Raw genomic sequence first — 288,358 nt, 5'->3', positions numbered from 1 at the left:
CTGTCCAGCTGAGTTCACGGGCACCATCTTCGGCCTCTTCGGTAATCAAAACAAAACCAAATTCTAGAGCATATTCACAGAAAAAAATGGCCAATCACGAAAATACAAATTTTGCCTCAAACCAGACAAAAAAAATGCTCATCCCTACTTCATAGATCTTAATGCCTATTATAAGGTAAAACAGACAGGACAGCCCAGACGCAAAGCCTGGCTACCCCATTGGCTATTTTTATGTAACCTGCATAATACCTCATTTTTTGGCAGTTATGGAAGTTTTGAAGGGGTAGAAAACTGAACACTTGTTGCTACACAGAAGACATCAGATTAATAAACTTGAAAGCATTACTGTGAAACTGTGTCTTTGGTAAGAGAACCCTGTAATGTTTGATCACATTTTTCAAGACTCTCTGAACTGATAGTACCCTAATGGAAAATAATACTATCATAATGAAGTTCCCTTCCTGAACAATATTTAGTAATTATGATTTACTTCTGGGCCTGTGATAAGCAATTTTAAAGAGCCACTGCACAAAGACAAGTCATTTACAGAGTTGTTATTGGATACTTTGGCATTTTATCGATACTAAAAATAATTCATTTCAGGTTCCTGTCCTGAAATGTTAATCTGTGGTGTGCAGGGAAGAAGCAGCCATTATTTAGCAGGTCTCTGGGGCTGGAAATAATGTGTTGTAATCAGTGCAATGCATGTCCTTGAGGCAGGGGAAGTATAAATCACTTCCAAAAAAATTAATTGGCCTTCCTATCCTACTTTCTCCATATCTTTCTATCTGCCCTTCAGCCCTCTTTCCTACCAATACCATAAATCCAGTTTTCTCCCCTTATATGTTCTTCTGGAAGACCCCTTTTCGAATATATTGAAAATATGTCTCTTCCGTTAACATTGATATTTCGGTATAATGCCTTTCTCATGAAGTCCCTCATTACATTGTGGGTCGGTAGTTTGGTTGCTCTGACGGTAGCACGGAGCCTTTTCTATTTGCGGTGGAATTAGACCATAAATAATTGCAGATATCAGCAGCCCTATCAATATCCAAAGGGTTTTTAACCTTCCGAGAGTACATGTCTCTATTAGCATTCATGAGTTGTTCTCGTTGCATGCTAACAAGAATTCTAAAAATATGTGGAGAGGCAATTGTAAGTGCAATTAAATTAAAATACTGTGCATTATGTGTGTACCCTGTGTGAGATTGATTGCTGTGAATGGAAATGCAATACTGTGTCTATGGCAAACAAACTGCTTAGGCTGCTCTATGGAGGCGGATCCTGAGTTTTTTTACTCAATACCAGGGTTTTTCTCATAATTCTCCAGATTTATTGTATGTGTATTGGGAAACAAGTAAACATGGATTGCAGGACAGTACATGTAGCAGTTCAGTGGCTTCTGGCAAAATCTTGGTGGTTTTACCGCTCATGGCTAGGGATGTAGCGAACTGTTCTGCGGCGAACTTGTTCGCGCGAACATCGGCTGTTCGCGTCCGCCGCAAGTTCGCGAACGTCGCGCGACGTTCGCCAATAGGCGTTCGCGTCAAAATCGTTCGACCATTCGACCATTCGGTCGCTAAAATCGAACGATTTTCGTTCGATTCGAACGAAAATCGTTTGATCGAACGATTAAAAATCCTTCGATCGTTCGAATCAAACGATTTTCGGATGTTCGAAGTTCGCGAACTGTTCGCGAACTGTTCGCATTTTTTGCCGGTGTTCGCGAACGGCGTTCGCGAACACATACTCGGCGGTTCGCTACATCCCTACTCATGGCAGTGCCATTTGTGAAAAGGCTTTGTTGCTGTGCCTGTCACATGGGAGCAAATTACCTCTGTCCAGCCAGGTAGTTGCTACCTGGGGATAATAATGCTCTTTGGGGAAAAGGAACTGAGACTAAAGAGTCTCAGTTCCTTTTCCCCAAAGAGCATTAGAGGAGAGCGGGAGGAGGTGCCAGGATGGGACTGCAACAGGTTCCCCAGGGTAATGGGTAATTTTATGAGAATGCATATATTTAACTGCAATGTTTTACTTTGCCTTTAAACCTTATGTAATGTATTTTTTATACAACACTGTGTGTGGTTGAATGTTTCCTAATGGGGCCACCCACAGGTGTTTTCCTGGATCCCATTAGTTGGAGGCACTTCTATGAGAGGCAATTCCCAGTACACTTTCACCTTGCAAAGGGGACTCAGGACCCGGTTTATTGTAAGAATGTACTACAACTTGGCACCAGGGTGGTCGCCAAGAGGATGTTACATATATTTAACATTTTCTACCTTTAAATGTAAATTATTATCAACCCTGAACCAGGGACATCCAGTTGGTATAGAGCAGGGATCCCCAAACAGTGGTTAATGAGCATTATATTGCTCACCAACCCCTTGCATGTTGCACCCATTGCCTCAAAGCCGGTGCTTATTTTTTCTAGCTTGAAGGAAAGCTTTAGTTGCATAAAAACCAGGTGTGCTGCCAAACAGAGCCTATTATAGGCTTCTAGTCCATATAGGTGCTACCAATAACCAATCACAGCCCATATCTGCCACTCCACTTCTGACACTTTTTGCATGCTTGTTTTTTTCCTCAACTTTTTCATACATATGAATGTGGCTCATGGGGGAAAAAAAGGTTGGGGACCCTGGTAAAGAGGGACAGTGGGGTAGAAGGGGATGTTGGGAGGGACATGATGGGGTATGATGTGAACGTTTTGGGAGGTTTTAGGACACACCTAAAACCAGGATGGGATGGGCAGGTCCAAATAATAACAAGACATGTCCTGTCCAAAATCAACTGCACCGGTATAGTTTACTGATCAAATTTATATAATGTACATCCTATTACTTAATAAGTAACCATGTTAAATCATTAAGATGCATATATTCAGTGGCTGAGTTATTTAACTCTGGGGCTATGGCTAATGGCTATGGCACCGTGCGCTGTTGCTTTAGCTGACAAAACAGATCAAGCACTTTTTGCTTCTATTACTTATTGCAACTAATCGCTATGGTTTTATTCCCTGCATTACACATTCTGTAAAAGCCAGAGTTAATGAGATGCTCAGACCAGCAATTTAATCACGGACACTTGTCTTTGGTCAACCTATTTGCATCCACATTTAAACAATCTCTCTACTGTAGCTGCCCTGGCATAGATTCAAGTCATCTATATGAGAAATGAACACAGTTGGATAGTTTTCATTATAATGCAGAAATTCATTTACTTGCTTAACCGCATTACTGTAAGAAACATTAACATACTGAAGACACCACCAGGCACCTGAGCAGAAATGTAATAATAGCCACCCCCCCCGGTTCAGATGTCCATCAAGTTCAAACATTTAAGTCAATAGAAACCTACCTAACTGCCAGGGCCGGAACTAGGGGTAGGCAGAGTAGGCACGTGCCTAGGGCGCAAAGCTGGGAGGGCGCCAAGTACCTACTCTGTCGCCTACCCCAAGTCCGGTTCCCTTCTCTGCCCGATTCTGCATTTTTTGCTCGCCTCTTTGCTCTTCTGCGCATGTGCAAATTTGCGCATGCACACGCGATTTCACGCAGGCGCCGCGACTGCCGGGCCTGCCTAGGGCACCTGCCCAGCGTGGCCCGGCACTGCTAACTGCTAGTTGCTCCAGAGGAAGGCAAAGACCCTTATTTGAAGCCTCTCCAATTTTCCTCAGAGGTGGAAAAATTCCTTCCTGATTCCAAGATGGCAATTGCACTAGTCCCTGGATCAACTTGTACTATCTCCCATAACCCTGTATTCCCTCACTTGCTAAACACCATCCAACCCCTTCTTAAAGCTATCTAATGTATCAGCCAGTGGGTGATCGTTTGACAGTTGGAAAGACCTACTGGTAAATAAAGCATTAGAGAGATTATTATATGATCCTTATATATTTATAAATAGTTATCATATCGCCCGTCAAGCAGTGCTTCTCCAGCGTGAACAACACTAACTTGGCCAATCTTTCATCATTTTACTACCTTTTCCATACATTTTACCAGTTTTGTTGCCCTTCTCTAGATTCTTTCTTGTTCAAACTCCTGTTTGAGCACTGGAGACCAAAACAGTATGGCATATTCTAGATGGGGTCTTACCAGTGCTCTGAACAGTGGAAGAACCACTACCTCGTCCAGTGAATCTATGCCCCTTTTAATACAGTGCAAGAACTTGGTTGCCCTTAAAGCTGCTGACTGGCATTGCTTGCTACAGCCAAGTTTATTATCTACAAGGACTCCAAGGTCCTTTTCCATTATGGATTTGACTAGTGCAATCCCATTAAGGGCATAAGTGACTTACATATTTTTACATTCCAGGTGCATGCTGAGCTATACTACTTTGTTTTTTGGGTTGGCCTGGAATTTAATTTTCTGCAATAACTGGTTTGCCTTTCCTGTGTATAGTTCACCATCTATCAGTGCAAAAAAAGTCACATCCAGAATCCATTGGTCCCTGGTAAAATAGCATGGTGAATCCTGCAGTTGTTAAATACCAGACGATACTAAACAATGATCAGCATGAAGAGTGACTGACGTTTGGGTGAATTCCATTCTGAAGCCAAGGAACATACCGTATATACTCGAGTACAAGCCGAGTTTTTCGGCCTCCAAAATATGCTGAAAAACTCTACCTCGGCTTATACTCGGTTCATGCGCAAAAACGGTCGCCGGTGTCTAAGAATAGTCGCCGGAGTCTAAGAATAGTTGCCGGCATCCAACAATAGTCGCCGGCGTCCAAGAATAGTCTCCAAGAAAAGTCGCTGGCATCCAAGAATGTTCTTCGGCATCCAAAAACGAGACGTCGGCACCTCCAATGGGAGCAGAAACCCTAAATTTTTTGATTGAAACTTACCAGAAGCTGCTGCATTTCTCACCCTAGGCTTATACTCGGCTTATACTCGAGTCAATAAGCTTTCCCAGTTTTTGGAGGTAAAATTAGGTACCTCGTCTTATACTCGGGACGGCATATACTCGGGACGGTTTATACTCGAGTATATACGGTACCTGCTAATAGCTGAGATCTGATTGCATCTGGCATCAGTCTTGGATGTGTTATTCATCTAAAGCTTTTCCACTTCACAATCAATTAAATTATAAAGCTGCTTCAAGCCTAGCGGCCCGACCTTCAGTTCAGCCAATCCGATATTACCGACCTTCATTGTTAATTTTCTTTTCCTTTAAATGATACGAGGGGCATACATAGAAAGCAAAATCATATTGTTTCTCTGTGTCTAAGTAAGTTATTTCTACGCTTTATATGGATTGTCATTTCATTTCCAACAGCTCTTTCATTCCTTAGAGATAAATATTTTCTGCTTCGTGATTCCTTTGGATGAGGCGGCACAGGCTATTTTGATATTTTATTTAAGATGTGTCAGGGAAGCATTTATTGTGAAGCTGATGAGCATGGCTCCAGTGTATGGTCAGCAATGAATGTTTATGGAAATGATGCATGTAAAATGTATTTTCAGTTGGAAGAAGAAAGGGAATGCACGGAGTTTAATATAATGGCACGGGTGATGAAGTGTACAGATAGGTATATGGTTGGGTGGGCTTCAGTGCCAGAAGCGAAATGTAAAAGACTATATCATTTTCTTGTAGCTGGTTGTAGGGTCCCGCTTATGTTGTTCATATGTATTGGAATACAGTAGTGTAGCAACTTTAAAGTGGTAGTCTGAATTGTTCAGAATATCTCCCTTTATCTGCTAGCAAAATGGCGACACTTGAGCAGGGTTGGATTGGAGCACGTGCACCATTAAACACCGCACATCTCGCCACATATTTTTCCTTTGGGCTCGGCAGATTAGGGGAGTGAGTCTGGGCCCTGAACTTGAGTCCTTATACTTTCAATCGGATCCAGGTCCTAAGCATTCTGGATAACAGGTCTCATACCTGTAATACCAAGCTCATCGCTAGCATATAAGTGGGTGAGCTTCCTCGATAATGGGTTTTGGCATAAGGGATCTCATACCTTTATTTATATGATTGAGAGGGACTTTTTGCTATGTGTAAATGTATATTAGTATATATTGGACATACAAGTGTGAATTTGTATTCTTTTTTATAACATATAATATTGGTATTTTATTTAGCAGTTGAAATGGACCATTATACTTTACACTCTGGCTAGATACCTAAAACTTTATGTTTTCTTGAATTTCTAAAAATTTATATGTGTATTTATTATTTAATTTATGTAGGTTGGGGGTGAAATGTGATTATAGGAAATAATATCAGCATGTGACTAATAGTATCTCTGCCTTTTCCCAGCTTGTTTCATAATGCATAGTTTCAATACAGGTTAAACATCACTTTAATATCTATCTCTCTCAGTGTTTCATTAGTATGCTTTTGCTACACTGACAGAACCCTAGTGGATTCTGATACAAACTGAACCAGATATGCTGATAAAGTCTCCGGTGCCTTCATCTGACGTGCACTGCAGAATTTATTTTCGGTTATGTAATATTCATTTTATGATGTGCATAACGTTGTAATTGTCATGAAACAAAGATTATGTGGCAAAATGTAGATGTTTCATTGGAAAAAAATATTATTAAACTATTGTGTTCATATGAGATTTACAAGCTTTATTTATTGCTTCTCCGTGGGTTTGTAGGGTTTCCTGTATAAAAGCATGTGTTTTTATCTGACCTGCAACTGTTTTTACAGTTGCCACCCTGTTTTAAAGTGGGACAGTCCTGTTGGACCTATAGTACATACGTTAGTGGTGCAAAAAGCAAATAAAGTGTTAAATTCAAATTTTTTTGCACCCTGTACCTTGAAAAACACAGAAAAGAGACTTGCTTCCCTCCATGAATACAGCACTGCCTGGGTGTGGCCTCAAATCTGCCCCCTGTTTTCATTTGTCCAGGGGCTCTGTCCCCTACAGTATTTAATAATTGCAGTGGTTGTAGTTGATTCTTTCATTTCAAGTCCCCCTTGGATTTTCACCCAGGGCTACACAGAATATCATGTCACAGATAGTTGTCCACAGTTCCAAATCGTTCTTAAATGATAAGTAAACCTTAAAAATAAGTGAATGTAAAATGGATGAGAGTGTGATTCTAAGCACTTTTGCAATGTACAGTTATTATTTTATTTATTTTTTCCTTTCAAGATATTAAAGGATACATGTATTATTAACATCAATGAATTTTGTTACAACAGTGCCACCTACTGGTCATGTTCTGACCAGTCTGACCACCAAGTAGTCAAGGAAGTTTTCAGGAGAAAGAGGCTGCTCTGATGTCAAAAAAGGCCCAAGAATACAATGGTGTTATGACATTTATCCTGTTCCAGTACACCGACACTCTCTGTTTTCTCATCGTGAGTCCATAGTAAAGATTATTTGCAGGCCATCTAACTGATGCTTGAGCTTGTCTATATCATCAATTGCAAAATAGACAATAGAAACAACATAAATCAGCAAAGTTGAAGAATCTTGATTAATCAATGTCAATGATCTGAAAACAAATTGTTCTTCAAGGGGCATTAACCAGCAGATGGCCAGTCTAAAAAAAAAAATCCTATAAATATTAAAGCTAGCAAAGCAGAGACAAATTCTGAAAGTGCAAACATACAGTACACTGCATTCATTTTTCTGATGTTACTGAACCTTAAATAATATTTTAACAGTTCACTGGGTTTATATTGTGACTTAGCAGCACATTACTCATAATCAGGAGGAGGCTGTCAGCTTTTGCTCCGGGGAAGACTGCCCACCTGCCAAAGACATGGTGACATTTACTACTGGGCAAACAGACTACTGCCCACACTGCACACACATTAATAAATACAACATGTCTTTGTACAGACTAAAGGGTGAAGTGAAGACGACCTACATTATATGTTTTATTCTTTGTCCAGGCATATGATAAAAACAATAATATAATTATGAAGGCACATCACTATAATACTCTTTTTATGAAATCATGGCACATTTTGTTAACAAATTTGCTAAACCTGGTTCTGTCTGTATAAAAGAACAAAAAAAATAAAATGAAAAGATAAAAGAACCTTTGCTTAAATGTAAAAAAAAATTACAGATATCCATTGCTTTGTCCTGTGGAAATATATTTGTGGAAGCGCATAGTGATATTTTAAAGGTAAACAACGCCATATCTGGATGGGACATTAGCAGGGTCGGACTGGGCTGGCGGGACACCAGATAGCAGTTGGGCAAAACCCTGGAAACCTTGAAAGGTGCAACAATAAATGCTGTGGTTGTTGTCCATTTCATCACATGATATTTTTTAAGTAAGTAACTGGCTGATTTGCTACAGGTCTAGTAGCCCATAGCAACCAATCAGTTTGCTTTCAAATACAGGAGGCGTGCATGAAACGCTGCCCACTGATAATTACATTGCTCCTTAAAAGGTATCTAATCCCAATACATCAATGGATGTAAACTTACTCAAGGTGCTATGAGTGCTTTAAATTCATTTTCTGTTTTTTAGTGGACTCTGAGATATTTGCATTTTTAGACTGCTAATAACATGCTTCAGCCGAGAGGTTAATGGAATCAAGACAGGACACACACACCTAGGGTTGCTGACAGTCTCTGACCTTTAAAAAGAGCAGTTGAGTTTTGGCAATCTAAAACTGCTAATATCTCAAAAACATCTTAAAGTAGAAAACTAATGTAATTTGCAGAGGACCACTCATATCAGTACATTATTGGCGTTTAGATTCCCTTTAAGTGATGTTGATTCGCTCCTAAAATAAAGACACAGCATTGATTGTAATACAGGTCCATGGTTCTACCCATAAAACTGCCAAAGTCCATATATTTGTCTGGATGCATGTAGGTGACTTGATAATGAACTGCATTGCTTATCAAAGACTGCACAATGAGCACACACAAGGAACTGCAATTTAATACTCTTTCAGTTCAGGTTTAGTGAATTTAAACTGCTGAATTTCTGTATTGTTGATTTTTGTCGTTTTTTTTTATGTAAGGTTTTTCCATTGGTTGATTATTGTGCTGCACAGATTGGTGGGTTTGAGGTATATATATATATATGCTGCAGTAGACCACCACCCCTTGTTTACACCTATAATTAAGTGCACGCATGCATAAAAGATCTACCGTTCCTTGACTTTGCCTGATGTGGGATCTGGGAGTGTCGGCTTTTTCCATGTATGATAAATGCTTGTCTAGAATAACTGTAGCCTATACATAGTCAGTTAGGTTGAAAAAAAGACACACGTCCATCAAGTTCAACCATTTAAGTCAATATATAAGCTGCCTAACTGCCAGTTGATCCAGAGGAAGGCAAACAACCCCACCTGAAGCCTCTCCAATTTGCCTCAGAGGGGGGAAAATTCCCTTCTGACTCCAAAATGGCTATGGGACTAATCCCTGGATCAACTTGTTCTATGAGCTATCTTCCATAACCCTGTATTCCCTCACTTGCTAAACACCATCCAACCCCTTCTTAAAGCTATTTCATGTATCAGCCTGTACCACTGATTCAGGGAAATAAAACAACATGTTTTTGTTAATACAGGACCAGTTCAATATGCAGGCCAGGGTTTGAATCAGGACAGATCCCACTGTCATATTCACAGTGGGGTTTCCCACTAAGGAAGGCTTATTTAAATTTTACAGAGTACACGCAATTGATCAATTAAAATGATTTTTTTTAACAAAACAGACTGGTTCACTCATAGCCTATATAAATATACTGTATATAGGATATCTGGTCCTGGATAGTGTATCAGTCACTTTTAAAGCAAATTACTGATATTTAAAGGGCACGTAAAGGCAAAAGAATAAAATCCCATTTTTACTTTCTTTAATGAAAAAGAAATCTATCTCCAATATATTTTAATTAAAAAATGTGTACTGTTTTTATAAGAAACCTGACTGTATGCAGTGAAATTCTCCCTTCATTTACTGCTGTGGATAGGAATTGTCAGATGGTCCCTAACTGCTGAGCAGGGAAACAATCATACTTATGAACAGCAGGGGGAGCCCACGCCTTACTTCCCAGCCATGCAGAACTCAAGCAGCTTTGTTTATGACTATCCCTAAGCAGCCCAGACCACACTGAGCATGTGCATGGTCTTGGTCTAGCAAAAAGATGTTTAACAAAGTTACAAGAAGGTGACCACCTGTAGCCAACTTTGAAAGCACAAATTATTTGTTTGATTAGGCTTGTGGTGCAGTAAGTTCATGTTTATATTTAGTATACAAAATACAGCATTTCTAGCCTTATTCTATTTTAGACTTTACATGCCCTTTAACTCACATTCATTTATTTTTTGTTTTCGGTTCTCTGCTGCATAACCTGGCTTGCTGGCAGGTCTGAACTGAGAATTAAAATTTCTAATTTTCTAATTTCTTTTTGGTCAAAAACTCAAATTCGAAATTAAAACCACCAACTCAAATTTTAATGTGAGATTTATCAAACCTGGCCCTAGAAAAAGTTCTAATTTAACTATTCTCCACCTAAAAAACCTACCGAGTTCATGTAGAAGTTGATGGCAGAGGTCCCTTGAATTATTTGAAGCTGTTAATAGTAGCGATGAGCCAAATTTTTGCCAAGTTTAGAAAATTATGTCCCATAGACTCCAATGGGAGAAAAAAACATGTTGCACGTCAAAAAAATTTGTCACAGGTCAAAAAAAATTTGACGCACAGAAGTCCAGGTTTTTTTTGGTTGAAAACGCAAATTCGAGTTTTCAGGTCAGGACTATTTGATGGAATTTTAGACATTCTAAACTTTTCATAAATAACATACCATTCAAATGTGAATAACATCTAATTTATAAGAGTTTTAAAAAAATCACATTACTCGACCATTGATAAATCACAGTCTTTGCTGTTATATAGGAAAACACTAGAGTAAATGATGGATGCATACCAACAATTGTGGGTCTTTAAACAATTAACATCACATAATACACATAATACAGGTAATGTGTACAAGAGAATTATAAATAGAAAAAACTCTATAATTTTCTTGTATAATGGGATTTCCCATGATGTGCATCAATAATAATAAAAATGATTGTGTTCTCTGTTATTCAAGCAATGTAGAATGGAGCCAGTTTAGGCAAGGAGTCATGCAGTGCAACTATCTTTGCTAGTGATGGGCGAATTTGTCCGGTTTCGCCATGAATTTCAGAAATTTCCCGCAAAATTTGTGAAACTGGCGAAAATTTGCGAAACTGCGACAATTCACTCCAAATTCATTAATTTAATCGCCGGCGGCAAAACAGGCAAATTTGCAGCGAATTCGCGCCTGCCAAATAAATTCGCCCATTACTAATCTTCGCAGTTCTTTAGGGTAAATGTGTGGGTTGATCTTCTATAGGAAAGTGGCCATCACCCCTTACCAATAGTCAAAGTTATTTTGTACTCCCTGCACTTATTACATGTAACTGAATTCTAATTTATATTCTGATTTCTTCATGCAAAACCAGAACTTCTATTTTGCAACCTGAGTATGTATACATTATTCACACATCTAATGCACAATTACATCTGTGTGCCTTTGGGGAATTCTAGAAATTAGACCCCATTTCCATTACATTATAATATAAAGTGGCAACTCACTTTCCTGCAGAATCTCTTAAGTATCTGTGGCGCTCGGGCATCTTCATCCTCAGGTGATGTAAAGTTACAATGGGGGCTGCATCTTTGTGTCGCAATGCAAAGGGATAAATAATCACATTCAAATGTTTGACAGGGATCCTATGAGCTTCTTGCAAAAAAAATCATAAACACAATAAAATCCAAAACATTCATGGTTCATTAACAGGGAAAACCAGAATGTAAGCTAGTATCTTGGCAAGGCCATACATTTCAGCCTCTTGTAATTGCCACCATGACAAAGACCACATACCCTAGGGCTAGGCATCTGTTGGTAGTTATAAAATATCCAGTAGTTTGCACTCTGCGTTAAACATATGGTATAAGCATGTCTGGAATTGCTGTAGTCTGTAAAACAGCAGATAGCTGAAGATATTTATATTACAAGCTCACATAAAACTCTGTTTACATTCTCATCTAGTTGCGCATGTGTATCAGCAAACTGGATTATTGATTAATAGCTTCAAATGCCTTGTTCGTTTTTGTCTCCAAAGTCAGTGGTGGAACTAAAGAGGAAGAAGAACCTGCGGTCACAGGAGGGCCCGGACCATGGGGTCTGCTTCTAATCTAAAGCAAAAAAGAATAGGATTACTAAACTTGATGGAGTTATATCATTTGTTCAACCATTTTCATTAAACATTTAGTGGGTCTCCCATCTCCATTAACTAGAGAAGAAGCTTTCACAAAGAAATAATGAAACCGTAAGGTAGTTAAGCAGGCAGTGGCACTCAAGGTCCATTCCTCCACACAGATGTTAAAATTCAAGTGTATTTCTTTGGTTCTAAAAGGAGAAACAAACTCTTTACCAAAAAAAAACCCTACCCCCTTCTAGCCTAGCTCCACCCCCCCTCCGGGAAATGCCCCTAACTTTTTACTTACCCCTCGGTGCAGAGTCCCAGCATTGGAGTTCCACGCAGCCATCTTCTAGGTCCTTGGTATTCAGAGATGGAGAACGGCGAATCGGCAATTGGAGCAATTTACTGGTCTGCGACAACTGAGCATGCGCCGAAATGGATGGAAATTGCTGAAGTGCAGGAAGAAGACAGGAAGAACCCCAGAAGATGGCTGCTGTGAACTCTGATGCTGTGACTCTGCAGTCTGCACCGAGGGGTAAGTATAAAGTTAGGGGCAGCTAGGCTGGGTGGAGGAGGCTCTACATGGGGTGGGGGGTAAGGTTTATTTTTTGGTAAAGGGTTTGTTTCTCCTTTAAGACATGGCCTTATGCATTTCGTATCACAGCAAATACTTATGGTATCTACCTGTGGTAGTCTATGATTAAATATCTGCTGTGATACGAAACGTGTAAGGCCAAGTCTTAGAACCAAATAAATACACTTGAATTTTAACACATCTGTGTGGAGGAATAGTCCATGATTGCGGAACTACATTGCAGTTTGGATCCACTCCCTTAGGCAGGGTTGGATTGGGGGGCCCTGGGCCCACTGGGGCTACTGCCCCAGGGCCCCCTCCGGCCCCATCCCTGCCGCGCTGGTGTTTGTTGCGTCTGTGCACACGCACAGAGTCTGCGCAAACTTTTTTTTTGCAGCAACCTCGGACAAAGGGGATGGCGGCATTAAGGGGCAGATGTGGGTACGGACCTGGGCCGTACCCAGTCCGACACTGCCCTTAGGTGAAGGTATAGGGCAGTGCACCTGAACCTCCTCCTATACTTGGTGAGTTTATTTTGTGACCTTTCTTCATTTGATTTGTTTAAAGAAGTAATGAATATACCAATATACAATGGTAAAAAAAAACATTTAACAGAAAAGTAGCTATAGCAAAATGCTGATAATGTAAAGCACGAACACCTTTAAAACTTCTTACTTCTTACATTCTTGTAGGGCATTGAGCTTTAAGTTTGTGAGTGAAGGGCAGACCGTGAAATGATGAGCAACGTGCATCCCAAGTACATCTGCTTTCAGGGGAATTAAGAGTTTAAGCTTCTTAAAAACTGTTTCAGTCACCGAGGCAATTAGTGAGAATATCACTTCCCAAGATAATGAATCCCAAAGGAAATGTATTTTTCTGTAAAAGTTTAGAAAACAGCTGGACCTCAGTTATGATATCACACATCACACAATGATATATGTCTAATGAGAAATTTACATTGACATGAGTTGCTTGTTCTTTCTTTCTAATGCGGCTGGCAAGAGAAACAAAGTACATTTTGTATAAAGACAAGTATAAGATAAGTCTTAAATTTAAAAGTTCAGGATGATGATGCTATATAACAAGTCCTAAACTCTGTCATTAAGGTACACTTTAAGTCTAATATAAATAAAATGGATGCTGGAAATGTATTCTGTCCAAAAAAAATCGAATTTATTTAATTTATAGATGGACAAATGTCATGATAGTCTCAATAGAGATAATACAATACAAATAAACTCACCCACCCTTTGTTTTGGCGTATTTGTTATGCAGTGGTATATCTGGGGTTTATATCTTTACTGGTAATTGGATTCGTTTTTTGGAAGTTGAAAACTAAGGGCAGAGACACACGCTGCTATTTCAGGAGATTAGTTACCCAGTGACAAATCGCCTCTCAGTTTCGGCCTTCCCGCCAACTAGAATCTAAATCGACGGTGGGATGGCACTCGGATTGCTTTTACTTTCCAAAGTCACCTGAAGTTTCCTAGTGAGGCAACTTCGGGCGACTTCGGAAAATGAAGCGATCCGAGTGCCATCCCGTCTGCGATTTCGGTTCTAGTCGTCAGGAAGGTTTTTCAGGGAGATTAGTTGCCTGAAGAAGAGGCAATTAGTTACCGGGAGAACCCATGACCAAGTGCCCTGAAGGGGGTTGAAACGCATAGGGTGGATGGAGATGCGGATATACATTTTTAACTTTCTATAAATAAAATTGTTTTTTAATTCAACTTCTCTGGTCCTGTGGATCCGTTTGAGTGCCGGTCAGTTCTGTCTTTTCTACATATCCTTATCCGTTATCTGGAAACACGTTTTCCAGAAAGCTCTGAATTACAGCAAAGTTGTCTCCCGTAGACTCCACTTTATCCAAATAATCCATATTTTTAAAAACTATTCATTCCTTTTTCTCTGTAATAATAAAACAGTAGCTTGTACTTGATCCCAACTAAGATATGATTAATCCTTATTGGAGGCAAACCCAGTCTATTTAAATTATTTTCTAATAGACTTAAAGTATGAAGACCCAAATTACAGAAAGATCTGTTATCGTGAAAACCCCAAGTCCCAAGCATTCTGGATAACAGGTCCGATACCTGAACATGTTTAAGTGTAAATTTAAATGCTTAGCGTCAAAGGATCTTCATTTAAGACCTGAAGGGATAACAATGAATTAGAAGCGTCATCCTCATAAGTTAAAAGGGTTTATTTTTTTACCATGAGAACATTACATTTGTGAAATGATGTGATAATACACACGTAGGGGCCGATTCACTAAGGGTCGAATATCGAGGGTTAATTAACCCTCGATATTCGACTAGGAACTAAAATCCTTCGACTTCAAATATCGAAGTCGAAGGATTTAGCGCAGATAGTTAGATCGAACCATCGAAGGATAATTCCTTAGATCGAACGATTAAATCCAACGATTAAATCCAACAAGGATTTAAATCCAACGATCGAAGGAATATCCTTCGATCAAAAAAATTTAGCCAAGCCTATGCGGACCTTCCCCATAGGCTAACATTGACTTCGGTAGCTTTTAGATGGCGAACTATGGGGTCGAAGTTTTTTTTAAAGAGACAGTACTTCGACTATCGAATGGTCGAATAGTCGAACGATTTTTAGTTCGAATCCTTCGATTCGAAGTCGTAGTCGTAGTCGAAGGTCGAAGTAGCCCATTCGATGGTCGAAGTAGCCCAAAAAAAAACTTCGAAATTCGAAGTTTTTTACCTTCGAATCCTTCACTCGAAGTTAGTGAATCGGCCCCATAGTGATACAGATCTAAAGACTGGCCTGACTACTAACAGTAGAAATATGCGGGTTCTCCCCCCTCCCTCCTTCTGAATCAAATCGAAGAACTGTTTTGTTTTCCCCTGTTTTTAAGTAAATGCTTAAAAGGGTTGCACTTGATGTAGTTATGGTTACTTTCATCCTCAATTGCTATCTTGCTATGGTTTATGTCTGTCCATTTTTCTTTTTTTTTTGCTTTGTTATTTTATAGGCTGTAATTAAAGAACCAAATCCTACAATGCATTTTCTAAAGCAAAATGGTACAGTAGTTTTGGTTCTGAAGCAGAATGGTACTTCTAGCTGAGTTTTCCTGCAGGCTGCCAAGTTTTATATTCTGAAAGAATTTTACAGAATTTTCAATAAACATACAGATTACAATATGATAAACAGATGTTGGTTTGAAATTATGGGGGAAATTTACTAAAGACTGAAGCGACTAACGCTGGCGAAAATTCACCAGCGTGATGTCATTTCGGAACTTCACCGATTTACTAATGGGCGCTGGCGTAACTTCGCTAGCGAAGGAGATAGACTCTAGCGGTACTTTGCACCCTAACGCCAGGCGAAGTTGCGCTCTAGCGAACTAATGTAACTGTGCTAATTCACTAAGATTGAGATTGAGATTTGACTGAGCGTTACCTTTTGCGCCAGACTTGCCTTTGCCACCTCCGACCAGGCAAAGTGCAATAGGGTAGATAGGACTTGGCTACAAAATAGTTTACATTTTTTCTAAGTCCCAAAAACGGCAGGCGTCTTTTTTCAGGGTGATAGGCTGCAAAAGAGTGTCATTTTCTAGGGGGTAACGGCTTCCCCCCTACATTTCCTTACATATGGCACATAAACTATACACTGGGCTCATGTGTAGGGCAATATAACAACTGTAGTTTATCTTATTAAGGTTTCCTGGGCTTGTGTAGTGTAATGTATTGGCTGCAACTAAGGATGCCACCGAATCCAGGATTCGGTTTGAGATTCGGCCGAATCCTTGTGCCCGGCTGAACCTAATCTGAATCCTAATTTGCATATGAAAATTAGGGGTGGGAGGGAAATTGCGTGGCTTTTTGTCACAAAACAAGGAAGTAAAAATTGCAAATTAGGATTCGGTTCGGTATTCGGCCAAATCTGTCGCAAAGGATTCAGGGCTCTGGCCGAATCCAAAATAGTGGATTTGGTGCATCCCTAGCTGCAACATATAAGTCCCTTCAACTTTAACTTCCCGCCGTATGCAAATTAGTCAACGCTAGCGCAACTTCGCTTTACTTGCCACAGTAACACTAGCCCAACTTCACCAGCGTTTGGCACCCTGGACGCAACTTCGGATTTTAATGAATTAGCGTTGTCCTGTCGAATCTACGCCTAGCGAAGTGTTGTGATGTTAGCGAAGCCGCCGCTGGCGCAATTTTGGAGGTAATTAAATTTTCCCCTATGACCCAAAAGCAGTATTTCTGTACTCAATAAATCAAGGACAGCAAAAGGAAACCAAAGAAATAAAACATGCAAAGAGAACGAATTAAAAAAAGAATAGAAATTGGTTCCAAACCCATGCTGAAAAAAAACCAAATTACAGACACCACAGCCTTTGATGATCTATGCTTAGTTAGAGCCACCAAGACATACTATCTCGCAGATCTACAACATGAATCGAAATCTTAAACAGTCAGACCTCCCAGACTTCATGGAAAAGTGGGCAAGAGACCTCAAGCGTACAATATCAGATTCAGAGTGGTCCACAAGCTTTACGCTGACACATACTGTACTATGACAACTGCTTGCAAGGTCCAAGAAACCAAGCTATTTTAAATATCTCTGTTTAGTTCAAGAAATACAGATATGGGATCCGTTATCTGGAAACACGTTATCCAGAAAGCTCCAAATTACAGCAAAGTTGTCTCCCATAGACTCCACTTCATCCACTAGCGTTTGCTTTAGCAGCAGCCAGGACAGTAATACCCAGATATTGGAAAAAGAGTCATACACCACCCATTGAAGAATGGGCCACAGAACTCTATTGTGTGTATGGAAGAACTGATATCCTACTCTAATAATACACAAGACACTTATGTTTGCAAATGGATCCTTTCCAAAGAGTCCTCTGAATACAAAAATATAATAGTTGCCTAAGTTTGGCATCTGATAGCTTGTAAACAAAAACAACAACAGTCTAGTTGCTAGGGTTCAAATTACTAGCAACTGTGCATTGATTAAAATAAGAGACTAGAATATGAATAGAAGAGGCCTGAATAGATAGATAAGTAATACAAAATAGCAATAACAATACATAAGGGGCCCATTTACTTAGCTCGAGTGAAGGAATAGAATAAAAAAAACTTCGAATTTCGAATGTTTTTTTTGGCTACTTCTACCATCGACTTGGCTACTTCGACCTTCGACTACGACTTCGAATCTAACGATTCGAACTAAAAATCATTCGACTATTCGTCCATTCGATAGTCGAAGTACTGCCTCTTTAAAACAACTTCGACCCCCTACTTCGCCACCTAAAACCTACCGAGGTGCAATGTTAGCCTATGGGGAAGGTCCCCATAGGCTTCCTGGCAATTTTTTGATCAAAGAAAAATCGTTCGACTGATGGATTAAAATCCTTCGAACCGAACGATTCAAATGATTTAATTGTTTTTTCGTTCTATCGAACTATTTGCGGTAAATCCTTCGGCAGTCGAATATCGAGGGTTAATTAACCCTCGATATTCGACCCTATGTAAATCTACCCCTAAATGTATAAAAAAAAAGGTTGATATTAAGTATAGTCAGGGGAGTATTTATCATTTACATGTTTACCAGGGCCTGTGCTTAGGTCTCCTGCTCTAAGGGGCGGCCCTTGGATGCCTATATGGTAAAAAAAAAAAATCCAGATGTCTGCCAGATGCTTTCCTATGAAATCCAGTAGCAGTGGTGGAGGGTAAGGGGGGTCCCTGGAGCAGTACACAACAGAAGTGATGTCCTATGCACATAGATTGCGTTATAGCGTCACATGTGATTACAACATTTGCTTGCGCAGAAGGGACACTTACAGGTCCGGTGTCTAGGGCAGTACCGGATCTAAATGTGCGTCTGGGTATAATAGGGCAAGATGGATACAGTATAGAATATAGCAACAGTAACAAGTTTAGCAAATCACTGCTGTCCAACCAGTTAATTAAAAATTCTAGCAGAAAAGGCTGGCAGTGGATGCTGGGAGTTGTATCTGAAGCTACAGCTGCTTTCAGTATTCAAATAGTCACTAATGGTCTTCCCTGAAAATGAAAACGGGGTTGCTTGCTATCTCCAGGTAAGGTAAAGGAGTGGGAAAAACATGAACTGAAGGAATTAGGTGCAAATGAACTGGGTGCAGAATAAGTGAATTTGGTCTAATAATTGGAGAAAACTTATAGACTATGTCTTGGAGCATTCACATAATCCCTATATTGGGAACTGGCACTAATATTGTAGTGTCACCCCCTGCAACCTACAGCACTTAAAGGAGAATTCAACCCTTTAACAAAAAAACCGTACCCCCACCACACGTAGACCCCCCTCCCTCCTCCCCCCAGCCTAACTGCCCCCCCAGGGTAATGCCCCATACTTTATACTTAAGGTGGCCATAGACGCAAAGATCCGCTCGTTTGGCGACATCGCCAAACGAGCAGATCTTTCCCCGATATGCCATTAACAAGCATGGCTATATTGGGGGTAATCTGAATGTTCAGCCGTATGGCCGAACGATCCAATTACGATGTGGTATGGGTTTTTTGTTAAAGGGTTGAATTCTCCTTTAATACCCCCCTGATTTGTATCTGTAAGTTACCCTTCCATTTAGATTGTAAGCTCTATGGGACAGAGACCTCCATCCTCTTGTCTTCGTGTCAGTTTATTGTAATTGTACTTTTATTGTTATACTTTGTACTTAGTAATTATTGTAATGACCCCCTTTTTCATTCAATTAATTTATTGATTACTGTAGAGTTCTAATTCTCAAGTAGTGTTATATAAATAAACATATACATACATACATGCAGGAAAGTGTGAGGGTTGAACACTTTATGGGTAACAAGCTCAGTTAAAAAGTTGGATGAACCAATGGGACGTGACAACAAACAGCTGAAGGTTTTAGAGGAGAAAAATGACTGATAAATAAGAAAAAAAAAAATACAATAGATAAAAAGAAATGGTAGTGGGTCAGAATAAGTATTTTAGAGGAGATTAACTAAGACTAGGCCAGCAATGGAGTGTTGTTGGGGGTAATGCAAGTTTGATTGAACTGGAAAATAAATGATATAACAAATACCGGTAGGCGGTGAATTGTGAACAAAAGACGTGATGGGTCAGTTAGGGTGGATACCAAAATTGACCAGTCCACCACCTTTTCCAGCTGTTTTCTGTAAGGTTCCAGCAGATACAATGGGTGGAGAAGTAACAGGGAGTTATAAACTAGGAAGGCACTACACAATTGTGTTTTAGCCTTGAGTTGATTTATTATTAATAATATTATTATCATTTGAATTTATCATTCCAATGATTTGGCACCAACATATTTCAAAGCACTTTGAAGAGATTGTTAATTATTGACATTACACCCTGCCTCAGCGGAACTTACAGTCCTCGATCCCTATCACACCCAACCCAAAAATCCAAGGTCAATTTTCATCAGGAATCAATTACCCTGAATGTTTTGGGAGTATAGCAGGAAATTCTACTAATAGGAAACCTACACAGGAACAGGGATAGATCCCAGGGCAGAATCAAACTGTTTTAAGTATGAAACAATAGAAATTGTACATTTTCTAACCAAAGAAGTGTGTCCACCCTATTCCGTTAATTTTATTCAAATAAATCACCATCTAAAAAAGAAAGAATTTGGTGTAAAGAAAGCTGTGCTGATCCCCCAGCTGAGATTTCTCTCCATTAAGTTATAGTTCAAGGAGACATCAGTTTTAGCCTTTCTCCTCTGTTTCAGTTCATTCCCATCAATGTATACAGATCTTTCTCCTACTCAAATTGATTCTCTTGTCTTATCTCATTTGGCAAAATTCCTCAACTCTTCTGTACGAGATGTTTGTTTCTGCAAAAGAACATGGCTCCATTTATTAAATCTTCTTTGCTTGTTGAACAAGGACATTTATATCCAGTGGCAAATGGCTTTGGCACGTTAGACCAATTAATTGGAAAGTTTTCATGCAAGAATACTCTATATGTATTCAGTGTGTTTTGTACAGGGAATCCAGCAAAGAACAGATGCAGGAGGTCATTTATGAGCACAAGTGCAGTTTTGGATGCAGCATTTTCTTCCATTTGTAATATATAGACAAAATTGAAAGTTTGGAATTTGGAAACTCAAGATAAATTTGGTTAAATCAATTTATGGACCCTGAACCTAGGTCAGTTTCCTTCTCCTTGCCTCTTATTAGCAACCACACGGGCTCTATAGAAAAGTGTAACTAGAATAATTCAAATGCAACATTTGAGCCATATTCTGTCACGTGTGGTATACCAAAACTCAGAACAAACCCGAAGGTCCCAGTCTCGGCTCACGCTTCTGCCTCTAACATCCACCTTTCATTTTGGGAGGAGCCCTACGCTACTCGGATGCCACCAGGTCTTAAAGGAAAGTTCTTTGCAGGCAAGGGAACAGTAATGTATACAGAGAGTGCAGATGAAGAACAAGCAGGGACAGTACTAATCAGATCAAAATCAGGAACGTAGTCAGGATAACAGGCCGGGTCAGTACCAGTCAGACAGAATCAGGAGCCAGGAGCATAGTCAGGATAAAAAGGCTGGGGGCAAAACCAGTCGGTAACACGGTACAGAGTCAGGATCCAGAAGAGTGGTCAAACAGGCATGGGTTGGTTCAGGCAGTGATACAGCATGGTCAAAACAGGCAAAGGTCAGGAACAGAAAATCAGACAAGAATCACAGCCAGCAACTATGGAATAAATACCTGCGTTGGGCAATGAGTCAGTGCAGAGTAGGGGATTTTATAGCCAGACTAATGGCTTACACAGATCACTTGTGGCCAGATTGGCAACAGGTGAAACAAAACACTGTATCCAGAAAAGAACAATTATATAAAAAGTAGAAGAATTTATTAGGACATAGTCTTATGTCCTAATAAGTTTTTCTACTTTTTATATAATTATTTCTTTATTATTGGAGATCTTCACATTCTTTTCTGGATACAGTGTTTTGGACTTTGCACCTTGGGACTGTGATCTGTGAGTGAACCCTCCTTTATCATCTTAACCACAATTTTGTATTTTTGATTTAATAATTACTTGTTGAGTGGTACCATTTATTTTTGCCGTAATGTGGCAGTAGCACAAACTCTGCTTCTATAACAGGTGAAACAAGCCATGCGTACTTGCAATCACAAACAAAGCCATGGGAGTGAACCAGGACCTTAGCTGTTTGCTTAGCAGCAGTACCTTCAACTCCAGACAGGATATTACATACAGTATGCCCTTTTATTTCAGTAGAAGAGAAATATGCCAGAAGCCTCAGAAAGTTATGGGGTTATGTAATAACAGGTGCTGTTTGCTCCAGTTCTTGTGACCTAAATCAGATATTTGCTTTCAAATAACAAGGGGTTGCTTTGGTTTACAAGAGGTGCCGAAAACGTTCCATTTTTTATTAAACTTACTCAAAAACCATGTAAAGTGATACTAATGTGTTCCTTTATTTGATAGGACCTTGTCAATATAGGAAAAGGATGCAACATTAACCAACCCAAGCTCAGAAGTACTTACAGGTCCAATATTCTTAAATAGCTTCTCTTGCATGGAGAAGTGGTTCTGTAAGGTATGCATCTAGAACAGGGGTACTCAACCTATTTTTTTTCCCAGTGAGCAACATTTATATGTAAACGGAGTTGGGGAGCAACGTAAGCTTGGAAAAGTTCCGGGGGTTCCAAATTAAGGGCTATGATTTGGTATTTGGTAGCCCCTTTGTGGACTGGCAGCATTTATGAGGCTCTATTTGACAGTGCACATGTTTTTTATGCCTCAAAAAAGCACCTGATTTGAGGCCACTGGGAGCAACATACAAGCGATTGGGGAGCAACACATTTCTCATGAACCACTGGTTTGGGATTAGTGTTTTAGAGGCTGGAGAAATGTTTACTTTTGGACTTTTGGATTCTGGTCTATAGAAGATTAGCATCCATATGTGCAGGATGCTGGAAAAAAGAACATATATATATATATATATATATATATATATATATATATATATATATATATATATAAAGAGAGAGAGAGAGAGAGAGAGAGAGAGAGAGAGAGAGAGGGAGGGGGGGGGTATGGGGTCCCTTATCCAGAAACCCATTATCCAGAAAGCTCAAAATTACAGGATGGCCCTTTGCCATATAGTTCATTATAAGCAAATAATTAACATTTTTCAAAATGATTTTTTTTCTCTGTAATAAGAAAACAGTACCTTGTACTTGATAGTGATTAATATGTATGAATCCAAATTGGTGGCACAACAATCCTATTAGTTTTATTTAATGCTTAAATGATTTCAAGCAGGATTAAAGTATGGATATACAGAAAGATCCCTTAGAATCCCAAGAATTTCGCATAATAAATTCTATACCTGTACAGGTATGGGATCCTTTATCCAGAAACCTGTTATCCAGAAAGCTCCAAATTACGGTATGGCCATCTCCCATATGCTCCATTTTATACAAATAATCCAAATTTTTAAAAATTATTTCCTTTTTCTCTGTAATAATAAAACAGTATCTTGTACTTGATCCAAACTAATATATAATTAATCCTTATTGGAGGTAAAAACAGCCTATTGGGTTTATTTATTGTTTACATGATTTTCTAGTAGACTTAAGGTATGGAGATCCAAATTACTGAAAGATCCCTTCTCCGGAAAACCCCAGGTCCCGAGCATTCTGTATACCAGGTCCCATACCTGTAGAATAATTGTGTCACTTCTTTACTAGTGATCCTGACACAATCCTATTAATTGTAGGAAGACTCTGTATCACTTTAAAAAAAGTAATCTTCTGTTTCCAGTGCCTCAGGCTGTTATATTGTCATTCTTCCACCAATACTTCAAGTTATTCATTTAAGTTCTGTTTCTCCAATTTCAAGCAGCTATCTTTCTCATTAGACTTGGAAGCTGACTGTCGTAATTTATTGTTACAATGGGACCAAAAACTTGTTTGTTTGTCTTGCAATGAGAGCCCTGAATGGTGTCAGATGCCCTTGTACCACACATACATTCTCTTAACTGAATTTGTTGTTCCTCTCTTTATCATTTCCTTCATTTCAGTTGTACAGTATGTGTATAGTGTTTACTGAACTCAGTGCTATGCTTTAGTCGATTTGTTTTTGGTCTTTATTCGTTGAGGATAATATGCCCATGTAATGTGACCTAAGGTTTAATTATTAATGCAAGTACTAGTGCAAAGCGTGAAATGAAAAGCTAAATTGCATGTGCAAAAACACCAGTTCATCAAGGCACTTGCACCTAGTGCCATCAGCCTGTTTGTCTGGTTTAATTGTGTGCACCAGTGTATATTGGGCACCAATGAATAGAAGAGCTCTAATTAATTAACTGACTTGTTGCTTCTAGTGGTCCCATTGTGAGTGGTGCCTAAAGGCATTTCTGCCAACACAAGTATCAGTGCACCAAACTCATGTAATTTGCTTAAAAAACATGCATTTCCTAGAAAAAAACTACCCTTCCCAAAAATGACAGTTTGCAGCAAATTCACCAATTTACTAAAACGCGAAGAAGAAAAAGCTCAGCGCTAGAGGACTTAAATGCTGTTGCGCCAAGTGAATTCTCCACCTTTCCAATACGTTACCCTTTTTGCCAATGTCTACTTTGCCTGGTTCTACCTGGTAAATTGTTAAGATGAAGCTCCATCCTCAACATTACTATGTGTCAGTAATATCATTTCTTGTATTCAAAAAAGTCCTAAAAAAGTAGTCATATTTCAATGTGGGATTATGTTTAAAATTTGTAACGATTCAAACTAAAAATTGTTCGCATATTCGACCATTCGATAGTCGAAGTACTGTCTCTTTAAAAAAAACTTCGACACCCTACTTCGTCACCTAAAACCTACCCTATGGGTAAGGTCCCCCCATACTGTTTGACTGTTAAAGTGCAGGGTAGATTTATCATACATCAAACGAGGGAATTCCAGTTTACTAATTTGCTCAATATATAGACATACAGCAGGTTGGCACTACAGAACACACTGCACATAGATTTCATTCAAGAGGAGAATTAGTTAGCATGGCTTGGGCTACTGAGCTATTTTATGTACCGTAGATCTGCATCAAGTTTGATATTCTTTTGTTGAAGAGCAAATGGATAAATGAGGTTAAGCAATTACTTTAGTGCATCCATTTACTTAGAGTTTTCTGCCAAGGGTCTGGCTATGCTCTGCATCTTGTGTCAGATAAATAACCTATGGTGCTCTTTAATTTGTGTCTAAATGATGGGAACCTCTATATGCCATCCCAACTCCACCTCCATGCATACATCCAGGGGCATTCGGGGCTCCTTATCACCCTAATGTGGCCTTTTTGATGCCGCCCCTCCTTGTACCTGGCACATACCATTTCCAGAGCCGGAGCAGGTGTAGGGGGTCTGCATAGTTAGTGCGAAGAGCTCAACTGTGCTCTCTTTACTGGAGCCCAAATTTCAATTTAAAAATCAGAATTTCGACTCCTAAAGTCACCAGGAACTGCTTTTTTTGTCACCCCTGCTAACCTGCGGGCTGCTGCCATCTGAGGTGAGATTCTCAACTTGCCTCATGGCAGCAGCACCCCTTCATACAGCACTGAATACAGGCATGATTGTTGTATACATTGGGATGGCCTTGGGTGTATGTGCTCTGTGCATAAAAATGGTGGATTGCATTTATTGCACTTTACACACTGCCTTCCGAGTCATAAACAAGTCTCTGCTGGGTATCTGCCCTTATCCAGTGGCCAGTCCAGTGCTTTATCAGTTCTGAATTTATAAAAAATGGGACCCTCTGTCAGATGTTAAAACACAAAGAACCGGTAACCAGCTATAATTATGCAAATTAACTTCAATGCAGTTAGCTGCAGGATTCCCAATAAAACTGTGCAGTATTTACTATAAGGTATTAGAGACAACTGCACATGATGGGTCTTACATGTAACATATGCCTCCATTCTTACCAACATTCAAGAGAACTTTATATCTGTGTCAAAAAATATATATTAAAGCACCTCTAAGTGCACAATTTACTAGCAATGAAAATATTTGCAAATTTTATAGAAGAAAAAAAAAAAAAAAAAAAAAAAAAATATATATATATATATATATATATATATATATATATATATATTACACAAGAGCCACAAATATCCTGTAAATTATATCCTTATAAACGGTGAGTTCTGAGGTCATCAGTTATAAACAGTGAGTAGTGATATCATTTCTGTCACATGGCTCACTGAAACCATGTGTATTATAATAAATAAAGTACCCCTGTTGCAAAATATGAGGATATTAGAAGTAACCTCGGAGTTTCATGACCTGTATAAGAACACGAGGCCGAACTCCTCGGTAACTTATAATATCCTTATAATTTACAAGAGGGGGTACTTTATTCACTATATATATATATATTTTTTTTTATTTTTTTTCTGGGCCTTTAGTTCATAGATTAGGATTATAGAATATTATTTTAATATGAAATAACTGATGCAACATTAAAAATCTGGTCCAGTCATGATAGAAACTTCTACATTAACCTTGTACATTATAAAAAAAAAAACATGCTGAATGAATGTCTTTTGATGTGTTGCCAGCACTTTTTTTACATTACCTTGGGGTACCCTTGTCTTACTAAGCATGCTCCGGAAATTGATTGACTGAAGGACACTAGTCCATTCACATCAAATCTTTCTGTAAAATAACAAGGCAACATTTCAAGACAAATATAACAAGGCTAAAGACTTAAAAATGTCATGGAGCTTTGTTTAGATGCCAGACTGGGACCTTTGTTATAAGCAACACAGAGAAGGGTCTTCCATTGTCAGTTACCAAAATCACATGAGAATTCTAATGGTGGTGATGGTGGTGGGGGGGGGTTATGATCATGGATGGTATCACCTAGACAAATGCTTCCTTAATTTTGTTCTGATAAAATATTCACCAAAGAGCATGTTTTCTATTTACTAATTGTTAAAACTTTTCAGGGACTGTTTAAAGGAGAACTAAAGCGTAACTAAAGAAGTAGGGCAGAATTGTTGTACATTATGTTTTGGGCTTCTGTACCAGCCCAAGGAAACAACAGCCCTTTAGCAGGGAAGATCTGTCTCTCCAATGATGCCCCAGTAGCTCCCCATCTTCTTTTCTGCTGATTCACTGCACATGCTCTATGCTGCTGTCACTTACTGAGCTTAGGGACCCACTCACAATATACAGTACACATAGAATAGAAATGTCACAATATAAGGCTGATTAGTAATTAATACAGATAATTGCTTCATGGCAGCACAACAACCAGTGCAACTAGCATCAGAATTTAATAATCAGCCCTGTAGCATCAGCTTATATTACAGGTCAACCTCATTTTCTGCTTGATAATTTGTGAGGACCCCTAAGCTTAGCTCAACAGCTGCTCAGAGCCCACTGAGCATGTGAAACTTTCCAAGATGGTGACCCCCTGTGACAAGTTTGAAGTCCTGGATCATTGCTGCTATTGACAAGCTGAAACTTTAGGCTGGTGCAATAAGTTCAGTTTACTGTCCATATTCATTCTTAGTGTTTAGTTCTCCTTTAAGGATCAGAACACAATTATAAAACCAGATCCAGAAGCACTGAACAACAACACCCTTTATAATCTAAAAAAACTGGATCTGGCCTCTTATTTACTTTCAAACTCAAATGTTGCACCTGAGAATATCCAACTTTCAGGATACTTCCCAGTAAGGGTAAGGGTACACTGGCAGATTTGGGGAGTTTCCTAGTGAGGCAACTTTGAGCGACTTTGGAAAACGAAGCGCCATTTCGATGGCGATTTTTCATTCTAGCTGATGGGAAGGTAGGGGAAGGTAGTTCAGGGAGATTGTCGCCCCAATGAAGAGGAGATTTGTCGCTGGGGTGACTAATCTCCACGAATCTGCCCGTGTGCCCTTACCCTAACACAAAAAGAACAAATACTCTGGGTGCATTCAGAACACATCTTTGAGTAGCCTCATGTGTGGGGTGATTTAACACAACAGGAAGATTAAAGAAAAGATCAGAGACATGAACTGATAACTTTGTACACCATATACTTTTTTTCCCAGCAAAAGTTTGAAGTTCCATTTCAAGGAGTCATCTAGCTTTTAAAAATTATAATTAGTTTGAAATTGTACATTGAGTGTGCCTACTTTCAACATATTTGACAGGGCTAAATAAGCATTTTTGTCATTCTGTAGATTTGCAGGCTATAATTTTGGTTGCCAGCTGATTTAAGGAACAACAGGATGTCAGCTCAGGCTCTGCTTGTTTGTATTATAACATTCTATTTCAGTTTCAGAGAACATTTTCGAGCTAAATGGTCTTTAGAAATTTCCAGTGGGTAAAGTAAGAATTAAAGTGGACCTGTCACCCACACATAAAAAGTTGTATTATGAAAGTCTTTCGCAAATTAAACATGTGTAGGGGACTGGTAACTTAGTCTCCCAGTATTATATAGCAGGCAGCCAGTACACTCCCTTTCATCCGTTCCCCAATTCAGTCCTGCCTATCTACGTAGGGAGCATGTGGGAGCTAGTCGCCCACCGTCCATCTATGCCACCTGCCCGATGCGTTTCGCCAATTGCTCGGCTTCCTCAGCAATCGGCGAAACGCGCAGGCAGGACTGAATTGGGGAACGGATGGAAGGGAGGGTACTGGGTTGACTAATACTTACCATACTGTAGCATCTCTACTATGAATTTGGGACAGTTGATGCTATGTAATTCCACCACTCCACTATATGCCTGGTTTTTAAGGTGTTTTTAGGGACATGGTCCCATACTACCTTACTTGCAAGGAGTAATGTGTTTAATGTTTGTGGTAGCCTGTTTTTAGGAATTTTGATTAAAAGTTATGTTTTATTAGCTGATACAAATTACATCTGAAAAGGTTAGCTGGAAGTCTATTAGGACTGCAAGTCTGTTTGTAAAAGTTCAGATTCTCTTTGATTTAATTGTTTATATTGCTGTTCAGTTAAGAACACTAACCTGAGGAAGAAGTATACCTTTAATATAAACATCACTCATAAATATTGGATTAAATTCCATAACTGGTCTATCCTTGGTTGAATACAATTTATGTACAAGGAATTGCACACACATTTTACTACGTCTGCCATATAATTTACAGTGTTGTGATTTTGCCATTATTGTCCTGGAGAATAGCTCCAAAACAATCTTAATCCAGCCCAGCTTGCTTCACCCTATAAAAATAAATAGAACCTAATAAATGGAACCTATGGCACTATGACAAATAGCACACAAGGTCTGTAACTTTAAAGCTTTGGAGGTTTTGGAAATTAAGTAACTTGTACTAAACTGCAGGTTTGGAGAAAATGAAATCACCAAATGAATTGCATTATCACAAAAGTGAATCTCTGATTTGGAATTTGCGTGGGGGCTTCTTGCCGATAGCTTGGCTTCACGTAGGTGTCTTCTAATTGTAACAGTATCACAGTTAACTTTAGACTTTCTTTGATCTTTCTGGAGCTGATGAGTCTGCCATATTGGCTATTCTTCTATCCATTTGAATGGTAGTTTTCTGTTTTCTTCAACATCTTTCAGGTTTTGGTTGCAATTTTAAAACATTTGAGATCATTTGAGCTGAGCAGCCTCTCATTTTCTGCCCTTCTTTATATGTTTTTCCCTCTCCAATCAACTTTTTAATCAGAGAAGTCTGTTCTTCAGAACAATGTCTGGAACGAGTCATTTTATTCAGATTTTCAGAGAGAACTGCACTATAACCAGCATGCACAACATTTGCTGCCTTCCTCCCTTACATAAGGGCCGTAATTGACACTTTTTCACAGAATGAATGACCTCACTGATTAAACTCCACACTGCTATTATTAAGAACAAGCTATTATTATTATAAACACTGCTATAATTTGGAACGAGCTTTAATTAATGATTCAATGACACAGAATTGGCAGCATGCATGTCATGACTGTTGGCTCTGTTGGTTTTCTATTAGTCTACTATATCTACTAGTAAATTATTTCCCATGTACAAATATAATTTCTACCAAAAACAGTCAATGATCAGATTAGTGATGTTGGACTGCTATTATTCTGAACACAACTGTATTTATACCAAACAAGGTTGAAATTTATTTCAACATCCATTAAAGGACAAGGAAAGGCAAAAAAATAAAATCCCATTTTTACTTTCTTTAATGAAAAAGAAACCTATCTCCAATATACTTTAATTAAAAAATGTGTACCGTTTTTTTTATAAGAAATCGGATTGTATGCAGTGAAATTCTCCCTTCATTTACTGCTGTGGATAGGAATTGTCAGATGGTCCCTAACTGCTGAGCAGGGAAACAATCATACTTATGAACAGCAGGGGGAGCCCACGCCTTACTTCCCAGCCATGCAGAACTCAAGCAGCTTTGTTTATGACGATCCCTAAGCAGCCCAGACCACACTGAGCATGTGCACAGTCTTAGTCTTGCAAAGATGTTTAACAAAGTTACAAGATGGTGACCCCCTGTAGCCAACTTTGAAAGCATAAATTATTTGTTTGATTAGGCTTGTGGTGCAGTAAGTTCATGCTTATGTTTAGTATACAAAATACAGCATTTCTAGCCTTATTCTAGTTTAGACTTTCCTTGTCCTTTAACCATAATTCAGTATTTAAGAATCCAATACTAACCTCAAAGTGATTTTGTAAAACCTAATTATAGTGTATACAGAACATTCTGCCATCGGGCATACAAATTATCTTTATATAACCTATGTATTATTTTCAGTTTTATTGACATGTAGATTTTAAGCTGGCCATAGACGCAAAGATCCGATCGTTCGAATCCTTGAACGATCAGACTTCCTCATCTCCAGACTAACCTTTCAGATCAAATAAAGTAGAAAAATAACAGATTAGCCGATGTTCTGCCCCTGACAGCAATTGTACGAAAGTTATGTCTAACAAAAGCTAGTGACAGTCTCCCATTGAAAATCATACAATCAGCAATACATGCAGAAATATTATCAGCAACCGACAGAAATCTTTTAACCTGGCAGATCGACCAAATGACCGATCTCCATGGGACGAAAAATTTCAGGAATCTCACGGTCCAAAAATCATACAAATCGGAGCTTAAGAGGCACAAAGAGATGACCTTCACCGTGCACACTTTGTATCGTTTACCTACAGTCATAAAGCTAAACTCCTAACTCTAAAACATTCCATATTTTCTACTGTTCTTTTAGGTCAACACATTCGGACAGTTTTATAAATTCTAGAAATGATTTAGGTGTTAATCTTATCATGACTGTTGAGCAGAAGAATGTCTTACTCAAACATTCCCAAAAAGGAACATATTTGGAAGTGACATCACATAAACAGTTGATGATTTAACACTTCCATGCGAGGCAGTGTCTGTTTTTCTTGTTAAATACTAGCTTTGGCACACAGAACAAAAAAGGTGTTTTCATTCAACTATTTGTGCGAAATAGTTTGATGTCGTTGACGTTTTCGTACGGAAAACAATTATGTAGGTAAAAGTAGGTATTGGGCAAGCCCCACATTTTGTTTGGGATTGATTCTATATTGTTTAATACTCTCATAATATATTTATTTGTTTATTTATTTATTTTTCTAATTCTGTCTTGAGAGCCACTGCTGTTAATGTCAGTTTGTGCCTCGAGCAGCAACGGCTTCTGCATTGGCATGGGACAGCATAAATGGATTTCGTTGAAACGATTCATGAACCCCTAGTATTTTACAAAAGTAGTACGTTTAAATGTGAAACGGTAAAGAAGAAAAATCCATCCAGGAAATTAGGAGCTCATAAATGTGTAATTATACGACACAGAGATAAGGTGTGCATACAAATTTGCCCACATATCAAATATTGGGCTGTACTATTGAATTCCTTGTGATATAAAGGTCAGCAATCCAACCTAATCAATTTTTAGGGTGCTCATATCTATCAAGGCACAGTGTGCAATGAATTTATATCCTTGCAAGAAGATAGAACATGTAGGGGGATGATTTATCAACATTTGAATTTGAGTTTATTTGCGCTAAAACTCACATAGCTCGAATGTAAAACTTTGGCATCTAAAAGCTTGCAAGGCCAAGTTGCTAAGAACTGGCTATTCTATAACTTATATTCTAAGAGGCACATTTATCAAGGGTCGAATTTCGAATTCATGTGAGTTTTTCAACTGGGGGGTTATTTAATAAACAAATCAAATATGTGAAACTCAGACGTATTTGAACCAACCTGAAAACTCAAATCAAATTCGATTCGAATTCGACCAAACTCGATTCGAGTTTTTTCTTTGATAAAACCTAAAATGTCATGAAGGCTGCAAACATCTCAAAATTGGTCACTGGACCTCTCCAATTGACGTGAATTTGGCAGGTTTTAGGTGGCAAATAGTCGAATTTGAATTCTTAAAGGGCCAGAGTATGATTAATCTCGAATATGATTTTTTTTAAAATAACTTAAACCGAGTTTGGATACTTCCCTGGTCAAATTTGACCTTTTTGATCATAAAAAAATTGAAAAATTCAAATTTTCAATACGACGTAAGAAATCTGCCGCTAAATGTTAACTTAAATATGAATTTCCCCTTTGAAAGAAACCCAGCAACCCCACATGAGGAGTTCCTGCTTATCAGTGACTTTGCATCAAGATCCCCATATTTGCAAAAATGTTGTTCTAATGAAATGCTTGCAAGTTTTTCATGAACCACTATCCAAATTAGTTTATTGTTGAAGTGAGAAATAGGCATCACGTCATTCCTATATTCTTTTAATGCACAACTATTTCGCAGAGTTCTTCAACATGTCACCTGACAGTGGTGGATCCTTTATGCCTTTTTATTTGTCATTTAGTCCTTTCCTTTGATACACCAAGGGGGAAATTGGTGAAATTTCGCCGGTCAGTGAATTTGCCCCTATGGGAGACACCCGATCTTGGGGCAAATTCAGTAACCGGCGAAAATTCGCCAGCGCAGGCTTCGCGCACATCTCAACACTTCGCCAGGTGTAAATTCACCTGGACAACGCTGATTCACAAAGATCCGAAGTTGCGCACATGGTACCCAACGCTGGCGAAATTACACCATCTAAATTACGCTCAGCAATTCGAAGTTACGCTAGCGTTGGCTAATTAGCATACGGCGTGCAGTTAAAGTACAATGGCCGTATACGTTGCAGCAAATACATTACACTACGCAAGGCCAGGGAACCTTAAAAAAAATTATATAAAATTGTTATAATGCCCTACAGATGTGTCCACAGTATAGTTTAGGTGCCATATGTTAGCAAATGTAGGGGGAAAGGAGGGTACTCCAAAAAAAAAAATTACAATCTTTTTCTATCACCCTTTAAATAGGAAAAAACGCCAGTGTTTTTTGGGACTTAGAAAATTTTTCAACTTTTTTTTTAGGAACTCCTATCTACTCTATTGCACTTCGCCTGATCTGAGGTGGCGAAGGCAAGTCTGGCGATAGAGGTAATAGTCAGTAAAATAAAAAACGTAGTGAATTTGCGTAGTAACGCTCTTTCGCCAGACCGAAAATTCGCCTGGTGTTAGAGTGCGAAGTTGCGGTCTATCTCCTTGACGAAATTACGCCAGCGAATTTACGCCAGCTACCGTTAGTAAATCGGCGGAGTGCAGAAATGACGTCACACTGGCAAATTTTCGCCAGCGTTAGCCACTTCGCCCTTTAGTCAATTTCACCCCTTGCCTGTAGCACATGGGCTCTCTCTCTCTCTCTCTATATATATATATATATATATATATATATATATATAGACCAAAAATACTGTACAAAAACCGCACTCACAGGACTTTATACAGGTGCAAAAAAGATCTATTTATTTTTTACGACGTTTCGGCTTCTATTACTGAAGCCTTTCTCAAGTCGTGTCACCACCACTTGAGAAAGGCTTCAGTAATAGAAGCCGAAACGTCGTAAAAAATAAATAGATCTTTTTTGCACCTGTATAAAGTCCTGTGAGTGCGGTTTTTGTACAGTATTTTTGGTCTACATAATCTTTGATTACTGCACCCAGGCAGCTGTTTTTTCATGCATGAGTGCTCCAGTTTTGTGAGAATATATATATATATATATATACTTTTGGCTGTGTTACCCATCAATACTGGGAAGTCCTTTAGCAAAGAAAACTTTGCAGGTGCATAAAAACGTACATTGAAGATTTAAGACATTAAGAAGTGCTCACTACGTTCCTTATTCAGAAATCCCCATTAAAACATAAGCTGTGCTCCGCAATTTGTTTTACTAATGTCTGGTTGGAAAGCCTCATTTTGTTTACACTCTCAGCTGTTTCCTATTAACTGCTGCTCCCTTTCTTTAAGAGCAGAAACAATGTTTTTTTCCTTGACTATAACATTACCCTAATACGGCAGCCATTTATTGGCTCTCACATTTTGCGCTAATAATTCTGCCAAAATGAACAGTCGCTATTTGTTCATGAGATCACAGTTGGAAAACGAAAGCACATAAAACCCAGTCAGAAACTGCCCTTTTAATTTAAATGTTCCATTTTCTAATGAACTTTTGGGGGGGGGGGGTTTAGGTAAAAAAATGGCATATTTAAATCATTAATTCGTGAACCTTTTATTATAGCTTGGCAGTATGAATAGGCACTTTGATATGTCATGGAAAGCACCATTAAAGGAACTTGTATTGAATAAAAAAAAGCCACTGGTAATAAGATGGGGCAAACTTTACTGATGTAACCAGAGTATGTATTTTATTTAATGTCTACACTTGATCTATAAAACTTGGGGGGGGCTATTTATCAAAACACAAATTTGTGTAATGTTAGAGATTTTTTTTCTACTTCAAATAAAAACAAAAAATCGTAAAAATCTGAATATAAAAATTTCAATTGAATAAAATCATGAAGAATAACTAGAATACCTAAATATTGTACTCTATTATCTATTTATGTTTTTAATTGTCATAGACAACTCCCATTGACTATTACGTGTATTCGGCAGCTTTTTTTTTAATGCATAATTCTCCCCATTTAGGGCCAAAAATTTCAAATTGGGCAAAAAACAGATGGAATTAGAATGCTGATAATTCGTCCCCTTAGTCGTACAGTTGCTACTAAGCATTTAAACCTACCAGCCACAGCATAGCAAACTATACTGTATTCCTAAACCTGCTTTATGTAGATATAAATGGTGAAATTAAACTTTCTGTAAGTGCAAAGGTAGCCTAAGTAACCATTAATAATAGATTACCAAGATGCCCCCAGGACAAGCGAATTAATTCACGAAACTGCAGTGACAATTCGCTGGCAAAAAAATGTGATGCGTCAAAATTGCCGTGTGCATAAAAATTGTTGCGCGTCGGACGCCTATTGACTTTAATGGATTTAGACCAAATAGTCGCATTTATAAACAAAAATATTTAGACCCCATTGACTTCAATGTGTTTTGCAAATTTTTCGCTGTTCCACGAATTTTGCCGTAAATTGTTTGGCGAACATAGAATATGCCGTACAGTTTTGGTCTCCATCACTCAAACAGGACATTATTGTATTAGAGAGGGTACAGAGAAGGGCAACTAAGCTGGTAAAAGGTATTGAAAATCTTAGCTATGAGGAAAGACTGGCCAAATTGGAGATGTTCACACTGGAGAAGAGACGCTTAAGGGGTGATATGATGACTATGTATAAATATATAAGGGGATCATATAATAATCTCTCTAATGCTTTATTTACCAGTAGGTCTTTCCAGCTGACACGAGGTCACCCATTCCGATTACAAGAAAAGAGGTTCCGTCGGAAGGGGTTTTTTACAGTGAGAGCTGTGAAGATGTGGAATTCTCTCCCTGAATCAGTGGTACAGGCTGATACATTAGATAGCTTTAAGAAGGGGTTGGATGGTGTTTAGCAAGTGAGGGAATACAGGGTTATGGGAAATAGCTCATAGTCCAAGTTGATCCAGGGACTGGTCCGATTGCCATTTTGGAGTCAGGAAGGAATTTTTCCCCCTCTGAGGCAAATTGGAGAGGCTTCAGATGGGGTTTTTTGCCTTCCTCTGGATCAACTGGCAGATAGGTAGTTAATAAAAAAAAAAAAAAAAAAGGTTGAACTCGATGGACATGTGTCTTTTTTCAACCTTACTTACTATGTTACTATGTATGTTACTATGAAACTGCACAGATTCGCCCATTACTACTCATATTCGCACAGATACAGTGATGTCGCACAGTGATAGCGTATTCCAGAGACTGTACTACTTGCACGGAGATAGTGTTTTCATACAAAGACTGCAATTTCAAGCAATTTGTTCTTTTACTTTTAATATCATTACAATACGGACTTTAAGAGTGTGCCTGGGCAATCTGCTTACATGTTCAAAATGTTTTTCATTATGGCTTTACAAGGGGAAAAATCTGATTAAAAATAATTCAAAAAGGGAAGAGGCATAATTTAGTCCTGGTAGCTTAAACCCATTCTGTATTCCGATTTATGGGTTTTCCATGTGCACATTTACAGTTGCCGACAGCCAGTGATTTGCAGATAGTCAGCAGGCAGCGCTGGCGTTAACAATTTAAACTCTTTAACCATGGTATATATAACTATGCTTTTAAATATTTGGGTAACATAGGGGGAAATATGGCACGTGTTTCAGTATGACAGCAATATACTGTCACCAGTTAGTATTTTATGGCCCTATTATTTATGATGTTAGCTTTCTAACCTGTGCCATATTATGTGAAAATCCCTAGTTTAACATGCCCAGTGCCTTCATAAAATGATTGAACCCAACTGTTTTATTGTACTTTAGGAGGGTGGAGTGAATCCACTGTGCCACAATGTGTTTTGTTAAAGTACTGAGTATTTTCACAAATAAAATGAAATCCCTGTATTACAACCGAGGTGCTGTGAAAGAGGAGTGCAGAGAATGTTACCACTACCACAATTGATGAGAATGGTATGTGAATTTTATTGTACACATCATGCACATCACATCACATCTTTTCTTTCTTCAAATTTTCCTCATCCCTGACTCAAATACTTATGCAGTTTCATCAGTACTTCAAACCAAAATGTTAAATATTGTTTTGGGATTAGGACATTTTATAGTTATGACCACCTCCCTTTGCTCTGTATTTACAGTATTGTGCCCTCTTAGGATAAAATGCCTCCATTGCTCTCTCCTGCATTCCCATCTGCATTTCTGTCACAACATTATTTGCAAGATCACTTTTTTTTCAGCATACAGTCTACTATTTACCAAACTGTTCAAGTGGTTGTAGAGACCCACATTATTCTGCTAACGGCTCAGCAAGGTTAGAATTCATTTGTACCCCAAGAACTAAACTTATGGGCTTGATCATATTAGGTAGCATGAAAATGCTCAGTATCAAAAATAACTCTGTCCCCCAACCAGATGCATGTGCCGAGACAAAGTTTGCATGACCGAACTGTGCTCCTTCTGTGGGAGTCAGAAATTGGTGCCGTACTGAGGATCCAGCAACCCAGGGTCATGGGGTCTGCTGTAAGGCAGTTACTCCAATACTGTAACATCTATTAACCTAGAAGAGGAAAATGAATATAGACTATTCCAAGCATGGCAATTTAATGCCAAACTGCACAAAAATGCAGAAAACTGGAGGAAAGCTTTGTTTTTTCTTTCTTGCTCTAGTGGTACTTTACTCCACTTAATGAATTCTGCCCAGGTTTTAGATAATGTCCTAGTGTAAATACCATTTTACTCTAATTATGTTTTAAATCCACTAAAGGGATTCACCTAAAGGGATTCCTTACAAGAACCTAATACACATTAATTCCGTGAAGCGCTGAAGATTAGTCAGTTGTTAGTAGCAAACTATATAGCGGTATAGAAGGCAGCATCGAGGGTATCAGGCAATTAACCCTGCAGCCTGGGTAATTTACGGGTCCATGTTCAAGTTAAAGGATCTGGACACTTTACCTATGCTGCAGATGAATCAATCTTCCATCTGTTGTTGTTTCATCAATTAGTATTGCAGTTGCTTTATGGTTTCTAATGGAAGGGGCTGAAAAACATCAACATCAACTGTTGGCAGATTATGAGAATTGAGTTTAGGCACCTAGGGGCAAGAGAAAGAGACCTCAGATGAAAGCTGCTCAATTTGCAATGTTTATCTTGCATTGAAAAGATGGAAAGATGTCATCAGTCAGGGGCAACTGAGTATACATGTTTAAGCGCTGAATCTGTTGACTGCAAAAACCAGTCTAGTGCACGAGCAGCCATATTGTGTATAACTTAAAGTATATCACAAAGAAGGAGACCAAGGCTGACTTGCTTTCCATTTTCATTTTGTCAGTGCTTACTCTCTTAATTATTGATAGAGGACACGCTAACTTGGGCACACACGTCACTCTCATGATGACCACCAGGAATTTTCAGTGCAATCGCATCACAATTGCATCCAAAATGCACATCTGCATCAGTTTGCATGAATTAGCATCAGACACCTCTCCTCCTCATTGCCACAATTATACTGAAGTCATGGAAAACATGCTGCATTGTGGGTAAAAATCATGGCAATTGCATCCGAAATTGCACTTTGCCCACTGAGATGTGGTAGGTAGATGATCCCTTGTATTTTTCACCTTGTGCACAATTCATCAATAAAGCCAGAACCAATATATTGACACCATGTGCAAGTTGCAATGAACATGTGCAATTACATGTAAATGGCATGTAAATGCACATCGTTTTGCAATTTGTGCTTGCAGTCTCAAATGAGCCCTCAATTCGCATTGTCTCTGAAACTTCTCTTAAATGTGTTTATTTAATAGACATAAGTATTGCCCCATATGAAAAAAGGATGTTGTTTCCATCATACCTTTTATAGGTAACATTGAATACTGTCAAAGTGCCATTTGCTTTAGAGTGACTGTAATGGCAATGTTTACTATGGCTGCATGCATGTTTAGATTAATTCCTAAAAGAGCTCTGTCTGAATAATTATTTTTGTCTTTTTTTGATATTTCGATTTCCTCCAAAGAACACACACTGGTAATTTCAGCAACCCTTTATAGCAGCTGCAGCCTTATCGGAAAGGAAAAGGAACAGTACAAGAGCAGGGTAATGGGAACAATCATTTAAGATTGTACTTGTGATTTGTGATTGATTTTATCTTTTACAGTATTGTTCTTGTTTGTTTGGCTCAGAGCTGCTCTCCGGGCTTTGGCCAAGCTTCCAACCGCCATTAAGCACCTCACTTATTCTCAGAACATTCCCTGCGCATTTTGATGAACTGGGCTGACTGTATAATTCAAAAACAAATAGATCTTAGAGCAGAATATTTGTCTTAGAGCATAGTCATTAGTCTGAACAAAAACACACTGTCCATTAAGTTCAACTATTTCCTGCTTATTCATTTTATGCTGATCCAGTATAAACGGGGTGAAAAAATCCTGATTAAAGGCATTTGAATATGACAGCTCTGATGGGAAAATATTCTTCCAGACTCAACTCTGGGAAAGAAATCCTTCATAACATCTAATTAGGCAAATGGCTTTTACCTTTATCCATTCAAAAGAACAATATGAATTCATTTGGATAATATGATTATATTTATTCCAATAATAAGGGATTTATTACTTGACTTGTAAACCCATTATTACACCCATTATAATACACAAGAGCCATGTATATCCAGGGCATTATATCTTTATAATACATAAAGGCGACTTTTAAATTATATCCTTATAAGTGGTGACTAGTGATGTCATCAGTTATAAACATTGAGTAGTGATGTCATTGTTGTCACATGACTCACTAAAACTTGTGTATTACAATAAATAGGTACCCCTTGTTGGAAAATATAAGGATATTAGAAGTAACCCCGGAGTTCCATGACCTGTATAAAAGGTCGTGGAACTCCTCTGTGACATAATATCCTTATAATACACAAGCCATGAATATCTTGTAAAGTATATCCTTATAAACGGTGAGTTCTGATGTCATCAGTTATAAACGGTGAGTTCTGATGTCATTTCAGTCACACGACTCATTGAAATTTGTGTATTATATAGTGAATAAAGTACCCCCTCTTGTAAAATATAAGGATATTAAAAGTTACTGAGGAGTTTCATGACCATATAAAACACGAGGCCGAAGGCCGAGTGCTTTTATACAGGTCATGGAACTCCGAGGTAACTTCTAATATCCTCATATTTTGCAACTGGGGGTACTTTATTTATTATAATACACAAATTTCAGTGAGTCATGTGACAGAAATTACATCAGAACTCACCGTTTATAACTGATGACATCAGAACTCACCGTTTATTAGGATATAATTTACAAGATATTCATGGCTTTTGTGTATTATAATAAAGTACCTCCATTTGCAAAATATGAGGATATTAGAAGTTACCTCGGAGTTCCATGACCTGTATAAAAACAAAATGGTCATGAAACTCCTCTGTAACTTATTATATCCTTATATTTTGCTAGAGGGGGTACTTTATTCACTATATATTTTTTCCTTATATTTTACAATAGGGGGTACTTTATTCACTATATAATCTACAGCTCGGTCATTTTTCTGAGGGACGAAACCCTACATTACATCCTTATAAAAAGCCAGCTCCTATGCCATTATAAACATAGCATTTATAAATTATGGTGATCTCTTCTAGAACCTTCTCCCCTTGCTCACTGTTTGTCATTGTCTAAAAGCCTAACATAAAAAATTATTATTTTGTTAAAAAGAGCTGGAAAATGATACCCTGTGCCATATTTGCACAGGACATTTTTCTGCAGTAAAGAGAGAAAGATCTTAACTAACGTAAACATTTAACTGTAGATTACAATTATTAATGCACCCACAGCTAGAATATATAAAGGTCAAAAGTCACCGCAGAGTTATCCAAAAGACTAGTCAGTAAACGCGCATTGGTCGGTGCAGGCAGCGAAACAGCAAAGGTCAAGGACAGGCAAGTGAGATGATGTCACACACTAAATAAAATGACGTGGCACCTGGAGGCGTGCATTCCAACTAACTGTGCAGATGCATGCATTTCTAACGCCCCACTGGACCACCAGGTATTATAACAATTGGCTTGAACAGAACAAAAGAAACTTATACAGCATGGATAGCAAACAGTATTAAAAAGGGTATGGCCACCTTAAAGGGATACTGTCATGGGGGAAAACATTTTTTTCAAAATGAATCAGTTAATAGTGCTGCTCCAGCAGAATTCTGCACTGAAATCCATTTCTCAAAAGAGCAAACAGATTTTTTATATTCAATTTTGAAATCTGACATGGGGCTAGACATATTGTCAATTTCCCAGCTGCCCCAAGTCATGTGACTTGGGCTCTGATAAACTTCAATCACTGCTGTACTGCAAGTTGGAGTGATATCACCCCCCTCCCTTTTCCCCCCCAGTAGCCAAACAAAAGAACAATGGGAAGGTAACCAGATAGCAGCTCCCTAACACAAGATAACAGCTGCCTGGTAGATCTGAGAAGAACACTCAATAGTAAAAACCCATGTCCCACTGAGACACATTCAGTTACATTGAGAAGCAAAAACAGCAGCCTGCCAGAAAGCATTTCTCTCCTAAAGTGCAGGCACAAGTCACATGACTGGAGGCAGCTGGGAAATTGACAACATTTCTAGCCCCATGTCAGATTTCAAAATTGAATATAAAGAAATCTGTTTGCTCTTTTGAGAAATGGATTTCAGTGCAGAATTCTGCTGGAGCAGCGCTATTAACTGATTCATTTTGAAAAAAAAAAATTTCTATGACAGTATCCCTTTAAGGCTGAGTTCTGGAAGAGAGAAAGAAAACGATTGTCCGGAGAGGTCAAACATCAGCTCTTTCTATGCAAAAAAAATCTCCAGCTGAGCAAGAAAGGACTGTTTAAAAGCAACAGAAAACTATGCAAAAGGAATATCAATAAAAAGTATATCTATTGTTTAATATTTCACTTTTCCCACAAAATGCTTAGTGGCCCTTAAAAGCAGGCAGGTCATTACGATCACGGTCCTTTCTAGAGTACACAATCATTTTTTCTGTTGATACAATTCCCTTAAGCAGGCAAAGAACTTAATGCATTTCCTATTAGGAGTGCCTTTATTCCTCTAGATATATTGTGCTGTATTAAAGCAATTGGTAAGGACAGTTTGGCGTGCTACCTTCACTTACCATATTACTTTTACTTGGAGAAGATCCAGTGCTGGAATTTAGGGAAGAGCTTTCTTAAATGTAATTACGGAAACAAAAAAGCTGTGATTTGAGGATGATGATACAAAAGGTAGAGGTTTAAGTGTATCAGGTTCACAAAGCAAGTGATATTTATGTATTGTCTCTCTGCACCTTCTTTAGTCTTCCCTTGGTGCCAAACAAATTGTCTTGCCCATGAATGCTCAATATGAATATTGGATCTTCATACCTTAAAGGAGAATTCAACCAGTAATCAAAAAAAACCCTTCCCCCTATCCTGGGTAGACCCCCTCACTCCTCCCCCCCAGCCTACCTGCCCCCCCGGGCAAAATGCCCCTTATTTTTTACTCACCCCTCAATGCAGATTCTGGCCTCTGAGTTCACGGCAGCCATCTTCTTCTTCTCCGGTCTTGATGCCATTTTCGGCGCATGCACAGTTGGAGTAAATTTCCGGTCCCGAAAAACTGAGCATGCGACGAAAGTCATGAACATTTTCGAAAAATGTAAGGAAATTTTCATGAATTTCGGGGCGCAGTGCACAGTGGTTGGGTAGGGGCATTTGCCCAGGGGAAGGAGGGAGGGGGGTCTACCCAGGGTAGGGGGAGGGTTTTTTTTATTACGGGTTGAATTCTCCTTTAAGTCTACTAGAAAATCATGTAAACATTAAATGAACCCAATAGGCTGGTTTTGCTTCCAATAAGGTTTAATTATATCTTAGTTGGGATCAAGCACAAGCTAATGTTTTATTATTACAGAGAAAAGAAAAATCATTTCTAAAAATTTGGATTATTTATATAAAATATGGGAGATGACCTTTCTGTAATTTCGGGGCTTTCTGGATTATTGGGTTTCCGGATATCAGATCCCATATATTCTTATAAACCGTGCTTATTTATGTTATTAGATATAATTGGTATAATTGGTACGTTGTGATGCAGTTTGTGTCACATGACTCACCGAACGTTTTATGTTATAAAAAATAATGTAGCCCCCTAGACAATTAAAATAACCCAAACTCCACTACTAAAAATAGAAAATAGATGGAAATGGAAAAAAAATGCTCATTAAAGCACCATGAGTAAGTTAACATCAGTTGCTTTTTAAAGTTTAGATCCCGTTTAAGCTAAAAGCCTGCCTTAGGGCTCTTACAGACGAGCGTTTTTACCTGCGCTCCCGTGTTCCGTTTTTCTGCGTCCAGCCGCAGGGGAGCGCAGGAATAGATGCATTACATTTTTTCCAATGGGGCTGTACTCACACAGGCGCATGTAGGCGCCGAACGCAGGAAAAATGCAGCATGTTGCGTCTCAACCTGCGTTTGGCGCCTACAGGCACCTGTGTGAGTTCAGCCCCATTGGAAAAAATGTAATGTGTCTATTCCTGCGCTCCCCTGCTGCTGAAAGCAGAAAAACGGAACGCAGGGAAGCGTAGCTAAAAACGCTCGTCTTTAAGAGCCCTTAGTATAAAACTGTAAGATTTGTCAAAAACCACTAAAAATGGCAAATTATTGCAAAAGTGCTCAGAGAACCACTCTCAATAAGTTTACACCAATTCAGTTGTTTTATGTATATGTATATAACCCTTTCATACGAGAATGATACATTTCTAGGAAAGGCTAAATTTCTAATGTGTACAGAAATGTTATATGTGCAGCTTTTGTAAAATGTACATAGTTAATGAGCGAGAGTGACCCTTGCACTATAAGCAGAGTAGGAGAAGGTCATTGGTTACAAGCAGCTCTGATAAACTCAGATAAACTCATTCAGCAGCCCAGCTGCATTTTATGTGAATGTATGTGAATGCTCCTATGGATCCACATTCCTACCAATGACAGTGGAAATATATGAAATGCCTTTTTGCTTTGAAATGTATTGAGATTAAATTATCAACAACTCACGGAAGACAAATCTATGCAATGAAATGCTGTGCAATAAACATACTGCTTGCTGATGAAATGGCAGCATTAGAGAGCGCGCATCGGTTTCCTACAACTATTACCAAAATATCTCCGGTTTATAGTTTGAATGAAGCATCACCCTATCCGTGATCCATTTGAGCATTGATTTATACACTTACAACCCTAATGCTTGCATGAAAGGCTGAGCAGCTGCCAATCAGATCTGCTTATCTTTGCCTCCAAATGCAGACTATAAATCAAACACAGATGCAGGAAATTGTATTTGCTTCAGGAATCCTGTATGAATTATCCTTCAGCCCTACTTGGGATTTTAAATGAGAAGTGTGTCCATTTTGTGTGTATGCGAGTGTGATCTGTAGTTAGTACAGTCATTCTTTTCTGTATTTCCTTCTCCCATCATCGGCAAATGTGCAGTCATCGTTTACTGCTAATTATATGTGTCATTAAACATTTCTATTTTGATTCCTGGATTCGGAGAGTTCTTTTTAAGCACCAATAATGGTAAGACATTATTCTCTCACTTATCGCGCTTGTCATTCTCTATTGATGCCATATGAGGCTTCTCTCCTTACATGTTGTTTTTCAATCAATACAAAGGCGTAGAGATCTCATAAAACAAAAGCATTGTGTGTCAGAAAAAAAAGAGTCCCCCCATAGCAACCAAATAATTCAGAGTAGGATTTCTTCCGCAGTTTGCTTATTTAAAGGGGACCTGTCACCCCAAAAAAATATTCAAAATCCTATTTCATCACAATAGTCAAGCAAAATGAACTTTAATTACACTTTATAAATTATTGGAATCTGGTTTCCTTCAGTCTGGGAATTCATAATTATAGCAAGCAGGTAGGAGCCATTTTGTGGACACTGTTATTAAGACAAGCCTTGTATCATCTCAGAATCTTGTTTATGCACCAGAATGGGGGACTCAATGTCCATCCCCATGCCCTAGTTACACAATTAAATGGTTAAGAGAACAGAGGGAATGTGGGGAGAGCAGTGACATAAATGGATGACAATGAATGGAAAGTGAAAGTAACTGTCTGCCCCGCAACCCCGAAAGCTTGTGCTTCTAATAATTCTGCAAATAAATGTGTGAAATGCATTGCCTGGCTGAGCTGGTGTGCTTCTTCCCTACTTGGAACCTGTTATTTGTTTTTAGCACAAGTATAAGTGGCATAAGGATTATGGCCATCAGCGCTACAGTAAATCTCTGTTGCAAATATAAGCTTTACAAGACCTTTGAGTATCAGAGGAAGACTTTCATGGAGAACCGGACTTTAAATACCGTTTCTGCTGAGTCAGTTAATAGGGGAAACATCCATCACCCTGAATCTCAGAAGGAAAGCACTGCTGGAAGCAAAGCTTTATCTTGGAATTTCCTTCAGAGCTAGTGTTCTTCATGTTCCATCATATCACATAAATCCCAAACCATCTCTGCTTAAAGGAGAAGGAAAGGTCTTTTTACTTGGGGATGCCAAAAGTTAGGCACCCCCAAGAGATCGCATGTACTTACCTAAAACCCTGCCAGTGCTCCTATCAGGAGAAAACTGCATCGGCCCGGGAATTCATCCAGCGAGCACCACGGATCGTCTTCAGGCTTCTTCTTTCTTCAAATTTATCAGGGCAGAGGCATGCGCAGTAGAACGAACTAGACGGTTTTTTGATTAAAGTTTGGCTTTTCATGCTACTGTGCATGAGCAGCTAAGAGAAAAAAAGAAGAAGCCAGAAAATGATCACTCTGTGGTGCTCACTGGAAGAATCCCGGGCCGGTTTTTTCCTAATAGGAGCACCGGCCCAGGGTTTCAGGTAAGTACATGCGATCACTTGGGGTTGTTTAACTTTTGGCACCCCCACGTACAAAGACCTTTCCTTCTCCATTAAGCCCTGTAGAGTCCTTCGCCTTCCCTTAACATTCATAATCATTAGCTTATTTTGTGATTACTTTATTTCTTCTATAATAATATCATCTCCAAATTCAAAATTTTGTCTGTCAAGTGGTCAGATTTGCAGTTTTAGCATTTGTACCAAGCAGGACCAGGCCAAGCTGGCCGGGTGTCTTCTGCCCACCCCTAGTTCTGGCCCTGGTACCAAGTATAACTGAATCATTCACAAAAGTGGAGTACTTGGATAATATGGAAAGCAAGAGACAAGGTCCTGGCATTGTCATGTATTGGAAAGTTGCATTCTGGCACCAATTTTAATCATTTTAATAATAATTGTATTTTAAAAACAGGTGCACAATACCATGTTTTATACCCAAAATACTCCTTGCCAGTTCCAAATTGTAGCCTAATATTCACAGGTTTAGCTCTATGTGTTCCCTGAATTGAGAACATAATTATGTAGCAACTCATAGGCAGGACATGAACATCCCCTGGTGCACCCTTTCCTTCTGCGTCATCCATAATGTACAAGAAAGGAGCACCAAGGGGATGCAAGGTTCTCCAAAGTCTGAGCCTGAGCTCTGCACATTGCACCAGATAAGTCAATAAAGGTGTTAGTGGACAAGGATGCAGACTGCATTAACTGTACAGTGATGGGTGCTGAAAACCTGAAGGAAATCTGCTGTAAAAAAACTGTTAAAAAGTAGTTAAAATATTAAATAGAAGATTGATTGCACAGAAAAATACTGGTACAGGTATATGCTTCAGGTCTATCCAAGTATTTTATAACCATATGGTGATACTGCATTGAAATAAAGTAAATTTGAGTGAAAACATATGTAATAGGTGAAATATAAGTACATTCATATAAATAAATATCAAAATATTAAAAGAATATAATGAAAAAGGCTTCCTCTGATGAAGCACTCATTGGGATATGCAACCCCTTGACACACTGCTACCTATACAGTTTTTACACCTTAGCGGAAGAGCTAATAGATTTTCTTATCCTATCCTGATACCTGAAGAGAGGGCAGTTACTATGATGACAATGAATTGTTAACAGGTCTCACTAACAAGGGGAAAGGCCACTGTATTACTGAAGCAGTGTTAACTATTAGACTGAAGAAATTAATTAAAGAAAAACTATACCCCCAAAATGAATACTTAAGCAACAGATTTATATCAAATTACATATTAAAATCATATTAGATCAAATTAAATGGAATATGAAAGAATCTTACCAAACTGGAATATATATTTAAGTAAATATTGCCCTTTTTACATCTCTTGTCTTGAACCACCATTTTGTGATGGTCTGTGTGCTGCCTCAGAGATCACCTGACCAGAAATACTGCAGCTCTAACTGTAACAGGAAGAAGTGTGGGAGCAAACGACAGAACTTTGTCTGTTAATTGGCTCATTTGACCTAAAACGTATAGTTTATTTGGTTTGTTTGTGTGCACAGTGAATCATACGATCCCAGGGGGCGGCCCTTGTTTTTTAAAATGGCAATCTTCTATTTAGGATTACCCAATGGCACATAGCATATTATTATGAAAATGGTTTATTTACATGAAGCAGGGTTTTACATATGAGCTGTTTTATGCAATATCATTTTATAGAGAGCTACATTGTTTGGGGGGTATAGTTTTCCTTTAAGCAACTAAGTATTGAAAACAGAATTGTGATCTGACCATACACACTGAGAAGCATATTGACTTGGTGCAGAGAATGACCCTTGGATCTGGAGGGTTTACGTCCAATGTCACCTTATCAGTATGTTCCTGAAGGTCTGCAAATCACTATCTGTTCTTCATTCATGGTCTATCACAGTGATCCCCAGCCATTGGCTCACCAACCCCTTGGGCGTGGCTCTCACTGGCCTCAAAGTAACTTGAAGGCAAATTTTTATTGCATAAAACCATGTGTACTGCTAAACAGAGCCTCCTGTAGGCTGCTAGTCCAAATAGTGGCTACCAAATAGCCAATCACAGTCCTTATTTGGCATACCCATGGACTTTTTTCATGCTTGTGTTGCTCTCTCTTTACATGTGACTCACGGGTTAAAAAAGGTTGGGGACCCCAGGTCTACCATATCAGTCATTTATTCACAGTTTTGAGCAGTCTCTAGGCAGTATCATTGGATCTACATTTATGACCCTGTCTCCCCTTGTTGAATGCGGTCATAATTTGGCACACTTCCTTTCAACACACATTTTCTTCCAGTTATGTCACCGGCTTTTATACCATCATCCCTCATTATGATGTTGTGCAGACTAGTATGAGGGCCCAATGCATTACCCACCAAATGCTGCACACTGCTTAAATGTCTCTAAACACACAGTTACTTTAAATTCATACATATCACTGAATGATTCTTCTTTAGGGCCCATAATGGGCCACTCTGATGCTAATTAGAATACTATGGGATCCGCTATATAGAAACCTGTTATCTGCCAATTTACCGAATGGCCATCTCCCATAGTTCCATTTTATCCAAATAATCAAAATTTTTAAAAATGATTTCTCTGTAATAATAAAACAGTACCTTGTACATGATTCAAACTAAAACATAATGAATTCTTATTGGATGTAAAACCATTCTATTGGGTTTATTTAATGTTTACATGATTTTCTAGTAGATGTGCTATGAAGATCTAAATTACGGTAAGATCCGTTACCTGGAAAGCCCCCAGGTCCCAAGCATTCTGGATAACAGGTCCTATACCCGTATATAAATTTGCTTTCAGGTAAACACAAATATTATAAGTTTAATTAAATGTAGACTAACAGATACTGTAAACCAAAATGCCCTTAAAAAAATGACAATAACGGAAAAACTATGCACAATATGACAATTCATATACAGTACATTATGAGTAATTCATGACTCCAAGCGAAAGAAAACAGCAAGTTTTGTTATTTGCGCCTGCGCTTAGTGTATGCACTAAAACCTCTTACTAGGGATACACCAAATCCAAGCTATTATAAGCAGGCTGGTGATATAAGCAAGCAGTAGTATAAAGAAAATACTACTGCAAAAAGAAGCAATATTAGATAAAAAAGTTATGTGCTCTGGATCCTTAATGACCAATGGAGTATAGTACGTTTTTTTTTAAGAATGGATACTAAAACTGTTTCTTTCTCTAACATATAGTGATGCCTTGAATTTGAAACTTTTTTTAAGGATTACTTCAGTAGCTTTATAATTACAATTTATGGTGGCAGCATAAATGATACATGTAACAAAAAAAGTTAATGGTTGTTTTGTTTAATATCCAGCTCGAGCAGGCCTAGGGAGTGCAGTGCTGGGGTTTAAGTCATTCGGTTGTTTTATTGCATTTTAATAGCACAATCACAGGAAACACTTGGAAAAAGTTATTGTTGTTGAACTATAACACTGCACTTCATCCTCGTTGTTGTTTGTGAAGAATAACTGGACTATGTGGTTTTCACTGAGGACATTAATGACTTGGTCCCACTCGCCGATTAGGCTGTAAATCCTCTCAGCAGTGATTGGTTGACCAATTGAAATACAGGTGGGAGGGAGTTAATGATTTTAAATGTTTGTATCACTGGGGTGTTGTTCAAACTTGATAAAGAGCTGATCAGCTCGAAACATGTCGTGTTGAAGAATAAAGGCACTTTGCAGCAGTACTCCCTGCACCTCATGGAATCATTACCCACTTTCGGATTGATTACTAAAGAAGTAGTTATTTTGTGCCTTTAAATTAACTTTTAGTATGACTTACTTAAAGTTAACTCAAAGATGAACCACCCCTTTAAACCTTGCAATGTAATATTGAATTATTTTGTAATGCAAATTTATTTGTATTTATGTCTTACTAAACTTATGCAGCTACAGGAGGAAATCTTTCTTTTACATAATTCCATTTCTGCCATGTATTCGGTGAGCCTTTAACTAATTAGGGCTCTTACTGACAAGCGGTTGAAGCTGCGCTCCCCTGCATTCCGTTTTTCTGCGTTCAGCCGCAGGGGAGCGCAGGAATAGACGCATTTAGCTTTTTTCAATGGGGCTGTACTCACACAGGCGCGTGTAGGCGCCGAACGCAGGTTGAGACGCAACATGCTGCACAGGGGAGCGCAGGTAAAAACGCTCGTCAGTAAGAGCCCTTAGAGAGCTACATGATTAGCATTAGGACTTGCAGGTGACAAGAACCAAGGCAATGCAATAAATGAAGGGACATTTGCTAATAGATAAGCAGCGTATGGCTGCTGTTTTTTTGTTTTTTTACTGCTGCAATGAATTACGAGCAGTTTCTTTTACAGGTTTTACATTCATTTAGAGAGATAAAAGCGTAAAGCTGATTGCTGAATATTTGAGTAGATTGGAAACTTTTTAGTCGCCATAGTAACAAAACATCAACATGACAGTGTGACCCCCATTGCAAAAGGAAAAATGAAAGTGGAAACAGACTTTTAGGATGAGGTTACATACAGAATAATATCCTATCCCTTGTAAGCGGAGCCATTTCAAAATATGAATCACAGATGTGGGAAAATATCAGCAGTTGAATGAAATACGTATGAATTTCCAACACATGTATAATTGAAAAGAAGAAGAAGACAAGCTATTTAGAAATAATTACTTGCGATCACCGGTAACAATGTGATATAAAATAGCAGCAATGAAAAGGGGTTGGATAATTCATTATGAGGAGCGAGTTAATGCACTTTCCATTAATGCCGCTGTACAATCCTGTGCCAGTTTCTTTATCATGTTAGAGATCAGATCGCTCTGTTAGAATCTACTTTTATATAGGGAATAAAGTACCCCCTTTTGTAAAATATAAGGATATTATAAGTTACCGAGGAGTTTCATGATCATATAAAAACACGAGGCCGAAGGCCGAGTGTTTTTATACAGGGCATGAAACTCCGAGGTTACTTCTAATATCCTCATATTTTGCAACAGGGGGTACTTTATTTATTATAATACACAAGTTTTAGTGAGTCATGTGACAGAAATGACATCACTACTCACCGTTTATAACTGATGACATCAGAACTCACCGTTTATAAGGATATAATTTACAAGATATTCATGGCTTTTGTGTATTATAAACTCTTATTGGGCAGCCTAATGGCACAATGCTTAGCATCAATATCTCACTGAAGTCTTGAGTTTGATTCTCACCAGGGCACATGTAGCTTGTATGTTATCTTATTGTCTGTACAGGTATGGGACCTGTTATCCAGAATGCGAGCAAGATTACCCTCAGCAGTGCCCTGAGGCTGCTTGGTCCTACAGCCTGCCTGTCCGCCTTTGTGTGCACGCCCCCCGAGAGTAAATATGGATGCCCCGGAGCACTGGGAACCTGTTCATCCTCAGTGCACCTTAGTATGCGGCTGGGCGGCCTACCACCCCTAAAATTTTGCCACCCTAGGCCCGGGTCTTTGCATACCTCCCAACATTCTGGAAATGGAAAGAGGGACAAAATTTTTTTTAACCATGCCTCTTTTGCAGCTACACCCTCTAATTACCATACCCATTTTACAAAATATGCCAGGTTATGAAAGTTTGAACACATTTCCTGTAGTTTTTATGTTTTATTACAGTTTTACGAATGAAGGTAAATTGCCCTTTAAGCTGTGAGTCTAACTCAAACTGTCTCCCAAGGGACAAAACTGTTACAAATGTATCTTAAGTACCTATTCTGGGCTCTCTACCAAGAGCCAATTAAATTAGAAACATTGTATCTTTTGGGCTGTTCAGTGCAGAGAAAGCAGGACTGCGGGTTGAGCTATCAAAAGAGGGACAGCCCCTTTCAATAGGGGACAGTTGGAAGGTATGTCCTTTGTGGCATCGCCACTAATCCAGCCCTGAATGGGTGAGACATGGGTTTTTTCGGATAAGAGACCTTTCTGTAACTTGCATCTTCATAACATAAACCCAATAGGATTGTTTTGCCTCCAATAAGGATTAATTTTATCTTGGTTAGAAAAGTACAAGGAACTTTTTTATTATTACAGAGAAAAATCATGCTTTAAAATTTGAATAATTTGTTTAAAATAGAGACTATGGGTCAGAGAGACAGGGTCGGACTGGGGGCCTGCCACAACGCTAGTTCCTCCACCCACCACACATGGGTATGCGTTGTTTTTGCCATGACCTGCTGAAAAAGGCCAAATCCTGGCCAGATCCCGAACCAAATCCTGGATTCGGTGCATCCCTAATTTATTGTACAGCGATGCAGAATATGATGGTGCTTTTTAAATATGTTTTATTAATAATAATAATAATAATAATGATGGTGTCGATATGCACTACATTTGCATCCATTTTATTGCAACTGGAGTCAAAATTGACCATATGGTGTGCTTGATGCTTTTGACACTTGCATGTTTTAAAAATCAATCCCCATAATTTTAATGAACTTTACTAAGTGCAGAGTAAAATAATGCTGTAAAAAAACTTGCTATTCTGGTATAAGTATGGGACCTGTTATTCAGAATGTTCGGAACCTGGGATTTTCCGGAAAAAGGGATCTTTCCATAATTTGTATTTCCAAACATTAGGGGGCAAATTCATCAAGGGTCGCATATCGAGGGTTAATTAACCCTCGATATTCGACTGGGGAATGAAAATCCTTCGACTTTGAATATCGAAGACGAAGGATTTTGCGCAAATACTTTGATTGAACGATCGAAGGAATTTAATCCAATGATCGAAGGATTATCCTTCGACCAAAAAAAGTTAGGCAAGCCTATGGGGACCTTCCCCATAGGCTAACATTGGGTTCGGTAGCTTTTAGATGCCGAACTAGGGGGTCGAAGTTTATCAAATAGAAGTACTATCAAATGGTCGAATAGTCGAACGATTTTTAGTTAGAATCGTTCGATTCGAAGTCGAAGTCGTAGTCGAAGGTCGAAGTAGCCCATTCGATGGTCGAAGTAGCCAAAAAAACACTTTGAAATTCGAAGTTTTTTTTCTTCTATTCCTTCACTCGAACTTAATGAATGGGCCCCTAAATCTACTAAAAAATCATTTAAACATCAATTAAACCCAATAGGATTGGGGTTTTGCCTCCCCTAAGGATTAATTATATCTTAGTTTGGATCAAGTATAAGGTACTTGATCCAAAGGTATTATTACAGGAAAAAAAGAAAATAATTAAAAAAAAAAATTATTACAATTTTAATTTTAAAATTTTATTGATTAAAATGGAGTTTAGGGGAGATGGACTTCCCATCATTTGGAATTTTTTGGCCTCTAGATAACATACACAATAAAGGGGCTTTTAGACACAACCCTGCGTTCTTTCCACACTTCTTTTCCACACTTCTGTTTCAGCAATATTGCAGCTAATTCACACCTATTTGTTATGCGTTATTTTCTACACTTTTATATGTAGGCGCCATAGTGTACATGGGAAAAGTTCAGAGAATAGTAATCAGATTGGTGAGAGTCAGAGCAGTCATGTTATGGAATTTCAAATAAACAGGATGCCTCATTAGCAAGGGTATTTACGCACATACACTCGTTTTCACTCATTTAGCACTCAATCCACAGACTAATTTTTCTAATTTTGGGATGAGAATGGAAACTATTTTGCCCGCGATGAAGCTGAACTCACAGCTGGATTTCGGTGGAGTTTTGTTTGCCTTACTTTAAACTGATTTGTAGAAGGTTTTAGAAAGGTCGAACTTGATGGACATGTGTTTTTTCAATGTCTTTGGTAACTTTTTCGTGGCCTCCTCAGTCTTAGTGATGACAGTTTTAAAAATATTTATTCCGCATGTATATTTCAAGGTGGGAAATCCCTAAAACATTGTGCTTCCCTCCAAATGTACTGCCAATAGGCAAAAGTGAGTGCCTCCCTGTATTTTTAAATGAAGGAATTTATTATCCAGAAGCTCAAAATCCACAAATCCATGTTGGTGACAAAAAAATCATACTGGATTTTTTAATATTTAAATGTTTAAGCGAAGTGCTCAGCATTAAAGTAATACCTTTATTGAAGACCCTAAGCATTCCAGATAATACACCCAATACCTGCACAAGATGTTATTGTTATTATAGTTGTAATGGGCCCGAAGGCGCAGCAGTAATAGTGCGGACCAAAGAGGAGACAAAACCAGGTTCAAAGTACAAAAGGGTTTATCCAGAAGAATCGTCAGGGTACAGGCAAAAGGTCAGTTCAGGCGGCAAACAACGGAGACAAGGAAACAGGCAAAGATCGGTACACAGAAAATCAGAATAAGAAGTCACACCCAGGAACACAAGTCAATGGAACCTATAATTGGGCAAGGAAGAAAAGGGCAATGGGGTTTAAATAGTCCATGGCTTGGCGCCGAAATGTTGACGCGCTGGCGTCAGACGCAGACGCCAGCGTCCCCACGCTGACGCCCTGACGCCGGCGCCCGATTCTGACGCCGGCGTCCGTTCTGTCGCCGGCGACCAATCCCAGATCGAGAAGATGCCGATGTCACAGGACAGCACCCAGCAGGAGCCATGCGGTGGAGCAGAAGGTCGCCATCTTGGACGCCATCTTGGGTGAGTGTCATAGTTTCCATTACAGTACCCCCTTCCCTAGGGGGGGCCTCAGGACCACCGGGACCAGGACGAGAAGGAAACTGTTTGTGGAACCTGCGGACAAGGATGGGAGCATGAACGTCAGACTTTCTCACCCAGAAGCATTCCTCAGGACCGAAACCCTTCCACTCAATGAGATATTGGAGAGCACCCCTGGAAAAGCGAGAGTCCAAGATTCTGCTAACTTCAAACTCCGAAAGATCATTGACGACAACAGGAGCTGTGGAAGAAGAAGAGGGAGAAGAGACTGCGGGTTTAAGGAGAGACACATGAAACACATTAGGGATCCTCATCTCAGGTGGAAGAAGAAGACGGACAGCCACAGGATTGATGACCTCGATGATGGGAAAGGGACAGATGAACTTGGGACCAAGTTTAGGAGAGGGAATCTTGAGACGAATATTTCGAGTGGACAACCAAACCTTATCACCAAGAGAGTAAGTTGGTGAAGCAATCCTCTTTTTGTCGGCAAATTTCTTCTGGGAAGAAGCACTTTTTTCCAAATTAGCGGCCGTAGCATGCCAGATGGCCATCATATGGGCTGCTTGATCATTGGCGGCAGGCACGTTGGTAAGTAGGAGGTCCTGAGGAAATGCCAAAGGGTTTAAACCATAAACACAGAAAAATGGAGACTTCTGGGAAGAAGAATGAAGGGAATTGTTGTGGGCAAATTCCGCCCATGGAAGAAGGTCCGACCAGTCATCCTGACACAAGGACACATGACAACGCAGGAACTGCTCTAATGCTTGATTGACACGTTCGGCGGCCCCGTTGGACTGAGGATGGTAAGCGGAAGAAAATTGAAGAGAAATATTCAAGGCTTTGCACAGTGACCTCCAAAACTTAGACACAAACTGAGGACTACGATCAGACACGATCTCAGCAGGAAAGCCATGGAGACGAAAAATATGTTTGATGAAGAGTTCAGAAAGTTCCGGAGCAGATGGCAGTTTGCGGAGAGGAGTGAAATGAGCCATCTTACTAAATCTGTCGATCACCACCCAGATGACAGTGTGGCCGGAAGAATTTGGAAGATCGACAATAAAATCCATGGCAAGATGAGTCCAAGGTCTAGAAGGGATGGGTAAAGGCAACAAAAAACCCTTTGGGGGAGAATGTCCAGACTTAGAAACGGCACAGGTGGAACAAGAGGAAACAAAGTCTTTAACATCCTTCCTTAAAGATGGCCACCAAACCAGACGAGACAAAAGTTCAGTAGTTTTTTTAATCCCAGGATGACCGGCCTGTTTAGAATTGTGAGAATGAGACAAAATGGCAAGACGAAATTCAGGAGGAACCATCCCTGTGGCTCAGTGGCTAAAACGCTTGCTGTTTCCCTGAGGAGGCCATGGTTCAATTCCCGGTTTGAATACTTTCCCAAAACTTTGAGGGTTTTCATTTACTGTAATGGAAACTATGACACTCACCCAAGATGGCGTCCAAGATGGCGACCTTCTGCTCCACCGCATGGCTCCTGCTGGGCGCTGTCCTGTGACATCGGCATCTTCTCGATCTGGGATTGGTCGCCGGCGACGGAACGGACGCCGGCGTCAGAATCGGGCGCCGGCGTCAGGGCGTCAGCGTGGGGATGCTGGCGTCTGCGTCTGACGCCAATGCGTCAACATTTCGGCGCCAAGCCATGGACTATTTAAACCCCATTGCCCTTTTCTTCCTTGCCCAATTATAGGTTCCATTGACTTGTGTTCCTGGGTGTGACTTCTTATTCTGATTTTCTGTGTACCGATCTTTGCCTGTTTCCTTGTCTCCGTTGTTTGCCGCCTGAACTGACCTTTTGCCTGTACTCTGACGATTCTTCTGGATAAACCCTTTTGTACTTCGAACCTGGTTTTGTCTCCTCTTTGGTCCGCACTATTACTGCTGCGCCTTCGGGCCCAATTATACTGTAATTATAAATATACAACTTATGCTTTTATCTCTGGTGCTTCTTCAAACCAGAGTGCTGCTTCCTTGATCCTATTTTCATCTTCATAGTTCAGTGTACTGTAAAAACAATCATTGTTTATCTTTAAAAAAGGGGAACCCTGCTCCACTGGACCTTTGTGGCATTTCCACTAGTTTGATATGGTTTGTGAACCCAAAAAATCTACAAGATCTGTCACTATCTTTACCCTAATGTGGGAGGTCTAAGAAACTCAGGTATAGGCAGGAGACATGTTCATGGAAATATCTGGCTTATGCACATATATAGGGATTATCCCTCTATTGACCACTTTTTCCATTGACTCTGGTTCATTGGTCCCCACCTTTACATCATACATTATATATCCCAACTTGCACGATATATAGGCACATTACATCTCATTTAAAGAGGGAGAAACACACATATCATATCAAATTAAAAATTTGGTACATTTTTTGAAATAATCAAGTTTATCTTCACTATCCCTCCCTTGTCATCTGTTTCTCTTCATTCTGTCTTCATGCAGGAGTTGGAGTCAGATAATCATTGACAGTTAGATCCAACTTATAGGGGGACTCCTTTTGCCTAGAAGATTTATTAGAGCTCACTCTATTAAAATCACCAGACATCATCTCTCTACATGCATGATTTGCACAAAAGGCAGTTTTTGTTAGATTTTGTTTGTACTGGAATAAGTTATTTGAGTGAGCTCTAATACATCTGCTAGGAAAGGGTGGCCCCCCTATAAGATATATTGGATCTAATTGTCAATGAATATCTGACACCAACTCCTGCATGAAGACAGAATGAAGAGAAACAGATGCTGAGAGAAGAATAGTGATGATAAACCTGACTATTTAAAAAACTATGCAAAATATTTAATTGATTGTATTTAGAAAGTTTCTTATTTCAGTATGATGAAGCTTACATGAAATTTTCATTTTTGTTATGTTTGGCCAGGTTAAATGAAATTTAGAAGCTTCAGAGCAGTACTTTGCATTTATAATTTAAATGTATGGGATCACAAATCCTTCCCCGTTTTTCTGTGACATCATCAGGCTGGATAGCAATCTGCATCTCAGGGAAAGGAGGAGGACCCAGGTGAGTGCCTTGCTTTGGAGCCAAACACAGGGTTACAGAGGGAGCCCCTGCTGCAGCAGCTGTTGGATGCCTGTTGAAATCCTGGTGTGTCCCCGGTGTGAGGACAGGTCTTGCTCGTGTACCTGCCACATCGGAGCGGCTACCAGTGAAAGGTACCTTGGGGAAGGTAGCACTACCTGGGGACATAAGAGGTCTTGGGGAAGGGAATTGAACTGTGGTTAATCTGAATTTTTCCACCCAGAGAGGAGTGTGGAACTGTGGCACTGAGAGACTGTGCCAGGGTTTGATAGTTCACACAGGTTCCCCAGGGCAGAATTAAGTGTATGGTTTGAATTTACAGTTATTGCATTCAATTTTATATAAAGTTAAATTGGTTTACTGTAAACTGTTTTATTTTCCAAGTGGAAGCCCCTGAAGTGTGATCCTCAGTGCTCACTAGGTGTAGACACTGTGCTGTAAATTCCAGTTCCCAGTATCTTTCATACGCTAACTCAGGGCCCAGGGTTGCAAAGGGTTAATTGATGTTTAAGAGCATGTGATTCAATTCTATAAGAAGTGTGGTAAGAAAAGGGTTACGTATAATATTAATAGCACACTAATAGCAATTCATGGTCCCTGCTAAAGCGATTAAAGGGGACATATATTGTCCAGAAAAAAACAGTTACCATTTTATTATAAACATAAAAATCAAAACAGATACCTTTTCTGCTTGGAAAAAACCCAAAACCTTTCTAGCAACACTCAACCATTCCACTTTCACTGACAGCACTTTAAACTGTATAATAACTGCCAATGCCCATCTTGTGGGAGGGCAGCCGGCAGACCTGACAGGGAACAGCAGTATATTGTTCCTGTTATTGGTTATTTACATGCTACTGTTTTTCTGGGGGAAGCATCATTAGAAAATGTCCACTGCTCATTTCTAACTCAGATGGGGCCAGGGAGGATCTAAAGTTTAAAAAGTTGCAAAAGAAAAGGTTATAACAATAATAACAAGGAAAGTTATAACATTAGAGTAGATGAGAAAAAGTGCCCAACATTTAAAGGGGTTGTTCGCCTTTGAGCTAACTTTTGGTATGATGTGTAGAGAGTAATATTTTGAGACAACCTGCAACTGATTTTTCACTTTTTATTATTTGTGGTTTTTATTTAGCTTTTTATTCAGCAGCTCTACAGTTTGCAATTTAATTAGTCTGGTTGCTATGGTCCAAAATACCTTAGCAACAATGCATTGATTTGAAAAAGAGACTGGAATATGAATAGGAGAGCAACAATAAATGTGTAGCCTTACAAAGTACCGGTATTTGTTTTTTATATAGGGTCAGTGACCCCACCTACATTTGAAAGCTGGGAAAAGGCCATTCTATAACATACTAAAACTTGGAGTTGAACCACCTCTTTACCATGCGTGATTTCTAAACGGACAAAAACATCTGCCACATACTGTATATACTGGAGACAGTGGGTATATAACAGAATGATCAAAGGACTTTTCTGCAGACAGTATATGGTCACTAGCAGCACATGAGCTCAGGCAGAGAGCAGTGTGTTACACTATTCCTGACACACACATCTGTGAAAGCAAAGCAAGGAGACGTGAAACCTGAGCGAGCAGCTAAATAACAGACACAAGGCACGTCAGGACAGCACACAATGGAATCCTACAGAGCTATTTGTCTCTAGCCATATATTATCAAGGTTCTGGCAAGCAAATTATATTTTAGTGCTGTGTAGGAGTGATGTATATCCCCTCTATAGTCTAGACTCTGCCTGAATCAGTTCATGTGGGAAAGAGCTAATGTGGCTCATTCTATTCTCATGATCTTTTACTTACACAAGGCAAGCAAGGTTCTCTGTGTGTGTGCAGCGTGCTGATGTGTGATATGGGTGCATGCATGTTATGAGTGCACTCAGGGACATATTTATATTAAGGTCTATACATTTATTTTTTAAATTTTTTTAAAAAAAAAAAAAACATGTGCCCAGCCTCTGCCACGGATTTCCATAGGAAATCCAGTGACGGAATTGTGGGGTGAGGGGTAGGGGGCTGGGTTGGTAGGCAAAAGTGACTTCCCACGCGCACAGCTAGTGGAGCCAAAAGATATTGTAGGGGATCAGACAAATTATTCTCCTGTTTTTCTGTCTGTGACATCATCCAGCCCAGTTACAGACTGCAGAGACATCCGATTGGCTGGGCACCCCAGTGCATCCTTGGGAGATAGAGAGTGAGCCTAACTTTGGAGCCTTTTGTACATGGTATCAAACAGAATGTAACAGGGGTTGTATGCTGCAACATACAACCAAAACCAGTTCTTGTGAGACTGTCCAAGCTGTTGCATCTGTATAAGTACAGAGAGAGCCCATCCTGTTCCCTGCCAAGCTGCTAGAGACTCAGGAGGTGAAAGGTCCACTGGTGAGATTGATCCTGCTGCAGAGCTGCCTGTAATCTCCAGTGTGACTGCCTCTGAGAGCACCCTGGTGAGTCAGCCACCCAAGGGAGAATACTGGCAATGATACAAACATGGGGCCCCAATTTGAGGACAGGTCTTGTGCAGTTACTTACTACGTGGGAGCGGCTGCAAAGTTCCAAAGGGAGAGGTACTTTTGGGAAAGTTAGCGCTACCTGGGGTATAAGAGCTCTGGGCAAGGGGCATTCTATTTAAACTGAAGTGTGTGGTTATTAACCCCTTCCAGAGGATTGGGACTATGGAGACTTTGGTGTTGGACTTTGGTGTTGGAGAAACAGTTGGGTATCTAATAGTGAGAGAGGTAGGTCCCACGAGTCCCCAGTGCAGGAGTGCATTTTGTATTAGATTGCCCAAGTTCGTTCGCTATTGTTTTATATAACGTTTATATTTTTTTCATTTTTTCATTTGCAAACTGTGTGTTTTATTTTTCCTAGTGGAACCCCCTGAGGTGTGCTCCTCAGTGTTCCATAAGTGGAGGCACTGTGCTGTAAATCCCAGTTCCCAGTACTTTCATATGCAAAATGATCTCAGGGCCCCTGGATTGCCAAGGGTTTATTTCTATTTAAAGAGACAGTAACCAAAATAGGGTTACACCCTGTCCGGTTTTGACCTGGACAGCTGGGTATTCAGAAGGGCTGCCTGGGTCAATACAGTCTGCCTGGTTTTCCAAATAAGGAAAACCAGTTAGGATCCCCCTTGATTGACATGGTGATCAGTCAATCGCTGTTCGACACCTCATAACCCTGCCACATGACAGCTCTTGGACCGCCCACAACATCACCACCCACCCCTGTTGCATCACTGACCCGCCCTTGTGATGTCACTGTCCCGTCCCCTCCATGGATTTTAAGCCACAAAAAGGTGGCAACCCTGCTCATGGGTTAGGTGAGTTCTTGACGACTACACACATAATTTGAGTGTTGCAGATGGGTTCCGGTTGAGCTCTTCTTTCACTCCCTGCCTGCAACCTTACTCTTCTGGTAGCTTCCATTTATAGATGCATGCCTGCCTCGCCCTCTATTGTGATGGGTGGGTCTAGTGCTGGGCTACAAATGGATGTGCCAGTCCGGTACATTTGGGTGCAGATGGGTTATGGTCAGGTGCAGGTTGAATTTTTGTTGACCATCACTATCACCCTGGGCCAATTTTAGGGTAGGATAGAAGGGCCCAGAGGAGGTTAAAACAGACTTTTTAACTCTACTGAATTTGAAAATCACAGTTTTGGCCTCCCTCTCTCTCGGTCTTCCAAAGTAACTGCCCAGCCTCCTTGCTGCACTCAAATTAAAGGGCACCTGTAATCTACAAAACTGTTTCATGCACTGAGCTGGTTCTATTAGCCTGCACCTCCAGTAGAGGAAAAAATACTCCTCGCAAGTGGTATGGCTGCATCCAGTGCAGGCAGCCATATTAACAACCGAATCTCAAAGCATAGTTATTATGTGCATCCATGTAAAGTCGGAACGATGGACGCACCTTCCGAATCTTACATCACATGCATAATGAGCTGGGAAACTTATGAGTGTCAGCAAACATGGCCATCTGAGCCAGGTGTTTTCTCTTGTAAAGAAGCTATTTTTCACTGTAACAGAGTGTGCGTTTTGTTTTATGAGTATTTCAGTGATAGGTGCACATTAATTTTAACCTCTCAATAGAAAAGCCCTATAAACCCTCTCATAGTTACAGTCATATGAAAAAGTTTGGGAACCCCTCTCAGCCTGCATAATAATTCACTCCACTTTCAACTAAAAAAGATAACAGTGGTAGGTCTTTAATTTCCCAGGAACATCTGAGTACTAGGGTGTTTTCTAAACACAAAGAGTTTTAATGAAGCAGTAATCGGAAATGAAATCAAATGTGTAAAAATGTGGATACCCTTGTAATTCTGCTAATTTGAATGCATGTAACTGCTCAATACTGATTACTGGAAACACCAAACTGGTTGGATTATCTTGTTAAGCCTTGAACTTCATAGGCAGGTGTGTCCAATCATGAGAAAATGTATTTAAGGTGGCCAATTGCAAGATGTGCTTCTGTTTGACTCTCCACTGAAGACCTGCAAGAACAGCTTGCTGCAGATGGTGTTTCTGTACATTGTTCTACAATTCAGCACAATTTGCACAAAGAACATCTGTATGGCAGGGTGATGAGAAAGGGCTTCTTTCTGCACAAGCCACAATTATTTTGGAACAAAGAGCTTTGGACTGATGAGACAAAAATTTAGTCATAACAAAAATCGCTTTGCATGGTGGAAAAAGAACACCGCATTCCAAGAAAAACACCTGCTACCTACTGTCAAATTTGGTGGAGGTTCCATCATGCTGTGGGGCTGTGTGGCTAGTTCAGGGACTGTGGCCCTTGTTAAAGTCAAGGGCTGAATGAGTTCAACCCAATATCAGCAAATTCTCCAGGATAATCTTTGTTGGGGTGCCCACATTTATGCACCTGTCTAATTATGATGCATATTGCATATTTTCTGTTAATTCAATAAACATGCAGTTCTGCATGGCTGGGAAGTAAGGTGAGGGCTCCCCCTGCTGTTCATAAGTATGATTGTTTCCCTGCTCAGCAGTTAGGGACCATCTGACAATTCCTATCCACAGCAGTAAATGAAGGGAGAATTTCACTGCATACAGTCAGGTTTCTTATAAAAACGGTACACATTTTTTTAATTAAAGTATATTGGAGATAGGTTTCTTTTTCATTAAAGAAAGTAAAAATGGGATTTTATTTTTGTGCCTTTACATGCCCTTTAAAACACTTTAAACCTAATTTCTCCAGCAGAAATTAGCTACACAGTAATATATCCAGTTTCTAAGTAGGAATTATCGACAGTTTATTTTCCCTTCACAAGTATGAGAGCACAGCCCATTCATTTTCAGCATATTTGTATTTATAGAAGAATGGACTTAAAGAAAGTAAAAATGGTATTTTATTTTTTTGCCTTTACATGCCCTTTAAATGAACTTTTAGTATGACATAGGGAGAGATACTCTGAGACAATTTGCAATTGGTTTTCATTTTTTATTATTTGTGTTTTTTTTAATTATTTGGCTTTTTAGTCAGAAACTCTCCAGTTTGCTATTTCAGCAATTTGGTTGCTAGAGTCCAAATTACCTTAGCAACTATACATTGAATGCATGGAATATGAATGGAATATGAATAGGAGAGGCCTTAATAGAAAGATGAGTAATAAAAAGTAGCAATGACAATATCCTTGTTGACATATATTGTATTAATTTTTAGATGAGGTCTGTGATCAGGGGCGTAACTACAGAAGAAACAGACCCTGTGGCTGCAGGGGGGGCCCAAGAGAAAAAGGGGCCCTATGAGGCCCGAATTCAATTAAAATTTCAATAAATATCGGTAGAACACGTCAACCTCTAGACATTTTGGAGGCATAAAAAACAATTTGCTGTGGGCCCAGTAATAGTTAGTTACATCACTGTCTGTGATCAGCGTCAGACTGGGCTAACTGAAAAAAAAAAAAAGTAAACCACCCTTGTAAGGACTGGTGATCTGAGCTGCAGAAACCCCCAAGGATTTCGGATCACAGATCCCATACCTGCAGCTCAGATCGGGGCATGTTTACTAACATTGGAGATAAATATCTGGAGAGATTTCTGGAGATGTTGCCCATGGCAACCAATCAGCAATTAGATTTAAACAGCCACCTAAGCAAAGATCTGATTGGTTGCTATGGGTAATATCTCCAGAAATCTCTCCAGATATTTACTGTATCCCCAATGTTAGTAAAAATGCCCCTTTTCCCTTCCATACATGGGGGTCTGCAGAAAATTTTCCAGGGGGGGGGCAAAGAGGTAAATTACCAATATTTTGTTTCAGAATCCACAAAGTTTTATCTAATATATTAAGTAGTACAAATTGCATACGTATAGCATCTTCATTCTGTCAAATTTGGCGATTTTTATTAAATATAAAGGATGGCAAAGTGGTAAATTCATGTATAAATACCCCAAGAGCTCACAAAAAGATGACAAAGCGGTAAATCGCTGGGGCGACTAATCTCCCCGAATCTGCTCATGTGGACTGACCCTAGGGGGCAGATTTATCAAGGGTCGAATTTCGAAGTGCAAAAAACTTTGAAATTAGACCATCGAATAGGTTAGTTCGACATTGGAAGTCGAAGGATTTTTAAAATCGTACGATTCGAACAATTTAATCGTACGATTTTACCAAAAATCCTTCGATTTCTCAAAACTTGAGCAGACACTCAAGATAGGTTATAGGAGGTCCCCCATAGGCTAAACAGCAATTTGGCAGGTTTAATATGGCGAAGTGTAGAAGTCGACTTTTTTAAAGAGACAATACTTCGAGTTTCGAAGTCAACGTTTTTCACTTCGAATCGAAGTCGAATTTGGAATATTTGATGGTTAAAGTATCCAAAAATTACTTCGAAATTCAAAGTTTTTGAAATTAGTAAATTCACTTCGACCCTTATTAAATCTGCCACTTAAGGGGTATATTTATCAAAGGTCGAAGTTAAAAAAACTTCGAATTCAAAAAGACCAACCGAATGGAGGTTTAAGTTTTTTGGGGTCGAAGTGGGCCGAATTCGGCCTGCTTCGAACCGTATGATCGTACTTCAATTCAAAGTTTTTTTAACTTGGACCTTCGATCTCCCAAACTCCCCAATTGCCTCCATACAGGTTCTAGGAGGTCTCCCATAGGCTAAAACAGCACTTCGGCAGCTTTTAGGTGGCGAATGGTCGAAGTTTTAAAGAGACATTACTTCAAAAAAAATTTGACCTTCGAATTTCTAAGTTTTTTTAAATTTGAATCGAAGTATGACTATTCCCTAGTCGAAGTACACAAAAAATAGCTCAAAATTCAAAGTTTTTCACTTTAAAACTTCACCTTGACCTTTGATAAACCTGCCCCGTATAAGGGGCAGATTTATCAAGGATCGAATTTCAAAGGTAAAAATACTTCGAAATTCGACCATAGAATTGGAATATTTCGACTTCGAATATCGAAGTCAACCTTTTTTTTACCGAATTTGACAGTTTTGTGGTCGAAGTAAAATCGTTCGAACGATTCGAAGGATTTCAGCGATCGATCAAACTGATTTTTCTTCGACTTCCAAAAATATGGAAAACTACTCTAGAAGGTCCCCATAGGCTAAAATAGCACTTCGGCAGGTTTAATTTGGCGAAGTTTTAAAGTCGTATTTTTTTTAAAGAGACAGTACTTCGATTATCAAATGGTCGAATGATTTTATTTCAAATCAATTCAAAGTCGAAGTCGTAGTATACTATTCGATGGTTGAAGTATATTAAAAAAAACCTTCACATTTTTTAACTTCGAAAATTCCCTCGAATTCACTTCGACCTTTGATAAATCTGCCCATATAAGTGTTATTAGCAGCTCCTTCCTTGCGCTCAAATCAGGGAAGTGAAGGGGGCGGGCAGTATCAGTGCTGACCAATCAGCACCCCAGCTGCTGCTAATACTCTCTCACAGCACAAGTAATATGATCCGGCTACAGGGAATGTGACAAGGGAGAGCGAGCACCGAGGGAGCTGTAAAAAGAATCATCCGGCTGCAGAGAAGAAAAGGTCTGAGGGAGTGGGGGAAAACAAATTGATAATCAGTGCAGTCAGGCTGGGTGACCGTGTCCCAGGCTGCTTCTACAGGCAAGTCCTGTTTGTGGCCGCCCATGATGGAGTTTGTTGTGTGAATAACAGAGGGGAATGGTTGGCTGGATCAGAGTAAGGGGGAGTGTCCCACTGTCAGGGGAGGGCGGGGCTATCCTCCAGGCTGAAGAAGGATGGACATTCCCTTAGAGAAGGCAGGCGGACTGGGCGCACAGTCCTGTGTAAGGGCAGGGGACGAGACACACAGACCCGGGAAATTGGTTAAACTTGGCCGCTGGTTATGAATGAGAACTTGCCCGTGTGGGTGTCACCGGAGCCCTCCATCGCTCGCTCCCTCCCCTCCTATGCTCGGATAATCCCGCCGCACGGCTGCTCTCCTCCAGCACCGGGGACTTTGTGAAGGAAGCAGCAGCAGCAGCGACATCCGCCTCCCGGAGCACCATGGTCTGGCTCCCCCCAGGCCCGTTCCAGTTGTGCCGTTCCGCGGGGCTCATTGTGCTCGCCTTGCTCTGGATCATTGGATGTTGCGTGTGCGCAGGGGAGCAGCGTTTCAGCGCAGAGGTAAGAAGAGCGCATCTCCCTACTGACACATCGCACCGGGGGCTGCTGGAGGGCAGGGTACAAAAAGTGACCCCCAATATCTCTGGGGCCCATTGTGTCTTACTTGTAACATATGTAGAAATATTAAGGCATATTATCCACCCACTGCTGCAGCCTTCCAACTCCTGCTGCTGCTGCACTGCAACTTCCACAAGCAGCTGTCAGAGGATGCTGGGAGTTGTAGTGTAGCAACTGCAGCTTGGACAAGCCTTGCCCATTCCAGAGGGGGCTCCAGTCTCTCTGCATTGCCAGGGGCCTCTTAAGCTCTGGGGTTCATTTATTAAAGACTGCAGATTCACTGCCCCTACATTTATATCTACTGTGCCCATTCATTTACCTAGTGGGACTATTCCGCCTGCTGTACACGTGAGGGGGGTGGGAGTCCAGTCCATGTGTATCGCCACTTACCCAGAAAAATGAAATGCTCTGTCCTTGCTATGTCTCTATATGCACATGAGGGCACAGGTGGACCAGCTTTGCGAAATAAACATTTACGAGGGTCAAAACATAGGATTTAGGCTAGAAATATGTTGCCTCTTTGCCAACGTCATGCCAGTATCATATGGATGCACAGAAATCAACTTGATTAATGCAGACTGATGCAACGAAATAATCATTCTCAATATGCAAGTGTATTATTTTATTCCTACTCCAGCCTACAGAAATGGTCTATTGAATGTATAAAATTAAATACAGAAATGGCCTATTGAATATATAAATAAATACAAGAATGGCCTATTGAATATATAAATAATTACAGAAATGGCCTATTTAATATATAAATAAATACAGAAATGGCCTATTGAATATATAAATAAATACAGAAATGGCCTATTAAATATATAAATAAATACAGAAATGGCCTATTGAATATATAAATACATACAGAAATGGCCAATTTAATATATAAATAAATACAGAAATGGCCTATTTAATATATAAATAAATGCAGAAATGGCCTATTTCATATAAAAAATAAATGCAGAGATGGCCTATTTAATATATAAATAAATGCAGAAATGGCCCATTGAATATATAAATAAATACAAGAATGGCATATTGAATTTAAAAAATACAGAAATGGTCCATTTAATATATAAATAAATACAGAAATGGCCTATTGAGTATAGCAAGTTGAATTAACAGCACTGTTTGTTGGTTCCACATGGTATTGCAACATACAGTGTAGTTTCTATGCATGCACAAGCTTTGTCTCTGTAATATATGGACAGGAGAGATTCCATGAACTTGTGGGCTCTGTGAGGCAGCTGGTGTTATTGGGGTGCTAGATCAGCATGGCAGTGAACCCAGTCACTTGGCTGTATCACTTGACTTATTCTGGGAGGATGGTTTGGACTGGAGCACAGACAATGTTACTCAAGGTATTTTAAGGGGTTTTGGTACTCAGGTAGTTCTTGCGTGGGTCCATTTTTTGAAACCCGACCCGTACCCACAACCTGAAAATTTGACCCACATGTTCACCCAACCTGCAATAGGCCAACTAACCTTCCGACCAGGGGACACATAAAACCGGAAGTGACATCACTCCGGTGCTGAATCTTCCCGAAAAAATGTAAAAACTGTAAGAACCACAGGAGGATGGAAGGGATCAAGCCTGCACCTTTGTTGGGTACCCAGCCGGGTAACCCGCAGACTGCCCGCACGACCAAGGAATCGGGGACTTTTTGGCCGAAACCGGACCACTTTGCGGGTATTCCACCGCTACCCGACCCGATGCAGGACTCTACCAAGGGGTAGTGCACAGACAGTGCCATGCCTTACCTGTGTGTCTCCCTTGAACATCTGATTAGATTAGCAGGAAGTGCCGGCTGTGCCGAACAAGGAATCAGATCTAATTCAATGAAATCTGGTCATGTCCTGTTATGTGTAACCTTTTGTTACCTTAGGCAGCTTTGTTAGCCTTCTGTGACCCAGGACATTAGATATGGTAGATTCCCAGTGTGGCTACTGAGATCTCTGATACTGACTTAAAAAAAAAGTTATTTGTATTCATATTAAATATAATATAAACACTATACTCCAGCCGCTGCATTTCCCAGTGCAACATAGTAGCCAAAGGTGGTGGGAGCTGTAGGGGAGCTATCGTTGAAATGAAAATGTAATATAAGCTTCAGCATACTGAAATATGCAACTTTCTAAATACAATCAATTAAATATCTTGTACCGTTTCTGAAATAATCAAGTTTATCTTCACTATCCCTCAGCATCTGTTTCTCTTCATTCTGTCTTTATTCAGCAGTTGGGTGTTAGATGAATCATCCAAAATATCTTATAGGGGGGCTCCTTTTACCTAGAAGATGTATTAGAGCTCACTCTATTAAAATCACCAGAAATCCTGTCTCTCTACATGTAGAATTTGTGCAAAAGGCAGTTAATTTGTTAGAGTTGTTTGAGTGAGTTCTAATTCATCTGCTAGGAAAGGGAGTCCCGTATAAGATATATTGGATCATTCATCTGACACCCAACGTCTGAAGAGATGAATACAGAATGAAGAGAAACAGATGCTGAGAGAGGGATACTTACTATAAACTTGATTATTTCAGAAACAATGCAGAATATTATTTATTTCATTTTCTCGATAGTTCCCCTTTACTTAAACAGTAGCAGGAGCCACAGGTTAGGCATTACCGCTTTATATGTCAGCCTGTGCTACTTGAATGTTTGGAATGATTAATATGAGTTTTGTAATCCAAATGCTACATGTGTGTAATGAGTCCGCTGCCACGAGCCAAATGAAATCATTTGATTGTTTCAAGTGTTTATTTATAGAATATGCTTATTTATTTTGTTATTGATGTAACAAGCTGGCGGTTTATCTACTCAGACAATCACATTAATACTGTTTCATTCATGCCCTTTGTAGTCGTCAAAACAGCTGTTCCACTGAGTCTGCTGCTTCCATTCCAAAAGAGGCGTGTGGATTCATACACAGTCCTTCAATTTTGACAGGGCAAATATGCAATGATAAAGGCAATGTATATACTGACAGGAGGCATACGTATTGATTCAGGTTATTTATATTCCACCAGGAGAAGTATGTACTCATGCCGGGTTTGTATATTCCAACAGGAGACATATGTATTCATATAGAGTCTGTATATACCTGCAGTAGGCATGCATATTGGATGTAGGGTCTGTATATTCCAACAGGCTACATATGCATTCAAAAAGGGTCTGTATAGTCACACCGGGGGTATATGTATTAATACAAGGTCTGTATTTGCACTAGGACAAGTATATATTGATACTAGGTCTGTATATTTCTACAGGACACTGGGTCTGTATATTTTCACAGGGGGAATATGTATTGATACTGGGTCTGTATATTTTCACAGGGGGTATATGTATTGATACTGGATCTGTATATTTTCACAGGGGGTATATATGTATTAATACTAGGTCTGTATATTCCTACAGGAGACATGTATTGATACTGGGTCTGTATATTTTCACAGGGGGTATATGTATTGATACTATGTCTGTATATTCCTATAGGAGACATATGTATTGATACTGGGTCTCAATACACAGGGGGTATATGTATTGATACTAGGTCTGTATATTCCTACAGGAGACATATATCTCGATACTGGGTCTGTATATTTCCACAGGGGGTATATGTATTGATACTAGGTCTGTATATTCCTACAGAAGACATATATCTCAATACTGGGTCTGTATATTTTCACAGGGGGTATATGTATTGATACTAGATCTGTATATTCCTACAGAAGACATATATCTCAATACTGGGTCTGTATATTTTCACAGGGGGTATATGTATTGATACTAGGTCTGTATATTCCTACATGAGACATATGTATTGATACTGGGTCTGTATATTATGATAGGATACCTATGTATTGATACTGGTTTTGTACTAGGTCCTGAACATTCTGTATAACATGTCCCATACCAGTAAATTGATACAGTATTCCAAAAGGAGAGGTGTACAGGTATGGGGGCTGTTATCCAGAATGCTCGGGACCTGAGATAACGGATCTTTTTGTAATTTTGATCTTCATACGTTAAGTCTACTAGAAAATCATGTAAACATTAAATAAACCCAATAGGCTGGTTTTGCTTCCAATAAGGATTAATTATAATTTAGTTTGGATCAAGTACAAGGTACTGTTTCATTATTACAGAGAAAAAGGAAATAAGGAAAGCTTGGGTTATTTGGATAAAATGGAGTCTATGGCAGACGGCCTTTCTGTAATTCTAAAATTTCTGGATAAAGGGATTATGGATAACGGATCCCATACTTGTATATTTATATAGGAACTGTAACAGGGGGCACCTGTGTTATTACAGGGTCTGCATATAGCTCCATGAGGCTTATGTGGGTCTGTATATGGCACGATGAGGTGTATGTAATTATAGTGGGTCTGTATATACATTGTCTACATTGGTACAAAGTCTGTGTATTCATAGTAGAGGCATATCTATTAACTGATATTGTGTTTAACCTTGTGGCATATGGGTAAACTGCACATACTGTACATGTTGTGGGCACCAATGCCAATGTCTTCCTTTCATATACAATTTTTATGCCACCTTGCCAGGGATCAGGAATAAGACGTTCCTGTGCAAATCATGTTAAAGACAACAAGAAAGTTTCATTTTTATAAATTGGAAGAATGTGATTTTTGATTGGAGGGCACCTTGAAAGAAACAGGTTATTGTCGCTTGCATTTTCCGAGCGTTGGTTATACCCAAACAAGAAGCTTATGTTTTTCCATCAGGGCCATCTGCTGATGTGTTTATATCGGAGGAGAGTGCGATGTCGTATTCATACTTTCACAGTGCTTCTATTCTCCGGCCCTACACTTAGGGGCAGATTCACTAAGGGTCGAATTTCGAAGTTAAAAATACTTCGAAATTCGACCCTCGAATTGAAATCCTTCGACTTCGAATATCGAAGTCGAAGGATTTAGCGCTAATCCTGCGATCGATCGATCGAAGGATTTTTCGTTCGATCGAACGATTAAATCCTTCGAATCGAACGATTTTAATCCAACGATCGAAGGAAAATCCTTTGATCAAAAAAAGGTTAGCAAGCCTATGGGGACCTTCCCCATAGGCTAACATTGACTTCGGTAGGTTTTATCTGCCGAAGTAGGGGGTCGAAGTTTTTTTTAAAGGGAAAGTACTTCGACTATCGAATGGTCGAATAGTCTAACGATTTTTACTTCGAATCGTTCGATTTAGTTCGAATTCGAACGAATTTAACCAATTCGATGGTCGAAGTACCCAAAAAATACTTCGAAATTCGAATTTTTTTCATTCGAATCCTTCACTTGAAGTTAGTGAATCTGCCCCCTAGGGTATTGCTATATATGGCCGTGCACCAATTTCACACCACAAATGGATGCATAAGAGGAAGAATGAAGGTTCCCCTTTTATTATGATGGTTTTGGCACATTTGATTCTGTTGTGAGTACAATTGTGAAGTTACCAAACATAGTGATTAGTGTCTTTAATACACACTAAGCACTAAGCTATTGTGTTTTTCTCATCTGGCAAAGGACAAAAGGAGTAATGGAACATACACTGTGAACGATGGAGAGAAATCCTAAATAATTGCAAGGAATTGCACAGTCAGTGTTGCATCTCTGAGCAGATTCCAATACTTTTGCTCTGTCTAATTCAGTCAAGAACCGAGTGGGCGTTGATGTATTCTTGCTCTGTCATGTTCTCCGACGCCCAGGTTTATGGTACCTCTGATCTGTTATCTATAATGCTCGGGACCTGAGTGTTTCCAGATAAGTGGGTATTCCATAACTTGGATCTTCATGTCTTAAATCTACTAAAAAATCATATAAATATTAAAAAAGCCCAATAGGCTGGTTTTGCTTCCAATTAGTATTAATTATATCTTAGTTTGAATCAAACACAAGTTACTGTTTTATTATTACAGAGAAAAAGGAAATCATTTAAAAAATGTTGGATTATTTGATTATAATGGAGTCTATGGGAGACGGCCTTTCCGTAATTCTGGATAATGGGTTTCCGGATAATGGATTCCATACCTGTTCTAATGTATTTTCCATGTTGTTTGAAAGAACACAAAATACAAGGCATTTCATCACAGCCAAAGCTCAGCAATTTTAAAGCTACATGAAGATGGCGTTTGCTTTTGGGAACAAACCAAATAACTACTGGGTGGGAAGTTGACACATTACCCTATTGGCCATCCAAGCTTGTCACTGACAACATGAATGAGGATACTGTTCAAGTTTTGGTCTAAATCTATAACTAAGAGAAGTACTTTATTATAATTTATATCTGTGAAATAGGACATTGTAACATACTGTATTTTTTTTCTTTATTAGTTGGTACATTTTTGCTGAATCCGACTAAAATTGTTTCTGACTTCACAGCTCTGGGCAGAATTCAGTCCTTTAGTGAGGTAACAGAATAGTGATGTGTGGGTCGGGCAAAACCAAACCCGGATCTGCCCTTCCTCCACCTGTGCCCGCCCACATCTGACTTCTGGGTTCCTTTCATAGACCCGTGCTGACCCGCCCCGCCAATGACATCACAAAAGGGGCAGGGCAAGCAGGCGCGCAGCTATAAAAACAGCCCTGGAGAGCTCGACCCGGACCCGCCCACCACCCGCAAATGAGGGTGCGAGGTGAGCCGGAATCCGACCAACCCGCGGGTTCCGTGGGTATCAGGTTGGCCTGTACATCACTATACCAGAAGGATCAGGCAAGGATGGTTCTTAATGGTGAGGCAGAGTCAGGGCACACAGCAGATCTGCACCTTACTCACCTTGTAACTAGAGTGTTTTGTGCTATAAGTAGCCCTTGGATATGTCCTTAGGCTTAGATTTCCCTATCCACATCAGATTCATTTAGGGGGTTGAGGCACCCAAAATATACTCGCTATACTAATAACCACTCATTAGGCCAGTTTACTGAATAAGCAGATATTCGCGTGAAAACAGGTTCCTATGCAGGCTTGTTTGAACAGTATCAACGTGCCAATGGGGTTTCGAAAGGAGTTTCAAACCTGCCCAGTAGACATCTGGCTGATTTTTGGGCTAGTAATAGACCCATAATCGAGTAGATAAGCTGACAATATTTATTGTAATTGTATATTAATTATGGTCTCATGGGGCCCCTTTACCTACTGGGCCCCCCAGCAGCCGCAGGGTTTGCTTCCTCTGAAGTTACACAACTGAGTGCTAATCGGGGGAGCAGGACTGGGCTGATGGGGGCCCATGAGGGCCGGGGCCTACCGTGTTTTTTCCCGGGATCCCGCTAGCACAGTCCGACCCTGAAAGTGATTATGACGCTTTGATGCACAGCTCTACAGAACTTCCTTGGACTGAAACTGCTCTGTCTTGGTAATACTAAAAATAGCTTTTTCTGTGTAATCTCAGCAGAAGACAGGAAAATCATGGGAAAAGGAATGTGCTTAAGCATGAATATAAATAAGATATTGTGTCTGTTTCCTTTTTCCCCTCTAAGGCAAATAACACAATATTCCGCGTTTACATTGATCATTTGGCTAACTATAAGCTTACCAACAAAAATACTTTCAAGAGTAAAATGAACTTTCAGTATGGTGTACAGCAGAATTCTAAGACAATTTGTTCTTTTTTTGGTGCTTTTTCTATTATTTTTTTTTTAGCACCACGGCATCTAGACGTTGAATGAAACAGTTTGATGGCTGCTAGGCAGTAATTATCATCGAACAAGGGAGCAGTTTTGAAATTAAAATGCAAGATCAATAGGTCCTGAAAAGAAAAATAAGTGTAGTAGCAAAATATGAACAACTCTAAAATTTTCAAATTTACAGTTTCTGTCTTTAGGCTGGAAAGAACCTAGAATAAGTAAGAAAAAAGAAAAAAAAACACAATATAAGTAAGGAAGTCTTACTGAAATGTTGCTTAGAATAAGTCTATCTTTAAATATTAATAATTAATATACAGTTGAACTTCCCTTTCATGTTTCCAAACTTCCACTCTAAAAGCTGATAAGAAGTAGTAGCAGGACTCCCACACACTGCCCTAGAGCTGCTTCTGTGCCCAGAATGTTGATGACATGAAACAGAAGACTATTATTTAGCTTCCTAAAACAGATTTGCTTCTGTGTTTTGTCATGGGTCCCAGTGTTCCGGAGGGGTTAGACTGTATTTTCACATGCAGGAAGTACTGACGTTGCAATTGTCTATGAATATGTTTACATTGCCCTTTTTAGCATAAATTCTAACCGGAAAAAAATGTGTATTGCTGTGTTTTGGCTCTTATTTACAGTAGATGCAGTGCCAGCTATTGCCATGTTTATGGAGTTGGGAGGAATTGAGCTTTGCACCCCAGGATCAGCATTAAGGCTGGAATTACAAGTTTAGAAACATTGGCTTAGAGGGCACCTGGTTTTATCCCGTGTTTTTTTTCCAATTTACTAAGGATGTGTGAATTTGTAAAAAATAAGCAAATGACTCCCCAACACATTGGAGAGGCAGAGGCATTGATGGGCACAAAACGATGCCAGATATGGATCTTTAAGATAAGGGGACGATTGAAAACTACATTGGGCATGATCCACATTGGCCCTTTACTAATGGGACCTATAAGTGGTCTGATCATTGGCTTGAAAGACAAGTGGTTGGATCAGTTTGGGCTATCAGCAGGGTGGCCAGATTGAGCACACTCACATAGTATAAATAACAGACCAAGAGAGTGTTAAAAACAGGACAGGAGCCTCTCTACTTCAACAGGAAGTTAAAAAAAAAACCAAACAAAATAAATCATTATATATGTTTGGATCCCGTTCTTGTTCTGTATGTTATGATCAGGTCTAATAACCAGTAACAAACCAGTCACACACAATGAAAGCAACAGTTTGCTTTGATTACTGTATTTGTGATTATACTTGTAACAATCACACCAAATTACCCATAGGTTTCTATGAGATGTGTAAATATGAACCAGGTCACTACAAGACTACAAATGAGCAAGATCACAGAATACTATGGCATCAGCTATTGGCCTTGGGGTTGTACTACAGCATACCATGTTCTAGATCAGTGGTCCCCAACCAGTGGCTCGTGAATGTTGCTCACCAAACCCTTGGGTGTTGCTCCCAGTGGCCTCAAGCCAGGTGCTTATTTTTCAATTTCTTGCTTGGAGACAAGTTTTGGTTGCATAAAAACTGCCAAACAGAGCCTCCTATAGGCTGCCAGTTCACATGGGGCAATCAAATAACCAATCACAGCACTTATTTTGCGCCATCCACTTTTTTCATGCCTGTATTGCTCCCCAAATCTTTTTACATTTGGATGTGGCTCACAGGTAAAAAAGGTTTGGGACCCCTGCTCTACATGATAGATTGAACAACAATATAAGAATTTACTTATTAAAAAGGTTTTTCCAAGGAAATATCCAGCTTCATACAGAGGTCGCCAAAGGAGAAGATCTTTGCTTGATTTTGCCCACATTGGGTAAAATAGTTTTGGTGCCAGATGATCAGATCATATTGCAGACTTTTGGAGATTCAATGGCTTACTCATTCAGTGGGTTTATTGAACATGCCCAACAGATAGTCTAGTGTTTAGCCAGATCAGAAAGCTAGTAAACTGCCAACTCAGTCTGAACGGGCTTAGGGGTAAATTTATTAAGCAGCAAAAATTCACCAGCGAAGGCTTCGCAGCCATCGCAAAAATTTGCTCAGACAATGCTAATTTACTAAAATGTAAAGTTGCGTCCAGGGCACTGAACCTGGGAAATTTTCGCTAGCGTTACTTCGGTAATCAAAGTGAAGATGCGCTAGCGTTCAATAATGCCTAGCGCAACTTCGTTAGAGGTCTTCGCTCAGGCTAATTTGCATACGGCGGAAATTATAAAGTTGAATGGAAGTATATGTTGCAGCAAATACATTACACTACACAAGTCCAGGGAACCTCAATAAATAAAATAGAGTTGATATAATGCCCTACACATGAGCCCAGTGTATAGTTTATGTTCCATATGTTAGAAAATGTATGGGGGAACACGGTTACCCAGAAAAAATTTTAAGGAATTTTGGAGTCTATCACTCTGAAAAAAGGAAAAGACGCCAGCATTTTTTGGGACTTTTTCCCAAACTTTTTCCATTAAAAATATAATGTAAGTAACAGAATATTGAGGAAGATCTATGCACTCCAATGCACTTCATCTGAAGGCAAGTCTGGCAAAATAGGTAGCTTTCAGTAAAATCCGCATTTTAGTGAATTTGCGGAGTAACGTCCATTCACCAGTGCAAAAATTCTCCTGGCAATAGAGTGCGAATGACCACTAGCGTCTGTCTCTTTTGCTAGCGAAGTTACGCCTGCGCCCGTTAGTAAATTGTCACAGTGCCTTGAAGCGGTAATGCTGGCGAATCGTCGCCAGCGTTTGTCTCTTCGCCCTTTAGTAAATCTGCCCCTTAGTAGGCAGCCTTTATTGGCCGGTATTTGGCAAAGATAATACATTATTGTTATTTCATTCTTGTTTTTTCCTCAGATGAGTCCTTATTCTAGGAAAGCTTTTCTGTGTCTGTTTCAGTGCTTAGTCCAGTTCATTCCCCTCTGGCAGCTAAATATTAACCCTCTCTTTTATGAACGACCTTATTAGGATAACACATTTTTTCCACAATTCAAAACCAATAATGTACGAAATGTGATACATTAAATTGAAGAGAAGTGCATGTGGGTAAATGCTCTTACACAGCTTCTGGAGCTGAAAGACTCGCTGGCTCTTCAGCCTTCTGTCTGTTGATCACACCTTAGTCTCCTGGGTAGCAACAAATTATTTTGGATGTGCTGCTTCTGTTTATGAAGCTTGGCCTGCTGGGTGGATCTGCATTTAATTGCTAGCATTAGTTCTGCTGGGTTTTCTGCAGCACATTAAACCAGAAAATGTCCATCAGAGTACCAAGTAACTGTTTGTGAACTAAATCTCCCTTTACCCTTGGCTAAGCTAGAAATTGATGGCAGTTACAGTATTAGTATATCATATCCGACTCTTATTGCAAACTATTTAGACAAAACCCTCTTAAATACAAATGTGTTCTTTTTTAATAGACAAGGAAAAGAAGTTTACATGTATGGGATCTATTATCCTGGATGCTCAGGACCTGGGATTTTTCAGATAATGGATCTTTCTGTAATTTGAATCTTCATACCTTAAATCTACTAGAAAATCATGTAAACATTAAATACACCCAATAGGCTGGTTTTGCTTCCAATAAGGATTAATTATATCTAATTATATTTGGATCAAAGTACAAGCTACTGTTTTATTATTACAGAAAAAAAGGAAATCAGTTTTAAAAATCTGGATTACATGGATAAAATGGAGTCTATGGGAGAAGATCTTCATGTAATTCAGAGTTTTCTGGATAATGGGTTTTTGGATAACTGCTCCCATACTGGTACTTGGGCTGATTTCCCTGCCTGCACTAACTTAGATCTCTATGCAATGTCTTGAGTTCTGTGCAGTGCACAACTGGCCTATGTAGGGGTCAAATGTTTTTTCCGAGAGACTCAATACCAGCTATTAAAGGAATTGTTCAGTGTAAAAATAAAAACTGGGTAAATAGATAGGCTGTGCAAAATAAAAAATGTTTCCTATATAGTTAGTTAGCCAAAAATGTAATGAATAAAGGCTGGAGTGATTTGATGTGTAACATGTCAGTCTGAATACTACTTCCTGCTTTTCAGCTCTCTTGGTTTACACTGACTGGTTACCCTGGTTACCAGGCAGTGACCAATCAAAGACTTGAGGGGGGGGCCACATGGGTCATTTCTGTTGCTTTTGAATCTGAGCTGAATGCTGAGGATCAATTACAAACTCACTGAACAGAAATGTACCATGTGGCCCCCCTTCAAGTCGCTGACTAGCTCAGAGTTATAGAGCTGAAAAGCAGGAGGTTGGATTCTGGCTGTTTTATTTAACATCTGTTCACCCCAGCCTTTATACATTACATTTTTGCCTAACTAACTATATTAGAAACATTTTTTATTTTGCACAGCCTATCTATTTACACAGTTTTTATTTTCACACTGAACTATTCCTTTAAATGGTTACCTTCTATGCACATTTCGTATTTGGTTGCTTCTTATTTGTTTATCAGAACCTGCCCTGCAGGGCCCAGGACTAAGGGATAGGCATAAGAGGCTTGTACCTAGGGCACAACAGTGGAGGGGTACTGGGTACATACCTCTTTTTTTCGCCTGCTGCTAGTCCAGGCCCATGTCCCCACACTGTTTGCATGTCCTTTACCTCCCACCTCATCTTCAGCATGTTAGGGTTTCAAGGAATGAACCCAGTTGCCGGAGTGGGTGGCAGTCAGTCAGTCGGCGAGATCAGGTTAAGGCGCAAGGTGCAGTGATCTGACAGTCCACCTGAAGTGGAGCCGCGTTTCGAATGAGATGCACTGTGGTCCCAAACCAAACGACTTAGTTGCTGCATTTGTAGCCAGATTTAGCAGTAGATAGTGTTTAGCACTATTTTGGGTAACAATTACCTTCTCAGCTGATATCTGCTCAACAATTTTCCAGATATCAAGACTCAAGAAAATCCCTTGAACTGAGGGTCGCATTGGGTCATGGATAGGCAACAGTGATTATTTCTATGTATAGCCTTATCAAAGATTAGCAGGAATGCAGTTCTTGTTGTAAAAGAGATAAGGGGTTAACAATTCTCATTAACTGTTGTGGCCAAAGTGAGGAATTAGCCATTGCTAGTGACGGAAAGACATCAGCTGATACTTCAGCTGAGCAAAGATAGAAATCATTATGCACACTCAGCTCATCCTCATTTATGATGCACGTCTTCCCCTAAAAAGCCACAAGGATTTGCACTGCTAAACTTGGGTTTATACCAGGGATGAACCGAACTGAAAAAAACTCACTTTAAAATGCACTGCATTATTAGTATTGGCAGCATTCAGTGCTTTGGCTGGAGCATAGCGATAGAACGAGGCACAAACTGGAACAGTACCGGGCAGTCGGCAGCTCTTGGCCACGAATGCTGAGCATTTTATGTCACCACAAAGCTTAGGTACAGAAATCGAAATAAGGAATATGGTATGTGGGCTCATTAACCTAGCAAGGCATAACAACATATGTTCCAGCAAAGTAGAGGCTGCGCAGGTCCATTTTTTTTTATTTAATCATTTAAATGATTATAATATGTAATCCACATGGAACCATTTACATTATTCAGCATTCAGAATATGTAAAAGGCGTCCTCGACCCTAAAACTGTTTTTCATATACTGAAAGTATTGTCTTGCAACTCTCCAATATAGATTGATTATCAATGGTTTTATTGGGTTTTCAAGTTATTTGTAAATATATTTTTAGTTGAAATCAGTTTTTTTTTTCTTTCTATCGTTATCTTCTTACCTAGGTCTGACTCTTAAATTATTGTAATGGGAGTCTCTTCTCCTTCAGGTCTTTTAATCAGTTGGCTTGCAACAATGTTTTAGGATCCAGACCCAGGCTGCAGAGAATATAAATTGACTGACACAGCTTTCAGTAGCAATGATATTTACTTATAACCTCTGAAAGTTTAAATGAATGCACTTAGAACTACAGTTTCTTTCATTATGTTACAAACAGTTTGCTGGCAATGTAGACCTTTAACCTTAGTTTTTGTCTATGCTTTATCAAAAGAGCCATTTTGCCCCCTCTTCCTCTAAAGAAAAATAGTCTGGAGCTGCAAAACATAACACAGCTTATAAACTTTTAAAAGTTTTAACCTTTTTATAATTTTAACTGTTACAACAACAGAATACAACAAACAGAAGTGCAGTGTGTATGTGTAGGCCTACTTTGAAATGAATTAAACACTGAATAGCCCTATTAAATACTAGTGTTCTCATCTGTTTAAAGGCGAGGGCTATAGACCTCATTAAAATATGCGTCACATCCACGTCTATAGCCCTCGCACCTGCTGCAGCTGAACTCTGGAGGCTTCTCTCTTGTCTTGAGTGTGCGACCACTGTAAGGACCATAATGAATCATCTTGCTGCGGCTTGGTCTTGCCTCTCACTCCTGGGACGTATATACAGCCCTCGCACCTGCTGGCGGCTTCCTGAGTGTGCGACCGTGGTAAGCTAACCATTCGCTAACTGCGGTTGCACACTCAGGAAGCCGCCAGCAGGTGCGAGGGCTGTATAGACGACATGACAGGCAAAGCCGCAAGACCGAGCCACAGCAAGCAGGATGAAGAGCCGCATGACGGATCGGAGCTGCGGGTTGCCTACCCCTGCGTTTAGATTTTATTCACTGTTTTTCAGGCAACAGACTTAGGTGCAATTGTGATCTGGTTTTATACATACAATTATATGTTAGATAAACATATAATGTCTGTGCAACTAGTAGCATGACATTTAGGGGTAGATTTACTAAAGAGCAAAGTGGCAAATGCTAGTGACTCTTTGCCAGCATTGCCACCTGCAGGGACAGGTGCAGGCCCAATTCGCTAGCGAAACAGGACAGTCGCTAGCGGTCATTCGCACTCTGTTGTCAGACGACTTTTCGCTCTGGCGAATGGACGTTACTCCGCAAATTCACTAAAATGCGGATTTTACTGAACATTAGTTCTTTCGACAGAGTTGCCTTTGCCACCTCAGACCAGGCGAAGTGCTATAAAGCAGCTAGATCTTCCTCAATCTTCTATCACTTACAACATACCCTGTGAGCCGAAAATGCATCAAAGTTAAAACGATGGCGTCTTCTCCTTTTTTTAGCGTGTTCAACTTTTTTTGGGGAACCGTTTTTTCCCAGACATTTCCTAACATATGGAACATTCATTTTACAGTGGGCTAATGTGTAGGGCATTATATTAACTCTCTTGCCTTTATTAAGGTTCCCTGGACACGTGTAATAAAAACCGGTAACTTAAACCATTTGCAGCAACATATATTATAACATTTCCCGCCCGGGACGAAACTCCCCATTTTAGTGAATTAGCGTTGTTTGTTGCGATGGGTGCGAATCGGTTGCTGTCAAATTTTCACTGGTTAGTGAATCTGCCCCTTAGAATGCAAAGAAGCACATTCCAAAAATTAGGGGCATATCAGGCCATTTGACTGCCCAAGCCTGCATATCCTATTCTCCCCATTCACACACAGACTGCCGAGTCACTTACCTGCCCCCATGAGGAAGGGGCTATGCCAAGAGATTCTCATTGTAGGGAGTGCAGATCTTTACCAATAGGATCACATATTCAACAGGTGACATTTTAAACACCTTTAAGTGTCACCTATGGTAAAGACGTAACCTCATGACAGAAACACCCTCATGTGTCCATTTTGTTTTTCATCCACAGAGGGGAGAAATGCCTCTGGCTCATAGAACCCCTCCACTAGTTGTCATCTTTGAATCAGTAGTATTGTCAGGCATACCCAGCCTACACTCTTCTAGCTGTTAGATAGAACTTTACTGTTCCCTGAAGTTGGATGGTCATCCAGCATACCACATGCTCTGTGGCCAAATAATGACGGTGATACGAGGAAGTCTTTAGAAATCCCATCAAAAGCCACAATTTGCTCCAACTGGACAGCCATAAGCTGTAGAATATGGATTTGGATTAAACATACTGGTGTCATTTATTCAAAGGGTGGACCAATCTGCTTTTATTGCCTGAACAGTATTAATCTTAGTCTAGGTTACTGGAAAGGTGGAGTAACTAGCACCTGGCCTTAGATAGGAGGTAATTACTGGATTTCATGGGTACTAAACAGTGGCCTGTTGGGGCTTAATAATTTACACAATGGTACTCTCCCAGTTTCACCTTTACTACTACACAACATATGCCATGTTGCCCCAGAAGACAGATCATTTAGTACAACAATTCTGCATGGCCTTATAGTTACTTTGAAACCCTACAGTAGTTTTTGTACTGAGTTGTAAGGACGAGCTTCTGGGTCAAGATTTTATACTCACTCACAAGAGTCTCCAAGGTTTCTGGGACATTTTGACAAGGGATAGAAACATTTGCTCTATAAAACGTTGTCTATTACAACATGCCCTTTCAGAAAACGCCAAATGCTCTTAAGCATTGCTGCTTCTTTATATATTATTGCCTGTATGAAGTAAATCCATGACAGGCTTTATGATACTTTGCAGCTTAAGGTTGCATATTTAACTCACTCTGGAGTGTTCTTGCAGGCAGACAATCTGGCTATTTAATGGAGATATAGATGCTCTTTTGTGAGCGATTTCTGGCTCTTGGTGCCTTCACTTGACTTCCGAATGAGCTTGACTCTCTCTCAGTCCTGTGTCTGTTCCCAGGGGTCTCCTGGAGTACATTGAACTGGAGATGCTGAACTTTGAGATTTGTATGACTAGATTTATACTTTAATTGGATGTTTATTTAATGCAGAACGTGTGCACTTTGGAAAGTATGCTGGATGGACGTGAGCCAGTAGTTTGTGGCAAAATGACTGGTTGTAAGGTATGGCTAAAAGAACATGCAATTAAGTCTTTAAAGGGGATGTAAACCCAAAAAGTAATTGTCTGATGATAGAAAATATAAATTCAATATGAAAACCCTACAGGTGGGGCAAATAATAATGTTATTAAAAATGAAAATATTTGTCAAAAGGTCAAAGTCTGTATAAAAGAGGAGAAATAGGTTCTCCCACCACAAAGTAAAATGCAGCCTATACAAATAATCCTGATATCAAGAGCCCTTTGATGTGCTCACCGTAGGCTGCAACCTCGTCAAAAAGCAGTGATCTAAATCTAAAAAATAAATTAAAAAGAAGAGGGGTGCAGGCCCATAGAGGAAGTTGGATCAGGTCTCCAATGAAATGTGTTGGTAATTAGCTGGCAGATTATTGTATCAGACCACCAGCACTGTGCTCTGCACCTCACACCAGATCGGGAATCTTATCATGGTGCAGAGTATAGCATTGTCCCAGATGCAAGTGTGATGGAAATTATTTTGAAACTTGAACTTGTAGTGTCACACAAAACAAAACTTGAATAATTAAAATTGAATTATATGGTGGTGGATAATTACATGAGGATAGTATTCATTTGACCTGTTATTGTCATTTATGCTTTTAAGAATGACTGGGGCATTTTGACCCCAGCTGCCACCAGGTATATGGTACCTATATGCTTCCAGCATGTGCATTTGTTTCAGTAATTGGGACCCGCAATTTGACTGCCCACTTTCCAAACTATCATTCCTCCTCTCCTCGCTCAACCTCTTTATTCTCCTAGTCTTTTATATCTGCTTATTCTATTCTTCCATTATTATGCATTTTTTCTCATAAATAGGCAATGACCATGAAACAGGTTAAATGGTTAGAAGCAAGAGGGCCCACTGACAAATTTTAGGTTGTTCATTCAAAGAAATTAATTCAGAATGAACATGCTTCATGTAATAAATTTCAGCAGCAAATGATCTTTTTTAATCTGTACTTATTAATTACTCAAATGTGGTGACTGCAAGGCTTATAGAGATAATTTATCCCCAGGAAACCCAATCCATAAACTGAGCACAATGGTAGGCTCTCTGAGGCAGGGATGACTTACAGCTGCATATGGCATTCCTGGGGGGGGGGGGGTGACACAGGTAGAAGGGGAATCCTGCATGCTCAGCTGCAACTTGGGAAGGCCTCTACCTAAAATACACACTGGGGCTTCAAGACGGAATTCCGTTGTAATCAACCGGCATACTGTATGTACTGTTATCAACACAATATCAGTTAACATGAAAGCTATTATATAGTAACAAAAAAAAATATATATATAAAATACAAAATATATATACAGTATATATATATATATATATATATGTATATATATATATATATATATATATATATATATATATATATATATATATATATATATATATACAGTGTGTATATATATATATATATATATATATATATATATATATATATATATATATATATATATATATATATATATATATATATATATATAGGAATACACCATTTCTCCATGCATCAGGTGACATAGAGGACAAAAATATTGGCAAGCAATAGAAGAACCAAACAAGCCAAAAATCATGAGGGTTTTTTTTTGTTCTGAATTATTAATCTATCATTTGGGTAGAGATGCAACAAAAGCCATAAGAAGGACCTGACATACAGGTACCCCATTATCTCTCAGGCACCATCAGGGGTGATGCTGTACAGCTAGAAAAGCAATGTTTCAGTCATGGAAACACAACCATAATCTAACCAAAACAAATGTTATGGTGTTATCACCAGTATTAGCCGTAAGTAAAGGGATTCTGTGACTGATCGCATGGTGCATAGTTAAGTTGGGTTAAAAAAAATAGACCAATGTCCATAAAGTTCAACCTCTCCAATGAACCCTATAGATAAATCTGTATAAGTACAGTATTTGTACACACACATACACACACATATATATATATAAATCATCCAAGCCACTCTTAAAGGCATTAACAAAATCAGCCATCACATCCTCATCCAGCAAGGTATTCCCCAACCTCACTCTGAAGAACTACCTACAAGAGACCTGCACGGTTCCATTTTCTTTAATCCGTCCCGACCCACACCCGTGACCCTAACCCAGACCCGCAACCCATCATTTTTCCCACTGATCCACTACACAACCTGCAATAGAACATCTTAATTTCCCACCTGGGGGACATGACAAACCCGGAAGTGACGCCACTCCTGTGCTGAATCTGTACAAAAATGTAAACAAACTGCTGGAACCATAGTGGGAGGGCTCAAGCCTATACCTTTGCCGGGTACCCAGCTGGTTAACTGACAGAATGCCCACGCAGTCAATGAATCATGGACTTTTTGCCCGAAACCCAACCACTTTGTGGGTATTCCGTAGGTACCCATGGCTACCTGTCCTGGAGCAGAACTCTACCACCTACTTTGCTTCAAATGAAGTTCTTTTCCTCCAGTCTAAAGGGGTCTTTATATAATGTCCTCTACTGTATGGTATGTAAGGAGTAATCATGCCCCCTACAGTGTGTACATTTAATGGTCCCATACATCCTTAATGATGCAGTGTTCACCTCCTATGACCCTTTAATCATTGAGTAATGTAACCTGCAACTCTTATGGGCCAATATCTTCTTAAAGTTGGTGTATAAGCAATAAAAATAAAATCAGATTTTTAATGAAAATGAAACCTATCTCCAATATACTTTAATTAAAAAATGTACCGTTTTTTATAATAAACTTGACTGTATGCAGTGAAATCCAGCCTTGTTTTACTTGTTTTGACAACTGCAGATCGGAAACTTTAAACGGTCACAAATTGCTCTGCAGGAAACGATCATACTTTCAAACAGCAGGGGCCTTCAGGTGGCCATACACCGGCCGATAAAAGCTGCCAACAGACTGAGTCGGCAGCTTATTGGCCCGTGTATGGGGCCCCCCGAAGGGCTTCCCCGATCGAGATCTGGCCGAAGTCGGCTAGATCTCGATCGGATGGGACTAAAGATCCCGTCGGATCGCGGCTGCATCTGTTCGTTGATGCGGTCCTGCGATCCGACCGCCCGTTCCCATTCGTTAGGATCCGTTCGTTGGTGGGCATATCAGGGAGAGATCCGCTCGTTTGGCGACATCGAGCGGATCTCTCTGTGTATGGCCAGCTTTACTTCCCTGACCTCTAGCTGCTTTGTTTGTTTCCCTTTAGAGCAACTGGGGAATGTGTAGAGATTTGTATCCGCAGACCAAGTGCAGTCTGCATATTCTGATTATTACTCAGTCTTGCTGTATAGGTTCTTATGGCAGATATTATTTGACTTGTGGTGTTTGGATAATTTATGACCACCCCTAAGCATAAAGGGATACTGTCATGGGAAATCTTTTTTTTAGCAGGTTAGCAGCTCCCTAACACAAGATAACTGCCCCCTAGTAGATCTAAGAACAGCACTCAATACAAAAATCCAGGTCCCACTGCAACACATTCAGTTACTTTGAGTAGGAGAAACAGCAGCCTGCCAGATAGCAGTTCCATCCTAAAGTGTTGGCTCTTTCTGAAAGCCCATGCCCAGGCAAAATGACCTGAGATGACTGCCTACACACCAATATTCCAACAAAAAAAATACACTTGCTGGTTCAGGAATTGCATTTTATATTGTAGAGTGAATTATTTGCAATGTTAACAGTGTAATTTAAAAGTAAAAACTATAGCATAAAAATCACGACAGAATCCCTTAAACCTCCCAACTGAAGCCCAGACCACACTGAGCATGTGCATATTCTTGGTCTTGCAAACATGTTTACCCAAGATGGTGACCCCCTGTGGCCAACTTTGAAAATATAAATCATTTGTTTAATTAGGCTTCTGGTGCAGTAAGTCCATGTTTATGTTTAGTATACAAAATACAGCATTTCTAGCATTATTCTATTTTAGACTTTAGTTTCCCTTTGATAATATAGTATTCATCTACTTTGGCCCCTTAACTGCTTATTTAATGATATGTTGAGCACATTTTATGACCCCATACATGTTAATTAATGCAGTGTGCACCTGTTATGGCTCTTTACATGTTTAATAATGTTTCGTGGACCTTGTATGACCCCTTGCCTACTTAATGATGAAGTGTGCACCTGTTATGGCATCACACCTGACTGGTAACTGATTCCCAGGAAATCTAAAAATGGTGATTTATGCCCAAAGAAAAGCTATCATATTGCAGACCATAGCTGAAACCATAGCTAGCATAATATAGAAACACAGAAGACTAACGTTAGTTTAGGCTGCAAATATTTCCCTGCTGTTCAGTGACATGGTGCAACTCACTAATCATGTACTGTATTCCCAAAGTAACAAACAAGTTTGAATTTGCATTACTGTTGTGTGCTGGAACAGCTAACATAATAATCCATACAATGTTTTAGTTCAGAAAGTATTGCAGAAAGAAAATACCTTGTCAAATTGTTGCAATTAATGGTGTGTTAACGGCAGTGGTGGACTGGCCCACTGGGATACCAGGAAAACACCTGGTGGGCCCAGTTGGACCCTCATGCTGCTAAACATTTGGCCTATTTTATGGCCATTCCTTATTTCTATGATCACAAAGAGGCTAAATAGATGGAATAATAGATTATGTATGTAAAGAGAAGAGACTAGAAGAATAGAGGTTGAGTGAGAGGAGGAAGAATAATTGTACTGAGAGTGGGCCCCTGGTGTCCCAGTCCGACACTGGTTAACAGTAATTTACAAAGATGGTGCAAAGTGCCTGGTGGTCTGCACCTGTTTTTTGTCCCTTGCACTAGTGATGTGCGGGCCGGCCTTAAACCTTGAGTGTGGGTTGACTTCCCGCCCCCCTTTTATTACAATCAAGGTTTCAGGTAACAAGGTTTTCAGGTAACAAGGTTCAGGTCGGCAGGTCAGGAACAAACAGAATACATTCAATGACTCAGCCCTGAGAAAGGCTCAGGGCTGGGATTATAAAGGGAAGTTGATTGGGAATAGGAAACACATGAGGGTAATGAGAAGGGAGGAGACAAAACTGGGAACAGGCAAATTCAGAAACATCAATAACAAGGTCAGGACCAACCCCAAGAGATTGGTCGTTTGGTCGATCGGACAGGTTAAAAGATTTCTGTCGGCTGCCGATAATATATCTGCATGTATTGCCGATCGTACGGTTTTCAGAGGGAGACTGTCACTAGCTATGGTCGGACATAACTTTCGTACGATTGTTGTCAGGGGCAGAACATCGGCTCATCTGTTCTTTTCTACTTTATTTGATCTGAATGGTTAGTGGCAGGTCGGGAGATGGGAAAGTCTGATTGATTCGTATGATCGGATCTTTGCGTCTATGGCCAGCTTTAGATTGTACAGTCTGTTTAAAGTAAGGGGTTGATTGTAAATATATTAAACAGCTCTTAATGTTTAAAGCCAATTAAACAAGCAATTCTCTTAGGGAAGACTGGCAGACGTAAATGATGCTTGCACAAGCTTATACCTGCCGATAATCTTCCTCGTGGCTCACAGAATAATAAAGCATATGAGGATAATGGGAGTAATTTAACTGTGTGGGAGAGAAAAAAAAAAGATCAATATACTGCATCTACTGTATACTGTACATACTATCCCCAGCCAATTTCTTCAGTGCAGTACACTACAGTACAGTTATGTGGAATGTTTGCGCATTTTAATTTTTTGTTTTTTGGAAAAGGGTTCATTTCATAATTTGTATCACCATAGGTAAGTCTACTAAAATCATTAAGGGGGTTATTTACTAAAGCCCAAATTTTTCTGGTCGGAGTTTTAAAAGAGAAAACACCATTTTTTTGTGGGAAAAAAAACTGTGATGTTTTCTAATTTAGTATACCCTGAGGCTACTAAAAGTCCGAAAAAGTATTACCCTAAATACTCACATTAACTTTTACATTATAGAACAATGTAATAATATAAACCTTAATACTGCTCCAAATTACATAAATCATGCGTGTTTTTCTGTCTAATAAAGTTTCTGGGACTTTTTTTTTTTTTAATTCTTTAGAAATACTATTAACGGATCTTTTGTTTTCTTGCGGATTTATTTTGGTAGTAATAGGGCAAAGACAGACATGGCGATTCAGTGCCGCAAGGCACTGTGACTTATAAAATACCACAATCTGATCGTGGCGACTTATAAGGCTGTAGGTTAATGCATAAGTTGTAGCCTGCCTCAAGGATGAATTGCTGGATATGTGAAATATGGTGATTAGTTGCTAGGATTCGTTTTAAACGTTGCGGCAACAAATCACCAAGCATGTCTTCACCCTTACAGTACAAAAAAGTGGTAAAAATACTCTGCACACATGAGTACTGTATATAAATAAAATAATATTAATTAGAATACTGATTACGCACACTGCCAATCCTGAGAATCATTAGAGAAATACAACTTCTATATTTGCCAAGGAAAATATATATAATAATTCCCTGTCACACACACAAGCATTCTAAAAGGAACCATGATTACAGTTGTACACAAGGCTTCCTAGGCTCCTCCTGGGGCCTTATTAGTGCTTGGAGGCCTCACAGATGCTAGGAGACTCCGTTATAGCAGCAGAAGAAAAGATCATATTTATTTGTCATACAGGCAGAGACGGCAGACAAAAGCATCAGTTTCTCTGAGGGAGACACTACATCGGGAATGAAAGGATTGGGGTCCCATCATATTAGGCAATCAAAGCCTAATATGGCAAAGCCCTAAAATAGCAGTAGTGATGCCTTAGTAAACTGTTTTCTTTATATTAGGGATGCACCGAATCCAGGATTCGGTTCGGTATTCGGACAGGATTCAGACATTATTCGGCCGAATCCTTATGCCCGGCCGAACCGAATCCTAATTTGCATATGTAAATTAGGGGCGGGAGGGAAATCATGTGACTTTTTGTCACAAAACAATATATAAGCAAATGCAATGCCTTGCCTGCATTTTGTGTTTTGCTTATATAGCAATGACGTTGCACATAGGGGTGAATTCACTAAAGGACGAATTTTCGCCTTGGAAGGCCTCGCCACACTTCGAGCCACTCGTCAATTCGCTACCACTATCCTAATTCACTAAAATGTGAAGTTACATCTTGGCAGCTGAACACTGGCGAAGCTTTGCTAGCGTTAATTTGTCAGCGCGACTATTTCATAGCAAACGTTCGCTAATGTTAATTTCTGACTAGCGAAAACTTCGTTAGTACACTTACATTTAGGTCTGTTTGAATAGGGCAGGCACATAAGTATAGGTCATATGTATGTCTTTATTAGAGATGTTGGTACAAATTAGTGATGTGTGGGTCGGGATTTTCCCGACCCTAACCCGCCCTCCCTCAGCCCACATCTGCACTTCCGGGTTCCATTTATAGCCCCGCGACCCGCCCTGCTGATGACGTCACCAAAGGGGCAGGGTGAGAGGCGCAAATCTATAAATACTCAACCCGTAAGTTGGAAGCCGGCATTTCAAAGGCCGTGACTCGCAAAGGAGCGTGTGAAGTCGGCCCAAACCTGTCCGACCTGCGGGTCCCACAGGTATTGGGTCGGCCCGCACATCACTAGTGCAAATGCTTGAATGGCCACTAATAATTACAAATGTCCAAGGAAGCAAAATAAAGACAAAAGAGATCCTCTAATGCCCTAGATATGAGCCCACCCTAAAACAAACTCGGCATGCCCCTCAAATGGTTAAACAAAATTTACAGTCACAACTTTTAAATACAATCCCACTTTAAAATATGAAAAAACTCCAGCGTTTTTTTCATTTTTATAACTTTTCGGGATACAGGATATGATGTCACTAACTTAAGATTGAGGAGGATGTAGCTTGATCTTATCAGTTCGTCAGGTTTAAGGTGGTAAAGGAACTTCTGGCGAAAGGGGTAATGTTATGAAAAAATTTGCATTTGCGGAGTAATGATCGTTCGCCTGATTGGCGAAAGGGAGCAAAACTTCTTTAGAGGTGTACTCTTTTGCTATCGAATTGTCCTCTATGCCTGTTAGTAAATTGGTGATGTAACTATGGATCCATGTTCATAGACCAGCTTATATTAAAACCATGATGTTAGACATTGTATAACGCTGGGGTCAGAAAAGTGCCTTGGAAATTGGAAGCAGTGTGGATCTGGTGGGGAAAATGTGATACCAAGTCTTCCATTGAACATGATTTCCGCTCAGCTTCCAATATCGTTGTCTTTTTGGGCCATAGCAACTTACATTTCCACTAGCTTACCAGTAATTAGCTAAATTTATAATTATAATAATCTGTAACTTTTAAAATAGTCATTGCAGTCGGAATATCTTCCATTAATTCTGTTAAAGAATTAAATCCCCAACGAGACTATGTAAAAGTATAACATTATATTGCATTCAAACTTGTTTATTAATATGTTTTTGTTGGTGCAAATAAAGACATTATAAAAAAAAATCCCCAACGAGGACCACGTCCAACCATTTGCTTTCTCTTTTGCTTTGAGCCAATAATTTTCATCATCTTGTTATTCTGTATCCAGTTTAACTAGGGCAAAATATTACAGCATGACATATGCAGGTCGAGATCATGCCATAATATGTTTACGGACTATTTTTGATCCTGCCAGTGTTGTCTTTTTTAACTTCCTTTCATAGCCTATTAACGAGAAAAGAAAGAAACAGCATTCAGGTTGATATTCCTTTTAAGCGTAAGAGGCAAAGAAAGGGTTCAACTAATTGGTTTGTGCAGGCACCGCAGGAACAAATATGCTAAGTGCTATTTTCTCTGTAATCAATTTAACCAAACAAGTCGCTCTGTAAACTCAGCAGTGTTCATTAATATGTGTAAAAGGCCCCATACCTTGATAGAATACTACTTCATATTGCAATTACATTTGCTCATTTAAGAAGATTGGGGGAAACAGAATGATCCTGCACTGCTCAATTCCTGATCCGGAGCCTGCCGACTACAATGGGAAGAAATTGCAGGTGCCGAGCGATTCAGGGAAAATTCTTTCTAAATATGATGGAGATAGAGCTGTATATTTTCATTTCTAGAAATCTATGGAAATGTCACAGTGCATTGAAAAATGCCAGTTCCATGCCAACATTTTAGGTGAACAATTATATATCCAGCAGCGTGGTGCTGAAAAGGGGGGTGCCATTTATTTATGTAACACCAGAAATAATCTCAGCATTTCTAAGGATAAACAGCATTTGGTGGCATCATAGAAGCGCTTGTTACATTGATTGAGTGCAGTAATATTACAATAATCAGTTACTGAAAAAAACAAATCGTATGCATTATAATATTCTGTATTTTAATTAGGGATGCACCTAATCCAGGATTCGGTTCGGGATTCAGCCAGGATTCAGCCTTTTTCAGCAGGATTTAGCCGAATCCTTCTGCCCGGCTGAACCGAATCCGAACCCTAATTCACATATGCAGATTAGGGGCGGTGAGGGAAATCGCATGACTTTTTGTCACAAAACAAGGAAGTAAAAAATGTTTTCCCCTTCCCACCCCTAATTTACATATGCAAATTAGGGTTTGGTTCGGTATTCGGCTGAATCCTTCGCCAAGGATTCGGAGGTTCGGTCAAATCCAGAATAGTGGATTCGTTGCATCCCTAATTTTTATGCATAACACCTCATTTTTTTGTAGTTTAAATTGCCTTTTAATTTTCTGTTCAGGAAAATTCTGCATTTTACAGTAACCCCTTTAATTTTTAAAGTATCCCTTTGTGGTTAGGAGCTAGCTTATCACAGAAGTGCTGTCCGCTGAAACAAGTTAACTTAAAATGATTAAGAGAAGGAAACAGATCCAAAGTCAGTTAAAGATGATACATTTGTAAACCAGCTGAAAAATAGATGACGGAAGCCTTCAGGTTTGTATAGGCCCTGTCTTTAGGCAGGTGTTTAATAATTCATTTGGGATAGCATGTCATGTGTCCACAAAGTATCAGATATTGTCTAGGATGCAAAGTGGACAAGGAAGATCAACACAGACGTAGTTGACAAGGAATATTTAATTGTTTCAATAATTTTATTTAATTGAGAAAAACACACTGCCATCTTAGATTTTTGTGCAGTGTATGGCATAGGCAGGCAGACAGAGAGAGCACAAGGAAAGAAGAAAACCTTTGCTACTAATATTGCTTCTTGTGCAAGTGTAAGGTGGTGCTTACTGGCATGTATGGACTTAATGGAGTGATCAGTGGCTATTTTCAGCAATCTTACTGGCAGTGTGAGATTGCTTATTGGTCAAAAGGGGTCAATATGCTGATTATCCATTTTCTATAGTAACTGTATTAGAAAGTATGAGATAATTATGGTTATTTTTTTTTCTAGGCTTTCATATCTAGGGTTAATATGCCTGTTATCCATTTTACTTAGGGATTATATCAACATGTAATTATATGCAAATTATCCATGTTGTACAGTAATTATACTGTGACATCTGGATTGTGTTGCATTAAAATGGGTGTTACATTTAGGGGGTGTGACCAAAAGTGGGTGCGGCTTAAAAAATTTTCCCGCACTGCGTATGCCCGAATACTGGGTGCCCACCATTTGCCTCATCCTTCATTTGTGAACGATTTGTCTGAATCCCGAAAACAAATGCGAACCCTAATTTGCATGTGTGAATTAGAACTAGAAAGGGGCAAAGAGAATCACAGGCTGCATGCACACACAGTTAATGTTATTTTTACTTCTTTGTTGGTCACATGATTTAAGGATTTGGATTCAGTTTGGCCAGACACTTGGATTCAGCTGAATCCTGAACCGAATCCTGGATTTGGTGCATTCCAACCAGGCATCTGCAGGGGGGTTTGCATGTTCCATTTCCATGGGTTTCCTCTGATTATACCTGTTAACTCCAACACTCTGAAACATAGGCTAATTGGCGTCTGATAAAATAGAATGTTGCAGGGACCTTAGATTGTAAGCTCCAATGGACAAGTACTGCTAATTTAAAGCTCTGCAGAAAAACTTTGGCTATGACCAGTGTGAAACCGCTTAAGATGTAATTATACAAAGTTATTAGTAGGAAAAAATCATCAGGTCTTAGCTGTATTGGTATTCCTTTGTACTAAGCATATTTTAGCAAGAAAAAATGTATTGCAATGTTCATCTGGATCAAAATTTCCGATCGAATTCAGAACCACTATCGCTATTCTTCAAAAAAAAAAAAAAAAAAATCTGTTTTTATTTAGAAATAACATTAGAACATTCTAGAACTTTTTTCTGTGAATTTATAAAATGCAAATAAACAAAACCTGTGGATTTTATGTTCAAAAGCTGAGCTTGATATTTGTAAGATTCTACTTTACCCATTCAGTATTCCCTTCAAGTATCTCTGGACAATAAAGTGTATTGTGAAATAGACCAGGTTGTCACTAAGGCATAATAAAATTGACATATCTACCTTGTCTCGACTCCAGTGAATCAACACAATGATATAAATATCGGCTTCACTGAATGAAAATTAAATATACCCTTCAAAGTGGAAGAGGTCATTGGAGAACGTTTTAGTTGCCACAGTGGAAAAGGTTTTATTGGCTTTAATATATCGTTAAGCATTTTGTTTAATAAACTGAGCATTTCCTGACCTATTTGTGAGCCACACGCTTCTACTTTGGGTATACACTTGTCCCGAAAACTTTTTACAGTCTGTTGTAATTTAAGGTTTTATGTTGGCAATATAAGGTATGCTTTAGTGCAGGAGAGAATGACTGCATTATGTTGATGGGTATATATTCATGTACAATATTCATAAACATATCTTTTTCCTTTTTATTAAATTGTATTTTTCCTTCAATGTCCTCATAAAAATATTGTAAATAATGAGCATTAAAAGAAAACTAAAGTTGGAATAACAAAATGCTCCTTATGGATTATTGCAAAGTTGTACAATAATATTTATATAGCCTTTATGCCACATTTCAACTTGGTTGATGAATATTGTCTAAAGCTTATTAACTACAGATGTGCGATAACCTCAACCTCCTCTCTCATAGTTTTTCTTTTTTCCTGGGAAAATGTTGTAGATTGTTAGCTTAAGATGGCCATAGACATGCAGATTTTATCATGTGTACAACGAAAGACCTACAAATAACCATTCAGATAAATATACCATATATACTCGAGTATAAGCCGAGTTTTTCAGCCCCCAAAATATGCTGAAAAACTCTACCTCGGCTTATACTCGGGTCATGCGTCCAAGAATAGTCGCCGGCGTCCAAGAATAGTCTCCAAGAATATTCGCCGGCTCCAATGGGAACAGAAACCCTCAATTTTTTGATTGAAACTTACCAGAAGCTGCTGCATTTCTCACCCTTGGCTTATACTCGAGTCAATAAGCTTTCCCAGTTTTTGGAGGTAAAATTAGGTACCTCGGCTTATACTCGGGGCGGCTTATACTCGAGTATACGGGTAAGTAGGAAAACAAATTGAAAAATGTTTGAGCCTTTAATTGACAAACAGCAATCGTAAGACAGTTATGTCCCGGAAGTAGTAGTGACACTCAACCATGGATATTTTCAGATACGCTGTACATGCAAAGATATTATCGTTTCACAACAGAAATTTTTGAACCTGTCTGATTGACTAAACGACCGATCGCCATGGTACGTGGAAAAATGTTGGGACTAGTATTCTGACAGAATACATTTTGTACAACTATATCTTTGCGTCAGTGGCCATCTTTGGCCTTACCATTTCTCAGGAAATAATATTTATTTTAATAAATTATTTGATTGGGATTTATTGAAGGGGTTTGGGTTCCATTTTACATAAATCAGTAAAGTCCAAGCTGCAGCACCCTAACATGGGATGGTAGGTGTCAAAATGTAACAGCTACAGGGCTGCAGTTGGGACATCCTTGAAGAATTTACTTAAAGGGATTGTTCACCTTCCAAACACTTTTTTTTCAGTTGAATTGTTTTCAGATTGTTTACCATAAACAACGACTTTTTTCAATTTCTTTCCATCTTTTATTTTTGTTACTGTTTTCCCAAAACTGAAGATTAAATTTTAATGTTTTTAGAATCTCCTCTTCTTCGGGACGACTTATCTCCTCAAACTGCCTTCCGCTGCTTTCCCACCTGCTAGAGTGAAAATCGTCGGCGGGATGGCACTCGGAGAGCTTTGTTTGCCAAAAGTCGCGACTTCAGAAAACGAAGCACTTCGAGTGCCATCCCGCCGGCGGGAAGACAGTTAGGGGAGATTAGTGGTCCGAAGAAGAGGAGATTTGTCGTCGGGCGACTAATCTCCCCAAATCTGCCCTTGGTTTATACATTTCTTGGCAGTATCTTTGGAATAATAGCAACTATTAAATCAATTCCAACTGCTGCCTTTAATGAAACTCAGGGATTTTGCTCAGCATGGACAAAGATTACAAATGTATTAACTAAATGTATCAATTTAGAACAGATAGAGTCAGCTCCCCCCCCATGCTTCTTTAAAAGTTGAAAATTAATTTTTACACTTCAATATTAGAAAAACGCTCAAAAATAGAAAGTATTTGGAAAAAGTATTTATTTCTGGTGAACTATCTGAAACCAACTGAACTGAAAAAAGGGTCTGAAGATGAACAACCCCTTTAAAATAACAGTGTAACTTTTGTATTTTATGTATGTTTTACCCACAAGTGGACCCTGCAATTCTGGGAGTCCAGAGTAAATGCTTTTTGTGGATCTGCCCTACTGACCAACAGTGCATAATTACTAAAAGAATTACTTGCTATTTTTTAAACCTTCTATGGGTTTTCATAATTATTTGTGTGGAACAACATAGTCTGCATACATACCAAATTGCAGACATAAAATAAATAGAGGAAGAGAGAATTTAAACAAAGTTCTGGATATTGAAACAGGAAAACCAAGTATGAAGTCATAATGGGAAGCATTGCCTTGAAGATTTATTGGTTAAAGGAGAAGGAAAGTGATTGGGGTTATATCAGTGAGCACCACGGAAAGCTTGTCTTCGGCTTTCTTCGTGCGGCTGCGCATGTGCAGTACAACGAAAAGCAGAACTTAAAGTTTGCCCCGGGAAATTTAAAGAAAAGAGAAGGCTGCTCCGCAGTGCTTACTGGTATAACCCCCGGCTGGTGCAATTTTCTGCTAATAGGAGCACCAGCCTGGGGTTTCAGGTACGTCAATATAATCACTTGGGGTGCCTAACATTTAGCTTTCCTTGTCCTTTAAGTTGTATGGACAAGTGCATGAGTGTGAGTGCACATAAGCGGAATGTTCATGTCTTGAAGAGCTTATAATATTACTGCAAATAAGAAAAGTGCATGAGCTCTCAGTACTGGGCAAGCAACAGGAATAGAACAATGTGACCTGCTAGTAGATCTTGGAGTGCTGTCCAGTAGACCACAGCAAAAACACTGCCTAATCACAGGTAAATTAAAGTACCTGGGTTCTTCCAATGTTTTAGATTTTTTATAATAAGTCTTAAGAAATGAATGTTGTTCAAGGCTTTGATAAAGGTCCCATAACTAAGAAGGAGCTGTTGATCAGGGATGATGATATAATGACCACCAGTTAAGTGAAGTTCTGTTCATTGCCTTCTCTCTCTGTCCAATAACCAAAACATATGCAATATTTTTGTCCCCTTTTTCCACCCTACGTTCTCACAAAGCTCACTCACCTTCCAACTGCCTCCACAGTTAAATTAGAACGAACAAAGGACAAGACCCTTGCCAGCTGCAGAAGTCCATATGCCATGGACTGTCCATATACAGACATATATGAGATTGTGCATGATTTTCAGGGATGTGTCTGTCCAGGAAATGATTAAAGCAGACCTTCACATGCCATAGAAATAGGTCATTATATTGATTGGACAGACTTAGAAATTGTGTCTGGTTTGTCTCAAGCAGACTATAACATCTGCTCTTGGGCAGTTAGTATGGCGATGAAAATAGAGCAGTCGTGGCAAAGGGTTATATTCCTGACTGGCATCTTGACATGCATCAGTGGTCAGCAGACCATCATTCTTATGAGTAACTTAATCTCCAAGCTGTCGTTTTTTATGTCAATGCTTTATCATTCTCCCTATGGGTAACTAATGATCAGTCTTATGACGTTCATCATTAAATGAGCTCTACATGTTTCACACCTTTCTACTGCAGGTTTGCTTGCAGAGGCCTTGAAATATAGTTTGTCACACAGAAAGCACCTCAGAGTTCCATGACCTAAATAAAATTACTCATCCTGTGGCTTTATTGTCTATGTATAAGATAACCAATGAATTCAACATATTGCAAAAGCTGTACTGAGAATAATACATATACAATAAAAAAATAAATGATGACATGGGGTAAGGCTCCAAAATACCCCAGGGATCTTATATTTGAAACCTGATAACCTGAGCTATCGAAACACCAGACTGTATATCTTACAGTAGCATTATAGTATAGTTACGAAGATAATTGGCTTCCATTAGACTGCAAAGGAAATTGAAAATATAGTATTTTGTTGTCTGTGTTTTGGTTGAACTTCTAATAAGGACCTGATGTTTTGAAACAATCATTTTATATTGCAGATAATTTATTATGACACAGTTCATTTTTTAAACTAAACATTATGTGGTATTGACCATCTGGGAGCTTAAATGTGACCTTTGCTAGGGGGTTAGTCTATTCCTACTGGTGATATAGTACAGCCATCATAGAAATTCAAAATGACACATTCACATGCGGGGTAAAAGTTAAAGGGTAATGGAGTTTGTGTCATTGTTCTTGTATGAATAGCTCTATACTCATCAGCAGTTCCAGACGCCCATATTTTAATTCTATTTATTTGTTAGGTACTGGTCAAAGGGCAAGATATAGCATTCCTCTAAATCAGTCCCCGTAAGATTATTTCCAGCAAAGGCTCTTACTACCATTTTGTGGGCCAAAATGATGGCTTACAAAGATAAGAGATTGCTTTGATGTCTCTTGTATATACAGGTATGGGATCCATTATCAGTAAACCCGTTATCCAGAAAGCTCCGAATTACAGAAAGGCTGTCTCCCATAAACTCCATTATAATAAAATATTTTTTTTTAAAAAGAATTTCCTTTTTCTCTGTAATAATAAAACAGTACCTTGTACTTGATCCCAACTATGATACAGTATAATTAATACTTATTGGAGGCAAAACCAGCCTATTGGGTTTATTTAAAGGGATGGTCCAAGTTTAGTATGTTACAGAATGGCTAATTCGAAGAAACTTTTCAAATGGTCTTCACTGTTAATTTTTTTATAGTTTTTGAATCATTTGCCTTCTTCTGACTCTTTCCAGCTTTCAAATGGGGGTCACTGACCCCATCTAAAAAAACAAATGCATTGTAAGGCTACACATGTGTTGTTATTGCTACTTTTTATTACTCCTCTTTTTATTTAGACCCTCCCCTATTCATATTCCAGTCTCTTATTTAAATCAATGCAGTGTTGCTAGGGTAATTTTGACCCTAGCAACCAGATTGCTGAAATTGTAAACTAGAGAGCTGCTAAATAACTAAATAACCACAAATAATTAAAAAATAAAAACTAATTGCAAATTGTCTCAGAATATCACTCTCTACATCATACTAAAAGTTAATTTAAAGGTGAACAACCCCTTTAAGGCGTAAAAATCTAAATTACGGAATTACCCATTATCTAGAAAACCCCAGGTCCTGAGCATTCTGGATAACAGGTTGCATACCTGTACGACAATATAGATATAATTTATAGCAACTAATATTTGCACATTTAATTTAAAGGTGAACAACCCCTTTAAGGCGTAAAAATCTAAATTACGGAATTATCCATTATCTAGGAAACCCCAGGTCCTGAGCATTCTGGATAACAGGTTGCATACCTGTACAACAATAAAGATATAATTTATAGCAACCAATGGTTGCACATTACATACTATTCTAACAGTTTTCAGGTGAGTGTCATGCATCCATGCCAAAGTGCCTAATGTCACAACCACTTCTAGTCAGCTGGCAGTGTCCCATTTAATTAAATCACAGATTTATGTATAATTAAGCCCATTATGTAATATAACAAGGTATAAGTCACACTTTATCCAGATGCATCTCGCTTGTCTCATCTTTGCAGGTTAGGCTTGGCACTGACCGTATTCTCAATGTTTGAGAGTTTGATTCTGATTGGCTTTGGTTGTTCTTTTATTCCTTTCTTCCCATTTACCTTTACTTAAAGTCACTTCCAGTCAACGCCCTTTTACCGAGCCTGTGCCTTAATCTTCTTGTGAAGGTCTACAGATATTGTAGATGACCTTGCTTACATGGTTCTTTATTTCTTACCATTTATGTCAACTATACGAAGAATCCATTTCATTTCATTGTAGAATCAAATGTTTTCCCTTCCAGCAGCCTCTTGTAAATAAGTTATTTATAAGCTTTTTCCCATTTTATCTAGTCACCTTTAATAACTAGAGTGGATAGACTTAAGTGGTTCTTTACTGACTTTTTTTTTAAAAAAAAAAAAAACATCTTGAAACTGGAATACCATTTTAGCATTGCTATTTTTATGCCAGAAGGAACACAGCTTCTTTGTTTTGTTGATCCGAGCCAAGAGGGTGAAATCTCAAGGTTCAAGTAAGTCTCTATAGCGACCTTGGTTTTGGCCTAATGCCTGCTCCTTGGACTGCTCACAGAACACCTTATCCTCATGAATTATTTAGTTGCCGTTAAAAGAAATATAGCAACAAGCCTCAAGACAGAAACTGAGCAGGGCCGTGCAGTGACATTGTTGACCTGTAGCAGACGTCTTGCAAAATTCTGTCAATAGATCGGTTTCTTTCCATTTTTCTGATGGACGTTCAGATTTTATTACTAAATGTTTTTGACATTTATGCAGTATGCCCTAAGACTGTGCTTTAAAAGTTAAAATGCAGTATTGTGTTTAGTTAACAGAGTGTTACTTTATGACTCCATGTTTGAAATAAGAGGTCTTATAAAATAATAATTAAAATGTAAAGTCTAAAATTGAATAGAAATGCTGTATTTTGTATACTAAATATAAACATGAACTTACTGCACCACAAGCCTAATAAAACAAATAATTTATGCTTTCAAAGTTGGCTACAGGGGGTCAACATCTTGTAACTTTGTTATACATCTTTGCAAGACTAAGACTGTGCACATGCTCAGTGTGGTCTGGGCTGCTTAGGGATCGACATAAACAAAGCTGCTTGAGTTCTGCATGGCTGGGAAGTAAGGCGGGGGCTCCCCCTGCTGTTCATAAGTATGATTGTTTCCCTGCAGAGCAGTTAGGGACCATCTGACAATTCCTATCCACAGCAGTAAATGAAGGGAGAATTTCACTCCATACAGTCAGGTTTCTTGTAAAAATAGTACACATTTTTTAATTAAAGTATATTGGAGATAGGTTTATTTTTCATTAAGGAAAGGAAAAATGTGATTTTATTTTTGTGCCTATACATGCCCTTTAAACCTAATTCTCCAGCAGAAATTAGCTACACAGTAATATATCCAGTTTCTAAGTAGGAATTATCAACAGTTTATTTTCCCTTCACAAGTATGGGAACACAGCCCGTTAGTTTTCAGCATATTTGTATTTATAGAGGAATAGACTTTTTTCAGAAGCACTTCTTGCAGAAGCACAAGAAGTTCCATTTATTTCTGTTGGCTAAGGCCAACAAAAAAAAATAAAAAAAGAGATTTGCAGCACATTAAGTAGTTTCAAATAAATACTTAAATATTTTTAAGCCTAATAAGAATACCCTAGCAATCAATATGACATCTCTGATGAATACAGGTATGGGATATATTATTCAGAGTACCTGGGTTTTTTTTGGATAAGGTTTTTTTCTGTAATTTCGCTTGCCATACCCAATGGCGGATTTTCAGATTCAGACTTTTTGCAGCCTCTGGGTTTGATAAATCTGGATTTTATAGTAGAAAAAAAAACTTGAATCTTTTGAGTTTTGCAATTCGGACTTTAATAAATAACCCCCATATTATCTTGTTTACTGTAACAAATATAATCACGATTTTCTGTAGCAGTGTGGAAAAAGTAATAAAAAGGATATTAGTGGCTGTAAGGAACCCATCAAATTCTCATATGTTATTACTTTATTCTCGTATGTTATTACTTTATAAAGCCCTGTCAAACATTTCTCCGTTTCTCCCCTGCTAGGGCTGCTACAGAATGCATAACGTATCTAAACAGTACATTATCAAATTACTTCTCCACAGATAAACTATTGCAGCGTGCATAATTAAGCTGAAGCAAATGAAAAAAATATGAAGAGAAAATAACCTGTTACACGCTGCTGTTTCCCAGAAATACAGACTCCCTAGTATAAACAGATAACAGACCTTGTTAGAGATGTATTTTTCCTCAATTTTCCTATTACGCTGTGCAGTAATTTTCTTCTCACAGATACCGTCTATAGCATTATCAGGTTAAATCCAGAGCCTCTTGGCCAATTTGAAATTGACATCTAATGCGGGGTCACCGTTTTCTGTATGCCAAATGAGAGAACAGATGGGGACATAATTCTGATTATATAGCACATATGTTGAGTTATAATTATGCATTATGGGTTAGTGGTCTGTGGCACTTAGGTTAATATATACCAAGTGTTTTGCTTTGTATTGTACATCACATTCATTCTCTTATAATCCTGCTGAAAAAGGATTCTGCCTTTTTCAGCAGGATTCGGATTCGGCCGAATCCTTCTCCCCGGCCGAACCGAATCCTAATTTGCATATGCAAATTAGAGGCGTGGAGGCAAATTGCGTGACTTTTTGTCACAAAACAAGTAAAAAATGTTTCCCCCTTTCCACCCATAATTTGCATATGCTAATTAGGATTCGGTTCGGTATTCGGACGAATCATTCGCAAAGGATTCGGGGGTTCAGCCGAATCCAAAATAGTAAAATTGGGTGCATCCCTGTTGTTTAGACACCCGTTCTATTCCAGGTGTCTGCAAGAGCTGCTGTTTTTGGTCAAAGCCATTATTATTTTATCAAAATCAGGAAACACTCCAGGCTTATTTAGTAACAATGGTTACATTGGTACAGATGGATGTCTGTTGTACTAAACAGAAGTTTTCACAAACTAAAGGTGGCAATACACAGGCATATTTAAGCTGCTGATTCCAGTCTTTTAGGGTAGAACTACACGAGCGCTTTTACCTGTGATAGCATCCGTTCCGACGCGCTGAGATGAATTGCAGGCGTCATGTCAGATGTGTCGAATCTAAGGTAAGTAATAGGAATGTTGGCGCTGCGTGCATCCGACATGACGCGGCTATCGGATGAAGACGCAACATGCAGCGTTGGCAGTCGTGCTGGATGCATGCAGCGACAACGTCTGACGTTCCTATTACCTTAGATTTGGTGCATCCGACGTGACGCCTGCGATTCATCTCAGCGTGCAGGAACGGATGCTATTGCAGGCAAAGGCGATCGCGTAGTTCTACCCTTAGACTGATTTGGCACTTATCTGCAAGTGTATAAAGCCCTCCTATGGGGTTATCCGACCAATATCTGGTTGAAAATCACCCAGATGTCAATCGGGCTGGTTTGATTTTTACGTCAGATCAAAGACCACATTGATTTGTTAATGTGGGCCTCACCCCTAGACAGCCCCTAGTCCGGTCATTGTAATCCCATGGTTTGACCTTAGAGCCTAACAACTGGATTAGCCCGAGATCGCCCATTTTTGGAAGGCATATCAGGGAAAAGATCTGCTCCTTTGGCGATGTTGCCAAACAAGCGGATCTTATAACGTATGGCCACCATCAGCCTCTCTCAGAGAAGGTAATAACTTTGTACAAGGTCTATGGCACATTAATGTATTTTCCTCCTGTGCACAAATTCTCCACTGCCATTCAGGTGAATGTGAATGACTAGACAGTCTTGGAATTTTTCATTTCAACCCTAAAATACTCAGGTGACCCACTTACCTACACCAATACCCACATTTGGAAATTGAAGTCACCTTATACTCATATTTTTGCGGGTTATGCGAAACAGTGGTCAAATAAAAAACAATAAAATTGACATTTGACTAACAAACCTATAACCCCAGATTCGTATCGTTCCTGATAAATTTCACCTCATTCACTGCCGAACACATCTCTGCTGCTGTCACCAGATAAGTCCCTTAAAGGGGTTGTTCCTCTTTGAGTTAACTTTTAGTATGATGTAGAGCAGCGGTCCCCAACCTTATTTTTTACTTGTAAGGCACTTTCACTTGTAAAAAGAGTTGGGGAGCAACACAAGCATGAAAAAGTTCCTGGGGGTGCCAAATATGGGCTGTGATTGGCTATTTGGAAGTCCCTATATGGACTGACAGCCTTCAGGAGGCTCTGTTTGGCAGAAAACCTGTTTTTTCACAACTAAAACTTGCCTCCAAAAAAAATAAGCATCTGCTTTGAGGCCACAGGGAGCAACAACCAAGGGGTTTGTGGACAAAATGTTGCTCAAGAGACACTGGTTGGTGATCACTAACTTAGAGAGGGATATTCTAAGACAATTTGCAATTGGTTTTCATGTTTTATTGTTTGTGGTTTTTGCGTTAATTGGCTTTTAATTAAGTTTCTTTCAAGTTCGCAGTTTCAGCAATCTAGTTGCTAGGGTCCGAATTACCCTAGTAACCATGCATTGGTTTAAATAAGAGTCTAGAATATGAATAGGTGAGTAAGTCTAGAATATGAATAGGAGCGTAAGATGAGTAATAAAAAAATAACAATAACAATAAATTTGTTGTCTTACAGATCATTTGTTTTTAGATGGGGTAAGTGACCCCCATTTGAAAGCTGGTAAGGGTTAGAAGAATAAGGGCAAATAATTTAAAAAAAATCTATAAAAAATAAATAAAGCAGACCAACTGTAAAGTTGCTTAGAATTGGTCATTTTATACAATACTAAGGGGGTTATGTAATAAAAGGCACTAAGTTTGCCCAGGAGCAGTAACCCATAGCAGCCAATCAGCTGATAGAATTTACTGGTCACCTGTTTAAAAGCAAACATCTTATTGGTTGCTATGGTTTACTGCTCCTGGGCAAACTTAGTGCCTTTTATTACATATGGTGGTAAAAGTCAACTTAAAGGTGAACCACCCCTTTAATGCTTCCCTTCTTTTCCTTCTCTTTGGTCTTCTCGCTCACTCTACAAAATTCTCAAAATGACTTGAAAGTTTTAATACTTTCTACCTTTCAAAGAACCCTTCCTGACCCCGTTCAACTATTCCTTAGACAATGCAAGCAATAAAAAAAAACTCCCATCCTTAAAAATCCTTCTTTTCACCTGTTCTCAAGCTTTGATATATTGCAAGCACTCATGGGCAGCACCCTTGACACCTCTTATTTCGGTTTGTGCTCATTGTATATCAGTTAGTTTTCAGTTCCGCCATATAGTGCTACATAACCTCTTGGCACTTGAGAAATAAACAGCAGTAACATGAAGGATGATGGCAGGGTGCCAGAATGCAAGTGTGCCTTCCAGAAACGAAATGAAGTAATAGTGGGACATGAAATAAACATTTTCCATGTCACTCATATTTTGTTTACAATTAACATTGTTATAGATAATTATTGTAGTGAAAGCCAAATCACTGCTATACATGAAAGTCCTTTTATACACAGGAAATACAAATCTACAATCAAGGCATGTATTAAAATAGTTATAGTAATGTTTGGACCAGGTTCTGAAGTGTAGGGGGTTATTTTTTAAAAATCTGAATTGATCTCATTATTTTCTGAAATATACTCTGACCAAATCCGCAAGGGTTATTTCCCCTTGTTTATCAATACATTTTCCTGAAAAATTCCAGTTTAGGGAAAACTCGAAAATCTTATGCAAATCATCAGAAAATTCGAATCAAACAAATTTTTCGGATTTCCCCCCTAAAACCAACAAAATCTTTGGATTATTGCATGAAACCCAGCGCAGATCAGGATATCTTCGGGACTTCTCCCATTGGAGCAAATTCACTAAGATCCGAAGTTGCGACAGCTTCGCCGCACTTCACAAGGCGTAGTTTCGCCAGCACTATGCAAATTCACTAAAATGCAAATTTGCGCTCAGGGAGGAGAACGGTAGCGAAGTTGCACTAACATTAATTTGTCAAGCAAAGAGAAGTTGCGCTAGCGATGCCTAATTTGCATACGGCGCCAAGTTAAAGTACAATGGACGTATATGTAAATCCACAAGTTAGTGAATTAGCGTAGTTACGTCCTTTCGCCATAGCGCAACTTCGCCTGGCGTAAGGGTGCGAAGTAGCGCTAGAGTAGGTCCACTTCGCTAGCGAATTTACGCCAGCAGCCGGTAGTAAATCGGCGAAGTAACGAAATGACGTCACGCTGGCGAATTTGCGCTAGCGTTAGGCGCTTCACGCTTTAGTGAATTTGCCCCATTAACTTGTATAGAACCTCGACAGGTCTGAGATGCCGGATGTTTGGATTCCGACTTTTTTCAGTTTCAGGGTATAATAATCCTTATTGGAAGCCAAACCAGCCTACTGGGCTTATTTAATGTTTACATGATTTTCTAGTAGACTTAAGGTATGAAGATCCAAATTACCGAAAGATCTGTTTTCCAGAAAACCCCAGGTCCCGAGCATTCTGGCTAACAGGTCCCATACCTGTATCCAATAAAGTATCCACAGGAACAAATAATAAATATGAAAGGGAGAAGCTGCCTAAAAGTGACAATAAATTCTAAAGTGGAACCACTGATTGATATCCAAAGTGCTGGTTACTTGGATTAAAGGAAAACTATACCCCCCAAACAATGTAGGTCTCTATTAAAAGATACTGAGTAAAACAGCTCATGTGTAAAACCCTGCTTCATGTAAATGAACCATTATCATAATAATATACTTTTTTAGCAGTATGTGCCATTGGGTAATCATAAATAGAAAATTGCCATTTTAAAAAATAAGGGCCGCCCCCTGAGATCGTACGATTCACTGTACTCACATACAAACCACATGTAAGGTCACATGAGCCAATTAACAGACAGAGTTCTGCCTTTTGCTTCCTCACTTCTTCCTGTTTCAGTTAGTGTTGTAGTATTTCTGGTCAGGTGATCTCTGAGGCAGCACAGATAAGAGTCACGAAATGGTGGTTCAAGGCAAGAGATGTAAAAGGGCAATATTTATGTAAATATATATTCCAGTTATGTAAGATTCTTTAATATGTCATTCAATTTTATATAAACTATCTGTTGCTTAAGTATTCATTTTGGGGGTATAGTTTTCCTTTAAGAATCACAGAAGATAGGGAGCATGCTGGAGCCCTAGCTATATGCCACCAAATGGCGTGTTCAGCACTTTTATAACTACAGGTATGGGATCCTTTATTGGGAAACTCATATCCAGAAAGCTACAAATTACAGGAACTCCATAGAGTCCGCTTTAAGCAAAAAATTTAAATTTGTAATAATTATTTTCTTTTTCCCTGTAATAAATGGACAGTACAGGTATGGGATCTGTTATCCAGAAAGCTCGTAATTACGGAAGGCCATCTCCCATAGACTCCGTTTTATCAAAATAACCCAAATTTTTAAAAATGATTTCCTTTTTCTCTGTAATAATAAAACAGTAGCTTGTACTTGATCCAAACTAAAATATAATTAATCATTATTGAAAGCCAAACCAGCCTATTGGGTTTATTAAATGTTTACATGCTTTTCTAGTAGCCTTAAGGTATGAAGATCCAAATTACGGAAAGATCCCATATATGAAAAACGCCAAACATTCTGGATGAGCCCATACCTGTATTTTGTACTTGATCCCAATTAAGGTATAATTAATCCTTATTGAAGGCAAAACAATCCTTTTGGGCTGGGGAAAAGAGGAATATCGTTTCTCCAAATACCAGGTCCTGAACATTCTGGATAACAGATCCCATACCTGTACTAGGTTTTACAGCATCTAGAAGGGCGACAGTAGACTGGGCTCACCTTATTGAGCACTGTAAATGGAGAAATATACCCTTCTTTTTGACATGAACTCATTTAGTTGGACTTGAAATTCATAAAAACGAAACTTTCAAAAATATTAAAAGAGACAGTATCTGTCTTTTTTAAAGCCACTTTATAAGGGGCTTTAGGTGATACTCTCTAGCAAGAATGCCTAGAATCCTGAAAAAGACCCAAATGGGTTATTTAATGCAGTTGTTTGTAGGCAGTGGTGGAATCATCTGATCTACTGGCTTTCATCTCAAGATCTACGGGTAGACCATTATCTACATTTTGCATCTTCTTGCTTGCAGTTCTCCGTAAGAACAAGCTCTGTGCGTGGCAATAGTTTATTTAATTTTTCAATCATAAGTGACCTCAAGAAATGGTTGGATTCCCCTATCTAACACACTTTCATAAATTGTAAGAGCAATAATATAAAGAGCTTCATCTCTTTAAGATTCCTGTAATGAGTTCTCTTTATTACTGTGCTCTTATTGTACAGAACTGCTCCTTCTCTGAAGTGCCTGAAGCAGCCAATTCATTTAGTGGAGTAAGAGATCCTACTGCACATATTGTACTGTTTTAAAAAGTGCCTTTTAGCTAAAACCAAATGCCAATTTAAATATCGAAAAAATACCTTGTTTCACAAGCATTCCCTTTTTCTCGCTGCGAGGCATAATGTTGTATATCCTACATACAAAATGAAATGGGCGGAATATTTCAGTCTTTGACAAGTTTGTGTGTCAAATACAGGGATTTGGCTTCTGTAGACTTATCTGCTATTTGCAGCCCTTGAATCTATTAGCTGAAAAATAAACATTCATTCAAATACCTTTCATTGTGAATTATGTGTGGGCTGATATTTTGGGTTTCCCATGACTTGACGTGGAGAAGTTGTTTCCCTGGTGATTGTAATATATATTGAGAAATCATATTAATGGGCTTCTACCGGCACCAAGAATACTGGAGCATTTACATTTGTCTACATTCTCCTTCTCAGGGGAATCTGTTTTCTTTTAACTCTTCTTTCCACAAAGCCCATTGGTTGTGAGTGAGACTTTTAGGGTCAGGTGTATTTCTTTCTTCTGCTGTGCCCTTTGGATTACATGGCCATTAGCTATGTCCTTTGCTTATTTGCATATTATGTTTAAAGGGCAATATATACCAGAATAAAACATGTCGATCAATAAATTAAGAGTTGTTTTTTTTATTAGCCCTTTATAATAAAGCTAAAAAATAAAATCATGCACATTAAAAAAAATAGGGAGAACAAGCTGTACTTTGGATCTTTGTACAGGCTATGTTATATTAATCTATGAATAATATTTTTTTCTCTAAAATCATAATTTTTTGGTGATTTTTATTAACAGTACAGTATTTGCTATTGAAACAGTGGATATAATTCCTTCTAAATTTGTGTAGTCCTCTCAACGTACGCCAGGCAGGAGAAGAATGTTGATTATGCTGTTACCCTACAGCAGCCCAGTATGTCTACAAACTTTATCACCTTTTAAGAGTATTTGTCATTACCAAAACTGGAACTAGGGGTAGACAGCAAAGGTAACTGCCTAAGTTGCTACCATTTGGAGAATTATTGTTAGAGTGTTATTGTAGTTTTGTCTGGTGAACTATCAATCACAACTAGCACCAGGCCAAGTCGGTCGGACGCCCAAGGCAACCTTGCCACATAGCCCCCTGGTGCCTCCATTGTATGTGCAAACAAATGAACACGTACACCCTCTTGTTTTACCGACTGGGGTAGTGAGGGGAGAAGAGTTTGGACTTGGGGTAGACTACATATGAGGTACGTGCCTGGCACCTCCCCACTCTAGTTGTGGCCCTGATTGCAACTCAGATTCCCACCTTTGCCTTGTGTGCCAAATGTCCTTGGCCCAGCTCTGGCCAAAACTCTGATTTTTAAAATAATGGCTTGACAAGTAGGTGTTGATTTCATAACAGCACTTTCAGATTTGTCACATTTTAGTTCGAGTTTTTCTTGACAGCTTAAAGCCTATTGGAGATCCTTACTTAAAGGGGACCCGTCACCCCCCAAAAAACATTCATAATCCTATTTTATCACCTAAGTCAAGCAAAATTAACTTTAATTACACTATATAAATTATTTGAATCTTGTTTCCTCCAGTCTGGGAATTCATAATTACAGCAAGCAGGCAGGAGCCATTTTGTGGACCCTGTTATTAAGGCAAGCCTTGCGTCATCTCACAGTCTTGTTTGTGCACCAGAATGGGGGACCTGATGTCCATCCCGATGCCCTGGCTACACAATTAAATGATGAAGAGAATGGGGGAATGTGTGGAGAGCAGCGATTTCTAGGAAGTGCTGAATGGAAAGTGAAAGTAATTGTCTGCCCCGCCTCTATGCCCAGGGCATAGAGGAGGGGCAGACAATATTTGATTGTCAGCTGAGATGTTTAAATGAGCTTAAAACAGCTATGAATGCTTTAATAAAAAATAGAAATTGGAAAGGACTTTTATTATACAGCTTTTTGTGTCTGGGAATCACCTGGGATGTCTTCCTTACTTACTTTCTACCGGGCCGGCTCTATGAAGCTGTGTGTAGCTCACAGGAAAAGGGCCCCTTGCAGTATTTTAAGAGGAGAACAATCCCAGAATAGGTGTACGTGACTGGATTAATGGGGGTGCCTAACAGTCGGTGTATCTTTTCTCTCTATCATACATAATGGGCCATATACATACCAGAACACAGTCTTCAAAGTGAAAAAAAAGGCCGCTGCCCTCTGGTCTTCTGGCATTGCTGGAGGTCTCTGCTCTCTGAAACAGTGTCAGTCGGCAATGTTCTGGTGAGGGTTTGGAGGCATCCCCTTATCTGCCCCCTGAATTGCTTGCTTGTCATTCAGATGTGCAAGCTAAGAAACGTCAGTGGTCACAGGCCAGATGAGGCCCTATACTCACCAATCTATTATGTCCCCTTGACACTATTCTCTGCTATGGGAGATGGATTTTTCAAGCCTTAATATTAGCATTGGCTCTTGTAATGTATTGACCAATCCATTGATCCCATTTCATGGTCATATGTTTCAGTAAATGTACAGTGCTCTCTGGTAACAAATGTCCTCCTTCTCCTGCTCAGCTCCATATTGTTTCTGGGAATGTGGCCTTATTTATTCCCACTAGTCAAGTACTAACAATTCTAGTCAAGTATCACAGATTGCTGGAAGGATGACATAGACATATGTAATGGCAAAGCACACCCTAAATGGGACACATATTGATTTTACATTTTAAAGGTGATTCCTTTCAAACATACTTGACAGCATCGATAATGCAGCGCTATACAAGCAACATGCTCCAAAACAAAACTTGGGTTTAAAAGAAAATTGCAGTAAAACTGTTCTTCAGAGGCATTTTTGTGGCTTTATGGAAAATTTCTTGTGAAAAATGAAAAGAAAGATACAGAAGACCGAATAGTTCAAGCAATCAATTGCAATCAGCACACATGACTAAGGGATACCATTAATGGGACACCATTAACTGCTCCTACTGTCATGAAGGGAAAACAAAATGATTCCTTCTCTGGGCACATTAAATCAATGCCTTTGGTGCTAATGAACATTTAAGACCAAAATGTGGAACTGATTACAGGATATAAATAGAATACCTGACTGATGCTGGAGAAACATCAAACTGGAGATAAGCGTGGATTATAGGAGTTGATCAATGGATAAGAATCTGCAATCTTGTAGAATCAGCTTCCTCACCTTGTGCTAAGCACCAGGAGGAACTTTCTAAGCTTTCATTGCTCTGCTGCAGACATTTATATAACTCATGTTTTAATAAGCTGTTGTAGTGGCTAATGGACTCATGTCAATAATGTTGAGGCCAGGCGATGGTTGGACAGTTGGTTTAAAAATCATCCCAGTGGAAGCAAAATGAATATGGCCTGCTTCAGAAATAAACTGGCCATACATGCGCCCATGAAGTCTGCCAACCCGGAACCTCCTGACCAAGTCAGCAGCTTATTGGCTTGTTTATGAAGCCTTAAGGTGGCCACCGACTGGTAAGATTCTTCTATCCATAATGAAAAATTATTGTGTGATCCGAAGAATCTGTAAGATTATTGTGAGGTTAGTGGGCACTGAACGATTGTGCATCTTTCGATTTTTCGGCCGACATTATTCAGAAGATTGATTGGTCCAGTTAGAACATTTACCATTCATGGTGAAATGTATCCATTGTCCAATTGTTTGCAGGGCCAATCAGGCAGCTACCCATAGTTTTCCTGGCTTCAACTAGATAATATCGCTTGAAATGGTCTTTTTAGTTGATGGACAAATCGTACATTTAAGCAATTGTTTCAAGATAAGCTTGGTCCTACGATAATGAAATGATCTTTTAAAAATCTTAACATCTATGGCCACCTTTACTGATGGCTTGTCTGACCAATATCTGGCAAAAAAAATAGCCAGATGTCTATCAGGCAGGTTAGAAAATTCCTTCAAGCAAGGACTGCACTGATGTATTTATGGCTTCTCTCCTGACAGGTCTCCCTAGGCCCCCTTTATGATACAGTATTTGCCCTGGGGTCAAATAGATCAACGTGAAAGGTAAGAAAACACTGGCACAGCATGGGTTGCTTCTAGCAGGGAAATCCCTTGCTCATTTATTGCGAATGCAATAAATGAGCAAGGGATTTCCCTGCTAGAAGCAACCCATGCTGTGCCAGTGTTTTCTTACCTTTCACGTGGATCTTGAGGTAGCCAAACGCCTCCTTCACTGAGCACCTGGGACTCGATTTGATTGGGAAGGCCAGGGTGTGCTAGGGTAATTTCTTTTCTGACTCCTTGGTCAAATAGATCAAATCATACTGATTTTGCCCAGCACATTCATGGCCAAAATACATTGTCGGACTGGCCCACCGGGAAACCAGGAAAAGTCCCGGTGGGCCCAAGTGTCAGTGGGCCCTCATGCTGCTAGACATTTGGCCTATTTCATGGTCATTCCATATTTCTATAAGAACAAAGAGGCTAAATAGATGGAATAATAGATTATAGTATGTAAAGAAGAGACTAGAGGTTGAGTGAAGAGAGGAAGAATAACAGTACTAAGAGCGGGCCCCTTGTATAAAATTAATTGGTGGGTCCCTGGTCAAAGGTTTTTGGGTGGGCCCCTGGTGTCCCAGTCCGACACTGCCAAAATATGAAAAGCTTACCTAGATTGGATAATTTACTATAATGTAAACTATAGGGTTCTTCTATGACTGCGTTGGGCCATGTGCAAAGTACAATTTCCACAATGCAGTGTTTACTACAATTGAAAGTGATGCAAATCAGATGCAATTGCGCTCAAAATTGTTGGGGTGATGGATTAGCTTCAAAATGATATTTAGGTGCAAGTGTGCTTTATGTACCTATGCAGTCTACAGAGGGAACCTGGAGTTTCCTTCACCCTTAAGGTGGGGGAAGCTCTAGGGTTCCCTTGTGTCAGTAGGTGTACTTATATAAATATACTGTAGTCTATGCAAGGCAGCATGTTTAGGTGCAAGTACCTTTAATAAACGCCATCAGGATTGGACAGGCTGGTGGGGAAAAAAACTGATGGGCTCCGTAGCCCAGCCATTCTGGTGGTGGTGGAGGGGTGTTCTGCCTGGTGCAGTTTGGATAAACTACAGATGGCAACTGGGGTGGGGACACTCAGTTGTCAGACCTGGTTGGCCCAGACATCCCAGTCCGACACTGAACGCCAACAATCCACGCAATGACTGCATCCATTTTTTTAAGCCCCTTATTCCTTATCTAATGCAAGGCAGGGTCCGTAGGTAGTGCTGGGAACACTTTAATAGAAGCAAAAGAACTCCCTGAAACATAATTAGAATTCATGTGTAAACCCTTCCATAAGGCAGTTACAGAAGATTATAAAATTGGTTAACACAACTTTAAATAAGGCTTTTATACCTTATGTTGGATAAAGAAAAGGGTGAATAAGCAAAAAGGCAAGCGTCCTGATAGGCCGCACTGTTGCCGAGTGCTTGTGGGCATATCTTATAAAACAGTACCATTCGCAAAGGCAACCTTGAGATAAAGAATATAAAGGAATTATTTATATAAAAGCCATCCTGGGTTGCAGTTCCCAGTTGAGCCAAAAGCAGACTTGTTTTTCTGCTCTGTAGTCAAACTGTTCATTGCGATGTATTTTCTTTCTGCAGCCGAAGGTGCAGTCCTCAGACAGCTGTTTCCCATCAAATGCAATTAAGACTTTTCTATAGACTCCAGTCATTTGAAAAATTATGTGCGTTTTACGAAGTGTCAAATCTCTGTGATAACCTGATTCAAATGTATCAGTCAAATGTCTTTTAGTCACATGGTAACCTTACGAGGTTCCTAGACTAGTAGACTGCTCAAATTGCAGTATAAATGGGATTTTACTGGTCATATAACATGTTCTAAAGGAATGGGAGTGATTCAAGACATTTTATAATGTATCATTATTTAATGAAAGGCTGCTACTTCTACATTGGAAGGGAAAGTACAGCCCGAAAAGGTTAATTTAACTAAGACTAATGGAAAGTCAACCAACCCAATTTCTTTTTATTTTATATTAATGACGTTCAACCCATTCTTTAATCATTTCAGTGAGTCAGTCACAGTCTCGACTCATGATAGGCACAACTTATGAACTAATAATTCAGTATAGAAACACTTTTTAATGATTACATTGATGATTACTAATTCCTCTCCCCTCTTCTCAGTCAGAACAAAGGATAAAAACAAAGTTACTTTCACTTTCCAACTTCATATAAAGACCCCCTGTTCTGCTTAGTCATTCTTTGAGGCAGAGGAGAATGTATTAAAATAAATTACCAGTCCACAGATAAATCCACTATATAATGAGCTATTCCTTATCTCAATGCCTGACAAAGGAGGCTTTTTACGGAAGGGAGGGGTTTGTTTATACAGAGCTCATTATTGTCATTAAAACCATGCTGTTTACAGGAGAACAGAAAGTGAGGAGTTTGGAATAGACTGAATACATTTTAAATGAAACTATGGTGCAGGAAGATTATGTTCTTGGAGCTAAGTATGAGGACTTATATAAGGCACATTTTAGGAAACTATTTCCAGTTTGGTCTTCTCTGTTTTAGAGAATGGTTCAATACATATATTTCTCAGCAGTTACTTTTCTGAAGGTTACATTTGACTCTGTTTCCAGTAAGCAATGCTGTGAATTCCCAATGGTCATCTTCAGGAGAATGTAAATCTCTTGTGGACTCGTATTACAATACCCAATTGCAGCATTAGTATCATACTACTTATACCTTTATTATCCTTCTTTTTAACTTTAAAGGAGAAGGAAAGTCATCCTGCACTTGGGGGTGCCAAACGTTAGACACCCCAAGTGATTGTATTGACTTGCCTGAAACCCCGGGCCAGTGCACCTATCAGCAGAAAACTGCACCGGCCCAGGATAATACCAGTGAGCACCACGGAGCGATCCTCTTCAGTCTTCCTCTTTCTTCTCGCGGCTGCACATGTGCAGTAGAGCGAAAAGTCGGCTATTTCGTTCAACTGCGCATGCGTTTTCCCCGGGAAATTTGAAGCAAGAAGAATCCGGAAGAGGAATGCTCCATGGTGCTCACTGGTATAAGCCCGGGTTTCAGGTAAGTCAATACAATCACTTGGGGGTACCTAACATTTGGCACCCCTAAGTGCAGGATGACTTTCCTTCTCCTTTAAGTTCGGCAGTGTAGCTAGACTACAAATCCCACCATTTTTCAGCATATTAGAACGGGATATTGCATTCTGGGAATTGTAGTCCATCAATATCAGGGCTCGCAAGCTTTAGAAGCCTCCCTTCCTCTCTGTAGAAAGTCCATGCATACTGGCATTTGGGTAGGGGTGGCTTTTCTTACTCTTGTAGAAATACCAACAAGTGCCAAACCTACTAATTAATAATTGACTTTTAAAGCTAAATGTGTTCAGTGGAAGTGCATGTAACTTCTCCTGTGGACATTCATTTGACTGCTGCTCCGTGTATTAGTGCAGTTTGTGGCTTTATGGGGTTGTCAGTAATCACAAGTGAATTTGGAGTAATCCACCATTGGGCATAACCTGTATTCCAGATTCAGCGGGAGCAGTAGACAAAGCTGCCCATGTAAACTCTATTTCTTTGAGATGCTAAAGCAGCTGCCCAGCCAAGTCCTACAGTCCCCTATGATCAGATAATGAGAGCGATGTTTGTTTTGGGAATGCTATACATGCCAAATATTCTCTCTAAGGGTAAAACTCCACAAGCGTTTTTCATCAGATTTTATGGGTCCGATTTTATCTGATCCGCGATGCAACACCACACATCGCTGCTCAACAGCACAAGATTTTGTAGGATGCTTCAAAATCTGATCCCCCAGGCTAGAATGTAAAGTCAGATGAAGTCGGATGGAATCTTTTCTTTATGTGTTTATATCCGACAGACAATATATTTCAATGAGAAAAAAAGTATTTACGACGCCATCGGTTTTTTTATCTTGTCAGATGCAGCATGCAGTCATGCTGTGTCAGATAGAAAATTATACCTGTAGTTTATGCATCTGATTTTTCAGTCTCATTATCAGTTTATCATTCCCATTATATTTTGACCCATCCGACTTGCCGGATGCATTTTGTCGATCCGACACCATCCGAACAGAAGCACTCGTGGAGTTTAGCCCTTTTGTCTTTTATCAGACCTTAACTTATTTAAGAGCCTCCTAAAATAGCTGATGCTTATAATTTATGTTCCCTTTATTGGAAAACAACTACTGAAGTAAAAGTTCTTTCTGTATTAAACTGCTCTCAAATATGTTTTTTACCTTTCGGAGTGATTACCCTCTATGAAGCACCACGTTCTGGTCATCAGCAGAAGCAAAGTAAGAAGAAATTAGGAAATATTTAGAAACAGCATAAAAAGATGCACAGTTTTAAAAAGAGAGACACCTTGTGCAGTATATCCAGTATTTGTAGATGTTACTGAGTGATCTAAGCATTTGAGCTGTAATGTTATATTATGCATGTGGTGATCTCAGTATAAATACTGTAGTCAGAACCAATTAACACTGCCCTCCACAGATGAGGATGGGTAACACGCAGACTGTCATTCACTGGTGGGTGGATACAGGTGGGCACTTCTGCATACCTCCCAATTGTCCTGTTTTTTGCGGTACAGTCCCAATTTTGACAGCTAAAGCCGCAGATTGTTATTTATTATTGCATTTGCAATATGATACTAAAGAGGGTTGCAGTGGCATGAATAAAGTACTATAAGGGACATTTACTACTTTGTTAGGGCCAACTTTATGCAACACTTAAATCATACCTCCCAACTGTCCCGTTTTCTGCAGGACAGTCCTGACAACTCAGTCTGCAGTCCCTGGTTTCTTACTCAAATGTCCCGACTTTGTATTTGATCTCCTGCACTGAACAGACAGAAAAAGATTCAAAGTTTCTAAAACTCAACTTTTGGCAGAGAGCCCAGAATACATGGCAGGTGCACTTAGATGCTATTGTAAGAATTTAAGATAAGCAAAAAACAATTGTAACTATATAAGCAGGTCTCTTGGGGAAACTGTGACTTGCAGCTTAAAGGGCAATTCACTTTCATTAGCAAAACTGTAATAACACATAAACCAGGACTCTAAAACCCCCATAAATGTGTTCAACCTTTCCATAACCTGCTAAATTTTGTAAAATGGACATGGTAATATGGCCATAAATTGGGCACGGTCAAAAAATTTTGCAGCCATGTGCACGGCAAAACCTTTTGTCCCTCTTTCTTTCTATAATAAATAAACATGAAGTTGGACCTGGCAATAGTTCCCACGGTGGGTTTTGCATCAATTGGTGAACGAGGACTGCACCCAGGGAATTGGATGAAGCCGCACTTTATAAGTGACTCGCTCAATTAAGTCTGGCAAGTGCAGCTGCAATTACATTTTGGGGGAAAACACTGAATTATGGGAGATTTACATAGAAAATTGCACTTTGTACACCACACTTGCATTCATTAATGGCCCCTCGTATCTTAATATACTTTTGAGAAAAGTATTGTAGTACATATGTGCCAAATGTACGGGGCCTGGAAATATTTGGAATCGCTGGCTGGTATTTCAGTAATAAAAACAATCCTAAAGTTTACAAGTTGCTATGCTTTGTGCTGATTCTGGCATCTGTAGAAGCAGGTATAGCAGTGCAGCAGGCCTGGAGCAGAGTGGAGCCAGTGAGCAATGCAGATTTGCTGTTTGTGTCTCCCCAGTAATTGTGGAAGCCGCAGCAGGGTAGAATGGTTAATTCATGGAGAGCCATACCGTAGCTCAAAGACCCCTGTGTTACTGAAAAGCTTTACTTGTGCTTTATGAATGGAAGCCAAAGCCCGTCAGCTGAAGTCAATAATAGGTGCATGAATGATACAGCTGATGTTAAAACAGGCACGTAATAGTTTTTATGGGCATGATTTTTCAGCTTTCATGAACACATTTTTAATTTGTAGTTATGCAGCAAAACCAGCCGCTCTTGCTGAGACATATATTGCCATTACTTGGCAAAACATGAAGATACACATCCAGGTAGGGCATCTAATGTGTGCAAACCCTGTATCCTGAAATCCAAGTCTACAATTTAAACATGTAGTTCATTTACTTTTTTGGACTGATTTGCTTTTTCTGAGATGGGCACCCTTGTTATTTAGCAAATTGCCTTACATTGAAGAAATTAGAGTTTATTTATGACCGAGTGCAATTATGGGCACCATGTTTTTTACCCACATTTCTCCTTCCACCCCAGCCCAATTTCTGGCATAGTTTGCGACCATGTGCTTGGGCGCAGTTGTGTCAGATAAATACACAGTTGTACATATACTTCAATGCGAATCTAACACTACAGCAGTTTTTGGGGCACACCACCTGCATCTAAATTTGCACAACCGCAACTACTGTAAGAGACCTCTATAATCTGTTGTGGATATTGCATGCTTGCAATACATACCAATACATTTGTGTTGGCAGGGAGCGCCTGTGGTTTCCAACCTAAACAGTGTGAAGGTGGTAGCGGTGATATCAGGAAAGGCTGCAGTTTGCAATAAAAACAGGTGCAAGGTGCTATGTGTTTTGTAGTTTGCAGTCTTTCATCTGCCATGAGCATCTGCGGGTGAATGTCCTTGCACCCCAGATTTGATCTCAGACACTTTTACTTTCTTGATGAATACAGCACTACCTGCATTTGACAGCAGTGTATTCATGAAGGGCAGGCTGTGGTAGGCATGTCGGCTTCTACTTCCCCCTAATTTGCACAGCTGCAGAGCACAACTGTAGTTAGATGCAGAGCACAGCTGTAGTTAAATTCAGAGCATGGCTGTAGTTAGATGCAGAGCACGGCTGTAGTTAAATTCAGAGCATGGTTATAGTTAGATGCAGAGCACAGCTGTAGTTAGATGCAGAGCACAGCTGTAGTTAAATTCAGAGCATGGTTGTAATTAGATGCAGAGCACAGCTGTAGTTAGATTCAGAACACAACTGTAGTTAGATGCAGAACACAACTATAGTTAGATGCAGAGCACAGCTGTAGTTAGATTCAGAACACAACTGTAGTTAGATGCAGAGCACAGCTATAGTTAGATTCAGAGTACGGCTATAGTTAGATGCAGAGCACAGCTTTAGTTAGATTCAGAACACAACTGTAGTTAGATGCAGAGCACGGCTATAGTTAGATTCAGAGCACGGCTGTAGATAGATGTAGAGCACGGCTGTAGTTAGATGCAAAGCACGGCTGTAGTTAGATGCAGAGCGCAACTGTAGTTAGATGCAGAGCACGGCTATAGTTAGATTCAGAGGACGGCTGTAGTTAGATGCAGAGCACGGCTATAGTTAGATTCAGAGGACAGCTGTAGTTAGATGCAGGGCACAGCTGTAGTTAGATTCAGAACACAACTGTAGTTAGATGCAGAACACGGCTGTAGTTAGATGCAGAGCACAGTTGTAGTTAGATGCAGAGCACAGCTTTGCCCAGGTCACAAGTTCTCAGTGAATAATGTGCATGATTTGTGGCCCCCATAGTGCTCTTGCACTCATGTGTGGGCCAATGGAAGATGATACTCAAGTGACTGGAGGCCAGGAGTTTATGTTTTCTATTTTTTGCTTTGTTAACTATGCTGGGATGGGTACCCCATTATTTAGAAAAGTGCCTTTAAATGAAAGAAATTGTCTGTTGTGGATCTTGTAACCTTTCTCATTGCAGTAAAAACATATTACTGTCTAATTACAGAAGTAAAGTTAAAACCAAAATAGGGTATATTCTCGGTATATGTGCAGCTGCACAATTCTTCACAATTCTGACTAATAAAGAGTGAGAGCTTGAGTGAGTTTTATTTCACTATCCTATATGTTTTGGGTGCTGAGGCAAATGTGCCATACCTATATCAGTGGGTTTGGTTAATTTTTAAAGGGAAATGGGTTGGACATTCCTATTTTAACAGAGCATGTGATTATGCTTACATAAACCCTAGAGATTTAATATCTTCTAATGGATGCCCCCCAGCTCAGAGATTATGCTAAATAACATGTCTTGAAGTTGAACCTCTTCCTGATTTACATCCTGGGAACATATTCTCATAGTTTGGGGCACTGTTTACATTTGTCCATCAGTCTATCAGAACAATATCCTTCCCCTAAGCATGCCATCAATCTCTTCAAGCCACGTTGAAGAGCAACACGTCACTGCCTGCAGGGGGCATTTCCAGTTGAAAAGAATAGGGTTTATTTAGGAACAGTGACACATTCCTGTTAAAACCTAGAACATGTCACTATCCTTTTAAAGCGATTTTATTAGATTTAAAGTATGTTATGCTTTGCTGGCAATATGAAAAGTATTTTTCAAGAAATGCCATTAGAATTACTAGAATACACTCCTAAGAGGCTATTGATTTCCTCCATTGACTCTAGTCTCTCCACATTAATGCTCTAGCTTAAATTTCTCTCCAGTCAAGTAAAACAACATCACATTCAGACTGTGTCATCAAGACATTTTATAATTCTTTAGATGAATTCTCTAGTAATTAGAAAAATAGCCCACACCACTATTTCTTAACATTTTTAAAAAGGAATCAGCTTTGCTATTTAAAAAACAGGTATGTGCTCCGATTTGTGGATTATTGTTAGAGATGGGCGAATCGGACACATTTTGATTTGCTAAAGACGGGGTCGAAATCAATAGGTTAAGGATAATAATTTCTGGCTGCTACAGTTTCAGTGTAGGGCAGAATAAGGGTACATTACCTCAACTGGGAGCATCAGAGAGGCCCATTGGGTAGAGAATAACATGTAAAATATACAATGGACAAATTATCTTGCATATTGATTTAGCTAGTTTCTGTATATAAATCAGTGTCAAACCTGTGACCCACTTGTCAGAATTATTTTTAAACAGCAACTCCCCTTCAGAGATGGAACAGGCTTAATGGTGCATGTGGGGCACAGAACCATGTCTTTTTGTCAACATGAAAAGGATGTGCACAAAATGCATTAACTAAATCTGCTCTGCCTATGTACAGAAATCCAGATTTAAATGGAAGTTATGAAACTTGTTGCTACATCTTCTAAGCATTAATGAAGGTACTTTAACGTAGTCCTTTTACAATACATGCATTTTTTTTATGCCATTTGTGATTATGGCTTCCTGAGAAGGCAATAAAGTTGGGAAAAGAGGGAAGGGAAATCTCCGGTCTCTGGTAAAAACCCACACCTATAGATACATAGTAACATAGTAGTAACATAGTAAGTAAGGTTGAAAAAAGACACATGTCCATCGAGTTCAACCTTCTTTTATTAACTACCTATCTGCCAGTTAGAGATAGTCCAAGCACTGAGGCAAGGAATGCATTGAATTTCATCATAAATTTCAACTTCCCAGACCGTCATGTTTTTTGCTCGTGCATTGCCGGCACTGGGCACCTAGCACCAAAATACAATTTTTTTTAATACAGTTCCATACGTGGTGCACTCCACTATACAGTCAGCACATGCCTAGGTGCTGTCTCATACATCATAAATAAAGTTTCTCTGCAACAGATGCACTCCAGGGTGCCCTGAAGTGCATCTGTTGCTGAGAAGCTATCATTCTCAAGGAGACTGATGAAGGGTAACTGCTATTGTTGACTGCAGTTGTGCAGTTTAGTGCCTAGGTTAGTAAATCATCTCTAGTTTATTTTTCTATTTCCAGATAGTAAAATGAAACAACTATTTCATGCAGTAATATGTCTTGTCCTGAGTTATTTGCTCCTTGGGACAGTCAGTCAGTGTGGGATTAGCCTTACTGAAGTGGCTTTCCTGAGCAAGGGGCTGACATGCATCACATTTTTAAAGGTTTTTAAAGAGGTATAAATATATTAAAAAAAAAAAGCTTAAAAAATTTTTTTCTTTGAATGACAAAATCAATGTACAAAATAGTCATCCTCTCATCAGGGGCCGACATTTGTCTTTTGACACCTGAAAATGTGCTCTAGTGTTTCCTAAACTGTAGGCAGCGACGCTGCAATCAATTCTGTATGCCCTCATTATGAATGTCAATCAAAATGTTCCCAATTAAATTCAATAAAATGAGTCTCATTAGAACAAGGTGCTGCAGTTGTTTCCCTCCGTTTAAATTGATAATTATTAGCAATTATAAAACATATTACCTGCTTTGCATTCATTATGTGCCGTTATGAGTGATTCCAATGAACCGATATAGTAGCAGGAAGCAAATTAAAATGATTCTATTTCTGCTAATGAAATAATTGGAAATGAGCCCTAATCCATCCCGATGAATACAATTTTACTAGGATGTAGCCAAATTATGGTTATATTAATAGAATGTCTTTCTTTGAATTGCATTTTTTTACATATTTAAATTCGTATTCTTATTCTAAAACCTGGTTTGACTGTGAAATTGGTATGGCAGTCATTTTATCTAATCCCCCCCCCCCACTACTACAAGGAACCTGCTATTTTCCTCATATTGGGGTTATTTACTATGACCGCAGTAAATGCATTAAATATAAATGCAGGGCCCCAAATTCTACCTCTACTCACCCTCACTCCCTAATTTGTGCACCTAAATGATAAGTAGGGATGCACCGAATCCAGGATTCGGTTTGGTAATCGGCCAGGATTCAGCTTTTTTCAGCAGAATTTGGATTCGACCGAATCCTTCTGCCAGGCCAAACCGAATCCTAATATGCATATGCAAATTATGGTCGGGAAGGGAAATTGTGTGACTTTTTGTCACAAAACAAGGAAGTACATTTTTTTCCCACTCCTAATTTGCATATAGTGGGAAGGGGAAAAAAAATACTTGGGTATTCGTTTCGTATTCGTTTGGTATTCGGCCCAATCTTTCACGGAGAATTCGGGGGTTCGCCCAAATACAAAATAGTAGATTCGGTGCATCCCTAATGACAAGCACATGGTGGGGAGAGGCATGCTGGTATCCATCCCTCCAACCCAATATAGTTCTGAATGGGGAGATCATAGGTGTCTGCACTCTGTGTTTCTATCAAACTTTTTTTTGCTTAAATATAATAATATGGGTCTATTTTACAATCTAATTAAAAAAAACTCCCTTTCTTCCCACTTTGTGTCTATCTCTGCCTTACAGATAGAAGTCCATTATGCAGGGAGTTTATCTGTGCACTGGTAATGGAATATGTAACCTAATGTTCTTCCTACAGTGGCTTACAAGAACCATAAAGTTGAAAAATTAAAGCAGTTTCAAATTGTTTGCCCTCATTAGCTCAATAATGAGCAAAAAAACATTCTGCTTAATTAAATTATGATCAAATAATGATCAGAACAAGACAATGCTCTGGACAAGGTACTAGAATTGTAATTTCATTAGTCATTGTTCAAAGGTGCAGGCAGTGACTTGATTTGAAAATATTAGAACCATTGCTATAAAGAAAGGCAGAAATATAGTTTTAAAATCTAAAATCTCCTGTGAATATTTGGTGGAAGGAAGTTCCCAAATTAGAAGAGACATGACACAAGGATAGTCCCATACTGTATAACAGAGTGCTCTTAAAGTTGATGTTCACCGTTTGAGTTAATGTTTGGTATGATGTAGAGAGCGATATTCTGAGACCATTTGCAATGGGCTTTTATTTTTTATTATTTGTAGTTTTTGAGCTATTTAGCTTTTGATTCAGCAGTTCTCTGGTTTGCAGTTTCAGCAATCTGGTTGCTAGGGTACAAATTACCCTAACAACCATGAACTGATTTGAATAAGAGACTGCAATATGAATAAGAGAGGGTCTGAATATTAAGATAATTAACACAAACCAGCAATAACAATACATTTGTAGCCTTAAGGAGCATTTGGTTCTTAAATGGGGTCAGGGACCCCCATGTGAAAGCTGAAATAGTCAGAAGAAAAATGCAAATAAGTCAAAAACTATAAAAAAATAAATTATGAAGACCAATTGAAAAGTTGTTTAGAATTGGCCATTCTATAACATACTAAAAGTTAATGAAAAGGTGAACCACCCCTTTAAGGACTAGTTTGAGATGTTAGACAGTGTCCACCTTTGTGCTGCAGTCATACCTCCCAACTGTGCTTAGAGGCATGAGCCCCAGTGATTGGGGGGGAGGTTTAAGAGGGAGGGCTACGTGAAGATCCTAACTGATGCACAATGTTAATGTAGACTGATCTTCAGCAAATAGTTTTTTAAGAATTTTTTTATTTTTAAGGATGGTAGGACATTGTGCTGCAGGGCCCAGTAATTTAAGCTTTGCCAGTGTTTACTAGATTATTGGGTTATTATTGGAAACATTTCTGGTTGAGGGTGACCTACATCTGTACATTTTCAATGTATATTGGAGGAAAAGGTCCTCATCATCAAAGTTTGGAAAGCCTTAAAGAAATGTTGCTGCACGGGGGCATACTCATAAAAGACACAAAGTTGCAGGAATGCACAGCAACCAGTAAGATGTTTGCTTTTCAACAGGTGGCCTATAATTGCTACCTGCTGATTGGTTGCTGAAGGTGAATAGAGTGAATTTGTAGCACCTTTTAATACATAAGACCCCACATTTTTTCACCCCACTCATTATACAATATGAAAACGATGTAGGCCTTTTAGAAGTTAATATATATCCAGAAAAGGAAACAGGCATCGAACCCCAGATTTGTCTCCAATTGGACCCCTTTGTCCACTGTTTTAAAGATGTGGAGCTGGTACTTATTTGACACAGAGTTGCAGCAAATAAATGTTTATTAAGTTTAGTAAAATCTGTTCTTAAAAAGTTGTACTTTTTGAATTGAAATAGAGAGGTAACTATGATAGAAAAAAGGTGTTATATTCCTGCTAGGCAATTATTCTGACAGCTAATTAACACTTGTTCTACTTATTGTCATTATATTAGGTTTAATAAGCAGCAGACTAATTATTTCTTACCAATATTACACACATGAGTACTCACAAGTGTTTATAAGCTCTCCAGCCTAACAGGTACACTTCCTTCTTTGTACTCAAACACAATCAGGTTCTTATTCTGCTGACTACATTTGCAATTTTCATGTTCCCATGTGTTTTGTCTATCGCCTCCACTCGCAGGCTGGACAATTCTGATCTATACAGTAAAAATATATAATAACTCTTACCAACTTTTTGTCCTGGTATTGGTATTGAGAACACCATTATAATTAAGAGCTCTTGACTTGACATGATTGGTTATAGTGAGTCTATTAGAATACATCCTTGTTATTTCCTATAGATGCATCTTTGCAGTTTGGCATAAAGGCTGGACATTTCTTTAACATGCAAACATTAGTAAGGCTACACCTGATCTAACCCACCACTGGGGTTGTATAATCAGGCAAAGATCTTATGACTTTGGCGATCTCACCAGTCACGCTGACCTTCCCATGTACTGTATGTATACTGAACCTTTCTTCTTTGAATTGTAGGTAGTTGGTGAAAGAGCTGTGTACTGTGCAGTAGACAGGCCTTTTACGGACTTCCTATTCAAGGGAGAAGGAAGGCTCAGTATACTTAAGGGAGTAGAGCTTCATGCTAGATAAGAAAGTTCCAAATTCCAGATTAATGTTGAAAACTTGAATTGAAAAATAGCATGGAATCTGAAAATTCAACTCTCATTGACTTCTATTTGAATTCACCAACTTTAAAGGAGAAGGAAACCTAGTCGGCGCAAAAAACCCCCCCTCCTCCCCCCTGGCCTACCTGTCCCGCTGGGCAAATGCCCCTAACTTGTTACTTACCCTTCTGCGCAGATCCAGTCTACGGAGTTCACCGACGCCATCTTCTTCCAAGCGATCTTCTTCCTGCTTTGACCAGCGCATGTGCAGTAGGAGCATTTCGCCGGTACGATCTACTGCGCATGCGCCAAAAGTCACAAAGTGAAATCGGAAAACTTCTTGACTTTTGGTGCATGCGCAGTAGATCCGTACCGGCAAAATGCTCCTACTGCGCATGCGCCAAAACGCAGGTCAAAGCAGGAAGAAGATCGCGTGGAAGAAGATGGTGCCTGTGAACTCCGTGGACTGGACCTGCGCAGAAGGGTAAGTAACAAGTTAGAGGCATTTGCCCAGCGGGACAGGTAGGCCAGGGGGGAGGAGGGAGGGTGGGCAACACACGGGAGAGGGGGAGGGTTTTTGCGCCGACTAGGTTTCCTTCTCCTTTAAGAGGCTTACATGTTTTCTGCAAAAATCCCAAATCACATTATAAACATGAATTTGAATGTTATTAAATCTGGCTTTAAGCGTACCTCGTAGTTTAGTTTAGTTTTAGTTGTTGCAACATTGACATTTGAAAGAGACTATTTACAGGAAAAAATTGGTAGGGAAAAAAGATTGCCATGTAGATTAGATTTTTGAGATTTATTTAACCAAGGCATTTGACTTTGCTTCTGTTTTAGTTCTGTACCTGTTCCACAACCCTTCCTCCTCTTTATAACTGCCCTTTTCCATCTAATAGATTATTGGCCGCATTTGGTTTATTCTTTCTGAATTCCCAGCTTTCCCTTTTATAGTACTGGCAATGGTGGTGGATGTTCCACATTGATTTAGAATTCCTAATTTAAATTACAAAAAGTACACGTAAGGTAAAGTAGCATAACACATATCCACACATTTATCATTGATGCTTAATAGTTAGGATTTTTCTGGCATCTTAGTATAGTGCATAGTAGACAAAATACTCAGAAATATGATCCTAACTAAGTAATAATATCTTATGAATTATTCTGATTAAATGGCTGATAAAGTGATGATCATTTGAATTTTATTTCTCATCTGTAAGGTTACCACATCTTTGACATGGTATGTTGTCTTGGAGGCGGATTTACTCAACCACAATAAAGATCAAGGAATTACATTTTTTTTTCCTCATAGTCTTTTTAAAACTTGCTAGTCTATAATTTACTGACCTGTTCTTAATTGGATTTGTAAGAACTTTGTGATTGGGACAGGGAAGTAGTTAATTTCCATAGTCTGAAAATAATTTCAAGAGAGCAGTTTCTTGAACCCTTTATTATCTGTAATGAAGTTGACTTAAAGCATAACAGTTGGAAAGATTGAGAGTATGCTACAGCTCCACTAAATAGCGTATAGGTACCACGGGTATAGGACTTTTTTTTTTTTTTTTTTATAGTTTTTACTCATGAGTTATGTATTTTTGCCAAATGCCAATTGGACTATTGGGTTGTACTGAAATAAAATATTAATTTGGAATTAGTGGTATGATTGATACCTTTATCTGGCATGTTAAACAATATATAAATTGGATATATATATATTATATGAAACTCTGAATTATTTTCTGTTGGACCTTTGACACCGACTAGAATATGCTAGAAAGTCCCTTTTGACCCATACCAACTATTTCATTGAAATTTAATATTCTGAAATCAGCCAAAGGGGAAGGGAGAGAGTTTTAATATTTTCAAGATTTCTGAGCTCCATAGCAGTTTTAAGGGTTGTGGGATGCATACGTTTCCTGAGGAAATGTATGGACCAGAATAAGAGAAGATGACGTTTACTTTGTGCATTTCATTTTGTATCAGTTTCTTAGCTTATTATTAATTATTTAAAAAGAGGTTTGGTAACTTCTATTAGTTATATTTGTAGAGATCTAGAACCTCAAGGCCTCCCGTTTGCTTCCCATTTGTTCTTATTTCACTGTTACATTAACTTGACAAGAATAGTGACAAGACAAGAATTTGCTGCGAATTTCCACTTTTCGGTGCAAGCAAAACTGCGGGGACAATTTGCAGTGAAAAATCCGCTGCGTCAAACTTGGCGCGCATAAAAATGGTTGCACGTCAAAATTATTTGGACACCCATTGACTTTAATGCATTTGGACCAAATAGTTGCGCGTAAAAAAATTGACACTCATGTCAAAATGATTTTGACGCCCATTGACTTCATTGCATTTCGTGAATTTGTCCGCCGTTTCAAGAATTTTGCAGTAAACGCCACAGATTCATCCAACACTAGAGAAGAATAAATAGGGCATCTTTGAAAAGTTTGTGGATATTTAGGGAAAGGGTTATATAATTACCGTATATTTAAGTAAAATGATAATTTTTATAGTGGCCTGTTTTGTTATTCATGAATGATAAAATGATTTCCATTTTTAGTCTCGCTTAAGAAGTTACCAAGTTGGGGATAGTTTAGTAAAGTTTAATGCCTATAAATGGTATATGGTCTTGGTTCCAATCAAATTTTAAATGTTTCTGAAAATATGAAACTTTAGCAAGCAGTGCATTAAGCCTTAGATTTGTTTATTTTATAGTAAATTTAGCTTTGGTTTTGGATTAATTCATTTTACGGCAGAAAATGTTGCCAAATCTGTATAGAATATTTATGGGTCCTAAAAAGAATTTCCTACTGTTTGAAAGAGCTATAAATATTGTCACCTGTTAAAAGGCATATGCAATGTTCTGTTGAGCCAATTAGTTTATTTAATACTTGTGTAATTAATTAGGCTAGTGCTTCTATAACTAAATTTAAGATTAGTGGGGGAAAAAGGGCATTCTTGTCGCATTCCATTAATGAGTGGGAAAGGTGTTTAATAAAGCCCTTTATCAGTTACTTTAGCCATCACTGGGTGAATGAAAGGCTCACTAAAGATTCATTTATGGAATACTTTGTGCTTGTGGTTATATCTTTAATCAAATGCTGTATCTTCAGCTAGAGACACTACTAAAGCTGAAGACTTCTTTATAAACAGTGAAGGTCAAATTGGACCCATTTTGCTTCGCGGAAAATTCATAAAACAGTGAAATATGGCCACTATTTGAAGTGGATATTTTTTTCTCCTGTACAGGTATTGGATCCGTTATCCGGAAACCCGTTATCCAGAAAGCTCTGAATTACGGAATAGCTGTCTCCCATAGACCCCATTTTATCCAAATAATCCAATAGATTCCCCTTTTCTCTGTAATAATAAAACAGTAGCTTGTACTTGATCGCAACTAAGATATATTTAATCCTTATTGGAGGCAAAACCAACCTATTGGGTTTATTTAATGTTTACATGATTTTCTAGTATACTTAAGGTATGAAGATCCAAATTATGGAAAGATCTGTTATCCGGAAAACCCCAGGTCCCGAGCATTCTGGATAAAGGATCCGACACCTGTACTGGGATGGGTGATGAGTAAGAATGTACTTGAATTGCTACCAATCCTGTCTTTACAAATGTCTCGCGTTAGAACATCTGTAATGTATATACTTAAAATATCTAACAATTATTCTGCAAAACAATATGTCCTGCTTTTTTGTGATGCTCCCTAAGAGTGAAAAGGAAATTATATCAATAAATTAATATTATTATTATTATTATATTGATACCACTCCTTTTCACTCTTAAACTCTTTCTGCTTCCATTAAAATACAATTCTCATATGAAAGTGATTATTAAGAGAAGGAAGTGCATAGGAAAGTACCATTTTATCGATTGAGCTAAAATAAACTGAAAACCCAAGCAGCTATACTTGGGTAGTGTTCGTTTGTGTTGGTAGTTGGTTAGTGTTTGAAAAGCGTTATTCGCATCCACCAAGGTACACACAATGGGTAAATCTCTCTATGGATGTATATTTGCATACAATAAGTATTAACTGCTCATATCAAATGTATACTGTATGTCTTGTATTTCCTTCTTTATTTCATTTGCAAGATCAAAATAAGATAATAGCGTAATTTCTTTTTAAAAAAATAGTTTAAAGTACAGGTATGGGATCTGTTATTTGGAAACCCATTATCCAGAAAGCTGCAAATTCCGGAAAAGCCGCCTCCCATAGGCTCCATATTATGCAAATAATCCACATTTTTTAAAAATGTTCATTTTTCTCTAGTAATAAAACAGTACCTTGTACTATATCCAAAATAAAATATAATTAATCCTTCTTGGAAGCAGAACCAGCCTATTGGGTTTGCTTAATGTTTATATGATTTTATAGTAGACTTAAGTTATGAAGATCCCAATTACAAAAAGATTCATTATCTGGAAATCCCAAGCATTCTGGATAACAGGTCCTATACCGGTACAAGTAGCCAATTGCCTACTCACCTTTGATTATACATCAAAAGGCATATAACATTCAAGAGGCTAAAGCCCGGACTTCTCAGAAAGTTCAGTACCGCTGACATGAATATAACAGCTCACGAGTTTCAATGAAATGGTATTACCTTGTGGTTACGTTAGCACACATATGCGAAGAAAGGGTAGAATATACATTTGGGTTACTATGTACAATAAATACTGATGGCACAGAGAATTCCTGTACTCCAGCTGTATAATATCCCCATTGCCTCTAGGACAAGAGACCCTGCTTCTTTAGTAAATGTGACTTCTGGACTTTGTTGTTTGTTATCAACAATAACAACTCAATGCCAAAACTTCACAATTAAAGGGAAACTGTCATGGGAAAAAACGTTTTTTTCAAAATGAATCAGTTAATAGTGCTGCTCCAGCAGAATTCTGCACTGAAATCCATTTCTCAAAAGAGCTAACAGATTTTTTTATATTCAATTTCCCAGCTGCCCCAAATCATGTGACTTGTGCTCTGATAAACTTCAGTCACTCTTTACTGCTGTACTGCAAGTCGGAGTGATATAACCCCCCTCCCTTTTCCCCCCCAGCAGCCTAACAACAGAACAATGGGAAGGTAACCAGATAGCAGCTCCCTAACACAAGATAACAGCTGCCTGGTAGATCTAAGAACAACACTTAATAGTAAAAACCCATGTCTCACTGAGACACATTCAGTTACATTGAGAAGAAAAAACAGCAGCCTGCCAGAAAGCATTTCTCTCCTAAAGTGCAGGCACAAGTCACATGACATGGGGCAGCTGGGAAATTGACAAAATGTCTAGCCCCATGTCAGATTTCAAAATTGAATATAAATATATTGTTTGCTCTTTTGAGAAATGGATTTCAGTGCAGAATTCTGCTGGAGCAGCACAATTAACTGATTCATTTTGACAAAAAATGTTTTCCCCCATGACAGTATCCCTTTAAGCCAAGTTTGTTGTTCAAAGGAGTCATCTCTACTCAACTTTCAATGGAAGATATTAGCCTGTTAGCTTTTTATATCGCTAACAAGCCAGTGAATTATTTTTCATCATACTGTATAATATAAGAATTTTGGATATGCAGGAATTAATCGGTTTCAGCTGGTAAATTGTATTTCATCAAACAAGTTCTTCCTGTAAAGGATCAAATCCTCTAAAATATATTTTAATCTGCATATAATTTGTATTTCCATAAATGCTATTACCTTGATTTTTCATGTGATGTTATGCATTTGATTTGTACAGAAGTAACACGTATTCTGTTGTTTTACCTTCCTCTGCAGATGTGGTTACAAAAATATGGCTACCTTACACCAACTGACCCCAGAATGTCGGTACTGCGATCTGCAGAAACCATGCAATCCGCTATAGCTGCCATGCAGCAATTTTATGGGATCAATGCTACTGGGAAGATCGACAAAAATACAATTGAGTAAGTTAATGAAATTGCTCTATTACTTTAAAAATTAAGCAGTTACATAGTGCTGTGGCATTGCTGCTTTAACATGACTTAGGCCAAACCCACAGATATATTGTGATTTGACGCTAAAGGGCACAAAATAGGGTTGGCACCTTTCAGTTGCCCGCGATCCGGGCAGGGGGTAGAGCCATGACATCAGAGGGGCGAGTCAGTGACATGAGCAACATCACGGGGTTATCATGTGGCGATCAGCAATTGGCTGATCACCATGTCAATCAAGAGAGATCCTGCCTGGTTTTCCTTATTTGGAAAACAGGGTGAACTGTTTTGACCCAGGCAGCTCTTCTGAAAACCGGGCTGAATGGGTCAAATCCAGACGGGTGGCAAACCTAGCGCAAAACCTAATTCAAAGACCAGGGCAGTATTTATATATAAGCACACAAGGGCCTGTGCCAGGGCTGCAGCTTTTAGGGTGTGGCCTATATAAATGAAAATATTTTTCAAAATAAAAAATCCCACCCAAGTGGTGATGGGTACAGGGCTCATTTTAGCAACATCAAGAACTGACATTTTTACGAAAAGTGACGTCACACGCATCGTGCAAATGACATCATTCCGTATGTTGGCGGGACCTAAATGCAGCCCTGTCAACGACCACTGCAGAAAACAGACAGCACTTTTTTCAACACACTGTTCAGAGAAAGACCTGTGGCAATATTTGCAAAAAATATTTATTGCAAAAAAACATGGAGGATTACTCCTGTTTTTGCACTTTTCATCCTGCCCTGCACATAGTATGTAAGTCCTTTAGTGAAGGCACCAAAAAGTACTTCTTTCAGGCCTTAGTTTATCATCTGCTTGTAATACTGAAATACCCAAGGACTCCCTGCCAGCATCCACCTGTTGATGAGAGTTGTAGTTTAACAAGATATGGAGTGTAAAGGGTAAGGAAAGGTTAAAACTAAGTAAGCCTTATCACAAAGGTCCACCTTAATATACCAGTAAAACCTCAAAGTAGTGCTACTCTTGAGTCCTCTGTCAAAAGAAACACAGCATTTCTTTCCTTCTGTTGTGTACACATGGGCTTCTGTATCAGACTTTCTGCCTTTAGCTTAAACTTCCTTGCCCCGGGCATGAACATGCTCAGTTTGCTCCTCTTCTCCCCCTCCATTCTCTTCTGTAATTCGAGCCCAGAGCTATAAGTGAGCAGGGAGAGACTCAGGCAGGAAGTGATGTCACACCAAGCTAATACTGCAGCTGCTATCCTAAACAAACAGAGAGCTTCTAGAGCTTTTTACTCAGGTATTGTAAAACATTTTTAAAGAATAAATATAGTGTTATAACTTTCACTATTGCAGCTCATCTATTGCCAATAAAATGCCTCCGTATCTTTCCTTCTCTTTTAAGATAAATATCTCTGGAACTTCTTTACTTAACCGTTTATGGCCAGAGCTTCATCACTCCAAATCTGTATTTTAACATTTAAGATCCTGAAAAAAGTTTGGCACTTTTTACTTTTCACAGAAATAAAATCTACTCTTTTACCCTGATAAGTCAACTACTGTTTTCTCTCTTTCTTCTCAGAGACTTTGACAAATGGTCCCCCTTCTTGCTTACCAAAAGCAATGTTGTGTTCCTAATATAGACAAATAAATCAGGATCTTTCCGCCTCATTTATCAAAGCCAGCAAACTATTCAAAGTCGAGGGAAATAAATGTTGAAAAATATACTTATTGAAAAATAGCTGATATTAGAAAATCCTAATTCTGTCCAATCCAAAATGGTTCAGTACTGCATTAAGAGGTGGCTGATCATTTATTAAACAGAGGAGGAAAAGATTGCTGGGATAAAGAGATTACACCAGCAGGAGGAATCTAGAGAGGCTTTTAATATAATCCTCTGTGAAGAAGTCCAACCTGGCAAACAATAAAGCAATAAAAAAAACATCACTAAAGGATTAACACTGGGTGGCATGTAAAGCAAAATAGACCCAATTGTTACTTTTCCGAAATTGCAGAATTAACCTTTATCATTAAACCTATGCACATTAATAAGCATTAGCTGTGACTCTAAAGACAAGCTGGCGTTGTCAGGGGGAAGAAGAACCAGACTACAATCACTATAACATTTTGTTATTTTATTAAATATTAATAGCTGAATGTATACTGACTTTCCTCCTGTTTAGTTCCTCCCTAGCTTCTATGTTACTTTCATGTGATTTTAACCTTGCCCTAGCTGCCATTGTCTCAGGCTGTCTCTCCAAAGTTTCCTTATTATTCTTCATAGCCCTTCTGTTGTTTCAATCATCGCATAACACTGTGCCAGCATGAGTACATCTCCATACCAGCATGATTCTTCAGGTAAATGTATATAAAATAAAAGAGATCTGACAGAACTGGAACTAGAGAACTGATATAGGGAGAAGTCATGGACTTAAAGGGATGCTGTCATGGGGAAAAAAAAATTTCAAAATGAATCAGTTAATAGTGCTGCTCCAGCAGAATTCTGCACTGAAATCCATTTCTCAAAAGAGCAAACAGATTTTTTTATATTCAATTTTGAAATCTGACATGGGGCTAGACATATTATCATTTTCCCAGCTGCCCCAAGTCATGTGACTTGTGCTCTGATAAACTTCAATCACTCTTTACTGCTGTCCTGCAAGTCGGAGTGATATCACCCCCCTCCCTTTTCCCCCCAGCAGCCAAACAACAGAACAATGGGAAGGTAACCAGATAACAGCTCCCTAACACAAGATAACAGCTGCCTGGTAGATCTAAGAACAGCACTCAATAGTAAAAACCCATGTCCCACTGAGACACATTCAGTTACATTGAGAAGGAAAAACAGCAGCCTGCCAGAAAGCATCTCTCTCCTAAAGTGCAGGCACAAGTCACATGACATGGGGCAGCTGGGAAATTGATAAAATGTCTAGCCCCATGTCAGATTTCAAAATTGAATATAAAAAAATCTCTTTGCTCTTTTGAGAAATAGATTCCAGTGCAGAATTGTGCTGGAGCAGCACTATTAACTGGGTCATTTTGAAAAAAAAAAATTTTCCCCATGACAGTATCCTTTTAAGGCCTCCATACACGGGCCGATAAAAGCTGCCGACAGACAGAGTCGGCAGCTTATTGGCCCGTTTGTGGGGCCATCCGACAGGTTCTCCCAATCGATATCTTGCCGAAAGTCGGCCAGATCTCGATCGGACAGGGATCTGATGTTTATAACAAAGTTGGAATAAAAATGACCTTTTAACCTATACGAATGAAAACGGAATGCTCGTCTATTCTTGAAAATTGATCGTGACTCACCTACAGCTACGGGCTTGGGGCAATGCACCCGAGCCACCCGTTGGATCTGGTGATTTCCTTTGGACGATTTACCCTTAATACTGTTTAAGACACTGTGAACTTAGGAGCAGGACCTGCCAATATATGTGTTAATGGGCACTTAGTAGCAATAGTCTTTTTGCACACTGAATCACTGAATCTTAGTGCCCATTTAAGTGGTATTTGCCAAAAAATACTCATAGTGTTTGGTACCAAAATTAGTAGATATTTTGTGTATATCAACTTTCATAACCAAATTTTGTAAAATGGACATGGTAATTAGGGGGTGTGGTCGTAAAATGAGGTTGGCTAGAAAAAAATTTGTCGCGCTGCGCATGGTACAAGTTTTTGTCCCTTCATTTTTTCAAATGTTGGGAGGTATGATTTAAATGAGCACTAATGATGAAACAAAACTTGTCAATGCTTGAAAGAGCAGGGTGTAACATTCTCCGATATAAATGCAAATCTTTCTATCCCCCCGATGGAACTTAAGATAGATTACATTTCCAAGTACTATTTTTCAGTTTCCAGGGGAAGCAATTTTCTTTTGCATGCTTCACTTGCCACTTAAGCTCCCTGCCACCTGTCTGGTTTTGAAAAGTCAATTTTTTGAGAAGTCTTGTCAGATTTTCAGTTGCTCAGGAAAGCAGAAGTCCATGGCACAGCAGTGAGCGGTTCTGTCCTTAATTGCCCCCCCCCCGGTGCTGCCCGTTGTCTCAATGCAGTCTTATACGTGTTCTTTACTGCATCAACATTATATACTGTGACTGATCCTAATATATGTGTTTTTACTTAAAGGGATAAATACTATAATCCTCTAGATGTCTGTTCATAAATATCCAACTTCTTTATTTCAATTCAGTATTGGGTATTAAAGTAACAAACACTTTACCAAAAAAAAAAACCCTATCCCCACCCCAAGTAGACCCCCCCTCCCTCCTCCCCCAAGCATAACTGCCACCCCCCCCGGGAAGTGCCCCTAACTTTTTACTTACCCTCGTCACAGCATCGGAGTTCACCGCAGCCATCTTCGGGGTCTTCGTGTTTTTTTCCTGTGCTTCGGCAATTTCCATCCATTTTCGCGCAGTTGTCGCAAACCGGTAAATTGCCGGTAAATTGCTCCGACTGTGCATGCGCTGCTTCGCCAATCTCAGTCTCAGCTTACCGAAGATCCGGAAGATGGCTGCGGTGAACTCCAATGCTGTGAGGCTGCACCGAGGGGTAAGTAAAAAGTTAGGGGCATTACCCCGGGGGCAGCTAGGCTGGGGGGAGGGGCATCTACGTGGGGTGGGGGTAGGGGTTTTTTTTGGTAAAGGGTTTGTTTCTCCTTTAAGTAGGTAATAAAGATAGGATGGACATATAGATCCCATTCTAAATAGTGCCCCTATTTTGGCCTCTGGGTGGAAGTTGTAATGATAAAAATATGCCTCCCAGACATGTTAACTAACACTTATTTTTCACCCTGATATTCGCCCCCCACCTTTGGTTGGAATTGTCACCTAAATTTTACTTACCTACTGCCAGTGAAAAGCTTTGAAATGCACCAGAAATCCTCAGGAACAGGCTGAGCTGGAAGCATGGTTGGGCCCTGCCGACCCAGGTCTGTGCCAGCTGTGAATTGTGGGTACTGCACTATCACCCACCACCACCGATTATGGCCAAAAAGAGAAAGGAAAAAGGTATATTGTGTGGGCATGCACATTTAGGTGGAGGGTGGCGCTGGGATTGCCGTACGGAAAATGTAGCATCTAGGGTGGAAGGCCCTGAGATGGCATCCTTGGTGGGCCCTGCACACGAAGTTGGACACTGATGGTTGAGGTGTATCCTTATTAGAATGGGGGGTGCTTATTGGTGTAACAGGTCTGGTTTTGGTGGATCGGAGGTATAGCAAAAATGTGTGAGCTATAATGCATTGGCATCTCTGTTATCTATCTACGTTGATTATTTAGATGATGCAGGTATGGGATCCATTAACCGGAAACCCGTTATCCAGAAAGCTCTGAAGCAAAACCAGCCTATTGGGTTTATTTAATACTTACTACTACCCTAGTAGACGTAAGGTATGAAGATCCAAATTACGGAAAGATTCGTTATCTGGAAAACGCCAGGTCACAAGCATTCCGGATAACAGGCCCCATACCTGTACTTTTGTTATATGTTTAAAGGAAAACTATACCCCCCAAACAATGTAGGTCTCTATTAAAAGATACTGAGTAAAACAACTCATGTGTAAAACCCTGCTTCATGTAAATGAACCATTATCATAATAATATACTTTTTTAGTAGTATGTGCCATTGGGTAATCATAAATAGAAAATTGCCATTTTAAAAAATAAGGGCCGCCCCCTGAGATCGTACGATTCACTGTGCACACATACAAACCACATGTAAGGTCACATGAGCCAATTAACAGACCGAGTTCTGCCTTTTGCTTCCTCACTTCTTCCTGTTCCAGTTAGTGTTGTAGTATTTCTGGTCAGGTGATCTCTGAGGCAGCACAGATAGAGTCACGAAATGGTGGTTCAAGGCAAGAGATGTAAAAGGGCAATATTTATGTAAATATATATTCCAGTTTGGTAAGATTCTTTAATATGTCATTCAATTTGATATAAACTATCTGTTGCTTAAGTATTCATTTTGGGGGTATAGTTTTCCTTTAATGTAAAAAAATACTAACTACTTACCAACAAGGTTAGGGGCTCCTAAAAAATGTTGGTACAGGTATGGGATCTGTTATCCGGAAACCTGTTATCCAGAAAGCTCCGAATTACGGAAAGGCCTTCTCCTATAGACTCCATTATTATCAAATAATCCAAATTCTGGAAAATGATTTCCTTTTTCTCTGTAATAATAAAACAGTAACTTTTACTCAATCCCAACTAAGATATCATTAATCCTTATTGGAAGCAATACCAGCCTGTTGGGTTTATTTAATGTTTATGCAATTTTCTAGTAGAATTAAGGTATAAAAATCCAAATTATGAAAAGATCCATTATCCGGAATACCCCAGGTCCCAAGCATTCTGGATAACAGATACATGTATCACTTTCAGTGTCTGATCGCTGGGTTGAGAACAGCCTTGAGTTGAGCTCTTCCTTCCGCTCTCCCCACCATCGACCTTCCCGTTCCTGCCACACACCTGCCCCATCACCTTTTGTGATGTCAGAAATGGGCGGGTCAGACAGGGGCCTATAAATAGAGCTGCCGCACAGGGTCAGGTAGGGTTCAGGTTGGGAAAGGGGTCGGGTTGGGTTCTATTTCACTTGACTTGTACATCATTAGTCTATAGCCAAAAGATCAAGTCAAGATGTTCCATTTCACGAATGTGCCATTTCATGGCAATGTTTGGCTACCACTGTTCAGTTTATTTATTTCGTTTTTTAAAAAAAACATTGATATTTCCAGGTGAATTCATTCTAAAAATTATCGGTTAAAAATAAGGGCAGTCGGTATTTATGCATTGGTATGTATTGGGACATTATCTTGCTCTAGAAAGTATATATTTTTGTAAACATGACCCAAAAGTAATATATGTTGTTTCTATTTACTGAGCCGTTCTAATGAAAAGTAATAGTTCTGTGTTTTTGTTTAATTCCTTTGCCTCTTCCCTCTGATGTAGTGAAATTACATTGAGGTGAGACATTTCTTACTACACTTTATGCTGAAATAAAATGACACCTGCATTACTGTACAACCATGACGCATAGTATGTCTGGATTCATGTATCACACGGCTCATGTGGCAAACCATGATACAACATGTCACAGCTTTCCTGTACAGTACGATTACAATGCAGTGACATGGTGGGACTTGGTGAGCCATCTGCCTTTTGTCTGAATAAAGTTTACTCCATCTGTATTTGCGTGATTGCTGATATGCACAGTACAGTTATGGGATCTGTTATCCAGAATGCTCCGAATTATAGAAATGCCATTTCCCATAGACTCCATTTTATCCAAACAATTCAAATTTTTACAAATTATTTCCTTTTTCTCTATTATAAAGCAGTACTTTGTATTTTATCCAAACTAAGATAAAATTAATCCATACTGGAAGCAAAACCATCCTATTGGGTTTATTTAATGTTTAAATTATTTTCTAGTACACTTATGGTATGAATTACAGAAAGATCCATTATCCAGAAAAACCCCAGGTCCCAAGCATTCTGCATAACAGGTCCAATACATATACAGTATATTAGTAATGTATAAACTAGTGATTCTTAACCTGTGGGCCATGCTCTGTACTTTGGGTCTCCACAATTCTCACAAATAATGTGAATTTGTTTCCCTCTAATTTAACATAATGATTAAAACAGGGTAAATAAGTGGTTCTAAACCAATTTTGGGTCATGCGGCTGATTCTAGAACGTAAAATGGGGGTTATTTATCAAAGTCCGAATTTATCTCAATATTTTCTGACAAAAACTCAGACCAAATCCGCATGGGTTTTTGGGCTTATACACTTTCCCGAAAATTTTGTTTGCAGGAAAAATTCTGAACAAATAGATTTTCACGTTTTTTTTTAGATTTTTCACCCGAAAACTCAGAATTTTGCCCAAAAACCCAGCTCACATCAAAAAATCATTGGGACTTCTACCATTGACTTATATGCAACCTCGACAGGTCTGAGATTTTCAAATTCGGACTTTTCCATCCTTGGGGTTTAATAAATTCCGAAAAATTCGTTATTCTTTTAAAAGTCTGATTTTATAAAAAAAAAAAAAAAAATCACAAATTTTTTGTGATTTTTGCATTTCTAGTAAATAACCCCCAATATGTGTACCCTGGCTAAACAAAATTGTTAAGAACCACTGGTATAATGGCTTCAAATAGCCTTCTATTTGGTGTACATATTATGAGAGACCATCCAGAATTATTTCTGTTACCATATTCATCAGCATTAAACCAAACAGGCATCTGAAATTGATGGACTTCATGTTTGTGGAGGTTACAATGCAATCAGTGCCTAAATAATAGTTGTCCATCATAAACGCCTTCAGTAGTTGTTGATTTACTTACTAGGAGTTTTAGGTCAACAACTACGGGAGGGGCAGCAGCATACATTCCAGTACCAAGCATTGCATTTTATCATAGCTATTCCTTAATTAATCATATCATGGTAAATTAATACCAAATATTTAAACAGCAGGGATTTCTCCTGTTGAAGGGATGTTTATCATATGGGTCGGCCCAAATATTCTCCATGATGATTTAGCTTGGTCTCCATGATCTTCCTAAATCTTGTTAATTTTCTCCCTATTTAACATAATAATTAAAATAGGTTGAATAAGTAGTTCAAACCCAATTTTTGGTTCCTAAAGCTGATTCTACAACAGTTATCTCCCCTAAGAAAAACGATTGGGAACCACTGACCTTTAGGGAACTATGGTGAATCTGTAATAAAAGTTGCAAAGTTTGATACTGGCTAGTCACCTATAGCAACCATTCATCAAATACCATTCACCTATCACCTGTTCAAGATCAAACATTTTATTGGATGTTATGAGCTGCTACACATGGGCAAACGTTTGCCTTTATTAAATTCACTGTTCCTTTTAGAGAATGGTTTGCTAAAATATAGAGGTGCAAAATTAGCCTTTATATTAAAATGTATTTCCTTTTCCTTGACACTGTGATTCTGTTTTTGTTAGGCTTGTTAGATGCCTGGAATTCCTGTTAGACAAAGAGCAGATTTAGTGATATGATCCTTATCAGTTTATTGAATCTTAGAGTGTCTGGCCAGGTTTATTCTCTGTTCAAAATTTACTTTACAATTTGGCTGCTAGAGATCCAGCCTTCAAAGTATTTATCACCCATAACTAGTGACCATGAGTTTAAAAGCCATAGCCTAGAGCTCTGTTATATATGTTAATCTTATGATGCGCCATTGCTTATGTTTATCTTACATGATTACATAATTAAACTATATCACAGTTATTACTTGTAGTGATTGTGCATATACAACTTATTGTGATAGTCTCTTTAATTATATAAATCAAACATTTGTGATTCTGGAAGGAATAAGGCCAGGTAACATGTCTGATAGAATGTTGCTTGATTTATTTACTGGGTATTTCTTTTTTAGAAACTGCAATTTAGTATCTTACTAGGCAAATTTTGGATTTCAGAGACCAACTAAACACAAAAAAGTGTTCAATAAACTAATAGATCAAGCTCATTTATAGTTGTCGAGAGGGACAATTTTATACAATAGATTAATAAAACATTCTAACTGTGTGATTTTATGCTTTAGTTGGATGAAAAGACCTCGGTGTGGAGTTCGTGATCAAGCAGGACCTATTTCCAGATTTAATGTCCGGAGAAAACGATATGCCTTAACGGGACAGAAGTGGCATCACAAACATATCACCTACAGGTAAACAAAATATACTGCTGCGCTTCTTAGGCATGGGGATTATGAAGCAGTCTTTTATATGAGCAGTTAACCAAAGTTATATTGATGATTTTTTTCTTGCGTCAATACACTATACATGCTAAAGCTATCATTTCCATCATCAAAAAGCTTAGTTTTGCAACATTTTTTTTTTTGTCCTATTTAGTTACATGCTATATGGAAGGATTAAGCAGTGAACAAATATTAATGAGCAAGGCAATAAAGATGAAGGAAACGCTTAGAACTGCATTTGTTGAAAACTTTGACCAATATCTGTAGAGGTCAGGAGAGAAAGTTGTCAAACTAAATCCAGTTTTGGGGGATATTTGTGGTTTCTGGGTCAGCAATAAGCCACCATACCAGAGGTTATGAAGTTGTTGATGATTCAAGATATTTATAGCTCAGATTGCCTGTGAACAATTTCAGTTTTCACTTGCAGAGAAACAAACCTGGTTAGGATGAGATGGGCTAAAAAGGCTTTATGGGATGAGACATGCAAATCACTCCTTTATATCCCTATGGCCAGCTATGCATCCAGAACTGCTGCATTTATAGCACAAATACAGCCTAATAGTTCAGAGCCATAAATCCAAACTTGCAAAAGAGTGATTTGCATGTCTCCATGTCTGGGGCATTTTGTTAAAAAATGTGGTGTCTCCTGTAGGGATGCGCCGAATCCACTATTTTGGATTCGGCCGAGTCCTTCGCGAAAGGTTCGGCCTGGAAACCGAACCGAATCAGAACCCTAATTTGCATATGCAAATTAGGGGTGGGAAGGGGAAATATTTTTTACTTCCTTGTTTTGTCACGCGATTTCCCTCCCCACCCCTAATTTACATATGCAAATTAGGATTCGTTTCGGCCAGGCAGAAGGATTTGCCCGAATCTGAATCCTGCTGAAAAAGGCAGAATCCTGGCCGAATCCAGAACTGAATCCTGGATTCAGTGCATCCCTAGTCTACTGACACCTCCCATCACGCTCAACTGGAATCACCTGAAAGTGCCAGTGCTGATACAATAATATTAAACATAACTGGAGGTGCCCTTGGGGCAATTTTTACTGCATATTTTTACAATATTACTCATGGTTCTGTATACTTTCTGTATAGAGAATATTTCTATTTCAGTAAGGGTTGTATCCGGGCACATTTAGAGGAAAAGGGAAAGAAAAACAGGCCCATAATCAAATGCCGACCGTGGCTGTCAATAAAATTACATTTATATCAATTATTTGGATATAATTAGTAAAAAAAACCTCAATCCATCATAAGCTGTCACTGATTTTAAAATGTCCACTTGTCCGTTATGAGGAAAGAAGCAGACAATAAAAAATGTTATGTTCTTTAGGAATAGTAATTCTTATGAAACCCGGGATGTGCTGGGATTGTTTCCTTCTGCTTTTTGACACTTTTATCATTTTGCCAGTGCGTGAAGACTAAATGTGGCAATAAATTATATTTTCCTTGTTAATTTGTGTTTCAGATTTTATTATGGATGCCTCATATACAATGTGCATCAGAAGTGCATTCTACTGGAGTTTTGCTATCCTACATTTAAAATTGTTGCCTGTTTGACAGATAGATATAGCCAGAGATATCTAGTATAAGTAATTCTAGAGCTGAGTAATCATTGAAGACGTTTCACTAATCATCCGAGCAGCTTCTTCAGTAGTGAAATGTCTTCAATCATTACTCAGCATGTCCAGTTGCTCTAGAATTACTTATACTAGATATACCATGGCCTGGATAAATGAGAATCTTCATAGTCATAGAAAGAAATAGATAGATAGATAGATAGATAGATAAAATGATATATTAGTATAAACACGTTTTAATGGAGATTTAATCTATACAAAAATAAAATAGAGCTTCTAGATCTGTTATCCAGATATAGCTGAAATAGGGTGACGACTTCTTTTCTGACTGCTTTTGCTATGTAATAATAAAGAGCTTGTACTTAATGACTGTAATTAACGTTTTGTATTTGAAACTTCACCTTAAAGTTAATGCAAGGTAGACAGGGATATTATAAGACAATGTGACTCTTTTTATTCTAGTGCACCTTTGTCCTCCAGCCATGTAGTTTGGAATTTACGTTGCTATCTGTGTTTTAGGGTCCCTTTGACTTTCCTTTTAAAGCAAACATAGTACAGTAATACCTCTAGCGTTGGTGTGTAAGAGCCAATTTTAAATGAACCAAACACAACCATGTATATGTTTAGCTTGACCAGAGTGTATCATTTGGCATTAAATTAAAGAATGAGGAGAGCACTTCTCAATACCAAAAAACGCTGTGGTTGTGTTTATTTAGGGCTACTAAACGACATGTTTCGGGTCATTACATACCCTTTCTCAAGTGTCATTTGGCATTTGGCCGAAAGGGAACTTTAGTACTGACCACAGTCGATATTTTGGGGACCTAAAGAGACAGTTTCATTATGGGCTGGGAGTGACACAATCCTTCTACAGAGTGCAATGAGACCATTGAAGGGTCAAACCCAAAAGCCATGTAGGAGTATCCTATGTGGTCAGTGTTATTGGGTTGGGGACAGATTATGGGTACTTTTCATCAAAACAAACTCAATTGCCCTACTCTCCTAGTAATACTGCCATATTCCTATCAAGGAATGTGTCAGTATCTCTTTAACTGAAATATGCATGAATTTCAATACTTTAGGCATTTTGAGGGGAAAAAATCCCTGTATGTTAGAGGTAGATGGCAATTTTGATTTAAGCAGATTAAAGTCCTGAGATCGATGCTAACTCCTGTACAACATGAGCGTGCAATGTTATTACTAATTTATATATTGCATTTATGTTGCAATACACTGTCACACAAAGGGGGTGATTTATAGTTAACCTTTTATAATGCAAGCAAGATTATTATCTGGTACTTAATTTAGTAACAGTGATGCATTACATCCCTACTTGATTCAACAGCGTTTAGAGGCAATCGATTCTTAGTTATGGCATGCTAGGTAATCTTCCATTTTATATGTTAACAGTAATGAAATACTACTGATTCTATTAGGGCAAGTTAGTACAACTCCCTGTGTATAAGGGCCCAAACGCACATAGCTAAATGCATGAAATCCCATGTATTCCACACATACATTTTCATATTTCAACATTCATTTTTATCATACAACTTTTTGTGGGTTCAATCATATTTTTCTATTATGTTGTATAAATATATCATGTTGCTAAACTCCGTATGTGCAACCTGATGAATTACGGTGCACTCAAACTGGTATCTCAAGCTTGCGTTAAACACGTGAAATATGAACATAGATGCCCATGAGTATTAGCACTTACTTTTTACAGATTACTAATTAAAATCCAGTCAAGTTTATATAATATATAAATATTTACCTGCCCGAATAAATAAAACACCAGAGTTAAGGTCCTGGTTCAATTTAATGATAAAATCTTTTTGTATCAAGAGAAAACTCCGTCGCTGTGCTTTGGGGAAATCTGGAAATGAATGGTATCCATAGTCTTTATCATTTAATACAGTCTGAACATGAATATTGGTAATTAGTTTATTTGCTCATTACATCATTTACTGGTCATTTGTGTCCCGCAGAAGGGTGCACTGCCATACTGGAACTTTTCATTCCCATCTGGAAAGTGGAGGAAGGGGATCAATGAGAATAATTGTTATTTAGTGATTTTTACTCAGATCTCACAGGACAACCATACCAGGTAACTGAATATTCTACCTGTATTGTGTCAATAGATCCCTTCACAGTGAGAAACAATCACTTTGCACTCAGCTATTTGTGTGGATAGGATGGATGGCTCGTCTGATCCATCTAATTGTTTTACTAGTATGGTTTTGCTCTCGAAGGGCAGTTCTGCTTGCTCACAGCCTTGCTAGATATTCCAAAATAGAATATTAAGAATTACATATCTGCCTCAACTGTAGCTGATGATGATGTCTTTCCATCAGGAATGTGTGACAGCAGTGTCTTAGCCACTGTTCCTCAAGAGACACCAGCGACTAAAAATTATTCATCGCTGTAGCTCCTGGCTAATGTATCATTCAAGTCATCCATCTCTCAGTCACTCAATGCTCTTCAGGTAGCCAGTGGGTCATTTTATAAATATATAATCCTAAGGAGGATATAATAATGTTTACTTATACCGATGGCACAAGGTCTAGTTGTAAAAGACACATTAATAGAGAAGGAGTGGCCATATCGCAATAGGCAATTAAATAGCTCAGGACCCATCCTTCCTTTAAAGCAGTTGTACATTTAATATGCATACTTTATTGCGTTCCTATTACCAATGCCAAATTAATATGTAAACGCTGTATACATGGCTATCTGCTCCCTGTGTAGCTGCTCTTGTGCCTGCCAATGTCTGAGCAACCTCCTACACATAGTTGAGAATGCTACAGGCTGTATCAGATGTGGAACAGCTGCCATGTGCCGATGAGCTTTCAAACAACCGTGGCATTAAAAGATATATGGTTTGATTTATTCAACAAGTGGACAATCACAATGAACCTTCTAAAACAAAAGTAGTTACATCCCATTGTGCCTGCCCAATATGATCCTGAAATTTAAATAGTAAGTGTAAGAAGGGGTTGGATGGATTTTTAGCAAGTGAAGGACTACAGGGTTATGGAAGATAGCTCATAGTACAAGTTGATCCAGGGACTAGTCCGATAGCCATCCTGGTGTCCAGAAGGATGTTTTTTACCCCTCTGATGCAAATTGGAGAGGCTTCAAATGTTTTTTTTTCCTTCCTCTGGATCAGCCAACAGTTAGGCAGGTTATATAGAGACTTACAGTTGACCCTGATGGACATGTGTCTTTCAACCTAACTTACTATGTTATGGACACCTCAACTGTTGATCCAGTAGGTGACATTAACAACCAAGGGCTTTGTTGACACATTGGCACAGTTGCCCATAAATGCCGTCTTTACATATTTGGCTCCTTATACCAGGGCATTCTCACTCCAGAAGCAAAGCAGCACAACCCTATGCTAACAGTATAAACCATTAGCATCTCCGCAATTTATTATGACACACTGAGACCACAACAAGACCACCACTATTGATCTGAACACATATTGTAAAAGTATCTATTCCCAAGACAGCCAAATACATAGACCACATATCAACAAACTTTTTATGGCCTTATAGCATTGACAATAAAAGCTGTTTTATACTGTTTATAAAGTGTTATGCCTTTAAGGGTAAGGCCACACTAGGCGATAGCGCAGCGATTTGACTCGCGGCGACTTTTCGCCGCGACTTTTAATCTGCAATCGCTGGGGAAACTTTTGCGCTGGCGTCTATGGGGAATCGCGAGCGTAAAAACACACGCGGCGATCTTTTTTCTATTGTCGCTCGAAATCGCCTCGCTAGGCGATTTCGAGCGACAATAGAAAAAAGATCGCCGCGTGTGTTTTTACGCTGGCGATTTGTCGCGATTCCCCATAGACGCCAGCGCCAAAGTTTCCCCAGCGATTGCGGATTAAAAGTCGCGGCGAAAAGTCGCCGCGAGTCAAATCGCGGCGCTATCGCCTAGTGTGCCCTTAGCCTAAAAACTTGAACTCTGCATAGAAATATACACGGATAAATAGGTTTGCTATGTTTTATGTGTCATTGTAATAAATGCAGTTTGTACACATCAAGATAAAAAAAAACAAACTACTAGGTCCAAGTCAGTATTCAGTTCAATGGGTTGTAAACTACTTAATTTAAAAATCCAATAGCTCTCATGCTGTTGCAACCTTCAAAAGTAATCACCTCCCCTACAATTCACTGATATTTGTTCTAGACCAAGAAACAATGTCCTTATATGATACTCTTGGTAATTCTCTGCACAATGTTTAGGTAAAGAAGGCTTTTTAACGTTATTTTTGCATAATTGGTATCAAACTACAGGTATGGGATCCGTTATCCAGAAATCCATTTTATCCAAATAATCCAAATGTTTAAAATGCTTTCCTTTTTCTCTGTAATAATAAAACCGCACCTTGTACTTGATACGAACATATAATTAATCCTTATGGAAGCAAAAACAGCCTATTGGGTTTATTTAATGTTTATATAATTTTCTAGTAGATTTAAGGTATGAAGATCTAAATTATGGAAAGATCTGTTATCCGGAAAACCCCAGGTCCCAAGCATTCTTGATAACAGGTCCTATACCTGTATTAGAAAAAAAAACAATAGTATTTATGATCATGATGTTTTTTTTTTTTCTATCCAAAATCATGTGGGAGAAAAGATTCTTTAAATATCATGTTGGGAGTGGATTTTCAAAAATGTCGTAGTTTGGTTATTCCGACTAGGATGAGCTATTTACCTGTACTTCCCAAAATAAATGGTTTTGTGGGGTTATCCTACTTTTAGGGGCTTTTTTATGTTGCAATGTTTTGAATCCAACTAAAGGTTTACATTTACGAAAATAAAGGTATTAAGGACATATTATGGAATTAATGATGTATTTAAGCCTTGCAAACTGAAGAATGCTTATTTTTGGCTAGGTGCTTTAAAAAAAAAAAAAAAAGTGTAGTGCCTCTATAAAAAAGTGTAATCCGGATGAAGCCCAAGTGGAAAGCTAATAGTAAGGGGTGGGACCAGTGGTGTAACTATAGAGGGGTCAAACATGTGGTAGACCTATGATTTTTGGTGTGTGTTTCACAGGTCACTTTAAGGGTAGGACTACACAGACGTTTCCGGCACTCTTCGTCTGCATCATGTCGCGTCGGATCAATGCTGCGACTTCATCCGACATTTCTATCTCTTACCTTATTTCCGTCGCATGCAATTTGTTGCCGGCGTTTTGTCGCAGCACATCGGATTGCGCCAAAAACGTCTGTGTAGTCCTACCCTTATACTTGAATCTATACTGAATAGAGATGTCGCGAACTGTTCGCCGGCGAACTTGTTCGCGCGAACATCGGGTGTTCGCGCTCGCCGGAAGTTCGCGAACGTCGCGCGACGTTCGCCATTTTGGGTTCGCCATTGTTGGCGCTTTTTTTTGCCCTCTCACCCCAGACCAGCAGGTACATGGCAGCCAATCAGGAAGCTCTCCCCTGGACCACTCCCCTTCCCTATAAAAACCGAAGCCCTGCAGCGTTTTTTCACTCTGCCTGTGTGTGCTGAAGAGATAGTGTAGGGAGAGAGCTGCTGCCTGTTAGTGATTTCAGGGACAGTTGAAAGTTTGCTGGCTAGTAATCGTTTTGATACTGCTCTGTTATTGGAGGGACAGAAGTCTGCAGGGGTTTGAGGGACATTTAAGCTTAGGTAGCTTTGCTGGCTAGTAATCTACCTTCTACTGCAGTGCTCTGTATGTAGCTGCAGTGGGCAGCTGTCCTGCTTCTGATCTCATCTGCTGACTGCTGCAATAACAGTAGTCCTTGTAAGGACTGCTTTTATTTATTTTTTTGTTGTTTTACTACTACTACTACTACTACTACTATAAGAGCCCAGTGCTATTAGTCTAGCAGTGTTGGGGAGTGGGACTGGTGTGCTAATCTGCTGCTCCTAGTAGTTCAGCAGCACCAACTTTAATTTTTTTTTTTTAATATTCATTTTTTTTTATTTTACTTTTTTTTATTTTACTACCGCTGTAGTAGTGTATAAGTTGACCTTTTAGGCATTATTTGCCCTGTAGGCATTATTTGCACAGTGTTTTCTTCAACCCGCCATCTAGCTGTGTGACCTTGTTCACATTCTGTCTAAATATCCATAATATTACCGTCTCCAGAAAAAACACCGGAGTGACTTTTTTCAAGCAGCCATAATATATTTTACGTAATCCGTATCCACCGCTGTAGTAGTGTATACGTTGACCTTGTAGGCATTATTTGCACAGTGTTTTCTTCAACCCGCCACCTAGCTGTGTGACCTTGTTCACATTCTGTCTAAATATCCATAATATTACCGTCTCCAGAAAAAACACCGGAGTGACTTTTTTCAAGCAGCCATAATATATTTTACGTAATCCGTATCCACCGCTGTAGTAGTGTATACGTTGACCTTGTAGGCATTATTTGCACAGTGTTTTCTTCAACCCGCCATCTAGCTGTGTGACCTTGTTCACATTCTGTCTAAATATCCATAATATTACCGTCTCCAGAAAAAACACCGGAGTGACTTTTTTCAAGCAGCCATAATATATTTTACGTAATCCGTATCCACCGCTGTAGTAGTGTATACGTTGACCTTGTAGGCATTATTTGCACAGTGTTTTCTTCAACCCGCCATCTAGCTGTGTGACCTTGTTCACATTCTGTCTAAATATCCATAATATTACCGTCTCCAGAAAAAACACCGGAGTCACTTTTTTCAAGCAGCATTCATATATTTTACGTAATCCGTATCCACCGCTGTAGTAGTGTATACGTTGGCCTTGTAGGCATTATTTGCACACTGTTTTCTTCAACCCGCCATCGAGCTGTGTGACCTTGTTCCCATTCTGTCTAAATATCCATAATATTACCGTCTCCAGAAAAAACACCGGAGTCACTTTTTTCAAGCAGCATTCATATATTTTACGTAATCCGTATCCACCGCTGTAGTAGTGTATACGTTGGCCTTGTAGGCATTATTTGCACACTGTTTTCTTCAACCCGCCATCGAGCTGTGTGACCTTGTTCCCATTCTGTCTAAATATCCATAATATTACCGTCTCCAGAAAAAACACCGGAGTCACTTTTTTCAAGCAGCATTCATATATTTTACGTAATCCGTATCCACCGCTGTAGTAGTGTATACGTTGGCCTTGTAGGCATTATTTGCACAGTGTTTTCTTCAACCCGCCATCGAGCTGTGTGAGCTTGTTCACATTTTGTCTAAATATTGATAATATTATCGTCTCTAGAAAAACCACTTGAGTTACTTTTTTTCAAGCAGCATTCATATATTTTACGTAATCCGTATCCACCGCTGTAGTAGTGTATACATTGACCTTGTAGGCATTATTTGCACACTGTTTTCTTCAACCCGCCATCGAGCTGTGTGACCTTGTTCCCATTCTGTCTAAATATCCATAATATTACCGTCTCCAGAAAAAACACCGGAGTCACTTTTTTCAAGCAGCATTCATATATTTTACGTAATCCGTATCCACCGCTGTAGTAGTGTATACGTTGGCCTTGTAGGCATTATTTGCAGAGTGTTTTCTTCAACCCGCCATCGAGCTGTGTGAGCTTGTTCACATTTTGTCTAAATATTGATAATATTATCGTCTCTAGAAAAACCACTTGAGTTACTTTTTTTCAAGCAGCATTCATATATTTTACGTAATCCGTATCCACCGCTGTAGTAGTGTATACGTTGACCTTGTAGGCATTATTTGCACACTGTTTTCTTCAACCCGCCATCGAGCTGTGTGACCTTGTTCCCATTCTGTCTAAATATCCATAATATTACCGTCTCCAGAAAAAACACCGGAGTCACTTTTTTCAAGCAGCATTCATATATTTTACGTAATCCGTATCCACCGCTGTAGTAGTGTATACGTTGGCCTTGTAGGCATTATTTGCACACTGTTTTCTTCAACCCGCCATCGAGCTGTGTGACCTTGTTCCCATTCTGTCTAAATATCCATAATATTACCGTCTCCAGAAAAACACCGGAGTCACTTTTTTTCAAGCAGCATTCATATATTTTACGTAATCCGTATCCACCGCTGTAGTAGTGTATACGTTGACCTTGTAGGCATTATTTGCACACTGTTTTCTTCAACCCGCCATCGAGCTGTGTGAGCTTGTTCACATTTTGTCTAAATATTGATAATATTATCGTCTCTAGAAAAACCACTTGAGTTACTTTTTTTCAAGCAGCATTCATATATTTTACGTAATCCGTATCCACCGCTGTAGTAGTGTATACGTTGACCTTGTAGGCATTATTTGCACACTGTTTTCTTCAACCCGCCATCGAGCTGTGTGAGCTTGTTCACATTTTGTCTAAATATTGATAATATTATCGTCTCTAGAAAAACCACTTGAGTTACTTTTTTTCAAGCAGCATTCATATATTTTACGTAATCCGTATCCACCGCTGTAGTAGTGTATACGTTGACCTTGTAGGCATTATTTGCACACTGTTTTCTTCAACCCGCCATCGAGCTGTGTGAGCTTGTTCACATTTTGTCTAAATATTGATAATATTATCGTCTCTAGAAAAACCACTTGAGTTACTTTTTTTCAAGCAGCATTCATATATTTTACGTAATCCGTATCCACCGCTGTAGTAGTGTATACGTTGACCTTGTAGGCATTATTTGCACACTGTTTTCTTCAACCCGCCATCGAGCTGTGTGAGCTTGTTCACATTTTGTCTAAATATTGATAATATTATCGTCTCTAGAAAAACCACTTGAGTTACTTTTTTCAAGCAGCATTCATATATTTTACGTAATCCGTATCCACCGCTGTAGTAGTGTATACGTTGACTTTGTAGGCATTATTTGCACAGTGTTTTCTTCAACCCGCCATCTAGCTGTGTGTATTATCGTTTCCAGAAAAACCAACTGAGTTTTTGTTGTTGTTGTTGTTTTTTTAAAAATAATGCCAGGCAAAGGCAGGCCGCCACGCAGAGGCCGTGCTAGGGGCCGTGCTGCTATGCAATCCTGTGGCCCTAGCAAATTGCCCAGTTTTAAAAAGCCAATGACCCTGAACTCCCAAAATGCTGAAGAGGTAGTTGACTGGCTTACACAGCACACCCCATCCTCTACCGTTTCTAACTTTACCACAACATCCTCCTCATCCTCCACTGCTATGGCCACCCCACGTAACACTTCCTCCACCACCGGTGCCCCTTCTTCACTGGGGTCAGAGGAGTTATTTTCCAATGAGTTTCTTGAACTGAGTAATGCGCAACCATTATTGCCAGAAGAAGATGAAGGAGATGAGGACCTTACACCAGATTTAATTCTGGCAGAGAACACGATAGAGATGGACATAATGAGTGATGAGGAGGAGGTCCCCGCTGCTGCTTCCTTCTGTGATGTGTCAGAAGAAATTGATGCATCTGAGGAGAATGATGATGAGGAGATTGATGTTTTGTGGGTGCCTAGTAGAAGAGAGCAAGAGGAGGGTAGTTCAGATGGAGAGACGGAGAGTCAGAGAGGCAGTAGGAGAATAAGACTTAGAAGAAGCAGGGAGGACAGCCCGCAGGGATCAGCAGGGCAACAACATGTATCGTCACCTGTGTTCAGCCGGCCAACACACCCGCCATTGCCGCCAATACCGCCAACTCCGCCAACTTCTACTGTTACCGCCAGATCGCACACTTCCAAAAAGTCAGCAGTGTGGGATTTTTTTAATGTGTGTGCCTCTGACAAAAGCATTGTAATTTGCAATGAGTGCAGTCAGAAACTGAGCCTTGGTAAGCCCAACAGCCACATAGGTACAACTTCTATGCGAAGGCACATGAGCGGCAAGCACAAAGCACTTTGGGAGCAACACCTCAAAGGCAACAGGCAAACTAAAAGCCACACTCCTTCTGGTCCAGCATCTTACTGCTCTACCTCTGCTCTCCTTGACCCGTCTGAACCACCCTCCACTCCGCCTTCCACCTTGACCACCTGTTCCCATTCCCAGTCATCTGCCACCAGCCAAGTTTCTGTGAAGGCCATGTTTGAGCGTAAGAAGCCAATGTCTGACTGTCACCCCCTTGCCCGGCGTCTGACAGCTGGCTTGTCTGCACTCTTAGCCCGCCAGCTTTTACCATACCAGCTGGTGGACTCTGAGGCCTTCCGCAAATTTGTAGCAATTGGGACACCGCAGTGGAAGGTACCCAGCCGCAATTTTTTTTCTAAAAAGGGAATACCACACCTGTACCAACATGTGCAGAGCCAAGTTACCGCATCTCTGTCACTTAGTGTTGGGCCAAAGGTCCATATGACTACTGACGCATGGTCCTCCAAGCATGGTCAGGGCAGGTATGTCACCTACACTGCCCACTGGGTGAACTTGGTAATGGCTGGGAAGCAGGGAATGGGTAGCTCAACAACAACAGTGGAGTTTGGTGTCACCGCCACGGATTGCACGCGGTTCTGCCACCACCTCTACTCCTCCATCGCTCTCTACCTCGTCTTCTTCTTCTTCTTACTCTGCTGCTGGGTCCTCCTTCTCCTCCTCCACACCTGTGCACCCCCAGCTCCCCCTAGGCTATTCGACGTGCCAGGTACGCCGTTGTCACGCTGTCTTGGGGATGACGTGCCTGGAAAGCAAAAACCATACCGGATCTGTACTCCTGTCATCTCTGCAGTCACAGGCCGATCGGTGGCTGACCCCACACCAACTGCAGATCGGAAAAGTGGTGTGTGACAATGGAAGCAATCTGTTGACAGCGTTGAGACTAGGCAATTTAACACATGTGCCCTGCATGGCACATGTGTTAAATTTAATAGTCCAACGTTTTGTCTCCAAGTACCCAGGATTCCAGGACGTTCTCACCCAGTCCAGAAAGGTGTCGGCCCATTTCAGACGTTCCTACACAGCCATGGCACGCCTTGCTGACATTCAGCAGCGCTACAACATGCCAGTCAGGCGTTTGATTTCTGACAGCCAGACTCGCTGGAATTCAACGCTCCTTATGTTGGAACGTCTGCTGCAACAACAAAGGGCCGTCAACGAGTACCTTTTTGAACTGGGTGGTAGGACTGGATCTGCACAGCTGGGGATTTTTTTCCCCCGTTACTGGGTGCTTATGCGCGATGCCTGCAGGCTCATGCGACCTTTTGAAGAGGTGACAAATATGGTCAGTCGCACCGAAGGCACCATCAGCGACCTAATACCCTTCGCTTTCTTCCTGGAGCGTGCCGTGCGACGAGTGACAGATGAGGCTGTAGACCAGCGTGACGAGGAGCTGGAAGCGCACGATTTCTGGTCGGAATCACCAGAACGAACCCAGGCACCTGCTGCAACGCAGGGAGAGGTGCCAGAAGTGGAGTCAGAGGAGGAAGGTGGCTTTGTGGAGGAGGAGGAGGAGGACCAACAGGAGCAGGCTTCCCAGGGGGCTAGTGGTGACCTTTTGGGGACCCCTGGTCTTGTACGTGGCTGGGGGGAGGAGACCGTGGATGATGCAGTCCTTGATAATGAGGAAGCGGAGATGGATAGCTCTGCATCCAACCTTGTGAGAATGGGGTCTTTCATGCTGTCATGCCTGTTGAAGGACCCCCGTATCAAGAGGCTTAAGGAGAAGGACCTGTACTGGGTCGCAACGCTACTAGACCCTCGGTACAAGCATAAAGTGTCAGAAATGTTACCAACATACCACAAGTCCGAAAAGATGCGGCATTTACAAACCAGCCTGCAAAACATGTTGTACAATGCTTTTAAGGGTGATGTCACTTCAGGAACTCATCAACATTCCAGGGGCAGAGGTGCCAGTAATCCTGCCACGAGCACACCTGCAAGGACAAAGCCCTTTGGCCAGTCTGTAACGTCAGACATGCAAATGTTTTTCTGTCCAAGGCAGCGCCACAACCCTTCTGGATCCACCCTCAAAGAACGCCTCGACCGGCAGGTAGCGGACTACCTGGCATTAACTGCAGATATCGACACTCTGAGGAGCGATGAACCCCTGGACTACTGGGTGCGCAGGCTTGATCTGTGGCCAGAGCTGTCACAATTTGCCATGAACCTCTTGTCTTGCCCAGCCTCAAGTGTGCTCTCAGAAAGGACCTTCAGTGCAGCAGGAGGGATTGTAACTGAGAAGAGAACTCGCCTAGGTCACAAAAGTGTCGATTACCTGACCTTTATTAAAATGAATGAGGGGTGGATCTCGGAGGGTTACTGCACGCCGGAAGACTTGTTCTGACTTCTATGCAGCTGTCCTTCTCTTCAAGCCTCATGACTCCACACACAGCTGTCCTTTAGCGTCCTCCTCCTCCCTCCGCCACCGTTACAAACTAGGGTGCAAACCCTACTGGTTTAATTTTTTCTGGCCTCTGTGCTTCAGTGGCTGCAACCAAAAAAACTGGGCAAACAATGTCTACAAGGTCAACGTATGGCAAAAAATGACTATTTTCAGCATTTATATGGCATATTTTTTCTGGCAACTGTGCTTCAGTGGCTGCATCCAAAAAAATGCATATTTTCTGCATTTATATGGCATAATTTTTCTGGCCTCTGTGCTTCAGTGGCTGCAACCAAAAAAATTTATATTTTCAGCATTTATATGGCATAATTTTTCTGGCAACTGTGCTTCAGTGGCTGCGACCAAAAAAATGACTATTTTCAGCATTTATATGGCATATTTTTTCTGGCCTCTGTGCTTCAGTGGCTGCGGCCAAAAAAACTGGGCAAACAATGCCTACAAGGTCAACGACGTTGACCTTGTAGGCATTGTTTGCCCAGTTTTTTTGGCCGCAGCCACTGAAGCACAGAGGCCAGAAAAAATATGCCATATAAATGCTGAAAATAGTCATTTTTTGCCATACGTTGACTCAACGTATATGGCAAAAAATGACTATTTTCAGCATTTATATGGCATATTTTTTCTGGCAACTGTGCTTCAGTGGCTGCGACCAAAAAAATGCATATTTTCTGCATTTATATGGCATAATTTTTCTGGCCTCTGTGCTTCAGTGGCTGCAACCAAAAAAATTTATATTTTCAGCATTTATATGGCATAATTTTTCTGTCAACTGTGCTTCAGTGGCTGCGACCAAAAAAATGCATGTTTTCTGCATTTATATGGCATAATTTTTCTGGCCTCTGTGCTTCAGTGGCTGCAACCAAAAAAGTTTATATTTTCAGCATTTATATGGCATAATTTTTCTGTCAACTGTGCTTCAGTGGCTGCGACCAAAAAAATGCATATTTTCTGCATTTATATGGCATAATTTTTCTGGCCTCTGTGCTTCAGTGGCTGCAACCAAAAAAATTTATATTTTCAGCATTTATATGGCATAATTTTTCTGGCAACTGTGCTTCAGTGGCTGCGTCCAAAAAAACTGGGCAAACAATGTCTACAAGGTCAACGTATGGCGAAAAATGACTATTTTCAGCATTTATATGGCATATTTTTTCTGGCAACTGTGCTTCAGTGGCTGCGTCCAAAAAAACTGGGCAAACAATGCCTACAAGGTCAACGTATGGCAGTTGTTTAAAGAGAACAGCAGATTACTAGCCAGCAAAGCTACCTAAGCTAAAATGTCCCTCAAATCCCTGCAGACTTCTGTCCCTCCAATACAGAGCAGTATCAAGCAGATTACTAGCCAGCAAACTTACTATCATCTGTCCCTGAAATCACTAACAGCTCTCCCCCTACACTATCTCTTCCAAGCACACACAGGCAGATTTTTCAGATACATTTTTGCCCTTGATCCCCCTCTGGCATGCCACTGTCCAGGTCGTTGCACCCTTTAAACAACTTTAAAATCATTTTTCTGGCCAGAAATGTCTTTTCTAGATGTTAAAGTTCGCCTTCCCATTGAAGTCTATGGGGTTCGCGAACCGTTCGCGAACCGCTCGCGTTTTTGCGCAAGTTCGCGAATATGTTCGCGAACTTTTTTTCCGACGTTCGCTACATCCCTAATACTGAAATGGGAAAAAGCAGCAGTATGCCCAGGTGCAACGGACAATACCACTTAATGTTGTACATTTGCTGTTTTTATTGCTATTAGCGCTGTATTCATAGTTCAAAAGAGAATTTTTAGTTCATACCTATGGGACTTTCCAGTACTGTTGAAAAGTAATTTAAAAAGTATGGAAATGGGATTTTACTCCTTGCAATAAGCTTGGAATTTAGTGCTTTAATCCTTTACCATAGACTGTAAGTATGGTGCTAGTATATGCACCCAGCAATATAATACAGTTCTCTCACTGTGGGCTATAAGCTTGAGAAACTTTGATATAATCCTTTACATGATCAAATGGAATAAGCCGGTAAGAAGACAGATAAAGCATTCTACTAAAGTTTCAAATTCTAAACAATTGGGATCAAGGAAAAAAATCCCAAGATGGTATTGAATCTCTGTCAAAGCAGTGTCGCTGTAAAGCAGTCTCCGAATATTCCCAATTAATATGAGCTTGACTTTATTGATTTACCTAAGCACATGAAATGGGCCTTTGTAGTAGAGTCATGTTCAACTTGGAACCTCAAATGTAATAAGTCCATTGTTTATTTTATAATATATACATATATATTGTAATAAAAAAATGGTTAAAATAAAAGTGGGTATGTAAAAGGGAGCAAATACTAAAAAGTTGACGGAATTATTCACAGTTACAAAAAGTGATTGGGATTTACTTATAAGTATGTAAAGTGGCGTAGCTTGATCAGGGTGTGGTTAAAGGGGTGGTTTATCTTTAACAGGGAATGTAATAAAAGTTGGTAATGGAAAAACTATTCGCAATGCGAAAAGTTATGCCTTTACGTGAATAAATTTTGCTTTGTGCGAATTTAATATAGCTTTTGCGAACCTGGAAACTGTTTAGCGATCACTTCTGACAGTGGAGGACTGTTTGCAAATTTTATAGTTTGGGCCAATGCGCAGTAAATGTAATAAAACTTCTTGCTGAAAAAGTCGTTATGTTTGCTCCAAAAGATTACGACACCTTCAAGCACTTCTTAAGAGTGCGGAATTAAAATTCACAATGCAATAACAGCTTAAGAAACAATATTACATTGTGAGATGTGGATTTTTATTCTTATTGGTGCGAATTGTTTTTCTCTTTGCGACTTTAATTACATTCCCCCCATAGTATGTTAAAAATGGCCAATTCTAAGCAACATTTCAGCTGGCTTTCATTTTTTCTTTTTTTAGTTTTAGAATTATTTGCCTTCTTCTGACTCTTTCCATCTTTCAAATCACTGACCCCATCTAAAAACAAAAACTCTGTAAGGCTAAACATTTATAGGAATTGCTACTTTGTATTACTAGTCTTTCTATTCAGGCCCCTCTCCTATTCATATTGCAGTCTCTTATTCAATGCATGATTGCTAGGGTAATTTGAACAGTAGCAACCAGTTGAGATGCCAAAATTGCAAATTTCTGAATAAAAAGCTATTAAAAAAAACCAAAAATAATAATAAATTAAAACCAATTGCAAATTGTCTTACAATATCACTTTCTACATCATACGGGGAGGCCCATTTACTAAGGGTCTAATATTGAGGGTTAATTAACCCTCGATATTCGACCATCAAAGTAAAATCCTTGGACTTCGAATATCGAAGTCGAAGGATTTACTGCAAATACTTAGATCGATCAATCGAAAGAAAAAATCGTTTGATCGAACGATTTTCCTTCAATCAGAAATTGCTTAGAAACCTTATGGGGAAGGTCCCCATAGGCTAACATTGGTGCTCGGTAGGTTTAAAGTGGCGAACAAAGTTTTTTTTAAAGAGACAGTACTTCGACTATCTAATGGTTGAATAGTAGAACGATTTTTACTTCAAATCGTTCGAGTTGTAGTCGCAGGTCGAAGTAGCCTATTCGATGGTCGAAGTACCCAAAAAAAAACTTTGAAATTTGAAGTTCTTTTACTTCGAATCCTTCACTCGAGTTTAGTAAATGTGCCCCTAAATGTTTACAACAACCCCTTTAATGCTGGCCACCGTAGTGGACAAAATGCCTCTTCATTTGGAATACTGGCAGTTGTGCCCACATCCAGGACCAGATCTGTGGAAAGGGCTGAGAGGACATTTAACCTATTTTCCAAGCCTTAGAAAGGTTTTATCAATATTATTAAGAAGTAATAAGTTGTAGCAACACCACAGTACATTGCATATTGCTAATTTATTAGAGGCACCATCTTTACTGCATTTGCCAGAAATCTACTCTTTGTGTTAAGAGTGTTAGTTGCAGTTGTATACTGAGCATCTCCAACTTTAGGTTAGCTAGTTCTGTTGGTGAAGAGCTTTAGAGTTCTGCAACCGCCTGAGAACCAGGGATTGTCTGTCCCTAATGTACTACTTCTGTGATCACAATAATTATCTGTTGCTTAGAACTCCAATTACCTATAATAAAAATGTATGGCGTGAATGAGTCTGAAGGAAGGCAATGGTTTCCTTGTTAAGATAACGTTATTACATTTTTCCACAGCATTACCTTTGTCATTTTCACCTGTGACATAAAGGTCCGTTGATCTTAAGAATCTGTTAAGAAAAAAAAATAGTTTTATTCTGCATCATAACACACAATTGCGTTGCTTAGATTGGGAAAAGAAGAAGTTATTAAATTCTCCCTGCCTTTGTTTATCATTTTACAGCCCAGTGAATAAAAAGCCAGTGGCTGTATATCCATTCTCTGTTCTGCTGCCCTAAACCTAAAGTTTGTCAGTCCTAGAATCTCAAATGTCAGGTGTAAGAGGCAAAGGCCCCCTGTAGTTGTTTGTATGATATGTTCATTGGTAAGGGCCTGTATAACAAATTTCTATTTTTGGAGCCTATTCTTACTCTGGTTGGGGTCCCTGTACAGTAGTCCCTAAAGGAAACATCTAAGGGTAGGACTACACAGGCGTTTTCAGTGCAATCCGACGCAATACGCAAAAAACGCAGGCGTCAAGTCGGATGCGACAGAAATAAGGTAAGTAATAGCATTGTCGGATGAAGTTACAGCGTTGATCCGACGCGACACGACTGTCTGATGCGACACCATCCGACAATGCATTCACTTTGAGCCTGCGTTTTTGCGCATCGAGTCGGATCGCTCCAAAATCGTCCGTATAGTCCTACCCTTAAGGGGCCTAATTATTAAAGTGTCATCCAGAAACAACACCTACAGTCCTTTGCAGGCCCATAAGTATTAAAGGTGAAGAGGAGTAAAGCACTGTATAATAATGTGTATGTGTCTATATGTATAAATATTCACACAAACACAAACATATACTAAATATAAATCGTGTTAAACTGCCATACATATATGAAATTAAGTTGTTAAAATTCAAAAATATATTTTTAATACAATTCTAATGTTTCACAATACGTTATTTTTTTGAGTGCTGCAGCACCCTTGCTTGGTGTTATGTTTCTTACACTGCATAGGGCCCCACTGCATTGCTGAATATTATGCCAACCCTATGGAATGGTAAAGTCTCATTGATCACATGGGCAGGCCTGTAATTTTAGGATTCATGGATGGCTGATGGGTGGGTGAAAAAAGGTAGAGGAATGTTATGCACCAAGCAAAAATAATAAAAGTTGGACTGATGATATAGCCCAGTACTTGATGATATACTTTGGCCCCTAATCCTTTTATTGACACCCCCCCCCCCCATCATTTTATGACATCTGAGACCCCCAGCATTTCACAGCATTTCATGATACAGTTTGGACTCCCAGCATCTCGTGACACAGTGTGATCCCCAGTAAAACAGTGTACCCCTTAGTATATCTTGATCCCATCTGTTCCCCTAATATTGAGACATTATATAAGAAAATCTGACCCCCAGCTTTTTATAACACATTCTGGACCTCACAATTTCTTGACACAGTGCCCATCATTTTACAGTCACTCCAGACAGCATCACTATGTATGAAAGAAACTTCCAGCAGATGTCTAAAATAATGACAGATGGTAACAACAGGGTACCTGGTCTAGAGATGCCACCTGGTTTTGACCCAGACAGAACTCCTCTAAATTCACTAATCGCATGGTATAGTTCCACCCCTGCAACATCATCACCCCCACCTTGGACGGAGAAAGCTGGTAACCCCTACTCTAATCCCATTTTATATTCTATTGGGGGGAATGTAATATGTTTAGTTGGCACTAAAATCTTCCGCAAACACCTTTGCCATGTTTGAATCATTTCTGACCGATTACAGACCTCAATGACTTCCCCGCAATGTTTGCATACAAATGCCTTTTGTGAATGCGCAGTATATGTAATAGAATTTTGCAATTGAAAAGCGTCTTTTGGCAACAAAATATTGAACGAAACTCCAGAGTAGTTGTTAACGCTAACTTTGCTTAGCCATAATGAGCGATGTAGTATTGACTTTACATTGTAAGCGGTGCGAAACATTTGCAAAATACCATTTTAAATAACGCTTGCTTTTTTTAATTACAAGCCCCTTTATAACCCTGGCTTATTAAAAGATTGTAACTGTGATGATGATGTGATAACTCTGTAGATAGGGCATCAGTATATGTTTTCCGAGCAAGAATGAGTAGTTGACCTCCCGGTAGATGAGACAATGGGCCCTAAGACGTTTCATTGCATTTGGCCATGTCTGTACACATACAAAACAAACAATTCCACAAAAGGCCAAACGTTCATCTTCTTATAAAAAGATAACAGTATTAGGAACCCCTATAGTCTTAAGCGCTCATATACAATTAAAAATGCACATGGCCAAGGCAGCCTCATACAAGGCCTTTTAGTATTCTTTAAAGTAATGAATGAAAGCAAGGCCACGGCGCAGCCAAACAGCAAAGAGATTAATAGAGTAGCCTAATGTGAAGTGTCTGGAGAAAAAGGGTAGCAGAAAATGAAATCTTTGTTTGACTAGAAGCAATTCATTTATTTCAATAAGCCATACTGGGAGTCAACAAAAAAAATGAAAAAGCGTTTTTCAGCTTACTGTTGATTGATGCCAGCTGGAATGAAAAGATTCAGGTGTAACAAATCATACAGAAATGGAAGCTTTTTATTTTCAAGACCCTGACAAATTATGCACTGTTTCCTAATTAACTGACGGGGAGGGCTTGTTTTTAGCCTGCGTCGGGAGCTGAGTTTATTTCAGCATTTATGAGAGCGGCGTTTCCACTTCTTAATAACGTGCATAAATCACAGACGCTTTTCATATTTCAGCTGCTGTAAATGAGTGACATGCAGATGTCACGGCGACTGTCTAACAGCGGAGGCCGGGATATTTTTTTATTGGATTTAGAATGAAAGAGACACAAAAATCGTCTGGGAGGAGAAGAAGCCGAAAATGTCAGCGTTCATAAAATGTACAGAGAGTGGATTAAGCAATTGAAAGGCTCAAATAAAGAAAGTGCAAAGTGGATTAACATCCCTACAGTTTTAAAAATGGTTGCATTTGGTATTCCTAAACAATGTTAAAAGGCTTAATAAAAAAACATGGAAAGGCTGCAATTTGGAGATTCTAACCAGAGACGCTTTCCTGTTCATTTTATTACCAACATTCTGGGTGCAAATAAATTACCATTCTTAGGTATTCTAGGGAATTCTATATAAACATACCAAAGCCTTGAAGGAGGATGGAAGCACAGGTGCATCATGGAAGGTAACAGGGGTGTAAAGTGCTCTTTAAAGGGGGTAGGTGGAAAGATTTAGAGCAGGATCCACAGCAGGGGCCTCCCAGATAGCTGATCCTGGAGGTAACAGGCTATAACTGTATCTAAAAAGTAACTGGTTATTTAAAGGAGACATATTTGGGCCAGATTCAATTCAATTGAGAAAAAGGTTTATCACATGAAAAGTCATGGACTAGACTCAATATGAGATACAGTTCAATTCAGAAAAACGCATCTCGTTGTTTATCACTTGAAAACTCTGTTGAAGTCTATGGGGAAAAAAACTAGAACTGGATTTGGAGAAAAGTTTTTTCTCCTTGAATTGAATCTCCATGACTTATCACTTCATTACATCTGGCCCATTGTGTGAAAAACAAGAATGCGTCCTTAAAGTCTTTGCAGTATAGAAGGTATGTGCTTAAAAAGCTGTGTTTCCGGCTGATTTCTGCAAAAACCCTACTAATCCCACCTATCTGTTCCACTTCCTGCTGCCTCCTTTCCCAGGCTGTGCAGGGGAACACTGTAGAATAGCAGCTAGGCCGGCCTGATGAAGACTAATAAAGCCAGTTTTTGCATGTGTGACTGCAGGGCTGTGATTGGCTATCCCCCTATTACTGTGCTTCTGGCAGGGGCTGTCCCTTATTTGAAACTCAGGCATGAACTGTAGCAGATTTATAGGGACCATTTTTAAAGATAACAGTAATTTTTGGCTGAAAGTAAAACCAGCCCCATATGTTGTTCTTTTTTGCCTACAAGATTAGGATGTTTTTACTTATCATATATAAGCCTTTACCTGTAAAGCATCTTACTGATTTCTCGTTTTGAACTTGGTCCATTGTGTATAGAGTCAAAGGGCTATGACATTCACTGATTTCTGGGTGATTTGCATTGTATTGCTCCATGCTGACATGATCTGCCAGTGCACCTGAGGACTAAGCGATTAAAATCAGTTATGGACATACAACCGCAATGACCCTGAATTGCCAAATTTTGATAGGGGCCCACGACTTCTAAACATTTATTCATTTTCCTGAAGTTATCTGTATAAAACGTTTGTGCAGTCAGACATGGCCTTGTTCTACCCTTAATAAAAATGTGCTGTTGTCTAGGACCTACAGGCTATAAGGGAACAGTATCTTTAGCCTTGACTGTCAGGAGTTGCTGGAAATATTTCAGCTGTTAAATATTTCAGCAGAAAGTGCTGAATAAATTCTGAAGTCAGTCTTCGTTCTCTATGCTACAAATATAATTTAAAGAGGTGGTTCGGAAAGAAAATGCTCTCTGATTTTTTGGACGGCACTGTCTTTTAGAGGTGGCATTAGTAAGTCATTATTTCTGACATCTCTTTTGTTTTGTTTTTTTTTTGTCTTTTAGTATAAAGAACGTTACTCCAAAAGTAGGAGAATCAGAAACCCGTAAAGCCATTCGACGTGCCTTTGATGTCTGGCAGAATGTAACTCCGCTGACATTTGAAGAAATTCCATACTGTGAATTAGAAAATGGCAAACGGGACGTAGACATCACTATTATTTTTGCATCAGGTTTTCACGGAGACAGTTCTCCTTTTGATGGAGAGGGGGGATTTCTGGCACATGCTTACTTTCCCGGACCTGGAATTGGGGGAGACACGCATTTTGACTCAGATGAACCGTGGACTTTAGGAAATCCTAATCACGATGGTAAGAGATCAACACTTTGTGCCCCCTGTTTTCTATTTAGTTTGTGTAACAATTGTATTTATAAAATTGAGAATTAATATGTTTTGTTGGGCTTAAATGAGATGTAAATCCCTATAATGATGTATCTGAAAGTTGACAAGTATGCAATGCCAAAGCATGTATTTAGTAGTAGACTTCAATTTGCTTTCTTCCAACACCTTCCTTCAGCTGAGGTCCAGCTACTGGATAAAAGGTGAAATCCAAAAAGGAAGAGCCATGTTTTCCCTCACATTATTTTAACTATGGACAAGAGCTTGTAATAATACCCCTGGGTCAGGGAAACTTCCCTCCGAAAGTGTGTAGATAATAGTAACCAGGAGAATTAGCACTTTCAGTACCTTACACTTGGTTACTTTCAAGTAGGGACGCACCAAATCCAGTATTTGATTTCGGATTCTTCCAAATCCGAGCTTTTTCAATCACAGATTCAGACAAATCCAAAAGCCTGGATGTGAACTGAACACAAACCCTAAAAATGTCTCCCTGCCACTGTCGATTTTAGGGAGTGCAGAGAATTGGGTTTTGGTTCAGCATTTGCCTAAATTCAGAGATGAGGATTTGGAATTCGTCCGAACCTCGATTAGCAAAGTTCAGTAGATTCCTACTTTTGAGGGGCAATTTTGGATGTTATTAATTCTTGGCCCGGAGGACAGAGGGAGAGTGGAGAGAAGGATATGTGTTAGGATCGGTACATTGCAAGTACGTTGCTAGTAAATTAGTAATATTGGCCCTGGCCTTGGCTGGTATTTTACTGGCTAGTCCATTGAAATACCGGCCAAGTTTGCTTTATGTTGAAAAATGCTGTAGTTAGTGTCATGCCAATGCTTATCTTAGTTTATCTATTTCTGGGTCTGTACCAAGTATAAAATGGGGTTTGAGGCTTTAAATTAGGGATTTGCCTTCCATCTACTGTAGACCTTCAACTCCCAGCACCTTCTTGCTAGCTATGATTGGTAACGTATCCCTGTTTGCATAAGTAAGGGAAAGCTGTATGAACTTGATCGGTATCAGGGTTTCATATCACTGATATCCTCATCAGATAGAGTTATTCAGCTGTTTCAATAGATCAATATAGTCATGCATAATTTCAGCATAACCAGCAGAATGCATTTTTATTAGCAAATCAAGCTCGTCGCGGCAGTACATTTCATGTGATTGACAAACAGCTTCGCTTGGCAGATTGTGACATCGTTTATAGGTAACAAACATCCCGCTCAACCCAGTCACAAAAACCTGCCACTTAATTGCATTCATTCTGGTAGGGAAAAAGGTAGCACCAAACTATATTGTTTGCAATGTTTCTTGGGCATCTGTCAGGCAGTATGTTGATATGAAATGACATATGTTTGATTCAAACCTTCCTTTTCAATAAATCATTCCGACAGAATTCAATTAAAAAGGGCAAAAATAGACTTGTTCTCCACTTTTTCTAATTCTTACTCTGTTGGCCTTATTTTCCTGCAGTAATATTTATCTGATGTGTCCTTCTGGTGCCTCGTTATAGAAATAAGTAACTCATTTTTTTTTTCCCCAAAAAGTCAAGCAAACCTCTGTATGTTACTGTGATAGACTCAGTGTGAGTTGGATGTAAGTTGGATGTTTGTAACTGGAGGACTCCATGTATATATACTACTTATTGATTCATGTCTACAGTGGTGAGACATTAGGGATATTTTCAGCCCTTGTTTTTATTGATGTGTCCCCAATTTTTTGTTTAAGATTTTATATATAACCAGTGGAGGCTCCCCCTTCCCACTTGGATAATTATGGATTTTAGGAATGTAGGGGTGATTTATGGACCAGTGCAGTTAACATAGCAACCAAGCCATTTTTGGTTTCATTTGCTATTTTTCAAATTCAATTGCAATTGAAGCGTGAACATATGCGACTAACAGTCCAGGCACACATTGCTTTTCTTAATCAGACATGTGACTTTCGTGCTGTACACATTCTGTATGCCCCACAATATGCCTACCCCAAAGATCTGCAGAATCTATCCCAGACTTCACTGGACCTTAATAACTTTGGCATTTCTCATTCCTCAATGTGTAATATTGCCATCTGAAACATGATGAAATACACTGCCATGTCATCCACCTGTTTTGTTAAAAGGAGAACTAAAGCCTAACTAAATAAGTAGGCAGAAATGTTGTACGTAATTTTTTTGTGCTGCTGTACCAGCCCAAGGCAACCGCAGCCCTTTAGCAGTAAAGATCTGTGTCTCCAAAGATGCCCCAGTAGCTCCCCATCTTCTTTTCTGCTGATTCACTGCACATGTTCTGTGCTGCTGTCACTTACTGAGCTTAGGGACCCACTCACAATATACAGTACACATAAAATATGTCACAATATAAGGCTGATTAGTAATTAATACAGATAATTATTACATGGCAGCACAGAAACCAGTGAAATTGGCATCAGAATTTAATAATCAGCCCTGTAGCATCAGCTTATATTAAAGGCTAACAGCTGCTCAGAGCCCACTGAGCATGTGAGTGTCGCAGACACTTTCCAAGATGGTGACCCTCTGTGACAAGGACCTAGATCATTGCTGCTATTGACAAGCTGAAACTTTAGGCTGGTGCAATAACGTCATTATATAAAACATGGCATTTTTAGCCATATTCATTTTTAGGGTTTAGTTCTCCTTTAAGCTCTAAAAGTGGCCAAGAACAGGCTATCCAAGCACTAATCTATCAGCAGGCCAAAAAGACAGAGACCAAATGAGAGGCTATACACATGGACACCTTCCTAAAGTTCATCTTGTTTGGCCTGAATTATCAGAAGAGCAGAAAGTGAGGAGGAACTGCAGTTCCCTTTGCTCCTTTATCTGCTGATGCACTGGCAGATACGATGCATCAATGGGTAAGTTTTCACACATACCCAATTGACTAATTTTCTGTCCTTCATAGTACTGGTGTGGTTATCCAGCATGCTCTGGACCTGGGGTTTTCCAGGTAACGGATCTTTCCATAATTTAGTCTACAAGTAAATCATGTAAACATTAAATAAACCCAATAGGCTGGTTTTGCTTCCAATAAGAATTAATTATATCTTAGTTGGGGTCCTACAAAGCTCTGGACCTGGGGTTTTCCAGGTAACGGATCTTTCCATAATTTAGTCTACTAGAAAATCATGTAAACATTAAATAAACCCAATAGGCTGGTTTTGCTTCCAATAAGAATTAATTATATCTTAGTTGGGGTCCTACAAAGTACTGTTTTATTATTACAGAGAAACCATTTTTAAAAATTTTGATTATACTGAAGTCTATGGGAGACAGCCTTTCTGTAAGTCAGAGCTTTCTGGATAACGGGTTTCCGGATAACGGATCCCATGCCTACATGGATATCAGGATCGTCAGGCAACCAAACGCACACAATGAAAATCATATATAGCCAGCTTTAAAGCCTGGACATCAATAACTTGATTTCTTATAAAAGGCAGAGTGGTTCCAGAAAAAACCTGACCCAGGGTCTTCTAGTCAATCCAATAGAGAAAGTGGAAGGAAGAATCTGGCACAAAAGTGTTAGAGGAATACACAGAATATAATTGACCAAGGAAGGTTCCAGCATTAGAAGGAAGCAGTAAGAAACAGAGATCTCCCGAGGCGAGTGAAGGATATTATTTGCACTGTGATGACTATAACAGTTTACATTTCATATGAGTTAATTATGGCAAAGTCTGTGTTAGTATAGAATGTGTATTGGAATATTATGTCTGTGGCTGAAAGATGATAATCCTGGCACTTGCTGCAGTTGTATCAGTTACATTAAACAAGGGATAATCGCTGACGTTTCAGCTGCAGACTAAAACATAAGCACGGCTTTTACAGCTTTCTATTGATCCTGGCAGCTGAGGCCAGTTAACATGTTATGTAGACTATAAATTCTATGCAGTATATTGAAGTCTATTGTACAAGCATTTGATCAGATCAGATTTGATTGATTGCTATAGATAACAATGGTGCAATTTTATCTTCTATGTGGTAAACCAGTCCCACTGTGTGTCACTGAGGCTACTGGAAGTTTTATATGTAGCATTAAAGGTCTCCTCATATTGCTCTTAAAGGAGAATACAACCCTTTAACAAAAAACCCGTACCCCCCTCTGCGCAGATTCTGGCATCGGAGTTCCACGCAGCCATCTTCCGGTTCTTCATGTCTTCCTCCGGGGATTCGGCAATTTTAGTGAATTTGGACGCATGCGCAGTTGTCGCTAGCCGGCAAACTGCTCCAATGCCGATCTCCCACTCAGTTTGCCAAAGACCCGGCAGATGACTGTGTGGAACTCCAATGCCAGAATCTGCGCCGAGGGGTAATTATAAAGTATGGGCCATTTCCCTGGGGGGGCAGTTAGGCTGGGGGGAGGACAGAGGGGGGTCTCCGTGGAGTGGGGGGTACGGGTTCTTTTGTTAAAAGGTTGAATTCTCCGTTAAACATTTTTTAAAGGAAAACTATACCCCCAAAATAAATACTTAAAGGAAAACTATACCCCCCAAACAATGTAGGTCTCTATTAAAAGATACTGAGTAAAACAGCTCATGTGTAAAACCCTGCTTCATGTAAATGAACCATTATCATAATAATATACTTTTTTAGTAGTATGTGCCATTGGGTAATCATAAATAGAAAATTGCCATTTTAAAAAATAAGGGCCGCCCCCTGAGATCGTAAGATTCACTGTGCACACATACAAACCACATGTAAGGTCACATGAGCCAATTAACAGACAGAGTTCAGCCTTTTGCTTCCTCACTTCTTCCTGTTACAGTTAAAGTTGTAATATTTCTGGTCAGGTGATCTCTGAGGCAGCACAGATAGAGTCACGAAATGGTGGTTCAAAGGCAAGAGATGTAAAAGGGCAATATTTATGTAAATTTATATTCCAGTTTGGTAAGATTCTTTAATATGTCATTCAATTTGATATAAACTATCTGTTGCTTAAGTATTCATTTTGGGGGTATAGTTTTCCTTTAAGCAACAGATAATTTGTATCATATTAAGTGGCAAATTAAAGAATCTTACCAAACTGGTATATATATATGACCAGACATATTGCAGCTCTAACTGTAACAGGAAGAAGTGTGGAAGCAAAAGACAGAACTCTGTCTGTTAATTGGCTCATGTGACCTAACATGTATGGTTTGTTTGTGTGCACCGTGAATCATAGGATCCCAGGGGGCAGCCCTTCGTTTTTGAAATGACAATTTTCTATTTCAGAGTACCCACTGGCACGTACTGCTAAAAAAGTACAGGTATGGGACCTGTTATCCAGAATGCTCGGGACCTAGGGCTTTCCTGATAACGGATCTGTCCATAATTTGGATTTTCATGCCTTAAGGCCCCCATACACAGGCCAATAAAAGCTGCCGACAGACCGAGTCGGCAGCTTATTGGCCGTGTGTGCGGGGCCATCACACGGGCGTCCCAGATCGGAAGTCGGCCAGATCTCGATCGGGCAGGTTAAAAGATCCTGTCGGATCGCCGGCGCATATATGTGTGTATGCGGTCCTGTCCCGTCTGACCTCCCATATCGGATCCATTATGATCCTATCGTTGGGCCCTAGGGCCCATGATCGGATCATCCCGATATCGCCCACTTCAATTTGGAGATGTCGGGGAGAGATCCGCTCGTTTGGAGATCTCTATCTCTGTGGCCACCTTTGAGTCTACTAAAAAATCATGTAAACATTAAATACTGTTTCTGCTTTCAACAAGGTTACAATGTACCGTTTTATTATTACAGAGAAAAAATTTATTACAAATTTGGATAAAATGGAGTCTATGGGAGACCGCCCGACCGCCTTTCCATAATTTGGAGCTTTCTGGATAACTGATCCCGTATCTGTATATTATTATGAAAGTGGTTAATTTACATGAAGCAGGATTTTAGACATAAGCTGTTTTATGCAATATATTGTTATAGAGACCTACATTGTTCGGGGGGTATCGTTTTCTTTTCTTATATATGTATATAATACACAAAAGCCATGAATATCCTGTAAATTATATCCTTATAAACGGTGAGTTCTGATGTCATCAGTTATAAACGGTGAGTTCTGATGTCATTTCGGTCACATGACTCAATGAAATTTGTGTATTATAATAAATAAAGTACCCCCAGTTGTAAAATATGAGGATATTAGAAGTTACCTCGGAGTTCCATGACCTGTATAAAAACACTCGGCCTTCGGCCTCGTGTTTTTATATGGTCATGAAACTCCTCGGTAACTTATAATATCCCTATATTTTACAAAAGGGGGTACTTTATTCACTATATATACACACATATATTTGTGTATATATATATATATATATATATATATATATATATATATATATATATATATATATATTCATAAAGACAACTGGCTAATAAGAGAGGTCTAGGAGTTAATTATTATAAATCAGCTTTGAGTTAGTTAAGAACCCCTGCCCTAGTGTAGCAGAAGATAAAGATAAATTAGTGGCACACACATATTATTCTGGTGCAGAAAAAGAAATGCCGTCCCTGTGCCATGGATGAGTAAAACTGAACAGGATCAAATATGTGCTTTCAATTTGTTTTTAATGAGTATTTTAGCGAGAGACCTATTCGCTCTTTTATAAATGGCATTTCTATTGTTCGCAGATGGGATTCTTTTCTGTAAAATATTGAATCTTACAACGACCCTTTTCATTAAGTGCTATCGTGTATAATGTATGATATAACATTTTTATGTTTTTAATATAGTCTACTGCATATCTGGAATGCAGGTCGGAGGTACAAACGTGGGCTTGTTACTCTGGTGACGGCACTGTAAAATCAAATCCATGTGGTTACTTTATTATGTGAATTTTATTATTATAGCTTTTATTACACATTGCCCAAATTTCTCAGTATCTTTTCCCAGTGCATCTTAATCTCAGTCCCACTGCAATAAAGTGGAGAGATATTGGAGAGTGAGTTCAGGGCTAACATTTAAACGACGGTGAGATGCTGGAAATTGAGTGGAGAGTTCATACACATGGACAGTGCAGTTATGGTCACACCATTAAAGTGACAGTTGTGTTTTTTAGAATTAGTACTAAAGAAAGACACATTTTTCTTGAGCAGGCATCTTTAAAAACAAATCATTAGTAGCATGTTAATGTGCTACACACAGTGTCGACTGGAACAATAGGGGCCCACCCAAAAACCTTAGACCAGGGGCCCACTCTTAGGGCTATTAGTCTTCCTCTACTCACTCAACCTCTATTCTCCTAGTCTCTTTTCTTTACATAATATAATCTATTATCCCATCTTTTTAGCCTCTTTGTTTACATAGAAATAGGGAATGGCCATGAAATAGGCCAAATATTTAGCAACATGAAGGCCCACTGAAATCTGGGCCCACCGGGAGTTTTCCTGGTATCTCGGTGGGCTAGTCCGACACTGGCTCCACACCAGAAAAATATGTGGCTCGGGTGCATTGGGTTGTGGCATGCATGGTATGAAGGATGGCTGTGTAGATTAAGGCATTGCTAAATGTACCCATTGTGGTCTGCAGGGACCCATGGCAGTTTTGGGTTTAAATTTGGTTGACAAATGCAGGTTAGAGTTGGGTGCCCCCCTAACATTCCCTTTTTGGGACCAGAGGTACACACATAAGTAGCGTACAGACTGTGAAGATGTGGGTATGGGTTGGGCGGGGGTTCTACAATGGCAACATTTTGTGCATAAGGGTGAATTGGGGGTTAAGGTTTTGAGTTAGAGTTGTGCCCCTCACATCACTTTGGGATGTATGTATAGGCTGTTGATTTACTGTATATGTCACAAATACCATAGTGCACCATAATTGAAATTTCTAGCAAAAAAAACATTAAGGGGCCCATATACTGACAATCTAAAAAACTTGAATTTCTATTTTTCCACGGAGCTCAAAAAAATGTGTTTTTTCTATATTTCTTAAAAGCTCAGGAGCAGATTTACAGTATCACGGTGTGAAATTAGAGCTCAACACAGAGTCCCCCATATGATAAATACACTTCTGAATAGATGCATGTGGGAAAGTTGGTGAGCCTTTCACCCACCCATGTGGTTACTTTATTATGTGAATTTTATTATTATAGCTTTTATTACACATTGCCCAAATTTCTCAGTATCTGTTCCCAGTGCATCTTAATCTCAGTCCCACTGCAATAAAGTGGAGAGATATTGGAGAGTGAGTTCAGGGCTAACATTTAAACGACGGTGAGATGCTGGAAATTGAGTGGAGAGTTCATACACATGGACAGTGCAGTTATGGTCACACATTAAAGTGACAGTTGTGTTTTTTAGAATTAGTACTAAAGAAAGACACATTTTTCTTGAGCAGGCATCTTTAAAAACAAATCATTAGTAGCATGTTTCTGTGCTACACACAGTGTCGACTGGAACAATAGGGGCCCACCCAAAAACCTTAGACCAGGGGCCCACTCTCAGGACTATTAGTCTTCCTCTACTCACTCAACCTCTATTCTCCTAGTCTCTTTTCTTTACATAATATAATCTATTATCCCATCTTTTTAGCCTCTTTGTTTACATAGAAATAGGGAATGGCCATGAAATAGGCCAAATGTTTAGCAATATGAAGGCCCACTGATATCTGGGCCCACCGGGAGTTTTGCTGGTATCTCGGTGGGCTAGACCGACACTGGCTCCACACCAGAAAAATATGTGGCTCGGGTGCATTGGGTTGTGGCATGCATGGTATGAAGGATGGCTGTGTAGATTAAGGCATTGCTAAATGTACCCAGTGTGGTCTGCAGGGACCCACGGCAGTTTTGGGTTTAAATTTGGTTGACAAATGCAGGTTAGAGTTGGGTGCCCCCCTAACATTCCCTTTTTGGGACCAGAGGTACACACATAAGTAGCGTACAGACTGTGAAGATGTGGGTATGGGTTGGGCGGGGGTTCTACAATGGCAACATTTTGTGCATAAGGGTGAATTGGGGGTTAAGGTTTTGAGTTAGAGTTGTGCCCCTCACATCACTTTGGGATGTATGTATAGGCTGTTGATTTACTGTATATGTCACAAATACCATAGTGCACCATAATTGAAATTTCTAGCAAAAAAACATTAAGGGGCCCATATACTGACAATCTAAAAAACTTGAATTTCTATTTTTCCACGGAGCTCAAAAAAATGTGTTTTTTCTATATTTCTTAAAAGCTCAGGAGCAGATTTACAGTATCACGGTGTGAAATTAGAGCTCAACACAGAGTCCCCCATATGATAAATACACTTCTGAATAGATGCATGTGGGAAAGTTGGTGAGCCTTTCACCCGCCCATTCTTGTTTTGAAATCTGGTGGCAGAGCTGAGAGGGGAGGTAGGTGGCCATCTCTCATCCAATCAGCGCACAAGCAGTAGTCTATGCACACATACCAATCGAATATTAAAGGGCGGGAGAGGGGAGAAGTGGTCAGTGTAGCACCCAATATAAATCTGCCACTGCCTATAGCCACATCAGTAGGCAACTGACTCAGTCAACTCACTAGGCAGTCAGTATGAACCTTCTCAATAGCAGCAATGATCCAGGACTTCAAAATGTGTCACAGGGGGTCACCATCTTGGAAAGTGTCTGTGACACTCTCACATGCTCAGTGGGCTCTGAGCAGCTGTTGAGAAGCTAAGCTTAGGGGTCGTAGCAAATTTACAAGCAGAAAATTAGTTTTGTCTGTAATTTAAGTTGATGCTACAGGACTGATTTTTAAATTCTGGTGCTATGTGCTGCCATGTAGTAATTGTCTGAATTAATTACTAATCAGCCTTATATTGTGATATTTCTATTCTATGTTTACTGTATATTGTGAGTAGGTCCCTAAGCTCAGTAAATGACAGCAGCACAGAGCATGTGCAGTGAATCAGCAGAAAAGAAGATGGGGAGCTACTGGGGCATCTTTGGAGACACAGATCTTCCCTACAAAAAGGGCTGTGGTTGCCTTGGGCTGGTACAGAAACCCAAAACATAATATACAACATTTCTATCCTACTTCTTAAGTTAAGCTTTACTTCTCCTTTAAGGCAATCAGTATTTTGTAGGGCTATTCTGTTTCCTCACACACTAGCCACTAGGGTTGAGGAGACTGCCTCATACAGATTTAAATAAACAAAAGGAATCCTGGGAATGAATTCCAAACAAGCTCCAAGAAAATCCCATTTACATGAGTTTATCCTATAAGCTAAAGCTCACCCACTGGGTTTTTAAAGCAGAAGCCAGGATAATAGCTGATCAGATTCCAAACTACAGACCGGTTTCTTGAGGCTCTAAGCTTGGAGCTTGTTTGGAATTCATTCCCAGGATTCCTTTTGCTCACACACTAGTAAACCATATAGACTATAACTATTGTAATAAATAACCATTATTTATTTAGACTGTGATGACGCTAACCTTATTGTGTGACTGTGATAGGAACTTGTATTGTGTGAATGTGAAGATGTACGGTAAGCTCCTTTGTGACAAAGGTTTGTTTGAATTGTTCTAATAAAGAGCAAACATGTTGGCACTATAAAAGAAATAATAATAATATCACAGATTTACAATCGGGTAACATTCATCTAAAATTACTTGAAAGCAGCAGTTAGATCTGTGCATGTGTTATTGTGTAGTTGCAGTTTAGCTCTATGGTATTGTTATCCTCCAGCTGTCATACAGACCTGTCAGGCTCTTTACTAGCTGTCAGCTTTGGAAACTCACTATATCAGGTCTGACTGCTGCTACGAAGAATAGTCTCAATCCCTCCAGTTGGGCCTTCCATTGCTAGCCCATATGCCTGCTACACGTTGGTAGGGAAGCAAGCATGAATAAAGCCCATGTATTCACACCGGCTGCACTCGCTGATTAGATTCATGTTGTAAAAAGCTCAGAGCGAGTCACATGGTCTCTGGATATTGATCTTATTATGTCTTGTTTGTTTCAACCCAAAATGAACCTGCATTGTTTGTGTGCGTGTCACTGTGTGTTTAGGATGGGGAAGGGGCTTGCACATTAGAATTCCTTTGAATAGCGGTTTGATTGAAAGTCGGAAATGATCTGCCCCAGTTCCCAACATTTTCATACCCTTGATGTTTCAAGAAACTCTCAGCATGCAAAACTCCCAAACTTCCAGTGAACAGTGGAGTAACTATAGAGGAAGCAGACCCCAACTGCGGGGTCTGCTTCCTCTAAAACCTCCTCCTCCTCCATAGCCGTGAGAAAGGCAAAATAGTCGGGCGGGAGTGGGTGGGGTCGGGCCAGGTGGAGGCGGGGACAGGAAATAGGCGGGAGGATGAGGATCGGAGTGTGCTGGGCCCCGCTGAAGATTTTTTGCATGGGAACTCTAGGAAGAGTTTAGCAGTTTACATTTGATGTTGTATCCATTCTCTCTTACTCTCTTTCACTTGTTTTTTATTCATACCTCCCAAATGTCCAGTTTTTCACGGGACATGATGATAAAATTAATGATAACACCCATCTATGACGGGTAAAAGCCTGTATACAGGGACAAATTATATAAAAGTAATATCAATTTTAAAACCCCCAGTTCCCTGATACACAAAGGCTGACCGAAGGCAGACGGGGGAGGAAAGTAGATAGTGGTTCGAAATAAGAACAAGAGCCTGCAGACAGAAGACAAATATTTAACATCTCATAAACGAGATTGAAGTGTTGTCTTATACTGCGAATGCTTATCCCCAGTCTGTGTTTAGCAGACAAAGTTCATCAGGTTTGTGACCTTTGGTATCAAGAAAACATTATCTGATGCTATAGGTATTGTAAAATATATTTTAAGATTCTCTTGTGCCTTCCAATGTAGAAGGAGGGTTTTGACCATATATGGCATGTCTGTGTACCTTTTTGCCCTGTAAAATGTATAAAAGCTTGTGTCAAAGAGGTGTTACTTTGACAAGCCCTCATGTTACTCCTAGGTGCCCCACTGTGGTGTGACTACGACAGCTTTCCCAGACAAAACTTCTGTATTGACTTGTTGGATTAATAAAAAGACCTCAATTATTGTTAAAGAATTTTCTCTCTGAGTTTTGTCTTAAAACGAGGTCTTGGTATACAAAATACCAACAGACAATCCCGATTTTGACAGCTGAACCCGCAGTTTTGTTACTGAAATGTCCCGACTTTCTCTTTGAACTCCTGCACTGAACAGCCAGAAAAAGATACAAAGTTTTAACTTGGTTTTTGGCAGAGAGCCCAGAATATGTGCCAGATGCACTTGGATACTTATAACAATTTAAGATAAGCAAAGAAACAATTGTAACTGTGAAATTCACCTTCATTAGCAAAACTGTAATAACACAAAAAAACCACAGAAATGTGTTCAAACTTTCATAAGCTGGCAAATTTTGTAAAATGAATGTGGTAATTAGAGGGTGTGGCCACAAAAATGGGCATAGGCCAAAAATGTTGCAGCGCTCCACGCAGTAAATCTTTTTGTCCCTCTTTCTATTTCTGAAATGTTGGGAGGTATGTTTTTATTGTTGATTTCGGAACCAACAATGCCTTATGACAGTCAGGGAGAATGGTAGTGTCATCATGGCATTTTCGGGACTCACTAAGATGCTGGAATGGTTAGATATGGGTGGCTTCCCCCACTTTTACATGTTCATGCAATGTCTACTCAACAGCACTAGGTTCTGCATAATCGAAGTAGCTGCAGTTAGGGAAGAATGTTTTACCATTGTGATTCTCCCTGAAAGAATTCACCATAAGTCCATAGTTTATCTAACTGGAGTTACTCAGGATAGGAGACCTTGTTTCCCTATATTCTTACTTTATATAGAAAAATGTTTAACTTTTTGTGTTAAAAAGGCCTTCTAACACATTTTGCATGAATACACAATTCAAATGTTTAACCTTTAATGGTTATTACTACAGGTATGGCATCGTTATCCAGAAAGCTCCAAATTATGGAAGGGCTGTCTCCCATAGAAGTTTTATCCAAATAATCCAAATTTTTAAAAAGTATTTCCTTTTTCTCTATAATAATAATAATAATACTAATAATAAATTTGAATAATACTAATAATAGTTTGATCCAAACTAAGATATAATTAATCTTTATTGGAAGCAAAACCAGCCTATTGGGTTTATTTAATGTTTACATGATTTTCTATTTACCATAAGGCATGGAGATCCAAATTATGGAAATATCCCTTATCTTGAAAACCCCAGGTCTTAAGCATTCTGGTCCCATACCTGTAACCGCAATAGCAAATAATTTTCAGGCATAATGTTGCCATAACAAAACACAACACAAAGAGACATGAGACAAGACATCCATCTGTCATTGCTCTATAGGGGTAGTACACCCCCTTGCCTAACATCAGTGCAATGAATGGGGCTAGTGCCCAACATACCAAACGTGTTTTCTATTATTTATTGCTTAAAAAAATAAACATTATTAGATTCCCACTATACAAATTCCCTCTCTTTACCCTGTAGTGTGAGAAAGGCGACATAGTCGGGCGGGAGTGGGTGGGGTCGGGCCAGGTGGAGGCGGGGACAGGAAATAGGCGGGAGGATGAGGATCGGAGTGTGCTGGGCCCCGCTGAAGATTTTTTGCATGGGGGCCGGCGCACTCTAGGAAGAGTTTAGCAGTTTACATTTGATGCTGTAGCCATTCTCTCTTACTCTCTTCCACTTGGTTTTTATTCATACCTCCCAAATGTCCCGTTTTTCGCGGGACATGATGATAAAGTTAATGATAACACACATCTAGGACAGGTAAAAGCCTGTATACAGGGACAAATTATATAAAAGTAATATGAATTTTAAGACCCCCAGTTCCCTGATACACAAAGGCTGACCTAAGGCAGATTGGGGAGGAAAGTAGATAGTGGTTCGAAATAAGATATAATAAAGATATAATTAATCTTTATTGGAAGCAAAAACCAGCCTATTGGGTTTATTTAATGTTTACATGATTTTCTATTTATTTTCTATCCTTTATTATTTTGTATCCATCTCTGTTAGTAACGGTTTAAGTGGCGTCACGGAAATAAGGGTCATGGCTCATAAATGACTGTACCATGACATTGGCATTGGATTGAGAAAATTAGAGGGAGGGCTCCCAGGAACATCCTGTTCTCCCACCCTGTTGCCTATTTAATTTATTATGGTAGTGGCTTTTGCCCTGTGATTAACTTGACTCGCTTCCTTCTTTCAACATTGCTTCCTTTTTAAATGTTTGTGAATCCTTTGATATAATTCCATAATTCACGGTTTCCATATTGTCACAACTTCTTTTCCTACAAGTTAGTTATGCTGATATGTATTTGTATGAATTTATGTAGCGCCACAGTTGTACGCAGTGCTTTACAAGGTGTAAGCACAAACAGGGCTGTAGTAATCAGGGCAGCCATCAGGGGGGGACAAGAGGGAGAGTTGTAGGGGCCCCCAAGGGTAAGGGGGCCCCGGCCACACCACACTTACTTGATTAGCCGGGCCGACCATCTTTCTGAGAGCTGCTGTCTTCGGGAAGGCATGGATGTTTAAGGGGCCCTGGCCACCAATTTTCTCATAATGTGTGGGGGGGCCCTGGCCACCAATTTTTTTTCTCATGCGGGGTCCTAGCCACCAATATTTTTTAATGGGGGGGCCCTGGCCGCAAATTGTTTTTTATGGGGGGCCCTGACCACCAATATCTTTTTATTTTTTATTAACATGTGGGAACCCTAGCCACCAATATTTTTTTTGTTTTTTTTTACTGTGTGGTGGAGGGCGGACCTGTGGGGTGGGGAGGGCAGACTTGTAGGTGGGGCTTGTGGTGGGTGCAGCCCAGGGGGCCCAGGAAATTTTGTCGTATGGGGCCCTGCGATTTTTGATGGAGATCCTGGTAGTAATAATTAAGTTAAACAGTAACAATGGGCACATCAATGCTTAAGAGCTTTCAATACACCGTTTGGATGAGGCCCCTGCTCCAAGCAGCTTACAATCTATTAGGAAGAGGAGAACAAAAGAGAAACAAAAAGGGGGTGGGTTATAAGGTTGTAGGATATTCGTTGCTGCAGAGGAAGTCTAGTGAAGTGCTTTATCTAGATCAAGTGATCCCCAACCAGTAGCTTGTGAGCAACATGTTGCTCTCCAACCCCTTGGATGTTGCTCCCAGTTGCCAACATGAATTCCAGGCTTGAAGGCAAGTTTTGGTTGTGTAAAAACCAGGTGCACTGCCAAACAGAGCCTCAATGTAGGTTGACAATCTGCATAGGGGCTACCAAATGGCCAATCACAGCACTTATTTGGCACCCCAAGTACATTTTTCATGCTTGTTTTGCTCCCCAACTCCTTTTACTTCTGAATGTTGCTCACGGGTTCAAAAGGTTGGGGATCCCTGATCTAGTAGGTGGCTTTTAAGGAGCTTAGAGAAAATTCTTAGTGTGGGGGATTTCCTGATGCAGAACGATAAAGCATTCCAGAGACGGGGAGCAATCAGAGAAAAGCGATTCTGCTGTTTTAGTGAATTGTACAGTCAGTAGCTTATCCTGAGCTAAAAAGCAGGGCCTGGGAGGGAGTTTATGGGGGTGATGAGATGTGATATATAAAGAGTAGCAGAAGAAAGAAGGGTTTTGAAAGGCTAGATAAGAATTTAGTATTTTATGCACCACTTGAACGGAAGTGCCAGGAGACAGATTTTAGTAGTGAGGACGGGAGTGATTTAGATGCTAGAGAGATGATGTAGGCAGCAGCAGTGAGGACTGAATGACTGAATGTAATGGGTGGAAACATGATTCAGGGAGACCAGATAGTAATATGTTGTGGTAGTCTAACCTGGAGAATATGAGAACCTGGACCAGTGTTTTGGTATTGGAGGGGCAGAGGAAGGGGCATATCTTTGCAATGAAGCACCATGTTCTGGTGAGGGATGTGATGTGGGCTGAGAATGTGAGCGATGGGTCTAAAGTGACACCCAGACACCTGCCTTAGAGGACCGGATGTAGGGTGACATTTTCAGTTGTAATGTTAAACAGAGGTAGGGGCCAGGTTTTGACATGTTACGGTGGTGAGCAGCCATCCAAGATGCAACAGCAGTAATGCGTTGCTGATTTTTGCCTGAATAGCAGATCTGTGTGTCATCTGCATAAAGGTTATAGGAGAACCTAAAGGATGAGATGTGTCCACCAAGAGAGAGAAAATATATAGAGAAGAGACCCTAAGAAGACCCTTGGGGTACCCCAACAGAGAGACAGGTGGAGGGGAATTGTTAGAAACTGTTACACTGAAGGTGCGCAGAGAGATAGCATGCCAGCTGCGATAAAGCAGAACCACTGATACCAAGTGATGGAGATGATTTAAAAAAGACTATGGTCAACTGCATCGAATACATTCTGGATAACAGGTCCCATACCTTTATCCAGAGGAACAGAGAGACTGATGATCAGAACTTTCTTCTGGCTGCACTGGAAGAGTGTAAAGGATGGTTCAACTGACCATTTGTCACATTTTCCATTCAAATACAGTCCATGTGGGCATTACACCAGCTTTTTCACTTCTTGGCTTTATTATCTAGAAATTATAAATTGTGAGTATTAAAGGTTGAGTAAAGTCGTTGTGCAGAACAGCATAATGTGTATAAATAAATGTTAGTAGTAATAATTTAGCAATAGGGGCCCGTACACTTAGATCTGCATTACATTCACCACCCCAGAGCCATGATGTTATTATATTTGCTACTACACTGCCAAATCCATTAACTTAACTCAACAACCTGGTAAATACTGTCCTCGTAATTCTGAAACAGGTCTTTTTAATTGAAACATAAAGAGCAAAGTCTTCCTCTTACTATGTCTTCTTTACCATATCACCTTAGAATTCAACAAAGCAGATTGCTGCATTCAAGTTTTGTTACTTTCAACCTAATTATTATTCTCAGTATTTTCACTGGCTTTCTTGATGTTTCTATATATACAGTGTTGGACTGGGACAACAGAGGCCCACCCAAAAACCTTTGACTAGGGGCCCACCAATTATTCTTAGACCAGGGGCCCACTCTTAGTACTATTATTCTTCCTCTCCTCACTCAACCTCTATTCTCCTAGTCTCTTTTCTTTACATACTATAATACTATAACCTGTTATTCCATCTATTTAGCCACTTTGTTCTCATAAAAATAGGGAATGACCATGAAATAGGCCAAATATTTAGCAGCATGAGGGCCCACTGACACCTTGGCCCACCGGGACTTTTCCTGGTATCCCGGTGGGTCAGTCCGACACTGTATATATATAAATTTGTGAGCATTTGCCCATACTTAAAGGAACAGTAACACCATAAAATGAAAGTTTTAAAGGAATTACAATATATCAAATGTTATTCGAAGTCAAATGATTTTACTTTGAGGGTCGAATATCGAGGGTTAATTAACCCTCGATATTCGACCAATAGTAAATGTGCCCCCTAGTGTTAGCAAATTTTCAATTGGTCTTCATTTTGTATCTTTCATATAATGATTTGCCTTCGTCTTCTGCCACTTTTCAGCTTCAATCTCTCATTGGACCCTAGCAATCAAACTGAATCTGAAACCTAATTTTCAAATTCAAAATTGAAAAAATTATTAAAAATTTGCATTGCAAATGTTTTTAAAGAAAATCTCCCCTGCAATATACCATGAAAAAGTTCCCGTGTTAGAAACTGTTATAGCCCAGAAATTTTGCCGACACTGAACCTGCAAATAAAACCAAACTGTTATCAACACTGGGAAGTCTAAGGGCAAGTGAAGCCTCATCAAGTCACAGCTTGGTGCCTGGTTACAGTCTGATGCATTTTAATTGCTCCGATTTCAGGATGTGCTGACAAGTCTTCAACTTTTTTTCTCCCGGGAATGAATCCTCACAATCATTCTTTCCTTTAACAGCTCACACATTTTATGTTGATGAAACATACCAAGTACAGTTTAATTACTTGATTGCCAATCATCTTAAGACTAGTAATTACCAAGAGGTTTTCGAGACAGTATATTGTATTACAAGTATGGCGGGTCATCCTTCTGGACATGAGTGCATATCTGGCTCCTGCAGCTGCTAATTTCATCTTTATTTATTTTCTCCCCGTGCACAACTGATTATTTCTTAATGGCAATAATACCAAGATCCAGTATTTTTTAATTACATCAACATGTTATTATATGTAATTTGTTACAATATGTCATCTCTTGCTCATAGATTGAAATATTAGTTAACACTGGTAATATTCTTAAAGGTGACCTATCACTGTTATAAACACATGCCCAGAATTAAGTGGATGGTTTAACGTACTATCACACCAGCAAGTCTCTTTAGAAGAGGAAAACGCCCAATATACCCTGGGCCACCTGTGATTGAGTGGGAACTTCCTATCATTGCTGGTACAGCTGGCTTACAACAAAAAATACTCAACTGTGCATTTTGTATGTAGCACACCCCTGAGTGGGCCTGAGAAGTACAGTATGCGAGTATTGCTGACAGTGTACCCTGTATACCCTTAGACTGTGGCCTCTTTAAAGGAGAATTCAACCCTTTACAAAAAGACCCTACCCCACCCCACATAGACCCTCCTCCCCCCCAGCCATTATTTCCCCCCCCCCGGGAAATGCCCCTATCTTTTTACTTACCCCTCAGTGAAGATTTAGGCATCGGAGTTCACCGCAGCCATCTTCCAGGTCTTCGGTAAGCTGAGACTGAAACCGGCAAAGTGTCGCATGCGCCGTTGGAGCAATTTACTGGTTTGCGACAACTGCATATGCGCCGAAATCGACGAAAATTGCTTAAGCAGCGGAAGAAGACACGAGGACCTGGAAGATGGCTGCGGTGAACTCCGATGCCTCAATCTGCACCAAGGGGTCCGGGGGCGTAGTGGGGTGGGGGGGTAGGGTTTTTTTTGGTAAAGGGTTGAATTCTCTTTTAAGCACCTTACCCTCAGGTGGATCCGGTGTGTCTCCTGGTGCACAGATCAATCAGGCTGAAAGTAACAGTAGTCCAGGTTAATTTCTTGGTGATATTACCCAGAACTAGGGATCCCATGAGGAATCTTGCTCCTTGGCACTTTCCCTGCTCACCCACTCATACCCATATCTGGCAGCTTGAAGACTGCAAGGGTGCAAAGTAATCCCAACTAAACTCCTTGTTGGAGCCAGAAAAGCTGCTCACTAAAATCTGCCACTATCTTTTGCTCCTACAGCGACTATTACATAAACTCCTTCCACTAAATATACTGTCACTACCTTGGGGCCTGATATTGTTCAGACCCACTCCTGTATCCACCTATCCAGAAGGAGAGCCCTGAGCACAAGTGTGCGCTCCCTTTTAAACCTTTAAACACTCAGCACTTAATGAGCAAATCTTAAACTACAATGGACCCAGGAAAATGAATATAACTGCCTGGGTGAATAAACCACTTAGGTGTCCAAATACAGGGAAAACTGCTGAGTAAAACCACATCTAAACTTCAGGGTCTCTTCATTTAGACCAAAAACTGCTGGCACCAGCATTAACAAGCCATTGCCATTAAACAGAATGACAGGTGGTGCCAATGGTTTTGAGCCTTTTGTTGCAAGCCAGGTGTATCATTTGGCTTATACATCCTATTCATAAATAGGTTGTACTGTTTTCTTTTTATAGTTTTTAGTTTACTTTGCATCCTCCACCAAACTTTTTTCTACAAACAACCCAGCCATGCTGTGGGGTAGTAGCACATTGCCAATTACTGGCTCATACTGGAATCAGCCAGTGAGATCAGAGGAAATCTGTCAGTGACTCACAGCAAGAGCGCAGCCAGTCAAAAATATTTGGTTGAGATACTCATCAGTCCTTATTGAGAACAAAAAGAAAACTATTTGTGAAAAGGATCTAAAGCTCTTCTACAGTTTAGTGTGTGAAGCATAGTGACATTTGTCTTTGAATTAAACAAATCACAGATCTGGCATAATGAATATATTTTACCTGCATCATTGAGTTTGCACTTAATGTGAGCATATAGAGGCAGATTTAAGATGCTGATCTGGGCACTTCAGACTATATAAGCCCATGTACGGAGCCCTTCCACAGGCCTACCCGGCGGATATCTGTCTGAAAACCAGATTTCTATCAGGCAGGGTTCATATTCCTGTTGAATCGAGGTCAACATCTGCATGTTGATGCGGCCCTTGATTCGAAGACTCAAGGGCCAAATAATCTGATCAGCCCAATATTTCCCATGACAAGGTGGGCATATCGGAGTAAAATCTGCTTAAAATGTATATCTTATAATGTACAGCCAGCTTTAGTTTGCCATGTAAGCAGTAATACATACATTTGTGTTTACGGCCAAACAAGATGGCAGCTCCTATTATTGTATATAAATAAAGAGAGGGATTTTTTATGCATGTCCTCATACCTTACTCTTAATAGGGCACTAAGTAAATATCTGCAAATAACTGAAGTTGCTTGGCTTAAATTTTATTTCATTGTGCAAAACAATTTTTAATTTCTACAGTTACCCCACGTCTAGTTATTCAGTTATTTTGTAACACAAAGGCAAAGTGTATAATGCAGTGAGAATACTTGGAGAACTTTTTGCGCTGCCTCCTGTTCCACCATTGTGCACATAATGAAAGGAAGTACAAGTTATTTGATGCAATTATAATATGGATTTTTTTTTTTTAAACAGCACCAGGTCTCCACTAAAACCAATTAAGTCATATTGCATTATTGATCAAACCCAATCATTCAATCTCTCTTTCTCTTTTTCCCTAGGAAATGACCTATTTCTAGTTGCAGTCCATGAACTGGGTCACGCATTAGGTCTAGAACATTCCAATGACCCCACAGCGATTATGGCTCCCTTTTATCAGTACATGGAAACGGACAGCTTCAAACTACCTACTGATGACTTACAAGGAATTCAGAAAATTTATGGTACACTTCAAGTTTGTTTTTTTTTTAAAACAAAGTTTCACTGAGGGTTTTGATTACTCATGTGTTATATAAATCATAATTAGAAGCCCCTCTGCAGAATTTGGGGTCAGGGGACATTCCTTGTGTCTTGAACATGTAAGGCTTTATTCAGTACCAATTGTTTATTAAAATGACTCTATTGACCCATATGCCCTATCCTCAACTCTCTGGCACTGCATCTGATAATCCATAAAACTACATGCAACTGGAAAACATAAATGGGTCATTTAGTTACTGCAAGTACAATGTCCAAATTCCAATTTTGGACTCAGTTGCCATGTTTTGGCCCATAATGCATCATTTCCCCTCATAATTCCAGCATAATTGCTTCCAAGAGTGGAAGATACGTGGTCAATGCATCAAAGTTTATGCAACAAACTTTGCTGATTCCAGATGGCACGATCTTAAAACGTTAGGCAAAACAATCGACTGTAAGGAGGAGATGCTTCTGCATTCCTCTGTGTTCATAGGTGCTCTGTGCTCCGTTCTTTATAGAAGATGAAATGGACTGAGGTGCACCAACTGCAACTATAGGGAAGAGGGACTTTTGACACAAGTACCTTTTATGAATGGGATTCGTGCATAAGGGATGAGAGTAAATTTGCTCTACCTTAAATGTGGTTTTACTTGTAAATGACCCCTACATATATCTTTAAAAATTTCTTTAGATCAAGGCTCACAGGACAGCTTTGGGCATTGTTTACCTGGACATATTGTAGTTCCGTAGCAGAGAAAACAAAACAGAAATGCCCAGGAATGTCTGAAATCAAATCGGCTGCCATTGCCCTAAAGCAGTAATTGTTTACATAGGGACCACTGATCAGGCCCAGTTTTCTGCTGACTGTAAATTATCATCCAGTGCTTGGAAGAAAGAAGTATATTTTTTATGCTACTAAAAAATAATACATTTTTAAAAAAAGAATGCACTACTGTGTTTTTGCTTCAGCTGATGTAGTTCCCCCAAGACTGGTACAACCCCTTACAGACACAAAGAAATCTGTCAGATACTTGAATTTTTACATTTTTGTTCTTCATTCAACAACATTAAATCGTGTGCTTGACTGAAATCATTCTCGTTTTATTGTTATTAGGTATAAATGCAATTTCCCAACACAGAAAACTGGTGATTCCAATATATTTTTATATATATTATTTTCATCACTCCAAGGTGTCAGAGTCTTTCATATTTATAGGTATCTTTGTATAATCTGCTCAGCCTTGTTCTTCTTCGTGGTATTTGTCATTCCACAGGGAACACATTGCTATTGATATTCATCAGTCCTTTATGAACTTTCAGCATAAGGCAGAACAAACAGCGGCGCTTCCATTGATATGATAATCTAAGCAGAATCACATGAACCTGAATGAACCTTTCCTGCCAAGCAGTTGGTTTTTTGAAGTATAGTTAGTGATAAGTTGTATTCAGAGCTCTCAGTATGTGCATAGCTGTTCCACCTCTTCCCTTCTTTGTAGCCTACAATGAACGTTAGCCAAAGAGGAAACCAAACATAAGGCAACATGTTGACATAAAATATGCTGCGAACACGTCATCTGCTGGGCCAGCTTGATAAGTAAATGGATCTTTGGCCATTGTCACCAGACTCCTGGAGAGCCAACCATGTCAGAATCATTAATGTTTTTAATATACACATAAAGGTAGATTTGGGACCTTTTTTTTTTGTTCATCATCGTCTTTATTCAGGAATGAAAAAGTTCTAGTTCTTCAGCCACTCTTTACTACAGTACTTTCCGGAACATTTTGTGGATTATTTTTAACTGCTTAAAGCAGAATGTGGGGTTTCAGTCCAGGGTTTCTGATTTCAGTTAAAGGGCATGTAAAGGCAAAAAAATAAAATCCCATTTTTACTTTCTTTAATGAAAAAGAAACCTATCTCCAATATACTTTAACTAAAAAATGTGTACCGTTTTTATAAGAAACCTGACTGTATGCAGTGAAATTCTCCCTTCATTTACTGCTGTGGATCGGAATTGTCAGATGGTTCCTAACTGCTGAGCAGGGAAACAATCATACTTATGAACAGCAGGGGGAGCCCCCGCCTTACTTCCCAGCCATGCAGAACTCAAGCAGCTTTGTTTATGACGATCCCTAAGCAGCCCAGACCACACTGAGCATGTGCACAGTCTTGGTCTTGCAAAGATGTTTAACAAAGTTACAAGATGGTGACCCCCTGTAGCCAACTTTGAAAGCATAAATTATTTGTTTGATTAGGCTTGTGGTACAGTAAGTTCATGTTTATATTTAGTATACAAAATACAGCATTTCTAGCCTTATTCTATTTTAGACTTTACATGCCCTTTAACACTCTAGTGGGTTTTATAGAGAGAGGATAAAAAAATACAAAAGTAAAAGTTGATCACAAGTAAAACAGACAAACTGAACCTGTTAAGGTGGCCATAGGCGCACCGATAATATTGTACAAACCAAGTTTCGTACGATATTCGATGCGTGTATGGTAGGAGACAAACCAACTGATATTGCCAGAAGAATTGGATATCGGTTGGCTCGTCGATTGGGCCGGCAGAAAAATTTGGATTGGGCGCCTTTGAAGGCATCCAAACATCGCCCATTGTCAGTGCTGAATCATCAGATAAAGGTAGAATTCTATTGTTTCTACCAGTATATCTGATGATTCAGCTCTACATGTGTTTATTGAAACAAACTATCTTTCTTGGAAAGAAGGGTTATCCTCTTTTATTTTATTTTACCAACAGAAACTGTGATAGAAATGGGCACCTAATAAATATTATTTGTATTGTAAGTTTATGTAATACTAGAAAAGTCTTATTTTTGGATCCGGGACTGCGGGTTGAGCTGTCAAAATTGGGACTGTCCTTCAAAAAACGGGACAGTTGGGAGGTATGCTTCTGTATTGTTATAGGCCTTCGTGAACCATGGGTGCTGCCAGGTTTTAGTTCATCTTCATAAAGAATAGGAGGTAACAGTGCAATGACAAACTCTAAATAGTATTTCCAGTAGGATTTTTCTAATTTGTATTTCACTGTTTCTTTATTTAGGTCCACCAGAAAAGGCCCCAGCACCAACCAAACCTCTTCCTACTGTGCCACCACATCGTTCTTTACCTCCAGTAGACCCTCGTAAGAATGACAGACAACCTAAACCACCCCGGCCTCCTACTGGAGACAAGCCATCTTACCCTGGAGCCAAACCCAACATCTGCGATGGGAATTTTAATACCCTTGCAATCCTACGCCGAGAGATGTTTGTTTTTAAGGTGAGATTTGATTATACTGTAAGTACTGTCTGTTTTAATGCTGTGCTGCACAAATCTTACCAGTTGGCTCCCAACAGAATAATTCCGGCTCTACACAATGGATGTTTAAAAAAGCTCAGACAGAGGTGGAATTTTTCACTAAGCGTTTTTGAGACCATATTCATAACACCAGCATCTGGAATTCTTAGAACTGTTAGGATTACATGTCTATAATGTATGTTGCTTTGAGATAAAAATTAATATCATTCAGCCTGTGAATAAGAACTATTAAGGATTAATTCTGAAACTGATGTCACACTGAGGCTTTTATACCGCAAATGCTCATGTGTAAGATCCCCAGTGGCGGTTTGAATTACATCTTTCAGGTTTTAATTTTTAGGCTGTTTTATTTTTTTTAACTGATATTGTGTTCCGAAGGAATTCGAACGAACCTAGAGCACGGAATAAAGAGGATTTGTTAAATGTTTTAAACTGTAGTGCAATGGCTGTGGGACTTTAAGTCCAAGCTCTCCTTTAAAGTCGAACCTTTGATCTGGGCCCCCTTAGTTTATTACAAGGTTACAGATGTGGGGAAACATTGATGTATCAACCATTCAGCCATAGATATCAGGAGCCACAAATAAAAATTTACCCCAGATTTCAACCTAACTGACCTTCAAGTTGGTCTTTTAGATGTATTTATGGGAGCCAATCAGGGCCGGAACTAGTGGTAGCCAAAAGAGTCACATGCCTAGGGCATGGGGAGGGAGGTGCTGGCATGTACATCTTCTGTCACCTATCCCTAAACCGGCCCTTGTTTATTGCAATTTTGCCTACCCTCCCCACTAGTGATGTGGCCATGCCATAGATTTGTGGCAGAATTCCGAATTTCACCATGTGTGAATTTCTTCACAAAACTGCAGCAAAATTAGCCACGAAAAAATTTGCAGTGAAAAAAACCGCCCATAAGAAAAAACACCCATTGACTTTAATGCATTTGGAGAAAAAAAGTCACCATAAGAAAAAACGCCCAATGACTTTAAAGGGGACTCGTCACCCAAAAAAGATTATTCAAAATCCTATTTTATCACATTAGTCAAGCAAAATGAACTTTAATTACACTATATCAATTTTTGAATCTGGTTTACTTCAGTCTGGGAATTCATAATTATAGCAAGCAGGCAGGCGCCATTTTGTGGACACTGTTATTAAGGCAAGCCTTGCATCATCTCAGAATCTTGTTTGTGCACCAGAATGGGGGACCTGATGTCCATCCCCATGCCCCGGCTACACAATTAAATGGTGAAGAGAACTGGGGAATGTGGGGAGAGCAGTGACATCTAGGAAGTGCTGAATGGAAAGTGAAAGTAATTGTCTGCCCCGCCCTTATGCCTAAGGCATAGAGGAGGGGCAGACAATATTTGATTGACAGCTAAGATTTTTAAATGAGCTTACAACAGCTATGAATGCTTTAATAATAGAAATTGGATTTCATATTTAATTTGAAAAGGACTTTTATTATACAGATTTTTGTGTCTGGGTGACAGGTCCACTTTAATGCATTAGAACAAAAAGTCACCATAAGAAAAAAACGGCTACTGACTTTAATGCATTAGGTCAAAAAATCACAATAACAAAAAACGCCCATTTGGAACGCCCATTGACTTTAATGCGTTTCACGTAATTTTGTCGTTTCGCAAATTTTTTGCACCTAAAATCTGGCTTGAGGTGGAGAGTGCAGCCAGCGCCTGGACAGAATGTCTTTTACTTATAGAATAATTGGTCGCTATGTAACTGAACTCAAAGTCCTAAAAAGTATACTCAAGAACAGTATTGTCTAGTTCTCATCTCTGGAAGTTTCAGTATAATTTAGAAGATGCCTAATTTTCGATGAATTGAAAATTATTTAATTTATCAATGAAATTATTTAAATGAAACATACATTTAAAAGGTTTATCTTTTCCTTGCAATGGTCTTTTTTTTTCCTTCTAAAAACACCCGAGCCAATTGTTTTGAATGCATCAGAAAGATTTATCAGCTTTATAGCTTTTACAAACAGTTCAGCCTCCTTTGACCTGCATGATCTTATTAATAATGCATTACTTTTTAGGGATTCACCGAATCCACTATTTGGGATTTAGCCAAATCCCTCAATCCTTGGTAAAAGATTCGGCCGAATGCCGAACCAAATTTGATCCTAATTTGCTTATGCAGTCGCACTCTATCGCCAGGCGACTTTTCGCTCTGGCGAATGGACGTTACTCCGCAAATTCACTAAAATGCAGATTTTACTGAACGTTGCCTCTTTCGCCAGACTTGCCTTCGCCAGCTCAGACCAGACGAAGTGCAATGGAGTACATAGATCTTCCTCAATCTTCTGTTACTTACATCATATTTTGTGAGTGGAAATACTTCTAAGTTCCAAAACGCTGGCGTCTTCTCCATTTTTCAGGGTGATAGACTGCAAAAATCCTAAAAAATATTTTTGTGTAACCGGTTTCCTCCATACATTTTCTGACATATGGAATATTATTTTACAGTGGGCTCAGGATGACGCTTCACATTTTAGTAAATTAGCTTTGTACGAGCGAATTTTCGCCTGGCGAAGTGTTGCAATGGGTGCAAAAGTGGTCGATGGCAAATTTTTAATTCAGAGCTTTCTGGATAATGGGTTTCCTGATAACGGATCCCATACCTGTACATGATTGACCCCCCCAAAAATTAATAAACCAAAACTTTCATGCTTTGTCCCTTGTATAGTGAAAGTCAAGAAGTATCATAGGAATATGTTATGCTTAGAGAGCAACAAAAACTGTTTTATTATATGATCCATAAGCAATAGAATGAGTTATGCACAGACAATTCTTTGTCTAGCCGCTCTGCTCTTCTACAAAGCAGACCTGCCCAATCTAAACGAGATGCATTTTTCATTTCCACTGTACTAAAAAACAAAACACCTGTCCTTGAAGGGTAAATAGGATTGCAGCTATTTTACTGGCGAAGACTGAAATCGTTTTTGCAGTTTGATGTTCTCAGCAATGAGCTTCTCCCCTTTTGGCTTATTTTACAAGCGTATAAGTGAGATTCCAGATTTGGCGCATCCCTTTAGGAAGTAAATTAAAGCTATGAAACATTCACGGCACTGAAATGAAAATACTTACAATGTGCTCAGCGGAACTGTGTAGAACATAAACTGAAAGTGCTGGCAAACCAAGGAAATTCTCTTTGATTTACTCGTTACTTCTGTGCCCAGCGTACGGTTAATCGAAGATAGCATTTGTGAGCCTTTAGATTTTTGGAAAAATCAAAGCTTAGCTCTAAACAAAGAGATGCAATGTTGAATTTTTGTAGGGCAGAATGGGCATTTGCTCTTGGTCTCTAGCACCAAAGGGGCCCCTTAGCAAAAGTCATATTGTGCTTTACATATTGTGAAATTCTTGGTACAGCATACCTCCCAACATTTTTTAAATAGAAAGAGAGACAAAAAAAGATTTGCCGTGCATATCGAAAACATCTTTTGACCACTCCCATTTTGTGGCCACACCCCCTAATTACCATGTTCATTTTCCAAAATTTGGCAGGTTATGAAAGTTTAAACACATTTCTGTGATTTTAATGTGTTATTACAGTTTTGCTAATGAAGGTGAATTGCCCTTTAAGCTGCAAGTCAGTTTCCCCAAGAGACCTGCTTATCTTAAATTGTTACAATTGTTTGCACATTACAAAAGTATTTAAGTGCACCTGCCACATATTCTAGGCTCTCTGCCAAAAGCCAATTCAGTTATAAACTTTGTATCTTTTCTGGCTTTTCAGTGCAGGAGATCAAAGAGAAAGTCGGGTCGTTTCAGTAACAATCCAGGGCTGCGGGTTGAGCTGTCAAAATAGGGACTGTCCCGTGAAAAAACGGGACAGTTGGGAAGTATGGTATATGTATAGGAACTGTTATCCAGAAAACTCATGACCTAGAGTTTTCCAGATTGGGGGGTCTTTCTGTAATTTGGATCTCCATACCTTAAGTCTACTAAACAAATTATTTAAACATTAAAAAACACAGTAGGATTGTTTTGCCTGTAATAAGGATTTATTATATCTAAGTTGGGATCAAGTACAATCTAGTAAAAGTACTGTTATATTATTGCAGAGAAAAAAGAAATCACCTTTTCTGAACATACGTTGTACTTGTGTTTTAAAAAAAGAAATTTGTTAGTGGTTTTTGTTTTTATTTCTTGCACTAATCAGGGCAAAATCTGAAAATGAAATTAAAGTCACATTCTACTTTCTGGTGTTTCAAGCACTCAAACAAACAGGCCGCCTACCGAGAAGCCCTCAGTATAAACAAACACTCCCTTCCCACAGCTGATGCAGGTTAGACTTTGAGATAAGGAGCAGCTTGTTCATAGACTGGTAATTTGTTCCTAATTAGGAGAATAGGCAAGGATTAAGTTGAGCACAAGCCCTTTTTATTAAAATAATGGTGGAAAAGGAGATATACTGCTCCTCTATCAGTTATCTTTTAATTGTGTACTCGCAAAGGATGTCCAATCCGCTGTTCTCCAGCTGGGAGTTGAAGGGTTTTATGTTTGAAATCCCTTATTTGTTTACATCCCACAGTCCCTAAATTTGGTGACACCCTATTTCCAGCACTGAAGGGGGGGCCCCCTGATTTTTAATCTGCGGCTGCAATGATAAGAAGAGGAATGCAGGCTTTCAGTGCGTCTTCTACAGCTGTGAAAATATGACTTCAATGCCTCATCTTTTAGAAGACCTGTCTCTCTGATAAAGTTTGAATGGGGAATAAACATTAAAGCACATGAGTGAGCGGTATATTGGAAATGATTATTTCTATAAATGGTACATCAGTTTATTCTGCTGACAAACAGTAGGATCATATTGCAGAGTGTAATTGAAGAAAGTCTCCCCTAACCTAAAATCCTTGATTTACTCTGGATCATTGTGAATGTGTCTATGCTTCTGGGACCTGCTGTTGGCAAATAGGGATTTATCAATCGTGCAATTTTTCCGCCTCTGTATGTGCAAGCAAAAAGCAGCAACATTCCTCCATACACTCCTCCTGTCCTTGTCTTTATTCCTTATCAATTTGAGAAGCTTCACCCGCTGAACCGACTGCTGCATTAGCTCTATGCTCATGATTGGTAGAGATGTTCTTCTTGCTCCTCTCATGCTTGCCTCTACCATGTTGCCATTCTTTGATTAAAACACTGCCCAACTCATCAGATTTCTTATAGTCTTCAGTTATGTATCTTGCACCCATTAAAGGGGCTGTTCACCTTTGAGATAACTTTTAGTATTATGTAGAGGGTGATATTCTGAGACAACGGGCAACTGGTTTTAATTTTTTATTATTTAGGGTTTTTAAGTTATTTTTATTCTGCAGCTTTCAATTTGCATTTTAAGCAATTGGGTAGCAACCATGAATTTGTTTGAATAAGAGACTGGAATATGAATAGGAGAGGCCTGAATAGAAAGACTAGTAATAAAAATTAGCTATAATAATACATTGCCTTACAGAGCATTTGCTTTTTAGAAGGGGTCAGCAACGCTCATTTAAAAGCTGCAAAGTTTCAGAGGAAAAAAGGCAAAATAACTATAAAAAATAAATAATGAAAACCAAGTGAAAAGTTGCTTAGAGTTGGCCATTCTATAACATACCAAGAGTAACCTTAAGGGCTGGGACACACTGGGCGATTTGGGGAGATTTAGTCGCCTGGAGACCAATCTTCCCCGATTTGCCTTCCCTCGCTCTGCGCCTGGCTAAAATGAAAAATCGCCCGCGCTAATCACACGCGGTGATTTGTTTTCCGAAGTCACCCGAAGTGTCCTACTGACGCAACTTCGGGCGACTTTGGAAAACAAATCGCCGTGTGAGATTAGCGCCGGCGACTTCTCATTTTATCCAGGCGCAGAGCAAGGGGAGGCATTCGGGAGAAAAGTCGTGGCGATTAGTCGCCAGGCTACTAAATCTCCCCAAACTGCCCAGTGTGTCCCAGCCCTAAAGGCGAACCACCCTTTAACATCATTACCTACTTTATGTCACTATTGACCTCAGTTGTAAATATTCTTATTTGTGCATCAGTGGGAATGTATTTGCCTGCTATACAAATGTTCAACTCTCAAGAGCCCCAATGCTTATAGCCAGGTAAATAAAACCCAAATATGATGAGTATTTATAAAGTGCAATGAAAGGCATCACCAGTTTTTCTATCCAGTGACTCAGTGCTGGGTCTGTATCTATCTATCTATCTATCTATCTATCTATCTATCTATCTATCTATATATATATATATATATATATATATATATATATATATATATATATATATATAAACTGGCACAACAGGTTATCTGCATGTGGGGGCAACCCCATGCATGTTTAAAGGGGTAGTTCTGCTTCAAGTTTAATTTTAGTATGATATAGACAATGATATTCTGAGATAAATTGCAATTAGTCTTCATTTTTCTTATGGTTTTTCAGTTATTTAGTTCAGCAGCTCTCCAGTTTGGTATTTCAGTAAATATCTGGCTGCTGTGGTCTTATTTTCTCTAGCAACCGGGCAGTGGTTTGAATGAGAGACTGGAATACATATAAGAGGGGAGCTGGCTAGGAAGAGGAGTAATACAAAGTAAAATCACAATACATTTGAAGCCTCACAGAGCAATCGTTTTTTGCCTGCTGGGGTCCGTGATAGTGATGTGTGGGCCGGCCAACCTCGCACTCCTTTTCGCGGGTGGCGGACGGGTGCGGGTTGAGCTCTACTCTTTTTCTTGCTGCCCGCCATCTACAAATGCCGGCTTTATAGCCGTTCGCCTGCTTGCCCCGCCCCTTTTGTGACATCATTGTCAGATGAAGTCGGATGTGGCGAGCTGAGGGAGGGCGGGTTAGGATCAGGTGTGGGTCGGGAAAAACCCGACCCACACATCACCAGTTAGGGACCCTAGTAAAGAGGTAGGAAGGCAGATAACTTAAAAACTATAACGAATAAATAATGAAGACCACTTGCAAAGGTTGCTAGGAATAGGATATTCTGTAACATACTAAAAGTAAATGAAAAGGTTTACTGCCCTTTAATAATGATGCAATGCTTCAGGGGAACGCTGCTTCATCAGGCATACATTGTGTATATTATTATACCTTGCCCAGTAATATACCATGCCAAGTACAGTTGCACTGTATATATTATACCCTACTTGGTATAGGGCTTCCCTGTGTTCCAGCACTTTATGCCTACTACCAACTTTGGACAGGGATGCCACTGCTAAACTCAAATTATTATTGTCTGGGCCTTTGCCCATTGTAAATCTGTCTTTGCTTTTTTTTAATAGGATAAGTTTGTTGAAGGTAGCTATAATCTTAGCCATAAAGCATGACTGAACTGCTGCTTTGTCAGAGAAAGGCGGAATAGCATAAAAGTTAGCACACACATCTGTTTTATTATCTTATTACTTTTTCCCAAAACAACTCTAATTTACAGAATATTATACAGGTATGAGATTTATAATCCAGAATGCTGGGGTTTTCCAGATAACGGATCTTTCTGTAATTTGGATCTCCATACCATAAGTCTACTAGAATGTACATTTTAAATAAACTCAATAGGCCGGTTTTATTTCAAATAAGGATTAATTGTATTTTAGTTTGGATCAAGTACAAGCTACTGTTTTATTATTACAGAGAGAAAGGAAATCATTTTTTAAAATTTGGATTATTTGAATAAAGATAATGGGAGACAGCCTTTCCGTAATTTGTAGTTTTTTGGATAACAGGTTTCCGGATAACGAATCCCAAACTTGTGCATTCTACCTAGCCCAAATATAAACTTTAATTTTGACAATAGCTATAAAGGTTTATAGAGGGGAGGAAAGAGGCAATCGTTGGTGACTGGGGGCATGGATGTTTGACTGTGAAAAAGAAAATGCCTCCGACAAACTGTTGCCCTAAGGCTCAAAAAATTTTTTTCTAGAACTTCATGGACAGATCCATTCATTCATAGCTATGTCACAGGAGCTGGGTATGTAGTAGCTTGCTAGCAATCAATATTTCATTACTTATGTTTGCCATATTTGACGTTAATTAAAATTATTGATGTGTTACTCTTGCTCTCTGCATTTGTTGCTCTGGGTCTGCAAGTTTAATTTATTTTACTAGTACATTTGTAATGTAATACATCTTCATTGGGATAAAATCTGAGCGTGACCCCGGAGGATTTTCATATGTCTCACTGCTGCTTGTACTTTGTTTGCTTCAGGCCAAAACAGACATTTCTGATTTCATCTGTAATCTTTGTAAAGCGGTGCAATCTGTATTTCATAAGTAAATCCCGGAATGGCCTTTTCTGTAGCTAGTGCCATGCAAATTGTTTGGTGGGGAACTAGATATCAATAAATGCAATTTAAATTCGAATTTCGAGCTATTTATTGTGTACTTCGAATTGAGAATAGTCCAAATTAGATTTGAATTTGAAAACAATTCAAAAATTCGAATATCGAAATTTATCATGCACTGTCTCTTTAAAAATTCGACTTCAACCATTCGCCATTTAAAACCTGCCGCATTGCTGTTTTAGCCTATGGGGGACCTCGTATTTGGAGTCAATTGGTGGACTTTGAAAATAAAATTTTGGAAAAACTTTGTATCAAATTCGATCGAATGTGCTATTCCTGCGATTCGTATGATAGGTTCTACAAGTTCCCCTATAGGCTAAAACAGCAATTCGGCAGGTTTTAAATGGCGAATAGTTCAAGTCAAATTTTTAAAGAGTCATGATAAATTTCGATATTCAAATTTTTTAATTTTTTTCAAATTCAAATCAACTTTGGACTATTCTCTAGTCGAAGTACACAAAAAATAGCTTGAAATTCTAATTTATTTCATCCGATTTTCAAGTTTTTTTCGGATTTTTCACCCGTTTCGGGCCAGAAAACGATTTCTGGCCCGAAAACTTCTGGGTATTGCACGAAACTCAGCGCACAAAAAAATCATTGGGACTTCTCCTATTGACTTATATGCAACCTCGACAGGTCTGAGATGCCGGATTTTCTGATTCTGACTTTTCCATCCTCTGGGTTTAATAAATTCCGAAAAATTTGTGATTTTTTTTTTAAAAGTCAGATTTTATAATTAAAAAAAATCGCAAATTTTTCGTGATTTTTTTAATTCGGAGTTTAATAAATACCCCTAAATGTTTGACCATTTATTTGTATAAATCTAAGTTGGTTTACATTTTTTTAAATTACATTTTCTTAAAACTAAAAATTTTTATGACTACATGAGATATTACACACCTTTATACTGAAATGGTGTTATCTGATTACATGTCCTTTCAGGTTAGTGTGTGTCAGTGGGACAACCCAACCCATAACAGATTGGAATTAGATTTTGAGATGGTACCAGTACCAGAAGAGATAACATTCAGCACTTTGTTGTGATTTGTAGTAATTGAATTCCTTCCTTCGCATCAGTGTCTGCTTCATCTATCAGTTTCAATTTTGCTTTATCAAAGGGACGGAAGTTCCCGAATGCTCCCTGTCCCTCAACCTGCAAAGTTGTTTTTCTGTATTTCTAATTAAAATGCTGAGTTAATTGCAATAGGTCTGGTTATCATCTTGTGTTGATGGTTTATGAAGAGGACTCTGCATGGCAAAGATGGCTGCCTTTATTACTTTAAAGGATTTCTAGCCACATTAGAGACATATGAAATATCAATAGCATGCATAAATGATTACTGCATATACTCGAGTATAAGCCGAGTTTTTCAGCATCCAAAATGTGCTGAAAAAGTGTACCTCGGCTTATACTCGAGTCAGCGGGCAGTATCTGAGATTGCAGTCACTATACCAACACTATTCCTATACCAACAGTTCGGTTGGGGAGAGACTGCAATATCACACAGCGCCCTCTGTTGGTTATATGAAAGAATAACAGTGACTGCAATATTACACAGCGCCATCTGTTGGTTATATGAAAGAATAACAGTGACTGCAAAATCACACAGCACCCTCTGTTGGTTATATGAAAGAATAACAGTGCGCCCTCTGTTGGTTATATGAAAGAATAACAGTGACTGCAATATCACACAGAGCCCTCTGTTGGTTATACGAAAGATTAACAGTGATGGCAATATCACACAGCACCCTCTGCACATGGTAGTGGGGCAGTGGGACAATGCACACAGTAATCTGTTTGGCAATTCTCTGTCACCATCAACTTTGCAAAGAAGTCCGGTTGATCGCTGGGGGGGTCGCTTTGGCGGAATGTGTGCTGCTGGGAGACAGGGCTGTAGTTTTGTCTAGGCTTATGCTCGAGTCAATAAGTTTTCCCAGTTTTTGTAGGTAAAATTAGGTACCTCGGCTTATACTCGAGTCGGCTTATACTCGAGTATACACAGTAATGTAGGTCACTATTGTATAGTGTTCATTTCTAATCCCACAAATTGTAACACAAACCCGTCTTTTCTAATCACATGCTTTTCATATTCTTATGAAAGAATATACTCTTATGCAGTGGTCCCCCACCAGTAGCTCGTAAGCAACATGTTGCTCTCCAACCCCTTGGATGTTGCTCCCAGTGGCCTCAAATCAAGAGCTTATTTTTGAATTCTGGGCTTGGAGACAAGTTTTGGTTATTTAAAAAACAGTTGCACTGCCACACAGAGCCTCAATGCAGGTTGACAATCCACATAGGGGCTACCAAATGGCCAATCACAGCACTTATTTGGCACCCCAAGAAATTTTTTCATGCTAGTGTTGCTCCCCAACTCCTTTTACGTCTGAATGTTGCTCATGGGTTCAAAATGTTGGGGATCCCTGCTCTTATGGGTATATTTATCAAAATGTCAGAGATTGTCACAGTCCTCTAGAGTAAAATTCTGACAATCTCCATTCATTTCTGTTGGATTTTTATAAGATTATTTGTCAATGGGTGAAAGTGAAAGTTCATCCTTTGAAAAATACGCCTTTCAAAATCCCATAGAAATGAATGGAGAGTGGCGGAATTTCACTCTAGAGGATTGTGGTGATCTCTAACTTCACTCTTTGATAAACATACCCCTAGGCCATAGACGCAAAGATCCGATCGTGTGAATCCTCGGTTCGTACGATTTTCGGACCATGTGTGGAGAGTCCCGACATTTTTCGTCCCATGGAGATCAGTCGTTCAGTCGATCGGACAGGTTATAAGATTTCTGTCGGCTGGCCATAATATCTCTGCATGTATTGCCGATCGTACGATTTTCAGTGGGAGACTGTCACCAACTTTGTCGGACATAACTATCGTACGATTGCTGTCAGGGGCAGAACATCAGCTGATCTGTTCTTTTACTACTTTATTTAAACTGAAGGTTAGGGGCAGGTCGGGAGATGGGGAAGTCCGATCGTTCGAGGATCCGAACGATCGGATCTTTGCGTCTATGGCCAGCTTTAGTCTCAGTAAGTGCCGTCAGCTAATCCTTGCGTATTACACTTAGAGGCATTTATTTAGGGCACGAGTAAACAGAATTCCGTAGCTTAGGAGACATGACATGATAATGTATTGTGACACTTACAGGCATGAGTGAACTGTTCCAACATAGAGAAGCTATAATACTCTAATGCCTTTTGGCATTTATTTTGTTGTTTAAGGTCGAGTCTTATGGATGATATACATGACCCTTGAGGCTCTGGTGCCCAAAATACAGTTATCTGTAAATAAATTATGTGTTCATGAAAAATGATTACTTTTTTTTTTATTTGCGAAGAGCATACTGTTTCAACACCAGAATTGTTGGCATGGATCCTGAAGATTGCAATATAAACTGTATTCATGGTCAGCATCAGTTAAATCATTGATGGGAGTTAAAAGTGAATTTTTATCATGACGAATATACTGTATGTATAATTAGAAAAAGCATTCATTCAGTATCTCTGGACACCATACCTCCCTACATTTTGGAAATAAAAAGAGGGAGAAAAATGTTGCCGACCGTAGCGCGGCGAACATTTTTTCACCACGCCCATTTTTGTGGCCACACCCCCTAATTACCATGTTCATTTTACAAAATTTGGCAGGTTATGAAAGTTTGAACATATTTCTGTGTTTTTTTTTCCAGTTATTACAGTTTTGCTAATGAAGGTGAATTGCCCCTTAACCTGGGAGTCTAACTTCTCCCAAGGGACCAGTTATCTTATATTGTTACAATTACTTATTTGCTTATCTCAAAATTTTTGCAAAAGTATCTTATCTGAAGCTGTGGCTGTTCTGGGCTCTCTGCCAAAAGCCAATTAAGTTAGAAACTTTGTTTTTCTGGCTGTTCAATGCAGAGAAAAACTGGACTTTCCAGTATGCGGGTTGAGCTGTAAAAAGTGGGACTGTCCCTCTAAAAACAGGACAGTTGGGAGGTATGGACACACTGTTGAGGAAGCTTTTTGCAATTAATGTGCCCTTTCAAGTACAATAATGGCTAAAGGGTTGTTAAAAACCTCTGTGTGTCCTTTAATCACGGGTGTAATTGACCTGGTGTAAAGGGGCAACACCATATAGAACCATAGGTTTTTGTTTGTTTGTTTAATGTTGCCCTGTTGTGTTTTAAATACCATTACTAATGTAGTTAGAATAACAAAAACAGTCTCCTTGGCTGCTAATGGTCGCCGCACTAAACTAAAGTTTTTCCTAGAAGAGTAAATACAATGAGCTGTTTGCAGTTAAACTGGGCAGCGGTCTTCACTGCAGCACGGTTCTTTAGAACCTTAAGGGGAAAAGCATTAGATAAATAACACATTTTTTTTATATATATATATATATATATATATATATATATATATATCTATATGGAGCTTGCTGCTATTTATTCTGAAAAGGGCATTATCTTGTATTATTAAAAGGGAACTGTCGCTATCATAAATCATTCATTAATCTTTTGTAGTAAATTTTTAATATGCCTGCTTCAGAGAGTCTGTGTTATTTTATTCTAACATTTGTTTTTATATTTAAAAATGTGTCTGCGAGTCCCTCAACCTAACCTTTTTTTTCCAATACATACAATGATGCTGTGAGTCACTTACAGATTTCCTCTGCTCTGACTGGCTGATTCCAACACAAGATGGCAATTTGCAAAACACCTCTGACACACAGCATGGTTTGGTGATTTGCACAAAAAACAGAGTTGGGTTGAGGAAGCACACTAGGAAAACAATTTTTAGAAAACAACATGGAAACCAATATGTAGAGATGGCTTATTAAGCATCTACAGTATGGATGTATGTATATATGTTCTCTTTAAATCACTCATAAGCCAGTGTAATACTGTGAGATCAACAGCTGAGCTCCAATAATGTGATAGCCAATAGCAGCCACCGTGTACCTATTTGTGAGCAACTCCGTGCAAGGGTGTCTGTTGATGGAAGGGAGCCCTGGAGCTACCACCACTCTGACTGCAGGGATAATGTCAGGGTTCACACAACAGACTGCAATAGTAGGCAGAACAGATTTGCAAACACAAGGTTGGACTGGACGATTGGGGGCCCACTGGGCGCCAACATCCGGGGGACCCTGCAGTGCGCATTCATGAACGCCGGCACGGTGTGCGTGTGTGAATGCTGGCGTGCATAAACGAACACCAGCGCTTGATGGCCTACATTTAGGTACTTTTTATGGCCCAGCCAACCGAGGAGAGGGTCTGGGCCACTGGGGGCCCATGAGGGCCGGGGCCCACCAGTTTTTTTCTCGGCGTCCTACCAGCCCAATCAGACCCTGTGCATACATTTATAAAGAAGGTCCCAATGTAAAAAAAATATATTAGCTCACCAGTAATATGTGGGGCCTGGGTACTCATGCCCCAGACTTACGGCTCAAGGTGGAGGTACCCAAAGAAGAAAAATGGCAGGCACTCAAGGATCCTACAAACAGGCTTGTAAAAGAACTGAGAACTTTATTTAGGCCACAAAATAGATAAATACATAGCCGTACGCATTTCATGCCGGTGGGCACTTAATCATTGGCTAATGAATCACATGCAAACATCAATTTAATGCTGAGTGGCACAATCCCCAATCTGAAAATATTGCTCAAAACATGCATCCGAGTTGCTGCCACACACACACACAGATGAATTTCTTTCCATGTTGATGCATGGGGAGCAATTGCGGCAGCGCAACCCTCTGGGCGGTAGCAATAATGCAGGAATTCTGGAGAAAATATGCAGATTTGTGTCCAAACTTGTACATTGCACTTGCTGTTGTAAATGACCCTTTAGATAGAAGTGCAAGGAGTGTGCGTGGACGCAAGTAACTAATAATGAATAGTCATTCACATGACAATTGCATCCATTTTAGAGCAACGACACTTGAGGCCACATAAGGATTGCCATCTGTCAGTTTTTAATCCATTATCAAAAGGGCTGCCTGAGTCAAAACTGCCTGCCCTGTTTTCCAAATTAGAAAAACTGGGCAGGGCTCTCCAAGATTTTTGATCACCATGTCATAGTTAAACTTTTTACATCTCTGCTACCTTTTTGTTTTATTTTTTGTTTCTGTTAGTTTTTGGGGTTTTTTCCATTTATTTAGTTCCTTAGTTTAATACGTTGAACCATATGCTTATCTGATCTCAAGACTTAGGAAAAGATTCAGTGGTCAGAAATAATATATTTTCCAAGTCGTTCCCTTTTGACTGAAATGCTCATTTTGAAGTAACGAAATGTTATACAAAGAGCGTCATGCATCTTTTTTTTTTCCTCCTACTTAAAGGATGTCATTTAGTTTGTTTGTCTCTCCCTTCCACCGACCACTTCCTTTTATTGTTGAATCAATGACCTTTTTATTCCTGTAGTTTATAAAACAGGAAAAGTGACCTTATGCGTTTCCCTTGAAGCTGCACGGTTTAGCCAAGACAAGGTAAAGATCAGGAGAGTCCAAATGTTAACCTGTAGCATCTGACCTGCGCTCTCTCTCAACATTTCTGCTGGTGACACGACAAAATGGAGTCAAATCTGACAAATCAGGCCAAAGACATTAGTATAAAGCAGTCAGTTTAACAAACAATATATATATAATTTTCTTTATAATACACAAAAGCCATAAATATCTTGTAAATGATATCCTTATAAACGGTGAGTAGTGATGTCATCAGTTATAAACGGTGAGTAGTGATGTCATTTCTGTCACATGACTCACTAAAATTTGTGTATTATAATTAATAAAGTACCCCCAGTTGTAAAATATGAGGATATTAGAAGTTACCTCGGAGTTCCATGCCCTGTATATAAACACTCGGCCTTCAGCCTCGTGTTTTTATATGGTCATGAAACTCCTCGGTAACTTATAATATCCTTATATTTTACAAGAGGGGATACTTTATTCACTATATATTGTTATATATTTGTTATATAAGCAGAAGAATATAAAATACTCATTATAGCAATATGTGAACCTTCTGTTCAATATGATTGAACATCTTTTGTTCCCAATTGATTTAAATCTCTTAACATAATATTCCCAATCTCATTTAAGTTATTTTATGGACTTTTAAGTATACCTAGAATAGGAATTAGACATCCGCCAGTTCTCATCCCAAGTGGCATTTAGTTTAAACCCCATGTCCCTGCTCCAAACACACCACTTCCACAGTTTGGAGACCTTTGATTTAAGGGTTTTTCTCCATTCACTACAGAAAATGAAGACGACTGTATACTGAACAACTGAATGACTGTTGTGCATATCCAAACTAGATGCATTGTTGTGCAATTCCAGATAGAAGGTTAAAACCAACAAGTATGAGACCTGTTGGCCAGAATGCTCGGGACCTGGGGTTTTCCAGAAAACAGATCTTTCCATAATTTGGATCTTCGTACCTTAAGTCTACTAGGAAATCATGTAAACATTAAATAAACCCAATAGGCTGGTTTTGCTTCCAATTAGGAGTCATTTTATCTTTGTTTTATTATTACAGTGAAAAAGCAAATCATTTTTTTACATTTTCACTATTTAATTACAATGGAGCCTGTGAGAGATGGACTTTCTGTAATTCAAAGCTTTCTGGATAACTGGTTTCTGGATAACAGATCCCATACCTGTATTATATATTTACCTATTTATTTTTATTGTTTCATATAATAGGATCAGTGGTTCTGGCGTGTAAGAAACAACAAGGTTATGGACGGCTACCCCATGCAGATAACCTATTTCTGGAGGGGGCTGCCTCCTGGCATTGATGCAGTGTATGAGAACGGCGAGGGAAACTTTGTCTTTTTTAAAGGTAAGATGTCATATTTTTCCCTCCTGACAAAGTGCAAGCCCTTTGTTACTGTATTTTCTGCCTTCGATCACTTGCCATTCTTTCTGCCAAGCTATTCACTGTTTGCAGGTCTGAGATTTTTCCATTTTAGGCTCGCCTATCATTTTAGATAGTTAGGGGCATATTTATCAAGGGTCGAATTTCGAATTGAAAAAACTTTGAAATTCAAAAAGACCAGTCGAAGTTTTTTGTTGGTCGAATAGGTCAGTTTTCGATCGAATAGGACCGTATTTGGCTGAATTTGAATCGTACGAATCGAAGGAATAGCACATTTGATCAAATTCGATTGAGCGTTTTTCCCCAAAAAAACTGATTTTTCAAACTTTGATAGGTTCTAGGAGGTCCCCCATAGGCTTAAACAGCAATTCGGCAGGTTTTAGATGGGGAATGGTCGAAGTCGAATTTTACATGATAAATTTCGATATTTGAATTTTCGATTTTTTTTCAAATTCAAATCGAATTTAGTCTATTCCCAAGTCGAAATACACAATAAAAGCTTGAAATTGAATTTTTTTTTTTATTCGAAAATTCACCTCGAACGTTGACAACATCTTCCTCAACCAACATGCATTTGTTTATGTGGCTGCCATACAGCTTTCCAATCATCAGCTCACAAGGGGGCAAATTCACTAAGATTCGTAGTTGCGCCAGGCATAACTTCGCCGCACTTCGCCACACTTCGCCAGGCGTAGTTTCGCCAGCGCTTCGCAAATCCACTAAAATCCGAAGTTGCGCTCAGGGGTAGCATAAGGTTGCGAAGTTGCGCTAGCGTTGATTCGCTAAGCGAAGTTACGCTAGCGATGGTTAATTTGCATACGGCGCCAAATTCAAATTTCAATGGAGGAATACGTATCAGCACTACAAATGCCTAGAAAACCTTCAAAACATCAAATAAAAATTTTATTTTGCCCTACACATGTGCCCACTGTCTAGGTAAATTGCCATGAGTCAGGAAATGTAGGGGGGAAGGAGGGGAGCCCCAAAATAATTTACGATCTTTTTCAGCCTATCACCCATAATGTAGAAAACACGCCAGCGTTTTTTGGGACTTAGAAAAAATTTTGACTTTTTTTGAAGCAATCCCCATCTACTCTATTGCGCTTCGCCTGGTCTGAGGTGGCGAAGGAAGTCTAGCGTAAAAGGTAGCGGTTAGTACACTGCGCTTTAGTGAATTTGCGTAGTTACGTCCGTAGCGATAATTCGCCAGGCGTAAGGGTGCGAAGTAACACTAGCGAATCTACGTCAGCGTTCGTTAGTGAATTTGCGCAGTAACGAAAATGCCAAACGCCAACGAAGTAACGCTAGCGTTCGGCGCTTAGTGAATTTGCCCCACGGTATCTTGTTTGTCATTTTCTATGAGTCAGTTGCTAATCATAAGAGTAACATAAAACGCTAGTTCCTAGTGCAGGTCCCGGGGCATTATGCCTCTCCAATAAAGGCATATTTATCAAAGGATGAACTTTCACCCTTCCATAAATACGTCTTTAAAAATCCCATAGAAATGAATGGAGAGAGGCGGAATTTCACTCTAGAGGACTGTGTGATCTCTAACTTAAATATACCCCTTTGACTTTAAAATGCTTGTTTGCATTCAAAGTTTTAAATAATGTTTAAAATTGCCTTGACCCCAACCACCAGAAAATAAGAAGCCTAGGATCTGACAATAGTAAATTAAAATTAAAATTTTTCTGATGATCTTCTTCATTGTAACAGCCAATGGCAACTGAAGATCTATGATCCAAAGATTTCAACACTCCTTTGTGGTTCCATTTAAGTCAATCAGACTTTTTCAACTGTGATGGAAAATCAATACCTTTTCCTGAGGGAATAATCTGTCAACAACTTCAAAGCCAGACAGTGGCTTAAATGAAAGAAATAATGATGGTGTCCTTGCGAGGCCAGTCCCACCCAGTCTAGTCTATTGGCCACAGGCTGAATGATGGCAATATTCACCTGAATATTATGTTTAATGCTGAGTATGTAAAGAAAGGAATGAAGCTATTGATGAGAGGAGAAATACACAGCCTGGAATCAGACTTAAGTTTACTGCAAGAAAACAAATGTATTGGGTTCAGTAAGAGATGGGTGAGGGGTTTGCCTTACATAACAGGCTTTGTAAAATAATTCATAAATAATAAACACTTTTAGGGGGTTATTTATCAAAGTCCAAATTTATCTCAATATTTCCTGAAAAAAACTCCGACAAAATTTGCACTGGGTTTTTTCGGGTTATTTATTAATGCACTTTCCGGAAAATTTTGCTTGCAGGAAAAATTTTTATAAAACCATGAAAAATATGCATATCCTCCTGAAAACGCTTCAAATTTTCACCGGAATTTTTACCCAAAACCCCCCGAAAACTTCGGATTATTGCACAAAACGCAGCACAGGTCATCATCATCATCATTTATTTATATAGCGCTGTCAAGATACGCAGTGCTTGTCAAAAAATCTTTTTGACTTCTACCATTGACTTATATGCAACCTTGGCAGGTCGGAGATGGCAAATTTTCAGATTCTGACTTTTTCCATCCTCTGGGTTTAATAAATTTCGAAAAATTTGTAATTTTTTTTTCCACAAAAAAAAGCAGTTTTTGGCATTCAGAGTTTAGTAAATAACCCCCTTAAACTATAGCTACCCCCCCCCCCAAGTGCTTCTATAATATAATATAATCAATGTTATTCACAAAAAGGTTTGGGTATAATGTTGCCTTGACTAAATTCCATCAACCAGAAACCCATTACCGAAAAAGCTCTGAATTACAGGAAGGTCATGTCCCACCATGTCCATTTTAATCAAATAATTTAAATTTTTAAAAACAATTACCTTTTTCTCTGTAGTAATAAAACAATACTTTGTACTTGTTTCCAACTAAGATATAATTGATCCTTACTGGAGGCAAAACAATCCTACTGGGTTCAATTAATCTTTAAATGTTTTTTTAGTAGATATAAGGTATGAAGATCCAAATTATGGAAAGACAACTTATCCGGAAAACTCCAGGTCCCGAGCATTCTGGATAACAGGTCCCATACATGTATTTAAATTCCTTATTGCTTTGCTCACAAATAACCCAAAGGGATACCGCTTGTAGCACCAGCCACGATTTTATATGTTACCAGCAAACAAAAAATAAAATAAAGCCACAGTAAGGCAATAAATGTTAAAAAAGACATGTCTGACTTTCAGAGGCATTCAATAACACCCCTATGGGTAGGCATTCCTGTAGTTTTGCTTGTAGGAAATATAGCCTTTCTAATTTAAAATGGCATTATCTTTTTGTTCCCAATTAGAGGTGACATTTGTCGAATGAGTAACACTGTATGTTGTGCTCTGAACAACAGCCCTCATTTACATACTGTATGAAATGACAGACCATAATAAAATCAAAGTAATGACACTGCCAGGCAACAATTTCCGATTTGTAAATGTTCTGTGGATGGCGGCTTGCCCTTTTTTCTACTAATTTAGCATTGGTTAACCCATAACGCTGCTGCTAAAATCCCTGCTGCAGTTGGTAGCATATATATATATATATATATATATACAAATACAAGAGGTCCTCTGCACTCAACCCAGTATCTATATATTAAGGACATAGAAACATTTTGTGCCTTAAGCTGCCAAGAATGCCTTACCCTTCAAACAAAACAGGGATTGTTTGTCCATATATTGCAATATATTTAAGATGGCCAACTACGTCAAAGTCATCTCCAGTGTGGCCAGTTTCTACACTCACTAAACTTGCATCTGATTCGTTAAGGATTCTATTGCTTCATTATACATTTTACAAAGGGACTAAGTTTTACCTGCAACTTACTAGCTGCTTTCAAAGTAAAACTCCCAAACTTGGCTGCCCTTTTATTAGACACCAGTGGGATCACCTGACTATAGTTGGGAAGGGTGGGAGCTACAACATGGAGCTGGTCACTGCTCCTGTATAACTATAACAAACAAGGGAAAGTTGTGTTCACCACTAATTTTTGAAAACATTAAGCGGGGGTGCACCACCTATAGTAAACTAGCTACCAGCACGCTTGACATCGCTGTGTATTCTGCCTGGGTGTGAACCTCGTTGACAGTAGTAATAGTTGCTGAAGGAAGTCACACTCATAGGACTTAATGTGAAAAAATGAAAATAATGTATTACCAACACCCTCAGAGGCGCATCTAACGTTTCAGCCTTTTTCCAAATGCTACCACAAACAGACACCATCTTAAATACACATAAATGACGTGCAGGAAAAAAGTGACGTAAGCAGTGTGTATACATAGTCTAGTTCTACAATACACTCCTTCTAATGTGGAAGTTAACTGAAGTGTACAATATAACAATGTTACAAAACGAGCTAAATAATCATTGATCCTTATACAAATTATCACATAATTGTAGCAGTATGCGGTGATCATAGTCGCTAGAGAGTAAGGTGTGTGCCCAACCAGCCCCAAGAATAAACATCCATGTGAGGAGACCGTGTGAGTATCGTAACTTATAAAGTAAAATAAAGATCTGCAACTACCCGTAATGGTTAGCCGGTTGTCGGATTGTGCAGCAAGTGTCAAGGGAAAATAAGCGTATGGTGCTGTGAAATCAGCAGAATAAGTAACGTAGGCGGTTACCTGCTTGAGCGGTCGAGTCATACACCAACCGGTTCGCCAGGAGAGTAAGTGCGGCTATCCTAAGCCGTTCCGGTATGCCCTTGTGCAGGTGCCAATGTTGTAAAGGGAACTCCTCCCTTCCCGTGTGTCGCTCATTTGTTCAGGATTTGGCTGCACTCAATTGTGTGCAGCGCTATGGACTAGACTTGGGGGCAGTGGAGTACTCAAAAATCGTGCATATATCCCCCGGGTACTGGTTGAATCAAGTGCCACTGGGCACCCCCTGAGCATTCAGGGGGACCATTGGGCAACAGGTTTTTCCCAAATTGCACCCTTTAAATGTGGGGAAATGAATAAAGATAAAAAATGTAAAGTTTTTTTTTAAAAATTAATAAACGTTATAAGGAATCCACTTGCTCCAGACACCTGTGTCCAAACTTATGCAGGTTAATAAAGTTAAGGGTACATGGTACTAGATCGCACAGGAGGCCAAAAAAGATAGATTAAAGTAGAAAAGACAGAAAAAATATGGAAAAACAGACAACCAAAGTAAAAATGGGTTTATATAACCAACCTGTGGGATAGTAAAAGGTGAGTATCGTAGGGGGGAGGAGGAGAGAAAAAAGTGTCAGTGGAAATAACGATGTGCCAGGATTGAATATAGTAGTATGTCATAAGTTATTAATGTTAACTCGAGTCTCTGCAAGATTACTACCAGTCACTACAGACCAGCCAATCCATGTGGATAAGGGTATAGATAAAAGCATCAAGTATCTACACCAATACAACCTGGTCAATTAAAGGAACAGTTCAGTGTGAAAATAAAAACTGTGTAAATAGATAGGCTGTGCAAAATAAAAAATGTTTCTCATATAGTTAGTTAGCCAAAAATGTAATGTATAAAGGCTGGAGTGACTGGATGTCTAACATAATAGCCAGAACACTACGTCCTACTTTTCAGCTCTCTAACTCTGAGTTAGTCAGCGACTTGAAGGGGGACCACATGGGACATAACTGTTCAGTGAGTTTGCAATTGATCCTCAGCATTCAGCGCAGATTCAAAAGCAACAGATATGTCCCCCCTCAAGTCTCTGATTGGTTACTGCCTGGTAACCAGGGTAACCAGTCAGTGTAAACCAAGAGAGCTGCAAAGCAGAAAGTAGTGTTCTGGCTATTATGTTACACATCCAGTCACTCCAGCCTTTATACATTACATTTTTGGCTAACTAACTATATTAGAAACATTTTTTATTTTGCACAGCATATCTATTTATCCAGTTTTTATTTTTACACTGAACAATTCCTTTTAAAGGTCCTATTTCACTTTATTCAATATGTGTCCAGGACATCTGTGAGGGATATTCCCAATGTATATACAGTAGAATATCCCAAAAAAGTCACATCAGTTACTTGAATATAAAAGCCAAGTAAGATACCAGTTTGTTGAGTCCATATGGACTAATTGTGTTAAGTCTATGTATTCAGCGCAGCTCCAATTAGAGTAACATACGCTCTCTATTATCACCTCGTATCGGTGGAGGAACCTGATCTATCAGCATACAACGCAGACTCGATAGGGAATGTTTTAGGAGGGCAACAGGTGCATCTGCCTTCCTGGTCTCCAATGCCGCCCTGATGGATGATCTATGGTTGGCCATCCGTTCTCTGAAGGTGGTGATGGTTTTTCCAACATACACAAGTCCACATGGGCTTCTGATGAAGTAGATCAGGAATCTGGAGGTGCATGACAATCCGTAATTAATTTCAATAGTTTTCCCTGTATGGGGGTGGTTAAAAGTTGCACCAGAAATCATGTTATCACAGTTGGGGCATGAGGGACATTTGTAGCATCTTTTCATCAGTGGATTGAGCCACGAAGTGGTTGGTTCTGAGAGGTAGTAATGTTTCGGATCAGTCTTCACCAGTAGGTCACGTAAGTTCCTGCCCTTTCTGTAGGCAATCCTGGATGTGTCCTAAAGGAGGATGGTAGAGTGGTGTCCCTCTCCAATACTGACCAATGGCTATGTATGGCACATCCTATCCGTTTGCCGAGTGGGTGACCCCGGATCTGTTGCCACAAGCAGTTTGTCTTGGGTGTGGGTTAAGGCTTTCTGTTTACAGATTAGAAGATCATGTTGTTTCTAGCCCCTCTGTAGAAACTTCTCAACCAGGTCGTCAAGTTGATGGTGCAACTGCAACCTGTTGGTCATTTTCCCACCAGTCTGACCACCAAGTAGTCAAGGAAGTTGTCAGGAGAAAGAAAGAGACTGCTCTGATGTTCTTCTGCTTAGGAAAGATTTGAGAAAGGTTTCTAATTTATTTCCTAAGCAGAAGAACATCAGAGCAGCATCTTTCTTTCTCCTAATACAATTCATTCATATTAACAGTACATGCATCCCTTAATATCTTGGAATAAAAATAAAATAAACAATGAATTTAAATAACAAAAGTGCTTAGAATAGCCCACTCGTCAGTTTTACATTCACTTATTTTAAAGGTTTACTTATCCCTTAAGCTTAAATTTTGGAAAAATTAAGAGAAATAAAATGCTGAAAGCAATTGAAAAAAAACGTATTTCCTGCGAACAATCTGAAAAAAATGAGAACATTTTGCTCATTGATCTACAATGAAAACGTGCATAGGATTTTGTTAGCCAAAATGGTAATTGCCTTTTTAGACCTCTAGACTCAATTACAAGTATTTGTGATCTTTTTATTTCAGGTAATAAATACTGGGTTTTTAAAGATACAACACTTCAACCTGGCTACCCTTATGATCTGATGCATTTAGGACATGGCATTCCACCTCATGGCATTGATACGGCTGTTTGGTGGGAAGATGTTGGGAAAACCTACTTCTTCAAAGGAGACCGGTGAGTGGGGAAAAATGTCATTGTGTTGTACAGGCTGCGAGTGTGTCCGGGACTTGGAACCGAGTAGGTGTTTAATGAGAGAAAGTATATTATGCCATCAGGAATTTTCAGTAGCTTCAGTCATTCGATTTCTCAGTGAAGTTTCACAGATGGAAGCAAATGTTATCATGGACTTAGCTGCAGGTGAAATAGCCAATGTAGCTGAAAGCAGTATATGTAATTATATTTAAACTGTGGGATTGCATTTGGAAGCATTTTGATGTGCATGGATGGTTTTTCCTCATATGCTCAAGGTTTTTTTTCTTTAAATTAATGACATAATTTCTGTCCAAAATAGTTTTTCCAGTACATTGACATTGGCTGATAAGATGTAGGTTCTGAAAGTGAATCTGCGAATGCCTGATACATTATAGTACATATTTATGAAAAATGAAATTACAAATGAAAGTCTGAGAGCATGCTGGTAGTATTTCAGAAGTCATTTGGGGTTCAGTCCTTTCCTCTTGTTCACTGTTATGTACCTCCTGTAGTAGCTGCAACTAAATAGAGGGAGCCTGACTTCACTGGTCCACTCTCTGGTCTCCAAACTGGCTTTGACTTGGCATTAAAAATGTATAGGTTTTTTTTCCTGCTTATATAGACACCTTGGTACAGTTATGGGATCCATTATCCAGAAACCCATTATCCAGAAAGCTCAGAATTATGAAAAGGCTGTCTCCCATAGGGGCAGATTTACTAAAGGGCGAATTGTTGCCAGTGACTGCTTCGCACACTTCGCCATGGTGCAAATTCGCTACCACTATGCTAAATCACTAATATGCGAAGTTACCCCATGGGCACTGAACATTGGCGACATTTCGCTAGCGTTAATTTGGCAGTGCAAGCATTTTATAGTGAAGATGCTCTAGCGTTCATTTGTGCCTTATGAAAATTCGCTAGTGATCTTGCACTTAGGTCATGTCTGGTACAAAAAACAAATATATACTAGGGCAACAAAAACCATGAATTTTGGAAAAGCTAATTTTAGTGCCTTGAGGGCTGCCCTACAAAGTATTGATCGGGGCATTAAGTTTTCAGCTAAAAACACAGAACAGAAATGGTTGTCATTTAAAATGATATTAAATCATTACTGTTCTCAATTTATTCCCTTAAGGAGTAAATGTAGAAGCTCTAAGAATCATCCTGTGTGGCTTAATACAGAAGTAAAGAAGTTAATAGGAAAGAAGAGAAAGGCATTTAAAAACTACAAATCTGTTGGGACAGAAGCTGCATTTAATGAATATAAACACTGTAATAAATGTAGTAAATCGGAAATCCAGAAGGCAAAGAAAGGAAATGAAGAGTTAATTGCGGTGGAGGTGAAAACTAACCCTAAAAGGTTTTTTAAATATATTAATAGTAAAAAGATGCAGGTTGAGAGTCTTGCTCCATTAAATAACGGTACCAGTATGGTTGTAACAGATACAGAAAAACAAATGTGCTAAATCAGTTCTTTTCATCAGTGTATACAATAGAGGAGTCTGAGTTCCCAGGCTCACTTTATAGCTGCACTAATGGCTCAGCTCAATCTAGTCAATGGCTGACTCAGGATATGATTCATAAAGCTTTAATAAAAATTTATGTAAACAAGGCTCCAGGGCCTGATGGCATATACCCCAGGGTTCTAAGAGAGCTTAGTTCAGTTTTAGACCAGCCCTTATTTCTGATTTTCTCAGATTCACTTTCATCTGGTATGGTGCCTATGGATTGGAGAAAAGCTGATGTTATTCCAATATTGAAAAAGGGATTACGATCTCAGCCTGGCAATTATAGCCCAGTAAGCTTGACATCTGTGGTGGGCAAATTATTTGAAGGCTTGTTAAGGGATCACATTCAAAATTTTGTCCTAGTCAATGGCTTTATGAAGGATAGGTCATGTCAGACAAATTTTGCTTTTTATGATGAGGTAAGTAAGATGCTGGACAGTGGGGGCAGTAGATGTGATCTATTTAGATTTTGCCAAAGCGTTTAATACTGTGCCCCACAAACGACTGCTTTCTAAACTAAGGTCTGTTGGGCTTAATGAAGACTTTTGCACATGGATAGGAAACTGGCTACAGGATCGGGTACAGAGGGTGGTTGTTAATGGGTCATTCTCTACTTGGAGTAAGGTTCTTAGTGGGGTCCCTCAGGGCTCGGTATTGGGTCCATTTTTATTTAACTTGTTCATTAATGACTTAGGGGAGGGTTTTGTAAGTAATGTATCAGTGTTTGCAGATGACACAAAATTATCCAGCCCAATTAATTCCATCCAGGATGTGGCATCCTTGCAACATGATCTTGATAAACTGGCAATCTGGGCAGCTAAGTGGCAAATGAGATTCAATGTTGATAAATGTAAAGTCATGCACCTGGGATGTAAAAATATCCAAGCCACTTATACCCTTAATGGGACTGCACTAGGCAAATACATTATGGAAAAGGACCTTGGAGTCCTTGTAGATGATAAACTTGGCTGTAGCAAGCAATGCCAGTCAGCAGCATCAAGGGCAAATAAGGTCTTGAGTTGTATTAAAAGGGGCATAGAGTCACGGGAGGAGGGGGTCATTCTTCCACTGTATAGAGCACTTGTAAGGCCCCATCTAGAATATGCCGTACAGTTTTGGTCTCCATCACTCAAACAGGACATTATTGTATTAGAGAGGGTACAGAGAAGGGCAACTAAGCTGGTGAAAGGTATGGAAAATCTTAACTATGAGGAAAGACTAGCCAAATTGGGGATGTTCATGCTGGAGAAGAGGCGCTTAAGGGGTGATATGATAACTATGTATAAATATATAAGGGGATCGTATAATAATCTCTCTAATGCTTTATTTACCAGTAGGTCTTTCCAGCTGACACAAGGTCACCCATTCCGATTAGAAGAAAAGAGGTTCCGCCTAAATATTTGGAAGGGGTTATATAACAGTGAGAGCTGTGAAGATGTGGAATTCTCTCCCTGAATCAGTAGTACAAGCTGATACATTAGATAGCTTTAAGAAGGGGTTGGATAGCTTTTTAGCAAGTGAGGGAATACAGGGTTATGGAAGATAGCTCATAGTACAAGTTGATACATGGACTAGTCTGATTGCTGAGTCAGGAAGGAATTTCCCCCCCTCTGAGGCAAATTTTTGAGGCTGCAGATGGGTTTTTTTTTTTGCCTTCCTCTGGATCATCTAGCAGTTAGGCAGATAAAAAAAAAAACTAAAAGGTTTAACTTGATGGACGTGTGTCATACTATGTTCAGGGAACCTTAATGAAGACAAGAGGTTAATATAATGCCCTACACATGAGCCCACGCCACTGTAAAATGAATGTTCCATATGTTATAAAATGTCTGGAGAAAACTCTGGCGAAAGAGGTAACGTTCAGTAAAATGCGCATTTTGGTGAATTTGTGGAGCAACGTCCGTTCGCCAGAGCGAAAAGCCGCTTGGCGATAGAGTGCGAATGATCGCTAGTGACGGTGTGTTTCGCTAGTGAATTGGAGCCTGCGCCTGTTAGTAAATTGGCGATGTCCCTGCGGGTGCTCATGCTAGCAAATTGTCACTAGTGTTAGCCACTTCACTCTTTAGTAAATCTGCCCCATAGACTCCATTTTTAAAAAATATTTCGTTTTTCTCTGTAATAATAAAACAGTACCTTATACTTGATCCAAACTAAGATATAATTAATGCTTATTGGAAGCAGAACCAGCCTATTGGGTTTATTTTATGTTTACATGATTTTCTAAGTAGACTTAAGGTATGAAGATCCAATTTGCAGAAATATCCTGAAAATCCCAGGTCCCGAGCATTCTGGATAACAGGTCCTATACCTGTACAAGGTACAGGCACAAAAAAAAGGCATGACAAATCCAGCAAACTCAATGGTGGTCAAAGCTATTACAGTAATATTGGATGGAGGTCACAGCGTTTTTGGCAGACAAGTAAAACACTCCATAAGTATATGCTTACGCTGCCTATTCCTTGTTCCAGCCTCGTTGGAGCACAAAATAAAAATTAAGACATTTTCTACCTTGTCATGTCTTTCATGACCATAAGAATATAACATTTTTCATTTAATGTGATGTTTTTTTCTATGAAGTTGTATTAAAATACCCACCAATGCTTATGTCATGTATCCGTTAATAAACAGGCCCCCTAAGTAGTGATGGGCGAATAAATTCAGCAGGTGTGAAATTGCGCTGCCTTTCACTGCCTGCGAATAAATTTGCGAAACTGAAAATTCACCGGTAAAAAATCTGCCACATCAAAAAAATTTGGGCGTGGGTCAAAATAGTCGTGCACATAAAAATTGACGCGCGTCAAAATTATTTGGACACCCATGGACTTTAATGTATTTGGACAAAATAGGCGCGTCAAAATTATTTTGCTGCCCATTGACTTCAATGCGTTTCGCTAATTTTTCACCCATCACTACCCCTAAGTATTAAATGATAAAAGTCATATTGCTTTGAGCTCCATTTATAGCTACAAAGGGTGAATTCACTTCTGCCTTCCCAGAGTCCCTTTTTTTCTGGCAAAGCTTGCAGGTACCACAATGTTTCATGCAGCACTCCAAGATAAATATATGGGAAAAGATAAATCCCTTCATTAGATCGAGTTGTTGCATGCACTGCACAGATGCCTGGATTTAATTTCTATCTAAAGTAATAAGCATTTACTGGCATATAAAGTAGCCATCCATGTGGCTGTTGATTCATTTCGAAGAGTCATTATGATGGAGATAATCATTCTTCAGTTATAATTATCATACTCAGCAATCATGCTCTTTCCCGAAATAGACGGTAGAGAAGCACATGAGGATTTAAAGAGCTCCCTCAGCTTAGCAGCCCTACCGCCCAGGGATCTGTTTCAGCAAAAGCAGCATTTTGTACAATGCTACTGTATTTGCACATACAGCTAAAAGTGATGCTTTTCTTATAAATAATTATTCCTAATTAGCAACTTAACTTCTTGCCCTAGAAATACACAGTAAAGCATTTTTGACCTGAGACCCAGCTCCGGAACTGGTGCTTTCAGGTGGTTCTCGTGGCAATAGAAAGTGGCAGGCGCAGGTCATTTTCAATTGGATTAAATATTCCCATTCTGCCTTCGGCCATAATGTGTTTTCAAATGATTTTTGCCTCATTCCTATTTTTCCTGTTCACTCAGTGTAACATATTGTATCTGCAAGGTCATCGGTGTATAATGTGCAAACAAATGGAGACTGGGAAACACATACTGGTGACAGCCTAGAAATTTATTACGCTCCCTTCAACAGAGGGCCTGCTCTATTATCTCAAGACAAACAGATGCATAGGGAATTAACAGTTATTAGACTACAAAATATACATAATGAAATCTTCACGCTCGCATAGAGCAACATTTCCTCGCTGTATTTTTCTGCAATTTTTTTTAATGTCATACTGTGCCAAGTACCTCGGAAAGAGGCAGCTTTGTTTACGGTGGGATTTTCCACTTTGGGTCTCCGTTTCTCTCAAATCAAGTGCAACTTGCATCTCAGCCAAAATGTATTTAGCTTTCAAGCAGGTTGTGTTTTGTCTGGAGGAGATCAAAGTACAAATGCAACCCACCACCGCTAACAATTGTTAAATTAAACATCCTCGTCCATTGGCAACAGTCCCTTCTCCATTCATGCCTACTCCCTGCTTGTCAGACTGGGAAACTCAAGGTTTGTCTGAAATGCAAATGAAAAGGCAATGTAACGTCATCTGAAAATGTCATAGAAGCTTCTGCAGAATAAAATGCCACACAATGAAGGGCAGAGCCACTCAGCCAAAGAGATGATATTGATAGCATTTATTTCATTTTGTCTGCAAAGGTAATACATCATTTTATACCCCTAATGTATGCAGGCTTCAAAACAACTACTTCGTAAAGTCTTTAAAGTGAATATCTCCTGGTTGTCAGTTCCATCTGGCACATAACATTCCCCTGCCCACATCTCCGGTGCACAATGCTTCCCTTCCCAAACCTCTCTTACAAATATACCGGCCAGTAAAATATTATTCACAGTCACAGTTCCTTTAATATCTTTTCACTGAACCATTTATATAAAGTTATGGGACAGCAATATCCTGTATATAAAGATAAAAAGAAAATGCATTAGAAAATAATATTGTGCATTGAAGATCTGTCCCTGGCAAATTGTAATCACTTTCTATGTTTTGCCTTAAATAAAAATACAGAGATTCAGACATAAAGCAGCCAAAGGTGAATTGAATAGGGTGCAAGTAGGAGGAAATCCCAAGGCTCCAGTGAGGTGCCAGGTGCTGTAGTTAAATCATTTCTGAATCTGCAGTTTGGAAATTATAAAATAATTTATGTTCCTCCTCTGTTGTAGACTGTTTGGGTTGTAAGTGCCTGTATGGCTTTAGTCGAGTACTAACAGGCAGGTATGGAGTTCCCATTGGGAGAGGACCTCTTTGTTCCTCTCCTCATGTGTGATTATGATCCAATTAATGTCCCTGGATTAAATAGTTTGACCCACTTCCCATGTAGCAGAATTGGATGAAGATCTGCTCATTTAGGGATCCCTGCGTTGCGCTTTCTTCCGTTCAGCCACAGAGAAGCGCAGGAGTAGACAAAGTCAATTATTGTGAAGGGGCTGTACTCACACAGACGTATGTAATCACCAAACGCAGGTGGGACGCACAAGGAAACTTCGAGTGACTTTGCCGCATGTGATTAGCGCCGGCGTTTTTTCATTTTAGCCGGCGCAGAGTGAGGGAAGGCGTTTGTGGAGATTGGTTGCCGCAAAGACAAAACGATTAGTCGCCAGGTGACCAAATCTCCCCAAAACGCCCAGTGTGGCCTAACCCTTATTGATTTAATTTTGACTACAATACATCACCAATAATTCCTATCCACAGCAGTAAATGAAGGGAGAATTTCACTGCATACAGTCAGGTTTCTTATAAAAATGGTACACATTTTTTAATTAAAGTATATTGGAGATAGGTTTATTTTTCATTAAAGAAAGTAAAAATGGGATTTTATTTTTTTGCCTTTACATGCCCTTTAAAAATGTAAAAACACAACCTGAATGCAATGAAATTAAAAATTTGACTTGAAAATTTTAAATTTGGAAGTTTAACTCCTATTGACTTCTACATGAACTCGCTAGCCTTTCGATGCCAATATTTTGTAATTTTTTGAATTTTTTGAAATTTTTGCAATTAATAGGTCTCATTTGTGAACTGAAATGCAGCATGCATGCCACACTGTGTACTGCATTTTAGTTTTAGCCACAGGCCTTTGTGCTCAGTTTCGGAGTGCACAAACCTGCACAACTGCACTTTAAATGGAGTGTTGCCTGCATTAGGCACAGTACCATTAAAGTGTAATGGACAGGGGAAGGCGTGTAGGCATCTTCCTCTGCTGCCCCCTAACTTCCTATATCTTGCTTGTCATTCTGAGGCACAAGGTAGGAGTGGAAGGATACACAACCCACAGCCTTAACGCCTTCACTAAGGGCCCTTGCATTTGTTCCCCGATGTCAAGAATGACCCCTAATAAATAGTGATGGGCGAATTTATTCAGCAGTTGCGAATTTGTGGTGAATTTGCGCGTTTCGCCAAACGCCCACGAAAATTCCCCGGCGTCAAAAAAAAGTAACGCCATCATCGAAAAAACGAGATGCCGGCGCCGTTTCGTGAATTTTAAGTTTCGGCGAAACGGTGCAAATTCGCCTATCACTACTAATAAATCTTGAAAATCTGAATACTGGAAAAAAAGCATAAAATCTTGAAAATAAGCAGTAAAAACTGAATTTTGATCATTCTGTCTCTTTACTTCCATTACAAGTTACCTGTATCATAAAACATTATCATTCTTGAAACATTAAATAACTTGTCTGCTAGAAATAACAGCAGACCCAGTGCTTAACCCAAGGGGACGATTTATTAAATTGAGACTTTTTCGGATCTGGCTTTTTGACTCTAAGATCTAAAAATAAATAGCATGGGCAAAAAACGGGACTTTGGAAACAAAACTGTGATAATTCCAAATATGAAAATACTCCAGATAAAACCTGTCAGAATCATCTAGAAATCAGTGGCAGATGTCCCTTTAACAACTGGAAGATCTTTCTTAGATTTGTGGTTGGAGAAGTTTTGGGGTGTTTGTGAAGCTGGCTTTTGTGCGACAGTGAAAAAAAAAAAAAAGTTGTAGTTATTGTGTGACTTTTCCCATTCATGCTTTTTCAGTTTGGATGTTTTAATAAATTTCATGACATTCATGGTTTCAGAGAAAGTGAGTTAAGTCATGATTTTAAAAACCTCTAAAACCACTAAAGTGAGTTTGTTGATATATAGGCCTCCAGGACTTTATTGTGCAACATCGGGGGACCCAGAGTGAGGCAGTCAAGTGTCAGTGCAGAGTGAGCTCGCAGTTTGCATTATCACCATTCATTTCGGACTTCCAAGGAAGCGATAGTGGTACACATAGGGGGTTATTTATCAAAATCCGAATTTGTCTCAATTTTTTTCTGAAAAAAACTCTGACCAAATCGGCACAGTTTTTTCTTGGCTTATGTATTAATACACTTTCCCGAAAAATACAATTTTTACGAACCATTTGGAATTTCCACCCGATTTTCACAATTTTTTCAGAACTTTCATTGGAAAACTCTGATTTTCTGATTCGGACTTTTCCATCCTCTGGGTTTAATAAATTCTGAAAAATTTGTGATTTTATACTAAAAAAAAGTAGTAGTAAATAACCCCCATAAATTACTGTAGTCCGTTTTAACCAACTACTATTTATTTTCCCTCACATTAAGCAAAATTGTTTTTTTATTAGATATGAAAGCTTTCGGTTATCTCAAAAACACAATCCAATTACTCTGGATGCTTTTGTATTGGTAGACTAGACAACTACAACACACCACTTGCAGTCTGTAGGCAACGCTGCAGAGTATATGTTCTACAGTTGTCTCGTGCTGCATTTCTTTGTGTTTATCACTTCAATTATATCAACACTTTGGGATGAAAGATTTACGCCCTGCACGGGCTCTCTATCATGGCACCAGTCCCAATTCCAAATGTATCACATTGCCCAAGTGCTTTAAAAGTCAGCCAACAAATCAGAATCTCTGAGCGAAAACTAGTGAAGTCCTGAAACCAGTTCATTCACCATCTGGGAATTAAATAGAACATCAGAAATGAATTTTATCTGAACTTCACAAAACAGGTTTGCTATGTGCTTCTAGGTTCTCAGATAGGGAATTGTATATCATACGCTCACTTTCTGCAGCAAATAAGTCAGTGGTTCTTTTATCAAGTAGACCTGGGTTAATTTTATATATTAACATAAACTCCAGGAACAGTAAAAATGGTTGAACTTTTTGATCAACTCATGAAACGCTGTTTCTTACCGCCGATTGGCAAACTGAATACACAAAATCCTTCCTTCGTCTGCATTTTTTTGTTTTTCTAATAACATGGGAACAAAGATTCAGCTCCATTCGGTTCAACACTTTTTTTGTTGTTTTTAAACACTTTGTGGAGCAAACAAAAACACTGGCCATTTTGTTCTCAAAGTTCATTAATAATGTTAATTAATACTACTATTATTAAATATATTTATTGATAGAAATGGATAGTGGGTATTTAATGCAATTTAACCCAGGGGGCATTCAAAGAAATAGACCATAAATTAGACAGCAAATTTGAAACTAATTACTTAGCTCATCTCAGCATTTAAAGGACAATGAAAGTTTAACGGGGTTATTTATCAAAGTCCGAATGTATCTCAATATTTTCTGCTACAAACTCTGATCAAATCCGCTCTGGTTTTTTATGCTTATTTATTATTTCATTTTCCGGAATATTTGCTTTGTGGGGATAAAAAAAATCAGATTTTCATGATTTTTGGGGATTTTTTTATCAGATTTTCACGATTTTTTTAGGATTTTTCACCCGAAAACTTCTGGGTATTGCACGAAACTCAGCGCACATCAAAAAATCATTGAGACTTCTCCCATTGACTTGTATGCAACCTCGACAGGTCTGAGATGCTGGATTTTCTGATTCGGACTTTTCCATCCTTGGAGTTTAATAAATTTTGAAAAATTAGTGATTTTTTAAAAGTCCGATTTTATAAAAAAAAAAACAAAACACGAATTTTTCGTGATTTTTGCATTCGGAGTTTAGTAAATAACCCCCTATGTGTACCCCCTATGTGTGCCCCATTACACTTCCTCCTGACCCAAATATGTTTCATTAAAATTGTATATGGGTATGGAATAAAAATATGGTTTAATTTATATGCGAAAATTATTTTTTCATGTCATATTTCAAGCCATAACTACCTTTTCCCATAAATTGTACAATATATGATAATAATTGTATTATATTTTGTAGGTATTGGCGATACAATGAAGAAATGAGAGCAATGGATCCTGGCTATCCAAAGTTGATCACAGTATGGAGAGGCATTCCAGAGTCACCACAAGGAGCCTTTGTTGACAAAGAAAATGGTAGATATGCAGATGCAGCTATTAGACATCCCTTTTGCTGTGGTATTTGTTGGATTTCATAGTATAACAAAATCTAAAGGGCAACAGATTAGACATTCATGATCTAAAAATTTTAGTGTATAGACATATTATTTAATATGATGGGGGTCATTTATTAAAGTTCAAATGTAAAAAACTTGAAAAATGTTAGTTTTGTACTATAAAATCCAAATTTTTAGTGAAGATTAGAGATTTATTATACCCCGAGGATGTAAAAAGTCAGAATACGCAAATCCTCCATCTCAGACCTGCTGAGGTTGTATATAAGTCAATGGAATGGTCCCGATCCTATTTGGAAGTTTCTGTGGTCTGCGATGGATTTAGCCCGAAAATCTGATTTCAGGCACAAATCCGAAAAAATCGTATGATTCAGATATTCGCTTGATTTTATTGAGTTTGTGCCCGATCTGATTAAATCATGTTTTTTAATAATAAATAATGTCCAATTGTGCATTTTAGTTTGGTCAGACTTTTTTTTATTTAAATGTGGATTTTGATAAATAAGGCCCACGTGTATCTTTATTGATGGCTAGAGTTCCATTGGTATTCCTGTGTACTTTTAAAGAAAAACACTTCAAGGAGGGACATAATTGTAGGTGGACATCAGCTAGTAAGGTACTATAGACCGAGCAGACTGTACAGGTGTACATGACCCCATTGTTTTCTCCACTGAAAGGAATGGCCTGCCATGTTTATATGCAGGATCCAACCATAAGTTCTGCTGGATCTGCATATGGCGTGTACAATATCCCTTTTGTTACCACTACTTTTAAGACACCTGCCTGACCAACATCTCATTCCAAAGCCCATGGGAATACTTAAAGATTTTTACTCCCTTTGCTGCTATGAAAAATTATTTTCTTTTGGGTGGGATTTCGACAAGATTTTGGAACTCTGATGTTGGGGTACTGAGGCAACGCCTGTACTCAGCGAGGGTGAGGTCAGTGCTCTGTTACAATGGGTTGTAAATATTACCATGTATTAAAGCCGTGCAGATGGAGCAAATTTATACAAACATTTCACCTTTTATTCTATGAAATGAATGCTTTGATGTGTTGTGGACTGATGTGATGCGTGTCTAAACGTTTTCTGCATCAGTATAGAAGAAATAAATGGAAGCTTACCTGGTAACTTTTTCTCTTGTTCAATTTTTCAGGCTATACTTATTTTTATAAAGGCAAGGAATATTGGAAATTCCAGAATCTCAATCTCCGGGTAGAGCCTGGTTACCCGAGATCGATCCTTAAGGATTTCATGGGATGTGATGGTTCCCCTGATGGAGACAAAGAAAGAACCAGTCCCCAAGATGATGTAGACATTGTCATCAAGCTGGACAACACAGCCAGCACTGTGAAAGCCATAGCCATTGTCATCCCATGTATACTGGCCTTGTGCCTTCTTGTATTGGTTTACACTGTGTTTCAGTTCAAAAGAAAAGGAACACCCCGCCACATACTTTACTGTAAACGGTCTATGCAAGAGTGGGTGTGATGTAGGGTTCCTTTCGTAGAAGTTACTTGAGGTTCAACATGAGAGCTATTACGCTGTTCCCTAGCTAGAAGCAGGCATCTGTGATCCAGGCTCATGGTCGATCTTAAAAACCACAAGCGGTTTGGTGTCCTGCACTTGAGTGAGGATTCAATCATCCGGGAAGCTTCCATGAAATACGGTTTCTGCTGTTCCTCCAGTCCTTTGTATTTCTTTGTCATTCACTTTCAGGCCTTTCCTCTGCACATTGAATGCTCAGTTTACTCTCGGAAGTAAACGCGGAGAGGAGAACGAATCAAACAGCGATAATAAAGTCCTCTTTGAAAAGAAAACTCCTGAATCAGATAAATCAAGGAAATAAAAACAACAAATCAGCCAGTATTCATATTCAGGAGAGTGTGAAGAACCTAATCAGCTTTGTTTCCAAAGAGGATTGAATATGTGTCTGCTGTGGATAGATGCCCACATAGGAATTTGTGGGAAAGCAATTTCACACAGGACCTTTAGACTGTTTGGACTTTTCCAACAAACAAGGGGCCAAAATATCTGCAATATAGTAAACAGCCTTAATGATACATCCATTTGTGTTTTATACAACTTTTTTGAGCTTTGTCCAAATGTTTTAACACATTTATAGTCATTAATATACTGACAAAAATGATTATTTTTTTTTCTGTTTTGTTTTGTTTGCTTTCATTGTGCATCATTTTACTTTATCATGCTGTATGCAACTGCCTGGGGCCCTTAGTCGGTCTGTTCGGAACATTCATTTGAAAGCCTAGCAGGAAGCAGTATGTTGTCTGAAGCGGATTGCAATGAGCTGCAAAATGGCAGTCCCTTAAGAAGAAAATTGCTATATGCATTCCATTTTTTTTGGTAACCCTTTGAGCACTATTGTGCCAGTTTTCAGATTGCAAATGAAATCTCTTCTCTGGCCGCTTAAATAAACAACCATTTACTTTAAACAAGTAAATGGCGGCTGAAACGAAAGCAACTTGTTTGGACAAAACAAAACAAAAATCTAACTGGGAAATAAAATGTTTCATGCAATTTTTGATGCAAAAGGCAATATTTTGGATGGCGAAAAGATTTGAATGGAATGTTTCACATGGCAGAAGGATGTGCTGTATGCTCGGTGACTGCACGATTAAATGAAATGCCTTTCATGCCTACATCTCCAGTGGTCCGCCCAAAAATAAGTCCCATGGCTTATTATGCCTCCATCTTGCATGTCGACATTAGTCCTCAAAGGGTGACATAGAGCTCTGGCTTCTGCTATTGCATCTGAGGCAGCAACGTACAGTAGTCTAAGGAGCACCAAAGCATTTTATTGTCAAGTGTTTTATGTAATGAATGTGCTGTTGACATTTTTCACGTGACCTGCAAAGCTAGGTCTATTTTTTTTTTTTTTCCGTTTCCTAGAGAAAAGTCAGCAACTGACAGAACTCTGTATTGAATTTTAAATAACTGCTTTTTGCGGTTCTATGCTTTTTACAGGCACTGTGCTTTAAATATAGAAAGAAGTCAAAGTATCTGCTGTTCCTTTCCGAGTGGTTTCCCTGATTTTTTTTTTTTGATTTTTTAAATGAATGTGAGCATTAAGGGCAGAGGCACAGGTGGAGATTCAAAGAGATTAGTCGCCCAGCGACAAATCGCCTCTTCTTCAGGCGACTAATCTCCCCGCAATGCCTTCTCGCCCGGCTAGAATCTAAATCGCCGGCAGGATGGCACTTGGAGCGCATCATTTTCCAAAGTCGCCCGAAGTTTCCTCGTGAGGCAATTTCAGGCTACTTCGGAAAGCAAAGCAATCTGAGTGCTATCCCGCCCCGCCGGTGACTTGCAATCTAGCCGGCGAGAAGGCATTGCAGGGAGATTAGTCGCCCGAAGAAGAGGCGATTTGTCATCGGGCGACTGAATCTCCCCGAATCTCCACGTGTATCTCTGCCCTAAAGTTGGAAAAAACCCAAGCTTGAATATGTTTGCCTTTAACATAACATTTTACTACTGCAAGGCACATTGCAGGACACAGCCCTCTAAAAAAGTAAATATTGCTCTATCAGCTGTCATTACTGAGGTTAACGGTGAATTTTATGACCAGCTAGCTTCAGTTAATAAGAGCCCTGTTCTACACGTTCCAACCCTTTGACCTTTAACTTGTAGAATGAGCTTAGACGGGAAAACTGCTTTCATGAAATAAAATGTATGGATTTTTCATATTAAGCACCTCTGAATGTAGGTCAGCACTAAAATATAATTTAATTTAAGGATTGCATTGCCCCAAAACAAAACCATATGTAGTGATATGGGATTTGCTGATATTTATTTAATTTACTGTAAATTATTACTTGAAATTTCAAATAAAATGTATTGCTTCTGGTCACCAGAGAGAACAATTTTCAAATAAAATATCAAATAAAATATTGATTACCGCCACCAGACAGAACGTGAATTTATAAATCAAATATTTTCAAAATGTATTGATTCTTTTCAAGACAGAACTTGAATTTTCAAATCAAATATTTTCAAATAAATGTATTGATTATTGCCACCAGACAGAACTTGAATTTTCAAATGAAATATTCTCAAATAAAATATAATTATTCTCGTCACCAGACAGGACTTGAATTTTCAAATCAAATATTTTGTAATCAAATGCATAGATTATTGCCACCAGAAAGGACTTGAATTTACAAACAAAATATTTTCAAAATGTATTGATTCTCGTCAAGGCAGAACTTGAATTTTCAAATCAAATATTTTCAAATAAATGTATTGATTATTGCCACCAGATAGAACTTGAATTTTCTAATGAAATATTCTCAAATAAAATATGATTCTCGTCATCACACAGGACTTGAATTTTCAAATCAAATATTCTTAAATAGAATGTATTGATTCTCGTCACCAGACAGAAATTGAATTTTCAAATCAAATATTCTTAAATAAAATGTATTGATTCTCGTCACCAGACAGGACTTGAATTTTCAAATGAGATATTCTCAAATAAAATGTATTGATTATTGCCACCAGACAGGACTTGAAGTTACAAACTAAATATTCTCAAAATTCATTGATTCTCGTCAAGACAGAACTTGAATTTTTAGATAAAATACTTCCAAATAAATGTATTGATTATTGCCACCAGACAGAACTTGAATTTTCAAATGAAATATAATCAAATAAAATATAATTATTCTCGTCACCAGACAGAACTTGAATTTTCAAATGAAATATAATCAAATAAAATATAATTATTCTCGTCACCAGACAGGACTTGAATTTTCAAATCAAATATTTTGTAATCAAATGCATAGATTATTGCCACCAGACAGAACTTGAATATTCAAATAAAATATTTTCAAATAAAATACATTGCTTCTCGCCACCAGACAAAAACTTGAATTTTCAATTTAAATATTTTCACATAAAATATATTCGCCAGATTAAAGGGGCTGTTTAATAAATTCAGTACATTTTTGAAGTTTAGGTGTTGTTTAATTTAGTTTTATCACAATTTCTTTATTGTTCTACACAACAAATATAACATTTCCTAAAATATTTTAGACATTAGCATCTACAGTATTGAAATAAAATAGGAGTGAAGAGGGGGTGAAGGATTTATATAAATTGCATTACAAAATCTTTTAAAGTCCTGAACATATTGCCTGTTAAAACACGGAGCAGTGAAGTATGTCAGTATAATAATTGTGAATATTGTGCATATTACAATGCATTACAAATAGAAACTATTTTAGGAATGGTTTAACATTGGGGCAATGTGATAAATACTGATCTTTTGTGGGGTTATTTATCAAAGTCTGAATTTATGTCATTTCTATTAAAAAAAAGTCAGACCAACTCTGTATTGTCGATTGGACCTTATTTATCATAGAAAACGCTTGCTAAAATCGGTTCAGGCAAAAAATCCGGGGGGAAAAAAACAGATTTTCCTGCCAAAAGTCAGATTATCCTGTCAAAAGTCAGATTTTCCCACCAAAAAGTTAGATTTTCCTGCCAAAATGTGGAAAAAAACAGATTTTTGGCCGAAACTCAGCACAGACTATAATATTGGATCTTTGCCAGTGACAGGACAGGACCCCGACAGCTTGGAAATTTCGGATTCAGATTTTTTCTTTTGGTCCAAAAATCCGAATTTTTCGTGATTTTTATATTCAGAGTTTGAATAACCCCCTTAATGTGTTTAAGGGTTGTAGCTCAATGTAGGTCTTCTGGGCTAGAGTATATACAATAAAAATATATATTGGCTATTTTAGATATGTTATAACAATGAAGTCAGGCTATAAATGTGCTATTAATGTAGATGAATATAAGGAAACTTGTATAAACAAATTATTTTGTTGTTAAAGAGTTTGTTCCTGAACGGGATTTTGGAGAGGGGAAATTCAACTACAGTATTTGGATAGTCAGGGGCATGTACAAAGCTTTGGTCGATTTTTGGTTAAATTAAAACGAACAAATCCCCGTCCTAATAAAACAATATGAAAACTGAAGGGGCAAAGTTTGGACAATTCTGTGTATATCGTTGTAAAGTGAAGGACATGAGAAGTATCTGGATATAGTATTTTAAACAAAAGAATATTATGACATAAATACTGTATGTTAGTGGCACGGTGTTAGTAATGTGCTAAACAGGCCGGTTAATTAGTTTTCCTGTATCAGCTCTAGGGATGCACCAAATTCAGGATTCGGCCTTTTTCAAAAGGATTCGGATTCGCCCAGGCCGAACCGAATCCGAAGCCTAATTTGCATATGCAAATTAGGGGCAGGAGGGAAATCACGTGACTTTTTGTCAGAAAACAAGGAAGTAAAACATTTTTCCCCTTCCCACCCCTTATTTGCATATGCAAATTAAGGTTCGGTATTCGGCCGAATCTTTCACAAAGGATTCGGGGGTTCGGCCGAATCCAAAATAGTGGAGCATCCCTAATCAGCTCTAATGTTCTTTTTAACCTTAACCACCGAGCAGCCCGGCAGTTCTATTACTCTTTCTTTTCCTGACAAACACAAAGCTTGTTTGTGTGCAAGGCTGAAGAATTGTTGCTAAGGTTTATTCTGACTGTAAAATAGAAATGGGCTCATGTCTGCGGTGCTTGAAAGGACTCTATTCACATTGGTATTTTTATTAAGGAGTAAAAAGAACAATATTTTATTCACACATATTTTAATACCAAAAGAATCATTGCACAGGACAGTCAAATAACAAAAATAACAGAGGGAGGTTGAAATAATATTCAGACTTAAAGGACCAGTAGCATCAATATTTTTTATAAAATAATTTGTTAGTATGCATTGAAAAAATAACACCAAGACAAATTAAACTTTGAAATCGCAAAGTCTTTATTAATAAATAACTTACCGAAACTCGTGCGTCGCTCGATTTCTCCTCCCTGCCTTCCTAATAGGAGATAGCCAGGGAGGAGAAATCGCCGCCATGTCGCCTTTTATAAAGAGGAGCGGAAGCGGAGTTTTGGAAAGTTATTTCTTAATAAAGGTTTTGCGATTTTAAAGTTTAATTTGTCTTGGTGTATTTTTTCAATGTATACGAACACATTTTTAAAAAAAAAAAAAAAATTTGATGTTACTGATCCTTTAAAGAAGGATGGCTGTTCCCATTTATTAGCATTAAGGGCAGAGATTTAGTCGCCCAACGACAACCCGACTCTTGTTCGGGCAACTAAAGCCTTCCCGCCGGCCCAAAGTTTCCTCGTGAGGCGACTTTGTATAACAAAGGGTTCCAAGTGCCAGTTTAGATTCTAGCCGGCGTGGAGGCTTTTCGGGGAGATTAGTCGCCCGAAGAAGAGGGCATTTTGTTGCCAGGCAACTAAATCTCCCCGAATCTTCGCGTGTGTCTCGGCCCTAAAGGTCAAGGGGGTTATAAATAATGTTACTCAGTTCATGCTTTATTTGCCAGGAAATGTTATCCTTTTCAATCTTTCATTTACAATGGGGTTTCTAAAGGAACGGTGTCATGTTATAAAATTATAAAGTGACACTTTTTACTGCAGAAATGAAACTTTCTATTTATTAATTGGTATTTATTTTTTTTAAGGAGGGCTGTCTGCTGTAAGTATCTTAAATGGGCAATATCCAGCACAGCTCAACATGAGTTGAATATGGTTTGTTCAGTAATATACTTTTTTATAACTGTTTTTAAATAGAAACATCTATGTTTTATTTTGTAGTAGTTCAGAACAGTGAAATTGAAAGTAGATTTGTCCTGCAACTTCCTCGGCTCTTTAGAGCAATTGAAGGAAGAGAAAAAGGCAATTAGGGAAATGATCAGTAACACTAAAACCGCTTACGTCAAAGAACTCCCCCTTATCTGTAAGCCTGAGATGAAGGAAAGGTAGGGACATGATCCCTGATTACAGTGAGGTAGCAAGGGTAAAAAGGAAACAACAACCAATTAATACCTCATCGTTGAAAATAGTGATATTTTTTGAAGTTGAAAAATCAACCGCATTTTTGAAACAATATTTTGCTCATGTTGAATATAGGTGTATATTGCCCCGTTAAATTAGGGATGGGTCCAATGGGGTTTTTTTTTTTATACTATTGCATCTCATGTAATTACATTGTTTTATTGTGTTGTAATTAAAATGCAAATAAACCAATAAATAAAAGGCAAGATACTTCTAAATGTGTTGCTCGTTTCACTTCTTATAAGCCGGCTCTGTTATGAAAGCAGAAGGTGCCAGGCTATGAACGCGACTAATAGTTGCAGATCTTGTTCGCTTTTACGTTTAGTATGTTATAGATTCTTAGCTTCTTTTCAATTAGTCTTCATTTTTTATTTTGTTTCTTTTAGGGATGCACCAAATCCACTATTTTGAATCTGTCGCAAAAGATTTGGCCGAATATCGAACCGAATCGGCCGAATATCCGAATCCTAATTTGCATATGCAAATTAAGGGTGGGAAGGGGAAAAACCTTTTTTCCCTCCCGCCCCTTATTTGCATATGCAAATTAGGATTCGGTTCGGCTGGGCACAAGGATTCGGCCGAATCCGAATCCTGCTGATAAAGGCCGAATCCCAAACCGAATCCTGGTTTAGGTGCATCCCTAGTTTCTTTAGTTTTTGATTTTTTTTGTCCTTTACATCGTTCCAGCTTTCAAATAGGATCACAGGTCCCAGCAACCAAAAAACTAATTCTGTAAGGCTACAATTTTATTGTTATTGCTACTTTTTATTAATTTACTTTCTATTCAGGCCTCTCTTAGTCATCGACCAGCCTCTCATTCAAACAGCTGCCTGTTGCCTAGAGTAAACTGGGCCCTAGCAACCAGATTACTGCTGAAATTCTACATGGAGAGCTGCTGAACAAAAAGCTAAATAATTCAAAAAACACAAAAAAAATGAATATGAGTGTCTACATCATACTGCAATTGAATTTAAAGGTGAACCATCCCTTTAAAGGTATACTGGCATCGGCATCAAAGCGGTTTCAGTTTGCCTGAAAACATTGTTTAAAAGGGCTGTTCACCTTTAAATTAACTTTTAGTATAATGTAGAGGGTAATATTCTGAGACAATTTGCTATTGGTTTTCATTCTTTATTATTTGTGGTTTCTGAGTTATTTAGCTTTTTATTTAGCAGCTCTACAGTTTGCAATTTCCGCCATCTGGTTGCTAGGGGCCAAATTACCCTAGCAAACATACACTGATTTAAATAAGAGACTGGAAAATTAATAGGAGAGGGCATGAATAGAAAGCTGAGTAGTAGAAAGTAACAATAATAATAAATGTGTAGCCTTACAGAGCATTTATTTTTTAGATGGGGTCAGCGACCCCCATTTGAAAGCTGCAAAGAATTAATAAATAATACAATAATAATAATTCAAAAACTACAAAATGCAAAGAATGAAGACCAGTTGAAAAGTTGCTTAGAATTAGCCATTATATAACATACTAAAAGTTCAATTAAAGGTGAACCACCACTTTATTATCCTGTTAAGGTGGAGTTTGGGGAATGTCACAGCCTCCCTATCTTGATTGATGGCAGTGATATAAAACCAGTATCAAGACAAAGCCAGGGGCAGAACCCCAAAGGAAGCAGACCCTGCGGCTGCAGGGGGGCTCTAATTAAAGGGGTTGTTCACCTTTGAGTTTACTTTTTATATGACATAGAGAGTGGTATTCTGAGACAATTTGCAATTGGATTTCATTTTTTATTATTTGTGTTTTTTGAGTTATTTCGCTTTTTATTCAGCAACTCTCCAGTTTGCCATTTCAGCCATCCGGTCCAAGTTCCCCTAGCAACCATACATTTATTTGAACAATTGACTGGAATATTAGTAGTAGGGGACCAGAATAGATAAATGATATTAAAACAATATACAATACATTTGTAGCTTCACACAGTATTTGTTTTAGGTGGGGTCAGTGATCAGAAGAGAGAGGTTAATAATTGAAAAACTATAAAAAATGAGAATTAAGACCCATTGAAAATTTGTTTAGAATTGGCCATTTTATAACATACTTAGGGGCAGATTTATCGAGGGTCGAATTTTGAAGTACAAAAAACTTCAAAATTCGACCATTGAATTGAAAAAATTAGAATATCGAATTCCAAGTTTTTTCACCGAATTTGGCAATCCTACGATTGAATAAAAATCGTTCGATAGAACGATTAAATCGTTCGAATCTATGATTTTACCGTACGATCGAAGGATTTTTATTCAATGTGTAAAGACTTTAAAAAAGTTTGTAGAAGGTCCCCATAGGCTAACATAGCAATTCGGCAGGTTTAATTTGGCGAAGTATTAAAGTCGAAGTTTTTTTAAAGAGACAGTACTTCGATTATCGAATGGTCGAATATTCGAACGATTTTTACTTCGAATCGAAGTAAATTCGACGTCGTAGTATCCTATTCGATGGTCGAAGTATCCAAAAAATTACTTTGAATTTCGAATTTTTTTACTTCGAAAATTCACTTGAACCTTAGTAAATCTGCCCCTTAAAGTTATCTGAAAGGTGAACCACCCCTTTAATGAGCAATTTCAACATATATTTATGAAAAAGGACAACCTCTGGATATGTTGGGGGCCCTAAAATTTATTTGCTGTGGGGCCCACTGGACGATCCTTATCTGAAAGGTACATTAAGGGGCATATTTATCAAGGGTTTAATTTAGAGTTTATGGGAGTTTCAAAAAACTCCCATAAACTCGGAAAATCGAAAAAAAAATAAGCAATCGAAATTTATTAAAAAATAAAAAAAAATGAAATTCGGGTAAATAGGATCAACCTGCAAACTCAAATCGAATTTGAATAGAAAAAAAATTAATTTCCAAACATTAAATAAACCCAATAGAATCCAATACGGATTCATTATATCTTAAGCCCAAGCTTTTAATTGCCAGGTCTTTTCACAGAATCGTCCCCATTAATCACTGAATTGATTATATTTCTCTTTTTTTTTCTAGGACATTTTCATCTATTTTTAAACAGAACCCTGAAGGGACAAGCGTGGGTTCCTTCATTATATTAAAACTAATTGATAGATTTGTGATTCATTCTGACATATTTTCATCTGAAATAGGAACACAGACTCGTCTGAGACATTTCTCTACAAATTTGAAAGTGAATCTCTACATTCTTATGCACAGTAGTGTTTGACCTTTTAGCTTATTAAATTTGAAGCTTTGGAGAGCATCTCAAAGATTGTTTTGTAATGTTTTATGGAATTTTAAAAAATAAAATGAACGTAGCATAATATGTATATAATAATACAGGTACGGGATCCATTATGCAGAAACTTGTTGTCTAGAAAGCTTGGAATTACAAGAAGGCCATCTCCCACAGACTCCAGAATGCTCGGGACCTGGGGTTTTCCAGATAATGTATTTTTCCATAATAAAATAATAATCTTCATACCTTAAAGGGCATGTAAAGTCTAAAATAGAATAAGGCTAGAAATGCTGTATTTTGTATACTAAATATAAACATGAACTTACACCACAAGCCTAATCAAACAAATAATTTATGCTTTCAAAGTTGGCTACAGGGGTCACCATCTTGTAACTTTGTTAAACATCTTTGCAAGACTAAGACTGTGCACATGCTCAATGTGGTCTGGGCTGCTTAGGGATCATCATAAACAAAGCTGCTTGAGTTCTGCATGGCTGGGAAGTAAGGCGGGGGCTCCCCCTGCTGTTCATAAGTATGATTGTTTCCCTGCTCAGCAGTTAGGGACCATCTGACAATTCCCTTCCACAACAGTAAATGAAGGGAGAATTTCACTGCATACAGTCAGGTTTCTTATAAAAACAGTACACATTTTTTAATTAAAATATATTGTAAATAGATTTCTTTTTCATTAAAGAAAGTAAAAATGGGATTTTATTTTTTGCCTTTACATGCCCTTTAAGTCTACTAGAAAATCAAGTAAACATTAAATAAACCCAATAGGCTGGTTTTGCTTCCAATGAGGATTAATTATATCTTAGTTGGGATCAAGTACAATATACTGTTTTATTATTTCTATAATTCAGAGATTTCTGGATAACAGGTTTCTGGATAACGGATCCTATACCCTTATCATAATTTTATATCATTTATTTTCTAAATACAGTTAAAGGAACACCAAAAAAATTAATGTCTTTTAAAGGAATGACAATATCATGTACTATTGCCCTACACTGGTAAAACTGGTGTGTTTGCTTCAGAAACACTACTATAGTTTATATAAATGAGCTGCTGTGTAGCCATGGGGGCAGCCATTCAGGCACAGGATACACAGTAAATAACAGATACGTTCTAAAGAATCTCATTGTATACTATAGAGCTTATCTGTTATCTGCTGTGTATCCTGTGCTTTTTCAGCTTTGAATGGCTGCCCCCTTGGCTAAACCGCAGCTTGTGCAAGCATACAAAAAGCACAAAAGGTGCAGGTGATTTAGGGGTAAATTTATTAAGCGGCAAAAATTCTCCTGCAACGGCTTTGCAGCCAACGCAACACTTCGCAAGACGAGAATTCGCTCAGACAGCACTTAATTACTATACTGCAAAATGTCTCTTTCACTAGGAAAGTTACGCCTGTGCCCGTTAGTAAATCTTCGAAGTGCCTGAAAGCGGTAATGCTGGCGAATCGTTGCCAGCGTTACTCACTTTGCCCTTTAGTAAATCTGCCCCATGTCGTAAAAGACGTAAAAAAAAAAGGCTAAATCTGTCAAAACCTCAAGGCCACCTGTTCATAAGGCGCAAAAATAACCAACAAATCTTCAGGGTACCTTTCGCCAAAACAAGGGGGAGCCAATTAAAAGGCCCACAAGGCTAGGGGAGTCCCTTTACTCTACCCCCCTCAAGGCAAAAGGCAATAAGCTGTTGGGAACACCAATGATCCTCCAAAAAGGACGTAGCAACTTTGTGCCCTCTAGTAGGCCAGGGGCTCAGGGGGAGGGGAAGGAGCGTAGTGGTGTCACATCTCCCCCTCCCTGGTGGGACCTTCGAGGTCGAGTGCACAAAATCCAATAAGTGAAATAAAGGAAAAGTGTCAAGGTTCCAATAAACAAAGAAATAGATAAAATAATAAAGTGACCCCAGCCTAGTGGCCAGATTTGTAAAAATTCTTGTCTATCCCAGTGCCAGAAGTCTGGGATTAAAAGCAAGTGTCTGCATTGAAAGTGTCAGAATAAAGTGCATGCTCCCCTATGGTAAACTGAAAAGAACAGATACTTCACTGATCTCAGCCAAGCGCTTATAAGATTAACTGAGAGACACTTGGGACACTATCTGCACTTATTATTGTATACAAAGTACACTATGTGAGACAGATGAGAGAACAACCTGTTTTCCATCTGTATTCAGTGCAATTACATTCTATTTATTATTACTAATATTGCTTTCTGGACCTAAGTGTAAAGAAGCTAAAAATGAGATAAATTCATATGAAAAAGTTTGGGAACCCCTCTTAATTCTTTGGAGTTTTGTTTATCATTGGCTGAGCTTTCAAATTAGCAACTTCCTTTTAATATATAACATGCCTTATGGAAACAGTAGTATTTCAGCAGTGACATAAAGTTTATTGAATTAACAGAAAATATGCATCATAACAAAATTAGACAGGTGCATAAATGTGGGAACCCCAACTGAGATATTACATCAATACTTAGTTGAGCTCCTTTTGCAAATGTAACAGCCTCCTATAGCCTTTGACCATTAGTCCATACAAAATCTCCAGTTCAGTTAAATTTGATGGCTGCCGAGCATGGACAGTCTGCTTCAAATCATCCCATAGGTTTTCCATTATATTCAAGTGTGTGACTCCAGAATATTGTACTTCTCCCTCTGCCTTTGTAGATTTCCAAGTGTGTTTAGGGTTATTGTCTTGTTGGAATATCCAGCCCCTGCGTTACTTCAACTTTGTGACTGATGCTTGAACATTATCCTGAAGAATTTGTTTATATTGGGTTGAATTCATATTTAAAAGCATTAACTGAATCAGCATCACAACATCACCCGGCAGTGCATTCCACAACCTCACTGTCCTGACTGTGACGAACCCCCTACGTTGCTTCAAATGAAATTTCTTTTCTTCTAGTTTAATTCATTTGACCCTCGACTGTAACAAGGGCCCCCAGTCCCTGAACTAGTCACACAGCCCCACAGCATGCTGGAACCTCCACCAAATTTGACAGTAGGCAGCAGGTGATTTTCCTGGAATGCGGTGTTCTTCTCCCGCCATGCAAAGCAATTTTTATCACCAAATAACTACATTTTGGTCTCATCAGTCCAAATCACTTTGTTCCAAAATTACTGTGGCTTGTTTAAAGAAACAGTTCAGTGTAAAAATAAAAACTGGGTAAATAAATAGGCTGCACTAAATAGAAAATATTTCTAATATAGTTAGTTTGGCAAAAATGTAATGTATAAAGGCTGGAGTGACTGGATGTGTAACATAATAGCCAGAATACTACTTCCTGCTTTTCAGCTCTCTAACTCTGAGTTAGTCAGTGACTTGAAGGGGGCCACATGGGACATTTCTGTTCAGTGAGTTTGCAATTGATCCTCAGCATTCAGCTCAGATTCAAAAGCAACAGTTATGACCCATGTGGCCCCCCTCAAGTCTCTGATTGGTTACTGCCTGGTAACCAGTCAGTGTAAACCAAGAGAGATGAAAAGCAGGAAGTAGTGTTCTGGCTATTATGTTACACATCCAGTCACTCCAGCCTTTATACATTACATTTTTGCCTAACTAACTATATTAGAAACATTTTTTATTTTTCACAGTCTATCTATTTGCCCAGCTTTTATTTTTTCACTGAACAATTCCTTTAAATGAGCTTTTGCATAAAACAAGCGACTCTGTTTGTGGTGTGAGTGCAGAAAGGGCTTCTTTCTCATCACCCTGCCATACAGATGTTCTTTGTGCAAATTGCGCTGAATTGTAGTAGAACGATGTACAGATACACCATCTGCAGCAAGATGTTCTTGCAGGTCTTTGGAGGTGATCTTTGGGTTGTCTGTAACCATTCTCACAATCCTCCAAATGTGACGCTCCTGTATTTTTCTTGGCCTGCCAGACCTGGGTTTTACAGCAACTGTGCCTGTGGCCTTCCATTTCCTGATTACATTTCTTACAGTTGAAACTGACAGTTTAAATCTCTGAGATAGCTTTTTGAAGCCTTCCTCTAAACCATGAAACTGAACAATCTTTGAGAGTTACTTTGAGGATCTCATGCTGTCACTCTTCAGAGGAGAGTCAAACAGAAGCACAACTTGCAATTGGCCACCTTAAATACCCTTTCTCAGGATTGAACACACCTGCCTATGAAGTTCAAGGCTTAACAAGTCAATCCAACCAATTTGGTGTTGCCAGTAATCAGTACTGGGGGCCCCATGCAAAATATCTAAGAGGTGTATTGTGTGTTATAAGCGCTTTGATTCTAAGGGATATGTCTAAAATTGTCACTTTGAATGTAAAAGGTTTGAATAGTATGCTGAAAAGATATCTGCTCTTTAAGGAGACACGTAAACTCAAAGCTGACATATTACTAATTCAGGAGACTCATTTCCGCCTATCAGACTCTCCTAGATTGCACTCCATACACTACCCAACTGTATATCTTAAAAAGGCAGGAGTAACAATTTTGATTCAAAAAAATTGTCCACTACAGGTCACTAAGACACAAGTAGACCCTAAAGGGAGGTATGTAATCTTGCAAGGCCTTCTCAACAACAGAAAAATTGTCCTATGCTACATTTATACCCCTAATAAAAAGCAGGTATCTTTCTTAAATCCTACTTTTAAGAAAATTCCAGTTTCGCCTAATACAATATTGATCATTGGCGGGGACAATAACCTACTTTTCTCCCTGACAATGGATCGATTGGAAAGACCAGTGGGAGGTGAGAGGGACAGGTGCGCCAAACAGTTCAGGCAATTCGTACGCTCTCATAGCTTATACGACGCATGGCGGATTTGCCATCCCACAGAAAAAACCTACACCTTTGCCTCTCACCCCCATAGCTCTCAGCAACGGTTAGACTATTTTTTGCTTTATCATGAGGCACTAGTAACTTTAAAAAGTTCTACCATACATCAGATCACCTGGTCCAACCATGCCCCTGTTGAGATGGTTCTAGACATTTTGCCACTTCCAAGGAAACCATTCCAATGGAGACTTAAGTATTACCTAGCAGCTCATCTGAGACAGGCAGTGGCATGGTCGGCCAGGGTGCATTGTGGAAAGTGGGTATCTCTGGAAAATGATACGGACTCTCCATACACTATATCCTATTTCCTATGGGACTCAAAAAAGCTACTGAAAACCAAGGACAATCCATTAAACTCAGTAAAACTAACTTTGTCACTATGGAACGATGCTAAGGCGCAGTTCAACATAGCTCAAGAACCATATAGGCTAAGCCCTCTATGGGGCCATCCATATTTTCCTCCAGGGCTCACGGGCTCACATGCACAGCCATGGAGACAGGCAAACTTAATCCAGCTAAAGGACTAGAATAGCCAGGGGGAAGAAATCAAATACCGCTGCATGGATGGTCGCCCTTTCGCCGTTTTAGAAGAGGAGAGGAAGTGGAGTTTTGGTAAGTTATCTCTTAATAAAGGCTTTGCAATTTAAAAGTTTTATTTGCCTTGGTGTTTATTTTTTGTTCTATACTAACGAATTTTGAAAAAAAAAATTTGATGTTACTGGTCCTTTAAGAATGCCTCAATATGTGTAACTCATAAAGAACCAATTATAAGATCCTCATACAATGGTACATGACACCGAGCAAGCTCCACTCAATCTACTCAGTAGTGTCACCAGAGTGCTGGAGACAATGTGGGGAAATAGGGACCCTATACCACATCTTCTGGACTTGCCCACTCATGAATGACTATTGGAAAGCAGTACTAGCTCTACTGGAACCACTGTTTGGCCTCAATCTGCAGCTAAACCCACTTACCTTCTTGTTAGAATCTCCGCGTCCAAAACTTAAAAAACATGGCCAGAAATTAGCCAACCTGATATTGACCGCTTCCAAATGGGTGATCGCCGCAACTGGAAAAAAACGCAATCTCTCACAGTTACTGAATTAAAGATGGCAATTCAGGACATAAGACGAATGGAATATTTAGCAGCCTTACACAGCTCTCATCTACCAAATTTCAAGAAAGTCTGGTCTCCTTGGGACCTATTGCACCCCCTGACAACATGATAATTTGTTCCCAGACAAAGAACTTCCCCCAAAACACTCCCGAGCTCGGATAGTTCTGTTTAATTGTTCCTTTTATCTATGTTTTCCAGCTTTCCCCCCCTTTTTTTTTTCTCTCCCTTTCCCTCTCTTCTCTTTCCTTACTTTCTCTGTCTCCCTTTTCCTTTCTATACAACTACAGAATGTCTATAATGTTGAAGATTTATATGATGGGTCACCCCTTTGCCATGGGCAGGCAAATCACGGTGTGCATAGTTTGCTTGTATAAAAAGTAACATGCTTTCTTATCTTTTTGTATAAAATGCAACAATATGTTGATATGCTGTGCACAATGTCAACGAGTAGATGTTGTAAAAATAAAAATTAAAACTCAAAGTGAAATAAAGAGTTTAAAAAAAAAAAGTGGACATAAAAAAAAAGTATTGTGAATATACAGCAAATTGGAAATCTGTGAGTGTTCTATTAATTAAAATGATATTTGCTCCCTCAACAGAAAAAACATCAAACACTAGATTGGACAACTGACCTTTAAAACTGAAGTGGACGTTTAAATCCCCTTAACATTTTCCTTAAAGCCAATGACAAACTGTAGTAAAAAGAAAAGTAAGGAAAGCAAATATTATTTAAAGGTTAGGGGATTTTCATGTTGTAGTTAGGCACTGGGCAAATCGCACGAGCTGAAGTTTTGTCCCAAAAATTGACAGAAAAGCTTTGATGGAAGATGGAAAGTCGAAGTGTGTAAATGTGAACCCCAATATGGTTGACAATATAAAGATGCACCATACCAAAAGATCAGATATCTGGAAAATGTATTACATTTGTAAACAGCATGTCTGTAAAGAGCATTAGCACTTGAGACCAATTACACAGTAACATAATTAATCTGCAAGAAGACCAAAGCCCATCAAGTTCAAGCTCAGCAACCTCCATTAGCTATACCAGGGATCCCCAACCTTTTTTCACCCTTGAGCCACATTCAAATGTAAAAAAAAATAGTTGGGGAGCAACACTAGCATGAAAATAGTTCTAGGGAGTGCCAAATAAGGTCTGTGATTGGCTATTGGTAGCCCCTAAGTGGACTGGTATCTTACAGGAGATTCTGTTTGGCAGTGCACCTGGTTTATATGCAACCAAAACTTGCCTCCAAGCCCAGAATTGAAAAATAAGCACCTGTTTTGAGATCACTGGGAGCAACATTCAAGGGGTTGGGGAGTAACATGTTCCTCGCAAGCTACTGGTTGGGGACCACTGATCTATACTAACTGGAGCCTTGGATATTATGTTTGATCAAGAAATCATCTAAGCCCCTCTTAAAGGCAGAATCAACCATCACAACATCACCCGGCAGTGCATTCCACAACCTCACTGTCCTCACTGTGAAGAACCCCCTACGTTGCTTCAAATGAAAGTTCTTTTCTTCTAGTCTGAAGGGGAGGCCTCTGGTCCTGTGATCCTTTTTATGGGAAAACAACTGAGCCTACAGTGCCGTAAGCAATGGACTAGGAGCAACTTGCCCTTATATTTATTGCATGGGACTTATAAAGGCAGATGTCATTCAGTGCAATTACAAATGAATTCTGAGAAATAACACTACATGGTGATCTTCTTCCACTTTTTGTACTTTTATACTGTACAGTTGATTTAATTAATGAGCCCTACAGTGGTAATGAGCTGTACATTTTGTAGGCATGATGTGATATATAGTGTTAGTATATTCATTTGTGCATGGTATTACCTGAGTCCTGCTCTGCTACATCAGGAGTAAATATTGGAATACACAGCTACAGGGGGTGCTGAGATGCTGATTAGAGCAGTTTGGGGACCACAAAGGGCTTCAGACTGAGATGTTGCTTTCAAGGCTCCCTCCATAATATCTTTCCTAGAAACCCACGGCAGATCCTTTTTATAGTTTATATTTAATTGCACAAATATTTAAAAAGCAATAATTCAGTGACATTCGTTAAGAAAAATAACCAGTTGCGCAATTCAGCACACAGTGTGCTCAGCAGGTGGGTAGGATATTTTCTTTCCTTTGAGTTCTCCAGACAGTAACCATGAGGCACTTAGTATCAATAGGTTTCACTGTGAAGCCCTGCAATATTGGAATACACTCCTGTAAATTTGTTCCATCAAAAAGCGCTCTTAAGCCCCTCTCTAATACTGAACAAAGTGTTCCATTTATTGCAGAGGAAAAACAGCCTTTTTTCAGTTCCTGCCAAAATATATAGAACAGAAGATGACTTCTTTCCTCCAACTTCAGGAACACGTTCTTCTTGTGAGCCTGTCTGCAATGACGGCTTCTTATTTTCTATATTTATTACTTTATATTTATGTAGGATAGACCTAATATCTCTATGGATATACAGGTACTAATGGATGATTACTTATGTTCCTTTAATGTTAAGAATCTACAGCTTACTCCCCTCCAAATTTGAACTACATTTCTTGGTGTCAAACCCCTCTGTTCTGCTACAGGACTGTAAAGTGGTAAAAAAGGACATTTATATAATGGATGGCCAAATTAACCCTTTAGAGTTCAAACCAAACTTGTACTGGAACATTTAATTTTTTTTGCAATTAAACTTTTAAGTTTTCAAAAAAATTAAAACAGGGGTACAGAAGAGGAAAGGGGAGGGGGAAAACGAAAACATATGCATTCAAAAATTCAATCTCAAATATGATCAGTTATTCAGAGTAGCTCTGGGACAGGGGTAGGCAACCTGCGGCTCTGGAGCCTCATGCGGCTCTTTATCCTGCTTGCCGCGGCTCGGTCTTGCGGCTTTGTCTATACAGCCCTGGCGGCTGTATAGACAAATGTTACTGGTCCTTTAAGCTAACATATTACAGTCCCTTTACAATGATCTGCCAGCAGCAGAAGGGAGACAAAAGGGGTGCAATGTTCTCACAAAATCACTATTGCAGTAATCAAGCATTCATCACTTTAATGTATGTATTATTTACTTTATTAATAATAATAATAATAATAACAATAAAGTCATTTTGTGACTATCAGCACTAGGCAGAATATGTCTACATAAAAATGTAGCGAAACAATAATGCAAATATTTAATATTAACACTATGTAGGTGACATAGACCTTGCAATATAGATCAGTGGGCAGCCAGAATAATAAGGAATCATAAATGTAAAGTCAGGGAAATTGTTCATAATACAGGGAATCATAAAAGAGATTCAGCAATTTTAAATACTAAACTGATGAGCACAGATCTAAGTTCAGTTGGAAAGGGTAAAGGTTTCCTGGAACAGTTAAAGCCTTAGGGTAGAATTTCCCGAGAAACAGAAAGGATTCAGAATCCATTTTTTTCCAACAACTTAAATATCTGAGACAATGATGAATAATAGGTTATGCTTGCCTTATTTATATTGGTAGAATATTTTTCTATGTACAGTGCAATGACTTTATACAGGTTTATATTTCAGTATGGATTTTACAAGAGGTGCAGCAAGCAAAGGATTGGATGTAGAATTTGTCTAAAACTAAATTTGGCTGAACCAAATCCTGTAACTAGTTAAAGGGATACTGTCATGGGAAAACATGTTTTTTTCAAAACGCATCAGTTAATAGTACTACTCCTGCAGACTTTTGCACTGAAATCAAATTCTCGAAAGAGCAAACTGATTTTTTTTTATATTCAATTTTGAAATCTGACATGGGGCTAGACATATTGTCATTTTCCCAGCTGCCCCCAGTCATGTGACTTGTGCCTGCGCTTTAGGAGAGAAATGCTTTCTGGCAGGCTGTTATCTCTCCTACTTAATGTAACTGAATCAGTCTCAGTGGGACTTGGCTTTTACTATTGAGTGTTGTTCTTAGATCTACCAGGCAGCTGTTATCTTGTGTTAAGGAACTGCTATCTGGTTACCTTCCCATTGTTCTTTTGTTAGGTTGCTTGGGGGGGGAAGGGAGGGGTGTTATCACTCCAACTTGCAGTACAGCAGTAAAGAGTGATTGAAGTTTACCAGAGCACAAGTTCCATGACTGGAGGCAGCTGGGAAACTGACAATATGTCTAGCCCCATGTCAGATTTCAAAATTGAATATAAAAAATCTGTTTGCTCTTTTGAAGATGGATTTCAGTGCAGGATTCTGCTGGAGCAGCACTATTAACTGATGTGTTTTGAGAAAAAAAACATGTTTTCCCATGACAGTATCCCTTTAAAGTTGGAAAAGGAGAAGCACAGAATACAATATTACAGACAAACTCATTTTGGTTAGAATTAAACAATCTTTCCTGGAAGCATCCATGCAAAATCCATATTGTTTACAAGTCAGCCCTAATAGCTAATGTGATTTGGTTTAATATTCTGGTTTCTTTGCATCTATTAATCATCCTGTGATGAACCAAAAAATCCAGTTTTTTTTAAAAAGAATATTTGTTTTGAACACAATTTGCTACATATGCAAATCATTGACATATGAAAATAAATGAAGTCCTTGGGCTGCCAAGAATTTTGTGCAGAGCAGAAGCATTTTAAACTGTGGGAGTTTGCTTCTTGGCAAATTTTTTATTTTACTACAATATATTTAATCTCCCACAAACTGTACAGTTCAAGGTAGCATTTTAATACAATAAATCATGCTAAACTGGGGAAATTTAAAAAAAAATAGAATTTCCCACACCGTTATTAGTGTGATCATGTTACACTGGTGTATGGAAAAGTAAATATATTGTATTGTGAGAATGATAATAATTCAAAAAAACATTGGACAGAAGTGAAGAAGTGCTAAGGGCTCAAGAACGCCTATGTAACTCCTCCCATCTGCCCCTTATGAATACTTTGCTGCCGAACACAGGAGGCACTGCATTCATGGGGGGAATCTGCAGGTCTCTGTAGGAGATTACAGCCATTTTTGCACTTTGAATCCTGCTTTCCACCTTGTAAATAACCCCTAGTGTGTGACATGGAAACCTAGACATTGTACAGTTAAACATTCGCCACACGATCATTTTCATGTGCAACAAAAACAGTACGCAATAAAAAAAAATGTGACTGTCATATTATCCTCCGCTCTCCTTCCACACTGAGCAATGGCATTTGAACAGTTGGGATTTATACACTCAGATATTATGGGGCAGATTTATCAAGGGTCGAATTTCAAAGTGATACATACTTCGAAATTCGACCATCGAATGGCTTTACTTTGACTTCGAATATTGAAGTCGAAGTTTTTTTCACCGAATCTGACCGTTTTCGAACGATTCAAAGGATTTCAGCGATCGATCTAATGATTTTACTTCGACTTCCAAAAACTTGCTCTAGAAGGTCCCCATAGGCTTACATAGCACTTCGTCAGGTTTAATTTGGCGAAGTATTGAAATCGAAGTTTTTTTAAAGAGACAGTACTTCGATTATCGAATGGTCAAATATTCAAACAATTTTACTTTGAATCCAAGTTGAAGTCGTAGTGTCCTATTCGATGGTTGAAGTATCCAAAAAATTACTTTGAATTTCAAATTTTTTAACTTCGAAAATTCCCTCGAATCTGCCCCTATCTGTTGGCGGTGGGATGTATTAGTTGTGCCTGTGTTAGTAAGCTAGTAATATACAAACTATGGATGGTACTTTTTGGTTAAACATAGTTACTAGTCCACCAGAGGTAATGTCAAAAATCACAGACATGTTTTTAAGAAATTGGTAACATGGGAGCCTTTTTTTTTAATTGAAAAACAATGTAGGGCATGTGTGTAGCAGTGCACTGACCAAAAAATATGCGTGATTTTGCCTTTCCATTGACTCCAAGGCGATTGCAAACATTTTGATGCAGGTTTGAAAAAATTTGACACAAAGCGAAACATGACAGATACTCAACACAGTCAACATGAATTGAAAGTAAGGGAAAAATGTGTTATTGGTAACCCAAAAGTAAAAAAAAAAGGCCAAATTGCCACAAAAAAATTCTCAAATTTCCCAAAGTTATGAAAGTTTTGCAGCAAAGTGAAAAGGGCAGATTCGCTCATTAATAATTAACCTCTGTGTTTACAGTCAATTTTTTTAGTGTGAATTTCTATCATTACTTCTATTCTATCACTTTTGTATTTCCTCAGCATGAAGCAGAACTGACTATTCAATACTCCAAGTGGCAAGTAGATGGAAGAATAATGCTGGTGAATCTGAAGTGAATTAAAGGACAACTGAAGCTTACATCAATGGAGGTGCCTTTGCCTGAACCCACAGAGCTTCTTATATAAAACAAATCAGCCCAGGTGCTTGCTGGGTAGTGCTATACAACCATCTTTTTCATATCCCAGGTATTTATTGGCGTGGGCACATGCGCAGTATGAAACAACTTGCTACAATTATTGTACAAGGCCTCAGCAAAGCCCCATAGGAAATACCTGGGAAATGAAAGAAAATGGGGGTGGCGTGCTCCCCAGCAAGTACCCAGGACAGCCCAGTTTTGTATAGAAGTGCTAATAAAATGGCACATGGGGAAAATGATTATTGTTATAATTGTATTCTTCTATAATGGCCAGTTGTGCGTTTAAATGCAATCAGTGTCGGACTGGGACACCAGGGGCCCACCCAAAAACCTTTCTTCTTAGAGCAGGGGCCCACTCTTTGTACTATTATTCTACTCTTCTCACTCAACCTCTATTCTCCTAGTCTCTTTTCTTTACATACTATAATCTAATATTCCATCTATTTAGCCACTTTGTTCTCATACAAATAGGGAATGGCCATGAAATAGGCCAAATGTCTAGCAGCATAAGGGCCCACTGACACCTTGGCCCACCAGGACTTTTCCAGGTATCCCGGTGGGCCAGTCCGACACTGAATGCAATTAAAGGGGGAAGGAAACCTAGTCGGCGCAAACCCCCCACCCCCCCCTCCCATGTGTTGCCCACCCTCCCTCCTCCCCCCTGGCCTACCCGTCCCGCTGGGCAAATGCCCCTAACTTGTTACTTACCCTTCTGCGCAGGTCCAGTCCAGGGAGTTCACAGACGCCATCTTCTTCCACGCGATCTTCTTCCTGCTTTGAACGGCGCATGTGCAGTAGGATCATTTAGCCGGTACGATCTACTGCGCATGCGCGTGACTTTTGGCGCATGCGCGTGACTTTTGGCGCATGCGCAGCAGCCGTTCACAGCAGGAAGAAGATCACGTGGAAGAAGATGTCGTCGGTTAACTCCCTGGACTGGACCTGTGCAGAAGGGTAAGTAACAAGTTAGGGGCATTTGCCCAGCGGGACGGGTAGGCCAGGGGGGGAGGAGGGAGGGTGGGCAACAAACGGAAGGGGGGGTGGGGTTTTTTTGCCGACTAGGTTTCCTTCCCCTTTAAAAGTAGATACACTAGTAATTTCTTGGCACATGCACGGCCTCCACCACCATTTCTGGAAATGACAAAGTCTACACTCCTTATTTCTGCCAATGTTGTTCTTACCTTATCTCTATCTGAGTGTGGATAGATTTAAAATGTATATGTACAGTATATAATGACAATTACATTAAAATAAATATCATGTAAAGTTGCACACATAGCATTTCCTTAGTACAAAACAAACACAGCAAATCACATCAAAACATAATTTTTTTAGAAGATTGTGGTGCACACTGGGAGACTTGGTGCACGTTCCTATTTATAAGTGCAATGGTCACCAGGTTCTTCTGCACAGATCTCCTGACGTCACTTTCTATGCCCAAGCTGGCTCTGTGTATTCAAACCTGGCTTAAGCCCTTATTGTGATTTGCTCTGCATGTTTTGACCTTTGTTCCTTTTCTTGACTTCTGAATCTGTGCTGCCTACCCAAGACCCTTTGCCTGACCTTAACTATGCATCTGCCTGAGCCCTAGTTGTACCTTGACTTCTGGAACAACCTCTGCCATGTGTCGAATCTCTCTTAGTCCTGCATCAGAAAGTTCCAGGGCCCCTAAAGGGCATTGTTGAAGATTGGGGTTGGTAGGACTCTCCTTCATCACTAAAGAGGTATCACTGCTAGACACCAGGCTTTTTTATACTACAGTTCATAACAAAGATAAAGATAAGCTTGTAACATCACTTAAAAATACAGATAATAATAATGACTGCCTCTGATGAGTCCTACTCCTAAAGTCATGGCAATTTATAGGGGAAGAATAGAATGTGGCTGAAGGTATTCTTATAAGAATAACACAGGGGTTGGGTTAAGATTAAGTAGCCAAGATCTTCTGCTTCTGTGCTTTATGTTGCTTGTTAAACTTCAAATACAAACATGGTTGATATAAGTTCTAATTCTTTATGACTTAAAAAGGCTCAAATGATTTTACTTTGTTATTTTACTTAAAGGCACCATGCAATGCAGATTTTGGGATGTTTGTGTGCAACCTACATTTGGAGTATAGGTCCATATAGGTCAAACCCCTGCTCTAACCTCAGATCTAGATTGCATGGAACAACCCCTGTGCTACCCTTACAGGAATATCTTCAACCATAGCAATGCTCTAGTCCTCCCCTATATATTACCATGGCTTTAAGACTATAGCTCTACAGGGCAGGGACCTCCTTCCCACTGTGTCTCTTATCACATACTGTAGCACTTAAGCTCTGTGTCTGTATACAGTCATATGAAAATGTTTGGGAACCCCTCTTAATTCTTTGGAGTTTTGTTTATCATTGGCTGAGCTTTCAAAGTAGCAACTTCCTTTTAATATATAACATGCCTTATGGAAACAGTAGTATTTCAGCAGTGACATAAAGTTTATTGGATTAACAGAGAATATGCAATATGCATCATAACAAAATTAGAGAGGTGCATAAATGTGGGCACCCCAACAGAGATATTACATCAATACTTAGTTGAACCTCCTTTTGCAAATGTAACAACCTCTAGATGCCTCCTATAGTCTTTGATAAGGGTCTGGATTCTGGATGGCGGTATTTTTATTTTTGACCATTCCCCCATACAAAATCTCTCCAGTTCAGTTAAATTTGATGGCTGCCGAGCATGGACAGCCTGCTTCAAATCATCCCATAGATTTTCCATGATATTCAAGAATATTGTACTTCTACCTCTGCATAAATGCCTTTGTAGTATTCCAAGTGTGTTTAGGGTCATTGTCTTGTTTAAATATCCAAACCCTGCGTAACTTCAACTTTGTGACTGATGTTTAAAATTTTTTCTGTATAATTTGTTGATAATGAGTTGAATTCATCCGACCCTTGACTTTAACAAGGGCCCCAGTCCCTGAACTAGCCACACAGCATCAGCCCCACAGCATGATGGAAACTAATTTGACAGTAGGTAGCAGGTGTCTTTCTTGTAATGCAGTGTTCTTCTTCCACCATGCAAAGCTATTTTTGTTATGACCAAAAAACTAAATTTTTGTTTCATCAGTCCAAAGCACTTTGTTCCAAATTGACAGTGGCTTGTCTAAATGAGCTTTTGCATACAACAAGTGACTCTGTTTGTGGGGTGCAGACAGGTCCGGACTGAGAATTAAAATAGGCTCTGGCATTTCAGGTACAAAGAGGCCAAATCAGCCCACAAAGAGGCCCAAACAGCCCCCACCAAATATTGACTTTCTATGGGACCTTATAGCAGCCCTTCTGGCATTTGCCAGAACCCACAGATTGCCAGTCCGGGCCTTGGTGCAGAAAGGGCTTCTTTCTTATCACCCTGCCATACAAATGTTCTTTGTGCAAACTGCACTGAATTGTTGAATGATGTACAGATACACCATCTGCAGCAAGATGTTCTTGCAGGTCTTCAGAGGAGAGTCAAGCAGAAGCACAACCTGCAATTGGTCACCTTCTCATGATTGGACACACCTGCCTATGAAGTTCAAGGCTTAACGAGCTAATCCAAACTATTTGGTGTTGCGAGTAATCAGAAAACACCCCAGTACTCAGATGTTCCTGGGAAATGAAAGACATACCACTGTTATCTTTTTTGTTGAAAGTGGAGTAAATTAAGATGCAGGCTGAGAGGGGTTCTTAAACCTTTTCATTTGACTCTATCAGGGGAATGTAATTAAAGTCGCAAAGAGAAAAACAATTTGCACCAATAAGAGTAAAAATCCACCATCTCGCAGCGTAATATTGTTCCTTAAACTGTTATTGCATTGCGAATTTTAATTGCGCACTCTTAAGAAGTGCTTGAAGGTGTTGTAATCTTTTGGAGCAAACATAACGACTTTTTCAGTAATAAGTTTTATTACATTGACTGCACATTGGCGCAAACTATAAAATTCGCAAACGATCTTCCACTCTCGGAATTGGTCGCTAGACAGTTTCCGTGTTTGTAAAAGCTATATTAAATTCACTCAAAGCAAAATTTGTTCTCGCAAAGGCATAACTTTTCAAATTGCGAATAGTTTTTCCGTTACCGACTTTTATTACATTCCCCTATATATTGTATTATATGCATTGTACGGTGCTGCGGCTCCTTAACAATGCTTTACAAATAAAGTCATAAACATGACTAATTAGAGACAGTAGTTATCATTCTCTGTATTTTAAAGTGATATTACAAGCTTATCTTAATATTTTTTTCGGACTGTAGCATAAACAATTCTGTAGACTGCCAATAATACCTCTTTAGTGGCGCAGGAGAGCCCTGCCAACCCCAGTCTTCGCCAATTTCCTTTTGGGGCCTTGAAGGGCTTGGTCTTTGTGCCAATGGAAGGTCTGCATTTCTATCAAAGATATTCGTGGGGAAAATGTTAAATGTTTGTTGGCGGGAGTCTACCAATAGAAAGTTTTCTATTGGACAACTTGTATATATATATATATATATATATATATATGAATATGGAATGCCCCTACATTTTCCCTACATGTCCCTACTAGGGATGGGTGAATTTTTTCGCCTTGTTTCGCTGTGGAACTGTTGCTAATAGATTTGTATGTCGTTGTGCGACAAATTTTTTTGACGCCCATAGACTTTAATGGACATCGGCGCCGTTTCGCTGGCGGTGAATTTTTGCCGAATTCGCCCATCCCTAGTCCCTACATTTTCATTATTCTCCTCTTATGAAGATCTAAATAGGAAAACATACAGTATATAAAGAAATACAGGAATTTTGTTTAAAGGGTTATGCATTTGCAAATTAGATGTATCTGATGGTCTACTATTACTGACATCTATAGTGCTTTCTTGGAAGTCATAAAGCAAAGAAAATATAAATATTGTGGTGTTTGTGCAGATGGCCTGTAGATGTCACTATGCTCAGACTTATACTTTGCATACTTCCTGATAGCTTAAACGTGAAAGTTACTGTTGTATAATGTCTGCATGAGTCTCTGCTAATAAAGCACTGTTATACTCTACTCATCCTCGGCTACCCAAAACATAACAATTGGTGACAAGGATGGCTCTTCTATCTCTGCAGCAGCCTGCACCTTTTCTTCAAACCCCTGGTAAGCCTACCATACCTTTTACTGCTTGGATCCGTATGTTTGAAAATTACATTATTGATGCTGACCAAGGGGAGAAAGCTTTACTTATTCACTGCCTGGGAGCAGAGGGACAGCCTATATTCTATACATTACCATTACCTGATGATACTTATGAAACTGCTCTTACTGCTATAAAGAACTTTTTTGTGCCAAGAGTAAATGTGGTTGCTGAAAGATATAAATTCCGCCAACGGGGACAACGTAATGGTGAATCCTCAGAGCAATTTGTAGCAGCTTTGAGAGAGCTGGTTATTACCTGTGAGTTTGGGAATCTAACAGATGAAATGCTAAGAGACCAAATAGTGGAAAAAACAAACTCACCTTGCATTAGAGAGAGACTGCTCCTAGAGCAGGATTTAACCCTTGCAAAGGCTATTACAGTTGCTAGCCAAATTGAAACAGCAGTGGCAGAGGCTAAAACTCTCAGTCAGGGAACTGCTGGGAATGTACAGACTGTGAATTCAACACTGTGGCCTAATAATGCACAGTCACAGGCAAAATACAGTGATAAGGAAAGGGATTCATTAATACTGCAAAACCGTGCAGCAAATATTAGTATAAAATACTGCTTTCACTGCGTTTCAACACAACACACTGCAAATCATGTTACATGTCCTGCAAAAGCTTTACGGTGCCGCAAATGCACAAAGGTAGGACATTTTGCTAAGATCTGCCGTAGTTCTGCTAAAGATGTTCATGAAGTCACAACTACAAATGTCACAGTATTAAGTGTGGATAAAGCTGGTACATTTATTCCAGACAAGTTTATATGCAGTGTCAGTGTCAGTACTGCTTCTGCTGACAAGGGACACTCCATTAACCTGATGCTTGATACAGGTTCAGCTGTTTCTATACTACCAAAGGATATTTTCTTGAAAATAAAGATCCGCTTGTTGCACCTGCCCTGAAACTGGTCAGTTAGTTAAAGGATCCAATCCCTGTGCTTGGATCTCTTTGATGCATTAATTCTACAATTAGTTGATGGTCTCATTACTACAGCACCAGTGCCTGCCACACAGCCAGTGTCTAAAATTTCACCACAAAGCAACACTTCACTGGGCTGTGCAAAGAACTTTATACACAAAGTTAAAATGGATGCCGATGTGGTAACTGCCATATATTCTTGTGTTACTTGTTAGAATCATGACAAAACAGCTATCACAGATACACCACCACTTCAGCCAGTACCATTCCCTGATTCATTGGGAAAAACTTGCTATTGATATTGTGGGTCCTTTTACAGATGCTCCTATAGACTGTAGATTTGCTATAACCTTGATAGACCATTACAGTAAATGGCCTGAATTTGCATTTGTTTCTCATATAACATCAGCTACAGTAATAACATTTCTGTCTACATCCTTCAGCAGAGAAGGTAATCCAAAGGAGTTAATATCAGACAACGGACCACAGTTTGTCTCATATGAGTTTGAATCCTTTCTGAGAGAGAGGAATATTGTACATAGGAAATCTTCAGTGTATTACCCACAAGCAAATGGAGAAACCAAGCGATTCAACAGAATTCTGAAAGAAGTACTACAGACAGCAAATCTTACTGGAAAATCTTGGAAAGTATTTACAATAGAGTTCCTACATAACTACAGAGCAACATGCCATGAAACAACCCAATCATCTCCTGCTGAATTATTACTGCTGACATTGTGAAACGTCAACAAGCCAAATGCAAGGCTTGTACTGACAGAAAACGTGGTGCCAGAGAAGTACACTTTGAGCCTGGAACTTTAGTCAGAATTAAGAAACCAGGAATACCGAAACAAGGACAATCTAAATTTACTACACCACTTGAAGTGAGACGCCAGCGAGGACCATACACATATGAACTGTCTGATGGACACATATGGAATGCAAGTTGTCTTGTTCCTGTTAGATATGACTTTGGAGAAGCTCCATTTGATGAAGGACATTATCCTACTCCTGATGTCAACTGCAATAGGCCTGAAGAAAGTGAACCTATAAGGTGTACTGAGAGAATCAGAAAACTACCTGCATGGACCAAGGACTTTGTTATATGAAGAATGTATAATATTGTTTTAAAATGCATACTGTTTAATTGTTGCTGTTTATTATAGTTGTTCAAATGCTTTCCTACTATAGGGGGAATATGTGGTGTTTATACAAATGGCCTGTAGATGTCACTGTGCCCACACTTATACTGTGCATACTTCCTGTCAGCTTAAAAGTGAAAGTTACTGTTGTGTAATGCCTGCATGAGTCTCTGCTAATAAAGCACTGTTATACTCTACTCATCCTCGGCTACCCAAAACATAACAAATATGATTTTTATTATGAACTAAAGTTAACATTCCCTGTCAATCAGAACCTCAAGATACAGTTGCTTAGGTGCAAAAAACACAGCAAAAGGATCTAACATTTTCCAGCACAGTAAGCCACAAACTTTCTGCCTAATAAGACTTCTATTTCCAGAGTTCTTTTAAGCTCTGAATACATCTTGATAAGTGCCTTTTACAGTTGATTTGCTTATTTCTGGAAGTGGCAGCAGCTGGCAGCTTTTGGCCTGCAGAACTGTAATTAAAAAGACAAAAAAAGAGGGAGGAAGGGTAAAAAAAGAAGAATTTGAGTAGAATATTAACACATTAGTTCTTCAGCGGTTGTGGGAAATATTGTTGCAGTTTTACAGCCATTTTTATTGATACCTGCTATTACACTTTATCTGATATTATAGCTAATAGTCATGCACCAAATCCATCATTTCGGTTGGCCAAATGCTGAATGCTTCACAATTTGTTTGTCCAAACTGTGTTTTGTATATTAAAACCTGAAATGTGCATCATCTGCTTCATTTTCATTAAAGTGGTGTGACATTAATGGTTCAGATTCCTGCTAAAAGCGCTTGAATTTGGCCAAATAGCATCCTGGATTTGATAACTAGACCCTCCCTATGTATATCTGCATTATCAAGAATGTGGAAATTATGCATGTTTCCCATAATCTTGAGTGGCAGTCAAAATGGCTATGCACGGCACATCTCTCCTTGATATAAAAGTAAGGCTTTCCACGCCTGCAGAGCTGGGCCAAAAGGTACAGATGCCCAAAGCAAGGGATCCACTCACAATATACAGTATACATAGAATAGAAATGTCACAATATAAGGCTGATTAGTAATTAATACAGATAATTACTACATGGCAGCACAGAAACCAGTGCAATTAGCATCAGAATGTAATAATCAGCCCTGTATCATCAGCTTATATGACAGGCCAAGCTCATTTTCTGCTTGATAATTAGTGACGACCCCTAAGCTTAGCTTCTCAACAACTGCTCAGAGCCCACTGAGCATGTGAGTGTCACAGACTCTTTCCAAGATGGTGACCCCCTGTGACAAGTTTGAAGTCCTGGATCATTGCTGCTATTGACAAGCTGAAACTTTAAGCTGGAGCAATGTATTCTGTATATAAAGCATGGGGCCATATATTTTTTTAGGGTTTAGTTCTCCTTTAAACAGTAGTGCATCCCCAGTGCTTCTAATTAAATTGGAATATGGCTGGGCTTGCCACAAATCCGGGTCTGCCCACTCCCCATCATACTAACAACACCTCACCCCCCCCCCCCACCAAACTTGCCTCCAGAGTCCAGACCATGTAACTAGAGAGGAAGCAGAAGGGAACCCAGGGTATAGGGGTCTGGACTGCAGGGTCTGCTTTCTTTGTAATTGTAGAAATCCAAGCCAGTCTCAGGTAAGATGCAAGAGGATAAGCAGGCATTAAAGGGAGTGGGGAAGTATGCAAATGAACACGTAGGTGCTCCCCAGAGGGGGCCTGGCAACATATACTTACACCACTGCATGCTCCTCCCTCTCTCGTGACAGAGAGTAGGCAGCAGATAGATGTGTCCCTTGCACCCCCAGTCACACCCATGGTTGGACTTGGGGGCCGGGGGCCCACCGGGGCTTCTGCCTCAGGGCCCCTTCTGGACCCTGGGGGATGCTGCCTCAGGGCCTCCCATCCAGCAAACCCTACACCACGTGTGTGCTCATGCCGCAAGTGCACAATTGTGCATGTGCATCAGCGCGCACTCGTGCATGCGTGTAAGCACTCACACTGCTTTTTTTGCCAAGAAGAAAACAAATGTGTGGATCTGGGCTGGCAGGGCCTACGAGAGCTGGGGGCCCACCAGGTTTTTTCCTGGTGTTCCACCGGCTCAGTGCGACCATGGTCACACCCAAGGCACATAGTTCTGGCCTGGAAAGTCTGATGGCAAGACAGACAGTGTGCTACTTGTTTAAGGAAACTGTTAACTGTTAAAAGGAAACTGACCCAGCAGAGTAGTGATTTTAAAGCTGAAGATCTCCATGAGGACCAGTCACAAATGCCATGTGCACTGGGCATTGGTTTTGGTCTATGAGAGCAATTAATAGTATTACTCATCTTGAATATTTGCAGGCTCCTTTATACAAGCAGTCATAAACAGGGTTGTGCTACAAAACACACAGCACTACTTGATGCAATTCATGGTACACTTCCACTTATTTGCACCAAGAACTATTGTAGCAATTTAAATATATATAAATCCTGCGCAAGTGCAACTGTTGACACTAAGAACCTCTGAATGTAGTGGGAATTCCAGGGTTCCTATAGTGTTCCGTGTCAATAGGTTCGACAGCACCGAGCCTAAAGAATTTCCGGCAAACATAATTTTGATCCAAAGTTCCAGAAATGATCCCTCCTATGACTGCAACTTGAACCCGATTTGATAAAATGCACAATGACAGTTGTGCGGGATTTGATGGCAATTGAACTGGAATAATGGGGGGAAATGTTTGCACTTTGCACTCTGCCCTACATAAATGAGCCTTTTGACCCTTTTAATAGGCAACCCCTCCTTATAATGCATTTGCAGCCAATACTAATAAAACTTGTAGTGCTCGAGATGCCATGATTTCCACGAGTAATAATGCTAGTACGGAATATAAATATGCAAAATTAAAAATAGCTTAACTTTTGTTAACAAAATATACATTCATCAACTTTGGGTGGCGCAGTTAGCAGCTTAATGGATTGTGAAATGAACTGATGTTTAAATTAAAAAAAAAATAAACAGCTAAAGCATATGCTAATGAATTCCACAGCTTATGGAAAGTACAGAGACATTTTTCTTTAGACATTTTAGTTATTTCTTTTTTGTTTTCTTTGTTTCTAGCCTGCCATTTAGAACTAACTGCTCCATCGTGTAGATTTAGAATATGAAATCTCTTGTAATCAGAATGAGTACACATACAAGATCTCCCCATACAACTTCATGCATTAGGCTAAGGCAACATTTTCCTATTGTAAAGAATTTGGTCCAAAATGTTTGATATGTGTCCGTGTGACAATCTTTTGTGGACAATTCTAAGTCCAAGTCATCTTTGAACTAGCTTTACAAATATGTAACCAGTACATGCTATGTTTAAATGTTGTCAATAGAGCTTACTGCTGTGTATGGTGGGCCATAGACCTTCAACAAAGGGAGCAAATAGCAGGAGACTTCACAGGAGGCTGGCACAAGCCTGGGACCCACGGAATAGTAAAGCCGGAGTCAGATAGTAAAAGGTTTATTTTTCCAAAAATTAAGAACCAAGGCCTGTTGCGTTTCATGTCTACCAAGGACACTTAGTCAAAGGCTCCGGTTTTACTATTTCGTAGGTCCCAGGCTTGTGCCAGCCTCCTGTGAAGTCTCCTGCTATTTGCTCCCATAATCCAAATTTTGGCCATGAAAAAAAAACAAAGCCCTGTTGACCCCAATGAATTTTGCAGTGAAAAATTGCAATGAAAAACTGCCCATTTACTTGAATGTATTTTACACAAAAAAAATGTTGAGAAAAACACCCAGTCCCTTTATTTTGTGCTGAAAAAAATCAGAGCATAAATACACCCATTGAGGTTTCACCCAGTGCCAATAACAAGGTATATAACTGTGCAAGGTTGCTGAGCTAACATTTTGTGGGTAAAGACATGGCATATGGAGGCAGCACAAGTGGCACTTTGAAGACATTAGTGATCAATTACTACCTGCAGGGCAGGGTGCCAACGGCAAAAAACATGCACAAGTTCTTTGTGTTCTTTGCACTTTGTGTTCTACCCTGTAGGTATGACCCATAAATACAGCATTGCTTATGTAACGCTTTCTTGGCCTATTCTGCCAATTAGGAGTTAAGGGTGACCAGCTAGGTAGTGAGCATGGGTTACATTGCGAATCCTCACCCAGGGCAGAGCCTTCCCAAATGGAAGCTTCCCCTTTAAACGGTAGTTGAACTACAACTCACAGGCATATAAGTGTAAAATAGAATAATGGACGCCAGGAGGTTCTTTAAAAAGGTAAAACAGGAGTACAGATTTATTATGCCAGAGGCAAATGACCACAGGTTTACTTACAAATATACTGAGGACACAGCAGGTGGAATCACTTTGGACAGTACAAGGTTCACAGTCAGACAGGTGCGACTCCCAAAAGATATTGCAGATAGGTGTACATCAATTCCCAGTTCAACCGACGTTGCCAGTGAGGGGATCGGGATCTATCAGGTAGGGTACAGGTAGTCCTTTGCTCACCTAGATGCCTATCAACTGAGTTCCCCGCTCTAAAGGCAAACAGGCCTTGTGGGAAGCTACTCCCTACTACAATCCTCGTTGGAGCGACAACTGCTCTTTCTGCTACACCTCTCTGTCTCACTCTCCTAGAGAGACTATAACAAGATCTTACTATATTAGCTGGTCCTCGTTCACGGGGTTACCTGGTCCCGGACTTAGCACCAAAGGTGTCAGGTCCCTCTGGGGTAAATGCTTACTGGGGCCTATGGTGATCCCAGGCTCAATGGGGATTCACCTAGCAGCAGCACCAGGAGCCAAAGAGGAAGAGGACACTCCCTGCACAACACTATATAGCAGTGTGGCAGGGGAGTGTCATTACACTCTTTGTCCAATAGGTGTGGGTGTTACACTTTACCAGTTACAAGGGCTTGGCCCAATAACAAGGGAAAAGAGAACTACATACAAAAGGTAGGGGATTAACTCTATAGGGATAGGATATCCTATAGGTCCCTACACTTACATGACATGGGCAGAGTTAAATTCCTGCCTTACATCCCCAAGCTGGCCTAGAAATAATTAACTCTTACCGTTTGTTTTATGCTGGAATCTGTATTGGCCACAGCTTTATTACACAGATACACAGATACATACATGTTAATATCAGGCACACTTTGGACTTTGGGTAACCAGCACACAACTAGTAGTCAGCACCTCATTGCACTTGTGTGCACATCCCACCCTGGTCACCAACACCAGGTATATAGAATCCAACCCTATTGGACAGCACACCATGACTGTTTTAATTAAAAATGCTTTTAATGATCCATTGGGATCTGTTATCCAGAAACTCTTTATCCATAAAGCTCAAAATTACTGAAAGGCTGTCTCCCATTGACTGAATTTTAATACATTTCTCTGTAATAAAACAGTTGTACTTGATCCCAACTAAGATATAATTAATAGTGATGGGCAAATTTGTCCTGTTTCCCGCTAGGGTTGCCACCTTTCCCTGTGGCTCCAGCCGGACAGGGGGTGGTCCCGTGACGTCAGTGGGCGTTCCCGTGACGTCAGTGGGCGTTCCCGTGACGTCAGTGGGCGTTCCCGTGACGTCAGTGGGCGGTCCCGTGACGTCACGAGGCGGAGCTATGACGTCGCGATCGCCGATTGGTCGATCGCGGCGTCAATCAAGCTAATCCCGCCCGGTTTTCCTTATTTGGAAAACCGGGCAGGAAGCATTGAACCGGGCAGCCCTTCAAAATACCGGGCTGTCCGGTTCAAAACCGGACAGGTGGCAACCCTATTTCCCGCGAAATTCACAAAATGGCTAAAAAGTCAATGGGCGTCAAAATTATTATAGCAATTTCGATGGCAGCGACAATTTTTATATGCGCGCCTATTTTGTCCAAATGCATTAAAGTCAATGGGCCTCTGAATAATTTTGACCCGCGACAATTTTTCTGACGCACACCCAAATTTTTTTAACGGGGCGGATTTTTCACTGTTGAATTTTCTTTGCAGTTTCGCAAATTTTTTTGCCGCCACCGTAATGTGTAAATTCGCCGCGAATTTGCGCCTGGCGAATTTATTTGCCCATCACTAATAATTAATCTAATCTAATCTAATTAATCACTAATTAATCCTTATTGAAGGCAAAACAGTCCTATTGGGTTTAATTAATGTTTAAATACTTTTTTAGAAGACTTAAGGTATGAAGGTCCCAATTACATAAAGACCTCCAGAAAAATCTGTCCTTACCATTCTGCATAACAAATCTCATATCTGTAATGACACAGAGCATAATCAGGCCCATGTTGGCCTAAAAGTAGTAATATTTGAAAGTCACCAGAAATATTTGCTATTTTATATACCCTTATAAAATTCATAGCATATTCAGAGCACAGCAGGATACATCAGTGTATTCCAAATGATTGCTGAAATGTGAAAAATTATCATTTTTCTACATTATCTACTTTATTTGCTATTATGCTATCCTCCTGTAAAACATGAGCAATTATTACCCATTATGTGCCAATTTGTTAGTCTACACATACTACAAAAATAGTTCTTCAGCATTGAAATAATCCTCCAATTGATTTGTGAAGGAAAATGTGTTTAATTTCTAAAAATGACAGATGTTAAAAAGCACCCGAAAAAAAAGGAAAAAACGGAATGAGCCATCTGGATGAGCTGTCACTGTCGCAGATGGAAAATTGCTGCTTAATATTATCTGCGAGCTGAAGAGCGTAACTCCCATACTGCTGTTCAATTACAGAATGTTAAATATCAAGTTAAGATATTGCAGGCAACAAAAGGGAAAGGACACACTTAAATTGATATAAAAGATAACAATTGCAGAAGGGAAACTTGTGCTCACGGCTACAAACAATTTAAAATGAGAAAGGATTAGTGATGGGCGAAACGCATTGAAGTCAATGGGCGTCAAAATTGTTTTGACGTGCGTCAATTTCGATGCCCGCGACAATTTTTATACTCGCGCCTGTTTTGTCCAAAAGCATTAAAGTCAATGGGCGTCCGAATCATTTTTATGCCCAATGTCTTGATACTGCAAAACACTGTTATCGTTGTACAACTGATCACGTAATTCTAATGTGCTAATTGGATACTGCTGTACCCCCTCCCAACCCCCCACCCCTTTTTTCTTCTGTACCCTACTCCCCTTTACTGAAAATACAAAGAGTTCATTATAAAAAAAAGAAAGGTGGGGAACTGAAATAAAGAGCTGGGTATTCCTCCTATAGCAATGAATAGCCAATACTAGCACTCGCATTTACTAATGGCTTTCAAACACAAAAAGGATATAGGGTTTATTAACTAATGGGTCAGCGCAAGTGCTGGATTGTTAAAGGGCACAGAATTGCCTTCCAGCCGCAAGCATTCTGAGCTATGTGCATCGGGCCAGACTAAGAAATCCAGAGCAAGGCATATAGTAGCACTATACGGGTGTGGGACCTGTAATCAAAAATTCTTGAGACATGGGATTATCCAGATAAGGAATCTTTCTGTAATTTGGATCTCCATACCTTAAATATCATTTAAACGTTAAGTAAATTAAATAGGATTTTTTTACCCACCAATAAGAATTATTTATATTTTAGCTAGGATGAAGTACAAGGGATTATTTTGTCATTTACAGGTATGGGATCTGAAACTCGTTGTCTAGAAAGCTCCGAATTACACAAAGGCCATCTCTCACATAGACTCAATTTTAAAAGAATAATTCCAATTTTTCAAAAGTACTATATTTCCCCTTTTCTCTGTAATAATAAAACAGTAGCTTGTACTTGATCCCAACCAAGAGATAATTAATCCTTATTGGAGGCAAAACAATCCTATTGGGTTTAATACATTTGTAACTGTTTTTTTAGGGGACTTAAGGTATGGAGATGCAAATTACAGAAAGATGGCTTATCCAGAAAACCCCAGATGCCAATCATTCTGCATAACAGGTCCCATACCATACAGAGAAAAAGGAAATATGTTTTAAAGTTTGTATCGTTTGACTAAAATGAAGTGTATGGGAGACAACATATCTGTAATTTGGAGCTTTCTGGATACTGGATCATATACTTGTACTTATATAGTTACAACATTTGGATTAGTTTGGGTTGAAAACACAACTGTCCAGCAAGTTTAAATGTTCCATGTGATCCAAATAATCACTGACCTACATTATGCTAGATGCATAAATAACACACAAATAGTGGAGCAAGCATGTGGATATCCATTGGTTGCAATAATGATTGCCACCTGCCCGGTAATATCACATTCAACGCCAATGTTATTAATAGGGAAGGAAGATAAAATATATAAAGACTGGTACTTTTAGGAAAGATGGCAACCATAGGCACAAGCCTTTGCAGAAAACCCACTCAAAGAGGTGCAGTTTAGGCATCTTGAATAGGTTATTGTTTTCTCTTTACACTTGACCTCTACACTTTCCCCCTACTTTGAGAAATTGGCTTTTATGAATTAAAGGGTACATAAAGTTTTGTTAAATGTGTCAGTTGTGCCTAATTAGTTGTAGTTGTAGGTCTAGTTACTAATAGCAACCAGATCAAATTTAGAATTTCAAACAGCAACATTTGGTCATACTCATATTTTATCTCACCTAGTTGATAAGCATGTCTGCACTTGAGATGCCATGATTGCCCCTAGTAGTAACGCTCCTACAGGATATCAATATGGTAAACGACGAAATATCTTAAAGGAACAGTAACACCAAAAAATTAAAGTCTTTTAAAGTAAAGAAAATATAATGTAGTGTTGTGCTGCTCTGTTAAAACAGGCGTGTTTGGTTCAGAAACTCTACAATAGTTCATATAAACAAACTGCTGTGTAGCCATGGGGGCAGCCATTCAAAGCTGAAAAAGGAGAAAAGGTACAGGATACACAGCAGATAACAGATAAGCTCTGTTGTACACAATGCGATTCTTCCGAATGTTATCCATTGTGTATCCTGTGCTTGAACAGCTGCCCCCATGGCTACACAGCAGCTTGTTTATATAAACTATACTAGTGTTTATGAAGCAAACACCAGTTTTACCAGTGCAGTACATTATATTCTCATTCCTTAAAGGGCATGTAAAGGCAAAAAAATAAAATCCCATTTTTACTTTCTTTAATGAAAAAGAAACCTATCTCCAATATACTTTAATTAAAAAATGTGTACCGTTTTTATAAGAAACCTGGCTGTATGCAGTGAAATTCTCCCTTCATTTAATGCTGTGGATAGGAATTGTCAGATGGTCCCTAACTGCTGAGCAGGGAAACAATCATACTTATGAACAGCAGGGGGAGCCCCCGCCTTACTTCCCAGCCATGCAGAACTCAAGCAGCTTTGTTTATGATGATCCCTAAGCAGCCCAGACCACACTGAGCATGTGCACAGTCTTAGTCTTGCAAAGATGTTTAACAAAGTTACAAGATGGTGACCCCCTGTAGCCAACTTTTAAAGCATAAATTATTTGTTTGATTAGGCTTGTGCTGCAGTAAGTTCATGTTTATATTTAGTATACAAAATACAGCATTTCTATCCTTATTCTATTTTAGACTTTACATGCCCTTTAAAGGGCATGTAAAGGCAAAAAAATAAAATCCCATTTTTACTTTCTTTAATGAAAAAGAAACCTATCTCCAATATACTTTAATTAAAAATGTATACTTCAGACTTAACATGCCCTTTAAAGACACTTTCAGTTTTTGGTGTTACTGTTCCTGTAACTTCTCTTCAGAAAATATACATTCATCAACTTTGCTGGGAATACAAATGTAAATCTGGGTGGTGCATTTAGCAGCTGAATGGATTGTGAAATTAACTGATGTTTAAATTGAAAGAATAAACAGCTAACACTAATCTTAATTCATTCTGCAGCTTTTGGAAGTTGTACTCTGCACCTCCATAGGGTGGAAAGGGAAGAAGGTATTTACAGGCCTGCATTTATACATGTGGCAATGAGACGCAAGTTAGAGCACAGGTAGGTGTTAGGAAGAAAGACAGCCTTTCCCTTATAAATAAAGTGCTGCCGAACACAGGGAGCACTGTATTCATGGGGAGAATGCAGGTGGCTGCACATTTTTTGGTGCAGAGACTTGCAGCAATTCCTCTACCGGCAGGGTAGGGTGCAAAGTTCAAAAAACATACGGCAATATAAGAATATTGATGTATTACCAAACATTTCATTTTTTCAGGATTTAGTTTAGTTTAGGATTTAAGAAAAATAAATTACAACAGAAGGGTCAGAATACAATGGAGGTTATTATATGAAATACGTTTTCTCGTGAGCTTGTTCAACACAAAGGAAAGCAAAAAAAAAAAAACTAAACATAAGTGGCTTGTCATCCTGCAGGAGAAAAGTTCTATAAATAAATCCAGTGTCTGACTTCTTCTTTAGAACCGAGACAGTAAACATTATGTTGTATATTTCAAACAGATGGGAGCAGTTTTTTTTCAGTATCATACTTCAAGGGAGATTTGGAAAGCTTCATGGAAATGAAAAGTAGAGACAAATGATCGGTGCCCAAAAGGTTATCCCATGATCAGGTAATGAATTCTACGGATTGTTAGAATAACGTTTGCTTCTTAGTTGTCTGTTCTTGGCACTTTGATGGAATTCCTGGGCGCATGTCACTATTGTAGGTCATTTTCATCTCCCTGGTGAGATTTTTCAGAGGCAATTGCATCAGAGCAGAAAGTCCCTGGTTGGGGCATAAGCCTGCGTGCACTTTGTTTCTCATATTGTCCCCACAGAGATTTAGTTGCATTGATAGTAAGACAAAACAGAGGCGCCTCTGTTTTGTCTTACTACTATATCGAGTCCACCCCGAGTGGAGGGGTATCATCCCCGTTTTCTTCTTCTACAGAGAGCGACGTCTTATTCCTGAGTGGGGTCAGGATAATCTCCCCACCTGCCTATACAGTGGTTGCCTATCGGTAACCCTGGTTTGTGAGTATTAACTTGTTTACTCTACCATTACTCCTTGTAAAAACATATTACACTATTGGGGCTCTTGGTGTTCCTTTTTGTCTCCTTAGTTGCATTGATGAACCATAAGGAGTCCCTTAAAGGGGTTGTATGGTCAAAAGATGTAATACCGCTTTGGCTTTGGGGAGTGAATAGAAGGATTTTTCAAATTGCAAATAATTATTTTTGCCATTTTTTAGCTGCTCGCAGCGCGATCATATCCCCCACATACCTACTCATGCTGCAGCAGCAAATATAACCTTCACGGCCCATGGCCATCTCTTTTGTTAGTCCCGCCTGTCTCTTTTGCTAGTCCCGCCTGTCTCTTCTGCTAGTCCCGCCTGTCTCTTCTGCTAGTCCCGCCCGCCTACAAAATTTTTTACACCGCTCATGTTGCAGCAGCGAACAAAACCCTCACGGCCCATGGCCATCTCTTCTGTTAGTCCCGCCTGTCTCTTTTGCTAATCCCGCCTGTCTCTTCTGCTAGTCCCGCCCGCCTACGAATTGTTTATACTGCTCATGCTGCAGCAGCGAACAAAACCTTCACGGCCCATGGCCATCTCTTCTGCTAGTCCAGCCTGTCTCTTCTGCTAGTCCCGCCCGCCTACCAATAAAAAATTCGTAGGCGGTCTTGTTTACAGACTCCTGCTAGATGTGCCTCACCATCACTCCCACCGTCACTGCCTACTCGTTTTTCATTGGTAGGTGGGCGGGACTAGCAGAAGAGGCAGGCGGGCCAAGTAGATGAGACGGCCACGAGCCGTGAAGGTTTGGCGCGCTGCTGCAGCATGAGCAGGTATGTTGGGGATATGATTGCGCTGAGAGCAGCTAAAAAATGCCAAAAAATTTATTATTTGCAATTTGAAAAATCATTTGCACTTTGCATCTCAACTCTGCACCTTGCGTGGGGTTAAATATTTGACACAACACAGCACTTACAGATGCAAAGGAGACTTTTCTTCAATGCCCACCATAAGCAGGAGGTAAGGTAGGGCTCCCCCGAGCCTCATATTCCCTCTTGTATGCAATACAGCCAAGCACAGGCGCTGTCACTCAGAGCAAGGCGCAACTCTTTCCATTATGGAAGTGCAAAACGTTAAATCTTTTCTTGAGATGCAAAGTGCAAAAATGGTGCTTTTTGCCTTTTTATGCCGCAAAATGCATACCTTGCCCTCCTATTTGTGAATAAGCCTGAATGTACTACATGAGACATCTGAAATGATGTTACAATGCATTGCATTGAATTAGGAAGGGATTCAAATTTCTACTTCATTCTTCTTATAGCACCCTAAATATGAAGCTCCCAAACTTGGCTGATAACTGCGTAATACTTCAGTTTGGTTACTACTTAACCAGATTTCCCACTCCGAACACTCCAGCAGGAATTTATACACAGACCAAGACCTGGCCAGTTCTTCAGAAAACTAAGCAGACCTGGTGCTTACCTTTAGTAGTTTATTTTTCATTGCTGCTATTTTTTCTTTATAGAGTGCCAACATATTCCACAGAGATTATACATCATACACATTAGTGACTGCACCAGTGGAGCTTACAGTCTAAAGTCCATAACATGCGTACACACACACACTATACCTAAGATGAAAGCTGCTTGACAGTCTTGCTCCTCGCACTAGCACACATAAGTATTTTGATTCGTTGTCTTCATGAACAGCTAATTGCCAGAACTTCCGCACGACATCTTCTACAGTACTTGACATGAGAAACCCTGTAGGCTAGGCTGCTCTCCCATGCTAAAAATTATTTCACCATTATGACAGATAAGCATGAAATACACTCATTATTCACCCTGTATGAAGCACTGGTCACAGTGTTGATATGATCTGCTGTAGGACCACCAATGTATTTTACAACATGTGCCTACTCCCTAAAATGTTTTTTCTACTCCTCCTTTATCTCCACTCAACTTCTTTCTTATCCTCTATATTTAGCCGTATATCTGCTCTTGTCAGTTCCCTTCTACTTTCTTGTACAGGAAAAAGAATCACCCACTGGGAGAGTTCATCATGCCCTGGGAGGTCAATCCATCTCTGATTGTTTATAAGCATGCCAATTAAGGGCAAATAGGCCTATAATAAAGTTCAAGCAACAGTTTAAAGGGCATGTAAAGGCAAAAAAATAAAATCCCATTTTTACTTTCTTTAATGAAAAAGAAACCTATCTCCAATATACTTTAGTTAAAAAATGTGTACCGTTTTTATAAGAAAACTGACTGTATGCAGTGAAATTCTCCCTTCATTTACTGTTGTGGATAGGAATTGTCAGATGGTCCCTAACTGCTGAGCAGGGAAACAATCATACTTATGAACAGCAGGGGGAGCCCCCGGCTTACTTCCCAGCCATGCAGAACTCAAGCAGCTTTGTTTATGACGATCCCTAAGCAGCCCAGACCACACTGAGCATGTGCACAATCTTGGTCTTGCAAAGATGTTTAACAAAGTTACAAGATGGTGACCCCCTGTAGCCAACTTTGAAAGCATAAATTATTTGTTTGATTAGGCTTGTGGTGCAGTAAGTTCATGTTTATATTTAGTATACAAAATACAGCATTTCTAGCCTTATTCTATTTTAAACTTTACATGCCCTTTAAGGGTAAGGGCACACAAGCAGATTCAGGGAGATTAGTCAAAGGGCAACAAATCTCCTCTTCTTCGAGGCAACTAATCTCCCTAAACTGCCTCTCCTGCCTTCCTGACGTAAAACCTCGGGGGGATGGCACTCGGAGCATTTCGTTTTCCGAAGTAGCCTGTAGTTGCCTGACGAGGAACCTTTGGACAACTTTGGAAAAAAATTTCTCTGAGTGCCATCCCGCCGGCGATTTACATTTTAGTCAGTGGGAAGGCAGTTCGGGGAGACTAGTCGTCCTGAAGAAGAGGAGATTTGTCGCCCGGTGACTAATCTCCCTGAATCTGCCTGTATGCCCTGATCGTTACTCTTTGTTAAGATACTTCTTAAGAAGGTGGACCTGTCTACAAATGAACCGATGCTGAATAATAGCGATGGAAACTAAATAAAGTGACACAAAGTCATTTCTTTGCTTGTGCTTGTTTATGAACAGGAGCATTTAAAACAGATGGCGACATGGCAGATGGTTACATTGAGAAGCTTTCTTAACTTTTGGGAAACCCATATGGTTGCTTGTTGAAAAGTTTTTTAAATGTCACTGTATCCAGAAGTACTTTATGATTTTAGGCAGACGTTTCAATAAATCTGCTGTAAGGTGTCTAAAACAGTCACGCTTTGGGTTGGGGAAAGCAATAGTGTAGAAAGACCATGGCTTTGAAGACTACAATCCAAATCACCTGTGGAAATGCAGCTAGTTTTTAATCAGTTTTTATTAAAGTACCAATTTTTTTTTTTTTTTTCCTCTAATGAAAATATTAAAAGATTAATATAATCCTTCCTGAAATTACCCACAAGTCCCATTTTAGAAAGTCACTGGGGGCACAGTTTCATATCACTGAGGTTTTGGACATCTAAAAGTGGGAAAGAAGCAGCAGGAAAAATAACCATGGGGACATAAAGGAGTAATTAAAGGGCATGTAAAGGCAAAAAAAAATAAAATCCCAATCCCAAAAAGAAACCTATCTCCAATATACTTTAATTAAAAAATATGTACCGTTTTTATAAGAAACCTGACTGTATGTAGTGGAATTCTCCCTTCATTTACTGCTGTGAATAAGGAATTGTCAAATGGTCCCTAACTGCTGAGCAGGGAAACAATCATACTTATGAACAGCAGGGGGAGCCCCCGCCTTACTTCCCAGCCATGCAGAACTCAAGCAGCTTTGTTTATGATGATCCCTAAGCAGCCCAGACCACACTGAGCATGTGCAAAGTCTTGGTCTTGCAAAGATGTTTAACAAAGTTACAAGATGGTGACCCCCTGTAGCCAACTTTGAAAGCATAATTTATTTGTTTGATTAGGCTTGTGGTGCAGTAAGTTCATGGTTATATTTAGTATACAAAATACAGCATTTCTAGCCTTATTCTATTTTAGACTTTACCTGCCCTTTAATGTCTCTACTATTAAAGGGGTACTTCAACTTTAAGTCAACTTTATGATCATAACTTTGTAACAAAAAAACCCTGTTTGTAAAATACATGCACTTGCATATTTATTGAATTACTGAAAACAGGGCATCAGGGAATGTGCATTGATTGACTGGCCGGATCAGTGGCACTTCCATTGTATTTAAATGTATTAAAATTTAGCCTTAGGTGTGCACCCACAACCCCCCTTTTTTGTATTTTCTTTATATAGTTTTTTTAATTATTTGCCTTCTTCTTCTGACTCTTTCCAGCTTTAAAATGGGGGTTACTGACCCCATCTAAAAACAAATTTTTTCTAAAGCGACACACGCCACAACCCTGATGACTTACACTGTGGGTACTGCGGGTACTTGCGATGTCAGGCAGCTTTAGTTTATAATAGGAAGTGGCTTGGGTGGTTTCAGCAGCTAAAATACACTTTGGGAAAACTGCCTCATGAGCCATTCTAAGCAGTGACTTCAGATCCTAAGGCATTAGGAGTGTATTGACACCACAAATACATTAAATACAGTGAGAGGTAGTTGGTACTATAGCCCCAAATATATCAAATACAGGAGAGGCAGTGGGAACTTTGGCCTCAAAAACATTTAATACAGTTAGAGGAAATATTTCCTTAAACCACAGACTCCCTTACCCTTCCAAAAAGCAGGTTCCTGCAGCCCAAAGAAGATTTCAACATTGCAGAGATCAAAATTGTTTGCATTGCTGAAAATTCTTATGTATTTTACCAAAATGTAGCTATGAGTATAGCACCCAAGCTGGAGAAATAACAAAAAAGTTGTCCAGATTGTCAGCATTATTGTTGAGAGGACTCTGCTATGTTGGCCCAGAAAAGTTGAAGTGATCAAGCGTTGCATTTTACAGTTTGCTGGAAATCTACTAAGCAGATTTTTTTTACATTTCAATTTGCATGTTCCACATAGCCTCCATCTGGAACGCTCTTTTTCAGCCAACATTATTATTATTGAGTAAAAATGCCATGATGCGTGAAAGATGCCAGATGCTGAATCAAATAATAATAGTGATAATAATCCTACAAAGGTGCAAATCATAACAAAGAAAATGAGTTTGACTTTCTGCAGATATGGCTTCCTTCCACCAGCTGACCTACCACTGTATTTCCATCTATTTATAGCCTGGACCGTTTTAGCTCAGAAAGCCCCATTAAAATGCACACTTGGAAGAATAAACATTATAATTTTTATAGACAATAGAACATGGCCAGCGCTCTTCTACAATTATACATTATCCACATTAAAAACAAAACCAATAAGAATAAAAAATTTCTGAATGGCAATAGTAATAGGACCTACACATAGTTACTGTATGTTTCAGTTGGCTTTACTACATTGAATAGTCTGGACTGAGATCTAAGATGATTTAATTAGCATTCTCTTTCTTGTAACTTTCAGTAAATTACTGTGTTTTGTAGCAGATGTGTTGTATTCTGCTATAATACACAAAAGCCATGAATATCTTGTAAATTATATCCTTATAAACGGTGAGTAGTGATGTCATCAGTTATAAACGGTGAGTAGTGATGTAATTTCTGCCACATGACTCACTAAAATTTGTGTATTATAATTAATAAAGTACCCCCAGTTGTAAAATATTAGGATATTATAAGTTACCTCAGAGTTCCATGACCTGTATAAAAACACTCGGCCTTCGGCCTCGTATTTTTATATGGTCATGAAACTCCTCGGTAACTTATAATATCCTTATATTTTACAAGAGGGGGTACTTTATTCACTATATATCTATAGCCCGTCTGCAGGTTTAACATCATCATCATCATCATTTATTTATATAGCGCTGTCAAGATACGCAGTGCTGTTCCTTTAAGTATCCAACAATTGTTTTAATTGTAGATGGTTGATATTAAAACTGGGCTAGATTTACATGATCATTCTCACCATATAAAACAACGACTTGTTGAGTCATATCAATTCAGCTTTATATCATACAAACCAGCACACGAAACAGTTAAATATTTATGTGCTTCACACTAACACAATTCAGACTAACCCATGTGGAACAAAATGTCATGACTTCCATTCCCGTTAATTAACCAGACTTAAATTCTAATTATAAAATTGTACTTTGGAGGAGGGTTAACAAGATACCAGTGCAGCTAAAAGGTCTGAAGCATCAAAACGTACAATTCTGATCTTTAACCAAATTGCTGGTTACAGTGTATTGGAAGCACTTAAGAGACAAGCATTTGTCATATTGCAGTGCTGCTAATGAAATGCATTTAACCATATATATATCATACATTAAATTTGTGTTGCAATCACAAAGACTATGCTTTTTCAAATCCATTAGATGCATACTGTATTACCAAGAGACTTTGTTTATGTTGTGAGTATGAGCCAAGATAGGGCTTTGATTAATTCATTTCTTTATTGTATTAGAGTTTGCATCCATCGCATATGACATGTCTCTGATCTAAAAATATTTGATGGGTTTAATGTATACATATATTTATTTTAAAATATAAGGATAGTAGAAGTAATGGACCACACAATGGCATCACAGATATAGGATCTATTATACAGAATGCTTGGGGTTTTCCAAAGAATGGATCGCTCTGCAATTTGGATCAACATGCCTTAAAGGTGGCCATATACGGGAAGATTAAAGCTGCCTTTTATCGGTCCTTTAGACCAATTTGGCAGCTTATCTGCTTCCAGCGGGTCTTCCTGATTGATATCTGGCCACGAAGGTTTAATTTTTCAGGCGATCGATCCGTCGGAGCCCATTGCTCCTTATTGTAATCTGAATGTTCGGAATATAGCCCTGCGTTGGTGGACATATCGGGGAAAGATCTGCTTGTTTGGTGCAGATCTTGTAGTGTATGGCCAGCTTAAGTCTGCTAAAAACACTTAAAAATTAAATAAACCCAATAAGATTGTTTTGCCTCCAAGATGGATTGAAGAAGCTTAGTTACTATTAAATACACATTTTGTGGAAAATTCTGGAACCAGAGATCAGTTGAGGTAAAAGATAAAAGTTTACTAGACTACAAAGAGTAAAAACCCCAAACAAAGTAATCACAGAGTTTTATATACTTGGGAACATATGACATAAGAACATATGGGCATAAAAGGGAGTTGCCGGTGGGCGAGCCTAGAGATATCACTCCACAGCACAAAAAAACAAAGAACTGCTCTTATAGCCAAACAGGTGGCTCTGCCCTCAAGACCAGGGTACTAGTGACCAAGGTGATTAATGAGGAGCACATCTTTCCCTTTTTTCATACAGTTTATACAGGGCGAGTTGCCAGCTCCATATTGTAGCTCCCAGGCCCGGATTTGTGGAAAGGCCACCTAGGCCCGGGCCTAGGGTGGCAGGATTTTAGGGGGGCTGCATGCTGCCCAACCACACCCACATTGGTTCAAAAACACTGGGGATGCATTGGAGATACAATCATTTTTTTTAAATTTCCTGTGTGCCAATCCCCACTGCTTCAGTCCAGATGATGAAAATATGCATGAATAAAGGGGAGGGGACGGGGGTGACCTACGGCAGTGGGCCTAGGGGCACCCACTATGTAAATCCGGCGCTGGTAGCTCCCATCCTTTCCAGCTATAGTCAGGTGATCCCAGTGGTAGCCAATAAAAGGTCAAGGATTTTTGGTTGTTTTAACCTTGAAAGCAAGCAAGTTGTAGATAAAATGTAAATGCAAGTCCCTGTGTAAAATAAAACAGTAGTATTTTTAATGAATCAGATGAAAGTTGAGTGTAAGACTGGTTAGACTTTGACGTAGTTGGCCAGCTTAAATATATTGCAATATATGGACAAACAATCCCTGTTTTGTTTAAAGGAGAAGCCATTTTTAATAGCTTAAGGCACAAAATGTCTCAATGTCCTTCATATATTGATAATGGGTTGAGTGCAGAGGACCTCTTGTATTTGTCTGTACTAATGACCAAAGCTAGCTTGAGAACAGAGTCCATCCAAGTCAGAGGGCTTATGGGGGAATCTGCATACATAGATTTTTATTCTCTTTCAGTAGCAACAGTTTGGATAAGGCATTTCCATTTTAGAAGAATAAAAGTAAGGTCAAGAACTTGACCAGCCTGCACACAGTCTTCACCTCAATCCAACTGAACACCTTTATAATGGATTGGAACAATCAATGTCAGCCAGGTCTGATCAACCAACATCAGTATCTCATAAATACTATATCAAAATGGAAGCAAAGTCCTCCAACTATGTTCCAACCTCTAGTGAAAAGGTTTCCTAAAAGAATTAGAAGGTTAAAGACTCTTTTAGCAACAAAGAAGTACCAGCTTGGTATGAATACCCTTGGTATGTATATGGTATGTGTATATGTATTTTAATGCACGTCTTTGTGGTTATTAATAAAAAAAAGAGGAAGCATTTTTTTAATATCAGCATGTTTTTATTCCGTTTATGTTTTCTGAAATTGTCAGATATATAAATAACATTCATCCCTCTTTTTTTTTTATTTTTAAAAGTAATCTTTAAAGGTTCAGATTGTTTAAGATGAAATGAAAATGAAAAAAAAGCTATCCACAAAATAAGATGGAAAAAGTGCTTCGAATGAGGAGTATTATGCTCATTATGTAAAAATACATCATTTAGTCACGAATCCAGGTGGTTCATTTCTATGTTGAGCTCCATTCGGGTATACAAATGGCATAACCCCAATCAGGGGAAACATGGCAATCAATGCACAACATTCACAACATTACTATGCTGATAATGCTGAGGTCAAGGCTTATCTGCATCATATGACAAAACAGAGATTTGATATATTTGCATATTTGATTGGACCTTAACACATATATTTACATTTCTGAGCATTTCCCTACAGCTGGATATTATTAAATGTTGCTAAGAAGACATTTTAAGCTGAACATGAAAATAGAGCATGTGAGATGAATTTCCGGTTTTTAGATTAGATGATGTCAGTGTAATTAAGAACAGGTCTGGAAAATGATTGCCATGAAAACGGCCTAAGGTTCATTTCATTCCTAAAGAGTAGTCCTTTTGTATTCAGGAGAGATATGGGTCAGTATGGAATCCATTAGATACTTGACTAAAACACTAAAATGCCCTAAGTATATAAGACCTGGTTTTAGGTGGGTTTTAAATCCATGACATGTTGATGATACTGTGGATGTGTCATAGAAGATAATATATTCTCTCTTAAATGCGACCGAATACATGTATGTTGTTGCTATTCTGAGGCTGTCTTTTAGCTATGTCCTTTTCAAGGAAATCTTTAAGCATAGAAAAGAATGTGTTTAATTAGTAGGAGTCTTTTATAATGAAGACTAGCTCGTGGTTGACTAGATCTTTGGAGCTCACTGTAGGTGGTACATGATAGAGATAGACTTGGGTAAGGAAGAAAATTACCAGCACTCAGGACTCGATGCAAGCGGGCCAGGCCCTGCGTGTTTATTACAGAGTTACGTTTCGGGGGCACGCCCCTTCGTCAGACAAGACGAACGAAGGAGCTTGCCCCAGAAACGTTACTCTGTAATAAACACGTAGGGCCTGGCCCGCTTGCATCGGGCCCTGAGTGCTGGTAATTTTCTTCCTTACCCCAAGTCTATTTGAGGGTGCCGACCCTTTTGTATTGAGCACCGGACCAATATCTTTTGAGAGGCCAGGGTGTGCTGGCAGTTTTTCCTTTTGGACATGATAGAGATAGGCCATTTAACTGAGCAGCGGTGGCTTCATTGATAGTGAAGAAATGGTTTAGCACCCTGGAAGTACCTCCCCAGTCAGGGAGTCAGTTTATAGGCAGCTATGGGTTAAGACAGTTAATCTTCTCCTGTGCCAGAAACCTAGGAGAAATTAGAGTGATACACCACAATGCATATCATTTAAATATTTGTAAAAAATACTATTCTATAAATAGTCTATTGTTTATGTCACTTAAAGGAAAAGGAAACACTTCACCAGCTTTCTGTACATGGCAGGTTTGTGCCCTTGACAAAGGGGTTTACGCCAAAACCTTGCTCTACCACAAATAGAATTTCAAGAGGTTTCCCTGCTTGAACCTGCTGTGGGTGCCGGTAAATTGTTTCCTTTACCTTTAGAGCAGTGATCCCCAACCAGTAGCTCGTCAGCAAAATGTTGCTCTCCAACCCCTTGGATGTTGCTCCCTGTGGGTTCAAAGCAGGTGCTTATTTTTGAATTCCAGGCTGGGAGACAAATAAAAACAAGATGTACTGCCAAACAGAGCCTAAATGAAGGTTGACAATCCACATAGGGGTTACTAAATAGCCAATCACAGCCTTTATTTGGCACCCCAGGAACATTTTTCATGCTAGTGTTGCTCTCCAATTCCTTTTACTTCTGAATGATTCTCAAAGGTTGGGGATCTATGCTTTAGATAGAGGGTGGCAATGCTTCACTCTGCACCATGCTAAATTGTCCGGGAAGTCCAGAGTGTGCTGAAAAGGTCTTCCCTGTGCCATCTAAAAGCCCCCTCCTTGCCTTCACATAGAAGAACTTTAAATTCTGGCTTTCTTCCACACTCGTACTTCAGTGCTCAGGGACCTTCTCATTTATTTTTCTCTTTTTCATTTTGCACAAATAGCTGCTATGGGTATTAATACATCGTTTCATTCAGGATGCAGACAGATCTTTTTTGGAAAGCTTTTACCCCAGCAGTCATACAATATGCTGTTTTGTCTTACTGTCAAGCCCTAAATGGAACTCGCACATCTACAGGTAGACATTTCTCTGTTTTTTTAATTAGGTTTATTAGTTACATTTTCAGATTGTAAGCAATAAAGTTTGCAACCATATGTTTCTTTCACTCAATTACTCTTTTTGTTTAAGTGTTTTTAAACATTGAACGGGAACTTGAAGCAATTGCATTGTGAAATTATGGGATTGTATTATTATTATAATAGGTCTGAATAAAATGTCTTATTCCTGTTGCTTCATTTTGAACGGTGAGTGCATCTATAATGCGTCTCATTTTGTTCCGTGCAGTTATTGATGGGTGTGGATGCGGTACCACAAAATACAATTATATTTTAGGTGGCTTCTGCTTTCTGGCTAGCTTTAGTTACTGACTTTCTACAGTTTTTGCCCTTCACAAACCAAATTGAAAAAAACTGAAATCCAGATCCTGATCATTAAAATGCTCTTCTTTAAATGAACTTTTAGGGGCAGATTTATTAAAAATACTTCGAAATTCTACCATCGAATTGAAATACATTGACTTCGAATATCGAAGTTGAAGTTTTTTTCCATCAAATTTGGGTATCCTGTGGTCGAAGTAAAATCGTTCGATCGAACGATTAAATCCTTTGAATCGAACGATTCGAAGGATTTCAGCAATCGATCGAACAATTTAACTTTGACTTCCAAAAACTTAGAACAATGCTCTAGAAGGTCCCCATAGGATAACATAGCACTTCGGCAGGTTTCAATTGGCGAAGTATTGAAGTCGAAGTTTTTTTTAAAGAGACAGTACTTTGATTATCCAATGGTCGAATATTCAAACGATTTTACTTCGAATCGAAGTCGTAGTATCCTATTCGATGGTCGAAGTATCCAAAAAATTACTTTGAATGTCGACTTTTTTTACTTCGAAAATTCACTTTGAATTCAATTCGACCCTTGATAAATCTGCCCCTAAGTGTACTTGTAAGGCTATTTGTAAAATGAGATGCACCATTACACAAACTAGTAGCTTTACCCCAATATATTCTCCGGATGAGACCTCATATTTTCAAGGGGCGAACCCTCGCAATGGTGTGGATTTAGGGTGTTGTGCAACTACAATCGCATACAGTACACAGTAAAGTGGTTCTTAAACAATCAACCAGAACTGAAAAAGAACAATCCACAAAGGAGAATAGCAACTGTACAAAACACAATCATTTCGAGTAGTCAGTGTATACTCATAATACAGAGCAATTGTAGAGCCTTCCCTCTGATTATTGCTTTAAAGAGGAATATCAGAATGTCCACCCGGGGTTTCTCCTGTTACCTCTGGGGACACCTTTTATGTGGAACCCGGGTGGGAGTGTAGCTAGTTATTTAAGCCCAAGGACCTTTGGGAACATGACTGATATGCAATACTGCATGTAGCTGCACATCTATCATCACCAGTAGCAAATTTATATTATCGTGACCACAATGGAGTCTTAGGCAGGGTGACTAGGCAAGGTTTAGGGAAAGCACTGGCAAATGCAGGGTTAATAGACAGGTAAACAGGCTTACTAGCAATGAAGGGAAAAGTCCAAACTTCAGTAAAATTTGGTTAATACATTACAAAGTTGATAATCCAGGCAAAGGTTCAGGGCTGGTAGCATTCAACAAGAAATGACCAATAGCAGAATCAGATCAGGATCAGGAACAATAGTAACAAGAGCACCTACCATGGAAGGTTGGTCTAATGACCCATAGGCCTCAGTGGCTCTTATATGTATGAATTTCATATCACAGGTGCCAACATCCCTTGGAAATCCCTAGTGGTGGAAATACAGGCTTATTGACACCACCACAGGTGCCAAACAAGTGCAACCATGTCTGTATTCTGTACTATTCTGTTGATTTGTTATTAATTTTACGCTCACAAAGTGACCTTTTATGACTTTATCCCACTTCCCTAATTAAATAACAAATATAAACTACACTCGTTGGGAAAGATGATCAATTAAATTCAGCCCCTTTTATTAGTAGAGTGCCCTTGGTCTTAAATAATTGGAAGAGTTTTGTTGTTTGAAATGTTACTTTTAACATGAACAAAGGCTAATTCCGTCTATAACTATACACCAGCCTTTACATGGATACGGTGCAACAAAGTGGCTGAAAGGTAGAAACAATTACCATTTCCAAGGTCAACAGTCTTCACAGAGAAGGGTTTTGTTTGGTGATGAAAGAGAAGACGTAAAAGAGCTGAGAGATAAACCTGCAACCATCAATTTCGCTAACAGCATGTGATTAGTTGTAAATGATTGTAAGCGTCAAGACCCTGTTAACAAGATCAATAGAACACTCCTAACTTTTCTAAATACATTAACAGTCAGTGCATCTATCAAAATGCATCAATGTCTTTACTAGTTTAGAAAAAGTTGTGCTGAAAAACACACACTTATAAGGCAGAGACACACACTCAGATTCGGGGAGACTAATCTCCCCGAATTGTCTCCCGCCGAGTAGAATCTAAATCGCCCGCGGGAATGGCACTCGCATTGCTTAGTTTTCCGTGAGGCAACTTTGGGCGACTTCGAAAAACAAAGTGCATTGATTGCTAGAATGTAAATCATTGACGGGAGGCAGTTCAGGGAGATTAGTAACCCTGAAGAAGAGGAGATTTGTTGCATTTGTTATTGTGAATGTGTTGAAAGATAAAGTCTGTTTGACACAAGCTCTGTGGAATCTGAACTCACAGAAAGTCAGAACTCAAAACAAGGGAATTACAGGATTTTTATAAACTTGCACATGAGAAAGTATAACATGATTATGACACATATGGGCACTGGAGTTAAAGGGTAAACTGGTAGAGCACAGCGCAGAAAAACAAAGAACAGCTCTTTCAGCCAAACAGGTTGCTCTGCCCTCAAGGCCAGGGTTTTAATGAACAAGGCCAGCTACTCACACAACTGTCAAGTAGATTGATAAAAGAACGGTATTGGTCTGAAACATTGCTGGTGCCTGGAACAGAACCCATAGCTTAATAAAGGCTTTTAAGAAGATTTTCTTTGGTTGGTTACTAGTTTTTTGGATCAGCAGATGGATGTGGCCATGATGTGACCTGCACTCATTACTGGTATGAAAATCAGGTGCTGACAAGATTTTTGTGTGAAGAGTTTCTATAGGGAATGGATAAAGTTTCAATAAATCAATGTAAATAATCTCAAACTATTTATTTAATTCTTCCCAACAGAGATGCACCGAATCCAGGATTCGGTTCGGGATTTGGCCAGGATTTCGGCTTTTTTCAGCAGGATTCGGCCAAATCCTTCTGCCTGGCCGAATCAAATCCGAATCCTAATTTGCATATGCAAATTAGGGGCGGGAAATTGCGTGACTTTCACAAAACAAGGAAGTAAAATTGTTTTCCCCCGTCCAACCCCTAATTTGCATATGCTAATTAGGATTCAGATTCAGTTCGGTATTCGGCCAAATCTTTCGCAAAGGATTTGGGGTTCGGCCAAACCCAAAATAGTGGATTTGGTGCATCCCTACTTCCCAATTTATTTAAATATTGGACATTTTTAGCCTCGTTTAAATTTAATGGAACAATGGGATTTTCGCTTGTGAGTGACCTTTCTTTCTGCGAAAAAAATGCAACTATCCTGTCCAAGTTTGTTCTTCGAAAAAACAGAATGCCATTATAACCGTCTACCCTTTCCTACAAGAAGGTTTGCAGTTCAGGTTACATAGTTTGTTGCCCATTATGAATATCTGTAAAATAAAGCCTTAATTGGAATTTGTCTTCTGTCAAGTGTTTATATGAAACACAATATAATTTCCAAGTAACCCCAGTTCCTGTGACTATCATACTCACTTCTTATTTGCAATGGGGATCTAATGTATAGATGAAACAATTCTTTCAGAAACAAAGGGTCATTTATCATCCCTATGGGATGAATGCAGAGTAAAATAATTAATAAAAAAAATGATGATAGGTCTTGATATTATATCTCATCAATTTTTCCTCCATTAAGAAGATTTATTGCAGTATGCACCATTACTTAGGTGATTAATCATACCAAGCAACTTACCTTATTAATGGATTTCTCAGGCCCGATTTTCCCAGAAAGGGATCCATATTGGCAAAGCAATGGTGCATTGAGTTATCTATCATTAAGCTATAGAAGCCGTCTTTACACTGGGATACAATGATGGTTCACTGATAAAATGCTGCATGATAAATCTTCACTCGGAGATACAGACTGAAATACATACATTTTTCACATAGTAAAGCAATTTTAAACACTGATACTTTTTTATGACGTTTGAAGTGGAAACTGAAGGAAACAGAAGTCATTTTGTTATATACATTGTTACTTTGCTGTTGAACTAAAATACTGCTTGAAAGTTTCAAGTAAAGATAGACAAGATACATTAGCATTAAGATACAAACCCGATACAGAATCAGTGGCATAACTATAGAGAAAGTAGTCCCCAGCCCAGGGAAAAGGTGGGCACAGACTGGGGGGGGTCAGCCTCTTCCCTAGAATTAAAATCCCTGCTCCCGGAGGCACTTTGTTTTTGAATTTTCGCACTTGCACTAGTGCAAGAACATTGCGGGGAGGGGGGGGGCTGCAAGCAGGGCAGCTCTGCATCCAGGCCCTTCTGAATAATTTTTTTGGTGAGGGTGCCTGGCATTGTGCCATTGTATAGAATATCTAACAGAAGACAATTTAGAGTAACTGGACTTGCTGATTAATCATTGGAGACGTTTCACTACTCATCTGAGCATCTTTTTCAGTTCCACTAACTGGTATGGGAAATCCTCGGCATATAAACTCTTCCAATAATCCAATAGTTGGATTACTGCTCCATTGTGATTATATTAGTGGAAGAGTTTATATGCCGAGGACTTTCCATACCAAATCAGTTGAACTGAAGAAGCTGCTCAGATGAGTAATGAAACGTCTTCAATGATTAATCAGTAAGTCCAGTTGCTCTAGATTTACTTCTGCTAGACATACCATGAACTGGTTAAATGAAACCTTCATAGACACATTGTACAGAATAGTTGTTTTGGTAACTTTCTCCACCAGTTTCCCTGGTGTGTACAGAAAAAAAAAGAGGCGATTCATGTCAAGGTGGAGAGACCATCCCTGAACAGAGGCGGGGGCCTTCGACACAACCTGTCTGCTACATACAATGCTGTTCTAACATCTGTACCCTGGCGGTTTCAGAACACTTCACACGTCCATTCATGCAACTCCCACAAGTAACACCACTTTCTAGGAGTTGCATGACACATTGGATAATCCTATCACAGTAACTACACAGAATCTACACCTCTGTGAATTTCTTCAGATGTCACCTCTTTGAAGAGTTACAATGGGCCATTGTTATTGGATTAGTGGAAGAGTTTTTTATGCCGAGAACTTCCCACACCAGTTGAACTGAAGAAGCTGCTCGGATGAGTAGTGAAACGTCAATGATTACTCAGCAAGTCCAGTTGTTTTAGATCGACCTATACTAGATACAAAATATTAGCAGTTTATCTAGTGTAAGTAATTCTAGAGCAACTGGACTTGCTGAGTAATCATTGAATGCGTTTCACTACTCATCCGAGCATCTTAGTTATAAACTGCTACTATAATACATTTGAAACAAGATTGTCACCTATGTTCATTTTGGCTAGCTGCTCACTAACTTTATTTCCTAAGCAGAGCAACATCACAAGATTTTCCATTTTTTTTTTCAAAAAAGAAATTTAAAATGAACAGCATGTAATGTATTCATTATATAAGAAATTGTAATAACTGCTCCTATCTTGAAAATCACAAAAAAAAAGGAATTTAAATGGAAATATTTTATTAGAGGAGGGCACTGATCTGTTAAAGGGGAACTAATCCCTAAAAATGAATGTGAATTAAAATGCCTTATATTTTATACTGAACTTATTGCACCAGCCTAAAGTTTCAGCTTCTGATCCAGGACTTCAAATTTGTTAAAGGTGGGTCACCATCTTGAAAAGTGTCTGCAACACTCACACGCTCAGTGGGTCTGAGCAGCTGTTGAGAAGCTAAGCTTAAGGGTTGTTGCAAATTATGCAGCAGAAAATTCAGTTGGCCTGTAATATAAGCTGATGCTACAGGGCTGATTATTAAATCCTGGTTCTAGTTGCACTGGTATGTGCAGTAAATCAGCAGACAAGAAGATGGGGAGCTACTGGGGCATCTTTGGAGACACAGATCTTTACTGCTAAAGGGCTGTGGTTGCCTTGGGCTGGAACATAATGTACAATATTTCTGCCTTCTTCTTTTGATAAGCTTTAGTTCTCCTTTAAGTTGTGTTGAGGGTTTATATTTCCTTTAAAGATGCTGTAGATATTTATATAAATTATAGCACGCTTGAAACCTTAATTATTTACATTTTTAAAACAGTAATGCTCCACATAATGAAGTAGAAGTGTGGGAGAGATAACCAAGACAACCCGTTGCAACGTAAATATGTTCATTTTAAGAATATCATAAACAGACAAATCCAGTAAATTTGGGATAAGTTTATACATCTGTAGCGGGAATAATAGTTATTACTTGTGTATCACCCTAGTCCTTCAACCTATATGTTACACTTTCCCTTGGTGCAACCAGATGACTGATGATTCTGTTTCTATCTATTACGTATTATAGGTTGCATTTGGGTCTGTAGGGGATGAAAGTCCATCAGCTGCTTATAGATAATAGTTTGTGATAATTCCCAGAATAAGTGCTAGAGAAATATGCAAAATGACAATGAATATGTCTAAGTATTGGATCTGTTATCCAGAATGCTCAGAACCGGGGGTTTCCCGGTAATGGATCTTTCTGTAATTTGGGTCTTCATACCTTAAGTCTACTAGAAAATAATTTAATGCATGAAAAAGGGCTTAGATACCCGTGTTATGTGAGCGTTTCTGATTTTATGCATGAAAAAGGGCATAGATACGCTAGGAGCTAGTTGCTTGTAGAAGGTGGAGCTTGTACCTGAGTGAGTGCTGAACACCCAGAGGAGTGGGGTTGTCTGAAAGAGGGCACATACGTCCTAGTTGCTTTAGATAGTGGAAGAGAACGGGGAATGCTTCTTTTTTTAAAAAAAAAACACGATAGAATCCCAATACAAATCCTAACTTGCATATGCAAATTAGGGTAAAGAATGGTTGAACAATACATGCCACAATCACAAAAAAAGAATTTAACAATTTAACAAAAATCGCATTATTTGGAGAATTCGGATTCGGTCAGGGCCACTTCTTCCATGAGCCAAGGTGAAAAGTTTTCAGTTACCGGGATAGCAAATTGCTGTGTTTGGTAACTTTAAGGGGCACATTTACCTAGGGTCAAATATCGAGGGTTAATTAACCCTCGATATTCGACTGCCGAATTGAAAGGGTTAATTAACCCTCGATATTCGACTGCCGAATTGAAATCCTTCGACTTCGAATATTGAAGTCGAAGGATTTAGCGCAATTCGTTCGTTCGAATGATCGAAGGAATAATCGTTCAATCAAACCTTGTAAACTTTGTAAAGCTTATGGGGACCTTCCCCATAGGCTAACATTGGCCTCGGTAGGTTTTAGGTGGCGAACTAGGGGGTCGAAGTTTTTTTTAAAGAGACAGTACTTCGATTATCGAATGGTCGAATATTCGAACGATTTTTAGTTCGAATCGTTCAGTTCGAAGTCGAAGGTCGTAGTCGAAGGTCGAAGTAGCCAATTCGATGGTCGAAGTAGCCAAAAAAAACATTCGAAATTTTATCTATTTTTACTCTATTTTCCTCTATTCCTTCACTCGAGCTTAGTGAATGGGCCCCTAAGAGTTGAATTTCTGTATTTGGGACATAATTGCAAGCATGGAATGCCTCAGGCATTAGATTCAGTTCGACCTGGCACCCTTATCCTGCTAAAAAAGCAGAATCCTGGAGGAATCTCAATGGAATCCTGAATTTGCTTCATCCCTAGTATAGATAAATATCAGTCGCAGAGTTGCTACAAAGGACATAATACATGTTTATTGATTTTTGCAGCCAGCAGAGATATTGCATTACAAGTGCTGGTCAAAGGTATCAGGGACATTTTGATCCACGTAGAAAGGATTGAGGGTTGAGTAAAAAAAGAGATTAAAGATGCCAGGCAGAAAAGAATAAAGCTCGTCACAAGGACCCCAAAACAACTCAATCCAATACTATGGCCTGACTGCCTAAATGGCACCATCATGAGGGTTTGACCTTATAGCCATTCATAAATGTGAGACAGACCAAGTTCGACATCGATTCGATTCTAGGGGAAGCTGAACCCTTACTGTAAGTGGTACATTACTTCTTGTATGTCATTAAAATTGCCAATTACACCGAAGCGCAACATCTGATCACCATGGCATCCGGAACATATGGATGTTAGTTCTTTTTACAACTTTAAACCTCTGGGCATCATAAGTAAAAGATGATGAGAAACTGCAACTGCTTCAATTGTCTTCTAACTCAAAATGGGATTAGTTGATCCGATTAAATATCACTCAGGTATTTGGAGTTGCATGATATGGCATTGCAAGAGGCATTGATATTGTTTTGCTACCAAACACAATAGCACATGCTACATCTCTCATCTGCTTATTTCTGATCTTGCCCACTCCCACTCCTTCTCTTTCCCTTTAGATTGTAAGCTCTTTTGCACAGGGCCTTTCTCACCTTTTGTACCGGTACTGGTTGATACGTATGTATGTAACTCTGTATGTAATTCATGTGATTTCTTGTATAAGCACATTAATTTTACAGCGCTGCAGAATATCTTGGCACTCTAAGAATATATGTTAATATTAATAATAATAATAATAATAATTGCTAGAATATTGGTTGAACAATTTGTGTCATAAGAATAAACAGCAACCTCCCAAGGGCAATGCAACAAGCCTCTGCCATTGGTTTTATGAATTCCTTATTTATTTAACATTTACTGCATTTTCCATAACAGAAAACTGTTTGTAATATCTAAAAAATATCAATTACGGCAATGACAGATTTTATGAACTGTTTTTCATTTGACAAAATTATTTGTCAGCCTCAAATCATTGCAACAAATGTTTTCACTCACCGATACCCTTAATTTATCTTTTATCTTACTGTCATTAAGCAAATGGAATATTGAACATTAGAAAATATCCAATGAAATTGTTGTATTTCATATGCACAGCAGGTACAATCACATTAGTGCGCTGGCCATTACTGCTATAGAGCTGACTGCGTGACTTTTCTTTTGTGTGTAATTAGCTCAGTTTCTTTGGGCAACGCTCTTTTAAAATGACTTTAATGGCTTTTGCTTTGGAAAGTGAGTGATTAAACCCCAGTAGCTGTGTCATATGCAGGTACCCAGCTTGTTTCTGTGAATGGAAATTTTATTGGGGACCGTGGCATTATTACAGCACAAGGATAATTGTAAGTTAGGGCTAAGGCACTAATAGGTTATTTAGCTGTCCGCAGGTAAAATCAGAAATGTTTTTAAAATCAAAGGTTGAGCTACAATAAATCCGTTATTTGGTCTGTCATTAAAGTGTGCCATTAGTCTTTACACTGCTAATCTCAAAAAAACAGCTCCTCTATTTTCCGACCAAACATGGAATTGGAATGGAAAAGGAAACAAAACATTAAGTATATGTTATAGATTAAAAGCCTGGAACGACATAATGCTTTAAAAAATTGCCCCTCCGCTGAGAATTCTTCAAATAAAGCATTCAAAGCAACAAATATATTATAAAAATGTTCTGCTAAGCACCTTTATTGTGATGATTATTAATAATAAAGAGGATAATACAGATGCCATTCTTGTGCGGTGTAAATAATTTTACTACTGACTGTAAATAAGCAACGAGGGATTCATTTGGAACATGCATTTAGAGGGGATTGAATTACTGATCTGGCTGAAAGAATTAGTGATGGCCTGGAGAGTCATTTACCTTGAACTAATATCAGAGGGCACAGACCAGGGGCAAACCTGGTGTCATTGGTGCAGGAACAATCTCTGATAATGCTTGACCTACCTTACAAATAGTGATGGGCGAATCAATTTGCCAGGCACAAATTTGTGGCGAATTCCCGTGATTCGCATAATATAAATAAATAAGTGAAAATTCACCAGCGAATTTGCGCCAGCGTTGAAAAAACGGATGCTGGCATCAAAAACAAGACACTTGCGCCGTTTCACGAATTTTTCACCGTTTCGCAAATTTTTCGGGAAATTTGCAAATTTTTTAGACGAAGCGAAACACCCCAGATTCGCCCATCACTACTTACAAATACATAAATCCATCATCACAAGGACAAGGAGTCCATCAGCCAAACACATGTTTATGCTAAAGAAAAGCTACTGTTTTGCCTGCTTCCTATTGAAGAAAAACAAAATATGAAAAACGATTTTATTTCATTTATGGAAACATGTGAAAGTAAAGTCATTTTTTTTAGTGTGAACACATATATTTTGTCCTTGCAGGAAACTAACCATTTCTGACTAGGTTTATCTGAGCAAAAAGTGTGATCTTAAATATTCTGAACCTCCAGGGAGATTTGGGAAATTTAAACAATCTTTTCGACAAACTAAAGATAATTATGCAATTTTCATCCAGTATTGGACTGAGGTGTCTGTGGTTCACCTGAGCTGGTGCTTTCAGCCCTACACTGCCATGTTCTATTTGAATTCTGTACACCATACAGGTAAGGTGCAGAGAGGAATGCCTTCTTGCCTCCCCCACTTGCCACGAATAGTGGGGGCAACACTATAATCATGGGACCACCAGAGGTCTCTGTGCTTGAAACAAATTGCAGAGACTTTTGGCAATTCAAAGAGTAGAAGGGAGGGTGCAAAAAATGTCAAGTTGAACCTCTCCATATCTCAAGCAATATTCACCTGCACAATATTGAAGGGCAACTCTGTCTGTTAATTGGCTTATGTGATCTAACATGTATGTGTAGCTTTGTTTTTCATTTGTGTGTTCTCAGTGAATCGTATGATCCCAGGGGAGGGCGGCCCTTAGTGCCTAAAATCAATTTTCCATTTAGGATTACCCCAGGGGTCCCAAACTTTTTCACCCATGAGCAGAACTGCCATCAGAAATCGCAGGGCCCCGTACGACAAAATTTCCTGGGCCCCCTGGGCTGCGCCCACCGCAAGCCCCATCTACAGGTCCGCCCTCCCCAGCACACAGTAAAAAAACAAAAAAAATATTGGTGGCTAAGTTTCCCACATGTTAATAAAAAATATAAAGATATTGGTGGCCAGGGCCCCCACATTAAAAAATATTGGTGGCTAGGACCCCACATGAGAAAAAAAATTGGTGGCCAAAATTGGTGGCCAGGGCCCCCCCCCACATTATAAGAAAATTGGTGGCCAGGGCCCCCCCCCCCACATTATAAGAAAATTGGTGGCCAGGGCCCCTTAAATGTACATGCCTTCCCGAAGTCAGCAGCTCTCAGAAAGATGGGGGGCCTGGCTAATCAAGTAAGTGTGGCATGGCCGGGCCCCCCTTACACTCGGGGCCCCCTACAACTCTCCCCCCTGTCTCCCCCTGATGGCTGCCCTGCCCGTGAGCAACATTCAGATGTAAAAAGAATTAGGGAGCAACACAAGCATAAAAAATGTTCTTGGGTGGTGCCAAGGACTGTGATTGGCTATTGGTTGGGCTATGAGAACTGGCAGGCTACAGGAGGCTCTGGTTGGCAGTACATCTGGTTTTTATTCAACCAAAATCCTGCCTCCAAACCAGGAATTCAAAAATAAGCACCTGCTTTGAGGTCACTGAAAGCAACATCCAAGGGGTTGGGGAGCACGAGCTACTGGTTGGGTATCACTGGATTACCCAATGGCACATACTAACAGAATAGTTACTTTTATGAAAATGGTTTATTTACATGAAGCAGGGTTTTAAATATGAGCTGTTTTGTGCAATATATTTTTATAGAGACCTACATTGTTTGGGGTGCATAGTTCTAGTTTAATGAAAGTGCAGCCAGGAGAATTTTGTCTCCTTTGATGGAGCTACCAAATACTGTGTCAACAAAAAGCTAAATGATGTGTCCTTACGCTTACTCACAGTTATCTTTCATGGTCCCAGTACATTACCCAGACTCAGAGCTCCACTTTACTCAGACTCAGGGTCAGGCCAGAGCCCTGTGCTCCAAACTCAGACTCAGATACCTCTACCCCAAACACAGGATTAGAGACCTTTCACAACAAATGAGCATTATTCATTATTGTCTCCACATTTCCAAGAGGAAGACTCCATCATGAACTGTATGTTATTCGTTATAAGCATAAGCAGATATGTTAGATACTGTAGGCCACTAAATCACAATAGTGTCCAAATTATGTCAGTATCAAATGAATCTGTACAGGAATTTCCACTTCGGCTGCTGATTGTCGATGGTGTCTGACAGGCAGCAATGCGGCAATGATTAACCGGAGAGATTGCAAATATAAAGCACAGCGTGGTTGTGATAACATTGCATGCCACCACCGCAGTTACACTGCAAAACATATAAGAACATTTTGAAAACAAGATTAAAAACTGTTTGATGATAGGTTCCTGTCAAACAGCTCAGCTTGCCCAGCTGCACAACTTATTTTATTAGCAGTGACATCTGGTGCCTTGGCAGGAGCAGGAGACTGCGAGACAATATGCTTTTTGCTTTGAATAAAATGCCACTGGAGTTCTATTTGGTTTCTTGGGATGATATTTAACTCTGCTTGTGTGTAACCGAGTACTTGCCAATTCAATATTCCTCACATTTCTATTCAATCATGTAATTTTTTACATTTGCTAAATAGTTACATTAATGCGTTATAAATAAAGATCTGTTAAAAAAAATCATGTTAATTAGTATTATCAGCTTGCCATTAGGTTGGTTAACAGGTAGGCATGTAAAGTCTAAAATAGAATAAGGCTAGAAATGCTGTATTTTGTATACTAAATATAAACATGAACTTACTGCACCACAAGCCTAATCAAACAAATAATTTATGCTTTCAAAGTTGGCTACAGGGGGTCACCATCTTGTAACTTTGTTAAACATCTTTGCAAGACTAAGACTGTGCACATGCTCAGTGTGGTCTGGGCTGCTTAGGGATCATCATAAACAAAGCTGCTTGAGTTCTGCATGGCTGGGAAGTAAGGCGGGGGCTCCCCCTGCTGTTCATAAGTATGATTGTTTCCCTGCTCAGCAGTTAGGGACCATCTGACAATTACTATCCACGGCAGTAAATGAAGGGAGAATTTCACTGCATACAGTCAGGTTTCTTATAAAAACGGTACACATTTTTTAATTAAAATATATTGGAGATAGGTTTCTTTTTCATTAAAGAAAGTAAAAATGGGATTTTATTTTTTTGCCTTTACATGCCCTTTAAAGGACCAGTAACATCAAAAAATGAAATTGTTTTAAAGTAATAAAAATATAATGCAGTGTTGCCCTGCACTAGTAAAACTGCTGTGTTTGCTTCAGAAACATTACTATTGTTTATATAAATAAGCTGCTGTGTAGCCATGGGGGCAGCTGTTCAAAGGAGAAAAGGCTCAA

The 288,358-nt window shown here is 39.1% G+C and overlaps 1 protein-coding gene across 2 annotated transcripts; it reads left to right on the top strand.

Annotated features, from left to right (window-relative positions):
• The first annotated feature begins 65,274 nt into the window (after positions 1-65,274).
• On the top strand, positions 65,275-225,345 carry mmp16.S (matrix metallopeptidase 16 S homeolog). Of its 2 annotated transcripts, XM_018223848.2 has the most exons (11): positions 65,275-65,962; positions 131,247-131,395; positions 138,336-138,350; positions 140,972-141,094; positions 163,686-163,990; positions 184,733-184,894; positions 187,970-188,187; positions 204,268-204,406; positions 211,767-211,917; positions 222,304-222,419; positions 223,615-225,345. In XM_018223848.2, exons 1-11 carry the CDS (start codon positions 65,843-65,845, stop codon positions 223,947-223,949), a joined length of 1,833 nt encoding a protein of 610 aa, XP_018079337.1. In that variant the 5' UTR covers positions 65,275-65,842; the 3' UTR covers positions 223,950-225,345. The 2 variants fall into 2 exon arrangements, with proteins under 2 accessions (XP_018079337.1, XP_018079338.1); XM_018223849.2 differs by lacking the exon at positions 138,336-138,350 and having other exon boundaries at positions 65,276-65,962.
• The last annotated feature ends 63,013 nt before the right edge of the window (positions 225,346-288,358 follow it).

This window comes from Xenopus laevis, chromosome 6S, assembly GCF_017654675.1.
Source record: "Xenopus laevis strain J_2021 chromosome 6S, Xenopus_laevis_v10.1, whole genome shotgun sequence".
Lineage (NCBI taxonomy): Eukaryota > Metazoa > Chordata > Amphibia > Anura > Pipidae > Xenopus > Xenopus laevis.
This window is presented reverse-complemented; position numbering and strand designations above follow the sequence as displayed.

Excerpts from the sequence above, each read along its gene's own strand:
- mmp16.S (XM_018223848.2), top strand. The coding sequence starts at position 65,843 with ATGGTCTGGCTCCCCCCAGGCCCGTTCCAGTTGTGCCGTTCCGCGGGG. Across the intron at positions 65,963-131,246 it reads AGCAGCGTTTCAGCGCAGAG|ATGTGGTTACAAAAATATGG; the intron begins GTAAGAAGAGCG and ends CTTCCTCTGCAG. Across the intron at positions 141,095-163,685 it reads CACAAACATATCACCTACAG|TATAAAGAACGTTACTCCAA; the intron begins GTAAACAAAATA and ends TTTGTCTTTTAG.